Source organism: Centruroides vittatus, unplaced genomic scaffold (assembly GCF_030686945.1).
Source record: "Centruroides vittatus isolate TY-2023 unplaced genomic scaffold, ASM3068694v2 contig_425, whole genome shotgun sequence".
Lineage (NCBI taxonomy): Eukaryota > Metazoa > Arthropoda > Arachnida > Scorpiones > Buthidae > Centruroides > Centruroides vittatus.
In genome coordinates, this window is record NW_027122231.1 from 50,269 (window position 1) to 257,536 (window position 207,268).

At 29.4% G+C, this 207,268-nt stretch overlaps 6 protein-coding genes and 1 non-coding gene across 9 annotated transcripts; 4 read left to right on the forward strand and 3 right to left on the reverse strand.

The window, feature by feature from the left end:
- The first annotated feature begins 16,898 nt into the window (after positions 1 to 16,898).
- Positions 16,899 to 121,895, forward strand: LOC136976787 (PR domain zinc finger protein 10-like). Of its 3 annotated transcripts, XM_067272151.1 has the most exons (22): positions 16,899 to 17,043; positions 39,874 to 39,997; positions 55,601 to 55,753; positions 59,339 to 60,148; positions 64,304 to 64,462; positions 66,464 to 66,542; positions 73,819 to 73,968; positions 74,048 to 74,275; positions 83,531 to 83,686; positions 86,022 to 86,131; positions 88,047 to 88,299; positions 90,034 to 90,245; positions 92,581 to 92,738; positions 93,542 to 93,848; positions 94,026 to 94,288; positions 97,601 to 97,724; positions 98,470 to 98,757; positions 99,904 to 100,176; positions 103,365 to 103,553; positions 106,459 to 106,617; positions 109,957 to 110,285; positions 119,029 to 121,895. In XM_067272151.1, exons 2-22 carry the CDS (start codon positions 39,905 to 39,907, stop codon positions 119,123 to 119,125), a joined length of 4,590 nt encoding a protein of 1,529 aa, XP_067128252.1. In that variant the 5' UTR covers positions 16,899 to 17,043; positions 39,874 to 39,904; the 3' UTR covers positions 119,126 to 121,895. The 3 variants fall into 3 exon arrangements, with proteins under 3 accessions (XP_067128252.1, XP_067128254.1, XP_067128255.1); XM_067272153.1 differs by lacking the exons at positions 86,022 to 86,131; positions 88,047 to 88,299; XM_067272154.1 differs by lacking the exons at positions 73,819 to 73,968; positions 74,048 to 74,275.
- LOC136976841 (uncharacterized) lies at positions 18,998 to 20,605 on the reverse strand. The gene has a single exon (XM_067272229.1). It carries the CDS (start codon positions 20,603 to 20,605, stop codon positions 18,998 to 19,000), a length of 1,608 nt encoding a protein of 535 aa, XP_067128330.1.
- LOC136976842 (uncharacterized) lies at positions 20,648 to 21,406 on the forward strand. Its single transcript, XM_067272230.1, has one exon. The coding sequence runs from the start codon at positions 20,648 to 20,650 to the stop codon at positions 21,404 to 21,406; it is 759 nt and encodes a 252-aa protein (XP_067128331.1).
- Positions 121,896 to 124,561: 2,666 nt separating the features above from the next.
- LOC136976818 (uncharacterized) lies at positions 124,562 to 140,355 on the forward strand. Its single transcript, XM_067272202.1, has 5 exons — positions 124,562 to 124,683; positions 125,996 to 126,125; positions 139,628 to 139,773; positions 139,842 to 139,971; positions 140,043 to 140,355. The coding sequence occupies exons 1-5, from the start codon at positions 124,644 to 124,646 to the stop codon at positions 140,287 to 140,289; spliced, it is 693 nt and encodes a 230-aa protein (XP_067128303.1). The 5' UTR covers positions 124,562 to 124,643; the 3' UTR covers positions 140,290 to 140,355.
- A 7,764-nt stretch (positions 140,356 to 148,119) lies between these two features.
- On the reverse strand, positions 148,120 to 167,959 carry Dnz1 (DNZDHHC/NEW1 zinc finger protein 11). Its single transcript, XM_067272160.1, has 8 exons — positions 167,807 to 167,959; positions 157,378 to 157,540; positions 155,559 to 155,665; positions 154,754 to 154,815; positions 151,376 to 151,472; positions 151,230 to 151,302; positions 151,047 to 151,155; positions 148,120 to 148,264 (listed from the first exon to the last, which is right to left on the reverse strand). The coding sequence occupies exons 1-8, from the start codon at positions 167,923 to 167,925 to the stop codon at positions 148,188 to 148,190; spliced, it is 807 nt and encodes a 268-aa protein (XP_067128261.1). The 5' UTR covers positions 167,926 to 167,959; the 3' UTR covers positions 148,120 to 148,187.
- A 582-nt stretch (positions 167,960 to 168,541) lies between these two features.
- Positions 168,542 to 168,623, forward strand: TRNAS-ACU (transfer RNA serine (anticodon ACU)). Its single transcript has one exon. It is a non-coding gene; the product is annotated as a tRNA-Ser (tRNA).
- A 16,563-nt stretch (positions 168,624 to 185,186) lies between these two features.
- Positions 185,187 to 195,339, reverse strand: LOC136976819 (uncharacterized). The gene is made up of 5 exons (XM_067272203.1): positions 194,998 to 195,339; positions 190,183 to 190,330; positions 189,296 to 189,350; positions 188,726 to 188,847; positions 185,187 to 185,420 (listed from the first exon to the last, which is right to left on the reverse strand). The coding sequence occupies exons 1-5, from the start codon at positions 195,271 to 195,273 to the stop codon at positions 185,353 to 185,355; spliced, it is 669 nt and encodes a 222-aa protein (XP_067128304.1). The 5' UTR covers positions 195,274 to 195,339; the 3' UTR covers positions 185,187 to 185,352.
- Between the last annotated feature and the right edge of the window lie 11,929 nt (positions 195,340 to 207,268).

Consider the following 207,268-nt stretch of genomic DNA (forward strand, 5'->3'; position numbering starts at 1 on the left):
TACTCTCTGCAATTACTGGATGCATTTTCTGACTGCAATTTTGAAGAATATGTCAGGGTTGATGACAGTGTTATTAGTAAGGAACTTTTGACCAATGATATTATAGCTTCAGTGTCTTCCAAAAATAATGAAATTAGTGAGAATGAAGATGACAATACAATTTCTGAAGGTTTGCAAAACAAAGTTATTTATGAGTTTTACAAATGCATAATACTCTAGCAAAATATTTTAAATAGTTTTGCTGAGATGGAACTATATATTACAGAATGCTATATAACTAGCAAAAATATACAAACAAAAATAACAGTTTTTTTTAAATAACCCATGCACATTTAAATTGATGTTTTAATGGGCAACTTCCTATGTCATAATTTATTATATTTTATCTTTGAGACATTAAACTTTAGTTTTTCAAAATTAGACTATGTTTTATTTCTTATCTGATATAATGAACATTGGTTATACAAACCGTTCCAACAGTCCATACAGATTTGTTATAAGCAGACACTATAATATTTACTAAATTCCTACATACATTTTCTTTATACTTTACTAACTTTTGAAAATGTGTATGAAAAACTTGTGTGTTTATAAATATTTTGGTATCATTTCTTTTTCAGTTACTTTTCTATTTATTTTTGTAACTTTCAAAATTTAATTAATTAGTCTTACAGTCTGTGATTCTATTGTGAACATTTTATTGTCTTCTAACCACAGAATCTCTTCAGCATCCAGTAAAATGTGGAAGATGTAACAAATGTTTTCAGAATCCACCTGATTCCAGGTTGAAATAATTCATTTCTAATTAGAATGCACCAAATAGAATGGTTGTGTATCATTTGAATTTGAAAAGGCTAGTAAGACATATGCTGATCTATCCATGCTATAACAATGTTTCATACCATGCTCTCCATGCTTTAGATCAGCGTTTCTCAAAGTGGGCGATAACGCCCCCTTGTGGGTACTGGAGGCTTTCAGGGGGGCAGTAGAAGGCTCAAAGGAAATTAGGGGGCATTAAGGAAATCTAGAGGGACAATGGCAGACAAATTCTATCTATAAAAATCTGACTATAATATATATAAAATGCTGACAATCTATATATTTTTTAATTTTTATTGAAGATCACAGCCTGAATATTTCTAACACATTGACTTATATTATAGCATGAATGAACTTATTATAGTAACATTATTGCATAAATATGCTAAAAATGAAAGTTCAAGAATGGCTACCAAGAATTTTGGCTGCAGAAGCAAATCTCTCAACTACCCTGAGTTATGGTCAGTTGTTCAACGATTTCTGATAGCATTCCCATCGTCGTATTTGTGTGAACGTGGATTTAGTGCTGTAGCAACGTTGCTAACTAAAAACAGAAATCAGCTGCAAGTTACTGAACGCGGCGACTTACGGCTGATTTTAAGTGAATTCGACCCTGATATTAACAAACTGGTTGAAATACATCAGATTCATCCTTCACATTAGATAAGTTTTAAATTCAAAGCCTTCTTTTAATGTTAATAAAAATACTTCTAAATATGATTAAGTATGAGTTTTATTTCCTCTCATTGAAACATTCTTTGATCTCAGAAATAGGATATAGATCACACCCTATCTATCCTATCCATATAATAATGCATGTTTAAACATTATATTTGCAACTGTTTTTAAGATACGCAACAGATGGTAATGTAAAAAGGCAAGTTAAAAAATATGGGGGTGCTAGGAATTTTTTTAATCTCAAAGTGGGCGGTGGTCGAAATAAGTTTGAGAACCAGTGCTTTAGATAGTTGCATATTGTCCTTAGAGTTTATGCAATTGTTATTAAGGCTGGCTTTAAATATTGCAATATACTCTAAGAACCTGATGTGGTTCCAATTTGTAGAGGATCTGATGAGCTGAGCTTGGTTTAATTTTGCTTTTATATTGTCTTCTGAAGCAAACTTAGACATAAAGCATTCAAAAATCACCACCGTCCTATCATATTTGTATTCCCGTAACCTCTGTTCTAATGACCTTTTAATGGCACCAATGTAAACTAGATCCCTCCCAAACTTGTCTCTTAATGGAACCTTATACACTCCTGGAGTTTCTGGCAGTTTAAGGGTCTTTCCTGTTTCTTAGTATCAAGAATATTGTAGGGTTCCTCCTATATCAACCCACCATGTCTTGCTATTCTAGTACATATTTTTTACAAAAAATTTGTAAAAATACTTAATAAAATTTTTTTATTACTTTATATAACAGATCTGCATACACTTAAGTAAACCTGTCTAAGATCTAAGTAAAAAAATCCAAACCATCAATCAACCACTCCATGCTATATATAGATCTAGGGGGTCACAAGAGTAGAATTTGTTTATTATGTTTAGAGAAAATAAGAATATACAGTACAATGTAGTGTATAAGGTAAAACATCATTGGGTAATATTTTGGCACCCTTTTCTGTTAGGCTGACTGGTTGTATGCTCATGCTACCAATGAAATAAAGTCTACTTGGACTTGTTCCTGTTTGTTTTATTGTCTTCTTATCCTGGATCTAACATTGGCGACGAGGATGGAATTATTTTAAATTTCTGGAACATGTCCAGCACACAAAGGCTGACAATAATACGATTGTATGCTAATGAACATCACATCATTTTTTTCCCTTCCTTCTCACTCACATCTCATCATGGCAACCATTGGCTCAGTACAACCTTTCAGTGTTGATCAACCAAGGATTTGGGACATGTATGTAGAACAATTTACATGTTTTTGCAAAGCAAACATCACCAACGACGACAAAGAGAAAGCAATGCTTCTTGCTTGCTGTGGTCTTAAGACACTTGGGAATCTACATTCCCTTACAGCTGCAGATTAGCCTTGACAAAGAACTCATGATCACTTATTGACTCTTCTCAAGAATTACTTCTGCCCCAGGTCACCAATAATCTACCAACATTTCCAATTTCAAAAAAGAGTGCAGAAGGAAGGTGATTCTGTGAGTTCTTATGTGCTGCCTTGCAGATGATTGCAGTTTCAGAGAGATGTTACCCAAACATCTTTATGATCAATTTGTTTGCGGTATTTGGAATGAAGCTTTACAGAGGAGATTATTATCTGAGTCAGACCCAAAATTCAATGACTATGTCAAATTTGCTCTTGCAGCAGAGGCTGCCACAAACAGAAGCAGAGAAATTTGTGCTGCACATACTACTGATGGAGTTCATTCTTTTACCATTGCTGCCATGCATGCAGACCAGAAACCAAAACAGGGTGCCAAGAATTTCTCAACTAAAACCTTATAGTGGTTATGGTGGTGCACATCTGAGAAGTTAGTGCCCACATCTAAACACCAAATGTCATTACTGCAAGAAAACTGGACATATAGAGTGTGTCTGTAGGGCTAAAATGACACCTGAACCATCAGTATCACCACCACATGAAAGAAAAATTAACCACTAAGAACATTAAGAACATCTGCCTTCACATATGATATTGGTGTTGCATTATCATACACTATTAACAACCTTGGCCCAATTACATCTCTTAAGTATAAGATCACAATCACCATTCAATGGCCATCCATGTCAGTTAGAAGTAGACTCTGGTTCTGACTATACAATCGTCAGTGAGGGCAAGTTCATAAGTCTGTGGCCTACCAAGATGCCTAAGTTACAGCCAGTTCCTTTTATACTCCATGATTTTCAGCACAAATCAATCAACCTTAAAGGACAGTGTACTGTTCCAGTCTCATACAAAGGACATGCATGTCAACTACTATTTGTTGCAACTGATTGTCATTCTAACCTTCTCAGTATGAACTGGTTTGAACCGTTAGGAATTAAATTGTGTGGTGTCAATGCTGTTTTTTGTGATAGTATTACAAGGGTCATGAGGATTTCCCACAAGTATTCGATGGGAAACTGGGCAAATACAGAGTTCTCCCATATCATTACCTGTGGACTCAACATATCCACCAATACGAATGAATGCACATCCAGTTCCATTCACTCTCCATCCAAAAGTTGAAGCAACACTTGATGTTCTATTGAGAGAAGGTGTCCTCGAACCTATTGAAGATCCAACATGAGCTACACCAGTTGTGCTTGTTATGAAACTATCTGGTGAAATAAGACTTTGTGGTGATTATAAAGTCACCTTGAACAAAGCTCTTAGAGCACATCTGTATCCCATTCCACCTGTCGTCCATCTATTGGAATTTCTCCCACCTGCAACAATATTTGCAAAGTTGGATTTGGCCCAAGCATATCTACAATTACCTGTGGATGATGCCTCAGCATGACTACAATCAATCATCAGTCACCGAGGAGTATACAAGGCAAATCATTTTCAGTCTGGTTGGTTGGTTGGTTGGTTGGTTGGTTGGTTGATGTTTTTTGGCGCAAGGGCCAGACTGGCCATGCTGCGCCATGTCAAATGGTTCACTTGTTGAACTCAATGCATATAATATTAAATAACAATAACTACTCACAATAACAAAAACAATACAAACAAACAAAAAACAACACACACAGAAATGATATGTAAATAAATAGTTAAATATCTTTGTACAAATTAGTGACCTTTAGAAAGTCTTGCAGATTATAAAGATTTGGCCTCCGGCCCAGAATCTCAGTGAGACTTTGATTTCCTAAATACTGTCTACGCCGAATCTCAAAACCAGAGCAATCGATTAGTATGTGTTTTACACTTACAGGACAATTGCAATATTGGCATACTGGCTGCTCGTCACCCTTCAAAAGGTATTGATGAGTCAACCGAGTATGTCCAATTCTCAATCGAGTAAGGATAACCTCAAATCTCCTGTCATACACTAAATTACGTGTCCAATTTTCTACTATTGGTTTGATCTCATGTAGTTTATTGTGGACTTGTGCGTTCCACATGTTTTGCCATCTCTCTGCAACATGTTTTTTAACGACCAGCTTCAAGTCGCTTCCTTCAATATTCATTCTATGCTGACGAGGGCTTGCTGACTTTGCAGCTGTGTCAGCTTCTTCATTTCCTCTGATACCCACGTGGCCTGGGACCCAACAAAATTTTATAGAGAAATTCCTCAAAAGAAGATGGCACAGTAGTTTATGGGTTTTAATCACTACAGAGTGAGAACTAGGTTCACATGAGATCAAAGCCTGAAGTGCACTAACTGAGTCAGTGTAAATCATGCAGCAACGATGACCTTTCCTATTTATATACTTTAGAGCTAAATAAATAGCCTGCAACTCGGCAGTAAAAATGGAGGAATTCGGTGCGATTTGTTCTGCCACAATTTCATTCTGGCAGACAAAGGCTGAGCCAACATAATCATCCGATTCAGACCCATCAGTGTATATAGGAATTAAATTCCTGTCACGATGTCGAATTTCAGCAAAGTACTGTCTATACATGTAATCTGGGGTGGATTCCTTAGGAAATTGCTTTAAGCTAAGGTCGACATTTATCACAGGAGTTGACCAAGGTGATATACTGTAAAACTCAGGCTGTGAAATGTTGCCGATATCCAGGTCAATCGTGCTGCTGACATTCTCCATTCTTATGCTGAATGTAGGGACACTACTTGGGCGAGCTGCAAATAATCTTATCAGCTGAGTAACTGATACTATACAATCAACTGAAGATTTAATCTGAGATTTCTGCTTAATATAATAAAACAGAGACAACTGTTCTCTCCTCAGGGATAGTGAAGGCTCATAAGCATCCACGTACAAACTTTGAACAGGAGAAGTTCGAAATTTTTCAGTCTGGAATACTCCTGGTATAGCATCAGGAGTATTCCAGATTCTTCTCCAACCTCCTGGGAGTAATACCATATTTCAATGATGTCCTCATCTGTACTGCTAACAGAGATGAACTTGTACCAAGACTTTATACTGTCTTCCAGAAATTTGTTTGTTTTGTTTAGGTATAGCAATGCAATGCTTGGGTGATCTGCCTAGAGGGGATGCCTTCTGGGAGGTCTTTCTAAGGGTAACTGGCCCCTATTCAGGTGTTAAGATGTGGAGAAAACCTGGAAAACTCCAAATGGCCAGCCTGTCCTGGCGAGGCGTAAACTCATGACCAAACTCCAGTGTTCAGAGAATGGAACCACTTGACCATTGGTGGGTCTCCCAGAAATTATCAGATTATGGGTTACATGTAAACAAGAACAAGTGTCTATTTGGTGTGTCAAATGTTAAGTTTTTAGGCTATCAAATCAATAGTGATGGACTTCATCAGGGCACCATCAAAGGTGACTGCAATCTGAAGGCTTTCATTCCAACAAATCAGAAGGAATTCAGGGCTTATTTTGGTTTGGTAAGGAACTTTTATGACAATTTTCTGCACCACAGGGCCACTATTGAAGAACCACTATACTGACTACTGACAAAGGATGCATCCTGGAAATGGACAGAAATACATCAAAGAGCTTTTGATAAATTAAAAACTCTCCTTTCATCAGAAAACATACTTGTTCCTTTTGATGGGACCAAGGAGATCACACTCGCATATGAATGCAGAAGAATCATCTGTGGCTTTTGCATCTCACACGCTAACAAAGACTGAACATGGTTATGCACATATTGATTAAAGAAGCTCTAGCTGTTGTTTACAGAGTAAAACATTTTCATCATTTAAATATCGCTACGATATCGTTCATTTCTTTTTTGGAACAAAATTTTCTATTTACACAGACCACAAACCACTTTTGGGGCTATTTACAACTGATAAGCCAACACCATTAATTCTTTCACCCTGCATACACACATTCTCATTGCATATGATTATAAACTCAAGTACAAACCAGGCAAAGAGGTAGCAAATGCAGACGCACTGAGTCACCTGCCACTCCCAATCCCATATGAGGATATACCACCAGTCAGTGAAGTTCTATTTCTGTAGCAACTCGACACTTCACTAGTCACTGCTTCAGACATTGCATCATTAACCGATCCACTGCTGAAACATATTCATCACTGTGTACTGACTGGCTGGCCTGATAGAAATCCATGTGATGATCTTTCTGCATTTTTCAATCATCGTACTGAACTATTGCTGTACAAGGAATGCTTGCTATGGGGAACTAGAGTGATAATCCGATATCAGCTACAGAATAAAATTCCAATCGAACTTCATATTGCCTATCCTGGTATTGTGAGAATGAAGGCATTGGCACAATCATATGTGTGGTGGCCATGCATTGACCATGAGATAGAATTAATGGTTAACACCTGTCAAGATTGTTAGAATAATCACTCCTAACCTCCTAGTACCCCCCTGTTCGCCAGTGGGAAAACCCCAACAAGACCATGCTCTCATCTCCACATAGACTTTGCAGGTCCATTTCAAAGAAAAATGTTTCTAGTAATAGTAGATGTGACATCAAAATGGTTAGAAGTAAAGCATACGATGTCTACCACAACAACAGCAGTGATTAAGGTACTTTGAAAACTGAAGACTACTCATGGTATACTTAACAGTATTGTGTCAGTCAACAGCTGACAGTTTGATTTTAAGGAGTTTTCCATTTTCTTAAAGTACAATGGCATTTGCCAGATATGCATTGCTCCCTACTATCCACAATGGAATGGATTGGCTGAGCACACGGTTCATTCTACAAAGGAATTGCTGAAGAAAATGATGCATGGGGATTGGTCCAAAAAACTATGTCAATTTCTGTTACAATAGTACCTCACTCCTTGTGCAAGTAGGGGATGAGCCCAGCAGAAGTGCTGTTCAAGTGACATCTGCAAACATGTCTTGACTTTGTGCACCCAGACCTGGCACCATCCTCTACAAAAAACTTGGGACCTAGGAAACACATACACACCCTTAAAAATATGCACCTGTCTACATCCTTAGGGCAGGAAAAAACTCAGAATGGATCCAGCTGTTATGACCTGTCATATGAGACTGGTGAGCTATGAGGTGCAAACACCACAAGGTCCTTGACACAGACACAGACCAAATGAAATACTACTCTCACAACTCACAATATGACGGAAAATGGGCTACCAAATGCAGAACAAGAATCAGGTTTAGTCCCACCAGAGCATGTCAAGCTGGATCACAGCTATGTGGCTCAGCTCTCACCATGACCACGTTTTGCAGTTTGCCCTCCAGCATATCTGCAAGACTCAAACACAGGAGGAAGAGGTGTAGTGTATTGACTAAAAGTATATGTTGTGGTCAGGTGGCATAAGTAAGGTAAAACGTGATTGGGTAATATTTTGACACCCTTTTCTGTTAGGCTGACCAGTTGTATGTTCATGCTATCAATCAAACAAAGGCTACTTGGATTCATTCCTGTGTGTTATTATCCTGGATCTAACATACAATTGCTCTAATAACAGGTGTGACTGTGTGAGAGAAATCTAGTTTTTTTGAATAAAATGAGAGTATTCCAAATTACCTGTGTGGAGAACTCTAAAACCAAAAGGCATAGTCTTAACTTATCAGTTTATTGGTTGAATTTCAAACATGGTGACAAGTTATAGATAGACTGTAAAATAAACTCCTTTAACATCTTAATTCGCCAGTACAAAACAAAACTGACTAATGTTAAATATTGCTACGATAATTTTCACACCAAATACTGTATAAACGTTGCAAAAAGTTCACCGAGTTCAGCGTTATATGCACATTTGCTTGTCACAAGTACTTTCGACGAACCTTACTGTCGTTGTCATCAGGTGAGTGCAAAAACTTTAAATGGAACTAATCTGATGTAGAATAGAACGGATAAAGCTTTGCCAAAGCTGTTAAGAACGCAAAAACAAAAATTCAAAATGTTTGAAAGCCGATCGAGCATCTGGCTCCGTGACTAGCGAGGATGCGCATGCGCAGACCCAAGCTCATGCTAAACGTACATTAGACAACGCTAAAACGTGCTCAAATGCTTGTACAGCGTGACCCAAACATTGGGCAGATCAAGAGTGGGAGTGTTGCAAGCATCCAGAGTGATGGTAAGGAGAGATTCCCAGATGAAAAGAATTTTTCTATCTTTGCAGCTCTTGAACATAAGCGCTTGCGACCATAGCGGATTGTAACTCTGTTTGATACCTTTCTTGTAAGCTCTGTGGTGTGCCTACCCCTCACCACATCATCTTGGTGCTTGGCAAGGCGGCTGGCAAGCATTCTGGTGGTGGCCCCAATATATCGTATGCTTACTCCCGTTGCGAGATTTTCCAGTGGGGGGGAGAAGTCGGGGGTCGATGCTGTCCTGCTGAAAAATCTCGCAACGAGAGTGAATTGTATAAATTTTCGTCGAAGTTTTATAGTTTTAGCATATATCTGTCCTATAAGACGACCCCCAAACTATCAACGGCCTATGAATTTAGTTTAGATCAGCAATCATTATCTGAATAATAATACTGTATAGTGTATATGGAATTATGTTTGTAAATTTTTGAATGAAGAAATTTTATTTTCTTGCATCTGGCGATTTTTGCAAACATTCGCACTAATTCGGGCATTCAGGTAATGACCATGACTATTCGCAAAAACATTGTGTGGGCTATTCTATTTTGTGCACATATTCTACTCTCTTCTAGTAAATAATTATGGTTTGTCTGTCTTTTTATAATGGTTTCAATTTATATAAATTTCAATCTAATTTTTTTTGTATCTGTCCTATAAGACAACCCTGGATTTTCGGGGTCATCTTTTATGGTTCAACTATCGTCTTATCTGCCGAGATATACGGTATTGACCAAAGTTTTTTCAAAATTGTTTGTCCTGTATGCACACAAAATCTTATTTAATTTACATTATCTTATTTTAATCTAATTTTATTCTTAATGTTTTATTTTACATTTCATCATATTTTGTATTATTGTATAATTTTTGTAAACTGTACCATGTGTAATTTAAATTTCCATGTGCATGGAGGACAAATAATTTTGAAAAAAATGTTGGTCAATATTAGGATTTTTTTTCTTGAAATCAAATGCCTTGTTCTCTGGAATCTCTAATTATGCCTGAAGTTTTAGACTGTTGAAAGTACTTGCAAAATAAATTTTTTCGTAACACCAACAGACAGTGATATACATTATCCGTTTTCTATTAATATTTGGTGTGTGTAGCTGTTTAAAACTTTATTAATGGAACATATTTTGTATTTGATCCTAACACTATTTACAAGTTCCTTTATGAGACTGTTTTAGATCAAATATTAAAAAAAATCAAGCAAAAAAAATCATAACAAATTCCTACAAACCATGGAATGGTTCAAAAAACTTAAAACAAAGATTTGAAAATGTTTTTATACAAAACTCATGGTTTTACATGAATTGAAATCGAAATCATAAAATCTTAAAATATATGTACAGAGTTTTATATTGTGAACAGTTTTAAAATTTTGAAAACACTGCATGAAGAAAATATTTTTGATATATTTCACTTGAATGAAATTTAATTTTAGTTCTCTGGAAATATAAACTTTTAAAACATGTAAACAGCTTGCTTTATTAGAGAAACATTAATAAACCTATGAAATATATACACGAGATCTATGATGCATATACAGAGATCTATTTTCAACATTTAAAAATTATATTTATAAACTATTTTTTCAAAAAATACATAATAAAATAATAATAATAATAATTATTATTATTATAATAAATGTGTTAAAATATTTTTTGAATGATTAATTAGATCTTTTTAGAACTGCAATCTGAATTATTATTATTATTATAACAAATTTAAATAATAATAATAATAATTATTATTATTTAAATTTGTTAAAATCAGAGAGTTTACACTTGTATTTTGAGAAAAAGCAGCAGTGTCAAAAATTCTTATGAAACAGAAGGCTGAAAATTTATTCACAGTTGGCATTAACAATTAGAAATTATTCATGTAGCAATTCGTAAAAGAGTGCTTCATAACAAAATACAAACTATTTTTATTGATCAGATGACAACAGTATTTAAATTTTATTCTGTAAGTTTCTAATCTTTTGGCCATCTCTGTTTGGTTTCTTATATTTGAAAAGAACTGATGGTTAAATGGCAATTTTTGAAAAAAAAACATGCAATGATTTTTTTCATGTACAAAAAATGTACAAATTCAGATTGCAGCTCTAAAAAGATCTAATTAATCATTCAAAAAATATTTTAATACAACTAACTTGTAATGTTACTAATAAAAAGTTTTTCTACATCAATTCATTAGTTAATATCTTCTAATGACTAGTGATAATTAGGAATCATAACCAGCCATATCATTAATCATTAGAATTCCAGATGTGATTCATATGATCTTTATCATATCCAGAATCATCTTCAAAATTCTAAATTAATTATTTATAATTATTTAGAGCTGTTGAAATCATTCATTTCAGGGATTCAAAATCTGCTCTCTTCAAATATAACAAGCAAAACTAGTCCAAGAAATCAAACTTTTTGCAGAATAAAAAACTCGGCTACAGAATCAAAGAGGAATATGCAAAAATGAGTTTTGGTCCTTCATATTCAAATCAGTGTTTATAATTCAACCAAATTTACATTGAAAACAGAGAATACAATAATGTTTCTATGATATAGCCATCACACAAGCCTTAGCGCACTTGGTAACTGGAGAGGTCAAGTGAAATATTTTTCCTGGTGATGAGTGTTGGATCAAAGGCAAAAAGGAAAATCAATTATTTTTGTATTGTCTATACATCATAAATCTAGTACTATATTTCCATCCCCAAATGCTTTTTAACCAAGTCATTATTTTTTAATTTTAGAAAATGTGTTGGTTTTTCAACTAGGTTATATTCCTTTTTTAGATCTTGCTTTTTTTTTATCTGCTTAAATATTTATGCTACACTTGCTTTGGATTTTCATCTGACCACTCCATAATTTGTTTAGACCACTTTTTTTGTTAAAATTCCTCTTAGATCATCTCAAAGATTCCAGATTTCAGTACCAGCAGGAATCTTGCAGATTTGTAATCCCTCTCAAGTCTTGTTAGTATGATTGGATATTTTTGAAAGATTCTACTTGCCTATAAACTGAAAAATAAGATATTTATAAACTATTTATAACATGTTATTCATTTATATATCCTGACTAAAAAGATTTGTTCAAATTCCTGTCACTGGTTTTTATCTGAGCTGAAAATCCTAAAGCCATGGACACACCTTGCAATTTCCAGCTGTACAGACAACTGCAACAAGCACGAGCTGTGCATGTCTTGTCATGGTCACATTGTTCATTGGTGTTGGGATCTGGAAACACTTTGATCTTATAATAAATTAACATCCACTTTGCTTACTAGCTTCTGCTTTATTTTAAAGCAAAGGAATGTCATTTGCAGATGACAGTATTATTTTAAATAAAGCTAAAGAACTAAGTAAAAGTAACATCATTACTAAACTAAAAACAATTAACATTTTATATCCAGAAATCTAAAAATAGTACTTACAATCAATGCTGAGACTTTTGCTTACCTCATACCATGCCTATGCTCTTTTTTCTTCAATAAAACAAAATTAAAATTCCACAGGTATCATGAGCCTGAATCCACTCAATCAATCTTGCTTCTAAAGCTGTACTGGTATTCTCACTTTCTAACATGGTAACTATTTTCAAAGTTGCCACCATATAACATGGTATGAAGGCATTTGCTGATTGGATGCACCTTTGTAATTGGTGTGAGTAGAACAAACTATTTGTTTCTAGTTGCAATTACAGTCAAGCCAGTTTTTGAAAGGGATTTTCTAGTTAACCATACAGTTGGAGTTTCCTGTGTGGCTGGAAATCACAAGGCGTAACCATGACTTAAGAAACCATATGTGTAAGCAGTGGCAATTATGGAAATGTACAGGAAATCCTAGGCATTTATATATATGCAAGACTACTAAGAAGAAATTTTATCTTGAATATCAATAAATATTTTGAATATTTTAATTTTATTGTATGGAAACTTTCTGGGCTTTATCCTGAAATTCTGTGTTACTAAAAACTTTCTACACTTATTCCCAACTTTGAAATTTCAATATTTTAAATCAATTTATATCTCATTTTTTTAGTATTCATAAAAATGCACATTTTATTCCTCCAAATTACATCTGTCCTCAATTCTCAGTAATTACCTTTTTGTTTAATCATGTTAGTAAAGCCATTTCTAAGCTATCCAATTTTAAAAATAAAAAATCATTTTAAAGTAATGCTTTTTCTTCAAATAAATACTATGTAAAAAATAAATTTTCTTCAGCTTTCACAGTATTTTTGGTATTATGTGACCAAACATAAAAGTAGGGGGCATTTTTATTTTTGGCATAATACCAAAAAGCATTACTTTAAAATGTTTTTTTAAATATATATTTTTTTTCTACTTTTTAGTTATACTATATATATGTAACACTGAACTATTGAAATTCTTCTTAGTTTAACATTTAATTTTATGTATATTGTTCTCTGTGAGATTAGTTTCAATTCAAAAAAGCTTTAAGTCATTTAAATTTGATATAGTGAGTATATAATATGATACAATAGGAAAATGGAAAGAGTGATGAAAGAATTATGTAAATATAGAAACACGAAAACAATATATAAAAGAGCGCCAAACTTACACAGACTGCTAAGGAATGATAAAGATGAAGTGAGAATGCAAGATAAAGTGGGGGTCTATAAAATTCCTTTTGAGAATCAGCAGTTGGGAGTGACAAAAGATTATATCGAGGTTACTAGAAGAAACTTGGCAATACATATAAGAGAGCACAAATATGACCAATGTTCCCTCTAATTTTTTTTGTAGATGAGCAGAGCATATACTTCTTTGAGCAAAAAAAATTTTTGTTAAGCAGATTCTGAGCATATATATATATATAAAATCTTATTTTTTCCTATAAAAATTAAAATAATTAATTATAAAGTAGAAATTAAAATTTATTTTAAAACATACTTCCATACAAAATATTATCTTTTGTCAATGATTTAATGTATTTAATCAAAATATACATAGCAATAATCATGTTGTAGACAGAGTGAGAAATAAGTAAACAACAATTCAAATCAGTGTGCATGCTCACCTGCATGACACACAAATTCTCGTGCACGGCAACAACTTGAGCAGCGCGCGGCTGCACAGCTTAGAGGGAACATTGAATATGATGTGAATAAAGGACATAATAACACCGTTTTGGCAGTCATAGCACAAACAGAAGGAGCGAATGTGAAATGGGATGAAGTGAGAATAGTTAAGACAGTCCATTCTTCGACAATTGCATTAGGTATGGAAAAAATATATATATATGAGTAAAGTGAACAATTGCTTAAATGCAAAAGACACCAATGCTCTCCCAATGGCCTGGAAATACACAATAGAAAAAGAAATGGGAGTTAAAAACCTGTAAAAGAATATGGCAGTTATGCTTTAACTAGTTTATTGTATTTTTGATATAGTATTTTATTTTTACATTTGTTTGGTTATATAATGTATTAGTAATTTGTTGTTTATTTAATATTTAATCATTTAATGTAATAATTTTAAAAAATTTTTGAAAACTTTAAATTTTACGAGTATTCAAAAGCTTTGTGTTTGGTTGTGGAACTATAATTTCCTGAGGATGACCCATAAAAATAGGCTGAAAGCATTTGAATATTAAATTGCAGTAAGCTCAGCAAGTGTTCTGGTGTTTAATTTAGTTGATGTAGTGAGTGTTTGTCTTCACGTTTGTTCCCACATGGAGGATGTATATTATGATCATGTGTTGTAGCACCATCTGTTATCAGATTTTATTTACAAATTTTAATTATTTGCTAATTGTTAAAAATGTTTGCAAACTGTACTGTCATTGGCAATACATGTGTGCAATGTTTCAACTAGATCAGAAATTGGAAAGTAGATGAATTGCAACTTTTTACCCAGACAGGCAGACATACAAAGTAAGTTAATAAAAAGCTTTAATAATAATCCTGACTTTGTCCCTTCCATTTTTTATTTTAACATTATTCCCATTGCAGCTACCTAGCTGTTTCAAATTTTTTTTTATCTATGCCTATATCTATGTTCAATGGATAAATTCTGTTTTAATCACTATTTTTTTAATAGTAATTAAAAAATGTCAATCTCTTCTATGATAAAAATATTTGAACACAGCCTGTTTGATTACATCTACTCTTCAGTTTATGCTAGAATTCCACCTTACTAACACTGTTCATTAAATGAGTGTTCTACAAGTACTAATCTTCAATTTACTCAATTTCTTATTTCAGACAATTTTAAACAGAAAAAAACCCACTTATATTGTTTATCTTGTTATCATACATTTGATTCTGTCCTAGTCTCCAATTGCTTGATATTTTGTCTGATTACTTTGATATACATCCTATTATTATTTGCTGGCTGAATAACTATATATTAAAATGATCCATGTAATCTAAATACCATTCATCCAGAGTTCATTGGAAAGCAATCATACACAAATATGGGGATAATATCACTTTATTCACATTATGTAGATGTGTTATTAATATGATCCAAGCAGAATTTGCAAATTTTCATTGTTTTAGCAAAATTTTTTCAACAAAAAAGATGATTTACATAAGGGTAGAGAGTAGGTTTTGCTTATTTGACATTGCAAAACTGCAGCCTTGATGGATTTGAAATTTATAAACTGAATAATAAAAATTTACAGTTCCAAAATAATCAATTATTGGCCGAAGTTTTATCAGAAATGGTTTATTGCTGACCAACATTTCAAACACTAAGAATTGATCGATGGTTGTTGAGTGTTGGAATAAATTGCATTGGTAAAGCGACATGTCAGAATGTAAATGTGTTCTTAATTTTGTTTTTTACATCAGTTATATTCATAAAATTGTAAATCCAGAGAATTTTTATTTTGATTTAATTGTTTTTATAAAAAGTTTATGTAATTAATTCTGATCATATAGGATCACAATATACGGTAATATTTTTTACAAAATTAAAAGAAATAGATAAATATAAAATATAGTCATTTTATATTTACTAAACCTTCAAGAACATATCAATAGCAACTATATATACTGTACTGTACTGTAAATACAGTATATGCAATAACTTAATTCAGAATTGTTGAGATAAGGGAATACTTTGAAATAAAAATAACATAAAAATAAACAAACTAAAATCTATTTCTGGCTATCATCTTATAATCATACCATTCAAAGAAACACAAATATTGGATATTCTCAAATATTTCAATATATATAAAACTGAAGAAATTAGGTTTTTATAAAATATTATCCCGATATCATCATCATTTTCGCTCGACATAAAAAGACGTGGACTATTTCTGAGCTTGATAGATGACGAATGGGCGAGATGGCTTTCCCGTAACATCTCATTTTCAATCAAAATCAATTCAATATCACGAAAAATATTCTAATTATACCAATAAATTATCTAAAAAATCAATTAACGAAAGTTTTTAATTATAAATATTGATCTAGTAGATAAAGAAATAAGAAACGCAAAACAATTAGTAATAGATTACATTATAATAGATTACATCTGTGAGTAACGAAATAAAAGAATTTAAAGTTTTCTAATAGCATTTTATCCTTGTTTATTATCAACACATGACGTATTATAATTGACAATTATATAATTTATACAACACACGGCGCTCTTTTATGAAATAACAATAGAGTTTTATATTTGGAAGAGGATACCCAAGCTCAAACAACGTTGCAACAAATAAAAGTTATTTGAAAGAATATTTCATAAGGAAATAATAGAGAATATTTCAAGGAAACACTTATCGCGTATCAAATTTTCTTTCCTTAAACTTACAAAAATAAATTACAAATGATTTTCTTATAGTTTCATTAATAAAAGCGAATCAAAAGGTATTTCTTAAATAAACAGAGCGATTGGTTTAGCCACATTACCTTCCTGTTTATTGGTTCGTCATCTCTCGCCCGATTTCCGTCCGCCATCTTTCCCCATGACGTCACGGCAGGGAACGAGATTAAATGTTGGTCGTATTTGCAAAAGTGGGTAACGTAGGATAAGATTGTAGTCCTTTTAAACCTTCTATATGTGGATATAAACACTAATTTCATTACAGTACCGACTGGGGTGAGTATTAAGTTTATTAGTAATTATATATAAGTCAAACGGACTATTCCGCTTCCGTAGTTTGATGTTTTGAGACGAACCCACTTTGTTTGTTCCCCACCCTGATATCCTTTTGTTCGTGTATGGTACCGTCCATACTTTGAGTGTCGACGTCCATCCCACGAATGGATTATTTGCTGTGTCCATGACGCTTTTAAGACTTTCTACTTATTCTCTACGTCTTAATCTATGCTATTATCGCTTATCGATAACTTTACGCACGCCAATCTTAATAAAGACTCATTCGTTATTGCTTAATGCTTATACGAAGCTATCATGTCGCCTTGCTTTGCTTGGAAATATGGATAGATGAAATTTTTCTAATCTTTCTTCTTACGTGCCAACGTTGCCGTATCTAATTTATTTTCGTCTTAATCCAGATTTATTTCCCTATTGATTTAAGCTTTAATTATGTAATTTATTTTTTTATGAAATATTTTTTTTTTAATGATGCAGCATTGAACATAAGAACTGTGGATGTCATTTAAATGACATTCAAAATTTTAAAAAAATATTAAATTGATCCAATAGAGGAAGAGGAAGTTGTTGTATTTTGTTTACTAGGAAGAGTGAAAGAGACTTTTTTTATTTTGTAAGCAAAACTTTTATATTAAATAAAAGATCTTGCTATTTAATAAAGTAAAAAAGCTCTATGTTTATTTTGTAATTAATTTTGGTAAATAAAATGAATTATCTGTGAAATATTCTATGTGAAATATTTATTATTGTAATAATCAGTTTTTAAGTTTTATATAAGATATTTATTAATAAATAAAATTATATAAAGGTAGAAATGTTGATATTTTAAATAAAGTTTATTTCTGACATAAATCTTGTGCTTTTGTGTTTTATTAGTTTTACTATAAAATATCGTGGACGATAAGATTGCCGTTTAAATTGGGAAACAATTCTGTTGTAAGGAAGTATTGGTATAATATATCCTGATATAACTGATTAGATGATGATTCTTAATGATTTAATTTAAAACCAAAAGATATTGAATTTATAGCTCACGAATAGTTATTGATGTGAATTTTTTTCCTCTTATAAATTTGAAATGAACTATTTAAGCAATTTGTTACATTGATTTTATTCTAAATATATTTTGATGATTACAAATAAAATTTCCAGCATAAAAGTGATGAACGGTAGTTCTTGACATTTTTTTTATTTCAGACACTTAAAACCTTCACTCTGTGATGTCCTCAGATTGCTGGTTGAGAAACGTGGCTATAGAATGAATAAACTAAATATTTGAGTTTTTGAAATTTTAAATTATGAGTACAAATTTAATTTGATAACTAAGACAATATTTAGATTTCATTAATTTCAAATTGATACAGAAAATAAATCACTATCAAAATCTAATTGTTATAAATGCAAAATAGCAAAGTTGATGTATGAGGCTTAAATTTGATAAATATGACTTTAAATACAGATCGAACATTATTATTTTTAAATTAATAATCTATATAAAAACACTATTAAAAGATAAGTGTACTGTACATTGTAAAAAAAGTGAGAATTATTTGCTAAATATATGATGGTCACACCATAACTATTAAAAAAAAATATAGTTACATTGCTACTCAGACACCTTATATCTCCGAGAAATTATTAATTTAATTATACAAACGTTTTCCACCTGTTCCACAGGTCATCTTCAAGCAATTTCTAAGTTCCGGAATGTTATCTCGTGCAGGTTCGAATATATAGCCTATGCGCACGATATTTCAAATTTTAAAAAATCGTTGGAACATTCCATGTAAAATATAAAATATAAACAATAATAAAAACATTAATAAAATTGATTAAATAAACATATTAATCCGCTAAATAATAATTTAAGGGACGTAAACTAACATAATATATATCTATATTTTTTATAGGGGATGAGGATACGCTGTATGCTTGATTAAATGGAGTGTTTGTCAATCATGAATTTCCACGCAGTTGGCAAATTCGTTGCGTCTTTATAGTTCAAACATCTACCTGTTGTCCCTGATTTGTATATTTCAAATTTTTCCATGGTTAATGCTAACGATGGTGAGCGTACTTGTTGGATAACTTTGGCTTCATTCCAATTAATTACTGATCCCTCTGTTTGTGCCATTCTTGATAAGGTGGTAGTGCAGTGCCCTTTACTGATGTCATACATATGTTCTTTTAGTCTTTTGTTTAAGCCTCTGTTAGTGACTCCTATGTATTCTTTATTCAGGTCCAATTGATCATTTTCGTATGGTATTTTATAGACCCCAGAGCCTTCATCTGCTTTTGTGCTATCTTTGTCGTTCCTGAGGGCACTGTAGATGGTGGGTGCGCGCTTATAAATCAGCTTTGCATTCTTACATTTGGCTATTTCCTTCATTATCGTGGACAATCCTTCTCTGTACGTGAATTTAGTTATTTCCCCATTTGAATTTCCTTTCGGTTTCTTTTTATTAGGTGTTATGTAAGATTTTATTAGGTTTTCGACTATTGACTTTTTAAATCCTAGGGTTGTTGCAATGGTTCTAATTCTATTCAACTCTTGTATTCTGTCATACACGTTGGAGCAATAGGCAAATGCTCTTCTAATAATGGCCCTAAACGCCGATAGTTTGTAAGTGGGCGGATCGTTTGATGTGGAGGGAATGTATAGTGGGTCATGCGTGGGTTTGATATATACTTTCGTAGATAAGGAACCTTCTTTAAATGTAACACTGATATCCAAAAAATGTACCTCTGTTGTGCTGAGCTGTTCCAGTTTTAGCATCAGGCCATGGTTATTCGAATTCATCGCATTCAAAAAATGTTGTATTTTTTCGTCTTTCTTCCATACAATTAGTATGTCGTCGACGTATCGTTTGTATAAAACGATATCATCTTTAAATGTTCTAATAGTAGTTTGCTCCAACTTACGTATCACCAATTCACAAAGTAGCCCAGACATTGGGCTGCCCATGGGCACACCTTTCTTTTGCTTATAAATCTTGCCATCGAAAACGAAAACTGAATGGTAACATATTAGGTCAGCAAGTAGTCTCATGTCTTCGGGGTACGCTGTTACCCTTGGGTCTAACGTGCTGAGGGTGTCCACCAAAGCTTGAAAACATGCATCTAGTTTAATTGATGGATACAGATTTTCGAAATCCATAACTGAAGCAATTTCTTCTTCTACTAAAGATATGTTTTGGAGCTCGTTAACCACGTTCAACGGGTTCTTTGTGACATATTGGTTATTCTCAATGTGCTCGGACAAATATCTATGCAGGTTCTTTTCTAGTTTGTAAGTTGGTCCCTTGTGCTTTTCAACCACTGGTCTAATCTGCTTTATATCTTTGTGCGTTTTAGCGAATCCGAAGAGTCTCGGTACACTTGGGCCTGTTACACTTGTTCCTTTGAGAAATGGAAGTATTTTGGTGATTGGTGATTTCTGTAATTTTTTGACCTTCCTGTCTAGGTTATCAATTATTTCATGCGATGGGTTTGATATATACTTTCGTAGATAATGGAACATGTCTTCAGCACAACAGAGGTACATTTTTTGGATATCAGTGTTACATTTAAAGAAGGTTCCTTATCTATGAAAGTATATATCAAACCCACGCATGACCCACTATACATTCCCTCCACATCAAACGATCCGCCCACTTACAAACTATCGGCGTTTAGGGCCATTATTAGAAGAGCATTTGCCTATTGCTCCAACGTGTATGACAGAATACAAGAGTTGAATAGAATTAGAACCATTGCAACAACCCTAGGATTTAAAAAGTCAATAGTCGAAAACCTAATAAAATCTTACATAACACCTAATAAAAAGAAACCGAAAGGAAATTCAAATGGGGAAATAACTAAATTCACGTACAGAGAAGGATTGTCCACGATAATGAAGGAAATAGCCAAATGTAAGAATGCAAAGCTGATTTATAAGCGCGCACCCACCATCTACAGTGCCCTCAGGAACGACAAAGATAGCACAAAAGCAGATGAATGCTCTGGGGTCTATAAAATACCATACGAAAATGATCAATTGGACCTGAATAAAGAATACATAGGAGTCACTAACAGAGGCTTAAACAAAAGACTAAAAGAACATATGTATGACATCAGTAAAGGGCACTGCACTACCACCTTATCAAGAATGGCACAAACAGAGGGATCAGTAATTAATTGGAATGAAGCCAAAGTTATCCAACAAGTACGCTCACCATCGTTAGCATTAACCATGGAAAAATTTGAAATATACAAATCAGGGACAACAGGTAGATGTTTGAACTATAAAGACGCAACGAATTTGCCAACTGCGTGGAAATTCATGATTGACAAACACTCCATTTAATCAAGCATACAGCGTATCCTCATCCCCTATAAAAATATAGATATATATTATGTTAGTTTACGTCCCTTAAATTATTATTTAGCGGATTAATATGTTTATTTAATCAATTTTATTAATGTTTTTATTATTGTTTATATTTTATATTTTACATGGAATGTTCCAACGGTTTTTTAAAATTTGAAATATCGTGCGCATAGTATATATTCGAACCTGCACGAGATAACATTCCGGAACTTAGAAATTGCTTGAAGATGACCTGTGGAACAGGTGGAAAACGTTTGTATAATTAAATTAATAATTTCTCAGAGATATAAGGTGTCTGAGTAGTAATGTTTTAAAACTCTGAGCATTTATTCCAACTATAGTTACATTGTCATGCCTAATACAGCTGCTATTCATGTGTTATAAAAGATGTGATTAAATATTAAACATGAAAAATATAAAAAATTACTCCTGATTTTGTTTAGCTTCAAAATTAATATTTTTATAAAACATTTTTAATAATAATTCTTTATTGAAATGTGAGAATTTATATAACTATGAAAAGTCTGTTAATGTTTTAAAGTTTATTTTTTAAGTTTGCCAAGCAAAATAGTTGGATCAATGAGTTTAGAGAAATACAATAAATTTATGATGACAAAGAATTATTAACTTAAATAAAATTTGTTACATTAGATAGTTAAATAACCTAAATAAATAGGATTTAACAATTTGGAGGGCCTATTGCACCAAGGCCGCCAGAAAGAAGGACCAGATCTTTTACAAAAAAGTTAGTCTTTAATAATCACATTCAAATTTAGGTAAGGATGCATTTTGGGTACAAGGACCCCTCATCAGCTTACAAACACATGGCACCAACATAATAATTATAACACTAATAGTTAGCCAATACAAAGGGATATCTAATATATACAGTGCAGTGTACTTACAATTTTTAATGTAACCCATATACTACAGAACTAAAACTATTGAGCATAAAATTTTATTACAACGACAATGTAATATATCATATTTTTTGGGACCAGTAAATGTCTTCTTTTCTCCTACATTTTCCAAATTCTGGTAGACTGTTCCATATTATTAAAATAATATTTTTTGTAAAAGATCTGGTCCTTTCTGTTGGCCTTGGTGTGATAAGCCCTCCAAATTGTTAAATCCTGTTTATTTAGGTTATTTACTCTATCTAATTTATAGTCGTGGGCTAAAAGCATTTGTTTATTATTAAAATTTGTTACATTAGAAAAGTACTGTACATTTACTCTTGAGATAGATTGGTTTTCTGTCTAACTTTATAAATGCTGGTGTTAAAAAGCTATTACTTTTTATGAAATTGATTTTTTCTTTTTTAAATAAAAATACTTATATGTATAATTTTGTAAGCATCTTTATTGCTATAAAACCAAAAAATTCAAAAATAAAATAATTTTATTTTAATGTATATGATATAGAGAAAGGAAATTAAATAAATTTTAGTTGTAAAATGTCATTAATTCAGATCAATTGGAAATTGACTGGAATTAATAGCATTTAAATTAGTGAATTGTTGAAACCTCAAAATTTAAACTAAATTTTTCTGGGAATTTTATAACATATTTGAGAGAAATAATGTTTTAAACTGTACTAATGTGATTTTGGGTGTAATTGTTCAGTGCCTTACTGATAGTTCATATTCTAGGTTAAGGATAGCCTTTGGGTTGTGGCCCACAGACCAACTGTAGTCTGCAAATGTGTGCAATTCAATCCACAGTTTACAAAATGTATATAATAAACAAAATATCTTGTATTTGTATTTCATTTTTTCTTATTAATGAAATCAATTACAGATATGAATATAAAAAATGTTACAATGAATAATGTAATGGCTTATAATGAAAACTTGCCATAAACAATTTCATAATAATTCTAAAATCTTGTATATTATGAAAAGATGCAAAAAATTGGCATGCATGAGATTTTTCACATTTGGCCTGCCATTTAAAAGATTGTCTAAGCTTGTTCTAAACTAATACTACTCAAATTGGTGATCTCCAAGAAGTTTCAGAAAGATCTTTTGCATGATATGCACAACTATTATGCCGTGTTCTCTCCATATTATTTACTTGATTGCTTACATTATAATACTCATTTACAAAATTTTGTTTTTACATATACTGTATCAATTCAAATATGATATTAGTTTCCTTTCAAATATGCTAGACCAATCTGCTACATTTAAATATTTGCAAAATACTGGTCTAGATCAGTGATTTTCAAGGCTACCCCTGGATCACCCCTGTCCTTCTCCACTTATCTGTAAATATCATAGATAATGATAGATTATGTGCCAAAATATTTTTCTTATCCAGTAACCTAATGTAAGAGATATGTGAGCATTAAAATGTTCTTTGGCTAAACAGAATTGCATTTTGGTAAAATGACTAGGTCAGTCTGCAGGTTGACCGAGAAGTGAAAAGTGATATTATTAACAACTATTTTGTAATTCTTTAATTTGGAAATATTGATATTCTCTTCCTATATTAATAATTTATAAACATTAAAATTTTATATAATGCTGTAATTGAAATTATGATGTGGAATTAAGCTCTGAGAAAACATTCCTAGTTGTGATAATTCAACCAAATACTTTTGTTCAGTTTTATTACTGAACATTTACAGGGTTAAGTAATAAAGCTCAATGAAAGAAGTAATATTGTTCTAAAAAATTAAGTGACAATATTAAATAAGGCTCTCAGTTTTATTTTATTGAAATTACAAGTTACATACAATATCTTTATTAGCACTTTATTAAATTTGGGCAGTTTTTTTGGTTAATAGAGTGTACTAAAACTAAAAATCATGTTAGTCATATATGTATTTAATAATAATGATGTTTAAAACTATCATATGTTTAATTGTTCTACTGTATACTTTCATGTAGGATGAGTTTGAGCAGATATAAGAAGAATCTTGCTTTAGAAAATTGTGGTTGATCATTGGAAAAAAACAAATGTGTTTAATAGCATTAAAATCTACAGTTCTATATTAAAAAAAAAGAGAGATAGAGATACGATATGAATGGTTTTAATGCCTTGAGAAATCTCATTAAAAATCAATATGCTATTAATAAAATATTAGAACTTAACATTTATCATCATAATTAATTTATTTTGATTTTAATTTTTAAATTTATATTGAGAATAATCTCTTACTTTTTTTTTGTTGATGTTTTATTATACTTACTCTGGATATTTGAAAGAGGCTGCACCATCTGTACAATGGGGATTACTTACTATAAAGTTTGATTACAAATTTGATGTTGATAATTATAATCTTCAAAGATTTCATTTAAATACCATTAATTATATTTATAAATCAGTTGAATTTAATTCTGTATTGAAGAATATATATATATATATATATATATATATATATACTTAAATACATAATACACACAAATGTATAGGTCTAGGAACTGCCATTTGACAGAATAAATCATATAATATGTATAGATTTGTTTACAGAATTATTTTAATGATTTATTAATGATTACATTTGAAAACTGATATGCTATTATTTAGATATTCAAATTTTAATAGATGATGATTGTTTATTGGAACTTTTAATAACTAAAATAATTTGTAATAGTTTATTTTAAATCAAGAGATTTAAAATCAATTATTTCAAATTTTATAAATTTTAAGAGATTTATTCATAAGAAATTAATTTATTGATTCTTGATAAATATATACATTTATTAAACTGTCCATCACTAAAAAAAATTTCTAATGTAAATTTGAAACAACTTTGTGATTGATAGAGCTTTCACTAATATGATATCTCAAATACGACATTCACACAGTTAAGCAATACATTTCCAAACATACCTATTACATAGGAAAAGTCTAACATCTTTTTAATGCAAGCCTGCTAGAATTTTAACTCAAAAGTTCAATATCTTTTTTCTAATGTCCCAGAATTTATTTTTCCACATCACAAATATTTTTAGCTCTTTATGGACTGTCTTCAAGTAATTCTTACAAATGAAATATTCTATTGAATTACTGTTATATTCCAATTCAAATTTAAAGAGCTAACCACTGAAGGCAATTTAACCAATTAAATTATATCTTTTTCATCGGAGACAAGTGAAAATTTATAAACACATAAATCTTATAATAAATAACTCAAACAACATAAAATTCTAGAACTTATTATTTTTATAGACAAAAAACCATTAGAAATAATTCAGTGATGTAACACCATCTATAGTTTTAGAGATATATACTGTAAATCCTCTAATGCCAGGTCTCCTGTAAATACCAGCTATTTATTTAAACTGCTAAATAGACATTGGACATCTTAAATTGTTATCTGCAGCCTGTGAGACTTAATAGTATTCTGTATGTGCTGTGGTTATTTTTCTGTAGGAACTCTTGAAAAATGTTTTTACCATGACATCGGGGGCTACTGAGGTATATGGTAAATGAGTGAGCCCATCTTCCTGTATTTCCTGTTTCAAACTTCATTTTATACAGATCAGTAAAGTAGATGTTGATCAGAATGGTAATTAAGAGGTATTACAACATTGCCTTCAGACTGAATGCAGTTGTATATTCTAAAGAAAATTCCAGAGAATCAGTAGTGCAGAAATTCAAAGCAAATTCATGATGGAGTAGCAAGCATGATGCTCTTAAGACTATCAAGATCAGAGAAGAATTAGAAGAAAAGGTTCTGCAGTGGATCTGTGAATGGCAATAGAAAAATAGTCATTCTCTAGATGGATGGGGAAGAGCAAGATGGACAGACAAGAAAAATCTTTGTCCATTTAGATGAAAGTGATAAACAAAATGTGGTGTTCACAGTAGCAGAGGGCAGCTAGAAAATTCATGAAATGTAGTTATGGTAATACCATAATAACTATGCTTACAGTATGCCTAGTATTGTTGTTGTGTAGTAGGGTAGATGTACCAGTTTTGGCCAGTATACCAGTTCTGGCCAGAAAACAAATTTAACTTAGAAATATAATCACCACATATTCAAATGTGTCCAATGAAACAAACTTTTATTGTTAACTGTTCACACAGTTAACAATAAAAGTTTGTTTCATTTGTGATTAGATTTTTAAGTTAAATTTGTTTTCTGGCCAGAACTGGTACTACACTGGCCAAAACTGGTACATCTACCCTAGTGTTTGTTTTTTTAAATAAAAAGGAAATGTTGTTGTGAATTAACTGAAGTTTTTGTTATTTGAAGAGAGAATGGGTGGGAGAAACTATGACAATGGTTGAACCATATTTTTCTTTTTTTTTTATCACTAGTTTGGATGCAAAATTCTGAGAATGGAATGGATGCCAGGTTTCCCAAAAGACACACGGGACTAAGTATATTTTGTTCAGTAGATGCTTGGAAATTTATCAGAGGATTTATGGTAGACTTTTCTTGATTTAATTTTGAAGGTTTCCTAGCTATCTCTGTTCTTGTTTTATCTTCTCTCCCCTGACTTACATTGCATATTGCCTTCCAAGCTGATATAGCCCCTCTTCATCCTTATGATTGATGCATTATCCTTTATTGGTTGCTTTAAATATGAAAATCTCAACACCATCTTGTATTTCAGCAAACACATTTATTAAGAACACATGTTTTCAGCATATTTCATAAACCTGCATCAGGTTTCCAACCTGGCTTCAATTTGATAACATATGAAATTGGAATGTTTTAAAATTGAAACTAGATTGGAAATCTGAGAGAGATTTATGAAATATGCCAAAAATGCTTATTCTTAATAAATGTGTTTGCTAAAAATGCAAGGGATGGTGTTGAGATTTACATGTTAAACAAAGCTGGAACAATGTGATGGTTATCAGTTCTGCATTAAATATTTCTGATGCCTCAAGAGTTCTAATGCATTTATTTCGAAAGTTTGTATCATCTCTGTTGTCTAAATATGTCTCAACCCCCAGCTCTGATGCAAGCCTAGTTGTTGGTTTCTTTCTTTCAATAGTACAGTACATTTGTGTTCTTTCAATCTGTATGCTAATGACCTACAGGTAAACCCTATATATTCTACCTCCTCTTCGACTCTATGATCTGTTAAAGGAATATGGTACACTCCCAGGACTGTATGTATGTTTATATCAGTGGTTCAACATAATGTGCAAACTGGTCCTGAATGTTCCACAAAAAAATTTTTATTGCAAATTTTTATTTCAATATACTACAATCAATGTTCCCTCTAATTTATTTTGTACATGAGCAGAACATGTACTTCTCTGAGTAAATAAATTTTTGCTGAGCAGATTCTGAGCAAAAAATTTTTCTGAGCATGCATATATAAAATATTATTTTTTCCTATAAAAATTAAAATAATTAACTATAAAGTAGAAATTAAAATTTATTTTAAAACATACTTCCATACAAAATATTATCTTTTGTCAATGATTTAATGTATTTAATCGAAATATACTTAGCAATAATCATGTTGCAGACAGAGTGAGAAATAAGTAAACAACAATTCAAATCAGTGTGCTTGCTCGCCTGCATGGCACATAAATTCTCGTGCACGGCAACAATTTTAGCAGTGTGTGGCTGCGCAGTCGCGCATCTTAGAGGGAACATTGACTACAATATATTATTACTTCATAGACAGTTCTATTCACTGCAGTAAAGTTTATTACTTTATTGCTTTATTGTTTTGTGACAATAGCTAACATGGAATTGCTTATTGATTTTTGAATGTATCAATGCTCATGTTCTGCATAATAAAAAGTATGTTCTGGAACTTCAGAAAGGTTGAGAACCATTGGTTCATAAGATCTCTTACTATTTTGTAAAATTTTGTACATTGAAGGCTTGTGTAAATGATTGAGAGTTGTTGTATCTTGTAATTTTCTTGTATATGTTGTTTAGTTTGGTTTCAAATTCTATTGTCATAAGGTTTGCACCCCTTGCTCATCCTATTGTTTTCTATCACATAGTGAAGTTTAAACTGTACAATCCATACTCAATTGGCAACCAACTCAGTTTGCCAATAACAATAACAAAGTTCAGAGTCCAATAAGTTCATGTATGCTTATCTGGTTTGTCAAGACGGCACCTTGAGACATTTATGCTGTATTGAAGACTAGTAGCTATCTTTTGTTGGCTTCTAGAAATGACTTAACGTCCCTGGACGAACTTGCTATCAATCTGAAGTTCCTCAGCAAACTTGAAGTGAACTTGATGAGTAACCTGAAGTTCCTGGACAAACTCTACGTAGACATGAAGCTCCAAAGCAAACTTGAACTTCTTCTGCTTCAATGTTGACCTTATATAGTCGTCGACAGTGGGCTAGGTGACCAATCAATGATTACCGGGCCATTGCCCTATTGGAGATATGTCGTGTGGTGTGATTCTCTGCTGACCAATCAGCAGTTACATCAGTGCTGCTCTGTCGGAGGTCCGCAGCATGACACAATGCCTTGCTAACCATCTCTGACCTGAGATGCATGTGTCGCTAATTCAAACACAACAGTCTTTCTTGGTCATTACCAGTTTTAAAAAGGTTGGAATCGTGTTCTTGCACAATCCGACCCTGACACACGTTTAATAGCAATGATCCTGTATATTTTGTGTTAATTGTTTAATCCTGTTTTTTTTTTTTTTTTTTTCAGGAAATTATGTTCTGCAGCTGTTCATTCTATTCTTTTAAGTTCTTGAATCTTGTATAAGTTACTTAAGCAGTGTGTGAATGCACACTTCACTAATGCTTAAACATTGCTATTTTATAGTTGTACAGACCATTAGAGTTGGCAGGGATGAAAAAGAGTTGATACCCTTGTTTCATGTATTTATTGGTATTAATTTTACCCTCTCTTACCATAATCATTAAATCTAAGTAATATACAAATGTATCATCATGGTCTAATTTTACCTCCAAGCCTTAAGGGTTGTTGTTAACCTTTAACATAAAACCTTTAATGTCCGGTTTATTCTTCGAGATCTGTGATCTATTTACTGATCACTTACTTACCATTTATATAAAATAATGTGTGAGAAGATGTTCAGTTAAGAATGTTTTAAACATTCTTACTGAACATCTTCCCACACATTATTTTATATAAATGTTAGTAGATTGTTAATAGTTATTTTACATAAATGTTTAAAAATGTTTTAGTTCAGAACATTTTTAAACACTCCATGTGAACGGATACATTAAAAAATCCAGTCATTTGAATTTTACATTGTTTGATCAACTTCAAAGTTTTTATGTTCAAATTCGTTTAGAAGATCCAGCTTGTTTTTTCTTGAGGAAGGACCCGGAAGGGGTTAAGAAAACTTTTGATTTATAAGTGAGAATTTGTATTATGCAGTTGTTAAAGGTTCACGTAAGTCAATTATTTTGGTTAAGAATGTTTTTTCTAGGGATTATATTACTAACTTGCAAAAGCCACCTTATAATCATAATCTGTAGGTAAGATGTGTTATGAGTTCAACATTAGGGACCCTTCTTTTGTAGTCACTGAGTTGAAGAATACCCTAATTGAAGACAAATACCGCACTGTTCTAGATTTTGTTTCAATATACCACTTGATATGTATAGATTCTTGCTTCTGTGCTTTGAGATTTCTTATTGGATAGGTAAACTTTGTTCCAAAACACCACTTTCAAATTTTGGAACTTGCTCATCTTATGTCACACACCAGTTTTTCAATACAAAAAATTTTCAAATTTTTTTTCCTGCTATTAAATCAATATTTCCACTAAAATAATGTACTAAAAAACTGTTAATAATGCTTATCTGTATTTCTTGATGAAATTTTAATAAGAGAGGAAGGCCCTCTCTTGTTAAAATTCCTGTATTTATCAGCTGTGGCTCCTATCCTTTTTTAACATAAAGAAATTATGGCCAGCCTTGCACTAATTATTTTTAACATAATCTTCTAATCTAGTATCCTCTAATCTAGTCATAAAAATCTAGCAACCCTAAGTATTTCTATGTTGAATAACTAAAAACCTGATAATTGAATCTTCACTTTGTGTTTGTGAATACATTTATCCTAAGATTTCATTTAAATGATTTTTCTAGTATGATTTTATTCTAAAATAATTTAGGAACTTGTTATAATTTGCAAATACTTCCAATAATCTGTTATAAAGCTTATCTTAAGAAAAATTATGCTTATGTTTTTCCTCATAAGCTTTTAGATATTTGTCCAGAACTGATTGTTATTGAAGTTTATTTTTATTCTTTTTACTTTAAAATTTATTACAAATTTATTCTTACAGTTAAACTCAATACACTTATGTCCTCTTTATAAAGTTTATTATGTACAGCTTTTTTCATCTATAACATATACCAGAAACAAAATAATTACAAAACATCTGCTCTCAAAGTTTTCCGGTATTAATTTTATAGAGCTGCCAATGACTTTTCTGATAAGTCAAATCTAGTTATATAAGCTTCATTTTTCTTAGTTCAGAATAGCCTAGCCTCTCTTTTTAACTCGACACCAACTCAACTATGTTCTGGACAGAATCTTTTCTTATAATTTTTTTTATATTCAAATGAACTGAGTTCTAAATAGCTGCTCTGTTGTTAGTGGGAATGATTCAGATAAAATTAGTTCTAATTAAGCATAGATAAATTATTAGTACAGGAACTTAAACTATGTCATAAACAAATTGGAAAATCTGGCTCATTGTAAAGGATGCATCGTTTTACAATGAGCCTGGCAAATTGAAAAATCATCTTGTATTTGCTGTTCAGCCTGACATTTCTTAGATGTTTTGCAATCAGTCTACACAGCTTTAGGCAATTAAAGAAGTAAAGTTTAGTGTGCTTAGTTAGCCTGATTGATTTTATACTTATTGTAATGAGACTTCTCTGCAGCAGACTTATTTGAAAACAGTATAAAAATTTGTGATGCAAAAAAAATGTTCATAAAATTGGAACAAAGAGTGGCATAATTAAGACCTGGTTCAGTAAAAACGACTTCTAGATGTCTGGTATGCAAATTCTTAAAGACATCCATGAAAAATATATATCTGTAAAGCTGTGGAGAAAGAATCAAATTTTGGGGACCAGGATTTGCTAGTTGTAAATGTATAGTATTTAAAAAAAAGTCAAACAAAAATGTGTGCATGTAAGAAGGTAAACCAACTGTTCACAACATAGTAGTTCATGTGTAAATATATAAATTGAACATTTGTATCTCAAGTGAAAATTGTAAGTCAATATTTTTCATTTTTTCCTAATTATAATACCATTTTTTTCAACAATTAACTGTGAATAAAGAAGTTTTCTGGCAACCTAATATTAATTTCATAAAATTTCAGTGTTCATAATTTGCAATATACACTATTACTATACATTATTTGTTGTCATGTCACAATTATGTTACTAAGTAATCATTATTTTCCAATTGAAATTATTATTCATTGTTATTGATTATTTTATATTATTCATTTTTGTATCACTGTTATGCTGTATTATGTTAATTATTTTAAGGTTACTTTTATAATACTAATCTTTCTTAGGCATCTGTCTTCTGTCTAATAAGCATTCCATGTCTTCAGTGTATTACAGTAAACTTGGATGAAATTAAGCTGATTGAGTGTAATTTCTTAATTGTTTAAAGGTGGGTTGATTGCAAAACACCTAAGAAATGTCAGGCTGAATAGCAAATACAAGATGATTTTTCAATTTTTTTCGGGCTCTTTGTAAAATGATGGTGCCCTTTACAATGAGCCATATTTTCCAATTTACATACATCATCTCTATCAGAACACTTGGTACTGTACCATGTTAAATTATAGGACATCTTTATATGATCAAAAAAGTCAAAAGGAACTATAGATGTGAAAAGAACTTTTAATAAAATATTATGCTCCACATTTTTTTACCTCTTCCTTCTACTTACAAGAAGTCGTCCAAGCTTTAATGTCCTGGATTTTGCTGAAATTTTATTACATTTTAGTGTACCCTTCCACTAATGCACAGTAATACAACTCGTGTCAATGAGAGTAGGTTATGAGAAATCATTGTTTAAACTTCTTCATGTGGGTTACATACCAAGTTCTATAAATAAATCAGAATGAGTAGGTGTGGATAAGTGATTAAGGCACCTGGTTAAAAGCTCAACATCACAGATTTATCCTGCTTTTTCATAATTTTTTCTGAAGTGTACAGTCCAATGAATTATTAGAAAATACAGTGGAACCTCGCTTAACAAGCATAATTCGTTCCAGAGTCTTACTCGTAATGCGAAACAATTTTTCCCATAGAAATTAATGTAAAATATGATAATGCGTTCCATGCCGAAAAAATGCTTAAATGTTTTATGTATAATGTTTATTCAAAAAAAATTGTACAATATACACTGTTAAGGAGCATGAATCATCATAATTTTTTCTTCTAGCACGGAATGAACCATCCTGGAATGAGAATTTGATTTGCAGAAACAAAAAAGAAATCACAGCTGATATGTTTGATAAACACTCCAAACGATATGCCAAATTCTTGGGTTATGTAAAGGCTATAATTAAATATTAGAAATTAATTAATTTGACTAGAGGTAGGCAGTTATGTTTCCATCTCATATTAAATTTAATAATTATAAATAGTTAATTTTTAATTCAGACATTTCTAAAATTTAATTTGGAATTGGTCATTAAATTTAATGACCCAAGAATTTGGCATATCATTTGGCGTGTTTATTATATAACGGGCTATGGTTGTTGATGTTTATAAGTAATATGTGTGAACACAAGTTTGGAAAAATATGTGATCACAAGCGACACTAAGATGCTAGCAGAAGGAGTGCTAAACACAGACTGATGGAGGATGCTGCATGCACACAATTCGGGACTTCCCCTCTCCTCATCACTCATTATGCAAAATATCGCTCGTTAAGCAAGGCAAATTTTTACAATTTGATTTGCTCGTTATGCGAAATACTCGTTGTGCAAGGTGCTCATTAAACGAGGTTCCACTGTATATTACGTGGGATCGACTTACTTTAATTAAAAAACAGGAGTGCTTATGTTCGATAACTGCAAATGTTTTCAAAGCCTCTTCTGGGTCCTTCTCAGGCTTCTACCTTCATTCCATAAAAGCTGGGCGTTAATATTCGAACACAATTTGAAAGGTATTCGATTCCTTAAGTGTGGTGTGTGAACCCAGTGTGTGGTGAAGTTAAGAAAATATATTTGTCCCAAAAATACTATTTTATAGGTATTAAAATTACATATTTTTAAACCAGCTACTGTAGGAAAAGTATGCATTTTCTATTCATAATTGTTGGTTTAAAAATATGTGAATGTATTTTTTTGATGTGGTATTTTTGGACCAAATATATTTTCTAATAATTCACTAGACTGCACAGTTTTCACAAAAAATTGTGAAAAAGTTGGAAAAAATAGATGTGACCTATAACATTGAACTTTTAACCTGGTGTTTTACTAATCCATACCTAATCATTGCTGCAATTTGTTTATAGAACTCGGTATATAATGCACCCAGTAAAGATGAAACAAAAATTCTCATAAACTTCTACTTGTTGGCATGAGTGATGTTATGCTGCATTAGTGGAAGGCATATTAAAAAATCAGGAAAAAATCCAGGCTGTTAAAACTTGGATATCCTCTTGTTGGATCATACACACTCAACAGGTCATATTTCATGAAGAGTTTATCTGGAATCATATTTTAGTTTGCTTTTTTACTCTTGTAGATAAATCCATCTAATGTAACAAACTATGATTTTTAATTAAATGAATTTGGATAAATATTTTAAACAGTTTTTTTTCATAAATTATCTCTATATCTAATTCTTAAATGATATTTGAGAAATTGAAAGATAAAGTTTAATTTAATATTTGCATATGTATAGACTTGTAATTTTTTTGTGTTGAACGGAATTCATTAACATTTTGTTTTTAGGTATGTGTAACTGCTGACATTGTTTATTTACTGTAGAATAGATGAATGATTTAATTAAAAAGATTTGCAATATATTTTTTATAATATACATAATTTGCATATTTCTGAAATATATTTTACTGCTTTATTATCAAATAAATTTTCTCTAACAACAATTTTATTTCTTTATGTCATATTTAGTTAAAATTGAAATTTTTTGTGTGTTGTGACATTTCAATGTAGACATTCTTTATATAGTATGACAAAGTGATAAATGTACAATTTAAAAATATAAGATTCAAAATTTGATAAATTGATAAGTTCAAAAACATTTCTGAAGTTAATTTTCATCTATAAGAAATAGCTTGAAATAAAAGAAATTTTAATTATTAAGTTTAGAACAAATTTAAATTTTTTCTATTCAATAAACTATTGATTAAATAATAATAAACCTTACTGGTATTTAAAAAAAAAAGATTATGTAAGATATTTTACTAAAAAATGAGATATATTAAATAAGAGACAATTTATATGAAATTCATTAAAGTATTCATTACATAAATAAATAAAATATTTAAAACTTAAGCAGTCAAAGATTTTACTTTACTTTTCATTTTTGTTTCTTGGAAATGCTATCAATTTTCTTTGTAATTTTTCAATGAATTAATATTGACTATTTTTTTTTAGTTTTAGAAATCTTAAATGTGTTACTGTTTTTTCCTCCCTTTATTTATTTATACATTTCATTTGCACTTTAACATTAGTTAAAAATTTATGTAATTTACTATATAAACATCATTTCAAAGCTATTATTTTTAGTATAAATTTATTTTATTGAGTTATTACATAAAAATAAGATCATTTATTAAACATATGTACTTAAAACTTCTCATAATAAGCATAGCATTTTATTAAATCTAAATATTTTCAATATATTATGATTTATTTTCAAGATTTTTCAAAGATATTTAGGTGATTATTGAAAGTAAAGTATAAGTTATAAGTAGCTTCAAGTATAGCAATAGATTTATAAAAATAATAATAAATAAATAATTGAATATTATTTGATAAACTGGTGTTTATAATCAAACTTCAATTTCTTCTTTGAAACCATGTTTTGTTGATTGTTGGACTATGAATTCAGAGTTGAGTTTTAATTAAACACTTGGCTTTATTTTCATCTTTATTTAGTTGATACGTGCCATTTGCACGTTTCGGGCATAAAGCCCCTCATCAGTTAACATTATCATATTTGATCTGCTATGCAGACAAGGTTTAAACTCAGATGACACATGTATCTTATTTTTTATAAATGGAGTAATCTCTTTTACACAAAATATTTATATCTTGTATCTTCTCAATCATGTCACTCCAATGAAATGGCTGTATTATTTTCTTGATGGAATTTGCCGTTTCTGTAATTGAAATTTTCTATTTCAAATCTTCAATGTCATACTATATAAGTACTTTACTTCAAATAATTGAATAAATTGCATTTTATGTAAATGTAGATAGTATTATAAGAAAAATAAGTAAATTATTTCAGTTTTTAATTTTTTAATTACTTCACAATTTATAATAGTGATGATGTATATAATACTTAATTATAAAGTGTGTTATTGAATATAAAAACATAACATTTTTATTTTATAAGCTAATACATATTTTTTAATGCATAATAAATTTGATTAAAATATTTATAAACTACATCAAATTGACTTTGTAGAAGTCACTTAAATAGGAGTTGATAAAAATTCATAGAACTTATAAGATATTCTTCAAATGGGTTAGTGTCATTTTATTTCAGTATTATAAAACTGAAGTACAAAGATAATTTTTATTATTTCAATTTTAATATTGAAATGAAACATGAAAGTTTATCTGAAGAATGCTATATTTAATAATGAAAATGTTACTATTCAGAATACGAAGAAACTAATAGACTATAATAAAGATATGGTTTAGAATTTTAGACTTTAAGTGCTTATTTTCTTCTATTGATAGTTAAAATCTGACAATTTAATTTATGAAATTTTATATGTGAGATTGTTTTTCTTTAAAATATTTTTCATCAATATTTACCAATACAATTTTCTGAAAACTTTTTTTTTTAAAGTGGAGAAATAATAAGAGATATATGGAGGAGAAATAATATCTTATGATAAATCTCTCTCTGTATTGATTATTTTATGTCTTTATTATTTTGTTTCTGATTTCTTATGTTCCATTTCTATATATATAATATTTTTTATGACTTTTGTATAACTTTTCCCATTCCCTTTTTTTTTTAAAGTGCTTTTTCTATTGTTATTGTATTTAAATATTTTTCATAATTGATGAAATAGATAAAATGTAATGACATTTAATACTACATATACCACATACAAACTCAATTTGCAGTAATGTTCTTAGAAATAATTAATCAACACTTTTACTAAAAATTGTTTACTTATTTCTAAGAATATAAAACACACTCAGTCAATTGGTATTAATCTACTTCATTATGAAATAGGTGCCTAATGGTAAAAATCAAAGTAAATTCTAAGAATGTTTTATATGTAACTATAAATGATTTATTGTTTATAAATGGGGTGTTATAGAATATTATTCTTTACATTTTATTCATTTTTTTAGTTAATTATAGCTTATTAAAATTCTGCAATATAATAGTCTTAAGTCTATAAAAATTGTAGGCCTATAAGACTACTTTTTTAATATTTTGATCTTTTTTTTTTTGTGATTGAGAATAATCTGTATGTTTCCAGTTATAAAGAATATGCCTTGTTTTTAAGCAATTTGTAAATATTTTGAAGAGGAGATGATTTTATGATAGCTCTGCTTTCTTTTAATATTCTATCCAGACATTGGTGTCTAGTCTATTTTCATAGAAGTGTGGTTATACCTCAGTGCTTGAACTGCTCCCAACTTGAATGATTCAGTTTTTGGACATATGTTCAGGAAAAAATTGCTCAATACTCAATTGTTTGTTTGGCAATTGACCTAACAATGACAACTTGTTAGAATATATTTTCAATTACCAGTAGTAATAAATATTTTTATTTTAACTTTAATTTTGTCATCCATAAAATAATTTTCTATGATAAAAATTAGTAAGTAATTTAAAATGAAAATGAAATCCTAGAATTGCTTATCTTGTAAGACAAAATTATACTTGATCCAGTGTTTTCCCCCACTTAATGCATATGGAACTCGATCATCACATTTTGCAACTGTTCTAGTTAATAAAATGTTTGAACAATACATGTCTGTGATACATTAAGATTTGTTGCAAGTTCACAAGTTATCTGTTGATTTTTAACAATTTCTTCCTGCAATTTTTCTTTGTTGACAGCTTTGAGTATATTGTATGTTGTGTATCCTTTAGTTTATCAAAATTTCCACAATGAAATTTCTTAAATCATATTTGACATATTTAAAGTTTAAGTGCATCTTTCCTATACATCTTATGCATCTTTTTTTACTGTTTGTAGTGTTTGTAGTGTTATATCCTTTCCAAAACTCAAAAAGCATAATATGCCAGATATGCTTTTATCTACAGATTTTTATTTTATTTTAACTTGATTTTACTCAAACAAAATATGGAAGTGAAAAGTTCAAAATAAGCTTTTAAACAAAGACTTTATTAGCAATAATATTAAATTATTGTATATAATATTAAAATGTTAAATTTCACAACTGTTATGATTAAATCACACATCTGTGTTAAGTAATGACAGCTGTTAAAAGTACACAAAAACTTTACATTACCCAAGAAAAGTAACAGACATATTTTGCCACTCTGCATATGTATATTCCTGGCTGAAACAAAGGAAATATCTTTCTTTCTGTAGCTGTTGCTCAGTTCAAGACTCTGCTAAACTTTGTTGTAAACTTTCACATTTCTTTGCATTTTTTGTTTTTTATGATTTATGCATACTAGGCTTGTAAACTTTTTGTAAAATTTGTGTTGAATTCTAGTTCATATGCTTTTGTAAGTGTGTTTTTGGGGATCTTGAATGGATTAATCTAACTTAGAATATTCCTTTTGGGAAAATTCATTCAGTACCCAAACAGATAGGCATTTAAACTTAATTCATTCCAGAAGGCTGTTCGAGTATTGTATATTTCACTTATGGTCTAAGATCTGATGGTAAAAGTCCATCCTTTATACATGGGGTGTTTTTTCTAATTTTGCTCTCTTAAGACACTTCTCTGGTAAATGGAAATTTTTCAGGGTGACGGGACTTTTACCAATCTGATCATTACATTCTCTTCTCTTTAGAAGGTTTGTTTTGTTATGATTCTTGCTAGAATGCAATTATTGCTATTACTACCTTATTTATATTTGTTATACAATCTTGCTTTTCATACCTTACATTCTGTAAATGCAATACATGACTTGATGGCCAACAATGTGATTGAACTGATAATTAAATCTTGTATCATTATACATTCATCATAAACTGTGAGTCCAATCTTAGCTTTGGATAGGTTATCTTTCTTTTTTAGCTAGTATTACACTGCAGGTTTTTCAGAAATATACACTTAATATATTTTGCTTGTGCTGAATGTTTGCAACTTTCTAGCTAAAGGGTAGGGTTTAAAATAATTTAAATATATAATTTGAAGAATATTTTTATGTTCAAAAATATCAATTGTGGAGAAAAACACATTTAAATACTGATAAATGTAATTTTATTTTCAAATTAATATTCTAAGATTTCATAAACTAGACATATTTGGTTCAAATTTCATAAAATAAATAATAATCAAAATAAAGACTGATTCAAGTTATTTTGAAAATCCTATACAGCTTACCCTTGATAATCCAACAGGTATGGGACCAAAGAGGGTGTCGGATTACCGAAAGTGATTACATATTTGGCATTGTTTTGCTAGCAGTAGCCTACAATATTCCTACATTTTATGAGCTGCCTAGGTTAATATGGAAATGAAACACTCATTTCGGTTAACTAAAACATGTTTATTAAAAAAAATATGGAAGCCAATAGATGTATATACAGTATGTATAGGCATAAATAATACAGAACGTACAGAACTGTTCATGGAAAACACAAGAAATGTGTATCATCGTGTAAGAATTGGGTGGGGAGATTCATGTCGCAACATCCTTCTGTGCAAGCAGACACGTAACAGGATGGGGACTACGGTGACCTTGACAGGAGGTGTGTCGGACTACTGAGCATGTCGGATTACAAAAGCGTTGGATTATCAAGGGTCAGCTGTATAGCATTTTTCTTGAGTTAATTTGTGAGATCAATTTTATAATTTTTTTAATCCATTACTATATATTTCTAAAATTTACAAAAGCCTGGAAGAAGCTCAATAGATGGGTAGAGGGACTTAAAGTCCAACACCGTGATATATTGGGGAAAGTGACATCCTTCAAAAGGGTTGAGTTCCATTAGGCTAGTGACACTATAAGAGTACCTCTCAAGACCCTACAGCCCTCCCCCAAATACTTCATGGTGTTGGACTTTAAGTACCTTCTAAAATATAGTCAGAATTAAACTAGATTAATGTTATTTTTATTTTAATGTAATTTTAATTTTATTTAAATATTACAGGCTTATGGTTTAGTTTGCCTCTACCAATTTCATGGCAACAAATCAAGCTGAGCCCTCTACAAGTAGCACTACACCGTCTGTAACAGAAGTTGTATGGACTCATCATACCTTTTCAAACAATGAGGTTGGTTGAATTTCAGTATGAAAAATACAGTATAAGAATTCAAATTTTAAATAAATATTTAAATTTTTATTTATATCACTTATTGTATATTAACAAAATTCAGATCTAAATGCTAATTCCAGCAGTAAATGAACATTAAACTTTCTTGTTCACTTACTGCTGGAATTAGCATTTAGATGTGAATTTTGTTAGTATAGTTACAGTTTATATGTGCTAGTTTTTTTTTGTATTGTATATTGTTGCTATCTAGAAACATTTTTAGATCCAGCAATTATTTTTTAAATAAAATGAATGTTTTCAGCTGCTTTTATCAACAATCTTCAGTTTTTAAGTATGGAGCATCATCCAAATATAACATTATCATCTAGAATGTCTTGTGACTCAATATGATTTAATGTTTAAATGTTAAATCAAACACTTTTATATTTAAATATTAAGTACAAAATGAAGTAATAAAGAGAAATATAAAGTATTACAAATGTAATAAAATATTAATCAAATTTTTACTATATTTTTGTGAATTCTCTGGCATGTTGGTCTATCTGGGGAGACCATGAAATCAGATATTTCCATATGGTAAAAACCAGCATGCCAATTTATCTCAGAAAATTCCAGTTTAAAGGAGGTTACACATCCTTCTTTAGAGGGCACGTTAATTAATTAAAAAAACAAATAAGTTTAATTCAAAACTGTGAAACTGTCAGCAACACTATGATTATATATTCAATTTCTGCATTTTGTTTTCTTTCTAATAATGTAAAATACTTGTGGAATGTTGAAAGTGCTTTTTTTTTAATGTTTCTTTTATCCAGAGGGCAATTCTCTGGGCTTGCTTAGCATGCACTGCCTGCTTAAGAGAGAGTTTTGACTGTCAATATATTTTTTATATGAGAACAAATATGCCAATAATAATTTATTCTAAAATGTAAACTCTTTTGACATTTGTATTTCCTTTTACACTGGCAGCTAGCGGCTAGCCATTTTAAGTTAGTGCCATGCTTGCGGGAACTCGATTGCTTGCTCATGTGGAGGTTTTCCACAGCAAACAAGTGCATGCGCATGACATTATTTGAAGCCTGGCCAAGTTGTATCGAAAGCTTGTGGTACCCAGTCAGTATACATAGAAATTTTATCATCATGTTATGAAAGATAAAGGTCAAAAATTCTAAAGTTTATCTTTTTGCAAAATACACCAACATCTACCGTAAATAATCGGACTAAATTTTGGATATATGATTAAAGATTAGAAATAAATTTGGCACTAGAGGTAGGCGTTAGGCACCATCCTCTAGTACCAAATTTATTTCTAATCTTTAATCATATATCCAAAATTTAGCCCAATTATTTACAGCAGATGTTGGTGTATTGGCTTGGGATATCAGGTTTGGTTTGATGTTTATTTGTATATTGGTGCATTTCTTAATAATTTTTCAAAAAAATTGCACTACTGTCGTCATAAAGAAATTTTGCATTTCTGGACATCAAAGTTCTTTAACACCACATGATAAAAATAGGAAGTTGTTGTTGACATCTTGAATGACAGATCACTATTTTTAAATTAGTCACTTTTTCCAAACTATTTTGGCAATATATCACTTTTTCTGCTGTTATGAACATTTTTGTGACATCAAGCTGTTGTATGTTACTTCATTAATTAATGTTTAAATACTTAAATTGCGACACCCATAATGTCTTTCCCTTGTTGCATGTTGAAAACTTCATGTTATTACATGACTTTTGAGGTCTTAAAAATGTTAGTTATGCAGTATCATAAATTTGAGAGCACAGTCTAACATCGACAAAATTTTTTTCCAAAGTATAGTATTTTTATTTTTTCTGAGATCCTGAAAATTATCTTTTACACCATCAATTTGAGGGCAGGTGTAGTTAAATCAGTCTAAACATGAAAACCAAGTCAAAGATAATGATAAACAAACGTAATTTAAAAGACACTATTTATCATTTTTCAATTTTTGTTTTAATAATAATGATGATGTAACAAAACTACAGATTAAATTTTTTTTCAAGTTTGTTAATATTTTATAAAATTTGAAAAGTATATTAAGGGACAATTTTAATAAATTTATAGCTTCGTAACAGATTACAGGATTTATTGATGAATAATAAATAAAAACAATATTTTACTTTTCCAGCTTGTTATGTATGATAACATGGGAAAATATTGAAATCATGTCAAATTTGAACCTCCAAGTTTATTGCAAATCTCTGCATTTTGTGAGACCATCTGAATCCAAAATTGGCAAAAAAAAAAAAATTCTGTTTGTTTTGGCATCTATTTCATTTAACATCTCAGGTTGGGGTAATGAGTAAGAAATGAAATTTAGCACAGTAGCTTGTGTGTAAAGGGCATTGATGCTATTAAATTTTGGTGGTTATAGATCAAAGAGTGGGAAGATAGATAGTAAGAGTATAACTATATAAATCAGCAATGATTGTCTACACCACTGATATGTCACTTGCAACTAGAGGATTTGATCCTGGGATCCCGCCCACTTTTTAGTCCCAAAATTTTTGGGATTAAGTTTTTCTGATCCCGAGATTTTCGGGATTGACATCATTTTAAAAAAGTTGCAAAATAGACTGCATGAAGCAAAACGTTCAGTGCCAGTGCTCTTAACAGAATTGCTTGCCTATCATTTTAATATAAAACTTCTTGTATTTTGAACTAAAATGATAGGCAAGCAGTTCTCACTGGGTTACCTGGTAATATACTTCATTTTTGTATTTTTGAATTTTTGCGGGTGCCAATCGATTTTCTGGTGCAGTCAAGAGCACTTTTGGTTGGCTGTAGAGTTCTAACATGACCCTTCAAAAATTCTAATAAGTCATTCAATGGAGGAATATCATCACCCTTAAGTGAGCACTCCCACCAGCCTCTGGTTGTTGCATCCAATTTAAATTGAATAATGAACATAAATAATATGCTCGAAAACTCATCTATATTAAAATTTAGAGCTTCTAAGGATCGAATACACTTTGTAGTTGATTAAACAAAATTGTAACATGTGTCAGATGTGTTTACGTTATCTAGCATTGATGTACAGATGCTCATCAATGCTAGATAACATAAACACAGCTGTCCACACCTGATAACATAAACACACCAGTCCACAGCTCTGTCACACATGTGTATATATGTGTGACAGAGCATATATGCACAACAGCATATATCAGCATATGTATATGTGCAACAAATTTAGAAGCAGACTTGGTGATGAGACACTGGATGCGTTGTTATTTCTCAGATCATATTTTCGCAATTCAAATTAGAATGTTTCTATTAGATTAGTTTTCTTTATATTTAAGAAAAATTTGACTGATTAATATTATTTTTAAATACTTTTTGCTAAAAAACTTACTTTACTACCTACTTACTAGGTTGTTGCATGAAAGTCATCTATTTAGTCGATGTTAAGAGAGATTTTTGTTAATTTTCAACATTTATTTGTATAGTTGTTACATAAAGGTTTTTTCAATTTATGTAAGTTTAAAGAGATCTCACTGATGCTTGAAAAATACCTTTAACCTGAAGACTGAGTGATTTTAACTCTGGTTAGTCTGACTCTAGTAAGTCTGATTAGTTAGAGTGATTAGATTAGGAAGGTGTATACCATAAAATACATTGATTTTTGTCTAAATTTTGATTTGTTGATTAAAGAGCTGATTTCTGTAAGATTTTTTTATTTTTTATTTTTTATTAAATCTCAATACCGAAATAATCCCAGAATCCCAGGATTGACTAAGTATAATCCCGAAATCCCGGGATTAGAAATAAGGGCTGGGATCGAATTCCCTACTTGCAACACTTAATGTAGAAAAATATTAATGAGTTATTAACACTTTCTTCTGATACTTACACTTCAGCATATTTAATGACTACTCAGAACAGTTTTCTAGACTGGAATGTAAGTACAGTGCATAGTACTAAAACACTTTGCAGAACCAAAAAACTCACAGAAGGACTTTGTCCATGATTATTTACTGGAGTTTTTTGATTTTTCAGGGTATTCTAGTACTGTATATTTAATGACTTTCATTTAATAATAATTTTTTGAATTCTCATGATAAAATACAGTATTTATATAAAACCTCTATTACCATTTCATAAATGTATTGATTCCATTGGGGTATTGATTTTGGCTACGGATATTAAACAATTCTGTTTTGGAATGGATGATACTTATAAGGATTACTTACTATTAGTGGAAAATAACTCTAGGCACATGAAAGCATAAGTTGACACAGGTGGATAACAAGTTTATGGATTAAAATAAACCCTTCTAACCTTTTAACCGGTGTTCTATTTTTAGAATCGCGTCGTTCTATTTTCAGAATCACAAACGTTTTCACAGCCCCTCCTGGGCTCTTCTTCAGGCTTCGTCGAATAGGCCTTTAACATTCGAATAAATATTCAATTTGAATTTCTTTTCGGAATATTACCACGTGCAGCAGCTGGATATTTGTACTGCGCATGCTCCATGCTCCTCGCTTTAAACCCTGTTTTCTAGCAAAACCTGCCATGCGCTCGATAGGATCATTTCCTCCTTATGATTAACGCAGGCACTACGTAATCCTGCCTTAAATATCTCCATGGCTTCTAGCCATTTCAATTGCTGTGGGTTATAGCTGGGTATAATGATTTTTGCCGCATGCAGGTCCACCGTTATCTCCTCTTCCGATGCGTACGTCGCCAGGGCCGTAGTGTATCTACCGTGCTGTATGTCTGACTCGTGCTCCTTTAACCTCACTTTTAACGCACGTTTCGTGGAACCAATGTATGTTAATTGTCTATCGCACCTGTGGTCTTCTAGTGGTATCATATATACTCCCGGAAGCCTTTCGGGGTTTGGTGGGTCTTTGCCGTTGCTTAATATTCTGAAGAGAGTCTGACATCTTCTGTACACGATGTTAATTCCTTGTCGGTTGGCCACGGTGTTGTAAATGGATTTCAGCACTGGATTGTATGTGATAGATATCCTTTCATTTTCTTCCTGTTGGATATTCAATGGTTGTCCTGTCGGATTATTTGCCTTTTGGGACTTCTCATGTCTTCTAGACAACTTTTCAATGAGAGCTTTGCTGTATCCATGGCTTATAGCAATATTTTGGATATGAAGGAGCTCCGTTTCGAGCACTTTTTTTGTAGAGGAGTGCGTATGAGCCCTTCTCACTAATGCTCGGAAGGCAGCTATTTTGTATTGAAAAGAATCATATGAATTTCTAGGGATATATGTGTGGAACGTGCTAGGCTTTCGATATACTGATGTAAGTATATTAGCTCCTTCAAAGTTGATATCAATATCCAAGAAGTGTACCCTTGATGAGTCGTGTTGCTCCACCTCTAATGTTAGCCCGTACGGATTACTGTTTACGGCTTAGAGGAAGAATTTTATGTCCGGTTCTACTTTCCAAACAGTAATCCGTATGGGCTAACATTAGAGGTGGAGCAACACGACTCATCAAGGGTACACTTCTTGGATATTGATATCAACTTTGAAGGAGCTAATATACTTACATCAGTATACCGAAAGCCTAGCACGTTCCACACATATATCCCTAGAAATTCATATGATTCTTTTCAATACAAAATAGCTGCCTTCCGAGCATTAGTGAGAAGGGCTCATACGCACTCCTCTACAAAAAAAGTGCTCGAAACGGAGCTCCTTCATATCCAAAATATTGCTATAAGCCATGGATACAGCAAAGCTCTCATTGAAAAGTTGTCTAGAAGACATGAGAAGTCCCAAAAGGCAAATAATCCGACAGGACAACCATTGAATATCCAACAGGAAGAAAATGAAAGGATATCTATCACATACAATCCAGTGCTGAAATCCATTTACAACACCGTGGCCAACCGACAAGGAATTAACATCGTGTACAGAAGATGTCAGACTCTCTTCAGAATATTAAGCAACGGCAAAGACCCACCAAACCCCGAAAGGCTTCCGGGAGTATATATGATACCACTAGAAGACCACAGGTGCGATAGACAATTAACATACATTGGTTCCACGAAACGTGCGTTAAAAGTGAGGTTAAAGGAGCACGAGTCAGACATACAGCACGGTAGATACACTACGGCCCTGGCGACGTACGCATCGGAAGAGGAGATAACGGCGGACCTGCATGCGGCAAAAATCATTATACCCAGCTATAACCCACAGCAATTGAAATGGCTAGAAGCCATGGAGATATTTAAGGCAGGATTACGTAGTGCCTGCGTTAATCATAAGGAGGAAATGATCCTATCGAGCGCATGGCAGGTTTTGCTAGAAAACAGGGTTTAAAGCGAGGAGCATGGAGCATGCGCAGTACAAATATCCAGCTGCTGCACGTGGTAATATTCCGAAAAGAAATTCAAATTGAATATTTATTCGAATGTTAAAGGCCTATTCGACGAAGCCTGAAGAAGAGCCCAGGAGGGGCTGTGAAAACGTTTGTGATTCTGAAAATAGAACGACGCGATTCTAAAAATAGAACACCGGTTAAAAGGTTAGAAGGGTTTATTTTAATTATTACAAATTCCGGTGCATAGAGAGATTATAAGTTTATGGATGTTAAAAATAAACAAAATGCTGGTTATGAAAGTGGACAAGACAACATTAATAGTAATATTGAAAAGATGCACTTACTTAGGGAAAAGAGACCCAAGACCAACAAGAGAGGAAGATTCAAGGGAAAATTGTATAAAAACCCCCGAATCAAAGTCGGAAGGGGGAGACAACGGAACTTTCTACCAGGAAGTGAATGACGGGACTCCAAACCGCCACCTACTCCTTCACCAACGTTCGTTACCGACCCCTCGGACTTTTCAGCCTGACTGCCCCGGGGCTTCATCGACGACTTCGACAGCCCACCCCGATCGCCGTCATTCGGAGCTCCTTCTGCCGCAGACGATCTAGATTGCATCACATATTATTCTTTTGTAAGTTTGCTTTGATGTTAAAATAAACGGTCATTGTAAGACGCTTGTCATCTTTGCCTCTGCCGCCACCACCCACGTACGATCGGTCCCTGGGTTTTTCCTGACGTGCAATTAACTTATTGCCACCATATTTCGGCAACTTACATGACTGAAACCATAGGGGTGGGGTGAGTGACATTGAATGCACATACTGTTTAACTCTGAGCCATTTAATAACAATTGACATGAGTGTAAATTAATAAAAATATATTTTATGAGAACCCTCATGAGTTACAAGAGCAACCTTTGCACAATATTAAGATTATTGCTTGGTATGGTATAGCATCTTGTGGAATGATTGGTCCATATTTCTTTGAAGGTGAGGAAGGCAGGGGTTTTGAAATAATTTCAGCTTACTTCATTGAAATGCTTCACAACTTCTTGAACTGGCGTTGCACCAGTGTGATATCAAATAGCAGAATCTGTGGTTTTAACAGGACATGGCAACAGATCACACTGGAAACAATTCAAGGACTGTGGCAGAAATTAAATCAAAACATCAGGGATGAAGTGGCAGCAATTCCCCATGAAATGTTGCAGAAAGTCATGAAAAGTTGTAAGGAATGATTGCAAAAAATATGTAGACAACAATAGATACCATCTCTTTCACACAACATTCAGAAGATAATTATTCACAAGTCCTAAATTAAATGCTTTGAGGTTATGTACAGGATTATATATTAGGATAAATTAATCACAGGATAAATTAATTTAGTATAATTACATAACTTGGTTTTTAAATTAAAATAACAAACATCAGGTTAATATGATGATTCTGTATAGTAAGTCAATAAACCATCAATACTGTCTATAAATCTCAGATTTATGGTCAGTATATTCAGTTATTTTTTCTCTAAATCTAGGTTTCATTCCTGGAATGTTTGTCTGTGACATTCTTACTGGAAAAGAATGTTCTAAAATTTGTCAAATTAATTTGGAGGACCAAGTGTGTACGATTTCAGATTCACTTCAGTTATCACTTTGCTTATGGAATATACTCTTATGTGAGGAGAAATTTTGGGCATTTTATCCATCTATAAAAATTCAGCCCTGTTTTTGTGAAATCCAGGAAAGCCCTGGATTTCACAAAAACAGTTTTGCAGTATTGCTATTTTTGCAATGTTCATAAGGACATCTTGAAGTTGGCAAATCTTATTTGTTATTTGTCCATTCTTTTACATACAATAGTAAATCCTGTATACAGGATAGGGTGTACCAGTTTGCAATCCCATGTCGGGTGTACTGTATGAGCTTGTGTTATGTGACACTTAGAGAGATTATTCTGGCTCTTAGTCATTAAATTATTGTATATTCATGTTATGTTGATAATGTTTTTATTTTATGGTGCAACAAACTGGAGATACATGAATTTCTACAGGTGATCAACAAAAACCCATATGTATTCCATCTTCAATTAGAACAAGAGAATCATACATTGATGAATTTTTTGGATCTTTTCATAACTTTTAAGAATGGGTTGATAACTACATCCATATATTGAAAGCCAAGTTATTCACCCACTGTTCATACTGCATAGGTCTGTCAATCCATTCCATGTAAAGGTATCAGTTTTTACAGCATTGGTGAGATGAGCTTTTATTCATTGCATGACATTTTAAATATATTAACAGAACTACATATAAAGGAAATCACATACCTACATTGATGTTCAAATAAAATGGTCAATTCAATAATAAGCATATAAAATAACATTGACATATATAAAAAATTTTGGCAATTGTTGGTTATTTCATTATAAAAATAACATTCACAGCAGTAGACAAGGGATGTTAGAGCTAAAGAAGAGAGTGATAAAGTAAGTTTTGGCACTAACAAGGAAATGTTTGGGTCTCCAATTCAAATGAAGCTTGGTGAGCATGTAACCCTAAACACAAACAGTTTCTTTGCCAAATAACAGGACCCACTTCTCAAGCATTTCCAAAAATGGACCTCTGATATTGAGTGTTTAACTTATAAGTCTTTGGAAGTTCTACTTATCTTTGTAACTGTGATAACCAAGTGGCTAAGATACTAGGAAGGGACTCTACATGAAGTAGGTTTGAACCTTCTCAATTTTAATTTTTTTATTATTATTGTACCATTAGCATTATTACAGGTACTGTACTTCTCACTTTACAACCTATCTGCTTAACAACCACTCGCACTTACGACCAATCAAGTTTCGACCTGCAATTCGGGGAATCCCCTTTCTCAGCTTGAGTGTCGATCAGTGGTGAATGGTGACATGCACACTAAGCGTACTATAATTGTCTTATAGTACTATAATAGGCTAATAGCATACTATAATAGGCTAATAGCATACTATAATAGTCTTTTTATGAATAAATTTGAAGTTTGTTGCATAATTTGCATAATTTTACAACAATCCTATATTCCTGGCACAAGCTCCTCACTTATTGACCAATTCGCTTAACGACGTAGTCATCGGAACGGAACTTCATCTTAAAGTGAGGAGTGCCTGTATTTACTATTATTATTCCTCATGTTTAAAGCTTATAAAACAAGAGAATTGAAAAATGCAACATCATTTCCAGTTTAGTGAAATGAAGTTTCTGTAGATTTAAACTCTTGTTTGTTATTAAATAACATTTTTATTTCTTCATATTTATTTTCAGATATTTTTGCTTATGGTTACATACTATATCAACACAAGCAAATAAGCTTGAGATGTTACTACAGATGGACAAAAAAGACAAGTCTGACATGAAAATAGGGTAGCATAGTTGTAATATGTTTTGTAATTGTTATTGTTATGGTCAACTTCCTCACATGCTCACAATACCACCATATCTGAAAATTAATATTAAGAAATAAAAATTTTATTTAATAATATACAAGAGTTAAATCTGTGGAGACTTCATTTCAGTAAACAGAAATTACATTGTTTTTTAATCTGTTTTTTGAGCTTTAAATGTGAGGAATAACAATAGTAATAATAATGCTAATGTTACAGTAAAATAAAAGAATTTTGTTACACATAAAAAAAAAACACTGAAAGTGCAAAGGCTTGAACCTACATTGTATAATTCATGTGCCTAGCATCTGATCTACTCAGTTATCACAATTACAAGAATCAAAATTTTCAAAGGCTCATTTTCCAGAAATGCTTGAGAAGTGCATCTGTTATTTCAACAAGAAACTGTTTGTTTTTAGGGCTACGTGCTCTCAATGTTTCATTCTAATTGGAGACCTGAATGTTTGGCTGTGTCCTTGTAAGATGCATAAATAGAGATATTGTCAGGAAGATTAATGTCAACATTGTGTATAGACATAACCCCATCATCTTTACCCTTTTAAGGGCTGACAAGGAGGTACAAGATAAATTAAAGATGCTAGGTGTTTATTCTGTCCCATTAGAAGATCAAGTTCTGGTCATATAATAGAATAGGTGGAAGCAACTTCTGCAATGTTGAAGCTGGATTTAAGGAACACCAATGGACAGTTAAGAAAGATTTAGCATGCACCACTTATCAGCCTTTTCATATGAACTAGAGTGGATGTATTGTACATAAGATGGTATTAATATGTGCTATCTGTATATTTGTGATTTATGAAAGGTGAAACTGTTGGAAATATGTAAAACCATCTTAAAAATGTAAATACATTATCAGTACCAAGGAATTAATGTATCTTCTAGTATAGAAAGCCTTGTATGAAGTATAGTGAAAATGGAAACTTGACTGTATTTCATTTAATTTTATTAATCACATTATCTAACAATTTAAAAAAAATTCTTTTTGATATTTTGAATGGATATTGTATTGGAGAATGAAGCAATGGAATGCAGATAAATGAAGAGACTGGCATTAATGTAGCAAATATTGGATATACCTCAGAGGCCCACTGAGCACATAAATGACATTAAAAAAATAGAGATCACTACAGTTTTAGCTTCTTATGCTCAACTTTTCAGTATAGTGGTATGTTGGCAAGTGGCCAAAATCATAAGAACCATCTCTCACCCCTTCCATGACAACTTCGTAGAGGATCTGAAATTTATAATCATTCTGTTACAAACTTTTTCATAAACAGCAAGGACATAAGGACTTCCTCCTGCCTGGCAATATCTCCTTACTCTTTAACACTGAGAATGACCGGGATTTTTCTTTGCAGAAAGTCTTGAGCATTGTTCTCACATGGGTATTGCCATTGAACTGTATATGGCAATATTGTTCTGCAGAGTGTGAAATAAATGATAGTACTGATGCATCTATTTCTGATGAAATGTGTGATTAAATGTTCCCTGGTTAATTTACTTACATACCCACAGCAAATGTTCTAGAACTTTTTTCCAGTGATTTTAGAAAAAATCAAATTGTCTAAATTTCACTTTTACAACCTGATATATTATAGGAGAAAGAATTATCTGTTTCAAAACAACTAAAGATTGCACAATATTTTCCTTGAATGATAATGAAACAGAACTATGTATTACATGCTCTCATGCATGTGGATGCATGTATAAACACAAACAATATGGTATAGATCCGTGTTTCTCAACCCAAAACTCATTGTGGACCGGAAAATATCTGCTTTTATTACGCGGACCAGTGACAATATTATTTTTAATTTAAAAAATTCTCTGTTGTAAAAAAAACTGCAAACTACTTTGAGCAATAAATATTTTTTATTTATTTACCAGTACATTAGTATACAAATCAATGTGATTGCTGCTTTTCGTTTTTGCTAGTAAGATCATCATTTCTTGGATTTAAGGTAGTAACTGCAAGGCGTAAGATGGAACTAATACTCAAACGATTTTGTTGTTTCGATTTTATCATTGCCATTGCTGAAAACGTTGATTCACATAAGTACGTTGTTGAAAAGATAGTAACATCCTAACTGCCTTTTCATATAAAACTGGATATTCAGTTTTAACTTTAATCCAAAACTGTGATATGGGCATTGATTCAAACAATGTTTTTAATCCCAAGTCTGAACTTAATTCGATTAGATTTTCCTGTTCAAAGTCGTTTAATCTATTAGTTTTCTGATCAATAAATGGATTAATAATCCACATGTTTCCTATTTGTTGATCATCTCCAGGTGGATGATAATTGTTGAAGGCACAAGAAAGTGCTTGCAGATGTTCACATACCATATGATTTATGTATTTTATATCCAGATCTCCTGAATTAATAAAATCTGATAAAGAATGGAACATATCATAGTTGTCTTCTTGTATTCATTTATTCCACAGTATTAACTTCTTTTTAAAGGCATCAGTTTTATTGTATAAGTTAAAAACAGTAGCGTTATCTCCCTGAACGCTTAAATTTAATTCATTAATAAGGGAAAATATATCCGATAAGTATGACAGTTTTGCAACCAAATTATTGTCGCGGAAAAATTTGGATAATTCAGAGTTTTTTTGATATAGAAAAGATTGAACTGTCTTTCTTAATTCAAACAAGCATTTCAAAACTCTACCTTGTGATAACCACCGCACTTCTGCATGAAGTAACAAATGTTCATTCTCGGATTCCATTTCTTTACACAAAATTGCAATCTTGAATTCAATGTGCTACACCTAATAAAGTTTACAATTCTTACACATTGGAAAAATATGTCATTTAGTTGGGAAGACATTTTTTTTGCTGCCAAATGCTCCCAATGTATAAAACAGTGAGTAAATATCATTTTATCTGCGGCTACTGCTTTTATTTTTGTTATAACTCCAGAATGTTTACCTGTCATACATGCTGCTCCAACAGTACATACACCAACACAATTTTTTCAGACAAGGGAATTATTTTCGATGTAGTTATTAACAGTTTTGTATATTTCAGTACTAGTTGTATGACTTTCTAATTCCAGGCAACAAAGTAATTCTTCTTTCACATCATTGACTTCATAATCAATGTAACGGACATAGCATAAAAGAACGGCATTATTTGACACATAAGTTGATTCGTCCATTTGAATTGCGAACAATATTCTTTTAATTTTTGAATTAGTTGATATTCTACATCAGCCAATAATTCGAAATTTCTGTGTTGAATTGTGTCATTAGATAGAGAAAGAGTTTTCATTTTATCAGCAGCTACAGGGCCTAGCAATTCTGAACACACATCGATTAAGCATGGTTTTGCTAAATCCTTGGCAATTGAGTAAGGCTTTTTGCATTTTGCAACTCATAAAGCTAATAAATATGAAACTTCCACAATTGATTTTTCAACTGAAAAGCATTTTTTAAAAGAAGATATTTGTTGTTTTAATTCAAGACTTTTTTGTTCAAAAAAGTTATTGGCATGTTTTCCAGTTGTGGATGTTTAGATTTTAAATGACGTAAAAGTTTAGCTGGTTTCATGCATTCATTTGACAGAACATCTTTACAAACAACACACTGTGGTTTTTTGCACATTTTCTTCAGATTCTGGCCAAATAATAAAGCCAAATTTTTAATAATCCACATTATAGTAGCATACAAATGTACACTTTCGTTTTGTTTCAGGTGAAAGTGTTTCCTGATCATTAATATTACTTGTGCTAGTACTAGTATCCGCACTTGATTTTTTTTTAAAAATCAATTAGTTTTTGGCACTTTCTTCTTACTCATTATAATGCAAGGACTGAAAAAAATTGCATTTTAACAGTTAGAAATCAATCCTCATACCGGTACATATAAAATCCAATATATCTTCCTAAACCTTTAAGTTCCCGGTACCCAAGACGAAAATTAACAAACAACTAACATTTTCGATTCTCCTCTGAGATCTTCGTCAGGTTCTTTGATGGTTTTGAAAATGGAACGCGATGAAAATAGAATGCTTTCGAAATTCAAAGGATAGAACATCTCCAGCGTGCAATAACTGCGAACTGTGTACTATTCCTGTACGGATAAACAGCATTTTTAAGATAGTCTCCTGTATATTAAATGCATGTTGGATCGTTCGCAGTTATTGCACGCTGGAGATGTTCTATCGTTTGAATTTCGAAAGCATTCTATTTTCATCACGTTCCATTTTCAAAACCGTCAAAGAACCTGACGAAGATCTCAGAGAAGAATCGAAAACATTAGTTGTTTGTTAATTTTCGTCTTGGGTACTGGGAACTTAAAGGTTTAAAGGTTTAGGAAGATATATTGGATTTTAACAGTTACTGTTATTGATATTTTAATTAAGTTTTACCGTTTAAATGTAGCAGATAACAATACAAATACACATTCAGTATCAGAGAAAAACAAAGCAGGAATACATATGCATACAAAATTCACTGAAATGCATTCAAAGGTTCACACAAAATAACAACACTGATGGTTAAAAATTCAGCAATTATCAACATGTGATATGAGAATTATAAGTAAACATGTGTTGGTGCAGCTTCTATTGAATTAAAAATTTATCTAAATATATATAACTCATTCTTTTTCAACATAGATATTGCTACTAGAACTTGATAAACACCAATCTATCCCTGTGTCATACCAATCACACACATGTGCAGTTTTCCTTTCTCCCGACTTATTTAAATATATATTTTTCGCGGACTGGTCAGATTACAGTTGCGGATCGGCGGTTGAGAAACTTTGTTATAGATCATGTGTATGTTATGTAGAATAGCAACTGTAAGCCTTGGTTCACTAAAAATGTATTCAAAGATTGAATTAAAAATTATTTTTTTCCATTATAAAAAGTTTTCTGATATTGATTTCTGATTATTGTTGTGTAATGTTTTTGATCAATTCTCTCAATTTGGAATTTGATTTTGTTTTTGGTTAGATCTTTTCCCTACAGCATGTCTATTTTGTTAACCAGTGGAACTGTGTGAGATTGTATTGTTCAATTTCTTAAATAATATATTTAAGAACAGTTTCTAAAGAAAAAAGTAGTCAAGATAAACAGAATAAAGAAAATTTTGTAAAAAAAAATTATGTAATGAAAACAATTCATTTGTTGTTTATGGTGTAATATTATTATGGTTTATGCAACAGACAGTTGCATAAGTTTGTACAAAAATATTTTTAATGTATTTATTATGAGAAATATTAATGAAATGGTAACTGAAACAGGGATCAAAGATAGAACTTTAGTTGGTATGGCATGATTAATAACTATGGAAGACTTACAATTTGTAAGTCTTTCATAGTTATTAATCAGCAAATCTCTAATAATGACTATTAACTTTCAGTACTTAATACAACTATTCAATATTTCACCTTAAAGTATATAAATACTTGGCTATCATAGTACAGTCTTATTATATTGAAACTGACATAGATTAACAAACACTGATATTAGGCATACAGATTTATTTTAAATTACATTACATTAACAGTATCTTATTTTTTTATTTTTAAAAACAAAAGGAAAAAATTAACCTATCACATAACCTGCACTCCTTTTCAAATTATCTTTTAAGGGATATAAAATCTGAATTTAAGGTAGTAGGACAGACACTAAACAATCAATGAAAGTAAAGTTTTGGAATTTTTTTTCTGAAATAGCAGATCAATTTTTAACAAAATGTTAAATTACAACAATTGAAAATCTTCCTGTTGTGATGATCAATTTAAATTTTTCATAAAATGTAATTTTTGTTCATTGATATTTCAAATAATTTCTTCAATTCTTTTGTATCTTATTATATTTTAGGCTTCACTGCAACCATACAGTACAGTAAATGGGGTTGCAAGCAGTAATGATTACCATGATTCTCCTGTACCTTCAGAAAATGCTACTGCTCATTATGAACATCAGTTGGATAACAACAATCCTGATGAAGCACAATGTGATAGTTATAGAATGGTAAATAAAATTTTAGTTATAATATTTTACTAATATAATATAATTATCAGCACTTTTAATGATCTTTTATATTTATTTAATAATGATCAACAAAAATAATACTTAAACTTGGTGCCATATCTAAAAAGATGGGAATGTAGAGATGTTCTCTTTCCAATGTATTCATTCTAGCACACTTAATAATTTTCAGTTGATGATGATTTATAAAAGAATGAAAATGTTACTGAAAACAGTAGAGTCCCAGAAACCAGAAGTCACATTAACTCAACATTCCTTAAAACTCGTAGTGTCATCCAAAAAAAGAAATATGTGTAATGTAATTTAAATATGTGTAATGTAATTTTTATCTCTATAACTTTAATTGTTCTTCACTGAAGACATTTCATGATAGCATCAATTCCATGTGTTAATTAACAAAGAATATAACCCTTTTATCAAGGTGCCACTGCAAAATGCCAGGATGCAAATGTCACTAACTTGAAAGCAATCACGGAATAGCCAATAATATAACACTCTAAAACCAATAACTGGTGCAAAGTAAAGTTAAGCAACAAATAACAAACATTTTCTTAACGCCTTCTGAGTTGTTCCTCAGGTTTTTTAATTCGAAATTAGCTGGATCTTCTAAATTCATTCTAGAGTATAATATTGAAAAATATAATTGAACTATAAAATGAAGAGTTCAAACAAGGGATTTATGCATATTCATACTCTTGTGTTATCCTTAAATATGATAAACAATTAAACTCTGCTGTCAAGTAAAGCCTGCCAAGCCATAGCAACTCATCTCTTCCCTAAAATTAATGCAAATGGACCTGCAGTAAGCCTAAAAAATCTCCACCGTTCTCTAATCATGGGAGGTGTTCTGTGTGTGAAGTAGTAAGGATGAGTTGGGCTCTGGAAAAGTCTGCTGTAATATCAAGATTTGTTGTGTATGTGGAGAGTGTGGTGGTACTCCTATCTTGCTGTATGTCTGATTTATGCTCTAGTATCCTGATCCCCATTGAATGTTTAGTTGACCCTATATATGCCTTGAAGTCTGTCTGGGTCATGGATTCTTTTCCATTATGTAGAAGGCTGAACATGGAGGTGCATCTCCTATATGTAATATCCATCGTTTCTTTGCAATTGTGGTATGTAAGGATTTTAAATGCGGTTAAAAACCTGCATTTAAAATCCTTACATACCACAATTAAAAGTACTTCCACATCCTTAAAAGTACTTCCACAATTAAAAGTACATACCACATCCTTAAAAGTAAGAGGGATCCTTTTCATTGCCTCTTCCTGTTTATCTCTTAGCAGTTCCATTGGGAGGGTGGATCTTGTCTGTGCATGTCGCTAACGTTCACACATTCTTTGTATAATATTGGTGTAATCATGTGCTCTGGCTATCTGTTTCATAAGTCTTAATTTCTCTACCAATACTTGGGAGGTAGAAATATGTGTGAACTATCTTCTAACTAAGGCTCTGAAGGTTGCAATCTTGTACAGAAACAGTTCACACAATCCAATTGGGATATATGTGGAGATTGCACACGGTTTATGAAAAAAAACTAACACACCAACTGCCATAAATCATCAGGCTATAATTTGGAATAAATAATAATAAATTACAAATGAATTTGTCACTAGAGGGAAGCATTAGGTGCCATCTCGTATTAAAGTTAATAATTATAATTAAACTGGAAGAAAAGAATTGGCCTGAAGCGGGACTTAAACCCGCAGCTTTTGCTTACCATGTGAATGCATTGCCAGTTATGCTACCTGGATTTCCGGTCTGATCTCCTCTTCCCAATTATAGCCCAATGATTTACAGCAGTTGTTGGTGTGTTTGTGCTTTGCATTGGGTTAGCAGGGTTTTTTATGTATATCTATGCCTTGATGGGTATGCGATGGCTGACTAAGTGCCTTGTGTGGTTGTTTATTGGACGAGGGTGCCATAGTAGCTGACAATGGTTATATAGTTTAATGTTAAATATACTGAAGAGGAGATCGGATCTGAAATCCACGTAACATAACTGGCAACACATTCGCAGGGTAAGCGAAAGTTGCAGGTTTGAGTCCCACTTTGGACCAATTCTTTTCTTCCAGTTTAATCTAAATTATTTAATTAAATATTATAATTATTAATTTTAATATGAGATGGTGCCTAACACCTCCCTCTAGTGCCAAATTAATTTGTAATTTATAATTATTTATTCCAAATTATAGCCCAATGATTTACAGCAGTGGTTGGTGTGTTGGTGCTTTGCGTCGGGTTAGTAGTATTGTTTATATGTTTATGAAAAACTGACTTTCCTATGCCAGACCCTTCAACCCTGATATCTATGTCTAAGAAGTGGACCTGGGTGGGGCTGTGTTGCTCTGCCTCAAGATACAGTCTGTATGGATTGTCAACAAAATGTGCTAAATTTAGTATTATCCTCCAGAATATGATGATGATATCAATATATCTCTTTTAGAGGACAATGTTATAGTGGAACTGAGGGAGGGTCTTGCTTTCCAATTGTCTGATGACCATTTCACAGAGATTCCCAGATACCAGACTGCTCATCAGGAGACCCCCTTTCCTTGAGTGTATACAATCCCATTAAACTGAAATATAGAACTACAACACACCAAGTGGGCCATCTCCAGTGTATACTGGTGCAATGTGTTATCATCAATTATAATAATGTTTAATAAAACATTTATTAACACTAGGTAGCCAGTTAATTAAAAAATTAAAAATAATAAAGTAATAATTAAAACTCTGGTTTTTACATCAAAACTGAAACTAAAATTTAGAATAAAATCAAAGCAATTGAAACATAATATTTTGGAAAGTATGGATAAAGTACTTATTGTCTGTCTTGATTGATTTGGTTATATTTCATCCAGGCAGAATCGATTCTTTATTTATAGCACTTTTTGTAAAGTGTTAGTTTTGGTTGACAGTGAAAAAACATTTTGCTTTTAATATATATATAAAATGGATATAGATATAGATAATATTATATTGCATTTGCAGGCTTTTTTATGCATGAAATGCTGCTAAAATGGTAAAATAAAAAAGGCTTTGTTTTGGAGGTCAATAACAGATTAATCCATTTTACATTGTTTCTTATGGAAAAATTTGTTTAGGCTTGTGACAAAATCGGTTTCCAAATAAGTTTAGGAACAAATTGAGTTCATAAACTGAGGTTTGATCGTAATTAAAATAAGTGGAGTGTATATCATAATTTTCTGGACAAATTCATTTAATTATTAAACATATCTGGTAAAAACATATTATTTTTGTTAGTAATTTATTTAATATTAATTCTGTTTTCCAGAATAAAACAACTTAGAAGTTTTGTTTATGAATTTATACATTTTTCTTGAATTTTGACCACTTCAAAGTTTTTTTTATATTTACTATTTATTAAAAACTAATTTTTTTTCCAATAAAAGATTAAATTTACCTAAATTTAATTGAATTCATATTCTTTTAGTTTATAAATAATTAATTGAATTATTATATTAAGAGACAGTGATAAGAAATTAAATATTTTACATTTTAAAGTTGTCAAATTTTTAAATCAGTTTATTTAATTTTTTTTAGCATTTGTCATCCCGAGGACATTCTCCTGAGAATGTAATTACATCATCACCGTCTACCTCAGAGAATAATTCTCTATCTCTTCAAGCTGAAGCTTCTAATTTACAACAGACATCAGTTTCTCAAGAATCTGCTTTAGGACATGTACCTCTTACAGTTAATTCCCATTTAACATTGCAACATGCAGCAAATCTCTCGCAACAGAATTCATCCAATTTAGGCTTACCTCTTATATTGGATCGAGGGAGTCTCACTGCATTTGTGAATAATTCTCGTCCTGATACTACTTTATCTTTGGAAAATCTCCACAGACCAGTAATATCTAGTCAGAGTTTATCACATCGTTCAGTTTTAACTAATGATCAGTCACAATTTTTAACTGCAGATATTTCAGTAGCTGCTATTACCCATAACTTGTTACCACCTTCATTAACACAAAGAGAAATGTTACCAGCCATGATATCAAGCACTTCATCCATAAGTCACAACATTGGTTCTTCATTTCCAATAAATCATAAACAAATGTTAGCACAAAAATATGCAGCAGAGCTAGAAGCTCCATCTACATCCTCATCAGTTTCTTCAAATCTCAGATCTCATGTTATCGAAAATATGAATGATAGACCTGCTTCACCTTATGTAGTATCTAGTGCAAATGCTTTAATTGATACACAAGCTATATCTGTTTATACCTCTCATCAATCTTTGTCCACTTCAGTATCTACTTCAAGTTTACCTATTGATGTTTATTCAATGGATAGAGGAATTGCACTTGTAAGCAGTACAAGAGAAAGTCCTGATGATATCATTGAGGTATTGATTTTTATATTTAAAAATTAGATTATAAATTGTATTATGTTTATAACATTTTGATAAATTAGTTTGAACGACTCATAAACAGTGGAATGTTAAAAATTAGTGAAAAGATACAAATGCTAATAAATATATATATAGTGGTAAAACTTCTAAAAATCCCTTAATTAATAGCATAGTTTTTCTGTTTGAGAAATAATACATTCATGGTTCTAAATTTCTTGAATACAAAATTGCTTTTAATAATCTTTTAAACATTTTTGAAGTAATTAGCAGTTTATTTTTATAACTATTATGTGTGCTATAAATAAATATAGAATTCAGAACTTTCAAAAATGTATTTTATATCCTTGGAACAAATTCAAAATTTTTTCATATCCATTCAAATATTAAAGCAGTATTGTAACTTTTATGACTTTAGAACTAGTCAACTTATGTATGAATGCTATGACTATATTAAATAAAATCCCAAATAATATTTATAATTTGTTTTTATTATAAATATTAACACTAATTATATTTATGATAACTATAATGATAAAAAATAATAAGATATAAAATCTCAACATGCATTGAATATGGCTTTGGATCTCAGATTTAGACCATATCTTAATAAAACATGCAACTATTAATAATTAATTAATGATATAACTGTAATGAAAAATAAAGAATTAATTTTGAAAGAGTTCTCTTTTTATATTCATTGTAGTTAAATTACAAAGTTGAATTATTTAAAAACATGTAATAAATAAACAAAAACATTCTTTTTAAGTAGTTTGTTTTAATAGTTTGATCAAATATAAATTATTAAATAAAATGATTATTGAGAATATTTTAAAATAATTATGTAAAGGTTGAAAACTTTATTTAAAGCTGAATTTATTCATAGCAAAAATTATTATTTAAATAAAATTCTAATTATCAGCTTGTTTTCTAATATAAATTTTATATCTAATTTCTAATATTCTAATATAAACTTTAATCTTAATTAAAAAACTTGTCAACTTTATTCTTATAATTTTAGTAGTTTTTTTTGCATTAAGATATTACTCATAATTTAAATAGATAAAATTTTATGAAGTATCTCTAAACTATAGGAAGAATGTTTAATTTATGTTGTAATGATTACTGATATGCTATGTCATGACTGTTTTTCTTTTAAAAAAAAAACTGTCATTTACAGGGGTTGCTCTGGAAAATTAAAAAAAATTGCTAACCATTTTGCCAGTTTAACATTTTTTTGCCACTTCAAATTATTTATCATTACCAACTTTACTTAGTAATTATTGCAGTTGTTGATAGAGTTATCAGTTTAGAGTCTGGAAAGCAAAACATGTTAAGCTGTCACTTAGGAATAGGAATCATTTTTGAAAAATTTTTAATGAATAATTCTGAATAACACATTTGATCACAATATTTAAGCAGTATTTCATAGGTTTTGTCATGTCAAAATTTTTATGCTTTAGTCTACTAAAAAAAGATTAAAGTGAAAAAAATGTTACCCCAAAAAATTCCTCAAATTTTCTGTCAGTTCATAAAACATCTCCAATCTGAAAATGCTGGAAGGCATTACATGAAAACTGCCTTCGGTTCTGATCATCACTTCCTGCTTCCCTGTCTGAACTTGCCACATGACATCAGAACATTGTAAAGGGTTCATTCTTTTATTCTTCCATGTAACTTCACACAAACTGCATCTGTTTAAAAATTCCTGCAGAATGCATTCCTATATTCTGGTCAGAGTGCGCACTGTTGGACACAAAAATGGCCATTTCTAGTAGTAGTTTACAGTAGAAAGCACGATGTCCTTAATGGTTCAGATACTTTTGTTTCAGTGTCCATTATGTAGTTTTATGAATGAAAATTTAGGAGTTGTGAAAGCACATGGTGATGTAAGTGTCATCTTAAATTTTTTTTAAATGGTGGTCAGCATTCTAATTTTTTTCTGACTACTATGAATTAGTTTTGGTAAGATAATTGATTTTATAGTTAAATTTTACAATTGGGATCTTCTTGTAACTTTTATCTCTAAAGGCATATATTTTAAAATCATAGATTCCTCCATCACAATACTATCAATAGTATGGTGTCACCATCACCATCTTTTTGTTTCTTTCACTGTTGTTCTCAAATGCTTACAAACAGCAGTGCACATCCATAATGTGATGTGGAGCAACTACTGTTAATGAATGCATCCAAGGTATACAATGCATGGGACTCCCATTGCACAGAAGCTCAGTATTCTGCTGTTTTCCTGAAGTGTGCTTTGTAATTCAATTTCATTCTGACTGTCAAAATAAGAGGACTACAGTTGTTATATTTTTATTGCCATGTTAATAAAAATATCACCAAGTGGAAATTTTGGCACTATGCAGTGCAACCCCTGCATTTTATTGTGACCTAAAAAAAATAATCACTATTTGTTGTTAATGTAATATAGATAATTGTTGTTGTTGTTGTTGTTTATCATGTACAGTCAAACCTGTTTTTATGCGGGGGATAGGGACCGCATTAAAAAAACGCATAAAAAAAATCTCACGAAACTTTACGAATGGCTGTAAATAATAGTTTTCGTGACACAATTAAAAAATATTTTTTTTTTGCGGTCAACAGGGACCGCATAAAAAAAAGTCTCACATAGAAATAACTCAAAACCGTACGAAATAGAATTTATTGACAACAGATGTCAGCACTTGAGTGCATCGTTTGGTCTATTGTCTGTTTTACATATTTTTGTCCAGGTGGTGTTTTGTTGACTTAAAAAGTAAATTATTTCATTTTTCGCATATTCATGCAATAATATTACTATAATAAGTGCATTTATGCTATAATAAGTTTATTTAGCTATAATAAGTCAACGTAAGACATGACGAATCGCACGAGACTAGTCGCCAACTATACCGCACAAATTAAAAATTTGCATTAAAAAAATCGCACAAATAAAAATCGCACATAAAAAGAGCGCATAAAAACAGGTTTGACTGTATTATTATAATTTTACATTTGTAATGAAAAATAACCTTCATGAAGTAATTTTTGAAAAGCAAGAATAGAAATATGTGTATTGAAGGAGTTTTTATTTCCCATATTGAATGAAACTAAAATTAATAAAAGATACATAAAATTTGAATAAATAACAAATTGAATGTCAGTTATGCATAACTTATAATGAATAATTTGAATGAATGAAATGAAAGAGAAATTGAAATATACAAACAATTTATTTTTATTGTTTGAGGAAACTATTTTATACTATATTTTCCTTTTGAATTAACTCTAATTTTAAAAAATTAATGTAATTTTTTAAAGTTCCTAACTTCTTTTTAATAAAAAAACTCACCTTTCTAATTTTCAAATTGTATTAAATTCTGCTTGAATGGATGTTTTTTTTTTCTAATTCCAAATATTTTCAGGTGTTTTGGTTCATCATCAAGAAGATATAAACCTTAGAAGGAACTGTTTCTTATAAGATTTATACTTCTGATAAAGCAATAAAGCTTCCTACTTTATGCTCCATGTAGGAAATAATAGAATTTACTTTTTAAATGCTGGCATGAAATTTTGATATGAAATATATATAAATAATAATAATAATATATAATTTTATAAAAATATTATTATTATTATACATTTATCATTCAACAAATAACAAATAATCTAGATTTTGGAATATTTGTACCTAATTAACTTTTATGAAATTAAATAGAAAAAAAATCTTATTTTAATAAATAAGATTAAATTAATCTTATAATATTTTTTAATATTGTAAATGTAAATAGTCTTATTTTCTTATTTTTTATGTTGAATATTTGTATTTAGTTTAAGCTTTTAAATTAGTAAAATTAACATAATTATTTTATAAGAACAAAATGATTTTTCAACGAAATTTTTTGTTTAATTTTTTGATTTTATTAATATTATACAAGTAATTAGTAATAATCTATTTCAATTTTATATAATTTGTTATTGATTCAAGAAGTATTAATTTACATATCAATAATTATTCAATTTTTTTTTATTAGAAATAAATGAATACATGCAAATATATAAACAAAATTCTGTAAATTAAGTTTGGTGTTTATAAAAATTTAATAATGTTTAATTTTAATTTTAATGTTTAATTTTTGAATAATGAATAATGTTTAATTTTTTTAGGGTGTTCATCGTTTTTCTGGAGTACAAACAATATCTCAACCTTTGGTACACAGTTTTGTATCATCAAGTGTGGATCTTGTACCTGCTAACCATGTAGAACCTGGAATGCACTGTGTAGTTGATTCTACTGTAGGACCTAAATTACATCAACATGATGAGGTATAGGAATTTTGTAATATTTAAAATTTTAATTAAAATCAAAAATTTAATTTTCAGTTATTTATTCTTATTTTTATACATAGCTAAAATGTGCATATGTATATAATTTATGTAAAATTTTACAAAAATGGATAAAAAGAAACTTAAATTATAGGAATTACAATTTTAATAAAAAGTTTGATCATTATACTATTGAATACATTAAGTTTTTAATAAATATCAATTTTTGTCCAGAATCAATCAAAAATTGAATTTTAAATATTTTCTTTTATTACATTTTTTAAACAAGATTTTATTTAAAAAAGATTTATCATTCAAACCGTACTAGTTTTAACATGTATAGAATTAGATTTTGTAAACAAATCAATTTTCTTTTCCTTTAGATACTGTTTCTACATATTAATGTAAACAATCCAATTCCTTTATCAATTAAAAACTATACTCCCCAGATATTATTAAAGTAGTTCGGACAAAATTTTGTTAATTTTTATTTTTTTTCTAGATTTTAAATATTTACAATTATTTTATTTAACATATACCCACAGATTCCTGAAACATATATTAATTAATAAAAAGCTAAAAAAAAAACCCTTTAATAAAAGGCGTAATTAGGATTTTGCTAAATTCCTGTTTGCCAACATTTTGTCAAGAAAGTTCTTTTGTTCTGATTTTTGTTATTCACAACTGAATTCAATCATTCAAACTGTCATTAAAAGTCAATATTGTATCTGGTCATTATAAACAATAGACAGTCGTGTAGGTGATTTCTATTTTTGTTTAATTCAGATAATTTATGGACATATCTAATAAAATTATCCTATATATGGTAACTAAAATCCTGGATACCTAAAAAAATATTATAGATTTAAGTCAAATAAAGAAATTTATTTGTAAGTCACTTTGTGAATTGATTGCAAATTTGTTTTCAATAATTATGCTTCCACAAAGAGACCAATTCAAAACAAATTTTTATATTAATATTAGTAAAAAAATAATGATAATAGAAGTTTCTATCTTAGAAATCTAAGGCTGAGACATAAGATTAATGAGGCTGTTTATTTTCAGTATAATTCTCGGCATAGATTAGAATTTCATTTTAAATAAAGAAATTTGTTATTTATTTTTGCACAGATACTTTTATCACATTACATCATGGCTGCATTAATAAATGTTCACAATGCATTGTGGCATTTTCACTTTACCGGATCATGTTTTGGTTGATTATTAAAAGAAGCTCAACACAAATTTTGCTTTGTGGTCTTATTGAATATGTGAAAATGCATTAATGTGCATTTTTGAAAGTGTCATGACACAAAATTTGCATTGTAGCCATATCTGAGAAGTCAGAATGTGTTGTGGTCGATTTTTTCACCCACTGAGCATTTTCAGTCTTTCAGCCTAACATACACTATATACACATAGTTAGAACTTTGTAATTTGGAAAGTTTATGTGATGAATTTCTCTTGTTAACAATTTTTCTGTGGAATGTTGAAAATATGTTTTTTCTTTTACATTTTAAAAATGCCATTATTTAATGAAGTTTAAATTCTACATAACAGAGTTTTGAAAGCTGGATGAAGTAAAAATATCTTATTTTTCATAATGTTAAAACTGGTGAAATACCAATATCACAGTTCTTTCCAGCTTGTGTTTGTGACATGATTTACATAGTTTCTTGACACAATAAAGGGGAACAGAAATTTCACAAAATTTGATTTTATATGAATCTGTTACAATGTAAAGTACATTTCAAATAATTTAATTTTTATAATATTTTTAATATATACTTTAAATTCTGAGTCAAGAAAAAATGAATTAAAATTCTTCATACCCATAATTTATTTTAAATGGTATTTTTATTTATAAACTATATTGATTGCAAATAATATAAAAAATTTTGATGTTTAATGCATATGAAATTTTATTATTTTAAATTTTATTTATGTCATTGAATTATTTTTTCATAAACAATTATTAAATTTTTAAATTTTTCTCTTAAGCCTGTGGTTGACAGTTCTGATAATTATGGTCAACATGTGGATACCTCAACAGATGGTGGATTACATACAACAACACAAGGTTAGATTTTGTTTTTAAATATGTATATTTGAGAACATAGTTTAGTTTTCATTCAGTATATATATAATTTATTTTATTACAAATTTAAGAATTATTATAAAAAAGTTTTGATAGTTTGTGGAAATACACTTCTATTAAATTATTACCATTAAACATGATATCGAAATTTTAAAATAATGTTAACAGATTTTATATAAATTATAATTTATAACAATTTTTAAATTACTGTTTTTTTTAAATTTGATAAAAGAACTTTGTTATTTCAAAATTGCCATTATAGTTTTTTTTAACATGTTAGTAGATATAAAGTTTCAATCTTAAAATAATTCAATCTATTGTTTTATTTTAGAATTTATAGCATTTAGAATAGTACAAAAAACAATTTCTCTGATAACAGTCATAGTAAAAGAAAAAAAAGAGAGAAGTTGAAACAATATATACACAAATAATTTTAATTTTTAATTATTCTGGATATTATAAATACTCTGTATATTCTTTTATAAATACTCTGTTAATTAAAAGATATTATAATATCTTTTAATTAAAATTTTATTTTAAAAATATTTTTTCAAAAATTTATTAGATGCATGATTTAAGGATGATTTTCTCTGAAGATTTTCAACTATGAAAAATGAAAATAAACAATTTAGTTTTATGTAAACCAATATTTCTAAATTAATAATATAAATGTTTATTAATTTAAAAAATCTTTGTTTGGAGTTTTTTTTTTTAAATTTGAGAATATTTCTGTAATTAATTAGCATCTCAGATATAGTATGCTCGTTATGTTAAATATAATCTATGTATACTCCAATATTTTTATATTTAAATTTTGTTTAGAGTATAAAAAACAACTATTATTGGGTTGTTCGGAAAGTAATTTTGTTTTTTTCCATAGAAAAATAAACGCAATATTCTTATAATAAATAAATATTTTATTGAATTATATATTGACCAGTTTGGTCAAACACCTGTTGTCATTGTTTCTGGTGGTAGCATGATTTCACATTCATAAAAATTTTGATCATTGTTTACAAAAAAACTGATCCAAGTGATTTTTGACATTGTCATTTCAAGTAAAAAATTTGTATAGACCAGAACAAGTAATAATCTGAGTGTGCTCGATCTGGCGAATATGGTTGGTGTGATAACACATCCCATCTAAGCTATAACAGTTTCTGACGAGTTACCAAACTTGTGTGAAATTTGGCATTATCATGGTAACTGTTTGTTGATCAATTCTGGCCTTTTCTGTTTGATGATATTACTCAATTTGTTTACTCGATGGCAGTACACATTTGAATCAATTGTTAAATTGTCTGGTAAAAGCTCAAAAACAAATTTCTTTAAAATTCAACCATAGAGAGCATCTCTCATTAATAACATGTGGAACCCGTATATCGAGCTTTGAAACGAAACCAATTCGTTCTAAGTAATAATAAACGGTTCAGTTTAACAGATTTAATCTCTTAGTGATTTCACGTGTTGTTATACGGCAGACTGCTTCAATCAGTACCTTTATTTTGTTTTCATTGGCTTCAAATGGCCATCCAGAATGTGGTGTATCTTCGATATTAAAATTGCCAGAACACAATTTTGTAAACCAGTTTTGGCACTGTCTTTCTCTCAACACATCTTCTCCAAACATGTACCACAATTTTTTTCTTGTTTGAACAGCATTTTGATTTTTTAGTTATAAAAAAGCAAAATATGCCGAAAATGATGCTTTCGATTTTCCATATTTGATGGGTCACCGAAAAAAAAACAATGGTACAGAATCAAACAAAATTTTTTACAAATAAGCCTTAAAATATCATCTGTCGAAGTATATAATGAAAATGTGGTTTAAAATAAAATTGGCTGGTAAAAATACATCTAATTCCTCTAGTAATAAAAAAACAAAATTACTTTCTGAACAACCCAATAAATCTATGTCGTTTATTTTATTAATCAAAAATTTTTAAACTTAAATCTTTATGTTCAAAAGTTTTTCAAATATAAATGTATGAGAAGTACTAAAATGCAATTATGTTACTGTCATGATATTTATTTTTATCATAAAAATTTGTGGAATGCAGAAAGATAAGATGTTTTCAGATTAATATAAGTAAGCAGACCAGAATAATTAATAATTAACGTTAATTTAAAAAAATGGATTTTCAAAGCATATTATTATCTAAAGAATGTAAATTAGAGAAAAATATGAAGTATTATGAAAGAACAAAAATAATTTTAGATTATAAAATTTCTTTATTCATTTTTTTTTTACATATAGAATGAGAATATGATACTGTCTTAAATTTATTTTAATGGCACAAAATTTACATAAATACAATTGCTTTGTCTTTCTGCTTATGGGTGAGACTAAAATTTTATATTTTTTTGGACAAAAAAGATGGTCTTCATTAGAAATCAATCCAAAACTTAGACTTAGTGTGTGTTTTTCCTTTTCCTTGAATCCAAAATGACAATTCCTCTATTTTCTCAACTTTTTGATTTATTTCTTTTTCTTTCTGTTTCTTTGTTATATAATGCTGTTGTGAAAGCTCGTAGCGAAATAAAATTGTTGAAATTTGTATTATTAAAATTCCACAAATTATACAAATCATATTGCTAAATAAAATGTCTATTAAGAAAATTGAATTATTTGAAAATGCTTAAATACTATTTAATTGATGTTTAAATTTAGAAATAGTTAATAGCATTAACATTGTTATAATCATAATATTTCATTAATAAAGTATTATTTATTACCCATGGATAAATATATTTTGAATTTGTTTTCAAAAATAAAATATGTCTAAATCAATAAAATTTATTATTTAAACCAAAATTAAACAAAAACACATATTGAAAAATAAACTAAGTATAGATAATTGATATAAGATATAAATAATATAAATTTTTAAAAGAGATTTGGATTCATTAATAATAAATAAATTATTTTTAATACTCATATTAAAAATATTTGAAATTAGAAATACTTTATATCATTCCTAATAAAATAGTAAAAAATTTAAGGTTTTCATTATGTATCTATTTTAATAAAGTTATAGTAGTGAAATTAGAAATTCAAATTTGAAAATTTTTAAGTTTAATAACATAAAAATTTACTAAATTAGATGATCTCAGAGAAAGTTCAGATGATGATGAACTCAAAATTTCAGAAAAAAATTAATTTTTATAAATGTTCTTATAATTATCTAAAATTGTCATTATTTCATTGTTTCATGATAAGACGTCATTTTTAAAAAATAAAATATTAGGTTTATCACTGAAAAAACTTATTCAGTTGCTGGTAATTATTTAAAATCAAATCTATTTAAATTTTTCGAATTCTTTTTAATTTAAATACAGAAGCCATAATGATTTTTGTCAGTTTTACCTTTACTGGTAATTTAAGAATAATTGGAATTTTTATTATTTAATTATTATTTCTGTTTCTGCACTGGCATATTGTACAGAGACTATATTTGTTCAAGCTATCTTATATTTTCATTTTAAATCAATATTAATTTTCTAATAGATACAGTATCTATTAGACAGTACCTATTTACAGTATCTATATTTTATTTTTTATTGTTAATCACTCAATAAGTAGATTTTTAATTTTTAAAATTTAAATATGAAATTATTTCATATTTCATTGAGAAAATATCAATTTAAAATTTTGAAAAGACAAATAATTTGACATATTTATTAAAAATAATTTCATAAATATGTCAAAGAATTTTATATATATATATGTTATGGACAAAGTGATTAATATGGGCATTATGAATAATGACCAACAAAATCGGGCATTGTAGTAAATTTCAATAGTTTATCAAATTGACCGGTCATCATATGAATACTGCTATCACCTAGTTGGGCAAAGTGATGATAATATATTGAGGAGTGATCATCCGACATATGCTAGCCAATCACAACTTACATCTTAGTTGCATATGCGTATTGCATTTAGTACCAAATTTTAAATTTGTGCGCCAATAGTTAATCTTTCTTCTTTTACAAAAGTAACAATTGTGGAGGAATCATTAAGTGATATGAATAATCGCTTCAACAACCGATTGAACGAGTTAATAGCAGAAAAAGGTGAGAACAATCAAATTTTTATGAAATCAGCATATTTGTCAATGATAGAAAAAGTGAGAGTCAAAAATGAAAGTTACTTCTAAGTTACCAGAAGAATATCTGTTAATAGTACTTTGAAATGATTCACAAAAAATAAATATTTCTAAATGAAATAAGTGGAGTTTTTTTTAAATCAAATTTAAAATTCAGTACTAAACACGATACACACGTGCAACTCAGAGTGCTAATTGGCTAGTGTATGTTGGATGATCACTCCTTAACATATTATTATCACTTTACCCAACTAGGTGATAGCAGTATTCATAATGACCGGTCAATTTGATAAATTAATCAATATTTATTACACTGCGCATCTTTTTTGGTCATTATTCATAATGCCCGATTAATTACTTTGTCCGATTAATCACTTTGTCCGTAACATATATATATATATATATTGTATTGTACTGTAGTTAATTTGATAAAAGTAAACATTTTGATGTTCAAAACATTTTTCAAATAAATTTTTATGCTTATTATACATGAAGCAAACTGTAACTTCTCTTCTTACAAAAGAAATAATAATAATAACTTAATTCTAACAAGCATGAAAGCTTATTTTTGCATGTAGCAAGGATAGTCAGGTAAAAGCAGACAGCTCTTGCACTTGATATTTTTATATCATTAATGATTCAACAGTTTAATTATAGAATTATTTTAAAATTTCAATATGATTTTAATAAGTAATATATTTAAATGAAATTTTTTGTTGTTTTAATTAATAACATTAAACTTTTTACATCTTGTTGTTAAAATAGGTTTCTATCTTTTAATATTTTATTTATTTTTCCAAGTGAATGTTTAAAAATGTACACTAGCTTAATAATATGTTTTGATATCATAATGTATTGTATAAAAATTGACAGGTAAATAGTTTATCAATTGTTTGTTTATATCATTCATTAATACATAGAAAAATTCAAAATTGCTTTATTAAAATACAGTAGAGCCTTAATTATTTGACATAATTGGGATTTTAACTAACATTCTAGTTATAACCGATCTTTGAACTAAATCTTACTGTAATAATATTGAGTAAATTTTACAATTAAGTTAGTTACATGTTTTATGTTGTAAATTATATAATTTCCACTTTTGTCTGTCCATCTGTCTTTTCTTAATCTCGAGAACAGAGTTAGATAGATGAAAGAAGAGACCAGATATGGAAACCTTAGGGGCAGGAGGCCTTGATTGACTATATATGAACTTTTGGTTTGCACTGGAAGTCATGTTATTTTAATTCAAAAGTTTTCCCCTGAAAGCAGTTAATAGATGATTGATTGACATGACTATTTTTAACAGGAAAAGTATGATGTACATGGGTAGTGTTGCCACCTTTACAAAATCGCTGACCTGGATGGCAGGTCAGGTTTGTTTGAACAGAAGTTCCTGATGCATGCACAATGTCATTTTACAATGAAAGAATAACGTGCTAGTGACATACAAGAAAAAAAGGGTCAGCATAAACATAATAACACGGCAGAACGACAGATGAGTTTCAGTGAGTGTGAGGTCTTTCGTTGTTCAAATGGTGTAAATTTATAACAATATTTGCAAGAACTTTGTTTCATCGTAATTTCACAATTTCTATGAAATTCTGGACAAAATTAATAGTTCACCTGGACAATGAGTTAATTCCCAGACTGTCTGGGTGAAAACTGGACAGGTGGTAACACTATACATGGGCAAGACACTACTAATTTGAGTTGAAGAGCATATATTTTAAATTAAATAAATGAAAAATATGATTAAAAATTGCAGCCTGGCATTATGATGATCTCTCAATAAATAACTGCTTGTTTGCAAAGTTAAATATCTCTCAAATGATGATGGAAATAATTCTTAGTAAAGCAGTGTGTAACAAAACAATTTCGAATGATGTATTTTGAGAAAGAATAATTATATTTTAAATAAACAACAAAAGTAGGTGGGAAATAATATTAATAAGAGTTTTATTTTCAAAATATTTACATATTATTAGATTTTACTTTGGAAGCACTAAACTAAATTACCCCAGTATTTGGGTGAGAAGACACTAATTAAATGATAACACCACAAGTCAATTTTAGGCAGTTGCACATTATTTAAATCACATGTTCTTAATAATTAAAATTGTTTTATTAATTTACTATTTCCAAATGGAAGTAACCAAATATGAAGTTAAATGTGTTGAAGTGGTTTTGGTGATGGATTTGTCCGTAGGCAGTGATGTTTGGTTCATTTGCTAAAATAATCATAGTCATTCAAAAGAAATTTGTGGGCTTTTTCAAGTTTTTCTATAAAATATGATGTGAAATAGGTTCATAGGCAGGTATATATGTAAAAAGAAAGATAAATTTTCTGAATGAAAAGCTGAAAGAAAAGAAGATAAAAATTAACAGCACTACAAATCAATACAGACATGTACTGTACAAAGGTCTCATATGGCTATAATGCTGCTACAGATAAACAAACAAAATTTTCTTTTTATTTATAAGATACTCAAAAATAATTAATATATTCATATTTTGTTGTATTTGTTATTTGTTTTTTGCAGCTCAAAAACATTCAGTATTTTAATTAACAATATTATATTTAATATATTTAATTAATGCAAAAAAATTATGTATTATTTCCCACAAATCATTCTCTGAAATTTTATACTTTATTAACTTTTGAATTAATTATTTTTGAAGTTATAGAAGCAAAAAAATATATGATTAATTTTTTAATATATATTTTAAGAAATTGGTTATATATACTTTGAAAATAAATGTTAATGTCAAAAGATAGAACTTATTATTTTGTGTAAATTGCTTAGAGACAAAATAAATCAATATATTATTTCACTATAAATTAATTTGTATAAATTAATGAGTTGTTTTGTTAAAATTTTGAAATTGTAAAAAAATTACATGAAAATTAATATTTCAGAAATTTTGTCATATAATTAAGGTTCTGCTTCTGCTACTACTATTTAAGATTATATTTATTTAACTTTATCACAAAAGTGAAATTTGAAAGTTATTTTATACATTTATTATAATAATAAAAAATAATGACTTTGACTATTTCAAATTAATTCATTTATACTTCATACAGCTTATTTATTTTCTTTTAATTATTTAAACTCAAATAATAGAAAAGATAACTTTTTTTTTAGGGTATAGCCAGCATATAAATGATCTAAGTTCTTGTAACGAAGCTGCTGCTAGTAGTACTGTGTCATCTGTTTTAAATGGTGCTGATGCTTTGGATGGCAGAACTGTTTTAAATAATGCAACAAATCACTTGTTAGCAGCTAATGGTGCATGTAAGCATCTCTTTTTGATAAACATTTTTATTTTTCAGAATGTCTCTTCTAACAATTAGCTAATTGAAGAAATATTTAGTTCTAGCAGCTAGAAATGGTGCTTCAACAGATGATGTTGATGATGTAAATACTTGTTCTGCTGTCAGCAGCGCTACTCATCCAGATTCAACTCGAAATTCCTTAGAGTTATCTGTTCATTCTCCTATAACTGCTGGATTAAATGCATTATCAAGCTTAGTACCTGAAAGTCATCAATCATTAGATCAACATTCACGTCCTCGCCGTGATCTCCGTACAAATCGTCACTGTTAGTAATTTTATTTCATAATTTTAAGGGAAAAATGAATAAACTTTAATAAAATATATAGCAACTCATACAATCATAATCATAAAATAATTTAATTAAACCACAGAATTACACAAAAATAAAAATTTACATTTTTTTGGAAAATCAAAATAGCAATAAAATATACCTGTTTGAACAAATTCTAAATACTTTAATCTTGGAGAGAAAGAGAGAAACAAAATAACTCTTTTTTTCAGTATCTTTAAATTATTTCCAGTTGTGACATCCCACACTTTTCACATCTTATTGTTAATTTAGTAAATTAACAGTAAAAATAATATAATTGGTTAATTAAAACTAATTTCATAAAAATCTGGAATATCTTATATTTTTAGATTCATCATTTTTTCTGTTTTTAGAAGCTTCTTTTTATTAGTAATTGTCAGACTGATATTAAATTACATGTTAACTTTGTAAATTGTATTATTATATTTGTGTTTAATTAATCTGAATAGTTAAAATTGTTGAGGAAAATTTAATTCTTACAATTTTCCTCCTCAACTTCTAATAGAAATGTATGAGAGAGACTACTCATTGTACATCTGCAAAGAACATTGAAGCGTCATCTTGTATTACTATCAGCTATTGCTGATCTATAGTCACTCATTATTAACTGGAAAATAGGAATGAATGCTAAAACTTTTAATCTCTATTAAAACATTAATTTCTACAAAATGTTCATCATTGATGTTTTTCTGTATTTTTGGGGAATTTTTTTCTGTTTTCTATCAAAACAATGATTCAGTTGTGTCTTTTGGATGGCCTCTTCTAGTTTTTTATTGTCCTAGAATCTTAATGTTTTCTGATGGGATTAAAGTTTTTAAAAATGAATTAAAGTTCATCTGTAAGACACTTTTATCATCTGTCTTTTAATCAGTTCTTCTTAACATTGAGAATCTCTATCTGACTTATATCATTAAAGTTTTGTTGCAACATAGATAATATACAATTGTTCTGTATATTTAACTAGCCTTAGCCTTCATAATTTTATCTAGTCCATGTGATAGTCAAAGGCAAAAATATGAGTTCCAGATGTTTATGCTACTTAAATATTGTATACTTTATTTCATTATAAGTTTTCATTATAGTAGTGAATGCTGTTTTTATTCATATAAATATTAATTCTTAAAAGTTTCCTTCTCTAACTTCTAATAGAAATGTATGAGAAACTCTACTCATTGTACATCTGCAAATAACATTGATATCAAACTTTAGCTTGCTCTAAATTTTGAAACAACTGTCCAACAAAAGCCAAATATTAATTGGGCTAGAAATGGCTATTATAATAATAATTTATAAGACAATTTGCAATAGAGTTAGGCATTAGGTGCCATCTCTTAATAAATTTAATAATTATAATTATAATAATTTAATTTAAATAATTTAGAAGTATTTAATAATATAGCCATTTCTAGCCTGATTAATATTCAGCTTTAGTTGGACGACTGCTTTAAAATATATTGGGTTTGATGATGATGATTATTTATCTAAAGTTTGATATCGGTGGTTAATTTATTGCTTACTAAATATGCAATTTTTATGTATATTTAAGAGCCAACAGAATTTTAGAAAGAAGTACAGTATTAAATTCATGTTTTTCTACTAATATTTCAATAAAATTAATTTTAAATTTCTGTTGTATGATTAAGCAATTGGTTGTTTATTAGATACAAACAATTGTCAGATGCAAGCTATATTAACATTTTATTTTCTCTTAATGATTCAGAAATATAGAATTATTAGGAATAATGATCTATAAAATCTTTGTCTAAAAACTAGATATCTTTCAAGCTACAGATATTTACTATGATATACTTCTTGTCTAATTTTGATATAAACTTGTGAACATTTTGTTGGCCTTTCTTTATTGCTAGACTTATTACACCATCACTGGACATAAGATTAGCCTTAGAATATCACTTTATTTTTCAAAATGAATACATTTCTAAATGATTTTCTAAGGCTGATCTTGTGTCCAGTGACAGTGTGATAAGTCTAGCAATAAAGAAAGGCCAACATAGGGCTCACAAGGTTATACTACAGGTATTTGTTTTAGCCTTTTAGATATTGGTTATAAAGATTCAACTTTGGTTTATATATGGAAAACCTTTGATTAAACTGTACAATGTTAAGTTATTTTCATTTACATTGGTGTTTAGTTTTAATTTGACATTAATAAGAAATATGTCATTAATAGAAAATCTACAATAATTATGATTTCATGATTACATACATATGTAAAATGTTTAGAAAATGTTTACATTTATTAGGAACTTTAATCATTTTTGGCAGTCTATTCCTGGTATTTTTTGTAACTTAAAGAAATTCTTTGTAAACAATGTTATTTATGTAATAATGAACACAAAACCAATTACTGGGATGTATAAACAAAAGACAATCTCTGCACAAACATTTTCTAACTCCTCCTGAGTTCTTCAGGTGCAATATTGTAATTTTAAAAGAAACATAATTTGAACTTAGTTCATAAGTTTGAATTACATTTCTTTTAAAATCTTTTATAAATTCAAGTTTGTTCCAAAGGATGTTCCATCAGGTAACCATTATTGCACCTGAAGAAGGAGTTAGAAAACATTTGCTCAGAGATTGTTTGTTTATATACACCAGTAATTGGTTCTGTATTTGTTATTATGCATTTCCTGGTGTAGTGTATTGTGATTTTAATGTTATGTACAGTACAGTAGTATAATCTATATAAAAAAATTTAATAAAAGTAAATATGTTAAGACAAAAGAAAGCATTGCATTAAAAATAATGCAGAGAAATTTTTAACAATGAACATTTCAAAACTAGGTAGATGGTATTTAAAGTCAAGTATTTAATCATAAGTCTATGATGCATTAAGAGTTAAATGGGGAGTTTTTGAAGCCTTTTTGGACTCAAAATAATTTACCACTAAGATTTCAGATTTTTCTAATAATGTGTTTGATATCCTTCTTTTTGGAATCATTAAATATGTCACCAGAGAACCATTTCATTTGTGTAAAAGTGAACTACTTATAAAAGAGCCATTTATATCAATGAATGAATGAGCCTAATGTACTGTTTTATATAAATAAATAACATAAGTCTTAGCTATAATAATGAAAATGTCTGAATAAAAATAATTTTATTTTATGCCTTTGAATGTAATGCCTTCAGTTTTTAAGCTATTGTTTTCTTTGTGATCCACAGAATAGGTTATATACCATATTTTCATGAAATGACTGGCATGCTGCATATGATCGGGGTGACCAGCATGCTGGAAATGCAGGGGTTATCAGCATGCTAGTTAAACTGCAAACTGCAACTAAAATATAAAATTTATCAGATCTAACAAAACTGGTTGTTAATTAAACATTAAAGAAAACATTTTTCCAAGTACAATAAAATATTAACATTATAATTTGACTGACTTAAAATCAGGAAGAGAGTTTTTGTTTAGAAGACAATAAAACAATTAATGACTTATTGACATCAGCAGTAGCAGCAGCAAGTCAGTCAGTGTGGGCTACACTGACCATCTACCCTGACCTTAAAAATAACAGCTTCCTCTCAATTTCACACAAAGCAGATGTTAATGGGTGTAAGTTGAGATAATTTTCAGTAACTTTCTTAATTTTGATGTGTTATTTTGCATTTTTGAATCAAATTACAATAAAATAAACATAAGAAAAGCACTTTCATAATTTCACAAATATTTTATATCTTTAGAAAGAAGGCAAAATAAAGAAATTAAACATATAATCATAGTTTTTGATATAATGCTGACAGTTTTGAATAAAAAAACATTTAATGTGCCCTCTAAAAGAGGATTTGTAACCTCATTTAAACTGGAATTTCCTGAGATAAATTGGCATGCTGGTTTTTACCATATGGAAATATCTGATTTCATGGTCTCCCCAGATAGACCAACATGCCAGGCAATCCATGAAAATGTGGTATCTGTTCCAAGTATAGTCTTTGAAGAAGAAGAAAACTGCCATAGAGTAGCATTTCATTTGCCAATTTCACCTTTTCTTAAAACTGCAGTTAACATATAAGTGAATAATTTGATATCATTTTAAGCTACTTTTTAGATGTTTCTATCATTTTAAATTGATTTTTGAAAATTACAAACTTCCCTATAAAAAACATGACATTACTTTGATAACTATCAAGAAAATATGTAATGAATCTAAAGGATAAAATTCCTAATTTTTTTATGAACTAACTAAAATCAATTATTAAAATCAATATTTTCCAATTTTAATGTTAATTTTTAATGAATTATAAATATGATATTGTCTATAATTATTTTATTAATATATGTGATGTCAAAATTGGAAAAAATAAAATTTAACATAACTTCGATAAAAATTCTAAAAAGATGATGAATATTTAGACTATGATTAAATAAATACAATTGTTTCTTATGAATTTTTTAAAATTTATAACTGAATTGATTACTTTAATATTCATTACAATAATGTAAATTTAATAAAAAAGATTAGCAATACATACAAGATTAAAACAAATTTATTATTTTCAATGTTTAATAATTATGAATTAAGGTGATTATTATACTTATACATACACAAATTACATGTACAATTTACCAATCCATATTTGTATTAAACGATGTTAATGTCATTTGTGATAGTATGACATTACCACCATATATATATGTATAATGGATTGAATATTTTATTTGATTTGTTGTTTTTAATTACCAGCCATTCATTTAGTATTAGCATTACATAAGTTTGATATATACTTTCTTTTCTGCATATAGTATGATTAACTGAAGTTGTATTAAGTAAGTAAAAGCTGAAGATATTTTTTATTTTGCCAAAGATTTGTATATAATTGATCAAATAGCCAACAACACTTGGAAAAAAATTTTCCTGCATTTTTATTATGGCTTTTATTAATACAAATGCATTTCATTTATAATAGTGCATCAAATGTTAATGATTTAGACAATTTATTTTAATAAGTTGTCTTTTAAATTATGAGTATAATGAATTGGAAGTGTATGTGCTTGTAATCATAAAAAAAATGCCATCATTTTTATTTACATTACATCAATGGTTGTGTGTTCAATAACATACAAATTTAAATTGCAGAATTAATAATCTTATGATTAATGAAATGAGATACTTATAATTAATTTATATTATATTATATATTATATTTCATATTTTATTAACTGAAATTTGCATTGTAATAAATGTAATTTTTCTTACAGTTTAAATGTGTTAGCTTTACAATTTTACACATATGTGATAGTGATGTTCAGTATTATGAAATCTGTAATCAATATAAATTAAATGATATAACAGTTGATATTGTCAAAATATTGATTATTAATTGGTAAAATTTTATATCAATAACAACTACTACAAATTACTTAAACATCTATATTTCTAAAGCATATATTTACTTAACTTTGTTTGTATGCAAAATTAATTTTGCTAATTACATTTTAACATTTATGTATTTTTATGTTTGCTTAATAGAAATTTATAACAATTGTCAGTTTTTCATTTTCTATTAACATATGATAGCTTTTGTTAGGATTCTTCTACTCTGATTTTTATCCAGTCAAATTTAATATTTTATATTATTGGAGTTTTTAACTACATTCTATCAGAGGTTTAAATAGTGGCATACTAAAGAGAATTAAGCTAAGATAATGTTAACTGTGACCAGGTTTAGAATTAAAAGAATGACAATTTCTGCAGTAAAATTACTACTGTTTTAAATAATAAAAAATGTATTACTTTTTATTTATAAAATTTAATATTTAATAATAGCGTATTTCTTTATTTGCTTAACTTCTTAAACAAAATCTAATCATTCACTAATAATCTTAAGGAATTTTTTTTTTTTTTAAATGTTATTGCTTGCTGCTATTAATTTTTATTAAATTATTCTGTTTCAAAGACCTAAAAAGCCTACAAATTTTATTAACTCTAGATCTAAAAATAGGAAAAAACATTGATTAATATTTTGGACAATACCATATACAAAAAAATTAAATATACTTAAAATATAATAAAAAGATGCAAAACTTTGTTGGAAAATAGAGATATCAAACAGAAACTGCTTGTTTATACTGTTTTTAAAATCATCATTAGTTAACCTTTTTTTTTCCTAACCAATTACAACAAGAAATTTAAAATTTTGGAAAGGATTAATTTTTAAATTCAAGTTTAAAATTGTTTACACTTGAAATTTGTCAGCTAATCAAAAGCAAATTTTAATTTCCAAACATTTAAGTGTACAGGAATTCAAGGAAATCAGTTAGAAATTGTTTAACTGTTGTTGATACTGAATCAAAATTAACATTTAAATTACAAACAAATGAAATTTGTTGACAGTTTCAAATTTCATTAGTAGTGGACCATTAAATTAATTTTATTTTGTAAATTTTGACAATTCTCGATATTAGTAATATCGAATGTCAATAATAATATTAACTAGTGTTCATTTTTCAGACATTATATTGGAAAATATCATGTCAATAGTCTAATATTACATAATATTGAACACCACTATTACATAGCACACACAATACAGTGTGTTCCATATAAAAGTGGCCTCTGTCATTGGTCAGTGGTTGAGTAAATTATTGTAATCTTTGTATTGGAAAAAAGAACAAAATAAAATCAGACCCCCAAAAATAAAACTCTCAAACAGTTTTATTCACAAAGCATGGAAACATTCATAACTAATGCTTCATTCTTTAAGTTGGCCTAGTTTTATTCAATCAGTGAATGTGGTCAGTTTTGTGTGGGACACCCTGTATATAAATATATATATATATATATATAAAACTAATATCATAATAATTTAAATATGATTATGTCAAGTGTTACATGATATCAGTTTTCTGAGTCAGTTGGAAACAAAGCTGGTTCAATGTTTGTTTTTTGAAATATTTTCAGAAAATATTGGTTATTTAAAATCCATTTCATATATTACCGATAAGTTTAAAATAAATATTATGTTATTTGATAAAATATTTGGTATTTTTGTATTAATAATTTTTCTAATAATAATCATAAAGGAAAGTACTGTGTATATATTTTCTAGATCAAGCTTAAAATTTCTTGATGAATCACACTAAATTATTTGATAATTATTGTTTTATTATTTGATTATTCATTTATAAATAATTGCAATGTGGACTGACCCAAATTTATAGGGTTCTCTCTATCTTACACTTATCAAAATAAATTTACTGTTTTAATATTTATTAAATTTAATGTATAGAAGTTTTAGTTTCCAGATTTATAGAGATGTATATTATTTTCTGTCTGTAAAATGTCTAGTAATATTTTTAATAAGTTTTTTTAAAGTGATATAATTTATTTTAAATTGTTTTAAATATAACAATATTTGTTTTGGTTTCTTCTTTTAATTGCATTTATATAAATGTTAAGAAAACTTATTCTTAACTGAAAATAATTACTATAATAATTTATAATTATAATTTTCTTTCAAATTTTTGAAAGCATCACTTTTTTTTATTAAAACTTTTGTCTTTTTAACCCAGTAGCGTAGCGTAGTGGGGGTGGCACTTTAAGGGGGCGGCAAAATTTCACAATAAATAATAATAATACCTAAATAAGGGGGCGGCGAAAATTTCCTCCGCTCCGGGCGGCTGACACCCACGCTACGCCACTGTTTTAACCTTACTGATTTAATAATTAAATTTACTGTTCTGAAGTACATAGAGCTTAATGTTGCAATTATTAGGATAACTTTATAAATTATCATTTGTATTTTTAACACATTGATCCTCACCTTTGAATATACAGTGGAATTCAGTTAAGAAGTTTCCACATGAGAAGTTTTTCCATGTGGAAAGTTTAAATTTGAAAAGTCCCAGTTTTTCCCCCATAAGATATGTGTAAATTTTTCCCATATAAAATTTTCCCATGTAAGAAAACTTTCTAAGCACAATAGTTGGAGATCCTTATCCATGACCAGAAAATGGATTTGCTTCAGAAGTTTTTCACCTGCATCTTATCAAAAATTTGGGATTGCTTATAAATTAAACAAAACTATTTTTATACATTTCAACTACCATCTTAGCCTGCTGTAATGCTCCATAATGCCATTGTACATACCCATCTCCAAAATTACATAATGTGTATCCTTGATCAGTCCCGTAAAGTTTCACAGTTGAAATTTTACAGCCAATCAAAACCATGCTTTCGACTTCCAAATGTTAAATGGGTGGGAATCCTCTGAAATTCGTTAGAAATCTGACTGTAGATAATAGATTATTAATTTCTTTACTATTACTTTATAATAGTTTCTTTTAAATGGAAAATATTTTTGTTTTTTTTTTTTACTTTATCATTTATATTTTTGGAGAATTTGACATTACATTTGAACTTACATTACAAGATGAATCAATCAAGCTCCCTAGTAACTTTTATGTACACAGAATATTAAACATACAAAAAGCATCTCAGTTTGTATTTGCAAGAAAAAAAAACTTTGTTCAATTAATTTTATCTAATCATTAGAACAAACTGTAATATTTCACCATATGAATTACTGTGGAATGATTTATTATTCAATTAATTGATATCATTGGAATTTTATATTGTATAGAATATAATATATTCTTTAAGAAATCTTGATAAAATATAGAATGATGAAAAAATTTACACCATTTTACACTCTCGTGACTTTTCTATATATAAACAATTCATTACTAACAAGATAGACAGAAAAGATTGTCTTTAAATTACATCTGTGGTTTGTGAGATCATGACCATCCAAAATAAATATGATTCACAGACTGGAATATAAGATTTTGTAGCATTCTTTGCATACGAATTTTAAAATACAACTTTTAAATCATATTTAATTTATAAAAAAAAAAATAATTTAAATTAGTATATTTTTACAAAAATATTTTTCTTAAACTCTAATTCCAATGATATTGATAGGGTAATAAAAATCAGTTGTATTAATTATTGATTAAAATTTTACATCAAAATTTATTTATGCTATTGATTTATTGTATGTATATATATAATATGTTCATTTAAATGAAAATGATGTAACTTAATGTATTGATTTAAAGTTAAACTTGAAAATAGATAAATTATTATAATTTTTTGAAATAAACAGTTTAGTTGTATAGATATCAGTCATTTTATTTTTATTTTCTGAACACAAATTAGAAATATAATGTTATTTCTTGGTGAATAGGGTGTGAAGACTGCAATCAATATTATGAAAAAGATTGCCCTCATCATAGGATTCAACTTATATTTGATAAACCCGTTCTTAGTCGAGCGTGGGCAAGCCTTCCCGCGACTTATTTATACGTTAACAAAATCTTTCTAAAAGAGAATGGAGAACCAAGTAAGATATTATTACTAAAAATATCTCTGAAATGATTAAAATAGAAAAATCTAGATAATTTTTACATTATAACAATTAAATTTAATATAGAGAGTTTATAATATACAGTTATTTTAAAGATTTAGTAAATATATTTACATTAATATTTAATGATTTAAAAGATTTTAATAATTTATTTTGCATGCTTAATTATCACAAAAATATAGTTGAAAAATTATGTTAATAAAATATTTTTATAAAATATTACATTAAAACAAAATAAACTTTATTCTTAAGAAAGTTATTGAGTAACTTTTGAATGTTGAAAGTAATTTTTAAATTATTACCTCCATTATTTAATTCAGAATTTTATGGATAAATTTTAAAGCCATACTCACCATCATTGCCATCAGATTAAGAATCAAATATATTGAGTTTAAACTTATAATTACTAATTCAAGAATTTCTTTACTTTTCATAACCCCAAATATAATCTAACGAGGGATTACAAAATTTTCAGATTGACACATGGAATTACGTTAGAAAATCTTTAATTTTTGTTTGAATGCTTATTATATATCTATGCAAATTTTTATGCTCTAATTAAATTTTTAAGTTGCTAATAAAGATAAAAGAGTTTATTGGTTTAAAAAGATTATTTGAAGTTAAAAAATGAAACAAATATTAATTTAAAATGATTTTGGACTTATTCAACCCATAATCAGGGAATAAGATCAAAACAAACAAAAATTTTACAAAAAATAAGTAAAACCTAAACATTCTAGAATGTTTTAAATTTAAAAACAGATGAAATATCCATTTCCAGAATATACTCTACAAACATTTTAAAGAAAAATGCTTTTCTTATGTATTTAACAATATTTTAAAAAATTATTTAATTTCACAATCAATGTATTTTTATTACAAAAATATTTTTAAACTTAAAACACCAAAAATATTACATAATAAATTTTGTTTGCTTCTCTAATGACTGCCATTCCTACATTTTTCTTTCCTCTTATTCAGTAGCCATTTCCATATTGTTGGACATTATCGAAAATCTTGGAAGAAGACATTATCAACAGTAAGTCTTCTTACTGTTGATAATGTCTTCTTCCAAGATTTTTTCTAGATTCAAGACTTTTGTGTGCCTTTTAACTTCTATAATCTTAGCTTCATATCCTATCAAGACATTCTGTTAGAGCAGGCCATGAAATATAAAAATATAAAGATTGAAAATAAAATTATAATGATATAACATGAAATAATATAAAAAGTTAACATCTTTTTAATTAAGTAATTCAAAAATCAAAATAAAAAACAGGAAAAAACAAAAAGACTAAATACATATTTTAAATATTGTACAACAATGTAATCATTTTTGATACTATGAATCACTTTTCAAGTATTTGAATCTATTCAGGTTTTTTTTTATGATCGTATGTAAAACAATGTAGAAAGATAAATTAGTACAATGTAGAATGTAGAAAATGAAGCAATGTAGAAAAATAAATTAGTACATGAGCTAACCAGTAATATCAGCATTAAATTGCCAATACAAGTGAGTTAGATCATTATTCAGATTTATGAATTAAGTTGAGATGGTGAATATGGCCATTAGTTTAATGTAGAAATCATTTAAATACTATTAATGTTGTCAGTGATTTATTTGAATGAGAAAATTTGCATAAGTAATTGTGCAGACTGTCTCTGTTTATAATTTATTCTTTACTTCATATTGTATATTTCTTTACAAACAATTATCTATAAAATTTAAAATTATCATGTTTAAAAAGTTAATTATGATGTCTAAAATTATTTACTATTTTTTATAATGCATTTCAAAATTATATACTTCATTTATATTGGAAAGATAACAAAGTTTAAAAAATATATATATATATATATATATATATTAATGAAGGAATTTATTTTAAAACAGTAAAGAATAGTAAGTGGTGATTTACATTTTTCTATCAGAAGGAAGTATATTTAAATTTTAAAGAAATAATTTTAGACATTGCTAATTTTTAAAATTGTTTAAAAGCTTGTCTTACTATATTTTTCAGCAAACATTTAGAGCTTATACAATCGTTACAGAAGCTATTGCTTTCAATAATTATTATGCATGAAGTCTCACTAGATAAATTATATATATACATGTTTCAATCAATGATTTAGAATAAAACTTTTTAAAATTAAAATGTAAATGTTAATTTTAAAATTTGATATCATTTATTATAATAATCAGTTTGTAAAAAGTTGAATATAATAATATCGAAACTTTATTTGCTATTGTCTTCTTCTATGAAAGAAGATGTATTCATGTGCTAATTTGAATAAAAATTATTTTTAGTATACGGTGTATTTGCTAAAAAGACAATCCCTAAAAGAACACAGTTTGGACCCATTGAAGGTGTTTTGGTGAAAAAAGAGGATCATTCAAAAGATAAATTTGTTTTATTGGTATGAATAATTTTATGGTATTGAGTTGAAACTGTAAATTCATTCGTTGAGCATTTTGTGACTAGTAAATACCTTTCAGTAAATTTTGCTTTTAATAATATGTTATATTGAATATGAAGAATTTAAAATACACAATGAAAAGGATAATGCTGGAATATTATAATTCTTAATGGTGCATATCTTTTTTTATAAAATCAAAACAAATTATTAAATCATACAATTTTAAATTATTCATTATTAAAAATATTAGATGGGTATTTAGAACATATTCGTTAGCTTCATAATGTCAGATTGTTGAGAATACCATTTCCAAGAAACTGGGTCTCTAGAAATTATTAAGACATGCCAATGTAAACTGGCATTTTTTTTCTTTTATTCTTTCTTTTCAGTTGCTGCAGTGCAGATTTTTATGTATATTTATATAAAAATCTCAAATATTGGATTGACTTTTTATGTAAATATAAGTGATTTTATCATGTTACTTATTGAAAAGGATTTTGTAAACTGTGTGTGTTTATAAATTTAAAAATATGCTAATATAATATGAACCTAACTAAAACAGCTTATTTACTATTGAAATGTATGAGTTCATATATATTACTGTTGTTTCTTCTTTTAAGTTTGATATTTTCATAATTGCCCTACAATACCAACCTATATGAGTAAGTTCTTCATAAATATATATTCAAACTTCAATGTTGTGAGATTAAACTTTCTCGAAGTTTGAAAGATTCTCTTATAAGATAATCTTACAATTTTTTTTTTTCATTTGTCAACTGTTGATTTATTATGAATTTTGTGAATTAGGGAAGCTGTTTTCTAGTGTTGTTAATCTCTAATCCTAAACTATTAGGTTCAGTATTTTATCCAGCAATACCAACATTCAAGGTTAATGATGACAAAATTACTACTTTTTGTTGTTGCACATGCCTTTTGGATTGATGTAACATTCCGATCCCTTTTCAGTGCAAAGAAAGCAATACATTTCTATATTAATTACAGATGGATAATGATTACACATATATCTCAGAATACCTTTTTACTTATGCTTATTTCCTATTATACAAACTTGATATGCCTAGTCTGCAAAAAATATACTTGTAAATAGATTAAAATTACTAAAAATTACAAATTCACTTTCAACTATGTAGCAAACACGACAACAACATTATTACATCATTCATTATTACATACAGGATGGTATATGTGATAATCATTATCTATCTAGTTAATATAGAAATGTATTTCTTTCTTGGCAGTGAAGAGGTGGTCTAAAATGCATGTGCAACAACAAAAAGTAGTTAATAAAATTGTTTTGTCATCATTAACAAGGAATGTTGGTATTGCTGGATGAAATACTTAACCTAATAGTGTAGGATTAGAGAGTAACAACAATAATTATGAACATATTGAATATATGCTCACTATTTCTTGCATACAGTAATTTTAATAATGTAGCTTAAATAATTGGATATCTTTTAATAAGAATTAAGTGTTGGGTGATATTAAGAAAATTATTGTAAATGTCAAATGTGTATGTTCCTTGAAATGAGATATTGAGATTTGCTAAAACCATAAATAAATAGTTAAGAAAGCAATCTTTCATTTTTCAGAATTGGCCTCGTAAATTAATTATAAAATAGTTTCCATTATTTTTATTTATTTTATCTTTTCGACATCAATATTTAAAAATCACAATATATTTCAGCATTATCTACACATTTTATTGTGTAGTTTAAATATTTCTGTTGATGACATATTGTGATTAAATTGAAAGACATATATATATTTTTTGTTTTTTTCTTCTGATAGTTTAAAATACGTTTCATTTCCTCATTGAATGAATTTGCTGTTTGATCCTATCCTATTTAAATAAGATCAAATAGATTAAGATAACTTTATAATTTCCTTATAGACAGAACAGCAGGATCATACTGTAGCATATTTAGATACAACAGATGAATCTTTAAGTAACTGGATGCGATTTGTTCGCCCAGCCGATCATTATCGTGAACAAAATTTGGTGCTAGTACAACAAGGCCAATCTCTTTATTTTAATACTACAAAGGCCATTAATCCTAAAACTGAACTTCGGGTATGGTATTCTGGAACATATGCAGAAAAGTGGGGTTTAAGAGTTTTAGAACCAAATGATGAGGAAAGAAAAGGTATATTTAATTTTGTTTTTGTATAATCTTTACTTTTTTATAATTTTTTTCATGATAAGTTTTTAATATAAATTATTCTATTTTATTCCTAAATTCAGTTATTAGATCAGAAAATTTCCTTATCATAAAAGTAACAAGCTATCTTATCTTATAATTTAATTCTTTTCTATATTTTTGAAATTATTTAAATTAGTTTTTGATGATTGTCCCTGTTATAAGATATATTACACTTTAAATTTAAAATAATAAAATCTGAATTTTAAATTGTTAGAATTTTGTTTTCATATATATATATATATGATATCTTATTTTAAAATTAATTAACAAAAATTACAGAAGTATCTGTTAAGAATTTACATTGAAGAAATTAATATTTGATACATGTATTGTATCTATATGCTAAAATATATGAAAAACATATTAAAATTTCTTTATGTTGGAGTTATCAAAACATTATGCTCAAGAATTTATTGGATGACTACATGATATGAAATGGGCTTTGTTTGGAAACTGAATGTATCAGTTATCACTTAATTGTTCAGAACTTAACTCTCAGTATTCTGAGCACTTAGGTGATTGTTCCATTATTTAAATCTTTTATAATAAGAAATATACAGTTCATGGTTTTATTTGTTGAGATACATCATACCATGTAATACATTTCTATTTCCAATAAAATTATTATAATTGTTAACATATTGTTGTTGCTTTTGGACTAACCTATATTGATGATAACAACTTGGGTAAGTAAATATGATCTACAATTAGTGGAAATTCTGGTTTTTTAACTCTAATGTTAAAAGGTCATATTAAAACAGTTAAAAAATGTGTAACTTGAAGATTTATTAATCAATATTGTATTAATGCAGCATCATTTGCTTGCCATTGCCTTTAACAACAGATATAGTAACATATAACTGAAATAAAAAAATGCCAGCAGTTTAAATTACTGTACCATAAATAACAATGCAAACATTTAACATGCACCTTGTAACTGTTAAAGCACTAGTTTAGACTGATGATAGCTGAAGACAATTGTTCATTATTGTCCATATGTTAAGACTAATAGTGAAAAAAAAGATAGCTCCAAAATGCTTATTTACCAGAAGATAATGATAGCTGAGTTCTGAGTACAGAAATGTTTTAATCGTTTTTTCACATTCATGCTATGGAACTTGCTAACTCTGATAACGTTAAACAGTTGATACAAATATTTGTGAATACAATAAGTGGAGTCTTCTATATTTAATTCAGTTTAAAGGATATTTTGTTGTTTTTTCTGTTCAAAATACTGCAATGTTTCTGAAATAAGATACATTTGATTATAACAATAACTTACTGTATTTACTTGAATGTAAGATGTCATTGAATCTAAAACATGCCTTACTTTCTACATGCTTATTCACTTCTATTTTTGACTGAGTTAATATTCACATGATTTAATTAATTTTGTTATTTGAAGATGACACTGTTAATAAATATATTTCTAAAATTTACAAACCGTTTGACTTATTCATAAAATTGTTAATTTTATCATAATTCAAATGATTGCTATTGAAAATTCTGTTTAGTGTCAAATGTTACATTTATATTTCTTAAGAAAATTGAAGCAAACAATAAATAAAAGATTTCAATATTTAAAGTCATATTTTTAATTTCTTTTGAGTGTTACATAATGTTTTAAATCTTTAATTATAAAATGATCTTTATTTATTATTATGAAATTTCTTTTAGCTTTAGAAGAAGAAGAAAAAGCATGGCCTTGTTTTGAATGTAATAAAAGATTTTCAAATTCTGAAGAATTACAGAAACACCTTAATTTCCATGATGAAGAAAATGGAACAATCGAGGAAGGTCCGGGATCTCGAACTCGTGGTCGAACTAAAGGACGAACTAGAGCTCAAAAGAAAACAAGAGCACGATCCAAAGTGAAAGATCCTGATGATGTAAATATTTCCTTTTCTCTAACAAACAAAATGTTCTGAATAATTGTTCTGTATATAATGTCATGAAAAATATTCTGTAATAATTGCAGAACATTTTTCATGAAGAATACTGGAAGATTGATAATGGATACTAATTAGATATGATGAAATGTGCACAACATTATTTTCACTTTTTTTTAAAATAGTCTTTTGTCTTTAGGAGGCACTAATGCCCCCAACAAACAAAATAAAAATAACTAGTTAAAATACAAACAAAAGCCTGATAATACAATATATAAAATATGAAATATATAAAATTTACAAAGAATAAAATATACAATGTGTAAAATAAACAGAGCATAAAAATTACAATATGTAAAAAAATAGAGAATATAAAAATTGCAGTGCAAGAATGTACTAAATGTAAAAAAAGGCAAAAAATAATAAAAATAAATTTCATTATACACATAGAAGTCATTTTAAATGCAATGAAGCATTGAAAATCTGGATGTTGTAAATCCAGATTTGGCTGTCAAAAAAGGGCATTAACTTCAGCAGTAACTTCATTGTTAACATTTTCTTGACCTTGTGTTGTTGATGTTTTAACATTCATTTAAAATTTCAAAAATAAAAAATTACAAATTATGATTAGTGTGTATATTGTTATAATTTACAGAATCACTACATTTAATCTGGAATCTTTGTAAATATTCTTACATTCCTTATGAAATACTGACTTAAACTTAAATTTTACATTGAATTACTGTGTATTAGGGGTTTATAGTGATTAAAATGCTAATTTACATGTACTGTATATTTGAAAATCTGAATGGGATATGGTCCCAATTAGTCCAGATTTTTGATGCTTTACTATGTACAGAAAAGAAATACATAATATATACAAACAAAAAGTAAATTTTTTGATAATCACATAAAGTTTTTTTTTTATGTTATGGAAGACTTAAACAATTAACTATTAAACTAGAAAAATATTAAAATAAAAATGTAATTAACTTTCTCATTTTAACAAACTTTTCTGATGAAAATCTCCTTTTTTTTAATTTAAAAATGTCCCCATTCAATGAAGTATAATTTCTAAATAGTGAATTTATTTTGTTTTGTAAGCAAAGTGGATAAATTTATTTTTCATATTTCCAAATGTTAGAATTGGATAAAATGCTGACTTACTTTTGCAACTAACACTTGCAGCATAACCATTATGGTACAGTATACAATACACTATCTATATTATATTGTGCTCATAAGAAGACCAAAACATCTGTATCAGAATAGTTTCAAATAATGGCCTTTTTGTTACATTCAAAATTATATGAAATGGTTTCTATCAGAAGAAAATGTTATAGACAAAATTTTTGTTTGTTATTTAAATGAAATTAGCATCATCATAAGTGTCATTATTATTTCAGTTATAAGATTTTTTCCAGTTTCAGTAAAAAATACTATATCTTCTGTTGATTCATGTAAAATGCATGTGTAGCACTTTACTGTTTTATTTTTACTACTAGTCAATTTCCTATTTGATAAATTTTCTACCTAATAAATAGTCAACATTTCATATAAAGAATACTGTATACTTTCCAAGTTTGATTGTGTTTGTTTGAAACTTCAAACTTTATTATTATTATTATATTATCACCATATTTCTTAGTAATATGCTATAAGAAGTAAGTGGATCAATCTATGTTGAAATCTATCTTAAATGTTAAATATGCTATAAATCAAATTCTACATAAATAAATATTAAGTTGAACACTGAAGTCTTGAAGTCTAGTTTTCTTTTAGTGAAGTGTTGATTTTAAACAAATTAAGTAATATTTATTTGGATTTTTCATTTTAACTTAAATTTAGAAAGCAATGGAGTTATCATTTAGAGAAGAAAATATGAATATTTTGATTTTGTTTATCCATATGTTAAATAAAATTAAAACAGGTTCAAATATAGGAATGTTTTGAGATCAAGTCCAGCATCAGCTCTTAACTGTATAGACAGACAGTTGTGGTTAAAAAGCATGTGATAGTGATCTGTAAAGTCTCAAAACATTTTCTGATTATTATTTTTTTATTTGACTCTGTTTTGATTTTTTACAATAGAAATATTTTCTCAAGATTTTACAATTGTTCATTATTACTGCTATCTGAAATTTTTATCCTTATATAATTAATCCTTAATAACTATTTAATCTAAGAAAATTTATTGAAGATAATTCAAAAAATTAATGAAATAAATATTTTAAAACATAAATTATTAAACATATTTTATAAATAATAAATATGTGATATAAAATAAAATAATGATGTTTTTTGTACTAAAATTATATCTGATTAATTTTTTCAGATTTCCACTAAACAAGATGAATTTCAATGTGAAATATGCCATAAGGTGTTCCCTAGAAATTACAGCCTTCAAAGACATTTGATAATGCATTCGGGAGAGAAGAAGTATAAATGTCCCATCTGTGATATGAAATTCAGTCATGTATATAATAGAAACAGGTTTGTTAAAAACTTAAAAATACTTTTCAGTTATTTTTAAGTAAATTCAGTCCCCATTTTCTTTGTTTTATTCACACTATATTCAATAGGTGTGGCACTATTTATTCTAAATATTTGGTAAAATTTATCTCAAAATTATAAAAAGCTTATAAGATAATCTACCTCCACCTACAGTTTCATTACTTAGAAGAAAAACTAAAATAAAATTGGTTTTTATTTTATTTGCTTTCTGCTTGATTATCTTAACTAATTTTCATTTTCTTTCTGTCAAATAAAAGCAAGTTTGATAATCTGTCATCTTTGTTTCTCTTGTGTTGCTGTATTTAAATCTCTCATTTTGTACATTTTATTTAGGTATATAACCTAATGAAAATTTTATTTAATTAATTCAATTAACTTATCTTATACAAAATTATTGATTGATAGGTAAATTGGTTTTGTAGTACTTTAATGTTGTTTGGAAACATGAGTAGGATGTTGTCTTATGCCAATGAAAGGTACAAATTTTAAGCATAATAAATACAAACTTTTCAATTATTTGTTGATGAGATTTTAATTTATGAAAGGTTTTCAGGTGTGAGGTATGCTCATAAATTGGCATTACATTGTATCTCTTTAAAATGTTTAGTTTGCAAAATTATAACCCCTGGAGAATAACTCAAGGATCATGTTAAGCTGACATGTCATTTACTGGTCAATGTATTTTATAACTTGTTTACAAAATATTATATACATGTTCCTCTTTTTACCTTAAAATTTAAGATTTATAAGAATTAAATTATAAAATAAATTTTTTTTGACAGACATGTTCGACGTCATAGACAACGTGGTGAAACCGAACCTGTCATCAAACCTTTCAAATCACTTTTCAGAAGAAAACAGGGAGCTGAATGGATTTGTACTCATTGTGATCTGACTTTTGATAATTCAAGCTTACTCAATCTTCATACACTCACTCATGCAGCAGAAGATGTAGGTCTGAGTGATCCTTCAATGGGCGATACATACAATGAACACACTATTATAATGGATGGATTTCAAGCTGTTGGGAATGAAGAGAAGTGCAAATGCTTAGAAGAGACTTTTCTGAAATGTCCAGAATGTACACAGGTAAATTTTTGAGAAAATTAAACAAACTACTATTTTCTTTGTTTTTGTTTACATTGAAATATCTAATACAACAGAGATGTCATCTGAGACTGACTATAAAGTTAGTCTCAGATGGTATTAGATGGATTATAGACTATTTTTAAAATTTGAAATCATTCTGTAATTATTATATTGCAGGAATTTAGTTGCAAGAAAGAACTAATAGAACATGCTAGTTCTCACGGGAAAATTCTAACAAAGCATCGCACTTTTCGTGGTATGATCAATCCTCTGAAACCATTTAAATGCAACCTTTGTTATAAGTCATTTGCCTCTGACGAACGTTTAATCCGTCACTACTTGGTTCATGGAAGTGAAGATTCAAAACCTCTTCAGTGTGATACTTGTTACAAACGATTCTTAAATAATTCTGCACTTGCTTGCCATATTAAAATCCACAGGTAATTAATTCTAAAATAAATATTTAGTAGAAAGACATTGACATTTTTTATATATGTATAACTTTTAGTATTTATAAATGATAGAGCCATATTTTTTTATCATTTGAATATAAAGGCAAACATTTTATTTTTATTTCAATTTTAGAGTAAATTTTTTTCTATAGATATAGCATTGATGAATTGCTGCAACCCATTTTTGCAAAGACCTGAAGATATGTGTTGTTTCTTATAAAATAAATTTATATTTCCAGTTTGATTCATCATTTTTTTTTAATTCTCAAATATTTTACATAACTTAAATCAAGATATTCATTTTATGATTTTTTTTGTTTTTTTAAATGTTCAACCATTTGAAAATGTAATACCAGAAAATGAATATTGTATTGCAGTTGAAAATAAGTCATACAACACTAAAATATATTAAAACTATCCAAATAATTTCAGACTTCTTTTTTTTACATGATTTGAAAAAAATGATGATTGTGAATACACACAAACACCCTAATATACAGGGTGGGCCAGCGAAAACGAAACGGCAGAGTGTTCGTGTTCGTCCAAGCAAAGCGCTCGGACAGGTCGATTTTACTCTCGAGGGGACATCTTTTGCAATAAAGTTTTTGCGATTCTGAATATTAACTAAACAAACATTTTTTTCGAAATACATGTTTGTTTAGTTAATACAAAATAAATGAGTTTTTAAAATTTTTTGTTGTCTTTTGTATTCAGAATCGCAAAAACTTTATTGCAAAAGATGTCCCCTCGAGCAAAAGATCGACCTGTCCGAGCGCTTTGCTTGGACGAACACGAACACTCTGCCGTTTCGTTTTCGCTGGCCCACCCTGTATAAGATTTTATATAAATGATTAATCAGTATCAAGACATTTCTTATAAAACATAATTTTATCATTTAACTTTATGTTAAAATTAACTTGGTTACTATATTCATTATTTCAAAAAGCTTTGGCTTTTATTTTGCTTTTAAATATTAAATTATAAAAATTTGGTTAAGTCTTCATTCATTCAATGTTTCAATGCAGAATTCAGTTTTGTCATCTTGTGATAAATTTATTCCTAAACAATTTTGGTATAATGCTAAAAATACTAAAATCATACTATTGTGTGTAAAATGGTTTTGTAAATATTACTCCTGTTATTTTTTTTGATCTTTTAAAAAAAGTAATAATAGTTATTATTATTTACATTAATAACTATTTAAAGTTTTCATTAATGAGTATAAATTTGGTAAAAAGAAACTTTAATCATATCATATTTTCAGTATATATAAAAAAAATTAATAATTAAATAAATTGTCTTTGATAGTAAATCTATTTCTAAAAACCTTTTCAATGATTTACAAATACATTTTTCTTTCAAAAATTGCAAGACAGATGTGAACATTATTCCGAAAAGAGTTTAAGTGAACTGAAGATATATAAAGCTCTAGTATTGTAAAAATGCTCTAATTAAAACATTTTATAGAATACCAATCTGATAACATATTTTTTTGCATTGTCTTTTTATTCAATTTAGTGATATAATGGAATGTTTATTTATTTTATCCTTTGTAAAAGGATTATAGGAGTGTAAAGTTCTAATATTTTTCTTATGTTAAAGCTTAAATATATTCAATTCAAGCAAAAATGTCCACTTAAGAAATTTGTTTTCTTATTTTTATTTGTAACATTTGTTTAATGTTACAAATATAGTGTATGTTTATGGATAATAATTACTGAAAAGCAAAACATTACTATTATTGTACTTCTTATCTAAGTATTAAATATCCTTAACAATGTATTTTGATATCAAGGCAGATATTGATTTCTACCCTTCTGCCACCTACTATTACCTCACACTTGAACTTCATTAAATGATATTATTATTTCATTTCTTTCATGGTGTGCTAGTCTTGAATGATACATACTTTGTTTATCGCATGTAATATCTCTTAAATCCAACCTTGAGTGAAAAGATTCACAATTGTAGGCAACATCTCAGCTTTCTAGAGTAATTGCCAATGTTTTGCTTTTTTGACATATAAAATTTTATAAGAATGATATTGTTTTTCAACTTTTCAAGATATGTTTTAATGAGGATCTATGAATTACTGTATAGACATGTATATAGGACACACCTTTTTACTCTAAACTTTTTTACCAAATTACTCAAGATAATGAATAATTTTAAAGCAATTTAAAATTAGTTAGGTGCAGGAAGCTGTTGCACGATTGAAATTTGATGCTGAATCATGAGCTCAAGTCATGCCATGAAATGACTTGCCCAGTTGTAACTTTCCTTAAATTCACTTTTGGAAATGTTCATATTTTGGGTAATCCTTCGGGCTTTGAACCAAATCATTTCACCAGACACAAAATCCATTTGCCCAAATTTCATGGATACAGTTCAACAGATTTGCTTTCAGGTCAGGATATTTTGTTATTTTTCCTCAAAACAATTGGCAATTTTATGATATTTTCTCAAGAGTGTCCTTTGTTTGAATCCATTGCTGCATGTTTTTTTTTGTCTAAATAAAACTTTCTTCTTGCTTCTTTATTTTCATTTTCTTTACGTAAGGCACCACTTGCAATTTAAATTTTGCTGTTTAACTCACTCTCACTTGACCCATGTTTAATATCCACTGATCATACACTCAACAATAAGCATTAACCATCATTTCATTCCTTTGGTATTTGTGATGTTGCTGTATTTCTGTATACCTATGGTTCTACTTTTGTCTCTCAGTGGGAATTTGAGATTTTTATTTTTTTCAAGTTTATTGTTTCAGGAACAGTGTGGCTTATACATGCATAAAAATGGTAACTGTTTCATTATGTTTAAAGAAACAAAATGAACTCTGTTGACACTGATTGCATAAGTTAGTTAATTTAAGATTTAGAAAGTAAACAAAAATGTTAGTTATATATGTAATATTTTAAAATTGTTACAATACCTAATTAAAATAATTTATATAAATATTCTGATTTATATAAATATTCTAGTAGTTGTTCAGAAGTGACTGAATTCTAAAGAACATGTAAACTCGATGAACTTTGGTATTATAGTGATGAAACGGTACCACATTTTTAATTTATAGTTTCATCACATTTACAATACATAAATGAAATGATAGTTAAGTGGTTGCAATAAATATAATTCAGTTTTTGTCTACTTTCTCAAACCTCATTTAAAATTTTAAGAGAATCACATAATTTATAAGTAATTTGATAATTTTAAAAAATGCAAATAATTATGCTTATGTGTATTTATTAATGTTACTTAAATCACTTTATAATATAATATAAATTTTTAATGCAGTGAAGAAAAGAAATACTATGAGTGCCCAATCTGCAAAAGAGCATTTGATCAAATTGTGACATTAAAAGAACATGTTCGTATTCATTATGAAAATGGTGGCTATACCTGTCCTCATTGTCAAAAAGTAAGTGTTTTTTCTTGTACTTTGTTTCAAGACATTATTTGTGTAAAGCTTTATAAGCACTAATTCAGTAACAGAAAAAATGAATATTATTATGGTGTTGGTAATACTGGTGCCTAGTGCTATATAAAACCAAGGTCAAGGCATAGCTAAAGAAAAAGCTGCTGTTTGTTCACTGTCTTGTATGCATCACTGTTTCAGTCTTTAAGAATTTCCTGGAATACATGTTTAGTACAGCTGCTTTCTATAATGTCATGTCTTATACTGTTGTGAAGTCCTGATGTTTCTATATTTTTGTGTAGTGGCATATGTTGTGTACCTGTAAACAAGGAAGGACTGCAGACATTTTGTGGGCAAGTTCTACTCATTAAAATAATTGTGTGTGTTTGGAACAGCTATGTCTTTGATGAATGTGATGTCTGGTCAGTTGTGATAGATTATTATGATTGAGCCTTAATTACAGACAAAATGTATATTTTGTGTGTGTTTTATGACCATGTGATATGTGTATTTGTAGTATTGTTTGCTGGATGTGTGTTAGTTTGTGTGACAACTTTTAATGTATTATATTTGCTATTTGGTTATGTTGATGTAAGTAGTGAGTTTGTGTTTAAAGCTTGCAGTCCAATATGATGTGTTATATTGTTTCATACGTGCGGCAATTCTTAATAGTAATATTCACAAACAACACTTCTATGATCCAAGGATATTATTTTATTATAACAGGAAATATTTTTGTTTTTTCCAGACTTTTCAAGAATATAATCAAATTCGAAAGCATATCCGTGCCTTTCATTCAGAACGGAGATATCCTTGTGAAAAATGTGACAAAATATTTCCTCGTCCCGATAAATTAAAACTTCATATGCTTAGGCATTCTGATCATAGAGAATTTCTCTGTGCTAATTGTGGAAAACAGTTTAAAAGAAAAGATAAATTAAAAGAACACATGAAAAGAATGCATGCTCCTGAAAGAGAAGCACGACTAACTGCAAGAGGATCAAAACCATCTTCTTCTAAGAAATTTGTACCTAAGGTATGTTAATTATTATTAAATTTAAAAGGATATGTATAAATTATTATTGGTTGTAAAAATTTTAAAATGTACAAGTTTTTCACTGTGATTTATTATTAAAGTCACCAATAAAAAAAAAACAAACTGTTAATATAGTACACTAGAGCATCGATTATCCAACTTAATTGGGGACTGGGGTTGGTCGGATAACCGAAAAGTATGAAAAAATACATTATTAGTATAGTGTATTAGGCCTGGTTTAAATACTAACCTCCCTTTTATGGTCGAGCCAGTGCTGCCAGCTAAAACATGCAAAAATTTAATAAAAATAATAAAGTAGCCAAGACATAACCAAATATTGTAGCGCCACATCACTAGCAGACATTTGAATTTGCCGACTAGAACACAGTCGGTTAACCGATAAGTTGGTTAATCGGGGGTCGGATAATCGATGCTCTACTGTAATTGTATTATATGTATAATAATTCTATATAAAGACAATAGATAATAGTTCTTCTAACTACAATATTTCTATTAAAATACAGCTACTAAAGAAAATTTATGTTTATCAAGGGGTAGTCTCTTTAATCCAAATAACGGTAGACTGTCTCACAGCTAAACAGGTTTAATAACTCCTTTATTGGCTTTTTAACGTATGCACTTCGGATCAGGACTGTTAACACTGATTCAAAATGCATATGTTAAAAAGCCAATAAAGGAGTTATTAAACCTGTTTAGCTGTGAGACAGTCTACTGTTATTCGGATTAAAGAGACTACCACTTGATAAATTACAATATTTCTGAATAAATATAAAATGAAAATGAATTATTTCTATGATTATAAAGTTTTAAATAAACAATGTGCATATTAGTAGATTTATGTCATTATTTAATGCCAAATGATACTGTAATGCATTGGGCTATTTTTTTGGCTACCCCGATGCATCACAGTATTGTTTGGAATTAATTAATAATGTTGGGTTTGAGATGTTTACTTATTTATGTCATTAAATAATTACAGAAAGTACCTAATAACAAAAGTATTAAAGTTTTTGAAAACATGCACACTGTGTGTGCACACTTGTGCAGCTTGATGTACTAGTAATCAAAATAATTAAATACATTATTAACAGCAAAAAATATATATATTTAAAATTTGTATTTTAGGTATCTCCAACAGATTATCATCGCTTCATATACAAATGTCATACCTGCCTTTTAGGATTCAAAAGACGAGGAATGCTAGTTAATCATTTAGCAAAACGTCATCCAGATATAAGACCAGAATCAGTTCCAGAATTAAACCTTCCTATTTTGAAAACTACTAGAGATTATTACTGTCAATACTGTGAAAAAGTTTATAAATCCAGTTCTAAGCGAAAGGCTCATATTTTGAAAAACCATCCTGGTGCAGAATTACCTATGAGTAACCGTCGAAAGGTAAATATTTAGTTAAGAATTATAGAGAAAAGAATTTCATATACAGTAGTGCCTGCTTATAATGAACCTGTATGGATCATTGGAACTTGTTTGTTATAACCACTGTTTATTATATCGAATAAGGAATAAAACATAAACTTTAGTTTTTCAAAATTAGACTAATGTTTCAAAGATAAAATGCAATAAATTATTACATAGGAAGTTGCCTATTAAAACATCAATATAAATGTGCATGGTTACTTAAAAATTATTATTTCTGCTTGTTGATTTAGGTTGGGCTATAAGTTGGCTAATTAAATGATTGATATAAAGTAATTTGTTACTAGATGTAGATGTTAGGCACCATCTCTTATCTAAGTTAATAATTATAATTTAAGTAAATATTAAATAAATTTAGAACCTTCTGGAATAAAAGAACTGACCCAGGGCAGGGCTTCCAGAAAGTTCTAAATTTTATTTAATATTTACTTAAATTATAATTATTAACTTAGATAAGAGATGGTGCCTAACATCTACATCTAGTAACAAATTACTTTATATCAATCATTTAATTAGCCAACTTATAGCCCAATTTTTAAGGCAATCGTTGGTATTTCATTATATAATCATCAGGCTTAGTGATGTTTGTTTATATGAAAGTAAAATATATTTTATATGTTGAAATAACTAGTTGACAAATAAAGGAGAAATTCATCTGCCATTTTAAACATTTGACAATAGTATTAAGTTACTATAATTTATTCTATGTAGATGATATCTCTAAGCAATAATATTGATATTGACATTTAGCTAGTTCAATTATAGTAAAAACATCTGCAATATAATAATAATAATTCAGATATGCATAACATATATTAAATACAATGCACTACATTACAAGTTAGTTACTGCAGTGTTACCCAACCTTGTTGACAAGTGTGTTTCAACCCTGTGTTGTGACACACTTATCTGTTGTGAGTGCACCTCAGGTGTGTCGTGGGAATTTTACAAAATATTCAGTAAGCTCTTTTTTTTTAAATTTTATTTATCTTTCATCTTTCTACTGTAGGTCAACTGAAGGGAGATGGAGATATTCACTAAAATGTTGATTGTTGCAAAATTTGCATTAGAATATCCCCTTACAAAAGTTGTGCATGTCTGTGCATATGCCAGCATACCAACTCTTTGTAGCTTACCAGCTTAAAGACCAACATCAGCTCTTTATGCATTGATTCAAATAGTATTTTTATTTTTATAGTATATTTGTAAAATTGAGTTTTTGTCTTGGTAAGTTTACAACTTACCAACTTCCATATTATCAAATTTTTTAAAAATCAACTATAAGTTATTTTAAAACTTATGGTGTGTCACAGGAATCTTATTAAATTCAAACTTTGTTACTAATCCAAAAAAGTTAGGAAACACTGAGCTATTGAATGAGCTACAGATTAACTAACTGTAGAGTAAGTTTAATCTTGTCACTAAATTAAAGAATAAGCAATGTTTTTCATGAGTTACTTAGACTCAGCAGATGCTATAAGCCAGTTAGCTAAAAATTCTTATTGCACAGTCATGTTAGCAAAAGCAATGGTAAAAAAATAGAGAAATTGATAGTTTCCATTACCAGTTTCTGTGGATTTTTTAAGCCTAAAATTTTTTATTTTTTTTCAGTAACTTACCTCACACAAGGAACTCTTATTTATATAGATTTTATTACTAGATGTGAATATGCATTTCAGGTCTTAATTGCTCCTCTTCAGTCCTTAAATTTTATACAGATCTTATCAGAACAAATAATAAATATAAATTACATCACACACGTGTGTTTACAGAAAATACTCTTTAAAAATTTTTTGTAAATATTATCATAAATGATGAATATAATAGGTATGCGGGTGGTTGTTTCAAGTATTCCCCAGGGGTTTCTAATAATTTTTAATTTCAATTTGTATTCAATAATCAGCTAATGTGAGTAGAAAAAATTTTTTGTAAATATTATCTGTAAACACGTAATTTGACGTAATGATGTAATTTATATCATTACGTCAAATTACGTGTTTACAGATAATATTTACAAAAAATTTTTTCTACTCACATTAGCTGATTATTGAATACAAATTGAAATTAAAAATTATTAGAAACCCCTGGGGAATACTTGAAACAACCACCCGCATACCTATTATATTCATCATTTATGATAATATTTACAAAAAATTTTTAAAGAGTATTTTCTGTAAACACACGTGTGTGATGTAATTTATATTTATTATTTGTTCTGATAAGATCTGTATAAAATTTAAGGACTGAAGAGGAGCAATTAAGACCTGAAATGCATATCCACATTCAGTAATAAAGTCTATATCAATAAGCATTCCTTAGGTGATGTAAGTTACTGAAAAACCAAAAATATTAGGCTTAAAAAATCCACAAGCAAAAGCATGGGATGGATTGGAATGTAGTTTAAAAAATATATTAGTAAATTTGTTAGATATTATATATAATATTTGAATATGTGTACTTTAGTGACTATTATTTTATATAATGACAAATAACTAAAATGCATGTAACTTTGAGATTAAGATTTATACAACTGGTCATAAAGGGAAAAACTATTTTAGATAAACTTACAATTGCTATTTATCCTCAATTCAAAAAATTTTTCATATTATAATCAAAATATATGTAGGTGCTCAAGGATTGTTAATATAATTACTTCCTCTACCATTCTTCTTAGTTTAAGTAATTTTGACCTTATATGCAGAGTGACGATTTATGTTAGTTTACAAAATACAGTGAGTTAAAGTTAACCAAAAGTAGGTTGCTTCCACAGCTCTGGTATTCTGCTGAGTATCCATCTCTAGTTTTCAAAGCTTTTTTATTTTCCATAATTGCATTAACTAAGTCTAACAACAACAAATCTGGAGACAAGCCAGACAATTTTAGGCCTGCTTTTTCCAATTCATAAATATTAATGCATTTTATTAGTTTTGTTGTTATAAAAAAAGTTATTTATATAAAAGTACAGAAATGACATTAAATCATATTGATTTAAAAATAAATTCTTTGGTGTCATGTAAATCTTCAAAATTATAGTTTGTAATTATTCTAGTTACATATTTTTTCCTTTTCAATAATAAATTTGAGTGACTTGTTTTCTGTTAAATATATAGTTGAGCTGAAAAGTTGATAATGTATTATGTTTTATGTAGGGAGGAATTCCTGAAATTCCAGGAATACCAAATCCAACATTTTCACAGACAGTTGGAAGTATTACAACTCATCCTCATCATTGTGATTGGTGTCATAAACAATATGCCAGTAAAGCAAAACTTTTGCAACATCAAAGAAAAAAACATATTGATATGCTGGCTTTATCCTATGTTTCGTCTAAAACTCCGGTAAGAAAATTTATTATTATTATTGTTATTATGATAGTATAAATCAAATGTGTGTGTTATATGATAGCCGAGAAATAACAGTACAAACATTTTATAGTATGGTACAACATATTTATAGTAAATTTTATTACTATAAATAATATAGGGAGAGTATCGCCAACTCCTAATGTTAACAAACTGCTACTGTATTTTGAGGATTGCCCAGTATGCTGGTCTTTCTGGGGAGACCATAAAACCACATATTTCCATATGGTAAAACTGCATTCTGCTTTATCCCAGGGGAATGCCAGCATGCTAGTTTATATGAGGTTATCATTCCTCTCAGAGGGCAAGTAAAAAAATGAAGTGAGTTACATCATGGCATCTCATATATGCCAGTTGTTATTTTATTATAATTGAAGAATGGTTTCTTTAACATTTTTATGTGCATTTTAAACACACCCAAATTCAGATCTTAACGGCGTGATGACAGTCTGTTGCAATGGATTATTCTACCTGTAATTATACCTGAGATATGTATTTATAGTAATTGTAAGGTATACACAGTAAAACCTGCCTAAAGGGAAAAATGTTTTCAGAACAGCAATTTTCTATATAAAATTTTTTTATAAGCCTGAAACCTGTATAGTGTGGAAACAGAAGAGGTTTTTGGGTACAAAGAAAGTAGAATTTTCTGTTTTATCCAGGTTAAGTTAAGATTTCACTTGTGTATGTGTGTAGACAAATAAGTAAATTAATTTCCAGATTTGTAATGTTCTGCACTGTTTGTTATAAGGGTTTGAAATCATTCTTGGAATATACTATCAGAGAAACAAAGGTCATGTATAAGGGATCATACAGACCAAGGTCTTTGTTGGAATTAACCAGGAAGAGAATAATGAGTTCTTGAAAATAAGCAACAAATGTAATTTGTGAAAACAATGAGAATAAGGTAACATAATTGCAGCATACTTGCCTTGTATGGAGTAGTTAGTTACAGTACCTTGCCAAATTATTACACCTGTGAAAAAAAATGATAATTTCTTAGTTTTTGATGTAATAAATCAATAAAATGTAATTGTTGATAGAATTACTTAAAATTTCTATTACCGTATTTTACGGACTATAAGACGCACTTTTTTCTTCAAAAAATTGCCTCCAAAATTCAGGTGCGTCTTATAGTCCGTAAAATACGGTATATGTTTGTTTTGAAATAAAAAGTAATTTTTTGTGTATAAAAATTTTAATACAAAATACTAATTTTCATTTTTAAATTTTATTATATGATCACTTTTAACATCCATTGAAGAGAACAAAAATTTTAAAAATGTTTAAAAGTATTCCTTCTCATCAATGGGCTATAGTGCCATACCTTGTTAAGAACCTCTATCAGTTCTCTTTTTGTAAAGAAAGTTCCTTTTTCATACATTTACAGTGTTGCCATATAAAAAATTTATTAGAAGTGTTTGTGATATAATAGATAATAAAAAAAATGCTCATTTCTTAAACAATATTTTGAAAAACAAAAAGAAAATGCACAAGAACTATGATTTTAGTCAGTGGGTCTAATAATTTGGTAAGATACTGTAGTATTGAACATTCAAAAATGACTTCATTAATATGTTGTTAATTACAGAGATTGAAGTAAATGATTAATTAGAGTATTAAAATTCTTTGAAATCAGATCACAGAATTTAGTATTTATATTATTTTAATATGATTAGATTGATGGTAGAATAAGACACCAGTTTATAGTTTTCATTTCATTAATTTAGTTTTTAACTCTTTCCACCTGTTGGACACTAAAAGGGCCTTTTTTTATTGCAAGCCCAGGCCCACAATGGGATGGCCAGGTGATGATGAATGGGGTCAACATATCCAGACAGACCCTCTTGAAAAATTTCTGGGGTTTTTCAACCTGTCCAGATTCAATCCTGGGTCCCCTAAGCAGTAGACTTTTGTATCCAAGAAATAATAAAATACCTAGCATAAATTTATGGAAACAACAAGAACTTTTTGCATTAAATAGTTCTCAATTTACTGGTCAAATGGCAGAGTGGTTAAGGTGTCAACCTACAGCTCCAGGAGAACCCAGAAATGAATCTAAATACACTCAAACCTGTTTTTGTGCAGTATATGAATTTGAATCAAATTGGTATATCGCACAAAAAAAATTGCACAAAACAAATCTCACAAATAAAAAATGGCACAAAAACAGGTTTGAGTGTAGGCCAAAAAACCTTTTTTTTTTTTTTAAACCTCGTTCAGAATTATTTTCAGGTCTGGTTCCAATCCCTCACCACTCAGCCTTACCAAACCAATAACAGACTTGATAAAAAGGCAGGCCTGTAGCTAGTGGAGGGGCCAAGGTTGGCTCATCTACCCCTGTTCATTATTCCAAATGACATGTAATTTTACAAATAAATATTATATTTTTTAGATAAATAGAATTCTAAATGTAAATTTCAAGTATATTTGTACAGTTTTGTATGCACATTATTAATAGCATTGTATTTCAGAAATTTTCTGGGTCATGCCCCGGTAAGGCCATCCCATAATTTGTTAAAGTACCCTGTACTATAGTGTTGGTCTAGCTGCATGCATCCTCATGAAAAGGCCCTCATAGTGTCCACATATTGAAAAGTTCTGAATTCTTACATTTGAATACTTTCATCTGAAGTTGGAATCACTTTAGATTAAAAGCCTACTAATAACTTTTTTACATATGTAAAAGTGGTTTTACTATTAACAAAATGATTATAACTGTATGATATTTATCTGGTATAATTTAAAGATTTAAAAAAGAAAAAAATAATTTGGTACCATGTGATTCTGGTTTAAACAGTTTTACTGTAATTTAAATCAATAAATAAATTATTATTATAAAGATTTATTGAATTATTAATAATTATATGTTTTTGTTTAGACACAAGTTCAAACTGTCAGTACTCAGCAAAATGCAACAACTGTTGCTGGACATATTGTTATTGCACAGGGTTTGACAAATACTTTACCAGCTGATGGAACTGTCATTGATGCTATAAAAAGGAAGATACAATATGTAGATAGAGATGTTGCAACTTTGGTATGATTATTTTTTCCTTTATATAATTATATATTATAGAATTAATATATCAAATTAATAACAAGATACTTCAAGAGAAATAAATACATTGAAAATTCAATTATTGGAATATAAAACAAAATTTTTTATTTTCTCTTTTTTTAAATGCTTTTATTTAACTTGCATTGTACCACATCCTCAAATCTTGCAATTCGAATTACATCCACTTCTTTTTAAGTTACATATGTGTCTTGTAAGTTTTAGCCTTCTAAATCTGATGTCAATGAATTTTAATGATATTTTTAGGGCTGGTCCTACCCATACTCCTAAAAACATCATTAAAATGCAACTCCCACTATTCTCCCCATTCTGAACCCAACAAACATAATAAAATGTAGAATTTTATTGATACTTTACTGCTGAAGCATTGTATTGATATGTATGACAGACATTTTTCTTAAGTTTGAGACTACCTCTAATATACTAATAAACATTTTTTTAATGCATTTATTGAAGTTATTTTCTGTTTGATGTATATAGCAGTCAATATTCAGCACTAAAATTCACTTTGAGTTTCCCTTTAGAGTTGAATAATGAGCCAAATTCTTGTCCACTATGATAGGAGATGATACACCGTGCAACACAATGCAAGTTTTTCAATATGTGAACGAAATACTTTCTCAAAAGTTGCAGGTGATACTACTATTTTACTTCCTTGGTTTGGCTTGACAAAGCACAAGTTGATGAAACTGGACAAAGTATTTATTTGAATTACTGATTAAATATCTCAGGATTAAAACTATTACAATCTCCAAATTTCAGTCAACATAATGAACTGCTGTAAGTATTGTTCACCAGGCATTCATCAGATTTCCACATTGTGTATCACGTTGCTTACATCACTTCAAATAATAATATATTGGCAGGTGTAATCAATTACCTTGAACTACAACATGACCATGATAACCATGGGCAAACAACTTTCAATAATTAGTTATGTCACTAGCATCCATTCATTGCAAATGACATCATATGAATTCAGAATTATTAGGGATGCCTGATTGTTTGACAATGTGCTTGAGAGTTTGTCAATCTCAATCTGTAGGTTTCTTGGACTTACCAGATCAGGAGTTCAGTGCTTTCATTTGATAACCTAGCTGACAGCAGATTCTCAGACGGAATGACCACACTTATGAGGTCTGACTATCATACCGCATTCAAATGGACTCAACTCCTTGCGTTCATTCATTCTGATAACACAGTTTTTATACTGATAATGTACCTACATCATATGGAGAGACAAGATGAAATTAAAGGAGATGTCCAGTCACTTTTAGTAACGTAGTGTTTATAATGAAAAGTTAGCATTAAAAACTAATTTTTAGTTTTTTTTGTTAGTTAATGATTTAAATTAAGACCTTAAATGAAAAAAAGAATAACATAATGGTCTGGGATTGTTTTTTCTGGTTTGGAATGGGCTCTTTCCAAACCAGGAAAAATACAACAAAAAATTAAATGTATGAGTAGTAAAGTTTACATTTAAGGCTAATTTCTTCTGATAAGAAATCAGGTGGTATGATTATTGTGTGGTTGATTCTGATTACCCTGTATATTATTTTTTGTTGTCAAAAACCAACATGAAAAAGTGTTATCTGTTTTTCAATTGGATGTGGCATTACAGAGATATTTACATTGAACACTTCTAGTAAAAAGGGACAAATCAGAAATAACTTTTATAGAAAGAAGTTATTATTTATTATAATGTAACAAGTAATGCTACAAGTTAAGTGTTCAAAATGCCTCTGTCTAGTGAGGAACAAGTAGCTGCCCATCAAAGAATACTCCTTTGTATACATTGCAGAAAGGCCAATATTATTGTTGTGATGGCCATGTGCAAGGCAGCCACTAGGTTTGTTGGAAATCTACTGTCTGTCTGTAAACAAATGCTTTCAGATGCTCCCCTAAGAAGTCTACAGGATTCAGATTGGGTGATCTAGCGGGCCATGTGACTATCAACATGGTCAACCCATCAATTTAGATATTCTCTTCCCAACCACTGGCAAATAATTGAAAAAGAATACACCAGTGCTTTATTATGCTGAAACCATAAACAGTAAATAAGATTACCTAGTTTTTTTGCACAGGACTGTGTGAAAAATAACTAGGTGTTTCCAGCTATCGGATGAGAAGATGATACTCTCACAAGAATATCATGCACCAATAGTACACCAAATATTGATACCCCCAATGGACGTGGTATGTGTGCAAATGTGTGGCATGGGGATGCCTAAATGTAGTTGTTAGGCTGTTAAAACTTTCAACCACCAGATCTGGATTTATCTGAGTATGTTACTGTAACAGCCACTCCACAGACAATTCTGTTGACAAAGATCTTGCACCTATGTGAAGTAATATAGATGCAGTCCTTGTTGTGCAGAATGGATAGTACAATAAATGTGCATCAAAGTTACTGTTGCACAATTTCCCAGGTACTAGTTGTTGGGTCCTCCTGTATCAATCTAGTATAACATCCTTGACACTTAGTTTATGCACAGTACATTTCCACTGTCCAAATTCAACAGTGGTATGATCCTATCTGTTTTGTGCATTCAATCGTCAAGAAGTCAGATGACTTGGGAATCAGGGCAACATTGTGTCAGGTATTGCTGACTGTATAGCCTTGCTGCACTTAATGCTGAGCCATAACATTCCCCAACAGGATGTACTTTACATGTTGCAATATTCTTGCATATTGTATGACATAACTAAATAAACAAAAACAAGTATTGCCTAGTGTCATGGTAAAATAAAATTGTTTAAGAAATGCAGTATGAGCTAAGTATATATAAAAGGGTCAGAGGAATAAACAAACTATCACACATGCGAGTACAACTCACAGTTTGATGCACACATTTGGATTTTCATGATCATCTCATACTTTCTTTTCATGTGTATGTCTTTATTTATTCTGAGGTACTGGAAATCCCAGGGACACCTAAGGATACTTTATTTGGTGTTTTCAGAGTTAAAATTCCAAATGACTGGAAATGACATCATTTGCATAAAATATCTTAGAATGCCATATTCAATTGAAAAACTGATAACACTTTTTTGAGTTGATTTTCAACAAGGAGTCAGATGATAAGATTATTGTGCAGTCAATTCTGATCACTCTGTATTAGGTTTTAGTGACTAAAAGTTTAAAATAACTAAAATTGCAGTTTTCAATGTGATCCAAAAACAATTTATATTAGCATCTAAGAACATATTAACCAGAAAAATTTAGTAATGTATTATTTCTGTTTTTGTGAAAAATTTTTTCCTTTAATTAATTCATATATTTTTTTCTTAATTTTATAGATTACTTCCCAGCAAGATGTTCTCCCCACTGCAGATCTTCTTACTCAAGCAATGTCTGAACTGACTCAAACTCTTAATGAATACAGACCTTCACCTGGCGAATATTTGACCAGTCGTATTTCCCATTCTACTCCCCCAACAATGGTGTCAGGCTCTCCTAATTCAACTCCTGTTCCAACCCCTCAGCCCACTCCTGTTCCCACACCTACTCCTGCACATACACCTGGACCTACAAGTCAAGATAATTCACCTCAAACTACTCTGACTGCATCAATTGATCAGAATCAACTAAATCAACTTCTTGCACAATATCAGCAAGCACCTTTAAGGTATATTTTATAGAAAGTAATTTCATACTCTCATACATTTTTTGAAAAATATGATCCTTTCAGTAATTTTCTTATACTAAGTAAAATATTAGTTTATATGTGTAATTTTAAATGTATAATTTATATGGTTTAAAATATTTCATATAATTCCTTTCATTTCCATTCTGTTTATATCTTAATATGAATATGTATATTATGCTTGAAATGATGCCTGGACTTAATCTTGTTGTACTTTTATTATCTAATGTAAAAAATTAAGATAATCTCAAATTTGTTATTAGAAGTTATGCAACGTCTTCTATACAAAAAATTGATGTTTTCCTAGATAGGGATTTAACAAATAACTTAATATTAAAAGCAATGAACACATTTTAACAGTGAGAGGTGCAATACTTTTTTATATATATTAGAGGCAGTCAAATAAATAATCAATGTAATTTTCTTTCACCTTCCTTCCTTCCTTCTTAGGGCTAATTGAACTCATGTAATAAATCAACCAATCAACAGTTAGTAAACTTACACTGGAATTAAAATATTTTTTTCTTTATTCAAGAGGAAAAGACTACAAAATTAAATTTAGGAAAATGTTTCTTAAAGAGATCAAATTTTTATTGTTTTCAGAAATATAAATAGAAGTTAAAGCTTTTAATAATGTAAAACATTGTTTATCCTATATATTCTGTTCATTTATGGAGAATTTTAACAGCCAACTCATGCAAGCTGGTTTCAACATGCAACTGCATTTATCCCATTGGGAGACAAGACAGTCAATCTTAGTCTTGTAGAAGCTTTTAAGATCCACACTATTATCCAGTCATGCATGTCCTCATCTGTTTGAAACCAACACCCACAAACATCTGTCTTCAAGTTGCCAAAAATATAAAAATCTCATGAAGAAAGATCTGGGCTGTAGAGAGAATGTTGAGATGTTTTTCAACCAAATCCCTATAGCATAACACCCACCCAACACTTCCCACATGGTGAGGAATATCATGGAGAAGGATAATGCTGTTCGATAGTATTCCAGAGCATTTTGACTTTATGATATGCTTTTGTTTCTTCAAAGTGTCTTCATAGCACTTTGCATGTATTGTGGCCCATGCTCAAGAAAGTCAACAAGCAGCAAGTCTTTGCAGTTGAAGAACAGCATTGTCATGACTTTTCCAGAACTTGTGTGTATGGCTTTGGACTTTTTCAGCAGAGGAGAATTTGTGTGTTTCCACTGTTGGCTTTGGCATTCTCTTTTATGCTCAAAGGTTATACCATATTACATCCCTGGTGATTCATTCTTCTACTGTGATTCATTGGTTTTTCCCAGATAAAACCATTCATTTACACAATAACATCAGGAGTAATGATACTATGAACTTGTTGTGGGCACAGCTCTTTTTCAGTAACATGTATCCTTGGAATCTCTTATGCCATTCCAACATGCATGAACATGGCATACAGTGTTCACTGTATACAACAGACCTGTAATGATAAATTACTCATCCTCCAACATTCTCTGCAGTCAAAAACAAATCTCACCTCCATTTCTAATATTGGACAAATACATCATGTACTCCTAACCTTACTTCAAGTGCAATAAACAAACAACGAGTGTGCATGTGTGAGTTGTTACTGTGCTGCTCTCCTTGCCCACAGATGGCAGTATAATTTGTAAACAACAGTGCTGCCAACATTTGTAGACAATTCATTGCATTTACTCAAACTTGAAATATATAAAAAAGAATCATTGAATTCTCTTCATTCTATCCATATATACATTAGAATAGTAATATAAATATTTATATTTTATATACAAAACTATAAACATGGCTAATGGTGAGTGATAGTAACATATGATATACAGTGTATACAATTAATAAATTCCTAGGGATTTTATTATTTGATCCCTTTTTATGCGAAACTTGATTGACTGGCTGATTGTAATTTTATATTTGGCTGTGAATGAATGTACATTAGAAAAGTTGGTTGTTCTGAATTAACTATAATGTTATCTTCTCATGCAGACAGAATTCAATGACTGTTTTCTGTTGAAAAACATCAATTCCTGTGTACAATGAAATTGAACTATTCCTTACTATACAAGTATTGCAATAAACATGAAAATGGAAGGCTAAAATAACCAAACTCTTAATATGATTTTCATTTTAATGTTCGTTATTCTATTTTCTGCCAGGACAGTGTTGGGCATATCTACTATTTATTCTATAAAAGCTCATTTTGATAAATATTTTACATGTAAAATATCAAACTGTAAAATATTTATAATATTTTACAATTTGATAAATGGAAAAAAGGAGATAGATATGCCAAATATTTGCTTTATCACCATATTGTTCTCCATCTTTATCTTTTTCTATGTTTTTGGTTAAAACTGTCCACTCCTCCCCCATTAAGGTGAAGTTGGTATTAATATACAGTAAAGTAAACAGTGCATTCTAACTAATTACTGGTAACATTTTTCCCTAACCACATGTACAGTTTTTTGCACCAGCTTAAACATATTACAGCAACAGTGGGTCTACAATATACTAATTTTTCCATAAAAAAAGAAACAGAATCATCATTCATAAACAATTACCTTAAAATTGGAGAAAATAATAAATATTTTTTCCATACAAAGGTAATAAACGTTTGTACTTCATGTTTTATTTTTTCCATACAAATATTATTATTAATAACAGTTTGACAAACTGATACATAAGTACTGGCCAAAGTATTGTCACTTTATACATATTTTTTGTATTTTTACCAGATAAGTATTGTGCAAAAAGTAATAGTTTGTCACATCCAGTCAGCACTAGATTAAAGCCCAGAATCAAGAGTATAATTCTTCATTTCAGAGGACATTTCATGCTAATGTTAGGAGCATACAAAGGTTACAAAAATGAGATGTGCTACATAATTTATTCTTTCATTGGCTTTTTTTTTTTTTTTGAAGATTGATAAAATATAACATATCAAACATAATCTAAAATAATAAAATATTTCCTTTGCAAATCAAAGAACCATGAACAAGGATAAACAAATATGAAAAGAATTCTCAATAACTAATTCATTAAAAAAAGTACATTATTATTGTGGAATCTCTTAAAACCAAACCACTTCTAATTATCTATCTTTTTAACAAAAATGTTGGGTTAAACTTAAAATGACTCTGAATTTTAATACTTTTTTGGTTCCATTAATTTGGTTTATACCCAAAAAAGAAATAAAAATCTTACTTTTTATTGGGAGTTTAGAAATATCAGAAATACAGAACATGAAGTCCAACAAATCATATGCAGTGGATGAATGGGAATTTTAAGAATCATAATGAAGAAGAAATTGCTTCATCTTAAAAAGAAAACTTATACAATTTTGATTATTGAAATCACAATAAGCTCTAACCAAATATGATTAGACTAAGTGAGTATTGTCATGGCTTAACAAGGTAATGATATCAAAATAGGGTCCCAACAATTCAAACTATGAGAATATCTATATCTATACAGTGGAGTTTCACTATATTTGGTGGTCAAAAGAAAGACAATATCTCTACACCATACAAAACTATTGAATAATTTTGAACAATTTTAGAAACACTGTTTTGTTCATTAATGTTTGTTTCTAGATATTTAATGAGGTTGTCATTAGAATGAAAATTTTAGAAAAGTTATTCAGTGCAATGTCTGCAGTGTGACAATAAATGTCAATGAAAAACATCCAGCAACATATAAGAAGTGCAAATCCTTGAAAGAAACTTCATAAAAACAGCAACAGTTTATTGGACAGGCCTTGCAAAATGCAGTCAGTTCTCAAAAGAAACAATTTTTTCTTGATACTGCCAAAACATTTATCAGGACAGGAATTCTGTTATTGAAACTCAATTAACCTATATTTAAAATTTATCTTGAAAAATATATTGAAAAGAAATTGCTGGATGAAAGTACTATTAGGAAGAATTACTTGCCTTCCATTTACCAGGCAACTTTCCAAAAAGTGTTAGACTGGATTCTTGCCCACAGTACTTGCTATAACTTAGATAGTAATTCCTCTTAACATCAATAGTCTAAGATATTTATGTTGCTGAAAACATATTTTTTGAAAAAACTAACAACACAGTTGTCATGCAAGCTTTTAATAATACCAGTTCAAAACTTTAGCCAGATGGAATTTGATACGGCAAAGTGATTTCTTTCAGACCATCATACATACTTAACAATTTGAAAGGAATGTACCCAAATATGAAATCATGTTTATGAATAGCATGGGCTAAACAAGTGTGTGTGTGAATGTGTATTCATGACAAGTACTCTGTAGTGACATTAAAAATTGCCAGGACAAATTCACATTAAGAAAAAATATATATTTCTTTCTGGACTATACATACAAATGAGTCCGACTCCTTCTGTCCTTTCACACGCTTTGTAGAAGCAATAACAAATCCACGGCGAAACAGACCTTTTATTTGAGGCTACATGTCTGCCATCCAATGTAAATAAGTTTAAAAAAGTTGCCGTGGATTTGTTATTGCCTCTACAAAGTGTGTGAAAGGACAGAAGGAGTCGGACTCATTTGTATGTATAGTCCAGAAAGAAATATACTCTGTAGTGAATTCATTTATGTCTGAAATGAAAAATATTCTGCTAAAGTGCCCAGTAAGAGTACAACATTCTCTTCCACCTGTTCCAATAGTGACTAGTAGAGAGACTATTTCAAAGAAAGATAAATCAACACTTGATAAATTAGCTGAGATCTTCTCAGATATAAATAATTTTGAAAAATTATGAGATCATATGGACAGTTTGAAGTTAGCTTGCATACCATATTTAGGTAGTAGTATTTTTATTTTTTATATATATTTAAAATGTAATGATAGGTGAACTTGGATAAATGCTGCAGCGTTTCATTGTGAAAATTTTCAGATGATTTCAGAATTTCTTAAACAGTTGCAACCAGAAACTGCCACCACATAAAATTCAACAGGTCATAAAAGACCAAGAATTAGTAGAAGCAATAAAATATGTATATTGCATAGTTCCTCTTCTAAGAACTTAGTATTTCTGGTTTCTTCCAAACTTTTATGAATATCAGTGGGGAATAGTTAAACTCTAGACCATTTAGAGGGATTTGCAAAATAAAAGCTTGAGCAGTCGATTCGGAAAAATCCAGATATTCAAGAATTTGTTTATTGCAAAGACATGAACCAGATAATTAAAACATGGTTTGCTCAACTTGTTTCTGTAGAAGTAGAAAGATCTTTCTCCATATATAAACATTTGTTAGGAGACAAGGAAATGAACTTTACAGAAAAACACATTAGTACAACAGATTTTTATCGCTTCACACAATATTTATTTGAACAAAACTAATTGTGTTTTCTGAAATGTAAATTTTTGCACCTAAAAATCAGGCCTTTGGTGATGACCTATTCTTATCCTGATCTAGTAAATGTTGTTCAACTGATTTGGGGAACTGGATGCAAAGAAAATGGCTTTGATATCATTTGCTACCCCAATAATTTGGATGACTTAATTTCACATAACAAAAACAACATAGATTCTTGATTTAAAACAAATACAAAATTTCTTCCATATTTGAATCTCAAATGAGGTTTGTTCCCCATTATGATATAGAGTGAGCTAAAAGTTACAAAAGAGTCTGTAAAGACCCTTTTGTGACCCTCTTCTTAAAAAAATGTTGTCAATTAACCATTGTTTGCTGTTCGGTCATTAATTTTTTCAAACATTTCGTAATTTTACTATCAAAATCAAGGATCACTAGTTCTGACCCAATGAACAAATTGTTTCTGGTATGGCATGAGAATGTGTCTCCAAGCAAATTAGTGATTAGTCATTCAATTGATCATTTTGGGAAATAGGCAATTTTTAAAGGAAGAATAATTTCCTGTAGTTGCAACATAAGCTGGACATCGTGTTCTCCAGATCTGACAACTGATTTATTCCTATGGGGCTGTTTCAAAGAAAAAGTTTGTTAAACAAATACCTCATACACTCCAACAGCTGAAGAACAATATTCAAGCCAAAATCAGAGAGCACTGGAACCTGAAACATTAAGGGGTACCATGGAAAACACCTTAGAAAAGAGCACATTTGTGCAAAGCAAGAAATGGATGCCATTTATGAGATTTGATTGTTTGCATCTAGTGTGAATTTATTTCCTATGTATTACTGTATATGATGCTTTGATATTGTAAATTTAAAACAAAAAATAAAGATACCTGCTCACCAAAAAACAAATAACTGATGTTTAACTAAGGAAAAAGAAATCTTGTTGAGAAAGATGTCAGAATATCATACTATAGAATATAAAATGAAAATTAATTACTTTGGATGTTTAATGAGGCAAATGAAGTATTCCATAGACTGAAACAAAAACACAATACAATGGATTGGCTGTTTATGTATAACAATTTTAACACTATTATCTCTCAAATTTTTTTAAAGGAAAAACTGATATCGGTTGAAAATCAATTTATATTTGTCACTATTTGTCTTGTTTAAGATAACATAAAATGTTTTAACTATTATGCTGTCAACATGAGGGGAATATTATTTTAATATTAAGACCATGTTACTTTCTTCATAGAAAAAATTTTATATTTGAATGTTACTATTGAAATGTATAGATAAAAATTATATGTTTTTAGGTAATTCATTTTTTTTTTTTCTTAAACAATTAGAGATTTACATTGAAGTAAGGAAGTTTAAAAATTATCATGAGATAAAATTAACAAAATAAAAGTAAAAAAATGAAAGAATCATATTTTTCATTTCATTTTTCAAATGATACCTTTTTCACATATAAGTATTAAAATAACAATAATTAAACAATCATAAAATTTTTCAAATTTTTTGTATGAAGAAATACTCTATATGAAGACTAAATTCAGCCTCTTATAATAAAATTAATAAAAATAAATAAATCTATTAAGCAAAATTTTAATAACAGTTTATATAAAATGTAAACTTTCTAAAATTGAACTCCTTAAATACTTAAATCTATTTTATAATTATAGATCTCTTAAGTGCTTATACAATCTTAGAAAAAATTTTTTACACTGTTTTGATTAAAAAAAATTTTTAATTAAATTACTTTAAAGTACAGTAATACCCCGAACTTACGCGATAGGTGGGACCAAGCAATTACTGCATAAGTCGGGGTATAATTTCGCATATAAATACATACAAATTACTTTTAATTGGGGCCGGAGACTAAAGAAAACAATAATTTAGAAAAAAAATGTTTAATAAAATCTTAGATAATACATATGTATAACAAATTATATTATTAAAATTGTAAACCGAAGTTATTTTTATGTAGAAGGCTTTATAAAATCTAACAAATTCGTCTGACGGCTCAAAGATTTTTTTTCTCCCGCAAAATTTCCTCATAGCATGCTAATAATTTTTTTATTTCTCGTTTTGTAGAAGAAATGCGCTCTTCATTGGAGTCTATATTTTCTAAAATTTGTAACCACTTTTCAATTGAACTCAGAACTTTTGTCAAGTTTTCACAGCTTCTAGAATTTTTTTATTTACCTTTTATAATTGTTCTGACTATCAATTCCAGTAGATCAAACTTTTTTACCAATTCACAAATTTTCATTTTTGTATCGAAGTCCTTAATAATGTTATCTTTACATTCCAAAGATAAAGTTTTTGTTTTCTTGTTTGATGCAAAGGAATCAGTTCTACTTCGTTTGGATGACATTGTAGAGTCTCTCAAGTCTCCGTAGATATAACAAACATAGAAATAACACAAAATAAATTGTAGCTATGCGTCAATTCCGCGCGACATGTCCGAACATGTAAGCTGAACAATAGTGTGGAGGGAGTGAGTAATCAAGAGTTGCGTGGCGCTCAAATAAAAGACGAATTGACGAGATTTGAAAATCGCGTAACTCCAGGTTTGCATAAGTCGAGGTATTACTGTTTTTAATTTTGATGTATTTTTGATTATTAAATATTGAGATTAAAGTTTGAAACTAAAAAGTAACAAATATTTGTTTCTTTTTAACCAACTATATTTGGATATTAAATTATTGGAAGATGATTATCTAATTAATATCATTTAGTTACTTAGTTTGCTTTTTACAGCAGTATGATAATTAACTAATTAATCAAAAACTTGTTTTATAATTTCTGATGTTTTGCAAACAAAAAAACTCTTAGTACATTTATAATGTAATCAAAGATGTCCAAAGTATTTTCATTTTGCTTGATTCTGTGGTATTCCTAAGTAGTTTATTGTAATTATTTTGAAATGCAAGACTAGTTAATTGTAATATTAACATTCTCTGTTCAATAAGTATATTTACTATAAATAGTTCAACTGATGGATTTACTAAATCTGAATGATGATCTAAGAATAGACAGTTTGTCCCAACAAAATTAATACTTTTTTCATTAAAGAAAGATTTTAAAAAATGATACCTTAGTCTAAATATAAAGTAGTTAAAATAATGATTAGACAATTTTCCTTATGTTTGAAACTGACAGCTCTCATTCAATCAAAATTATATTTTTCGACACAGAATTATCAAAGTATGAAAAACTAATGGGCAAGAAACGTCTCGATAATATAATACTCAATTAGAAATTTTTATATGTTCAATATTAAAAACTGTAAATTATAAAATTTACATTTGTAAAATGCATAATCTAACGAATTATGAAAAATTTTAAATTTATAATAATTATTATAGCCGTGCTTGCTTTATTTTTTTTAGTCCTCCCACTATGACGGCTGTTACAACTGCAGCATATCCGACTCGTTCCTGGCCTTCGACTGTAACAAATACCTTGAACAACTATCCGGCTCGTTGAAAGAGGTCGTCGATTGAAATCTGACCTTCTTCTCAGCAGACAATATTCTGCAATTCTTCAGATGTCTTATGACTAGAAGCCAGGATGGGCTTGCATTCTTGCACATTTAGTACGTCATTGCACTGCTGGTGATGCTAGAGGTGAAGAGAGGAGACTATTTTATTGAAAAGCTATATCCTTAGCATGTTATATAAATTTCCCATTCAATAATGGAAAGTTATTTTGATATGGGAGTTTCAGTAGGAAAGGAATACAGGCCAAAGAATGGCTTGTCTGTGATGTTTTAAGTGTGTCAAAGTATGGTTGTGCTAGTAAAATTGTATGGAAATGAACATGTATTGTTATTATTAAAAATGATAAACCAAAGATGTCTTTCTCTTCAAGCTAATGTTTGTCAATTTAGAATGACATATTTTATGTAAAAATAATGTGAATGTAAAGCACTTAGCAGATAATTGAATGTATTATTTTATAAAATTATTATCTAGTTGATAGAAATGAAGATTACATTGAACAGAGCAGATCAGAATAGAATAATTGCACATCTGCCAAAGGTTCAGTATATTTATTATGTAGATATAAGGATAAGCTTTCTTGACTTTTAATCTAATAAATTTGCTATTTATGATTGTATGTACTAAAAATATTTAAGTACAGGGGAGATATAAAAAAAATTAGAATATTTAAAATATGCAGTAATTATTCTCAATGAGACTTTGGTTCTCAATTTAAAAAAAGTGTGGAAAGAAAACTTTGTTAATCATTTGCATTTTTCCTTGTAAAATGTGCCATCTGCACAACATTACAAACCAAACATTGTTATATCATCTCTTTCATTTTCAACATTTTGAATGTATAGGGCCCAGTTTATACTGGCACTTACGTAACATAGAATGTCATTTGGTATTTATTAATGGTATTAAAAAGTGAATGCAGTTATGAAAATTTATGACTTTGCATCACTTACCATTAACATTGTATTGTAGGAATTTCATTATGGCTTCATATTAGGCCAAAGATCATATTTGTCAACTAGATAATGCTTATTAATATTATATATTTGGGGCTTGAAATGAAAACGTTTGTTAACGATAACATTTTTCATTATTGAGATTTATTTTATATTTAATATGCTATATTTCTCTTTAGTAATTCTTTTATATTAAATAATCAAAGTTTGATGAATGATTTATCATATCTTATGGTGCTGAAAATTATCATTTCTCTTCATTCATTTAGCAATCATAGTTGATGGCTGTTTTTAAAATCAAAGAAATAATTATTATAATATAATTATGATAACAGATTTTTTCATTTTTCTTTTATATATATTTCTATTTACATTCATGTTGATAAATTTTCTTTTATTTTTTAAATTTATTTAACGTAAAATACTTGTGTTCAAGCTTTTTGTAAGAAAAGAAAGAAATATCTAAGGCTACTGGATTCATTTTGACACAAGTAATTTTTAGTTTTATGTGGATTCTTCCTTGGTTTTTTCTAGTCTAGAACAACTGCAGCCTCAATTTGCTCCAGTTGATTTTTTTGAACAAAGAAGTACACATCATCATCATCATCATCCATCATCACAATCATAGTCATCATCATTGTCATTTAGCTGATCATATTTTGTACCCTTTGACTGGAAAGTCAATAATTTTTTGAACAAAAGTAATTTGTTTATCATTCATTTGAATAGTTCCAATGTGAATAATATATGTGTAATTAAAACATATAATTGTATAAAATCACAAAATGCAGTCCCACTAATACTCCAGAAACCATACGACAGATTTGCGTACCAAAATAATTTATTTCTTTGTTTAATACCAGAATATTTTTTCACGTCTTAACAAATGGCTGTAAAATAATTTTTATAATTCGACTTTCAGTACTATCGGCTTATTGCCGAAATCGTATTTAAATAAATATAGAAATATATATATATAATTTCAATAAAAGTCAGTCGATTTAGTACTTTTATTTACTCAGGTTTAAATAGAGCTATTATATTATAGTTTCTACATTTTGCTGTGCAGATGAACTGTTTTACAAAATATAGTACTAACCGTTTCAGATTGCAAAAGTTAATATCTATTTTTCACATATAATTGTTTTCACTGTGTATGCAATTGAAATGGTAGTTTGTAAATCTTATTCTGAAGTTGTGTGTATATTGTTACAAATGAGAATATCAATTCACTGTGAATTAATAACAGTGTACAATCTCTGTATCAATGTAATGTTTTCAATTAGCTTGTTAAATATTAAAATATACAGTTGCCGAAGATAAACGATCATCGCAAAGAACTTATTTCCAATTCTGTATTCAGTAGTAAAGTATACGAATTATACGCCGAGAAAACAAATCGAAATCGATGTAATCAAATAGCCGATCATAGATTTTGATCAAAATACCTTACAGAATTGCAAAAAATTAAAAACTTTTATGTTCATTACGGTTTTTTAAATTAACCTCACGAAAAAAATAATAATAATAAATTTTTAATTTCTAGATAATTCCATGTTTATTGAACTATTTCAATGTTTGTAGAGTATAGAAAACTGTATTGCTGATTTAATGTACAGTTTCAATGTAAGAGGAGAATGTATTGTTAAAATTGCAAACAACAATTATTAAAAAAAAACAAACAAAATTATTTTCTTTTTTGAACAATCAGTGTAAAACTGTTGTTAACTTCCTGCATTAAAGACTCGTGTATAGGTAATAGTAAAAATATTAGCATTAAAAATATAATTTTTTAACTGCTCATTGTTATTTTAATGTGGAAAAAAGGAGGGAACACACAGTTACTAATGTTCTAAAATATAAATCAATATATGTAAAATTTATATCACTGTAAAAGTGATACAGCAATCTTAATGACACTCACTTCTTGTTAAGTTTTTTGGCACTCCTTAAATATAGATTATACAAAAGCAGGTAACCGGGATCATTTGTTAGGGGGAAAAAAACCTGTAAAATAGGCCAAGTTCATTACATTGTCAAGGAAATTATACAAGTGAATAACAATGATATCCCTTTCAGCTGTAAATTTTTATTATTGATTTAAAATATTTCCTTACTTAAGCAAAAATTTGAGAAAAAGACAAAAAAAGCAAGTTTCAATAAAACTGCAGAAACTTGTTAGGAATTAAAAATTGAATTTAATAATACATTAAAATAATTGCATTTTTTCTGCAACATTTTTAATAATATATAACTAAAGGTAATATAAAGGAAACATTAAAACAAATAATAGCACAGCTTACTTAATACAAAAATCGAATCAATAAATTAGAAGAAAAAGAAGTCAAAATCCATTCGGGGCGACCAGAAGGTTAAAAAACCATAATAAGTGTATAAGGCCTACGAACTATATAAGGCAGACAATGAATCGACAGCTTCTCGACTTTAATTTCGTCTGGAATTTCTAATATCTTATAGAGACGGTTCATCGACAGACCAATTATAATTTAACACTGATTTGTGAAAACCTTAGTTGTTAGGATGTAATCATCCACTCGATGGTAAATAGCACATTGTCTGGGTTATAACCTGGATTCTAGGAAATTTATAGGTTGACGTTATTTTCTGCTTAATATAGTCCAGAATTTAAGAAGTTTCGTGAAATTGTTCCCGACTCAGAAAATAATTCCTGGATTTTTTTTAATGGCAAATTCTTTGGCATTCGAATAAAAATATCCGTCTAGAGTCTCCATCGTCATCGATCTGTCATTTGAAAAACATATCAGAAAATCTCATTCCGATAATTCGATATATTCAGGGAATTTTACGACGCGAACGGGCACAAGAAATCATAATAACTGCCCCACATTCGACACAAAAGAGGAAAAAAGAAGAAAAAACATTCCGTTCACTGGCTTTTCCGTGTTTTGCTAATAACCGATTTTTCTGCCTTCAGAAGAATAAGAGTTAGAAGGAAGCTATTAATTGTAATTGGCGTACTAAAAAATGAATAATTGATAATCATGACATGATTTTGTAAAGAAAGGAAAGTGTCCGAAATATTCTCGTTTTATACTACGAGAATCAAGAACGAGATGAACCACCATCCTTAATCATTTTCCCCGATTAGAATTTGAATTTAATATTTTATTGTTTTGGAAATAAAATTTGATTTTACATTAGGCTTCATCTTACGTAATTAGCATGTTTTAATATTTTTCAAATTAATCTTAATTACAATTGTATGTACTATATATATAATACACTACAATATGAAATTAATTCTTAGAAAAAATTCTTGAATATATTAAATTTTTAGGTTATTTCGTTAGAATTTATAATATTAGAAAAGTTAATATTTCAATTTTTAAATAAGTAAAATAAATTTTATAAAAATCTATTTAAATATAAATTTGATCTGTATAGCCACCTTATTAATTTAAAAAAAAAAAAAATATATATATATATATATATATATATATTTTAGCCGTTTATCAATCAGTGTCTGGAAGAGATGAGATGGGGCCCCCATCTTTTCTAATTAATATATGAATAAAAATCAATGAAATAGATTTCTTCACTACCTATTTTCATCCTATGGGCACTAACGTGGCCTTTTATCCAGGCCCAATACTTTTTTTTTTTACATAGGAGGTGCAAAGTATAGCTGTTTTTCCCAAATGCCCCCCTCCGTTACTCTGTATGTGTGCTCATACATTCGGTGGCAAATCTAAATGAAAACTGCAGTGCACCGGGGCCTGAAAAATTAATTTTTCAGATATTACCAAAGTATGGGATATTTGAATATGTCATATATATTATGTAACTTTAAAAGAATTTAAACTTTTTAGGAACCTTACAAATAACTTTTGCGAAGGGGCCCGTCTCGTTTACTTCATCAGAGGGCTGCTTATAATTAATAAAAGAAAAAATATATATTTCTTTGCTGTATAAAATAGGTTGACGGCTATTATTATAAGTTACATTTAAATGCAATACGAGTTTTAAATCAATTCCGAGAAAATGTGGATCAAAACGTTATCTAGAACTTTTACGTTTCTTTGAAATTTTCTCACCTAATTATAAAAACAAATTCAATTTCGTAGTTGATTTTTCAGTGAAAATAACCTAAAATCTCGTTTTCTATAAAATGGAGTCACACGTAAAGTTTATTATTATTAATTATTATTAATTCAATTAAAAATACATATTTACAATAATTAAACATTTTACTCTAAAGAAATTCATGCAATTAAATCTAATTAAAGATTTCAATAATATTTATAACTTAATTTTTAAAACCCACTTCTCAAACAAGTATTCGTTTTTGAAGGAGAAAAAAAAAACCGAGTACTTTTTAAATTTCAAATAAATATTCTTTTATCCGATTGGCTATTTCGTATAGTCAATAATGTTTTACAGAAACCTATCATCTTCTTCCTTCCAATAAAGGAGAAGAAAAGTGTATGACGTCATGACTGAGGAACTATATAAAATAAGATCCGTTTTGGATTTTGTTATAATTTCTTTGCCACGGTGAAAGTTGAAATGAAATTCTTCGTTGCATTTATTCTATTCTTCTCTTTAGGTAAGAATATAATTTAAATTTTTATATATTTAATTAAATTTTAAGATCTTAATCCCTAATCTCATTTTATATATAGTTTTTCATCGATGAATAATCAATGTTCAATGTAAAGATCATCTTTACAAGTTTCCTGAAGCATATACTTTAATTATTTATATATAAATTAATGTTATGTAAAGATTTTAATCTATTAAAAGTCAAGTTTTAGGCAGTATTTTAAGATTTGCAGCTCTAATTATCAACAGTTAGTTGACAACTAATAGAAATTTTACCTTAATTTGTTTATAGTTTTATTAGCAAACTTTCTTTTATATTATTATTAAATACATAAGATTAATTTTAAATAATAATAATTAAAAAAAAAATCAGAGCAGTCTACGAACTCGCACAATGTTCTCGCTGTTGATGCGATTGATTTTTCTCATTTAAGATGAGTAGTTGGCCTATATGATGCGAATGAACTGGTTTATCCAGTCGTGTTTCTTATTTTTACTTTTCTGTTTTAATGTTTCTTGTGTTTTTCACTTGACATTAAAAAAGGAGGGACGTTTTTCCTGGAAGTTTTGTACTTTTGGGACATTCACCTCATCTGACATTTATGGTTAAGAGCCTAGTGGCCGATATCCCAATTGGGTCAAATATTTGCGATGAACTTGTTAAAAGGGGACACTCTTCACAAAAATAGAAAGCTCCAAATTCCAAGAATAATGAATATTACTTTTTAAGATGAAAATTAACTAATGAAGTTCCGGTTTATGTGGGTTTATAGATGGGAATAATGAAAAATAATTACTTAAGTTGCGTACTAAAATCACAAATTTTGACGATGTTTGCTGTCTGTTCTCTCTTATCCATTCAATTTCTAATCAATTTTTTCTAATATTGACACAAATTATGATTAAGAATAATAAAAACAATCCCGTGTGAAGGAATCTTTAGATTAGTGGCACCTTCACAAATAGAAAAGTGCTAAAAATAAATAAGAATGTTTTGTTTTACAAATAGAAACTAAAGAAAAATTAATAAGAATTCCGAATATATTAAAGTTGGTTAATTAGAAATGCATTAGTGATTAAATAATATTAACATTTCCGCAAGAACCCATTTTCTTTTAGGGACAGAGGTCCTTAGATAAGAGAAGTCGATGGTTTTATTATATAATCCATTTGATCGATCTACCGACAAAAATAACCTGTTTGCATGAAATAATCATTACGGTTAACCACTTATCATGTTTTTTTGTATGATATAGGTCAATATAAAAACAAGGTTAGTTCATAAATAATTCTGACATAAACTTTCTATGTTTCAGTATGTCATTATGTATCTTCTCAATCTTGTCATCTGAGAGAATTGGATCTTTGCGCCGCAACGCTTTTGCTGTTTAACCAAAGTCCGAGTGGCGTGGCCACAACCGATGCCGAATTAAACAGACAATGCAGGTAGGGTATGAATTTTATTTTCTGTTTGCTTAAAAAAAGCAATGTTAGATCTAAATAGAAATATTCAATTTTAAACTATTTGATACTTCACTTCCGTAAGTTTACTGGTTAAATCCATAAATCCGGACAAAAACTTATGTAAATCGGAGTGAGAATTGCCCGGACGTGTCCTCTTTTTTAAGCTTAAAATTTTTGTATAGAAGATTTTTATGGGTGCATAAGAAGTATATAAAAAGGCGCGATTGGAAGTTCGTATTTTCTTTCATTATAAAATTTAAACTTAAAAAAGTAAAATAAATATTCAATGTTTACATCGAACTTTTTCTTAGGCGTTCACTTTCCTTTATTTTTTTAGGAAATTTGATTGAAATTTTCACTACTTAAATTGATTGTAAATCTATACAAACTGATAAATTATTAGATTCTTTGAAATGTTTAAGTGTACACATGTAAATATGACCCACAAATGAAAGAACAAATCAATGTAGTTAGTTACTTAAATTTAAATCTTAATAGAAAAGCCAGAATTATGAATCGCATAAGTGGATCAAGAAAATGAAAAATGCATTGGATTGATGAAATCAGATAATGTAAAACTTGGGCGGTATGCTATGGAGGTGGCGTCTTCCGGAAGGACTTTCTATGAGAAACTGGCCCCTATTCGGTGTTATACACGTGAAAAAACCCAAAAATTCCAACGGTGAGACGCCAACCCACAACCAGTCACTTATTTGTTTTGCTAAGTTAAAGCAACACTTGGGAGATCTGCCTAGGAGAATGCCTTCCAGGAGGTCGTTTTAAGGGTAATTCGGGCGAGGCTCTAACCCACCATCGAACTCCCAGTGTTCGGGGAACTGAACCGTTTGGCCACTGGTGGACCCACAAACAGTCACTGAACAATGGTGATTATGTATTACGTATTGGTGGGAAGAAAGGATCATGATGTAATATTACACTTAATATACGGGTAAAACGACAAAAGGCGAGGGACTATTGTATTAATATTTCTCTTAACTATAATGCTGGTTCTCCACTTAACGCTATCGCGTCGCCGTCACCTGATGATTCGTAGTGTGACGCAATCGCTGTCCTACTTGCCTACACAATTCGCGTGAAATGGGAGCGATTTTCAATGAATTACGAGAATTTTTTAAAATGATGGCAAAACTTTCAACTCTTAAAGTTTTATATTTTTCAATTTAATTTTTTAAACATTTAAAACTAATTTGCCGCTATTAAAGCCATTTGCTCCCGTATTTTTCCATGGGCGTCTTCAGAGAGAAATCGGAGCACCTGCCCCTTCCTGAAGTTGAGCAAAAGATTCCTCAAATTATAATCGTAAAAATGTAACGTCCTCGACCATAGGACACTGACTCTTATAGATAGATTATACAATACGGCATTGATGCAATACTGTATTCTATAATGTACTTGTGAAGAAACCCAGAAAAATTACATCAATAAATTTTTACTTAATTATTTGTCTCCGAGCATTGCTCCCCGGAAAATTTTCTGAGGACGCCCATGCTTCTATCTTCTCGTTTTTTTGGCTGCAATTTGAAAAAACATTGTAGACCTATAAATTTCTGCTGTGGTTTGTCTTTCCTTAATCTCGAGAATGAAGTTAGATAGATGAAATCAGAGACCAGATATGGCAGGAGGCCCCGATTATGAACTTCCAATGCAAACTGGAAGGCATGTTATTTCAATTCAAACTCCTTCCCTGTAAGCACTTAATAGATGACCGGCACGACTCTATTGTTAAAGGAAAAGTATGATGTACAGGGGCAAGGCCCTACTAATTTGAGGTGGAAAGCATATATTTTAAATTAAATTAATTAAAAATATGATTAAAAATTGCAGCCCGGCATTGTGACCATGTCACAATAAATATTTGCTCGTTTTTTGTACCTTTTCGAAATTTCCTCACCTCGCTGTATATAATGCTATGGTTAATGCGTAAAATTGATATCATGTTCGCTTGGAATTTTGCGTGCTTCATGCTGATTGGTTGTGGCAGAATCGTCAAGCAAAAATACGCGTTGTTCTAGTATCCTGTGGCCAAAATATTTGAAGGAGATTTTACTGCGCACAAGCAAAGTCGCTCTAACTGAAAAGCCAGCATAAGAGGTCATCGATCACGCAATAAAAATATCGGCTTTTTATTAATTAAATTAAGCTCAAGGAAAAACATTTCGGTATTTTCGCATTTAGTTTCAAAATTGTATTTTCGAAGAAACATTCTACTTATACTAAATTCATCTATCTCGTGAGTGAACATACAAAAACCAAGCAAAAAGTCCAACTATACAATACAACATGAAATCTTCTATTTAGGAGATAGTACAGTTGAAAGATACTATTTACTTACAATCCCTGCATATGACTTAAGCAGAACTAGAAGTAATTTTATCCCGTGCACACTGTGGTTACTTCAGTATAATGACTATTAAAATATTCTTACAAAAAACCGTTGGTATATAAAATTGTTATTCAAAAAAGAAAAGTACAAATAAATAAAGTAAATCTCAGGAAGGACAATTGCCCCTCTTGATTCCTCCCGTGAGTGTCCTTAATCTAAATGATCAGATGGCCGACTGTATTTTTGAATCTTAGAGAATTTCATGGATGCTTTGATACCTTTTAACCCAGTCCTCACTGCGCGGTTGTTCTAAATGTAGGCCTGGCCAAACCCATCATGGGAGCGAAAAACCCTTTTAGTGCCCATAGGACGAAAAGAGAAAATAAATAAACTTTGATTCCAGAGACGTTCATCGTTTTCTTAGATGAATTTTAGTTACCATTCTTTGATCGATCTGATCGTTTTCAGCTGATATACGAGCATGGCATGGATAAATAATATATTGATCGAATAATTTGGCTTATTAAATTTTTTTTTACTTTGTATTTTTGGGAGGGGAGCATGGATAGAGTTAATATTGCCGACATATATATTTAATATATATAATTTATAAATTTATAAATAATGTGAATAATTGTTACGTGAATATGTTATATATTCGCATAATAATTTCATATATATTTCGTAAATAAGAATTCTTTAAGTCGAACTATTATGTCTTAACTTTCATGGATCATTCTGAAACTTCTAAAACCTAATTATTTAACATGATCGGATGTTCAAAATCTAGAAGAGATGCTTGCATTTTGAAATAACTTGAGCGGAGCTCTGAATAAATCAAAGTGTTTCGAGCGGCACTCAGTTTCCTTTTACTAGAAAATTAAAGAAATAGATTACCTAAAATAAATATCTGGTATCAAAGAAAATATGTAGCCTAATTTAATCGAAAATCAGTAACTGATGACAAATTTACGCTTCTATCGAGCCATATTACGCCTTCTATTGTACGATCGATTTATCGCGGTGGTTCCTTCTACTACTGGAAAATAACGATTTAAGAATTTATCTTTACAAGATATCAATAAAAATGCAATGTAGAGTAAATGCCAATAACGTAGCAATAAAATTAAATATGTCATTGCACAAAGTGACTATAAACTGACTACATCATGGCTATTTTAGCCCTGACCTTACTTAACGTGTTCTTTAAAACTTGTTGGGACCGTTCCACACAAATAAACATGTCTGTTTATTTCATTTTTCCAAATGAAACTTCATTATATAGTATAAATTTAAAGAAGTTTTAGTACTTACGATTTTATTATTTTTTAAATATATTTATATATCCGTAAAGCCTCTTGAATGACAGTAAAGAAATTCTTTATGCTTCCATCGGGTTTAACGCTGATTTTTGAAGAAAAAATTCTACACGAAATAAATGTTTTATTTATTGTGATTATTTCATTTATCTAAAAAGATTAAAATTTTAAAATAAAATCAAACTAGTATATAAAATTACAATTTGTAATAATGCTTTCATTAATAATATAAAACAGAATTTAAGTAGAATAATTGATACAGACCTATATTATATTTATTTATAGTAAAATATGACCATCTTCGAGTAAATTTCTGGCTACATAAGTGGGGTTATGACATAATTTACATACAGAACTAATTAAAGTACTGTACCGAATGCTGTTAAATGTTTAGACAGAGTTCGACAGACTCGACAAAGCTGAATTCTTTTTAAAATGCTTTAAACAATACGTTGAATTTAGGAACGCAGTACCTTGTTCTGTTGGCCACGTAAATGGCCAACAGAACAAGGTACTGCGTTCCTTTCTTGAAAATGTCCAAACATAAATGTCACTTTACGATACTTTTATCTTGGCCACTTCATTGAGGTGGTCTCTGGCCACCAAGAAGGTGTTCGATTTATATTAAAACTTGCGCAGTTTTACAGGGAAATTTCATGAATGGTCACATAAGCCAGGTTTTACTGTAATAGTCATTACTTATTTTTAATTCAAACTAATTGTACACTATCAATTACATTTTAAAAAGTCTTTTTTATCATACATTTCAACGTACTGATTGCTAACTAGAAATTCAATTTGATACTCAAATTTTTTTATCACGAAATTATACGTATTTCAAATGGGTCTTTCAAAATGGACTAATCAATATCCAACAAAACCGACAGTTCAATTGAACATACTCTGAATTTAGTCAAAATATAAATTTATATCCTGATAAATTTTGTATAGAGATAGAAAGGTCAAAAAAAGTCAAGAGTGTACAGTACATGACCTCTCAGGAAGCCATTCTCAATCTAGCATTATTAATTCCTTCTACTTTTTAAATTAAAATATTCGTCTAATCAATTTTTAGTAAGTGTAGACGCACAGGAAATGGAGTGAAAGTTGGAATGGTAACAATAATCATTTTTACCATCCTTGGATGTAGTAGATATTTGGCAACTCGAACTTGAATACAATACATTCACTTGTGTTCCTATTTCCAAATAATTTGATTGTTAATAAGGAGTCACTCAGATATTCAGGAAAACTTGGATAATTACGTTTTCGCGGCCCCCATTGTTAAAAATTTTAAATACTAAAGGATTTCTTGTGTATTATAAAATTAAAAAACAAAAGTAGCAAGGACTCTTCCACACCAGAGTCGATAGATATACTGGTCCTTGCGCTGCTAATAGCTGTAATGCTACTGTTCTGGTTAAATATTTCGGCCACTTCGAGCGCTTCGATCGCGTGTAGTCTTAAGTTTGGCTGGAGCATAGGGAGGGTCAGCTGTAAACATCAGAAATTTTTTTAATATACGAAATTTTCTCGTTTTTAATTCGGATATTTCTTTTGTCTTTTTTAAAGGACCGCTTATAAATACTATTTTAATCCGGCTTTGAACATTATTTATTCGTAAATGTCGTTAATATTTATATTCCTATTAACTGTCACTTTAATCAATTTAAAGTCTAAAATCATGAAACTGTTTGTTTTTTACTTACAATTTGTGTTCACTTTTAAATATTTTTGGGAGTTTTCGTTAATGGTCAGAAAACGTAATAAAAAAGTTTATAGTTACGCCTGTATATACATTATTAATTTGAGATGCCTTCTGGATTCCCGAGAACTCTTTGAATCAGGAAGGAAAAGGAATAATGAGAATTATATACATTTAATTATGGAAATGTATAGAAATGTTAAACCATGTGTTAAGATAGAATAAATTTAGTGTTAAAAAAAAGAGATTTAGGATGGCTTTGGAGTTTATCAAGGTTAAGCCCATTTTCTTTTTTTTTTATTTATTAATATTAGGTAAATTATTGTAGTTTGCAGTGAGAAAGAAGCTATGATATATGTTATTCACATTTTATACTGTGTTCATTAATGACAGAGAGAGATTAAAGTTAAGCCAAAAAAAAGAAAAAAAAAGTTAGGAACAGGTTAGAGAAGGAGATTAAAAGTCAGTAAATTTAGTTTTTGGATTTCAAATATAGGCTGTTAGAGAAAAAAGAAGAAATTCAACCATTTAGACGACATATTCAACATATTTACAGGCACATAATAACTTAGAGGTAATTAGAAGATGATAAGTTAGAGGTTGGCAAATAAAATAAGTAAATGTAGGATGGCAGAGTTCAGACATTATTATTAGATATTGACAATGATAGAGATTAGTGATGACATGGAGACTAAAAGAAAGACATGTTAGTGATTAAACCTATATATAAAGGACAGGTGTAATAAGCCATCAGGAGATCTTCTATCATTTTCTACTTTTGATAGTGCAGAATATTATATAAATTACCAAACTATGTAGAGCCAATGTGAGTGTCATAAAAAATTAATTTCTCATGTCAAAAATACAAAATTATTTCCTCCTAAATACTATTTCTCACTATACTAAATCGAGTAAAATTATATAGAACACTTTATGTAAAGTTAACAAACTATTTGAAAAATAGTTTGTTTATATCTGAATTAAATTTCTATGGCTATTTAAATGTATCAGAGGATAAGCTATGGTTTTCCGAATTGCCATACATATGTAATATAACAAAACAGTAAAATGCAAATTTATTTACTTATTTTACCAATACCTACTTATACCTATATATTATACACAAATTATGTACAAAACTTTCATTCACATTATGTAACAATATATCAGTTTTAAACATTATAAAAGAGCTTTTTGTCTTGAAAATTGTTGAAACTAATATCTCAAATACTATAGCAGAGACTTATCACAATGCTACTGGTAACATTAAAATGACAGAAGATTGCATTCTGATGATATAAATGTCATTTTTATGTTACCAGTAACAGTGTGATAAGTCTGTTATCTGTACTATAGTATTTGAGATATCTGTTTAAAACTGTTAAAACTAATATCTATTTAAAACCTGGATAAATTAAATCGAAAATATAACTATTTTCGGTTTATCTACATCCTTGTCTTAATTTAAAATCATCATCTTATTAATTTTTTTATAAACCAAGTACACTTTTTCTTTCTTTATACATGATATAAAATTAAAAAATGTAATTATGTAATTACGAATAAGAATTTTGACAGAACAGTAGAAAAAAAAAGTTACAAAAATGCTCGAAAACGAGAAAACTATCTACTAACCAAATAGATAAACAAACTTCTCGCCTAACAGCGACTCTCACGCCAGCCATCGGCAACCTGACATTAATTCTACTGGACAGCATAGCGCAAGAACCAGTATATCTATCGACTCTGTCCACATTTAAACAGAGGATTAAGGAAAACAAGGTCTATAAACGTATTAAATTTTCATTAATCTAACCCCACTCAACATATGACCTCTTTGGAAACTGACTTTGCGCGCAACGCGATGACCAGAGAGAGGAAGGTAAACGAGAAGAACGAAATTTGATCAATATATTAACAAACAACTAATCATATTCAATCTGGCATTCAAATTAAACATTTTAGCGAATTTAAATTACTTAAACATTATTTTTACTAAGAAGTTATAACGTGTTAATTTAAATTATTATAAATATAAATATCAATACTTACCACAATCACCAGAACTGCAGATTAATTAATCCACGTTTTGCATTATGAAAAATTTTGGTCACTCCAACTGCTCTAATTTATTACACTCGAGTCCTTTGGAAAAAGTTTTTATTGTATGAAAAGTTTCGATTGATACACCACTTTTATGCTTCTCGCAGTCGGCGTGGCCTTAAGTGCTTTAATTCCATCGTATTTAATGAAGCAACGAGCTGAACAAATATCATGAGTTAGAGACTTTTCGAATTCATTCACTCGACACCAGGATTGTACTGTACATTTAATAAATGTACTATAGAACTGAACTTTTTTCCCGAGGAAGAGAAGAATCAGACAAATTTCTAGATTGGCTCATCTTAAAAATAATAAATTTTTAAATTTCAAAACTACAGTTGAATTAACGCGAACAAACATTTTTGCTGAAAACTTAACGTACGTCTATGAATTATAACAAAAACTTTTATAATTATAATGAGAAAGTCGTTTTAAGTATACAGCTTTTTGAATATTAAAAATACTTTTTTACAATTAAAATATAATTTAAAAAGAAAAATATTTTAAACTGTTTTGCCGATCACCGGCCTTCATTTTAAAATTACCGGTCACAAACCTGCCCAACGCCAGCCTGGTGAAAACCTTTTCCTATCCCCTTCAGTTTATATTCTTCAAAATGTAACACCATCGATGCTATATATAGAAGTATTCCTGTCAAATTTCAAAATTTTTGGTCCGTAGGAGCCTGATACATAAAATACAGGTCAACGCGCAAACATACAGAATTTTGTTCCCGTCGTTTTTGTATCGAAAGATCTTAAAACGTCGAGAAATACAAAAGCCCCGAGAATTTGACTGATTGTTGTAATCAGTCAAATTCTCGGGGCTTTTGTATTTCTCGACGTTTTAAGGTCTTTCGATACAAGCTTTTACTTTAACAATATTTTTGAGGGCTGGCCAACACAGACGCTGATATTTGAAGTAAATTTTACAGAAAAGGTACGCGAATTAGAATTTAAAGTAAAATGTATATTCATTCAATGTTATCGTCAAAAATGAAGGCTGTCCAGGAGTATAGTAGTAAATAAAGTGAGACCATCCACAAATTACGATCGCAATTTTCTTGAAACTTTTACTCCCCCTCTCTTGCCCGTTTCCATAACCCCCTCCCCTCTTCGGACATCCAACAAAACTCGACTATTCTTAAAACTTTTATCACTTTATGAATGACAGATACCATAAGTAGAAAGGAAACACAATTTTGAACAAACATAAATTTGATACGCTTTATTCATTTTATTAACGAAATAAACGGACGTTCACCGAAGCTCAACCCCTCCCCCTTTCCAGTGTGGACGTCATCTATGGACAGCATTAATCGGCGCTCCGAATTTGAATCACCACGAGGTGTCGGTTAGGACTTATGGACAATAAAACGTATTAAATTTTCTGGGCAAAATGTTCAAAAACATCCAATGCCAGGTTCATTTATGAGTAGTAAAAAAATAAATGTTATTTTGTCCATTTTTTTCATTTATTCATTATATTTCGCTGCATTCTAGCCCAGGTGGTGGCTTCAAAACAGCATTGACAGATGTAAAATTTAGGAGGACAAGCTGTTATGAAAGAGGACACACATAAATATCGGTTTGAATATGCTTCAAATAAAAAAATATATGAAATAACTCAATCTCTTATTACAAAAGCTAGTTAGTTATATTTTTCAGTCATTTAATTTTAACAGTAATATGCGGGTGTATTGTAAAGTGGAAGATAAATCCTATTTATTGTATTTAAAAGGACGTGTCTTCCTTTCTGATATGCTATGTACTGTACAAACAGTTGTGCTTTTTCGCCACAAGGATCCAGGTTCGATTTTCTCTCGCAACGACAGTTGAGTAATTTCAGAATGTTCACTTATAAAAACTGCTTACTATATGTGCTCACAATCCTTACATAAAATTTACGGGAGCATTTGTCAATAGCATATCTTTATGATATGCTATTGACAAATGATACCGAATGTAACTAACTTCCAAAATATTTCATTACTTTGAAACTAAAATTCAGCATAAATAACAAACTCTTGTTTAATGGAGGAACACATAGAGGCAGCATTAATAATTAAACAGGAATTAACCCTGTCTCTGTGTTCTGATTAACTCAAAAATACAAATGGATATATTCTGTATAAGATTCTCTAAGGCAGTTCCTAAATTTCTTCCCACAATTTCAAAACTGCCACTTTTAGCTTAGCTATAATATCGTACTGTTGATTATTTGTGTAGATCCGAAGCACAATTATTCTCAAACGTTCACCATCAGATTGCGGTCATACTGAACATTGCACTAAGTTAATTTTGTTGACCAGAAATGCTTTTTGTGCTCATGCTGTTGTGAATGAAAGCATTGCTTTGTTGGAAGACAAGCAAATGTTGCTGTAATCTTTGTAAATATGGCATAAAATAGTTATAGAACACTTGCTGGTATTCCATGCTATCCATGTTAGAAGATACAGTAAATACCAGCGTGGGCTTACCAAGAATGTTAAAAGCACCTTACACCAAAAAACTTCCTCTATCAAAATTCCATCTAGAAAAGTATTAAAGCTCCTTCCTAGGTCATGACAGTATAAATTAAAACAATAGGGCCCATCCAAAGATCTTTTCATAACTAAAAATGATCTAAACAAAACTGTAATTTTACATCATACAAAACACTAAAAGTCAACGAAAGTATAATACACTAAGATAGTAACCTACCTTATTCCATTTGAGGTTCATGTTATTTATTACAAATTTCAATCTTGCTACAATTTTGCTGTGCTGACATTTTAAAGACAATGGAAGCTTCATTTTGGACCTAACAATGTTGGATCTTTGCTTGAGTACCTAATGAATGATTTCTTGGCTAACATTTGAGAATGTTAGCCAAGAAATCATTCATTAGATATCACAACAGTATTAATAAAATATTCTCAAATGAAGCTACCACCAACCGAAGCCGAAATTATCGGGCTGGAAACGACTATATTAATAATTTCCAAATGTTTTATTAATACTGTTGCGATATCAATAAACTAAACATTAAAATATTACATAAAGTAACAGACAATTATAAAAAGAAATTTTTAGAACAGTTTGAAATTATAAAACATAAAAATAATATAAATTTAAATAACAGTATGTTAGTTAATACAAATTGGGATGGTGTAGTACTTTAAATTGGGCTAATTGCAATAGATCTACACAGTAAAACCTTTTTTTATATCCCAGTATGAACAGATTTAGACGAAACTAACATTTTTGACCATTATCATGGTTTTCGTCAGGCTATTGACCAGTAGATGGTCAATAGCACTGTGTAGATTTATCCTTCCCAGGGATTGTGCAAGAAGTTGTTCTAATTGCAATAATAAAATGTAATAAAAAGTAAGGGATGTTTTTCGTGAACATCAGTCACATCTATTGTCAATTTACAGTCATGTAAGAATTAGCATACCTAAAATATTTTAAAACAAGTTCAGTGGTTATCGTTTGCACTGTTTGTATCGGTTACAAAAAATGTTATTTATGAAAAACCTTACTATTTTTGTTATATAAAGGTATGTAGTTTGGATGTTTGTTCTCATTTATAGAATTGCTTACTAAGTTGAGAATATCATTGTAGCATGTACTGAAGAGGGGCTAAAGCCCAAAATGCATTTACATTAAGAATGGTAAAATATTTCGGATGATATTCTCATCTGCTTACTCCTTGTTAGTCAGAAGAAATGTGGCTGTTCACATTGCATTTTGAAAAATATGTTTTTCAGTTCTCTAAATTTTTGATATATTTCTAGATCAATCAACGTTATTCTCTGATCCATAATAATGAGATGTAAAAAAACTGTCCATGAAATTATGGCACTGAAGATAAACTTAATATCTTTTACCTGATATTCATGGAATGTATGTAATCTATTAAATTGTCTCTTAATTAACAGCTTTTCAAAATAGGAAGAGTAGAAAATTTTTGTTGTCTGCTTGATCAAGCTAAAAGCTCATTAACAGTTCTTTTGCAAGCTGGGTCTAGACATTTTGTCCACTGTGTCCTCTAAATCCAGAATTCATGGTATATGCTTTATAAATATTTAATGCATTGCACAGAAACAGCAAATATATTCAAAACTATAAATTGCATGTTTCTGTAAATAGATCCAAAGCACATTTCTGTAAATGATTTAGAATGACTGAAAGGTGGTTTAGATGAACACTGAAAAAAAATTTAAGCCATGAAATGAAATTCACAGATGAAATTCACTAGCTACTAAACAGATTATCTCCAAATATATACATTCAAATACAGAAATAACCTGAAAATCTAGCATATGTTATGTAAAAAAAAAATCTTTTTTACATAAAATGCAACATATTTTTAACATTGATTCATTCTATCAGATGTCTTGAGGATGTTTTAGTTTAAAGAGTAACTGTACTCATGACCTAGAACATTTTTCTTAAATCCTAAAAAAATGATTGGAAACACAAGAATAAGTGCTTTTTTGACTTGGTTTTTTTTTTTCATTTCAGAGTCCAATGAAATTGCAGAAATGAAAGATGCTTCAGAATTTTAACTAAATCTATTATAGAATGATCCAATCAATAAAAAAGAGAATTTAATATGATCTTTGAAAGGATCATAATTTTCTGCTTATAATGTAAAGGTTATCTATATTTTAAAGTCAATATTGAAAGCAGGTACAAGCTATGCATTCTGGCAATTTTTGTACGTTAAGGAAATTAAAATTAAAGTAATTAGATTAATATATTTAATGATTTTAACTAAAATGAACAAAACAACTTATTATTCCATATATTAGGCAAAGAACTAAGAAACATATAGTTGTGGCAGAAAAAGGATTCTAATTAATTTACTTTTAATTTTTAAACCTTTTTATTTGTTACTTGTTACTGATGAAAAGGTTTAAACCTTTTAAACCTCATTTTCATCAGTTAATATTCATCAGAAGTATAATGTTATGCAGAATAGGATTCTTCTAATCAGAGTCAGCTCAATTGGTAAGGAGTAGTAACTGCCTCAAGCAGCAAAATGAGCAGTCAAAAATGTTCAAAAGAAGAAAAGATAAATAAAAATAATAAGCCCAATACAGTGAAATATCGTAAATGTACTTTAAAGTTGCTTATAAATAGTTCATACAAGAGTGCCAGTGCTAGAAGTGCTCTCTATTGGCAACCATTCTGCTAACAAGGAGTGGCAATAATCAGTTTTGCCTTGAATGAAGTTACCATTGAGCTAGTACTTCTGATATAATAGGAGATATATATATAAAACTACTATCTTAAATTATATATTTTACTATTCAGTCTTCAACACATACTTCCGTTTGGACTGACATACTTGTTTGTCAAGAATTTTACAGTAGAGCAATAGAGAAAGTCATTGTCCATTGATTACCCTAATTTTTATATTGTATCATATCAAATAATCAAATTTTATTACTCTTCTGCCTTGAAGGCCGTAAGCAAATCTTTTACAAGTCCATAAGGAGTGTTTTTGGTAGTCCCAACTACTACAATTTGGTAGTCCCAAATTGTAGTAGTTGAAAATGAAGAACAGGACTTGATATATACTGAATGTGACCATTAATGAAAATTCCTGAATATCTAATTTGGCCCAAAATCTTTCTAGCAGCAAGCTTTGGTCATACAGCTGTTTAATCAAATTTTAGAATATAAAAATTTAATTAGAAAGTAATTATCATCATTTAATGTTTAATTTATAACACATTTTATAACCAAATATTCTAAAATTTACATTAGAAATTAAATGAGGGTAAATTTTATAATATAATAAAATATAAATAATATAATTATATAAACAAAAGACTGCCTAATTTTTCATTAAAGAAATATTTTTTAAATTTAGACATTAAAGACAAAATATATCAAAATTAAGCTTGTTTTTGAGATAATTGCAGATTATTTGCAGAAAGATCTGAATGACAAAATTAATATATAAATAATAAAATATTTTAAATAATATTACTCTTATTATTTAAACTTTGTTGTAGTTATATTCGTGAAGCTAATCAGTGCTTTAGAAACTTCACTCATCGATGCCTGACTTCCCTTCAAAGAGAACTGCTGAGTTTTGTAGGCGAAGGATCAGAGAAGTTACTTGAACAATACTGCACTCCTGGAACTGAGCTGAGAGCTAGTAAGTAAGAGTTTTAATTAAAATTCTTGAAATAATAAAGATCTAAATTCCAATTTACTCTTTGATAGGTTATCTCAGACATGCACCGTGTCTTCAAAATGCAAATCACGAGCAGAAAAAATGCTTAACTGATATACAAGCTGCTTTAGAAGCTATTGGAAATGCAGCTTTTGATAAGCGTATCCCTATCAGTTGCTGGTAAATATTTAATCAATAATGCTAATAAATAATACTTCTAAATACTGAAATTATTAACTTTTTTTTTTCAGTGCATATCAAAGATATCTCTCTTGTGCCAAAAGCACTGTTGAAAACAAATGTGGTAAAGCAGCCGTAGACTTTATGCAATTATTATTAAGAATGGCTGCTTCGAGATTACCCGACATAATATGCTCCGGATACGGAACTCAAAATAAAGAATGCCTGACGCTCCTACCGAAAGACGGAACAGCTCCAGAAGGTTCTAGATCAGAATCTGTTCTCTCTCGTTTGTTTGCTGCATATCTTGGAAATTAATCATTACTTTTTCAATTAAAACATAAATCGTTTAGAAATATCATTTAGTTAATTAGTTAGGTTCACTTTTTCAAATGCACATTTCATGAAAACTTGTCATGTACATCACTCCAAATATTTTAAAACTTTTTATTCATAAATGTTTCCATTATGCACAATACATGTTCATTAAATCATGTATAAATGTGAATAAAACTCAATTTAGCTATCATTTATTATGATGCCAAGTTTTCTATTAATTGAATATAAGATTTTCCATTAAATAATCCGATTTAATTATAATTACTTGAAATACAATATTAAACAAGGATTCCAATTTATACAATCTTTAATGCTTATATTTAAAAATATTATGCATCTTATTTTAAACATTTTTAATGTATTCATCAATGTATTTTTTTTTAATAAAGAAAATCTTAAATCATATTGATTATTTTTTCAATTTTAAAATTAACTGTAAAGAATTAAATAACAAGATAATATATAAACAAAACAAATGATTAATTCATATTTACATTCATTATCATAAAACTTTTATTACAAATGTTTGAATTTTTATTACAAATTCCAAAACATTATATTAGATATTTGACAGTTAAAGCTTTTTTAAAAGTTATTTTTTAATGATTAATTAAGCATAAAGTTTGTTCTCTTGTAACTGTATAATCATCATAGACATAACAAATATTACAGTTCTTATATATAAGGACTATCTGTATTAGTAAGTCCTTTGCCACATTTTGAGATTATATCTTATATAAGTACTACTTATTATTAAAATAATAAAAATAAATTTATGTTATAATAATAAACTTAAACAGTGGTTACAATGGTGAAAAAATAATCTTCAAACTAAATACAAATATATATATGATGATGAGAGAATACTATTAAAGATTGAGAGACAAGTTACAAGTATTATGGAATTGCATAAAATTTCTTATATATGTACTGTACATAAATTTAAAATGTAAATTACTTATTGTTAATTATTTTAACTTTTAAAATTTTCCATATTCCATTTTATTTGATAAATCATTTAAAATGCATCTTAGTCACAGTTGGCATTGTAACACTTTTGTATTAATTCACAATTTTTATGTCAAAACAATTTTAATAAGCTACAAAATTGGCCATTTGATTTAGAAGATTGGCTTGATTATGAATGAAAAACTGTTATATAATAAACAATGAATACAATTTATCTGTTATAAGAATTTATATATATCAATAAAAAAGACAAATATCTCAAGATACATTATATGTTTAATAACATTAAATGAACTAATAATCACAATTTTAATTTCCTAAATTTTTGTCTGAATGATTAAAAAATAAAATATTTGTATATTTTAAATACTTTAATAAAGTTTTATGATTGATGAATTGAATCATTATATCAATAAACTAAATATATTACTACTGAGACTTCAATATTTCGATCATTATCATTTAATGATTAGCAATTAACAAATTATGCTGCCTAATGACAGTTTACTTATACATTTTTATATATCAAATCATAGATTTGAATCTCATTTTGAGCATAAATAATTACCTGATTTTAATGGTGATTAATACCAATAGCTTGTCTCTCAGTAAAGTATATTATGTAATAATTCTTATTATGTAATTGTTTTTAAACTAAAATTTATCATCAGTTTATGTTATGTAATGCATATAACCTTTGAATAATACTGATATAATAAATATATAGCTAATGTTCCAAAACCTGAGAGCTTTTGCTATCACAGCATAACAAGTAGAAGAAAATTTTAACAACTGGACTATTATGCAAGTGCTATTTGTTTAATCCAGAACATTACTGAATGTAAGAGTCATATAGCATCATCTCAACATATAACACTTTCCATAACATCATATGTATGTGATATTCACATTACAATTCTTAAAATCTATTTTTATCAACCACATTAAAATATTTCTATCATTTTTTAATTCTCCTGAATCAGATCATCATCTGGAGTATCTGAACAGTAGAACAAACGTAAAATTTTATTTTATACATTAATGTGATTAACACACATTATAATTTAATAACTGATATGATTATAATTGCCAACAATCGATTTTAAGCTTCTATAATGTTTATGTTTAAAAATATAGATATAAAACCTTTACAGAATTTACTTAATAAAATATACAATCTTAACATTTTATGATAAATGTAATGAACAAAAAAAAAGTGTTACAATTTTATATTTTACAATATAATTGTTAATTAATTATAAATGAAAATGGAGAACTTTAAATAAAAGAATCTGTCAAAGTCCAAAATCTCTTGATAATTCGTAAGTTTGGAAGCAATCCTTGATTATTTATCAGTTAATTATTACTAAAAAAATACAATTTGTTCTGATTATACAAGATACAATAGACATTTGACACAATACACAATAAGTTATGCATTAAAAATATCATTACCAGCAACAAAAATATAATAGCTATAACATTTGGAATGTTAAAGAAAACACAATAGTAACAATTATGTATCTTTCTATTTTACTCTATTATATACAAATATCAAAAATTATTATAAAGATTCAATTTTCAGTAGCTTTCTTTGCATTTTCTAAGACTAAAAATCTTGATAAATAAATAGAAATATTAATGATTCAACTTCTACAGCATCTGTTGTTATTTTAAAGTTTATAACTAATAAATGATATATAATCATAAAACATCATATTAGTAAATAGGTCAAATAAAAACAAATAACTGATTATTCACGAATTTTAAAAGTAGAACTCAGCTACATTTTACATATTAATTAATCCAAATTTTTAAAAAAAATTTAAATATTATTATAAATTTATAATCTTACATAAACTAGCAGTTGAAGACAATGATGCATTTGCATTTTTGTTTTTTTTTTTTTAGTTAGTATACATAATAGAAATAAATACTTAATATAAAATTTTTTTACCCATGTTATATTTAGTAGTAGCGGCAATCAAAATTTCAGGTTAAGTCTTTCTTTAATTTAGAAATATCTAAGAAAAAAAATTTCAACTTACAGTTTTTAAATATCAGACAACCATTTGAATAGCCAACTTAACCTTTTGTGGAAATTTAATGAATTCACAAAAGCATAATTGTTATGGTTCTTTACTGCATTTTTTTCTTTAATACTTTAAAGAATTTCCAGGTATATACCAAAATAAAACTTATGATATTGTAATCAAAAATCATTATTCTTAATTATAATTTACAAAAAAAAAAAAAAAAATGCAAACAGTTATTTAGTTGGAAATAATGGTCCTATCTTCATTTAAGCACAAATTTGAACAATTTAGGAACCAATACCACTTTCTTTTGTAGTTCTCAAATTTTTATTTTGGACAAAGAATTGAAAAAAATCATTATAAAAGTGTTTCTAAATTTATGTTATAAAGCTAAAATTTGAATTGACTTCATATCATAAGCAGTTAAATTGCTTTCTGACTGAGACACTTTAATTATTGTTAGTCTTGTTTATTCATATTTAATTTCAACTTTCACATTAGGAAAGTTGAAAAAATCTTTACAATTTTCCTTTTTTTAGTGATATTACAATAAAACATAATTGCAAATAAAGATTGGTCAAGACATCTGTCAATTTTTACAATATATGAAAACCAGTAAAAATAAACAAATATTTTCTGTAAATTCTCAAGTATCCACATTTACATTCATCTTAAAAAATCAAGCATGTATTTTGAATTAAAATTCAAACATAGATAATCAGAATAATATGAATGTTTAATAATAATATGACCTACAATTAAAATTAAAAGCTGAAAACAACTTACTAAGTAATGAATTACAAAAAAGAACAAAAAAACAACAACAAAAAAGAACAAGAGAACAACAACAAAAAAAAAAAAAGTAAGACAATAAATTGAAATTAATCATATTTTAGACATTTTTATGATTTGGTCTTTCTGTGACTCAAAAATTATATTATCGATAATTGAATGATGTAAAAAATGAAACTATCAGATAGAAATAATGAATACAATTTGAGTTTGCAGCTTAAATCAGAAGCAAATAAGAACATTAATTTAATTATTATATAATTAACTTCCATGATCTCAAGATAAACAATATAAAATGTGTCTGTTAAAAACAGTGATGCTATTTTTGTGAAATAATAGATTGTGCCTGTTTTAAAGTCTAAACTCTAGCATATTTACAATATACTATATAGAGCTTTTTATTTTTCTAGTTCTAATTAGAACTAGTAAGTGATAAATAGGTATATTAGCCTTGTGAGCAATATCATTAATTATACAACTTAAGTAATCAAACCTGGAATTATCTACAAATCATTGTATAAATTAAAACTAATTATCAATTGCTTTAAAAATGTGTTATTAGAGGATAACATTTATAAGCATTTGCTATGTTCAAATGTTCATAAGTACTAGCGAGGTTGCGGCCAAATTTTTCAACACGAAACATGAACGTTCAGCGCTGCCATTCTGTAAGCCTAGAAGTTTGACAATGGCATTTAAAACATCGAGCATGATTCCACTGATGATCCAAATGCCATTGTCTAACTTCTAGGCTTATAGGAAGGTGGTGCTGAACGTCCGATGTTCACACATTGAAAACTTCGACCGTTTTTTATAAATTAATTGAAGACAATTTAATGATTTTCTGAGTACAAATAAATTAAAAAGAAATTCCCATTTATAGTAAAATACTGGAAAAAATTTTAACAAACAAACAGACATATTTAAGTTTTGAGAACAGATGATGATACCTGCTACTCCCTTTTATTGGAAATCTTAAAATTTATGTCAATTCAAAGATACTGCCAAGTCTTTCAGCTCACCATCTGAGTACATAAAATGTGACAAAAAATATTGTCAGGATCTCCGATAAAACAGGAAAAAGTAGACTTTGATTAATGTAAAAATGAGTTTTTGAGTTATATGAAGTAAATTATTGCCTATTACAGAAGACCAAATTTAAAAAGTACAACTTTTATAGTCATTAAATTATATTCTAAGTTTTTAAAAATAATTTCATTTGAAGTGGAAAAAAATTAAATCAAAAATAAACAAGTGTCTTCTGGTCAAACGAATCAATAATATTTTATTTATGTATGTATCATCTTCATATTATTACTTAGGAACTTCTCTGAATTAAAACTACATCATTTCACATATCATAAATAATTTATTTTTATATGAAATTGTAAGTGTATGTTTATTTACATAGAAAATAAGTAAGTTATTTTTAATTTATGTAAATGTATCTTGTACAACCTAGTGCATCTCATGTATACCATTATTATTAAAATAATTTTAATTTAAAGATAAATATTTGGTTAAATTTTCAATACTGCCATTGTATTTTTCAGTTAAAAGCAGATAGAGTAAAGTCTGTTAAGAAAGCTTGTTTTACATGATAAACACGTATGAATATTTATTTGATAATATGTAGGATGTCTGTAAATATATCTGAAATCAATGATATAAACATCTGTGAATATGATAATGTATTTAAACTGAAAATATTTTTGATTTTGTTGTTAGTAGATTGCAAAAGTGCTTTTAATTGCTTATTTTACAGGTTTTTTTTTAGTATTATAAAATTTTGTATTTATTATATGCAGAAAGTTCCAATAAATTCACATATATACTGCATTAGTAGTAACATGTAAGTATACTATGTAATATGTAAACAATGAAAGTATACTTGGCATATTTTCATTGTCTACATATTACATAGTAATAATTATCTACATAAACCAACATCTACAAACCTGATGTATAAACATAATTCTAAATTATATTTTAGAAATTATAAATCATAAGACTTCTAAATTATTTAATTTAATATGAAATGATGCCTAACTCCTCCCTCCAATGACAAATTATTTAGTAATTAATATACAATAATTGTAATATAATAGCCTGATATAATCTGGTAGTCGTTGGCTGATAATTATCTTTTTAAAATTAAATATTCATTAAAATTTTAAAATTTATAGGCAATGAATTCCATTTTAAATTTCTAAATCAAATTTGAATATTTTAGTAAAACTATGAAATGTAAAATATTAATTATTGAACATCATATAAATTATATGATGTATGATGTTTAATGGCATTTAAATCTTTTTTTTATTTTGATAAATATTACAGAATAAGTGTTACAGTGAAAAAATGAAAAATTTACCTGATGACAAGGTTTTAAGTTTTTCAATATTTTAATTAATCTCTTAATGAAGTTTTTTATGATATATATGATAAATCTAAAATAAAACAAATTTTAGTTAAATATTAGGCAAAATAATTCTTATAAAATAATCTTTAATGAAATAATTCTTAAAATTTAATTTACAGACAAAAAGATATAAAAAATTAGAATATTTAATGTAATTAGATTCCTTTAAATAAAAAAACTAAATCATAATTATAATTACTAATTAAAATATAACATTTATGTACAAGAATTTTCTTTTTATAAAATTACCAACTGCTCGAACATTTATTAAATTTTTGTTTTTATATATTTATAGATTGCTTACAGTGTAATTAAACATTTTTATTTAAATTTCAAAATTCATTCTTGAAAATACTTATATACAGCTGACAACATATACACAACAATTAACTATTGAATATATATAATCAACTGATGATAAAATTTTAATTTAATCAGTAAAAGTCTACGATGCAACTATATTACCAATATTTCTTTATCTAATATTAACGTAAATATAACTGAGTTCTACTATAATTTATTAACTTAAAAATATGTTGGTCATTAATGAGTAAATTGGATTTGGTTCTCAACTTTCTCAAATTACAAATTTATTTTATAAGTTTTTTTACGAAATATTCAGTTTAATCTGTTTATCCTAATTTGTTCTAAATAACTAAAAACTAATTAAATTTGCTACTTAAAATATAGTTTTGATAATTTGCTATGAAAATAAACAGAGTTTGTAGTTTTATGTTATAAAAATATTAAAGTATTTAAGAAATTTTTATATAACAAATGCATATACTACTTTAATATATTCTGCTTAATAAACTTTTTTAAACAATCACCATTTATTTTTATAATAAATGGTGATTATTTAACAATAACACATGGCAGTGCAGTTAAAATTTTATGCACTGACTTTTCAGTTTTAATTTGTTACTTGGCACCAAAATCAGTGCATTCAATTTTAACTGTGTCTCCTGTATAAAAACTAACTAACTCAAACACTGTTTACTGTCATATTTATTAACTGTTTTCTACCATCTTTTAATTTTTAGATAATAAAAAAAAAAACCATGATTTTTCATATAGATTTCAGGAATCAGATAATGAGTTTGGTCCCAATGGGATTAAATATTACATTTTTTTGTAGTTTTTTTTTCCAATTAAGCATAAATTACTAATATTTAAAATCTAATTTACAATTGCCAGTTGAGAACCATTGCATTACTATTAATTAAACTTAAAAATATAACCCAGATCCTTGAATATTACATATTAACGTTTTGAAAGGATGACATGATTGAGTATGTTTCAATAAGAAATTTTTACAACTTTATTACAAAAAAAACGAAAAATAACAAAATTTGTTAAACATTATCATATACATTTATAAATTATTTAAAATTATAACAGAAAAAAAAATTGTTTTTATTAAAAATTTATGCAACTTTCATTTATATTATGGAAGTTTTAAAATAACTGTGTTGTAAATGCACAGATATATTTAATATGTTTTGTATATTGTAAATATATACATATATCATTCTAAATTCTAAAGAAGGAAAGTCTGTAAGTAAATAAATATATAAAAATATTCCAAAATTATAATAAATTGGTGTATTTTTTTTTATTGTACTTTTTATGTTTTATAAATAAATAATATCAGATTCCTAAACTTCATATGATGCTAAATTATCTAGATTTTTTGGAACATTCTGACATGGCAGGATCCAGAAGAGTGGAGGACCTAAATAAAAAGAAATATATTTATTTATAAAATCAAACAATAATTATTTATAAATTTAAGCAAATTAATGATTCTACTGCAAACCCTAAGGTAAAATTTAAAAACCAAATTTTAAATTTTTTGTTGTAAAAAGATTTAACATTTAGTTAAATCTTTTATATAAATTGAATTTTCAATTAGAAATTTCTATAATAAATTTCACTAGCAAATATAAAATAAAGTAATAAAATTTCTTACAAAGATTTTGTTATTATTATTATTATTGAGTATAATAAAAAAAATTTTTTTTAATGTTAGAAATATTCCATAGTAGGATTAAAGAGAGAAGTTTAAATATTTACAATCTGGAATGTACTTGAGTATACGATAAAGATAAATGTGAAGAAATTTTTAAAATGTTGCAGATATAAATTAATAAAAAAATCAATCACATCATAAAGATTTGAAATAATATTTGTAAATATTTGTTCATGAAATTATTATTTGAAAATATAGAGAAGCTATAAACAGTGGACCTTTGTTATAGTGCTGCTCACTATACAGCACACTCGGTTATAGCGTGGGCGATGTTCACGACGCGATAACCTCAAACACATTTATACAGGTCCGTGTGGTGTTAGTGAGTAGCGCATTTTATTGTTACTGCGTATTGAGTATTTGTGTATGTATTGAGTTTCTGCATGTATTTTGAATAGTGTTTAATTATTGTATGCATGATGAGTGAAAGAAAAGCTTGACATTATTGCTAAAGTAAAGAGGTGAACCGCATTACACTGCGCCGCTTGGTATAATGCGGTTCATCTTATAACATGGGTGTTGTATCCTGCCCGAAATGCGTGTTATATTGGGGGTCCATGTATTCTTATCTATATATATATATATATATAAATAAAATACAAAAAGATTATTATTATTTAATTAGATTCAAATTAATATGTTACTATTAAAACTTTGTACATTTAAAAATTTTTTAATTCATTGTAGATATTTTAATTGCCATTATTTTTTTACACTGTGTCTAATGGATAATTTTATAAAAATCACATTTCTCTCCTTATCCATTTTATCTTAAGTTCCATTACATAATGAAATGATAAGTATTATTTATTTTTTCTAATGTATGCTTAAAAAATCATCTAATACAGTAGAGCATCGATAAGTGGAACGTCGGTAAGTGGAATGGCCGGAAAGTGGAACGATTTTCAGTCGGACTGTGTCGTGCTGAATCGAATGTTTTTGATACTAAATTTACTTCTAAAGTATAATTTTCATGTTTTTTATATTCTTTAATATATTTATTTTGTTTGTACAATATGCAGAAATAATTTTTAACAATACGATAGCCTCGATGATTATTATAAAAATTTTCGTTAGGCTTAAAATCGACGAAAATTCAACACGAAGCGACACGCAACGGAGAAAAATTCAACAGGAAGCGATACGCAACGGAGAAAAATTTGAACATCGGACAGGTTAATGTATTTTTTAGTACAAAGTCGGAAACTGGAACAAATCATTAACTGGAAGGACCCCAGTCTCCAATTGGTTCCACTTTTCGACGCTCTACTGTACTTGATTTCAACACACAAATTATATTTATATCAATTTACATTCATGGAATATTTGTATGTTTAACAATAAAATTTAGCACACAGTTCAAACTAAGTTCGTGAAAAAATTCATTATAAAAAATTATGAAAAGTGGATAAGATATTGATTTAATTTTGAATTATTTTGATAAAACTGTTGAATCCTTAATCCTTTCCGTAACTGCACTATCATAATAACAAACATGTAACTATTAAATATGCAGTAACTAACATTTACTAATCATCTAATGTTTTCGGTTCTTTTGAATGACCTTCTTCAGGAAAATACATAAAATTTAAAATTTCACAAAAAGCTGTCTGTATTCCAAACAGTTTTTATAAGCTTCTATTTTCGGAATAATACGAATTTTTTAAAAATGTGCATGTTGGTTATTTTTATTTATTATACTATATTTCATTATATGTGGCAAAATCAATAAGCATATAAAATGTCTATTTACCAAAAGAGAAATGTTCTAAATTATACTTTTCATATCTATATTCTTGCACTTGCATCCTCTTATATCATTTGTCTTTAGATTTTATTTATCAATACTTTCCAGGCTGGTGAAAACATGGTGTTTTTCTCTATAATTTACTGCCTGCCCCCCCTCTCTGTAGCCTTATGAATGTACAGTACCATGCTTCTGCATATTTATCCGTCACTTATCCTGCATCTTTTGGATCATTTTTGCTCAGTTCTATTCTATCGTTACGAAATCTGGGTCCACTAATCCGGAATCTGGGTAATCTCCTTCAGATAGGTGAAACAGTCTTATTCATTCTTATTTGAATTGTTATTTAACAAAGTACCTCATAGTATGCAAGGATATCTTATCTCTCATACATAATAAGATATATGATTAAAATTCATTTTTTCAGCATTTAGACAGCCAAACTAAAACTTTATTTTACTTCTATAAAAGTTAATCATCATTTTCAATGTAATGAAAAACAAAATTAACCAAATTATTTTGTTTGTAAAAACAAAAACAAAATTACTTTCAGTAAATAAAAGGCTAAATTTTTCAGCTGTAGCCTTACAGATCTCAAATAGAAAAATATCTAATCTTGAACAAAGTTGCAAATCATATTTACATAAAAGATACTATTTTTGATTTTATATCTTATCTATTGATTCTTAAATATTTTACTATAATAATATAGTTGTGAATGAAAAAAATTCTACCAACCTCTTCCACATACTTCGCTCAAAAGTGCAAGTTTTGGTTTTCGTGGACGATGAGGTCCTTTCTTTTGAATTTGTTCAACAGCTGTCTCATCAGTCAAGATAGCTTGTAACTTAATTAGGAAATAAAAGAAATTATTTGATTTTTTGAAGTTAATCAGTTAATTATACATTCTAAAGAACTTACTTGATCACACATAATGGCTATAACAAATATTCCAAATAGGAAGCTTTCAATAAGAAGAATAACAGAATGGATCCTAAAATTTAATTTATTTAAGTTAAAAATTAAATTAAAATTAAAATATATGATAATTACATTTTCCTACTTACACTCTATGTTGTTTAAATATTATATCTAAATTACAGTCTTTGCACTCTTTTATCCACGATATCACAACAATTACAATTGCATATATGCTGGCCACACCTATTATTTATCAAAAAGTAAATATAAAAATTTATGATTAATTTTAATACATGTATTTTATATCAAATAATATCAGATATAGCAAAATAACTAATTTTTCATTATATATAATAATAAAAATAAAATATATAAAATATACAACAACAATATAGAAAGTTTTAATAATCAAATACAGTCAACTCATGTTAATATGAATCCCTAGGAAAACAGTAGTTAGTTTGCTCCATCAAAACTTCTTATTAACAACGTTCAGGCTCAAGATCAAGGTTGTGTAATTTAGGGAGTTAAAGCTTAACAGGCAATCAAAATCTCTAATTTATAATATTTTGAATTAATTTATTAAATAAAGTTAAATGTATTTACAAAAACAAATTAATGTTCTAAATGATTTTGAAATCAAACAAAACGATGATTTGAAAAGATAGTATTTCTCTTTGAAGCAGGGAGCAGTATATCAGTGGTTAAACAAACAAATCTAAAAGAAATCTGTGATTTTTTGTTGAAGATTGTTAGGAAAGGTAAAAACTATTTTTTAGTGCCAAAAGAGTAAAAAAGGGAACAAATCTGGCATCATTATATGCACATCTGCATGCTACACTGGGATAATAATAAAAAATGACTTTCTAGAACAACTAACTGGTGCGAAGTATGTCTAATCAATAAAAACAAATGTTTTCATAGCCCCTTCTGAGGGGCTGTGAATACATTTGTTTTTCATCAGGTTTTCTTAAGCTAGATCTAGTTTCATTCAAGAATATAAAATCCAAATATAAAAATTTACATATAAAATTCCATTATAAAATCGAACGTAAGATGAAGAATTCGAAAAATGGAATTTCTGCATTCCCTAGTCATCTTAGAAAGGATGACCAGGGAAAAGATGCATGCATTCCCCTAGTCATCTTAAAAAAGATTGAAAACTAAATATCACTGTCCAGTAAAGCCTGCCAGGCCATTGATAGAGACATCTCTTCTCTAAAATTAATGCACATTTTTAAGGTCTACTCCAGGTCCAAGTGCATGTACTTGGGAAATAGTACTTCTAAGTACAGTAATATAGCATTTTCTGAGTACAGTAAAATGGTCTGCTAAAACCAGATGTTTGAATTGCTCTATAATTGAAGGTTGAACCCATCTTTTCTTACCAGGAGAAGAAAATTTATTCTACTCAAAATGAAACGTTTATTACACTTCCACTTCTTATTGTTCACTTGAAAAAATGTAAAAAGCAACTATTATTTGAAATAGGGTTATTTCTTGGGTGTTGTAAAGGTAATTTACAGTTCAATTTAACAAATTCTGGTAAAATTTTTGTTTGCTTTATTGTATGAAAATTAACAATGTGACAATGTCAAAAAATTTGCTTTAATGTGAGAATTTGCTTTATTGGTGTTTGTTTTCAGGCGAGTCAACTGTATATTTACAAGGTAAATTCTTTTCTGGCTTTTAGAAATGTTTAGCATATCTACGTTCCATATATGATCTTAGAAACAAAGATGAGTTTGAGGAAAAAATATTTATAAATAAAGTAAGCAAAATGCCTGATCAAGTTATACTCAAAAATAATGATATAGAAAACGTCACACTATTTTTTTAAAAAAAGGCTGTTTGCTTTTATGATTCAGAACTTATATTCTTAATGATAACATTTCCACAATGAAGAGTGAAAGTATATACTTAAGATAAGAATATATATCTGATGTTGGAGATTACACTTATCACACTGATATACTGTAATATGATAACATTAACAGGAAGTCTCACTTCTGGACAGCATATTTCTGTATACAAAGTCAAATGTCTGAAAGTCAAGCAGTAAAGTTTTATGTTATGAAAGAGTTTTGTTCAGTATAGAGCTAGAAATAAAAATTATAAAAATCTCTTATTAAGGTAAAGTTACTTTTTTACAGTGAATATGTCATTCTAAGTAAATTAAAATGACAAATTTGTAAAAAAATAACAACAAAATTCACTTCTACACATTATCGTCACATTTCAATAGCTTGTACCAGCCAGCTATCATGGATAAGGAATTAGGAAAAACTGCATGATTGACCTGGTGCCTAGTCCTGTAATATTTAATAATAAAAAGTGTGCTGCAATGTTTGCATAATTGTTTAAGTGTGTCATGAATCTAAAGGGTTGAAACCATAATTATAATGTATAATTATTTAAACTGTTAAACCCATAAATTAAACAGAAAACAGAAATTAATTTTCACAAACAGTTTTGATATCACTGAAATCAAAACCAGAAGAAAATACCACCACACAATAACTCAGAATTTTTGTTTTGTCAGCTAAAAATGTACAAAAGTTGAATTTGACATGAAAAGCTATGTAGAAGTATCAAAATGTTATGTACAAAAGAACAATTTATACAAAAATCAAAGACACCTACATATATAATTTTTTCTAACTTCTTAACCAATCAATGACTTGATTACTATAAATTTTATAGAAAATGTCAAACATTAATATTATCATAGAAAATGGTAGAATATTTCAGTTTCTCCACAATAGATATTTTATTTTTTGATAAATATTTGACATCATTTCTGAACATAACCTTAATGGAAATGTTTTCAAGAAATAAAAAACAGATACAAGTAACTAATGTTAGAAAACACTTTACTTCTAATTAGAAAATTTCCAAATTTATCAATTATTTTACTTTATACAGAAATGTATGTTCATAATAAGAAGAATGATAGGATAACACAATGCAGCATATGGATGATCTGTCAAGAGAGCACCTTTGAGAAAAGCTTTCTTTCTATAAGAAACTGACCCTATTTACTTGTTACATGTGAAGAAACCCTTGAAAACTTCACGCAACCATCCTGTTGGTCAAGAACAAATCCAAGACAGTGGTTTTATCCATTCAGCCATTGGTGGGTGTTGGTTCAATCTGATGTGTATGTAAAAAGTTCAATGAATTCTTGAAATAAATTACATCATCTAATCACATAAAGAAACATTTTTAGATTCTGTTTAAAAATTCTTTACATTTGATTGAAAAACATTTTTTGTCTCTATCATCTTTATAATTTATAAACAAAACAGAGCTACTTATAAGTGTTAATATGTCTATCAGTCCAGTGTGAACTTCTAATGTGTGGATGGTTTTTAGTACTTCATTTATAGAATTAGTTTCTGAGGATATTCAGGAGTTTAAATGAATTACAGTATTCATTTCTTAAATTCCTACAAATTTATATTAAATAAAAGAATATCTTAATCTAATTTAATTTAAAACTTAAATATAAATGGAACACTTACCAACATAGAGCAAAAATTGAATGAAATATTTCTGATTAAATTCTCCAACACAATTGTTTATCCTAGAAAAAATAATTTGCAATAAAACTAGTATATATAATTTTATAAAGAAACATTTAAAATTAGTTTATGCTGGCTCTCCACTTAACATGATCACATCACCAGTATCTGATAATCCAGAGATGATGCAATCGGTGCCTATGTGCCTACACACTTTGTATGAAATGAAAGGTGATTTGCAATGAATTACAGACATTTTTTAAAATAGCAGCAAAACTTTCAACTTAAAATAAAATAAAGTTTTATATTTTTCAATTTAATTTTGTATTTAATTTTTTAAATCTAATATTTGCTACTTTTTTGCATCTTTTCAAAATTTCCACACCATGCTGTTGTAATGCTAAGGATGAGCAAAAATATGATGTCATGTACACTTAAAATTATGGGTGCTGCATGCTGATTGGCTGCAACAGAATCACTACATGAAAACATGCATTGTCCCAGTACTCTGTTGCTAAAGTACTTGAAGGTATTTCTTAAAACACACAATAAAAATACAAATAATAAAGACTTATACAAATAAAAATACTCATGCAGTCTTCCTTGTCCTTTTCACAATCATTGGAAACATGAACCACATTATTTGTATAAGTCTTTATTATTTGTATTTTTTACAATATGTTTTAAAAAATATATTTCATCCTGGATTTTTTAGAATTTTCCTTTACTGAGACAAACATGACTGAATTGCCTCAAAAATGCACTAAGTGGAAAGCCAGCATTACAGTATGTACATGTACATTACCAAGGACAATGATGGTCCATTCTTCTGATACATCGTTGGCATACACGACAGTGATGGGCTCTTGGAGGACGATATGTCTCACAACGTGAACAAACTGTCCAATCCTCCTAAAATTAATTTTTTTTGTATTAAAAAATTTAATTCATATACTTCAAAAAATTTAACAGATAAAGAATTTGAAAATTAAAAAAACAAATTATAAAACTTACTACATATAATCAAATAACTGTTAAACTTATGTTAACTTTCTCTGAAAAAATCTGTAGCTTTATTCCTTATATTATTAATATTTCATAACAAAAATTTGCCATTAATTAACAGAGTTCAGGAAATGCAGGAGACATTTCCTAAACCTGTTAATTAAACTCTGACAGACAGTTTAATTCAATACCATAAAGTGGAGTTACTTTGTGTCTGCTGGAGAAACTTTGACATCACACTAGAACAACTTATTCTGAATATGGTGGGCTTATATCAATTTCAAAAAGTGATACGGTAAAATTGTGACACATATTTTTCATAGTAAAACAATAAATTAACAATTATGAACTCTGTGTGTAAAGAAATGTTAAATATTCCTAAAATGACAACTAATGATATGTTTGGTCCAATAATCTGGTAATTAACATTGAAAAAAATATGAAAAGTGTCAGAAAATAACCATAGGTTTATGGTATTAAAAACTAGCCTTGCTAAATTTATAACGGATGTTATTCAATTTGTAATAAATAAACTCTTAAATTATCTTTCTTAATATGTATAGTTCTAATTTTTTTATTCCAAAATCATATTTTTCTTTCAAATAAATTTTAAAATATTGTTAATTTTTCTCTTCTCAAATAATTGATAAATTCTGATATACTTAATTAAAATTATTTTAAGTTTTTGTCTTAGCAATTTTGAATAATAATAGTTAAAATAATAATAATAATAATAATAATAGTTATAAATAAAATTCATAACAGATTTTTAAGAAATATTTACTAAAAACTTTTCATTCTATATTTATATTTTAAATCATTTTAATACTCAAATTTGAAACTGTAGAAATATTACCAATGTACAGTACATTCCAGTATGCATCAGTTTTAGCCAAAACCAATGCACCTGTGAATAGTTTAATAACCTTTTACTGGAACATCTGGCAACCTAACAAGATGGCAGAAGCAAAGAGTGCTATATTAGCATTTGGAAACTTATTTTTGTCAAACTAACTGAATTTATATAGATAAATAGTAAAATATTTTTATACAAAATACAGATTCATTTCCACCCTTTCCAAAACCAGGAACTAACAGTCTTTCTTAGTACAGACAACCTTTTATTGTAGGCTATGACTCTGCTACAATATGCAAAACAGTTAAAAATGTTCACTTGTGATAAGTCATACGAACTTGTAAAATTGTATACTTAATTTAAAAATGACAGACGGCATATTTACAATATATAAAAAATACAGAATCTTCTGTATTTTTTTAATATGTATTGTAAATATGCTGACTGCCATTTTTAAATTAAGTAAAATATGTTAATACTATATTGCCATACTGTTTCATCAGAGCTCACCATAGCCACAGTCTAATGAGTGCAATGTGCATCAGATGCTGCACCAATAAACTCATCAGTGAATATTGGAACACATTTTAGTACATACAAATTTATATTCACTGATGTGTCATTTGATGATACTGGAATGTACCCAATAATTTAGCCTAAAACTATTTTTTGATGTATTACATTGCTATATTTGCTCAGATTTAAATTTATAAAAAGTAGACATTATAATTTAAATTACTTAATTTACATCCTACGTGTTTACCTTTTGAAGTGGAACTCTATTTCCAATATGCATATCAGAAAAGTCTAGATTATTGTGTGGTAATGGAACAATTCCCGGGTCTGAAAAAACTGCTCGAATGTGTGCCATTACAAGAAGGAAAACAACAATGTTGAAACAAAGGACATTGAAAGCACCCCATAAACTGTAAGAAAAACAAATTGTTTTTATAAGTTACAGATATATTTTACTATATTGAAAATATTTCTTTAAAAAGTAATCACAACATAAAAATAACATTACTTATAGTAATAAAGTAAACAATATCATCTAATAATATAGCTGACTATAGAATGTTTTATTTCACTTCTGTTTTAATATAGAGTATAGTAATTGAAATCATTAATATGTCATTATAAGATGTAAACTTTCTATAATCTAAAAGACAAGATTGAACAATACTGACTTATCATATAGTTAATATACAGGGTGGAGCAGAGAAAAGGGATATAAAAACTCAATAAAATGGTTTATTTAAAAAATTACAAATATACCAGCTTAATGGTAATAAATAGAAGCATTTCAATGTTTTTGAAAACTACATCTTCAAGATGACCTTCCTCTATTCTTGAGCACATATCAATCATTACATGCTGCAACATTTCCAATTGGGATTCTCGCTATTCCTTCTCAATTTTTGAGTTTGAGGTCAGCAATATTATGCAGGAGGGTAATGTGCACTTTGATTTTCTAATATCCCCACCAAAAAAAAAAAAAATAAATAAAAATCACACAGTGACAAATCAGGTTATCTTGTGGGCCAAGAAATGTCACCATTCTTGGAGATGATACGACTGGGAAACAACTAACCTACAGCAGTAAAGGATAGTCTGAGCTGTTGCTGCATCTTGTTGGAACCATGTCTGATCATTAACAAGAAGAAATATGGTTAATTCTTGCATCAAAAACATCAAACTGCAAGGCTATGTGCAGAGATCTGTGGACTAAGTTCAATAGTGGCTCTCATATTTGTGATACTTTCCGGTGTATGAAAAGTTCTTGACTATACCCAGAGGCTTCTTTTTAGTGTAGAACCAGTTTCCTCAGAACTCTTAATCCATGTCATAATGGCATGTCTAGATGACACAAGATTATTTCAATGAATATTGAACTGGTGGTAAAATAACTGTTGAGTGGCCACAATACAATCATTATTTTTATAATATGCCTCAATGGTGAACACACATTGTATACATATCCACTGGTTCATAATTATAAATGCTATACTCTTGACAACACAGCATTGGTAAGCAAGCTTGCACTATCCCATGAATACCCAGAAAAATCAACTTTGAAAATCTCCTATTTCTCTGCCCTACCCTGTATAATTCACTATAAATTCTAAACAAGCTTGGTCAAGCCAATCTGATAGCACACTCCACAAAAGTGAATCAAAAATAATAATTTTGTTTAAAATAAATTTTATAAATTCTTGGAATCAAGTAATTGTTGCACATGCACGTGGACATGCACAATAAATGGATTGAACAGAACATAACACTTAGGTAACAAAAATGAAGTCATTGCGCATGCAAGTGGACATCTGACAGACAGACAAAAGTCCTAACATAAGCAGTTCACCACTACAGTGGAGCATGCTAAAAAATACACCTACACAAAGTTTATATCTATTATCTGACATGATCAAGTCATCTAAAGCAAAAACATTTTACAAGAATACAGTATATATAGAATTGCTATGTATTAATACAGAGTAAATTATTTAAATTCTAATTTGTCACAATTTCATTAGAATAAATTCACTGTGTCTTTACTAATTATTTTTCTAGTTTTAAAAATTGATTTTTCATGATGAGTCAGTCTAGGCATTTGTTTGATTCTTCTTTTAATCAAAAAAAGTTTATGCAATTGTACATTTAGGTAAACCTGGCTGTCGTGGTTGGAAATCGCCAGGACATGCAATTCCTGCCTTTTTTGTTTCATTTTCAAATCTGTGGAAGTCACAGAAAAATCATTCAACTTTACATATGGTTATCTGTGAATACATATGTTTCATAGTCAGGGTCACTGAGAACGTTTCATGCAGGCTAGAACAGGCCCTCTACTCCTTAGCCAGCCCCTTTTGCTATTTTGTTTTGAACAGGAGAAATATGTAGAATGATCTTTTATTTAAAAAAAAGTAGTCAGAAAGATTTTATTTTCTGTTAGTAAAATCAACATTAATTTTATGGAGGTAGGAACAACTATGGGCTTCAATCTATGAGCAAAAGAAAAAACTCAAGCATTCCCTTCATCTTGACAGCCAATTCCCAGTCTAAATGTAGTATTAGGAGTACATATAGTCTGCCTACCAATAAAAATACTCCAGAATCTTTCACAAATCTGTTAGTACAGCTGTAAGCACTACATTATATTACCACTGTTCTTAGTTTATAATATAACTTCAATCAACAGTCCAAAATAAATAAAATAAGCAACCAATTCAACAAAAAAACAAGCTTTTAGATATTGGTAATTGCTAGAAATTAATCATCAGATAGTACATTGTATCACAAAGAAATACTAATCAAATAAAATTCATAAATTTCATCTTCATAAAAATATCAATTTATTACAAAAGTCATCAACTGAGTTCTTTAATAAATTGATACATCAATTTGTTTTTAAAAAAATGGATTTATTGGCAAGAGTTAGAAATGGCTCAAAATGAAATTCAAGTAGTTCATTAAATTACATTTAATTATTAATGAATGTCTGAAAAGACTAAGTATCAGAACAATTTAACATAACAGTGCCATAATATTTTGATGATGATTTATTAATACACTTATGAAAGCATTTCATTTGTCCTCTGATCTTCAAATGATATCTGAATGGAAGTAATTTAATTAACAATGTTGTTATGGTATATATTTAATAATAATTAACATTTATTATTCAATTTTATCACTATCAAATAAAATAAAACATTAACAATTTGTCAATTTATCTTAAATTATTTAATCATTGCTATTATTAATAGACATTGATGAGTTTATCTATACTATTAAATTATTCTACTTATAAATAATTAGATTTAGATATTAATATCAGTACTATAACTAATGATTCCATTCAAGATAAAAAAACACTTCTCTTTCTTAATTCCTTCAAATATGTATATAATCTTACAATCGCATTTAATACAAAATTCATTCTAAGTACTCTTTCAGAAGAGTAATTCAAAGCTATTATAAGCAAAACAAAATGCTATATCTACATAAAAATATTATGTATTTGTAAAAATAAAATATCAAGATTTGATATAAATTACATAAAATATTTAATAAATTAAAAAATATGTAAATAAATTATTTATTTCAAATGCAACATGCTGCTAAACATACACACAACAACATATTATATTCTTTGGATTAAACATACTTTATTTAATATTAAATAAAATTTATTAAAAAATACATAACAAATTCTAACATTGTATCAATCTGAAGTACATATATATGAGCATCCCAAAGCCCAATGTATTAATACTAAACCAAAGGATTGTCAAATTACTTCATTTCTAATTATTAATAGTAGCAAAAAATATCCCAATTAATTACAGCAATCATTTAGTTTAGTATCAATCTGAAACATATTATAAATTTAGGAATCATAGAATTATAACCAGAAAAATACATAAAGAATTACAAAACAATTCCATCTTATATACAGCATAAGCAATTAAAAGTTAAAGCATTCTCAATTTTTTTTTTTATAATAAAGCTTAGCAATGCAAACTTGAAAGTATCCAGAACAAACTTTGAATTAAATAATAATTAAAAAATAATTATTATTCTGTAATAATTTCAATAAATTTTGGTTTTATTAAATAGACTTAGTATATTCAATCATTTATAAAATCAGATTTAGTACTGATGTTTCTTGGTGATATCACCTATATATTAATTTACACAGGTAAAAAGTATATTTGGTAATTCAATGTATTTACATATAAATGATCTCACATAATAGAATTTTATAGACTGCTGACAACCCATCCAGACCAGGTATTCTTGTTCTTTGATGATTATTCTTTGAAAAGAATGTTGGGAGACAATTGTAAACTATATTGTTAAATCTTATTAAAATTTAAAAGCCATTTAATGGAGAGTCAAGGGAAGGTCTATTAATCACATATAAATCAAAATTACCAAAGTCACCAGAAATAATAAAAATCTATCAGGGAGTAGTGTCAAAGAGTTGAAATATCATCTTGATATTTTGTATGTTGTGTTAACTTGACGTAACTGTGCACAAAGAAATTAAAATATTTATGATGGCAACCTTAGTCAAAGATTTTTTTTCCAATATTTTGAATAAAAGTTATATAATTAAAACGAAATTTAAAATTCTGTTTACATTAAAATTGTTCTTCAACATTTCCAAGAAATAAGTTCAAAACTATCATCAAATAAATGAGTTTTAGTGGTATCATCTGTCATAAATATTTAAATTCTTCATAACTTTTAAATTAGTTTAGTATAGATGAGAAAGATTGAATAATTCTTAAATTTGCATTCAAATCCATAACTTGAAGTTTCATTTTTATCATTTGATGGCCAGATTTAATAATTTTGATACAATTTGAATTCTGTTTAAAGTGATAAATTAACATTTATACATTTACAGAATTTCTGTTTCAATAAAAAAGTCTAAGTTTTCAATGAAATTACTAAAATTCTGATAATTTGATCATTTTTAATAAATATTTTTGCTAGAAAAACAATAGATTTTATTTTTCAATGAGTAGCAAATTTCCTTGTGAAATAGTAGTATTTTCCTTGTGAAAGCAAATAGCTTAATTCAGGGCTTCCCAAACTGTGTGCCACGACACCCTGGAGCGTTGTGGCACTATCTTATGGGAGTCGTGAGACAATACCCACAGGTCGCCTGCACGCTACATAATGAGTGAGTGCGTGGCGCATGCGTCTCATCAACCCTACTCTTCCACATTCTTGTTCTTTCGTTCAGTCTTTTGTTTTCGTTGATTATATGCGTTCATAAATCAGTGTTTTGATTTCAAGTGTGTTGTATTTAATTTATGCATCGTAAAATGGATAACTTTATTCAGATAAATAGAAAACATGTCGAAGACTCAGGAAAGAGAACAAAGAAGACTAGCCATTTCAAAACTTCAGTTCCAATTTGAGAAGTTATGCTCAGAAAAGCAAGCTCATCCTTCTCATTAATTGTACTGTTATGTTTTCTAATAAATAATAATTATTAAGATTCTATATTCTTTGGAGTTTTCTTTGAATAATAAAGTAATTTTAATGTCTGCTAGAGCTACACGTGTACACTTTGTGATGCCCTTCTAAAAGAAGATATTTACTATCTTCTTTTAGAAGGGCGTCACAAAAAATTTACAGCCTGTAAAGGGAGTCGCAGTATAAAAAAGATTGGGAACCCCTGGCTTAATTAATAACAATAATAATAATTATTATAAAAATAGTTGTTAAAAACTAATACAAGATATTGGCATTTTAAAATAAAAATAAAAAATAGAAAGTAATTCTCTTAGAAGAAAAACTATGCTAACTGTTTAACTATTAGAGCAAAAATTAATAAAAGTACATACATTAATTAATATACCATCTTCAGGGATAAAGTTATGAATAATAAAAACAAAACTTCTAATAATCTACAAAGATGTTCAACAGTACGTCAAATTAGTACTATGGATATCAATTTATAAAATTGTTGAATGTTAAGAGAATCAGAGAATACAATAAACCAATCATAATCAACATTTAGATAACAGAACAATCTCAGTCTACAATTAACAAAGTTATAATACACAAGCATTTGCAGGAAAAAAATGCCACTAATCAATTCTAAATTCTAAATCATCATTCTGAATTTTAACTTTAATTACATCTTCATCTAGTTTTTTTTTTTTATCCGGCACTTTACCATCATTTGAATGTTTTTCTGCCTTACTGAGATTTTCCAATAAATTTGATTCACATATTCACAGCCTCTTCTATTAGTCAATTATCTAACTTTCTTGCTTTGACTAAATTTCTAATGCTTCCCTAATCTCTTCTTTATTGAGTTAGACATGACACCAATTTAATATATTAGCATTCCTATTTTTTATTAAGCAATGGAATTAATTAAAATCCACTCTCCGTTGGGAACGCTTCTGGCTCCTTATTATTCTGTATTTTTATTAATTGTTGCTCTAATAAAGTAGAATAAATAGCCACTTTGATATTTTATACGAGAAATTTTTCGTATCAAAGTTTTTTTCTTAAAAGTTAAAATTTCTTAATTAAGAAAATTAATTAGTTAAAATTGAAATGTAATTAATTTAATTAAAATTTTAAAATAAGCATAACATTCATGCAGATAAGATGATAATTTTTTGATAAATGTTAAGAACCTAAATCGTAAAATTTATTTTCAAATAAAAAAAAATTTTAATTAGAAAATCGGCATTACATTTTAAAAATTTGATAAAATATAAAAAGATAGGATTAGTACTAACATACCAATCAGAAATATCATCAGTTTGCAAGAACCTATTATAACATAATTAGTAAAACATTTCAACAAATCGCTTTTAACTATTTTATGTAATTTATAAAATTAAATGTATAAAAATATTTGAATATAATTTATATCAATCATATATAAATAGTAATATAAATTTAAAATTTTCTCAAAATGAAAATTAAATATCAGTCATTTATTAAAAATAAAATTATTGATTTTTTTTCCCTTAAATTTAAATGTTAGTTTCTGAATAAAGAAGGTTTTTTGACTTTATATTTATTACTGAAATTTTTTATGGTAATAAAAATATCAAAAAGAAATTTTCATCTTTGGAATATGTTATGTATTTCTACTGCAGAGAAAATAGTCGCTTAACTTTTCTCTATCTCGGTTTATTTACAGTAATTTTATATTATTGTACTTTACAAATTACAAATAATTTAATTTGAAAATAAATTGCAAGGCAAAAGTCTTTAGCTATAAGAATGTTTTAAATCATCATTAGAATCATTTTCTTGTTTTGAAATAATTTAATATACCTATCAATTACAATAAATCATAAATATTATTATCATTTTTATCATCTTTCCCTTTATCACAAAAATATACTATTTAGAAGAACTATACATCATTAAATATACAGATTCATGTCAGAATTTTAACTAGAACTGCATTAATTTAATGTATAAAATAAGTATTTTTGAAAAATTTGAATGTTTTAAATATAATGCAAGCCTCATATTCACTCTATTGTTCCTCCTTTCTAGTAAGAAAAAAGGAAATATCCCTGATTTAATGAAATTTTCCTACTTTATCATATAACAACTAGTCATATAAAAAATGTAAAGATGACTAATTGTTTCAATTATTTTAAATTTAATTCTGATAATACATAATGCTTGCAGAGATGTTAGATATGGCTTAATTATTTGCAAATCTTATGTTTTAGTTTTAGCCAATTAATTCTAAACATTGTACAAGCAAGATAAATTCTAATATTGTTTCTCAAATTTTTTTAATATTAAAGTTTTTAACAATCAACTATTTACTATGAAGTAAATAGTTGATTGTTACAAGTTTACAAGTTTTTAACAATCATCTAAACATGATTAATATATTAATCATGCTCTTAAATTATACTCTCTATGTTAACATTTAAGAAACACAAGAATCATCATCATCTATCATAGATAGTTAATAATAGACTGAGAATGAGTTTCAGAAAAACCTGAATAATTTTCACAACAAAATGTAAAAGATTCAGACTTTTCTGTAACTAATTATATATAAAACCAAGTCCGAATTATATTAATAAATCAAATGACAGCATCAGATTCATTATCAAGCTATAATTTGCTAACTAAATATACAAATATTATGTAATTCGGATTAAAAATAAACGATTAAGCCACCATCTTCCATTAAATTTAGTACAAAATGGTAACTCAATTGCATATGTTTGGTCCAAATTATTTAATATTTGTATATTGTTGACTACGAACACAATATAGCGCTTTCGACGATCACTTGGCTTTTCTTCTCCCTGTTATTTAGTTGAATCAGGGAGAAGAAAAGCCAAGTGATCGTCGAAAGCACTATATTGTGTTCGTAGTCAACAAGAATCAAGCGCAACGCGGTTTCAAGTCATTAATATTTGTATATTTAATTAGCTGAGTTATAGCTTGATAAGAAATCTGGCATTATCATTTGATTATTTTCTGAAACACTTTAATGATCTGAATTAAAGAACTATAAAATATAAATAAGCAATTACTTATTATGACATCATCACAATGCTGAGCTACAATTTTTGATAATATTTTTAATAATTTTTAATTTAAAATATATGCTCTCCACCTCAAATTAGTAGTGTCTTACCCCTGTACATCATACTTTTCTGTTAGCAAATATCATTTAAAGGTATTGGTTTGATATTATTAGTATTTTTTACAGTATTATGCTTTCAGTATCTCTAAGATTTATTACAAAGTGGCAACTACACAAATCTTTTTATCGTATTAATGGCACAACATACATTATTAGTATTAAATGTAAAGACAAATATCAACAACCACAACAATTGAATTATCAGTTAGATAATTTTAAATTTATATTGGAATTTTAATAAATATTATATATAACTAGCTGACCCGGCCACGCGTTGCTGTGGCTCAAAATGTATCTATTATAAATGTATAACACTTCCCCCGTGGGGGCAATTTCAAAAAATCCCTTCTTAGTGTACATTCTCTTGACGTACCCTATTAAAACGCAATCAAAAACGCATCTAAAATAGTATAATAAAAGCCGAGTTCTTCACAGTAAGCCTTAATCCCGTCACTTTTCCCGCTGGGGAATATCGAAAAATCCCTTTTTAGTGTATATTCTGTTGACGTAACCTATTAAAACGCAATTAAAAACGCAAAAAACCGCATGTAAAATAGTATAATAGAAGCCGAGTTCTTCACGGTAAGCCTTAATCCCGTCCATCTCCCCCACTGGGGGGAATTTCGACATGTATATTATATAAAAACACGTGCGTATTCGAATGCAACGTTGTGTCAAAATTTCAAAGGAATCGGTAGGAACAAACGAACGTTATATTTTATTTATATAGATAGATAGAAAATGATCTGCTTAAGTCCATTCTCACAGAAAAGCAAACTTAGGTCGTCGGAAGTTAGCGCCATCTGTTGGACATAAAAGCCTTAATCCATATATAAATATATTTTTGAAAGGGGGAAATGGTGTAGGGGTATGAAAAATAGATAGTAGCCGATTCTCAGACCTACTGAATATGCATATCAAATTTGGTAGAAATCGGTAAAGCCGTTTCGGAGGAGTAAGGTAACTAACATTGTGACACGAGAATTTTATATATAAGATAATAATAAATAAATTTCTAATATTTAACTGTTTTGCATGTGTATAAATGTTAACAATGTAAGAGTTTCCAAAATTTATCAGATTAAATATATTCATTCAAAAATAATACATAACAATAATAGTATAATGTAATAAAATATTATAAGACAAAATTTTTCAAAAAAACTGGCAATTATGAGAAAGATTTTAATTTTAAATATAAACAGCTGCAATAAAATTTATACAATCATACAATAATGAGTTTTAAAATTAGATATGAATGAGAAAACAAATGTATTAAAGTTTATTTCTTAAATACATTTAAATAAAGTAGCCGGTAGCAAAGTTTATTTAAATAAACTTCACTACTCAACCTTGTAATCGCAAGACATTTAAATAGAAACATTTCATGTATTTAATTAAATATTTTTTTATGGATTACTGGCTTGTTTATTCATGTAAATATTTTATATTTCTTACATATTAATTTAATTTCTTCTGAAAAATTTGGAATTCCTATTAACTAAAAATCTTACGGCAGTCGTCGTGCACCATTGTAACTAATAAGAAATAAGCAAATAAATAGATGTTAGCATAATATTTTTATTGTAATTTAATATTAATAATTTATGATTATTGATTTAGGTAATTTAACATGGCATTACATCAACTTACGCACTTTTTAATGATAAATTATAATTTCTGGTGAACATTATCCTAATCTTTCTAATATAATATTAATTTAACTTTTATAACATATAAAAGAACACACACCAATGACTTTTTATGTAATATGATTAATTGTTTGAGTTATTTTACATCTTACTTACATTAGTTTGCTGGAATTGATAAATAAGTAATTTAAAACAATTCAATGTCGTAATCAAAACGTCTTAACGAAAATATAAAGAATATTCCGTGTTTTTATTAATATCTTATGAGTCTAAAATGGAGAAAAATGATTTATGTCGTTCAAACAATTATTTTTATCACAGGGGTTAATAATTTCAAACTTCGAAATATTTCATATTAAACAATTAATTACCTTTTAGACATTGTCGGAATGATCATCCATTGAACAAAAGCATAATCGGCATAAAAAACAGCGACGTAAGTTAATATAATACATATCACGCCACATGGATCCCACCGACACACAACCATCTTCCTCTCATCCTCACTACATTTGTCAACAAGAAACTCTGCCAACTTCCGTTCCTAACACCGAGAAGAAAAAGAAGAAAAATCCATAGCCCAAATTAAGGTTATTACAAATATTGTATTAATTTGATTTCTTCGTAACTCTTTTTAAATAAAATTTAAATACAAATATTTATTTTTTAGAATCTAAGTTATATCGTAATCATTAATGTTTTATATATATAATTAGTAAAAATATTCATTCGTCGGATGTCGGGTCCAACGAAAATAACATGTTACTCTATCTCGTTGATCACAAATTACATTTAAACAATTTACAATAAATGCTGAATTGTGCATACTTGAACATAGGTGTGTCAATAATAACGCTATTTTGTAAACGGCTTTCATCTAGTAAGGTAGAAAGGCATTTCACTACAGACAGGAAAACGCCACATCGCCCGAGTCGAAATCAAGTTTTCAGTGTTCGAGAGACGAAATGCTTACGCTGTGAGCAGTTTCCCGTGTTATTGACAATGTCATCACCCGATCACTCGCCACGCTACTGCAGCCAATATTCTGAGTGGAGTGGTTGGCGAAAATGCATGTATCGAAAGATAGGGGTGCACCTTAGGATTAAGACGAGGTAACCGAACAGTTAAGGCGATGGACTACTAATCCATTGGGTTTTACCCGCGTGGGTTCGAATCCCACCCTCGTCGTTTTTCTACCTTTTGGCTGCATGTATTTTCTTTTAAGATTGCGTTTAGCGAGGATGGCGGTACTGTTTCGAACGCACGCAGAGAAATTGCATTGTAATATTTTTCTTACTTAACAACTTTTTTAAACTCGCTGGCGATTATTTACAAAATCGTTAACGACCAGTCGTATTTATGAGTTTTAAAAATCTTTCGACGAAGTAGGAATCCTGTATTTAAAAACAAACAAGTTTTTGTAGCCATGTAATCGGTGTTAAAACACTTACTTTTAAAATTACAAATGTCCATTTTCTTGACAGATAATCAATATATTTTTCAAATATTCTCAACAAATGATGTATTCCCCCATTTAAATTTATTGTTCCAAATTAGTCGTTATTTTTATATGCCCTTTAATCTTACGTTTAAGCATATTTTAATCGCATCCGTCATTGGTTCGGCCTGGCTCACAATGGGACTAGCCAGGTCTGAGGGACTAGAATTGACTTATCCGGGACCGACATCCCATGAAAAATTCTTGGAGTATAAATGGCCCAGAATCCGGATCCGGTTAACGATTAAAATATTTTGCATTTTGTAAAATATATTTTATAATTTTTATTTGTTATAGTGAATGACTTTTAATATTTTTTGAAATGTCATTTGGAATTTTTGAAGTAAAGTTCTCAGAAATTATAATTTATTTTCATATAATTGTGAAATCTTGTAACAAAAATTGTTAACAACGGGCAAAATATTGTTTTATGTAACAAAGTATTTGCGATTATTGCAGACAAAACGATTCAGGAGATTTTCAATGAAGTAAAAAGTAAGACTTTTAAAAACATTTTATTAATTTGTTCTATATTTATTCAGTATTTCTATAGATGATTCTTTTTAATTCTTAATATAATGATTAAATCGAACATTGTTTAGGTATGGCAACGCATCACTAGGGCGATCTGACTAGGGGGGTGCCATTCGGGAGGTCTTTTTAAGGGAAACCAGCCCCTATTTAGGCGTTAGAGACGTGGGGAAAACCCGAAAAACTCCACGTAGCCAGTCCGCCAGTGTTCGAGGAACGAAGACCGCTTGGCCACTGGTGGGCGTTGTTAAATCGAACATACTCTAATGCAAATTATAATTTATATTCGATAGAATGTCAATGAAATTTAGTAAAGAGTTTCTGCGAAACAAGTGTGAAAATTCGAACCCGCCGGAACCAAAACGCTAATAATAAAATATTTTATTGTTTGGTTCCCACGGAGAAAACATGAATCATGAGGAACAACATTCGAATAATGCTGGTTGGTGAAACCGAGAAACGTGACCGAGACGATAAAAGGGCGACGAGAGAGGAAAAGGGGGTCGGTTACGTAGTGTCGATTAGACAGTGTGTGTGCGTCCCAAGTCCCGAGGGAACCCGACATCTACGAAGGAATACCTTGCCGAGGATACTTTAGCTGGTAACAAGAGCGACTCGGATTAAGAGGTATGACTTCCCCAAAGTCGTGTAAACTCTCCCTCCGCGTATCCGAACTTAGGCGACAGTAGCTCGCCCTAATTGTATCTGTTGCTTTAGTCTTAATAAATCGTTGTTGTTGTTATTATATGTTGTTGATGTCCTTTATTCGAGTATCGCCGCCGCTCTACCGTCGGACCCATCCTCTTCCGCATTCTCACTGCGTAACGCGTGACGCGTAACAAAACCGAGCCGCCATCTTGACGTGGGCAGGTCTCACGGACCTGTTAGCCGAGAAAAAGGAGGTGCGACTCCGTCCACCTCCCGGCATCCACACAAGTTTAATTTGTTTGACCAAAAACTGTAAATCTTTAAATTCAACTGATATATAATTTTTCATTTGACTCTTACCGACTCTTAAGAAGGCCTTTTCAACGAAGCCTATCATGGGTTCGACTGGATGGTGAGGGACGGGACCAGACATATTTGAGACAGACCAACTGCCTCCAAAAATTCATGAAGTGTTCGCCCATTTTCGTTTCCGGGTTCCTCAACGCTTTAGTCAGTGAGCTGCCTTCAGCGTTGAGGAACCCGGACATATACGTAGTTATAGTGACAGGCTTAAACTACCTATCAGTGAGATATACTTCTTGTAATATTTTATAAAATAATTACTTTAAAAGTTGAAATTTTTAAGATCGATAAAATTAAACAAACTCATCTTAAAAGTTGATATAAAATTTCGTATTATTGTTGAATTGGATTAATGGAATGCAACAGATGGGCATTTCTGAAGCGTGAGTGCCTCCAGAGAGAGTTTTAAACTGGTCTCGATATATATGTCAGAAAATTCTACTTGGTTATTCTGTTGGTTATAAGCGAACCCGCTATTAACTACAAGTGTTCAGTGATCAGCGGTAATTGGTTTTATCATTGTTTCCTTGACATTTTATTTAATATAAATTATGTTTCCAAAATTTTCCTGCATCAAACAAGGAGAAATGTCTGAATTTCAAATAAAGTAATAGTTTGAAAGTCATTGAAAGTATTTCGTAAGTTCAGAATATACCTTATATTCTGAATTCCTCGCCTCATTTAAATAAAATATTTTATTATGATTTTAATATTAGTGGCACATTATCCTATAATCAAAAAAAAAAAAAAAAAAAAAAAAGCAATTGCCCGGAGTCCCGAGCAGCAAAGAACTCCAAACCAATCTCTTCCAAAAAAATATTTCTACCAAAAAATTACTCCGAAAAAAATATGTGAAGTCTACACTATACTTGGACCCCCTAATTGAAATTTGTCTGGAATCCTTGAATCTATAACGCGCTACTGAGAAACATTACATTTTGCGTTAGACGTCTGAGTATTGAGTTACACTTTGTCATAGATATTTTCATTAAAGTCTCTACCAAATGCTCAATTATAAGAATTCATCTCCAAGTAAAATTATTATTCATTTCTTTCATACAAAGCAGAACACGTGAAATACAAATAATTTTGATTAGCAAATGTTTAAAATCCTTTTTATTTAATGTTCACTATTATTATACACTCAGAAAGAAGAAAACCTGACAAAAAATAATACAAATTAGTTAATAATATTAAAAATGGTAAAAGCATGTAATACGATATCATTTATCTGTATGGGCCTATATTTATGTGGAGAAAGACAATATATTTTACAGATAAATGCTGAGGTCTTCAACTTACATAAAAGCTCGATTGGATAGATGAAGATAATTGCAAAACTACGAAATGAAAAAATAGCATAAAACATTAGTTACAAATGTTCCTGGCCTAAGGCCAAGAACACACATGCGTAAAAATGTGTGGCAGAAAACTGAAACAGAAATCAGCTTTCAGTTCAGTTTCAGTTTTACGCTTTTAAGCCAGGACACACATACGTAAAAATTCTGGCCGAATAGGAAACATCACTGCCACCAACAGTGCTAATTTTATTAACTTTTTCCTCTCATATAGGCTATCTATCCCTTTGTACCTTCCATTTTTTTCTCCACTTCCTCTGCTATAATATAGAAAATTTAAATTAATAGACTTATATTCCGAATTCAAGTAAAGAACGTGTGATCCAAATACTAGGCCTATATATCGATTTTACAAGACCTACCTGTTGTTTGAAATTTTGCACTTACAGCCATCCATAAACGTTGTTTAAATACAGTGTCTTTATGCATGACACTGATGTGGTCGAACAAATTCGATAAACCCCTGTATTTCATTTATTTTTTGTTTTTTCGAGACCGTCACAATTGTAGGGTTAACCCTCGTTACCGCCATTGTTAGAATAAAAAGCACGTGTCTACTTTGACGTCACAGAAAATACTTCTCTTTATTGGAGGAATTTTGGCGTAAAAAGTAGAGACACGCTCTACTCTATTTTCAGTTCTGTTTCAGCCAAAATTTCAAAAAATTTTTACGTTTTCTGTTTTATACTAGATTTTACGCTGAATTTTACGCATGTGTGTTCCTGGCCTAACACTTTTCTTTTTCGAAAACATAAAAAAATTTTAAATAAAAATAAATTTTAATTAATATCGCATTTTTATATTTTCCAAACAAAAAATAAATTTAAAGGACTTCTTTAGAACTTGGTTGAAAGTCTTTTCTAGATGCTCTTTAATCTAATAGAATAAAAGCCATTTTTTCGGATAAGAAATACTTTCACTTAAACTAGTTACAATCTTTCATTAGGTATTAATATAATCATAATAAACAGTTGTATTTAATATGTATACAAACTAAGCTGATTTGTGATCACACAAATATTCCACTTACAATTGTAATTTATAGGTAAAAAACAGAAAACATAGTTTAAAAATATGTTTAGTATATCAAGTTTATACGATACAGGCCCTATTTAATAATCAATTAAAGAGAGATTAAAAGTTTGTTAAGGGAAAATTCAAATATTTATCCACAAGATTAAACTTTCACTTTGATAATAGTCAGGTAAGAGTTTTATTTCCGGTTACGGTGTTACTATCAGGACGTGGTGGGATGGCGAATGGCCTCGCTGTCTATAAAATGCCACAAGAGTCCTATGACGGTAACACAACGTGGCGAGATCATGCCGCCACTAAAACTATGATGTGTTACTATTTAGTGTTTTGCGATAGTTTAAACTATTGAAAAACAACAATAACTAAATTTTATTATGTTATTTATTTAGTATTATGAATTTAATTATAAATTAAATATATCTATATATTATACTTACATAGTATTTTATATATATATATTTTTTTAATATACAAATATGTTAATATGAATTATTTATGTTTTGAAAGTAATCCTATACCCGTTGCTATATTTAGTTTTAAATGACCAATTTGTACAGAGAATTGCGATAACAACAATTTATTAGAATGACAAGCATTGATTTGTTTAGGAAATAGTTTCAGTTTACTGACTAAATTGAATAGCAAGGAATATCCAGTTTTATTCTCTGATTGTTTCTCTGTCAAGCAATCAGGGTCAGTTTCTGAAGCTAAAAAACTACCACAAAATGGGTGTCGCCTTGACGTGGCTTTGTGGCTTAATGTGTGAACATTTTATCCAAGTTTTAAAGATAAAATTTTTCACAGTCTAAGAACACCCGACAGAAGTTGAGTGTAAGAATGAATGGTAGATGTGAACTATTTATAGAAGCTAATGATAATTTAACTTATTTTCACAGTTTTTCCCAAACTTGAGCAAAATTCCCAAAACTTGTCCAACGTAGGGAATGGTTTTTTGAAATTCAAAAATTTTCCAGGATTTCAGGATCTTCTGTTGTTAATTATGGGCGAAGAACTTACAAAGTTATTGGATAGAATATTTTGTAGATAACAGTATACTTACGTGACAATATTCACTTTTTAGCTCTGATCTTGTAAGACAAGTGATCAAAAGTACAATTCTGATGTTTTGATTTGGTAGAAAATAATTATTCTGCGTCGATAAGTCATAAATTTGAATGGATACAATCTGCTTCTTTTTCTTATTTATAGATTTCGGATCCATTTTATTTTTCTGTGATTTTTCCAAAATGCATTTAAATTTTTATATCCACGAAAAAACTGATAGTTGGCATTTGCATCTTTGCTTCGAGTTTTTGTTCTTTCTTCAAAATCATTCTTGTTGGAGTCTTGATCGGGAAGTGTAATGCCTGTTCCAGTAAATACTTCCTATGCTGTGGCTTTTGTAAATTTTCCAGTACGAGTGGAGTCACTGAAGTCGCATCTCTGCGATGCTAGAGCTTTGGAGCAAACAATGGTCTGTAGTCCATTTCCTTACGAACTGGAATGTCAAAATCCGAATAAGGAATGTACGGAATGTCTTTTGATTTGTATATTCCGGTTGGTTGAAGTGTGTTCGAATAATAATCGGTAATATTGTTTCTTCCGGGATATTCTGCATTGTAATACAGAATACCTTTGTCTTTGTAAAATTTGAATTGAGAATTTTTTCCATCTTTCAAAAATTTAGTATTGAAGGAGTATCTCTACCTTCTGTCATTCGATAAGGGAAATGCTAAGATTTCTTGAAAAATTATTTCCGTAGCCTATATGTTAGACTGGAAGACAACTGAAATACTAATTCTTTCTGTTTCGATCTTTAACATGATATTATTGTGACACTTTTTTAATACAAAAACAATTTTTTTAATTCTATGAAATAATTTACATAATTTTTAATGAAAATTATTATTTCACGTATAGGAATATTGATTTATAATTTATAGATATTATAACATTGATGAAACTAGTAATGAATTTTATAATTAAGTTACAGGATGCATTTATTTTAAAAATGAACAGAGTAACGATGTTCCATAATTAACACAAAACAAGGATTACTTCAGAAAACGAAATTAATAACTCTTGAACATTTTTTACATTGTGCAACCATATTCTTTTCATCATATAAATAATAAAACCAAACCGAAGTATTATCAACAGATTTTTTTATGTTCTTTAAAGTTATTCTTATTCATTATTATGGGTTTATTAATTAATTGCACCTAAATATGAAAAACTGAAATCCCAGTTAAAAAATAAAAACAGTATACAGCAAAATAGAAAAGTGTAAAAGAAACAAAGAATGTCGTTTACGAAATTCCATGCACTTGTAATAATGCTAGTATTTACATTGGAGAAACAAAACGTAAGCTAAATGTCAGATTAAAAGAACACGTCGCTGACTTAAAATATAATCGTTTAAATTCTGTATTTCATGATCACTGCCTACTTAACAATTGTAACATAAATCAAGATGGTGCAAAAATTTTATATAAAGAAAAGAATGCTTATAATAGGAAATTTAAAGAGAGTGTAGCTATCATAAATTCCAAGAATTGTATAAATAAAAATTTAACTATAAATATAAACGAGAACTGGTTGCGAATATTATAGTTATAAAATATAAAACATTTTTTAAGCATTTTATGGAAAAATTTGAAGTTTGTTTGGCTAATTTTGGCTACGGAAGAATTTTTGGATTAATTTGGCTACGAAGATAATTATGTAAATTCAGATCGTCACACCCAGTGGTGATATTCAGCGGGTTCGCACAGCTTCGGCCGAACCCGTTGTTAAAATTTTCAGTTTTCCGAACCTTGTTAAACACACGGATTATTTCTCAGTGGTTTTTTTTTTTTTTTTTTTTTTTTTTTTAGTATATTTAAAATATACGTATTATACTCTGTAATACTACTAAACTAGAGCCTTATACCCCGTTCGCACCGAGCAGTTCAATCTAGATTGTGAGCAAGGTCGGGGACTATGCCTTGGTGCGATCTCTCTGGACCGTTTCAATCTCGACCGAAACGAGGTTTAATCGCGATCGATTCAAAAATTCTTGAAGATTCTTGAAACTAGATCCAGTCATAAGAGAGATCCCACAATTCCACGCGCGCGAGATAATACAAGATGGCCGTCAAACACGTGTCGGGCTATGGACAGCGAAATAAAAAGGATATTGTATTACGAGAGATGATGACATATGTTTACTATGAGTAGTGCATTCGGAGTGAAAAATTTCTCTGCCTAAAATTAAAAAAAAAATGGTCGACAGCACTAATATACTATTGTTACCTGGTCTTCGCCCAGGGCTCGTTACGTTCCAAATACGCCACTGATTATTAGATATATTGCAAGAAAAGGTATTGTATTTATTTCTAGCCAAAACTTCCATTTCGTTTGTCGGTGATTGCCAGAGAAAAATTTTCTGCTAGCGAACCCTTTGTTAACTATTTCGAATATCACCACTGGTCACAACCAACTGAATATGCAAATAGTTAACAAACAGCAGCGCAATAATGAGTGGCGTGCCACATAAAAAATACGTTTCTTGATTAAAGTAATAAGTTTCTGGATTTGGTATTATATCAAGACAGAACTAAAATGAAGTTCGTCAATAAGAAGATAAAAGATTTGTTGCGTTCAATTCAAAAAGTAAGACTTAATATCGGATATGTTTAATACACCGAAATTTATAACAGAATAAGTTTGTATGTTTATATATATATTTTTTAAAGAAATTTTATATTTTAATCAGCTGTACGTAGATTCTGTACATTTGTCATAGTAAATTTGACATCCGAACTTGTGCTGTACACACGCACCCTTGAGTTCAAGAAATTAACGGTACGTTTCAAGATAATTTTTATACGATTTATTGGTGTATATTATACCTCGTATTATTTAGAATACCGTATATATTATTTTCTATTAGTTGACTGAAGAGGAGCGAAATGCCCGAAACGAGTGAAATAAGACCTCGTCTCAACTAATAAAGGTGGAAAAAGCCAGGTGTTTGATAAATAACACGGTCTTGTGTTCAGTGCTCAATATGAGTATACAGGGTGGGCCAGCGAAAACGAAACGGCAGTGTGTTCGTGTTCGTCCAAGCAAAGCGCTCGGACAGGTCGATTTTACTCTCGAGGGGACATCTTTTGCAATAAAGTTTTTGCGATTCTGAATACAACAAACAAAAAATTTTAAAAACTCATTTATTTTGTAGTAACTAAACAAGAATTTATTTCGAAAAAAATGTTTGTTTAGTTAATATTCAGAATCGCAAAAACTTTATTGCAAAAGATGTCCCCTCGAGAGTAAAATCGACCTGTCCGAGCGCTTTGCTTGGACGAACACGAACACTCTGCCGTTTCGTTTTCGCTGGCCCACCCTGTATAATAAATCTGAAAAATATTTTGAACCCTAAAGTATGATATGTAAATACAATGTGTATAACAAACTCACCAATTTAAAAAAAATATCAAAATTTTTCGAAATAGTACGCACTTTCTTCACAATTACAATCTTGTTTTCACAGATACGAATATCAGACTACGAATCCTGCGCGTGTGCAGTATCGCTCTGAGCTGTAATAGGACAGTTTTGGCCCGCCTCTTTGGATGATTTACATATTGATCACTTCTCTAGACTGTACGATGCAACTTTGTATTTACAGTCTAATTCATTTCGCCCCGTTAGGGAGACATAAAAACAAAAACGTATACTATTTTGCTATATTGGCGACCCCTGAACGTATAGTGGAGACAATTTAAAAAATTTCTAGTAAATACCGAAAAAACGGTATTTAAACTTGTGAATACCGGTATTACAAAATTGTACAAATGACTCAAAATCCCGGTATTCGGTATACCGGTATTGCAATCGCTACTTCACATAGACAACATCGTAATTATGCCACTCCACCACACCTGAATTTTTGCATCTTTTTCAAATCTTTATTCAGTGACATCATTTACAGCATAAGAGCTTTCATTTGTTACCTAAACCGTATTTTTAGCCTCAGTCATTTATTCAAACTAAGTCTTAGTGTCAAACCCTCTAAATTAATGTATAGTATGTTAATTAAGATAAATAGCTTACTTTTCAGTAAAATTATCAATTATATGAGGAGAATAATTCAAAAAAATGAAAAGCATGTAGAAGAAAGTGACACTTATAGTGAAGTGACTGTTTATAGTGGTCAAAACAACTGTGAACAATGTTGTAATAAACACTTAATGTTAAGAGATGAAAGGGTTAACTAATTAAACAATATGCGGAAAACTACAGTGAAAAAGTATATAATTTATAAATTAAATATTTTATGATTATAATTGTATTAGTATAATTAAATCATTTACCTTCTACAAAAACCCTTCATAGAATTTTAAGAAACTTTAATTTAGGACCAGGAGTTAACAAAAACATTATCATGTTAGTGCAGAAAAAATTAGAGAACTTACCAAGCAAAGCTTCCATTTCTTCATTATCAGTAAATGAAATGTATATTAAAAAAAAGTGTTAATTTATGGTAAAGACAGAGTTTTAGGATATGAAGATAATGGCATTAATTAAGATAATAATAGATCCAAAATTATGTGAGGTTTGCCGACCGACTGCATTAGTCAGGATTGTTGCGCGGTCACGACCAACGTGTGGGAGTGAAAGAAACTCTCAGAGACAGACTATCCATCCTTAATCCGTTTATATTATATAACAAAAGGTGCTTACAACAACAATACACTTTTATCGGGCGACAGAGGTCAAATCTTCTGAGTCTCTTTTCCGGATGACGAAGGTCCAAAAGAAAAGTTCTCCGGTGTTTTCGCAAGAGTTGATGGCCCCGGGGCGCACTGTTCAGTTTCTAAGGGAAGGTTCCGGTAGAAGGAATGATTCAGGTAGCGGGTGACAATTCCAGGGGAGCGAGTGACATTCCAAAGGAGATGAAATCCAACGGCAGAAGATCACAGAAAAAAAGTCTTAAGATCGCGAGAGACAGATCCAAGAACCAAGAACGACACATCCTTTTTTTGACGGTTTTTATAAGTTTCTTTTGAGTCTCAGTTCGAACATTCCGATAGGTCGATGCCGATTTGTCCCCGCTCTCCAATTGGTCCCCCACATTACGAATTGTAACGAGATCGGAACCCAGATCGTGGGATGAGTCAATCTCGACTGACAATTCGATCCCTATCGAAGATGTTTGATCTCAGTACTCAAATTAATCTATTGTTTCAACCTGAGAAGACCGACTTTTTCGGAAATTTCTACAACCATGTCCTTTTGTGGACATAGAATATTCATTTTTCGTTTTCCTTTTTTTTTCGTTTGACGGTTTTCTTTTACAACATAAAATTATTTTAATAATTATTATTACAATTAGTTTCTATTCAAAAACAAAAAAAAAATTTCGTTTTCTTTTTTGCACAAATTCTAGACCCATTTCCGAAGCTTCACAATTATAGCAAATCAGACTATGGTGATCACAATTATAAGTATTTATTTTGAGTGGAAGCAAGTTTTAGGGCATATACTAGCAATTATTCTATCATATCAAATGATATTAAGGACATTCTTTTGAGTGGTTAGATGAATTACAAAAATTAATATTCAGTTGGTTAATATTGTATTAAATCAAGGTACTTTTGAGAAAACTCTTAAATAGTTAAATCGGATGTTGTATTAAGGAATGGATCGAAGATTTTTTAATGTATGATATGATTAATTTATTAAAAAAGTTTATTAAAGTAAAAATTTCTTAATTTGTCAGGTACAAACCTGAATGAATTAGAAAAACGAACAAAATCGCCAAATATTATTGAAAAAATAACATACCTAATATAATAAATAATGAATTGGAATCAGTAGACAATCAGTGTATTGCATATATTGCAGGTTGGCTAGCTAAAAAAAAAAAAAAAAAAAAACTTTGAGTAAGCACAAAGATTGCAAAAAATGTTACAATAATTTGATAATTAATTGTGCAAATTTTCAATCAATTTACCAAGTGTTTTTCATTTTTAAAGATTTAAAAGAACTAAACATTAAAGTATTTAATGATAATATTATTACGTTGCAATAAATATGCAAAAAATTGACACTGATTTAAGTTTAGTAATGTCACTGTTAAAGGAATCAATAGATTATTTTAAACATTTTAGAAAAAATAAATTCCTAAAATCAAAATTCATAGCAAATGAAATTTGTACAAAATTCCTGTTGTATTCAAAGAAATCGAAAACGTGTCCAACAGTGGACAAGTGGATAAAACCACTAAAAATTGGTAGTTACTTGGTCATGGGTTCATGCTTTGACAAAATCAGCAAAACTACGTGATCAGCCTACATGCAATTTTCCGGGTTTTCTTCACGTTTGTAGCACTTAAATAGGGGCAGTTTCCCAAAGAAAGACCTCCGAGAAGTAATCCCCTCGGCACTCGCCCACGTTTCGCGTTCCCGTATACAAACAACACACCAATCGATATGTAACTCAAACGTAATACGCTGAAAAATTTTAATAGATATAAAATATTTACAAGTAATTCAGGAATAAAATTATTGTATAAATAGTTTTATATCGCCAAACAAGAGCTTAAAATCTGTTCACAACAAATTAACACGAATTTGGTCTATCGATTCACTTGATTGCTATTAAATGAAATTTTTATGTCAGAATATGAAAAACAGAAAACAAAATTATTCAAAATTGCATATTCCACAATGATGATTAATCATTTCCTTCCGGATACTTTAAATTTGAATTAAAAATACACAGAATGCAGATAATACAAAATTTCTTTTTTATTATACTGTATATTCATCTATAAATACAAATATAGCAGGTTCAAAATTTATGATTTTGACAACTTTAGATAGATTGTAAAATCAGTTCATTGGCTGATGTAAAATGAGACAGAACCATCCATCATTCGTCTTTAAACAACAAACATCGGAAGTGATTGCTGTGTTATATTTAAATACAGGTATCCATTTACGTGTCATCCTTCTGTCACATCCGGGATTTAACGTCACAAATCCGAGGCAAACTGTCACATTCGGGTTATTTGTCAAATCCGGGTTTACTGTCACATTCGGGTTATTTGTCAAATCCGGGTTTACTGTCAAGTTTGGGTTAAAATGTCCAATCCGGGAGTCTGTCACAAATCGATACAATTCTTTCCACTTGTTTAAAGAACTCCTCCAGTGCAGTACCTTCTTAATCTCAAAACGTACGCCAACTTGCTTCTCGGATTACTCTGCAATGTCTGCAAAATTAAATCCAATATTAAATACTTCGTCAAAGAAAGAATCGACTGAAGAGAACTCGCAATCTGCCAAAATGTGCACTTACCCAGATATTGGCTATCGTATCCCTGGTTGCAATATTGCTGAAAGTTGTTTGGATAAACGTCAGCATTGGATTTCTCGCCTCTCCCGAAACAGAAAGAGAAGTTCCAGCCTATCTTGGACTTCTCTTTACTTTCAGGCGGACCTCTGGACATTGCGCGCTGGAAATTGGCTTTGATTTCCAGCTCCTTTTCGTACTCCACGAAAGCCTGTTTGAGTCTTGCTAGCTTGGCTTTGTCCCAATAAATCTCGGGATTCTCCCGCTCTGTAGGTTCGAAAGACTCCCAAAACTCTGAAGAAGGCCCACTGACGCCTGGATCCTTCTGACACTCCGAGGACTCTGACGAAAGTCCTCCATCGCCGGAATCTTCGGAATATCCGAAGGAGGACTTTCGTCCTCCTTCGGATATTCCGAAGATTCCGGCGGAAGCCCACTGACTTCTGCGTCCGGAAGAGGATCATTAGCCTCTTCCTCTCTCTCCTCAACCTTTTCTTCACTTGGATGTCTTCGTCCGAAGATCCTTCCAATCCACCTCCAAAAACTCCTCTTTTTACTCATTCTCAAAAATCGTAAGAATTTTCTCCAACAAACGAAAGCGCTTCGAAATAATCGAAAAAGAAAGATTGTTGGCGCGCGTCAACAATTAAAATATTTGTTGTCCGCAGAAATTAATTAATTTTTGAAATTCCGTTTTCTAACCCCTCATGACTTAAAAATAATTTAAATCGCCCTGTTGGTCGGTTTGTGAGTGTTATAATTTTTTTCCAATAATTTCAAAAACAAAAGTATTTCGAGAGAAAGCCTAAAAAATTTGTACTCATTTGTGATCCTGTGTACAGTACTTTCATAGCTTTATGAACATAAAGCTTCATTTCAATAGCGAGGTTAAGGCCGAAGTTTTCAACGCGTAAACGTGTACGTCGGACGTTCAGCGCCGCTTTCCTGTAACTCTGTTTGGCAATGGTGTTTGGAAAGTCAGTGGAAACATGCTCGACATTCCAAAGGCCATTGCCAAACTTCTACACTTACAGGAAAGCGGCGCCGAACGTCTGACGTACACGTTTTCGCGATGAAAACTTCGGCCTCAACCTCGCTAATATCTTTGTACGAGCGGCCGGATGGCTGAGCAGTCAAGGTTCGCAGCCTGCCGCCCTGGGGGACCCGGGATCGAATCCGGACGGGTCGAAAAATCCTTAGGAATATTTCGGGGGGCGGTGCATCCGGATACGTCGGTTCCCGTCCCTCACCACCCGGCCGCCCCATTGTGGGCCTGGCCGAACCCATAATGGGCTTGCTATAAGAGGCCCTCTTAGTGCCCACTGGGCGGAAAGAGTTACAAAAAAAAAAAAAAAATATCTTTGTACGAGAAGGATATAATCGAATCTCGATACAATCTTCCTCTATATAACGCCGTTCTGCTAGAGCAGGGATGGCGAACCTTTTTGAGTCCGCGTGCCATATTGTAAGCATACTTAGCTTTAAAGATGTTAATGCGTGCCAATGTCTTAGACTTCGAATAATGATATTTAAAGAAATTAAACGAATACTCTTTAATTCGAATAAACGTAAAAAATCTGATTGAAAAAAAGATGATCAGGTGATAAACAGAAAGGATGATTGAAAAAGACAGAAATCGTATGATACATTACGTGCCAGATGATTTCTCTTACGTGTCACTTTAAGCACGCGTGCCATAGGTTCGCCATCCCTGTGCTAGAGCACCAATAAGCACTTTTCTTTTTAACTGTTTCTGCCCTATGGGCACTAAGAGGGCCTCTCTTAGCAAGCCCGTTATGAGTTCGGCCAGGCCCACAATGGGGAGGCTGGGTGGTGAGGGACGGGCCTAATATATCCAGATGGCTTACCCCTGAAACATTCCTGGGGATTTATCCACCCGTCCGGATTCGAATCCGGATCCCCCAGAGCGATAGGCTGCCACCTTGATCGCTCGGCCATCCGGCCACTACCAATAAGTACTGTCAGCGGATGTTTTCAGTTATAACTGATTTAGGGAAGAATTCTTCAGTATCTGAATTCGTAAATGTCCGATTTTCCATTGCGAATGATAATCTTATCACCAAATAACGTTTCTTTCAAATTTCTTAACGATGTCTAGACACTCGTGTTATTGCATTTTAGCGATGTCTGGAATTTAGCAAATAGAAAAACATTTGTCTTCGCACATCAATCCGAATAGTCTCTGATAAACACGACAAATACAGAGCGAAGTAGAAAGGACAATTATAGGGGTAACGTCAGTAAGAGTCCTCCTATTACTATGCCTAACAAGAAAATAGTTGCAAATTGAGTGCACTGTAATTTTGTGTTATCTGTGATTGATTTTTCCTTGCTTTACTGTGTTTGCATGTGTGTTCATGAAGAGTTACAAAACAGTTTTTACCATTCATTATGTTTAAATTTAAAAATACAATAAATAAAAGTATTTGGAGCTTCGTTAGATTGCATGGTATTAGATTTTAAGGTCACATGTTGGCCTGAAAGAGTCGCCGTGACACAGGTGAGGATGAACATTTGCAAAATATTGTGAGGATATTCCTCAGATAGGTGTTTCCCAACCCGCGTGTCGCGACACACAACTATATCGCCTCAGATATGTCGCGGAAATATTAAATATTTTTTTAGAACATCGAATAAGCTGTTTTTGTAAAATTTTGTTTATCTTTCATATTTTTACTGCTGGCCAGCCGAAGTGAGGAGGAGGTGTGTCCCTAAAATGCCGATTATTGCAAAATTTGTGGCATCAGAATATCCTCGAAACTTCGAAGTTTGAAAAGTTTTTGCTATAGTAATTTATTATATTTGCTATAGTAATTTATTGAGCTGGAATTTTTTCAAATTGTAAACGTATAAATTCCCACTGTTGTCCGTCTGTTGTATGCCTGTCATTCCTTAATCTCGAGAATGGAGTTAGATAGATGAAAGTCGAGACCAGATATGGAAACCTTAGGGACCCGACTGTACATCTATACACATACATCCGATGCAAACCGAAAGTCACGTTATTTCAATTCAAAACTTTCCCCGAAAGCAGTTAATAGATGACCGGCACGACTCTATTGTCAAAGGAAAAGTATTATTTACAAAGATAAGTATAGATTTTTTAAATAAAAATATAAATACGATGTCTCATGAAAAATGATCAATTTTAATTTATAAAATCTAAAAAAAATAATGAATGTAAAAAAATATTTTATTTTTATATCGGCGCCTCTCAAAATTTGGCGCCCCGGGCAGTCGCCCGGCTTGCCCGCCCCTTTATCCGGCGCTGCCCGCTGAGGTCAGTTTATTTTGCCCGCTGCCACACTGTGCCATGCACTATGGAAAAACCATAGATTGTAAATAAACTTACTATGTAAAAAATTAAAGTGAGTGTAAGTAAAAATGCCAAAATTGATCCAATCTGATTTTTGCATCTGACAGTAATATAATTTTTAGAAAAATCAGTGAAATAAAAAATTTGACAACTTTTTGCAACTTTGGATATCAGAGCACTTTTTGTGTAGCTGCAATGAAGTTTCCAAGAAAAGTGATTATGAGCTTGCTGCAGCAATCATGTTTGTATATTGGCGAATAAATATATAGTTTGTCTTTATTTTTTGTGTATTCAGTATACTGTATTAAATAAAATGATTATGCGGCCTGTGCTTGTCAATCTCTATTATGTGGCCTGCTGTGAAAAAAGTTTGGTTACCCATTGTAAACGATTAAAATCTAAACCTTTATCAGAAGACCAAATTAAATTCAAAGTATTAATACAAGGCACCACTGTATGTTCAAATAAATGTTTTGTTTTTTTCATGATCATATATAAAAATTTCATTTTACACAGAACTAAAATATGAAAATACCTTCTATAATACACAATATAAAATTTGTATATTTAAATCACACATCAACAAACCATTAACCAAGAAGACAGATTTTATATTTATTTTATACACAGTCTTCTTAAAATACATAAAATCTTCTTTTTCCAAAAGTACATATTGCTTACTTCCTTACTACTGTATTATTTTAGATACACTTCAGCTATATTCAGTCCAACTAAATAATCAATACCTGTATGCAATTAAGTTGTATATGAGCTTATTTCTCTGTATGAAATAGAAAATAAAATTTTTCAACTTTGTATTCGTAAAACTTTTCCACAGAAAGACTGCTTTATTTTCTTTGACATCATATCCTTCACTGTAATGAAATTATTTCTACTTTAAATGATCATATTCTTTTTTTACTATCAAATGTAAATAGATACTATGCTAATAATACATTTTTTATCTATTAATAGACACTATGCTAATACTTTTGATAAAAAGAACAGGAGTTATTAAACTTCAAAGTTAGTATGAAATATATCATATTTAAAATGTACACGAATAAAATAAGACAAAGAACAAGCGAGACTGAAACACAAAAACAAGAAGAAATAATTAATATGTTTATTTTAAATGATTATCCAAAAGACTTACCGAATAAATGGATAGGAAAATTAGAAAATAATAAACAATTAAAATTAATGGATAAAGAGAAAAAATTTGTTAAATTAAGATATGTTCCACAGTTACTTGAAAGAATTAAAAAAATAGTAAGAAGTAGAATTAATTTAATACCAGAAAAATAAATTCAACTAAAAAATATCTGTGTTATAGAAACGAAGAAAAATATGTGGTGTATTCATTTAATTGTAGTTGTAACCCAAAAAAAAAAAAAAAAACATATTGGCAAAACAAAATGAAAATTAAAAATAAGATTAAGTAAATATATTAGAGCAATTAGGGGAAAATATGCAAAATTCAGCAGTGGCAGAACACTAATTCAGAAGGTTGCGAAATTCATTTGAATACCTTGAAAATAAAGAAAAAAGAGGAAAATAATTATAAAAGACAATTATACGAACACATCAATATAATTAAACAAACAGATAGAATAAATAATAATACTGGAAGAGAGATACACCAATCATCAGAGGAATCATTGACTGAAGAGAGGGGGAGTCGTATAAAAGGAAGGATTGGAATGGATTGGGGTGAGGTTTAACTGAATGTGAACAATCAATGAAGTAAGTTTTGGTGTAAGTTTTAAACCAATAAATTTATTGAATTTAATTATTTATGTTTTAAAAAACAGGAATACGTGTGGAATTGTTTGGTTAATATTGATTTTGAATATGCTTGGAACGTGGAATGTGTTTAAAAACCCAGAATTTGTAAGAATTTTATTGTTTTATTGTCGGGAATTTTATGTTTATTTATGATTGTAACAAAATTTATTTTAATTGTAGAAAATGTCTTTTAAATGCCTGCTGATGAGGGACAAACAGGTCCAAAACACAATGTTAATGTGTATGTGTTCAGGTGATTTAATAAACTATATTATTTCTGATCTGTAAGACCTAATTGCTGCATCCATAAATCCAGTATATTTAATATCCAGTATATCCAGTCCCGTTAATTGATAAAGTAGTAGTAGACGAAGATAAGTTTAAATTAAGTTAAGGACACAAAGGCATATTAATTAATATATATACATTTATAATTTTAGACATTGTAAATGGACATTATTTTTACATGTTTTGTATATTCAGGTAGTTAAGAGCCTACAATAAAAGGCTGACTTCACTTTAAGACTGTTTGTTTGTGAGATGTGAAAAGGTTGTAGGATGAAAGAAACTGAAGAAGCCCTGTTTTTTTTCTATTAACCTATTGTGAAGTTTTTAAAGAATTTTCTTGTAAATTTAAAATTGGCTTTACTAGTTTTACCTTACTGAGACCAACAGTTGAGCTGTGATACAAGTTGGAAAATTTTTCAAATCATCTTAAACAGATTACTCATTCAACTACAGAAACTTCAACTGTAAAAAAAACTCATACAAGAGCTGACATGTGATATAAAAAACAAAATGACTCATGATTCTGTTGCTGCAATTTGCTGATAATTCAACAAGCTGTTGCTAATTCAACATTGTCAATCTCCACCGATGTGGGTTCAGTCACTCTTGGCTTCATTTCTCCCCTGGTAGGGTCACTGGCATGGGCTGTTTCTGATGAAACAGGGAACTATGCTCCAGCCAGCATAGTTCCCTGTTTCATCAGAATTACAAGGTAGTAAGTGCCAAGAGAGTTGTTATTATTACAGTGAAATTCCTTTAACCCAGGATCTTCAGGACAGACACAGTGCCAACTTATCAATGAAATTTTTTCCTGTTCTTTTCAATTCTCTAGATACAATTTTACATATCTTCGCCTAAGCAAAATTGTGCAAATCCACCTTTTATGATTGTTTAACACACCATTTCAATTTTTCCAGATTATTCCAACTCTTGGTTAGTTTAAAACAAGAACACACTAACTAAAATCTTACTTTGTGCTTTGCACATTTTTATAGAATGTAGCATAGATATAGATCTATTCTTCATTCTATATCTATATCATATATATTTTACATATTAAAAGAAAAATGTTTCATCACCACCAGAACCAAACCAAAACTAACACTTTACATAGAAGTGCTATAAATAGAGATTCAGCTCTGACTGCCTGGATGAAATATATAACCAAATCAATCAAGATGGACAAGTACTTTATCTACACTTTCTGAAATATTATGTTTCAATTAATTTAATTTTAATTTCAATTTAAATAAATTCACTTTGATTTTATTTTTAATTTCAGTTTCAGTTTCTGTTTCAATATAAAAACCAGAGTTTTAAATTTTTAAAATTTTAATTTAGTTTTAAATTTTATTACTACTTATAGTTTTAATGAATGATCACCTTATCACCTTAAATGTCGCGCTATAATCTGGCTAATTAAATGATTGATATAATCTGGTTAATTAAATGATAAAGCAATTTGTTACTAGAGGTAGACGTTAGGTGCCATTTCTTAACTAAATTAATAATTATAATTTAAATAAATTAAATAAATAAATTTAGAACCTTCTGGAATAAACCCACAACTTCCGCTTGCCGTGCAGTGCGCTTGCCAATTACACCACCCAGACCGCGAGTGAGTCTTCACTTCCAGAGGTATATTAATTTAGATATAACGTTACTTGGTTAAATACGGCACTGGATGAGGACGACTCCTATGGCCATGCCCTAAGAACATTTCCCAGTGGCACTCAGCCAGTTAATGCACTACCCAGCAAAGTATATATATATATAAATAATAAACATCTCTAAGCCCGATGAGTATATAATGAATTCATTATATACTCATCGGGCTTAGAGATGTTTATTATTTATACTTATAGTTTTAATTAACTGGCTATCTAGTTATGTATAAATACAGATGAATACCCAGTGCACCGATACTCTTCCCCCAAAGATTAGCTGGACATGCAAGCTACACTTTCTGAAAAACCATTTACCAGCATACCAGATGCCATGTTAACAAAACTTTACTGTCTTATTATTATTATTTGCAGTATTTTCATTAAAAGTATAGTTAAAGCAGATTTTGACTTCATTTAGAAAATAAAATTTTCTTTACCAGACTCTCTTCTGTTTTTGTTTCCAAATAGTTGCTGATGTTTCCAAATTTTTGCACTTTCATCTACTGAAGTATGCTTTTTGATGAAACTATTTGCTCTGCATATCATAAATTCAGTATTTCTAAAGTTAGAAAGAAAGAAATAAAAGTTTTGCTTTAAGCAAAAATTGAAATAAAAAGCAATTTCATAAACATTTAAACTGTTTGTTTATTTTCTAAATGTTTATACTTTTTTATTGAATTTTATGTTATTAATACATTAAATAATAAGATAAGACTCTGTACAACCAATAACTAGTGCGAAGTATGGTTAAGCAATAAGAAACAAACGTTTTCATAACCCCTTCTGGGTTCTTCCTCAGGTTTTCATAATTCTAAATAAGCTGGATCTTCCAAATGCTTCCAAATTAAGAGAACCCAGAAAGGGTTATGTAAACATTTGCTTTTTATAGATTAGCCATACTTTACACTGCTTATTGGTTGTAGAGAGTCTTATTTTATCATTATCCTGGTGTGGTATGCAGATGTGTACATTAAATAAATTAAAATACAAAATTTACATCAACTAACCCGTGAATGCTGATGAATTCTTCTTGAGTTCCATCATTTGTAATATTGGAATATTCTATAAGAACATAAAGGACTTAGTTATATTTACTTTGAAGCTTTTTATACAATCAAACATAGAAATCGTTACTAATTAAATAAATATTTCATTTATTGTTAAAAATTAAACCGATATAACATAACACTAATATTTGATTAATTAAGAAACAAAGTTAACCTGATAGAAATAAAAAAATTAAGTATGAAGATCAGATGTGATTAATAGTATTATACTGTATATAAAAAATTATAAGAAATTTTAAATTGACAATTAGACAATACAGATTAGGCATAGTCTTGTTAGAGATGTTACAGTACTTTCCACTTATACCCAAAAGATTTGTATAGAAATCTGAATTCACCAGTAATCCAAAATAATTTTAATGTTTGTTGAATTTTAAATCAAGTCTTGCATAATTTCTCTGCAGACTTCAAACTTGCATCAACTGATAGGTACTGGATGGGATAAATTCCATCAAATAAAGTGCAAAGTAAAGCTGTGAAAGAATTGCTCACCAAGGTGATTAAGACATCAGCCTAATGCTCCGGAGACCTAGGATTGAACCTTGGTGAACATTTTTCCAGGAATTTTTTGTGCAGTCTGTTAAAGATATGTCAAGCCTTGTATGTTTCAGGTTTTTAAACAGAAGTAGAGAAATAAAATATCCAGTTTAAGTGAACAAAAGGGAGAAAACCTTCAAAAGTGTTTAGTAGTAAAATTGGAGGAAAGGAGGAACTAATAATACACCCTCCAAACAAATGTATACTTAATAAAGAATCAATAGAAAAAATTACTCATAAAAATATAAAAGAAATTAATTTCTTTTTTACAGATAAAAATATAAACATACCTTTATTATTTTCACTTGAAAATCTTAGCTTCTTGTGCAAATTTTTTTCAATATTTTCACTTGAATATTTTGATTTTTCTAATGTAGCTATACCATCTAATACATTCTGAGGTAATTTCTTAGCTTCCAAATTTAATATTTTCTTTATCTGAAATTATAGATATATTAATTTTGTAACAATTCTGTATTTATTTTTAATTTATATTTTTAGTATGTTTTAATAAGAGAGATAAGGGCATGCTGTTGAGATTACAGTACAGAGTACTAGAATTTAAATTTATTTATTGGTTAAGGTTATAAACCCAAAGGTTATATATTAAAGTCAAATTAAGGCAGGATTACATCAGGCTTTATTACTACTACTATTAATAATTAAATGCTAAGTAATTTGACACTAGTGGTAGACATTAACTGTCATCTCTTGCTAAATTTAATAATTATAATTAAATTTAGCAAGAGATGACAGTTAATACCTACCTTTAATGCCAAACTACTTACTTCTACTATCAATAATTAAATGCTAATAAATCCCAATATAATCTGGCAATCATTGGATTTTGTTGTGTTTGATATTTTGTTTAGAATTCTTTTATTTTAAAAATATACATGTATTCAATATCAATAATTTTGCCCATCAAGAACAATGAATTATATAATTTTAGTAATGTGAAAATAAATGAAACAAGCACAATATTTTATTGAAAACTTTAGTGCACATGGCAAAACTTTTAAAAACAATATTTTTTGTAGCTGTATCATTAGTTTATATATAATTGTTGTTTTCATAAAAATTATTATTGGTTAAACTCAATATAGTTTTAAAGAAGTTATCCTGATTAGTACTTTTAATGGCTTGTCCAAAATTCTTTACAGTTGTTTCAGGTCATCAACTTAATGAAGAAGGAAGCTGATGACACCTTTGTGATTATTTCCTTGCTTTTAACAAGTGATTATCATGTTAACTTGCTTTTAACAACCACTTGTTAAAAGCAAAGAAATAATCACTAATATTAAATTTAAACAGAATAAATTACTTCTTCAAAATCAACAAAAATAAAAGCTTTACTGCTTTTAATGATAACGAAATGTGAAATAAGCACAGAACCCAAAACTTGAAGAGCGAGAACAGAGCAGTGCTTCATTGTGGGAGAATGGAATAAGGCTTACTGCACAAATTAGGAGCTTGGACTAATAAAAATTTGGCAATGATGAGGAACTCCATCTTTTTTTAGTGTTCTTAGGAATGAAAAAAGTATGTTGAAGAAGCAAGAATTTATGTCATTCCTATGCAAAATTTAGAGGGAAGCCTCTCAGCAAATGCAGGCTTGAAGCAAAATCGTTACTTGAATAAGAAATGTTTTCATCCTGATCAAGGAAAACTTCATCTTTTAATTTATACAAAATGGACATAAATATAAATGCCAATACTATTTAACTTAAACTCAAATATTTTACAAATTTTACAGCTTGAATGTTATTTAAAACCAAACATGACAAATTCAAACACAAATGTTTTAGCCATTAAAAACTAATTTTAAATAATGTTCAAACCATTAAAAGTTGTAAAATATTTTAATTTAAGTTAAAGACCAACAGTATATATTTGTTATATAGTTTATATTTATTATCTATGAATTATAAGATGAAGTTGTCCTGATCCCAGGACAAAAGCGTCCTGGGATCAGGATGTCTTATTCAATGAAAGATTTAGCTTCCTGAAGTAAGCATTTTAATATCAATAATAATACAGTGCCAGAAATACATGAAGTAGTATCGTATTTTATTTGGTTTGGTCAAAAAGAAACCAGAAGTATTTTGTTTGTACTGGGAAAATAGAATATGGTGGGCATGTAGGAATAGTTATTAATATTTTGCATACAATAACAGCACTGCCAATGCATAGCACAGAGAAACTACTTCAAATGGAATGATTAAATGCTATCCATCCAATGAGGGATAGCATTTAGTCATTGAATTTCTGAAATTAGAGAAAATTAAACCAAGTGAAATTCATTCTCAATTGGTAACTGTTTATGACAAAAATGATTTGTCAAAAGCACAACTCTTCCAATGGACCAAGAGGTTTCATACAGGATGGCTGGAAAACTCATGGCAGACTGAAGATGGCCATGCTGCAACAAATGCCTTGATCCACAGTAACTGGTCCATCACTTTCAATGAAGTTGCTGACCATTTGCAGATTAGCCATGGCTCAGCATTCTCAATAATGTAAGATGTACTTAACTATAGAAATTGGATGATGATGTGCAAAAGGAGGTCATGGAATGGGTTTGCAAGCAGTAAGTCATTTTTATTAGAATGGAATAAAAATCTTGTGAAGCAGTGAGATATTTGTCTTAACCCTGGAGAAAGAAGTGGAATGGTCAGAAGGGCTGGTATTGTTAGATACATTGGCCAATAGGTATTGGCCGATATTGCCTGAGGGAAATATTTTGAAAAATATCAAATGATGTGCCAAAAAACTAATTCTGGATTTTTTTGACTGAACCATGTATATTTGTGTATATTTCTTTCTTCTTAGGCATCCTTATGTGTTTCATATGTTTGAATGATGGGCAGTTGTTGAAAGCTTGTAGAAAATAATGGAATAAGAGCTAACTGAGAAAGAAGAAAAATGTATTTGAGAGCAGGGACACAAGGTAAGAAGCTGATTTGAAGAATTGAGTCAATCATTGACTTGACAAGCTGTTAATGGGACTTCAAAATATTGCTGTCATTACAATGAGTAAAAATTTTATGCTCTATTTATGCAAATACTATATGTTGGGAATATAAGTATGATCCACTTTTAACATGTTTGTACATAAACTCCTACTAAAACACCGGATTGTAAATAATTCTTCACCCAAAAACCTAATAACCGGTTATTAGGTTTTTGGGTGAAGAATTATTAACATGTTTGTAATTTTTAACTTTTATTTGTACATAATTTTGTTTTTTTTTTTAAGTTGCTTGTAACTTAATTTCACTTTGTACATGATAAAATTGTCCCAAAAAAAGAATGTTATTTAATTAAGCTTTTGTTATTTAATTAAGCCCAACAACAATGAATGTTTTCACCATTCATTGTGATTGGACTGCAATTTGAAAAAATTGTAAACCTATATATTTCCACTGTTGTCTGTTCGTCCTTCCTAATCTCAAGAATGGAGTTAGATAGGCGAGACTAGATATGGAAACTTTAGCGGCAGGAGGCCCCGATTAACTATATAAAAACTTCTGATGCAAACTGAAAGTCATGTTATTTCAAATCAAAAATTTTTCCCTGAAAGGTGTTAGATGATAGGCACGACTCTATTGTTAAAGAACAAGTATGATTTACAGGGACAAGCCACTACTAGTTTGAGGTGAAGAGGATATATATTAAATTAAATACATTAAAAATATGATTAAAAATTGCAGCCTGGCATTGTGACAATGACACTATAAATAATTGCTCACTTTTTGGATTATCCCCACCAGTTACATAAACACTACTAGCTATTCTATGAGGGCCTGGACTTGATGAAAAATTTTATTCAAAAATTTTGAGAAGAAAAAAATCACAAAGGATGCGATTGTATCTTTTCCCATGGATTTTCTTCCTTGTCCAGAGTGACATCTTCTGGATGTGTCATCGAAAACTAATAATAATAAAAAAAAAAAGACATCAGTATTGGACATGTACTTTACAATTTACCAAAAAAGGGCATAAACAGTGAGGGGGAAGACCCCCAGAATAAAAGAACAGGATCGAGAATGACAGAGAGTTTGTCCATCATTGAGAGTTGGTTGACTAGTGTTCGCTCCTGTCTTGGACTGACCCTCCTATCAACCATCATTGTTGCCGATTGCCGCTTGGGTCAACCTACCTGCCCTCTGAGGAACTATCAAAATGTCTAATATCAAGACGAATCTAGAGGTTGTCTACGTAATCAAGGAACAAGGAACCAGCTCATCAAGTGTATAACAACTACAGGCAATTATCCTCTCATGCACAAGTGTAAACTCTCTCTCGTGCTCTTAAGCTCGTATATGTAAATAGATATGTGAATAAATGGGTATTTGTTGACGTTAACCCAGTAGTTGAGTGCACTTCTTTTGGGCATGCTGACTCTCAGACAGTCCCCATCCCAAACCTGACAGCCTACAAATGCAAATGCATGTGCAAAATGAAATTAGCAGCTATTAAGGTTTCTGTGTCTGTCCTTAAAGACACAGTGGTGTCAGAATCCTGACGTGGCATCAACAAAGTGGTGCCAACCCTTCAGTTCCATGGTACAAAAGTATAAGGGCGCTTCCTGCATTGTCACAATTCATTAAGAATTTTCTACAGAGCAGTAACAGAATTTTCCTTTGTCTTACATGCAAAATGGGTTTGACCAGGCCCACAATAGAGGTGGCTAAATGGAAGGGCAAGGGAAAGAACCTGACATATCTCAGATAGACTGTTCATTAAAAATTTTTGGGGAGTTGTGCACCTAACATTGATCCAGAATTGCTTATAGCAGTAGGATGATGCAAAGTTAGCAATTTCCAAGATTTGTTACAAACTTGAAAAAATAATGGCGAATTTGTTAAGAAAACTGTAACAAAGGAATGAAACATGGTTCTTAAAATATTACCCAGATATGTCAAGCCCTAATACAGTGGGGGCTAATATGATCCAGCTATGTCACCATCCTATTGTGGGCCTGGCCAAATCCATAATGGACATGAAAAGACAAGGCCTTTTTAGTGTCCAAAACACAAATTTAAAATAATTATTGTTTAAAAATTAATAGGTTCATTAATGTTGACCATAAATAAAAATACCTTTTGTTCTTTTTGCATTAAATTTCTTTCATGGTATTTTCTCCTTAATTTCTTTGTTTGAAGTTTCATCTTCCTAACCTCATCTTCAGCATTTTTCATAGAATTTAATGCTTTATTTCGACTACTTTGAAATGATTCTATTTCAGGCGCAGAATCACTGTCATCGTCGGATTTATTTATGTTGTCTTTATCAGGTTCTTTTTGATTGGATTCACGGACACCATCTTTGCCACATATATTATCATCATCTTTCTTTAACTCATTTGTAATATGCATGGTCCTTGCATGGGCGAACTTTGTCTCCAAATATTAATTAAAATTGAAACAACCATCGGACCAGCGTTGCCAGATGTTTTTTACCTTTGTAGCCAAATAATTTTTAAAAAGTCGCCCAAAAGTAGCCAACTGCTCAGGCAGTTGGCTACTTTTGGGCGACTTTTTATAAGGTGTTATTTTACCTAGTACAGTACTTTTGTACTAATCTAGTACCTTTTTACTTGTCCCAGTACCAAGATACCCAACACTATTTTCCTAGTACCATTTATGAAATCCTAATACCTTTCCTTTGAAAACATTCATTTTTATTCTATACAGTCAAACCTGTTTTTATGCGGTCTTTTTTTGTGCGATTTTTTATGCGAATTTTTAATTTGTGCGGTTTTTTTTTGTGCGATTTTTTATTTGTGCGGTATAGTTGGCGACTAGTCTCGTGCGATTCGTCATGTCTCACGTTGACTTATTATAGCTAAATAAACTTATTATAGCATAAATGCACTTATAGTAATATTATTGCATGAATATGCGAAAAATGAAATAATTTACTTTTTAAGTCAACAAAACACCACCTGGACAAAAATATGTAAAGCAGACGATAGACGAGACGATGCAGTCAAGTGCTGACATCTGTTGTCAATAAATTCTATTTTGTACGGTTTTGAGTTATTTTCTGTGAGACTTTTTTATGCGGTCCCTGTTGACCGCATAAAAATATTTTTTTAATTGTGTTGCGAAAACTATTTTTTACAGCCATTCGTGAAGTTTCGTGCGATAGTTTTATGCGTTTTTTTAATGCGGTCCCTATCCACCGCATAAAAACAGGTTTGACTGTATTTCTATATTTTTTAACTTTACTTTGGCAATAAATAGAGTTTTTTAGAGTTTATTGCTTCCTCAATCAAGTGCAGCAGTTGAACGTATTTATTTATTTATTTATTTTTTTTGCAATTAAGTTTAATGAAAACTAAACTACAAAGTTGAGTTCTTATCGATTCCTTGAAGCAGTTATTAGCAAAGAAGCTACTTAAAAGTAACAACGATAAATGTTAAACTTGGAAATCATCATCTGCTTCAACCATACAATAACATTCTAGTGAAAAAAATTTTGATGACGATGAATCTTACCAGCGATTTTTCAATGTGATAATTTTAAAGTTTAGTACTTCGTGTTCATTACTTTTGTTTCAACATTTCGTTCATTTGATTTTTGTTGAAAAATAATAGTATTCTTGCAATATATGAATTTATCTTGTATGAATTTTGTATGTTAAATGTAACACTATATATATTTTAATAAATAGAAATTTGATAAATTATAAATTATTTATAAGTATATATTTAAATAATATATAATATATACATACATAATGCCCACATTAGTCAATAGATCATTTTGACTTAAAGAAAATGCAGTCTTGTAATATTTCGGTGTAAATGATAATTGAATTAGAAATGCCTTGTGTGTTATGCGAAAAATGTATATACGAATTTCGGGGCTACACTGCTATATAAAGGAATTTATATAAGATTTCAGTACTTAGATGTGACGAATAGAGTAAGGTTCGAGAGAATTAAGTGGACGATAATCATTTTTGCATAATTTGGCCACGTAAAATGAAAAAATACACACATTTATGTCGAATGGAAAATTTAATACGGTTATCTTTTATTGTCGTTAAGCAATTGTTATCGTTGTTACGAAATACATTGTCGTTTGCATTGTTGAAGGCTAAATGACGAATTTTACAATAAAAATGGGGATTTCACGGGGGTTGGAAAGGGATTACATAGTTGTAAAGCAGAAAAATTGATTGGGAAGTGCAGGAAGCGTGCGATTGTGTGTGTGTGTAAGAATAAATGAATGGACGCGCGTGAAACGGACTGGAGCAAGGTCCGGTGCAGCGTTCATATTTATATTATTTCTATTTTTGGTTTTTTGGTGATCCAAGGGGGTTCTTCCAACGGGACGTGGGCCCCAGGGCCGCCGATAAAGCGAAAATCCCACAGGGGGCCCGTAGGGCAGCTTAAGAACGAAATAAGACTGGAGAGCTGCCCAGCTACAAAAAGGGGCCTGCAGGGCGGAACCGGAATCCGTATCTTAATCCGGATGTAATCGACCAACTGCGAGATTAGCGCAGGGCGCCGGATCGGCCCAACAAGCAGGCAGTTGTCCCGGGGAACCCCCCCGGCCGAGCAAAGGAGCTCGGATGCCTGTTGCATTACAGATTGTAAGCAACTGGCAATAATAAGTCTATTGTTGGCGCGCGGAATTGTTAATGAATTTAATAAAAGCCAAACAATTTTTCGCGCTTATTCCTGGTGTTTCACAAGTCTAAACCATTTATTTACAAAACTGCTTCTCAAATTTTAAAAGTTTTATTCGAATTTCCATCTGAAACGGGCTGCATTTGAAAAAATTGTACTGTACACCTATGAATTTCCACTGTCGCCGCCGTCTGTCCGGCTGTCTTCCTTTGTAATCCGGAACAGCAGCGCTAGATAGATAAGTCGTGAGCAGATGTGGAAACTATAGGGTCGGAAGGCCCCGATTAAATATATACGAACTTCCGATGCAAACCGAAAGTCGCGTTATTTCAATTCAAACGTTTTCACTCAAAGGTGTTAGATAGACGTTAAAGGAAAAGTATGATGTACACGGATAAGCCACTGGTAATTTCAGGCGGAGAGCACATATTTTACCGTAAATTAATTTAAAATACAATTAAAAATTGCAGTTTACAGTTTTCGCCCATCTCTCTTCAGTCTATAAACAATAAAATTGTTTTCTAGCATACAGTTAATAATTTTGCTTTTTAAACAAAGATGTAAAATACGAAAATAACTTAACAAAGGTACAATCCGCCACAGAGTTTACACCGATATTTTGGGCCTGTCGCGATCGCGTAACATTGTTCTTTTATTTTTATATATGACGTCATCTATTAACATTCTGCTATTCAAATTAGTTAAGATATAATTATTTTTAATCGCTACATGTTCTACAAATTTCTGTAGATATACATGGTGTTGTAGAAATAAAATTTTAATATTATTTTTACTGCATTGCGATTCGGTATTTTTGAATTTAAACTCGAACGGATCACCGGTGTTCTCTTCCGCACTTAATATTCCGTTAATTAATTAACTCATCTGCCCGTGTTTTTCTGTAATCCGAGTACGGGCCACCGTGTAATTTCTTTACAAGATATTCTTCTAAGTAGAATTGCGAAAATGTACTAACGGTCTACATTTGCTCCCTCCCCCCTTCGGGTTTATGAGTTTTGAATGTAATTTCTAATATATGCGTTCTACTCTTTGATAGAATTTCAGTTGTGGAACACTCTTCTAGTTCTATAAAATCGTCATTCTTTCCCATTCGTTAGCAACTGAACTAAGTTATTCTGCTTTATCCGCCAGAAGAACAATTGTATTATTGTGTTGTAGGCTTAGAGAAACATTTTCAACTCCTTCCTGTCGACCAACTGCCGAAATTTAAATTCGAAGAAACGCGTAATATTTTTTGTAATAAATAATATATTTTGAGACTTGAATATTTGAAATGTATCTAAAATAAAATCAATATAAAATAGTTTTTCTTTCGTATTCAAATTTCCGTTTTCCGCAGGAAATTCTTCTCCAAATTGCCGCGGGCCAAGTCTAAATGCAGCCTGTCAAATCTTTGGCGACTTGTCGCTGATTTCTGGTGTTTACGATTAGAATAATTTCCATGCGTTTCTTCTTAAGACCGCTCTTGCGCAAGAAAAAGTAATGCGGAAAAAGAATACAGAAAAGTAATTCTATAGTGGTTCTGTGCGAAATATACACCGTGTCCTCGTCAGATCCGGAAAAGAATTTACGCAATCGGATATTATTGTAATGACGTCACGGCCGAGATGGGGGAAAACGTTATTGTAGCATTTAGTTGGCATGTCTGCGTGTCGATGGATGGAATCTCTTCTATAGACGATTGCATAAAATTCCGATTGCTCTTTTACTTCAAATACTATATTCTTTCGAAACTCTTTATTATGCAGTGGTGATGACGTAAATCTATACTTGATTGCTATCGGTGCAAGAAAGTCCTTTTCCCTATTGCGTAAAAGGAAAGTTAGACACGATTTTCTGCACTGGTTTTGTGGTACGGAAAGGGAAAATTTCTCTAAATACGTTTTCCGCAATTTTTTCCTTAAGGGGCTTTACTCAAAACCATTATCTGCCTATAAAGAAATAAACAAAAATCGACACAAATCTTACGGTTCGAAGATTTAGTAGACACTCTGATAACACAGTGCGATTTAAAATCCGTCCGCACTGGACTTGGAAACGACAGGCGCTTCCAGGAACGAAATAATGACTTGACGCGTCCAAAGATACAAAGTAAATCATGACGTCGGCAAATCAGCCCAGCCACTTAGGGGCGAAGACCCTTTACCATCGCACTATATAATCCATACCTAGCTAACGTGGGAGAGAGAGAGAGATTGCCTATTCAGAATACAACTAAAATGCGCGGTTAGTAGAATCGCAATTGCCGAAACACACTCTAAAAGAAACAGGGGATAGAAGAATCAATATGTAAGTTATATTAACATAACGAAAACTTTTATAAACCATGGGAAGGTTTAAATATCCTAAAACTTTTTTATTAGCGAAGCAACTAAAGAATTAATCAGGCATTTTGCTTTTCAACTCTTTTCGAATAGCTTTATAGACTTTCCATATTTCCACCGAAATATTACAAGACATTTTTCATTAAAATGCTACCATTAACTTATTGATTCTGCACGTACAGTACGTATGTCGTATTATCGATATTAATATTGATTTTTAAAAAAATACTATCGCACATTACTGGTCGACTTTTTAAAGAAAACTTAGTACCATTTTTTTATCTAGTACTCTTTTTAGTACTGTACCTTTTTTAGAAAGGCTTGGAACAACCCTGATTTTGAGCCAAATTCCACAGTCAACACGTATAAAGTATTAGGTTTAATAAGTGCAGTCTTTAAAATTTAAAGCACTAACATCGGTTTGTAAGTTGTCTATACTTATTAAGTATTCATTCGAGCTTAAGAACTAATGGAATAAATGCAACAGATTTAGCAGCCTTTATTTCAATTATCTATTATTGTAAAACTTAGAATGTACTATGTACAGTGCGATATCTAACTACAGAGAACTCTCAAACTATAAATTATAACAATAAATATACAGGTTATATTTTTATATCCTGCATATTTATTGTTATAATTTATAATAGTCAAACCTGTTTTTGTGCGGTGGATAGAGACCGCATAAAAGAAAACGCATAAAAAATCGCACAAAACTTCACGAGTGGCTATAAAAAATAGTTTTTGCAACACAATTTAAAAAATATTTTTTTATGCGGTGAATAGGGACCGCATAAAAAAGTCTCGCGTAGAAAATAACTCAAAACCGTAGGAAATAACTAGGAATTGCTTTTTAAACTCCTTGGGCCTTTTTCTGCAATCCCTAATGGGGAAAAAATCCTCTAAGAATTTTATTTTTTATATTAATTAATTGTTTTCACTTAAATACGAATCTAACGTTATAAAGTTAAAAATAATCGTTAAAAAATGATTTTATTTAATAAATATAGCTGCAGGAAGTGTTGTTTCATTTAACAAGGCCTGAAATTTTACACCCGCATTCTAAAGCCGGAGGGGAGCTAACTTACCGCATCTGTTCAAATATAACACAATATTTATGATTTTTATGCTAAAATACGAGGGGACCGAAAAAATTGTATGAGAAACAAATTTTAATGAATAAAAAATGAAAAAACCTGCTGATGTCATAGAAAACATCCAATAGAGTTTTAAAAAATTTTACAGGAGTCAATTATGTTCCAATTTGATTAAAATTTTCATATACCGCACCAAAAAAGACAGACCAAAAACAGGTTTGACTGTATACCTGATTCGTACATAGAACTATTAATACTTTTTATTAATTCATCAGGCATTCACTTACACGTATGTTTCTGGAAAATAAATAAAATCGAATGTGAATGAGTGCACGTAAAAGTTGCAACCCCATTCTGTTCTGTAACACCATTGTCGAACTTCTTGGCTTACAGGAAAGCGGCGCTGAACGTTGGACGTACACGTTTTCCCGTTTAAAACTTCAACCTCAACTTTGTTGATGGCAGCGCCGGATCCAATAGGTGCGAGGCCCGATTGAATTTTTTTTGCGGGGCCCCTCAAACTTTAAATAACAAAATTAATTAACTGTTAATTTACATATTGAAATATGTTGTTTTATTTTTAATAATAATATATCTAGATATTTATTTTTGTAACATGTACTATTTTTAAATATATAAATTTTGACATGATGCGGGGCCCCTTCAAGCGCGGGGCCCGATTGGCACCAATCGCTCCAATCGCCTAAAATCCGGCCCTGGTTGAGGGTTCATACTTCGAACGTTTATATATCATTACATGCATACATGAAATTACATGCATCTCTGTTTTGTTTACTATATTTTAGTGTATATTGTTATATATTTTAATTATCTCAGTTTTATTTTAGTACTTGTCTGTTAATGAGACCACACCAGTCAATTTCAATAGCTTCTTGTAAAGAAATCACTATTTTATTATATATATAAGACATTTACAAGAAGCTGACGTTGGCAAACAGTTACAATTAGCGTAACGTTATTTGTTACTAATTTTATCAAAACAATTAAAATTTATAAAAATTAGGCCCTAGTAACCATGTTTGGTATCATTCCGTATAGCATAGCATTTTCCATTAGTCATTTCTGTTTATAGATGCAATTTTTTTTCTTATTACTTTCTTTCTAGGATATCATTTAACTGGAATTTATATTAAATTTTCTTTAAAAAATAAGGTGATATAAACTAAAAATTCTCCTGTCAAGCATGACTGAATACTTACTGGAGCTATCTTTTTTTAAAGTTTAAATTTAATTAAATCAATTTAAAATTACGCCATTTGCCAAAATATTTAAAAATGCAACTTAATGAGGAAAATTTCCCGCTTACCTTTAAGATTTTTATCTTGAAGCCATTCTTTCCGAAAGGACCGAGAATACTTTGTCCATTTACCCATTTTAATACCAATAATAAATAAATTATAAAACTTATATAAATTATACTATGTATAAAAACAAAACGAGTAGACAGCACACAAATATTACCGTTCTAGGCGCAAAACAAAGGATGAAATAATTTGTGTAACCAGCCCAAAATGTAGCCAAGTCAAATTTTTGTAGCCCAAAAAGTAGCCAGTGCGCCAAATGCTTTTTTTAACGCCAAACTGAAAAATAAGTAGCCCATTTTGGCGCAAAGTAGCCAAATCTGGCAACGCTGCACCGGACGAAAAAATTAATCATAATTGGAAAATATCGTCGCCAGGGGGAAGCTTTTTCGTATCTGCATTTTCCAGCGCTTCTTCGTCATGGATAAAAAGCCGAAACACCCCATGTAGGCTAGATGGTCATTGGAAGACGTCCGTATATCGCCAGTTCCTTTTTTAGAAAAATTTTATATTTTTTAATTGGAAATTTTTGTTTTTTTAAAAAAGGACTTTTTAGCGTCTGGCGGCTAGTAGCCTAAAAAGGAAGGTCGGTCGCCAAGATTGTATTGTCTGTCTGGAACACAGAATTAATAAATGGTGGTCCCTGCATGGGCGAACTTTGTCTCCAAATATTAATTTTTATCATGTCCAAGTGTGTGTTTTTCATTGGATTTGTTCTTAAAAGCTTTCTGATCATCATCAAATACAGAGTGAGATTTCATTTTTTTTTTATGACAGTATTGAATGTCATTCTCAATCTCGTCATATTGTTTTGATTGACTTTTACTTACTGTATTGTTCAAAAGTGATAAAGATATAGTAGTATCTATAAAAAATTGATCATCATTGAAATCACTGGCATGTACAGTATCTTCTATTTTTGTGTTTTTACTTAGTCTCTTTTGTTTCAGATGCTCCACTTTCAGAATTACAGTAGAGCATCGCTTATCCGACCCGATTAACCGACTTATCGGTTAACCGACCGCGTTCTAGTCGGCAAATTCAAATGTCCGCTAGTGATGTGGCGCTACAATATTTGGTTATGTATTGGCTACTTTAATATTTTTGTTCAATTTTTGCATGTTTTAGCTGGCAGCACTGGCTCGACCATGAAAGGGAGGCTAGTATTTAAACCATGCTAAATTTTTTATTCTGTCTTTATTTTGTGGAAAATAAAGAAATAATTTTTCACGATACAATAGCGACGATTATTATTTTTTAAAAAACTTTTGGTTAGGCTTAACATCGTTAAAAATTCAACGCAAAGCCTGGAATTTCGTGCAAAAATTACCAGCTGTCGAAAACGCCCTTTCAGCATCTACGCTAGTAGGTGGTACTGTTAGCAATGCGCGATATTCTTTTTCCAAGTATTTACCTCTAAATCCCTCATCTTTATCCCCAGGAATTTTTTGGGAGGTGGTCCGTCCAAATATGTCGGTCCCCGTCCCTCACCACCCGGCCGCCCCATTGTGGGCCTGGCCGGACCCATAATGGGCTTGCTATAAGAGGCCCTCTTAGTGCCCACAGGGTGGAAAGAGTTACAAAAAAAAAAAAAAAAAAAAAAAAAAAAAAAAAAAAAAAATTCCTCATCTTCAAATAAATCGATATCTCGTCGGATGGTTTTGGATATAACTGATTTCTGTATTGTATTTTGGTTTGTTAAAATTTTTTTAATTATCGCTAATTCTAATTTTTGTTCAAGAGACAATTCCTTTTCACTATCGACATTAGTGTCATCATCATCATCATCGATAACTCTACCAAATTCTTCTGAATGTGGATAGGTTTGTGGGTAAAAAATTTTAAGAAAATTTACTATAAACTTGATCAAATTTGAATTGGTCAGTCTCTTTTCTTCTTTTTTATTTTCATTTTTAAAATAATTATAATTATTTAAATACCGTAAGACATTTTCTATTTCAGTATGCCTTTCTTCTGTGCGATTTTTCAATGTAATATAGTGATAGTGATGAGTGCTGTTCTTTCAGTGACTGCAACATGAAATTTATTGTTGCATTAGCTGTTAATAAATTAGAATCTCTCCGACATAATGCCTCCACAGCCAGTTTTATTGGAAGTAGAGCTGATACAGTTCTGGATATTAAGTCGAATTCACTATCGGAAAAATTAATTTGCAGGCTTAAGTCAATTATTGCTTTTTGGATTGGATTTTTTAGTTTCAAAAATCATTCCATCATTAGGAGTAAACTGTTCCAACGTGCTTTAGAATCTAATACTAACATATGTTCTCTTTTATTTTCAGTTAGTATATATTTTTGTAATAAGGCATTTTTTGTAGGGGAACGTTTAAATATCTTAACAATTTTTCGAACTTTATTAATTATAGGTAACAATTCTTGATATGAGTTAATATTTCATCTCATTAGCAATATCTTCAACAATTACATTGTCATTATCTTCATTGTCACCCCCCACTCTCTTCAAAGTCTGAATCAGAAGTTTCTATATCCACAGTATTTGGGTTCTTCTGTTCTTTATTTTTTTGGTATAATACATCTATTACTCCTAATCGAATTCCATGAGCATAGCACAATTGCTGATTTGCACCAATCAACTTTCCAACTTTTTTCATAACCGTTGCTCCATCAGTCGTTATGGATACAATATCTTCTTTCAGGGATAATCCATGTTTCCCTAATTTAGATTTAAGCACTTCCACACATTTTTCAGCTGGCATACTTCCCGAGACATGTGTAAGTCCTATATTCCAATTTTTTTCAGAATGAATATTTATATTTAAATAGCATCTATTTCTTACACTTGTCCATTCATCAAATGTAAGACTAAATTTTTCACTATTTACTTTTAATTGCATTAACTCGTGTTTCAAAGAATTTCGAACACCGTTACTGTAGTTTATAACAGTTCTTCTTATAGTATTAATCGATGTTGGTAGATTTTTAAAACCTCTGGCGGATAGTGATATTCTTAATTCAGTACAAGTGCAAAACACTCGAAATGGCAAACCATATAATGCTGTCATTTTACTTATAATTTCATCCAAATTATCTTTTTTTTCAAAATAATCTAAAATCCCTGATGGCTTTGGCTTAGAAACTGTGCTTAAATTTGTATCTTCATCGCAATTAGATTCTTTCCTCTTTAACAAATTTGTATCATGTTTCGTTTTTACTAAATGTGTATGGAGTCCGCTTGTACTTCCTCCATTCAATTTAAAGTAGAAACAATTGGAATGGGAGAAATATACTGCAGAGATACGAAGACTGCACTTGCAAACAGAATTACTAAAATTACAACTTAAAAAATTTTAATTTCATTGTATTTATTTACATATTTCTTATAATTATTTCACTGCGAGAGACTAAAACATCATATTAAAAACCTTATGGTTTACAAGACACTAAATAAAGTATTTTACAAGTTTATCACATTCATTTTCATTCTGAAGTTCATTGTATTTAAACTTACTGTTATTTAAATTTTTGTATTTAGTCACTTCTCAATTTGAAAATGATGAGAAAACTTAATGAAAAGCATTTAGTTCTTTTGCATTTATAAAGTTTACATTTTCTTTAATGTAAATTGTGCTTGGTAGTGATGTACATTGCGAAGTACTTGACAAAATCGACTGAGAATAATTTTTAGACAGAGCAAACTAAAATCCAAAGAAAATAAGGCCCAGCTCTGTAAGAAGAGTAGTTACGAATTCATATTGTTGGCTTCCTTTTGTATGAAATGGAGCAACTAATAAATTTCTAATATTTGATATAAAGAAACGTCTCAATTATTTGCGTTATTCATATTGCAAGTACAGAGACGAAACTGCAACTTTAATTGGTTAATTTTTCACTTTGCATTGCAACACAAGCATCCCTGAATCCTGGAAATGTACACAAAATTTGAAATGCAGCATTTGAAAAACATACATTTGAATTTTTTGAATTGTCAAACTTGGGCCTCTGTACTAAATTTTTACTTGTTCTCTGCTTTATAGAAGCTTGAAAGTTACTTTTACTCTTTCGGCTTCCAGGATCTTTACCATGCAAATTGGATAAACAACTTAAAAAGTCAAATAGAACATACTTTCAATTCGTTTTACGAAGTTTTACCTAATCTTGTTACAAATATAAACATTCAAACCCAAAATGTTAAGTAATTAGAACTAGAGATGGTGCCTAATGGCTGCCCCTAGTGCCAAATTACTTAGTATTTAATAATAATAGTAGTAATATAGCCTGATATAATTCGGCAATCGTTTGGCTTTAATATCTCGTTAAAGGGAGGCGATATTAATTTATGGCTTTACTGAACAAGATAAAGCCTACATATACAGTTCACCCTATGGAATGCTAATGTCATTTGATCTGATATAGGCACTGATGGATTTCTTTCCCAGATCAAACGTAAGTGTAGGCACCAGTAGCATAGCGAGGGGGGTGCAAGGGGGTGTATCATGCACAGGGAGCCACTCTCAGAGGGGCACCCAAATGGTCTCCAAGACAAACTATATGTGCTTCTGGAGGGGAAGAGGGGCACCAGTTACGTTCGCTACGCCACTGGTAGGCACTAGCAGAATCATGCATTACGAGTAGAGATACAAATACTTTCCGATCTCTACCAGTATGTGCAAGATGGTTGTAATAGCGAGGTTGAGGCTGAAGTTTTAAATGCGAAAACGTGTACGTCGGACGTTCAGCGCCGCTTTCCTGTAAGCCTAGAAGTTTGACAACGGCGTTTGGAAAGTCAGTGGAATCATGCTCGACATTCCAAACTTCTAGGCTTACAGGAAAGCAGTGCTGAACGTCCGACGTACACGTTTTCGCGTTTAAAACTTCGGCCTCAACCTCGCTAATATCTCTAACTGTAACTGTAAAAAATAACGGGCGCATATTCAGCGACATAAAGAGGATTAAAAATTTCTTTAAAAAGTTATACTTTCCCTGTT

Coding starts and splice junctions, on each gene's coding strand:
- LOC136976842 (XM_067272230.1), top strand. CDS start 20,648: ATGAAAGTATATATCAAACCCACGCATGACCCACTATACATTCCCTCC.
- LOC136976819 (XM_067272203.1), bottom strand. CDS start 195,273: ATGCATATTACAAATGAGTTAAAGAAAGATGATGATAATATATGTGGC. Junction 190,331..194,997: donor TAATGCAAAAAGAACAAAAG/GTATTTTTATTT, acceptor CTATAATTTCAG/ATAAAGAAAATATTAAATTT. Junction 185,421..188,725: donor CAAAAACAGAAGAGAGTCTG/GTAAAGAAAATT, acceptor ATTTCATTACAG/TGAAGGATATGATGTCAAAG.
- LOC136976841 (XM_067272229.1), bottom strand. CDS start 20,605: ATGTACCTCTGTTGTGCTGAAGACATGTTCCATTATCTACGAAAGTAT.
- Dnz1 (XM_067272160.1), bottom strand. CDS start 167,925: ATGGTTGTGTGTCGGTGGGATCCATGTGGCGTGATATGTATTATATTA. Junction 157,541..167,806: donor ATTCCGACAATGTCTAAAAG/GTAATTAATTGT, acceptor TTTTTCTTACAG/TTTATGGGGTGCTTTCAATG. Junction 155,666..157,377: donor ATAGAGTTCCACTTCAAAAG/GTAAACACGTAG, acceptor AATTAATTTTAG/GAGGATTGGACAGTTTGTTC.
- LOC136976787 (XM_067272151.1), top strand. CDS start 39,905: ATGGCAACAAATCAAGCTGAGCCCTCTACAAGTAGCACTACACCGTCT. Junction 83,687..86,021: donor AAAAGAGAATGGAGAACCAA/GTAAGATATTAT, acceptor AATTATTTTTAG/TATACGGTGTATTTGCTAAA. Junction 93,849..94,025: donor AATGTCCAGAATGTACACAG/GTAAATTTTTGA, acceptor ATTATATTGCAG/GAATTTAGTTGCAAGAAAGA.
- LOC136976818 (XM_067272202.1), top strand. CDS start 124,644: ATGAAATTCTTCGTTGCATTTATTCTATTCTTCTCTTTAG. Junction 126,126..139,627: donor GAATTAAACAGACAATGCAG/GTAGGGTATGAA, acceptor ACTTTGTTGTAG/TTATATTCGTGAAGCTAATC. Junction 139,972..140,042: donor CGTATCCCTATCAGTTGCTG/GTAAATATTTAA, acceptor TTTTTTTTTCAG/TGCATATCAAAGATATCTCT.